Below are 247,683 nucleotides of genomic sequence, written 5' to 3' on the forward strand. Positions count from 1 at the left end.
GAAGGGCGACACGGGATTACACAGTAAAAAAACGACGGCGACACGTTCGAGAGGATTTCGAAGGGTTGATCGGATCGTGGCAGCCGGTTCCGCGTGTCGCCTTCTCATCCGGCATAATCCTCGCTTATTGTTATAGGTTTCGGTCGCTGTGACTTCCGCCGCGGGTTAATTAGTTATGTGATGCGTGACAGCCCTTAACACGTTTACGTTTACAGAGAGTGTTAACCTTAATCGCCTACGCTTTTTTTTTGTTTGTTTGTTTGTTTAGTATTAAAGAGTTCCTTTTCGTCGACTCGCTTGAAAAAAGTTGGTTTCGGGAAGCTCGCCGCTCGATTAATAATTCGATCCCGACGGTTTCCGCCCCCCCGCGCGTCGCGGAAAACATCGCGTCCGCTGTCGTACGCCGGCGATCCAGAAGCTTCTCGACGGGCTAGTTGGCGGCCAATGGGGACGAGGCGATCAACCACCGTGTCTCGATCTCTCCTCGTTTCCACCCCCCCTCGAATGTGTGTGTGTCGCAGCGAGGCGATGGATTTTCGAGACGTCGAATTGAAAAACGCGCGACAGGGAAACGTTCCTCGAATTTGCAATCATGCGTTGAACCGTAGACAAAACGAAGAACATCGTTGGCGACAAGGTGGTGGTGGTGTAGGTGGTGGTCGAGAGTGTGGGTGGGGGGCGTGAGATAGGGTTAAAGTGGGGTGGGCAGAAAAAGAGAAAGTATTCATGCGATAATTTCGAACAGCCATATCGGTTCGAGCGCTTGTCAGTCTTCTTTTTATTTCTAGTCCGAGAAAAATAACGCGTCGATTCAACCGTTGATTCTTCACGTACTCTTGTTCCCTATTTTTAGACGAGCCTTCGCGCGCCCGTCGTCGGTCCGCCATTATTGTGCAAAGATAACGCAAGCGGCTCCGTCGCGCAACTCTTACACGGAACGGTCAAGTGCAGCGGGAGCGAACCCCACGGTCCCCGTGAAAAGTTCCTCCTCTCGCTCTTTGTACTCTACGATCGTTACGCTTTTTTTATGGTTTTTCTTTTTTAAATATCCTTTTATTTTTTTTTAACTTCGTTCGCTCTGTTAAGGAGGATTGTCATCGTGCGTTGTATTTTGTTTTTTTTTTTCTTTTTTGTTCGTACTTTGGTGTTACCCCGCGTCGTCGTCGTCGTCGCCGCGTGTGCGCAAGGTCCAACCGAACGGAAACGTATGGGTGTCGGTGGTGGCGACAATGCGAAGCGAAATTGTCTCGAAGGATATGTCGACGACTGCGTTGCCGCACGCGCGCCGCCGGGTGACAAGAACAGAGCGATAAAACGTTTTGCGAAGAATACTCCGCGAAGGCTCCGGAAAAAATGCAAACTCGTCGCTCTATCTGTTCTATGATTATAATTGGTAGACGTCGTCGTGTATATCGTTCTGCACGAACAGCCGTGTTGCATTCCCACATCCGCAATGTTCCGTTCACCGAGGTTCGCGCGCAAATCAGGAATAAGACACTTTGTGTGCTAACGAAGACGCTGCTGCCTGTAGTAGAAAGAACGGAAAGGATTCGTGTCCTCCGGAACCTGATCTTACGACGATCACGTCGCAGTAGTATGTATATCGGACAGCGCGATCTCTCCGACAAATGGTAAATCGTGGCGTTGCGCGTCGTGACTTTGTGCGACAGATTTCGCCGGCATGATTGCAAATTCGATCCGGCGTCGCGGAGAAAGTGAACATATTCGATCCGTTCGAGCGTCTCTCCGAACGAAGGAGAATGTTTCCGAAAGAACAGAGAAGCCAACGGAAAGGCTCGGCGTCCTTTGTACGTCTTTCGCGGTCCAGAGTCGATCAGCCAATAATTCGTCGCGAGAGCTGGACCGTCGAAAGATGCGCAAGGCCCGTAGAGAATCGTCGATGTCGCGAACAGCGTTTCGAATCTTCGGATGAACAGCGCAGAGATTATTTCGCAACGGTATAGTAGAAATCGTAGAGCCTGATAGGACGCTTGCCACGGCCCCGTCTCCCAACCGATCATCTCCACCGCGATTCCCCGGTGGATCGCGAACGATCGATCGACTCGAATCGGCTCGAATCGGTGGTGCCAGTTCGGCGCGGCCAGTTTCTCGAGCGTTTTCGTGCGCGTGTTCGGTGCACGGTGCGCGCGTACAATGCGTCGCTCGATCGATAGGGATGCAATATGTGTGTCAGCGTATGCGTTTCTCGTGACGATCCGGAGGAGATGGTTCTCGCGTGTATCGGCGCCGGGGGCAACGAAAAATAAAAACGGGGGTTGAGTGGGGGCTGGACGCGAAGGAGAATAGCGTCTTCGTTGACTTTTTCTTTCCTCGGTCTCGTATAAAGATCAGCTTGTCCGCGGTAGGTCGCTCACTCCCGTCGAATACGTTTGCTCGAGTCCCGCTCAGTTCTCTCGTCTGAACATCCTCGAATCTTTTCCGACATCCAGGACCTATTTCAGGAGTCGTCCTGTCCGAGATTTTCCGATCAGTCGCGCCGCGTCGAGAGATCTTCTTCCAATGTCTTTCGCTTGTGAAACTAGGGCAGACAAGAGTGCTAGATTGCCACCTGGGTAACAACCCCATCCTTAATCTTAATCCTGCGATTTGTCGCTACATAGGACAGTGTCTAGTCTCGTTTCATCGAGACTCTCCGTCTGCTAAGATTCTAGCTCCGATCACCGCAATGACTAGTTTTCGTTAGAGTAATCAGACTCCAACCACCAATAGACACCTAACGATCCGATTCGGGAGTTTCCATTTCTTCTTTGGACACTTTTTAGAAGACCTTCCCGCGACGCATCCTTCCACCAAGATCATGGGATGGATAAGGACAAGAACACCAGCGAGCTTCGATTCGCGTTGGCGTCAAGGATCATTCTTCCAGAGTCCCTTTCGTGTCCCGCGGAGGCTTCCTTCTGGATCCGACGGTCCCACGTGTCCACGGACTCGATCGAGCTAGTCTAATCATCGACGATAATTTTATCATTATTATTGTTATTATTATCATTCTATATATGTATACATATATATACTTTTATATATAAAAAAGTGATGAAATCCTTGTAGCTATCTACCGTTTAACAGCGACCGCGCGTTTCAATTTTTTTTTAGTTGTCTTTTCGCTGGTTTAGCTCCCCCCTCGTCGTCGCAGTCACGACTTTATCCGTCGTTCTATGTCGTTTTGGCCACGCTCCATATAATGTCGTCTCCTCCTCCTTGTCCCATGTATATTTATATGTATATATATACACGTATGTAAGTAATTAGTATGTATTCGCTCGTAGCTTGAAAAAGGCAGTATTCCATGATGGCTCGTCCATCGTGAAAGAGAATCACGGAAAAGTGACTTTCTCGGTGTTTCATCTGTTTCCTCGGCCCGTTTCTCTCGCGTCGCACCGGGGGACAGATCGTTTTCTTTTTTTCTTCCCGTGAAATAGGACCCAAGCGAACTCTCCGGTCTCGCCCCGATCGAATAGTACACGTTAACTCAGAAAAAAAAAAAAAAAAAAAAGAAACGATCCGAGCGGCGTGAATGGGGGAGCGGCGAAGAACAATCGAACGGAAAACAGCAACGATGCGAGAAAAAATAACTGAAACGCCACGTGTCATTTTTTTTCCAAGTACTTTTATTCACCTTTATACTCTTACGATTTCCAAAAAAAAAAAAGGCTGATTCCTTCTCTCTGTTGCTTTTCACGCCGTGGTAATCTTGTGATGCGTCGCATTCGATTTAATAAAATTGTGTTCCCATGCGCTCGAAGAACTCAGAACGTTTTCTTAAAAAAGGAAGGGAAAGAGAAGAACAGAAGAGAAAGGAAGAAAAGAAACAACAGAACGAAGAAGAAGAAGAAGAAAAGTAATTAGAACGAAGAAGAAAATAGAACGATTCCTCGCACGCTTGTCCCGTGAACAAGAGAAACATCTCGGAAAGGAATCCGAAAGCGAACTAAAAAGAAGAAAACGACGGGGGTGCGTCTTTTGCATTCGCAAACTTTTTAGCGTCTTCTTCCGGTGTTACTCTCTCTATTTTTGTTGCTTCCTCTCTCTCTCTCTCTCGCTCTTCTCTCTCTCTCTCTCTCTCTTGCATTCTCTTGCGCTATGACTAGAGACTTAATAAATCGTTAATTTTGCATGCTATTCGTCGACAGTAAATATATATGTATATATATATATTTTTTTTTTCGTATTCGTACAAAGAATAAGAAACCATATTGCTTCTGTGGCTCGAGGCTTCGAAATACAAAAATGAGAAGCCTCCACCGAGAGGCCACGGAATCACGAAATACAAAAAGCACAGATCTTCTGTTTCCATTTATCATTATTATTATTATTCAATTTTTTTTGCGATTTTCCACTAAACCCGTCCTTCTTTCTCCGTCTCGCGAGAACGATGAAAATCTCCCCTAATTCCTCGTCTCACGGGGAGGAACCAGGACGATCTCGCGAGATCCCGAAGGAAGAAGGACCAACTCTTCTCCCCGTTTCTCGTTTTTTTTGGCGCGGAGAAAAAAGATCCTCGATAAATTTTATTCCCATTTATGCGTTTCTCTTTTCTTCCCTTCGTTTGCCTAATTTGGTCGCTAGAAGATATGGGAGGCGTGTGTGTGTGTGTGTGTGTGTGTGACGTAAAGCGAGATTAGTCGAAAAAGAGTTATATCAAAAAACCGATTATAAACGTGTGTGTGTGTGTGTGTGTGTACGGTTCAAGAAAGTGTGAAGATCCCTTATAACGCCTTTTTTAGAAACTTCTCAGAGATTTACTTGGTTCTATCCTTTAACAGTTCATAGTCAGATTACGCGCGCGCCTGTCCCCGTTTATAGGAAAACAATTCGCTGCTTGCTCGCGTTCCGGAAGCCACGCTTCGCTCTCTCACTCTCTCATTCTCTCTCTCTCACTTTCTCTCAACCAAAAAAATGATACTAAACGAAGAACACAATCATCATAGAAATATAACACTCTCGGGGAAACGATCAGACGCGTGGGGCTAACGAACAATCGATCCTGAAAAAACAAAACTGTAAAAATAGAAAAAAAAAAACAAAGAAGATAAAAACAATGCCGACGAAGAATCGGTGGTGTACAATGGAATAAAAAAGGGAAAAGAATTCCACGTGAAAAAGAGTGAAGAAACGCGCGCTGCTCTCGAAGAGATGAATAAAAAGACACGGTTTTATGGCAGCGTGGTCGCCGGAAAGCGATATCGGACCGTAATCCTGCGGTACTGAACAAGTGGATCCATCGTTATCTCCTTAGATACTTATATATTAAATATTAATAATTATAAATTACAATCATCGTTAATATTAATATTAAACAGTATCATTAATATTATTACTTTAAATGCATACACAGTTTAAACATCTATTTTTTTTTTCGACAAAAAGAGGACAGAGGGGGGGGGGGCGGTGGAGATGATGACGACGATGACGACGATGATGATGGCGAGGAAAGATGACGGGTAAGATGAGACAGAGGAGAGAACAATGAGGACAGACGGATGAGAAAACCTGAGGAGTAGGTTACGTAACAAAAGCGATACCGTACGAAAGAATGAATGAGAAATTAACAGTTTTACAATCGATGAGAGGGGGGCAGAATGTGGGAGACGAATGGGGAAGCTAGGGGAGGGAAGGGGGGGGGGGGATGAGAGACGAAAGAACGACGAGGGGGTGAGAGAGAGTTTTTGGTCTCGCGGTCCGTAGCTTCGATCGGTGTGATTCTTTGGGTCCTATTTCAGAGGAACTTCTGGGACGACTTTATCTCGTCGAGAACACGTGCCTTTTCCTCGTCGCATCCGAGGACTCCGGTTTTTGTCTCGGTGCTGACGACCGATACCAGAAGAAAACTGTGTATTCTGTGTGTGTGTCTGTGCGTGTGTGACTCTGTGCGCGCGTGTCATCCGCTTTGTTGGGGGGCGAGAGTTAGGAGGGACTCTTCTCGGTCTTCTATCTAGAGGGATTCTAGGGAATGGAGGCTACAAACTAAACGATTACACGATACATTAAATATCCCCTTGCTCTTCGTGCTCCGAGACGAACTGCACAGAAATTAGGATACTCTCCGTGCGTTCTGTCCTGAACTCTCTTCGCTCCTTTCTTCTCCTGGTCACTTCGACAGTGTTCTCCTCTTTTTTTTTCTTCGAAACGATCTCCGAAACTTCGACGAAAGGCGCGCGAGAGAATCGGCCGAAGGAGATTCTTGCAGAGTGATTATTCATCCTGTGTCTCCTCTGCGAACTCCTTTTCCTCGGTTTTTCGTAATCACTTTCTTCCTCTCTCGCTCTCTCTCTCTCTCTTTCTCTCTCTCTCTCCCACACTTTGATTGGGCCGCGACTTCGAGACCTTTCGCTCATCCTCGCACATGCGAAAAAACGTTCACTCTCGGGTTCAGTCTCTTGGAAAGCTCGAACATTCACTCAGCTTCGCGGAGAAAACGAATGGAAAAGAAGTTGGAGGGGATAAAGTGGTAGAAGAAGAAGAAGTAAGGTGCGAATGGGATGGTCCGTAACAGAGGTCTATACAAAATAAATAACGATACATCTATAAAAATTAAAGGTATTGATGTTGTGTGCTCGACGGATCGACGATCATTGATTGCCGATATGCTTCCTCTCTTTCTTCTCCGGTCGCAAAGATCATGGGGGATCGAAAAAGTCGGGGAGGGCGAAACGAAAGGTAAACTTAGAGTCGGCCGTACAAGAAAATCAGGTAAACATGATTGGAGGATGCGTGTGTTTTACGTGTGCGTGCGACCCGCACGTCGTCACGCGCGTTCGTGTCGGATGCCTTTTTTGTTTGCGCCTTTTTCGTGTGCGAATGTATATGATGGAGTTCCCCTATGTACGTATCTTTAATACACGTGCGTACGGTGTGCGTGTAGGTTTGAATGCAATATGCGAGATTATCGTAACCCTGGCTGCTCGTCGTCGACATACGCCGTGTTTTAGTGTGTGCGCGCCACGCGTATGCGTTATACATACACGTACATATACATATATATAGATACATATGTGTACATATACGTGTATGTAAATATGTATATAGGATTCTTATGATCGTGTTTGCTTTGTGCCGTGCACGAGCGACCGTGTTTTTTCGTTCTTCCATCGAGTCTCGCCTGGTACGACTCTGCTTTCGTGCGTGTCGAGAAGAAACGTATGAAAATCATCAACCGCCGTAGGAGCAGCCTTATGTCGGCGCTTCGTCGGCAGTGAATACGCTCTCGGGACCCATTTTATTGTTTTCCTCGAAATGAAACGCCCCTTCCATGTGCCGGACGAGCACCGAAGGTGGCAGCGATGATTATCGGTGATCGCCCGGGTCCGAGAAACCTTCGAGCGGGAAGATCTTCGAGGAGAAGCTATCGGAGTTATGGTAACAGCACGTGCTCTTCGAGTATCGTCGAGAAACGTGCGTGGGAGTCGGAGAAGAACGAAGTGTGCGCGCGCGGCGTGTCGGAGAGGATTTGGCTCTGTTTGCCTTGGTGCTGCTCTCCGTTCTGCCGTTTTGTGGCTTTCACGCTTCTCTCACTTTCTCTCTCTCTCTCTCTCTTATTCTTTCTCTCCCTCTCTTTCTCTCTCTCTCGCTCTCTCTCTCACTCTCAATCTCGATCGTCATTGAATAAGAATAATTACGTTCGAACGACAGTTCTCGTGCTTAGAAGCGTTGATATTCACGAGTGATCTTATCGCCGACTTTGCCGCGTCGCCAGGTCAAGTCGACGACGCTTCTCCGGTAGTCCTTTTTGCCACCACAACCCAAAACGCTCTTGAACTCGCTGCTGCCGCTGGTGGTGTTGTTCCCGCTGCCGCTACTGTTCCCAGCCTCGTGGCCCATCATGCCAACGCTTTTGTCACCTTTGCTCTTGCACTTGCTCTTGCTCATCTTCTTGCTGCTGCTGCTGTTGCTGCTACTGCTGTTGCTGGTGTCTGTCGGTGGTCCAAACTTTCTGATCAACGTCAACTCCGGTGAACTGGGCGAGTAGCTCGCCTCCATCGAAGATACGGACACGCCGACTTCGGTGGTCAAGTGGTGGTACTTAATGCTTATACTATATGGTGATTTGTTGCAGTTGGTTCTTTGGAGGAACGACTTGGGGAGAACCCCAAGTTAGTTCCAAATACGTAGGAACGAGTCCCAGGAGCCCGTCGCCACCGCCATGCCGTCCTCTGTTACGCCTAGGCAGGACACGCGATTGTCGTGGCCCGCCAGGATTCCTGTTCAAGACAAAAATCAGATCATGCCAACATCTCCGCTTATCTCCTAAAACTAAATATACGTCCCCGACTCCGTGCGCTAGTTCGAGAAGACTCCGCCCAAGTTCTCCGTCAAAAAGAAATTCTTAGCTGTTATACCCTAAAACTAACGCTTTATCCTATAGAATACTTGAAACTTCAGAACCCGTTGCGATACTTGAAGTATCCTCCTTCGAACAATTTCAAAAGAAATCCCTAACTATCCTCCTAGATTTCAGTCTTTTATCTTCACCAATTAATCTAGTTCCATTTTTCAGATTTGAAATAAATTGGACAACGCCTAACGACATTGAAGGAAATTTTGTGGAAATTCAAAGAATCAGACGAACAAGAAAGACGCATTGCAACAGAATGTTAACGCGCGAACGATAATGTCCCCCCGTCTCAGAGTAAGACGTTAATCGGAGAAGGCCTGTTGCTAATCTAATTAGCGGGCAATTCGAGCCAAGTGTCTCGTGCGTTGCAGCCGGTGCTTTCGAGTCTCCGTGTTCCTTGAACTATTTTAACAATGCTCTACGGAAACAAAGTTCTTTACGCGGTAAAAAAGAGAGAGAAGGGCTTGAAACGACATTTCTCTTCTCTCTGAACGCTGTTAAATAGTGAAACGGGGACGTACCGGCTCGCTCAACCTTCATCGAATCCCAGACGTTGCAGTTGAAGTCGTCGTAACCGGCCAGCAATAATCTACCGCTCTTGCTGAACGCTACGCTCGTGATGCCGCAGATTATACTGTCGTGGCTGTAGATGGACAGTTGTTGATCCGCCCTGATGTCGAACAGTCTGCAAGTCGCGTCGTCCGAACCCGTCGCGAAAGCGTATCCATTCGGGAAGAACTGTAGCACCGTCAAAATTCACGTTTACTAACCATATTCCACCATCTCTCTCTCTCTCTCTCTCTCTCTATCTCTCTCTGCAATCAGTAGCCTTTCGACCTTATGCAAGACCACGCTTCTTTGGACAATCATAGATCAACAGAAACTGGGACCAAGTCCTTTTTCTTCGATTAAGCTGTGAAATCGTGTTTGAAAAATATCTGAATGTCATAAATACTCGACATCCAAGGTCTGCGCGCCAGGACTATTAATTTCCTGGCTCTGGCAATGACAGACGTTACTGAATAAAAGATCAAACGAAACTGAATTAAGTACCAATTAGCGGTTGTAAATTTCGTACACTGCCGAAGATAAATGGTGATCGCATAAAGTTCGCAGTCTAGTGATTACGGTGTAGCGTGACGATGGGGAGGAAAAGTTGTTAAGAAAGCAAGGATCCTCACCGTGACAGCGTTGATGTCACTCTCGTGACCCGGGAAAGTCTGCTTGCACGATCCCTCGCGAATGTCCCAGAGCTTTGCACTGGCGTCGCACGCGCCGGATACGAATGTGCGGGTGTCCGGTGCCAACGAGAGGGACATCACGTCTCCCGTGTGTCCGATAAACGAGGTGCACTGCTGTCCAGTCTCTATGTCCCACAGGGCACTGGTTCGGCAAAAAAAAGAGTATCCGTTTTCGAGGAGGTTCGAACACTTCCACGGCTGACATAATTACCAATTGGGAAGCAGGGGAGAACACAAAGGGAAACACGGACCATTCTCTGCTCTATCCAAACTCGACTTAAACCCTTCTACTGCGGCCTCCTAGGTGGCAGGTTACTCTAGCTACTTCAACCCCTTGCCTCTTGTTATTAGTAAGGACTCAGGAGATGCTGCGTATATTTAAAAGTACGGAAGGGTTCACTGCATTATATGTTTTAATATTACCTTGTCTTTTTGCTTTTACACTCGACGTCTTAGCAATCGTCGTTCGTATTTACGGAATGTAGCATTTTTCAGTACCTTCCGAACAATATCTAAATTAATCAAATTCAATCTAACCAAGCGAGTGTCTAACTCGATGCAACGAGACTAAGGACCAACTAGGACTCGGGAATGGCGTCGGAAAGGGATCATCGAGACGGTATTCTCTTACCAAGTCATGTCCCCGGAACTGGTTACGATCTGGTTGTCGTCGTAGAATCGACAGCAGGACAAGTAACCGGTGTGTCCCGGCAGCTCTCTGCTAACTCTCACGTTGCCTTCTCTCGTCTTCAGACTATAGATCGAACAAATGTTGTCCAAGCCGCCGCAGGCCACGTAGCTCCCTGACGGCGCGTACGCGCAGGTCATCACCCACGATGATCGCAGAGGGATCGCGTGGACTTTGTTCGTGGTGTAACTGTCCCATACGATTAACTTGCCGTCCTGCGACGCCGATACTAGGTTTCTGTTAACCAAGCTGTTTGTTACATCAATCCAATCACCCTGGCAAACACGTTACCAACTACCGAAAATAAGTCGAACATTGTACCTCGAGTCGCTTCCCCAGTGCATCGCGTATATCTTGGCTAAGTGACCGCGCAGCGTGCGTCTCGTACGCATCTGTATCCGTCCGATCGGCTCCATATTCGACGTGGCCTGCACCAACGTCGTGTCGCATGCTGCTTTCCGGGCATCCTGTACAAAGCACAATATTAATTACCAGACATTCGAATCATTGGACGGAGAAGAGGAAGTTTTACCTACAAAACGAATTGATAATTTCCATAAACTGTGCGTAATGTATTTCGCGAATTAAAGGGAACTACGGGAGCATCGTTTCTACGAAGATTTAGAAAATGATCGCAATCAGCGAAACATTTCTGACAAAAATACGCGTCTATTAGACCGGAAAACGAGGCTGACGAAAAAATCTCGGAAGGTCAAAAGTCGCGTGGCCGGCCCGGCGTATCGCGTTCGGCTGTTGGGGAAAAAGAGGATTTAGGGCCTGGAAAGTAAAAAAAAGGGGAACAGACGTTGCACAGGCGACGGACGATCGCGTTGACCTTTCGGCCGCGACTGGGAATGCAACAGCGTGCTCATACTCGAAGAATGCAGTCATGATTCAGTTGAAGAGTCCTAATTAACGGCGCGTTTCGTGCCGATACCGTGCGGGCGGGGGGGAGGAGGGCTTTCCAGGAAAACGTCGATGGCAGAGAGCGTCGCGTTCGTGGCCAATTCGAAATCGTAGAAACGGAGAAAGCGAAGGGACAGACGGCGAGAGCGAAAGGGAGATGAACGTGGCACGTTAAAAACGCTGATTCTATTTATCGCAGGCGGCGCATTAGCGTGCACGGCCGACGACGCGTGTAATTTCACGCACGCTGGACGAAGGGAGAAAGAGAGAAACACGCGTCGGGAAGAAACAAGACCGAAAGCTGGAGAGAGAGAGCGAGAGAGAGAGAGAGAGAGAGAGAGAGAGAGGGACGGTGGCGTATTGATCAGAGAGAAGCGACGGTTATGCCGCGCCCTACCACCACCACACACCACACTACTACTACTACACCTCCGGGCTTCCACGTTTTCACCATGCACAGAAAGGGATCGCCATCGACGAGGATTTTCCACCGGAAACGGCTTCTAATTCCCGCGGAACTTCCGACTCCTACGGCGACGACTGTTTAAACGATCGAACTAATTGACCGAGGAATCGCGCCGGATTCCCACCCCCTCCCCCGCCCCCTCTTCGGCCGACAACACGCGCGGGGGTCGAAAAGGGCTATCTTTTTCTCCTTTTTTTTCTTTTTTTTACGAACGATGCCCGGACACAAAGGGGACTCGCATTGTTCGGTCTTACATGCTTGAATGGGACGAGGAGCCGTGTGGCCCAATTTCAAAGAGATTCGGAGATGATAGGGCAGGCGATCTCCTAATACTATTTATAAAGGGACCCTATCTCGATATCGAGTATCGATTTTTCAAGAAGAAAAAAAATGGGCACGGTCGTGCAACGTCTTTGTAATCCACGATTGATTACCGGCCCGTTTCGTGCCGGCACGGCAATAATTTCCCCCGGCTCGTTTCATTTTTTTTAAGACTGATTTCTAACCCTTTGCGAACGCCGGGAACAGTTTTCCAAGGAAAACTGAATCGTCTATCCAAGACTCGAACAATAGAAATGTCGGAACTTTCGTTAACCACTTGTTCGGATAATATGTTTTTGACTTCGAACCTCGAAGGGTCAAGTCGCTGCTTGAAAACGGAGCTGCCCTTTTATCGCGTCCGCTTCTTCAATTTTCATCGTGCTAATCGGACTCCAAATATTTCCTATTTTCCGGTTCCACAAATGTTTGTACACCCGTGAAAAGAAATTGGTGCTGCCTGGGGGGAGGTTCTAGGAGCTCCCTGCGCTGGAACGTTTTCAGGCGAGCCAGAGCGGAGGCGGAGTAGGCGGGCATTTCTAAATAATGTTTGCGATTTTGTTTCCAGCCCTTTAGGGTCGAGAGCACGGACGGAAAAATAAAAAAAAATCGCTGACTCGTTAGGGACGGAATAGGGGTCGGTTGTTTAATGCCAAGTGCACTTCGGGCCGGCAGAGAGACGCCCTAGACTTTTTTCTTTTGAGACAATACGCCGCTGTTGCATGGAGAACTGTTGCTTTGTCCCCGATGTCTCCGAGACCGCCGGGCGAACAATGAGAATGTGTGAAAGTGTCGGGCCAATTTCAGGCGACGCACCCAAAGCCCTTGTCTAGGCGAACTTAACGCCTACAATATATATACATATATGTATATAGATCGGCGTAGAAATAATTCCCGTTAAAACGCCCTAACGTCGAACGGGACACCGCCCAATGATAGCAGGCCCGCGCTATCGTTCACGGTTTCCAGATAATTCATTGGCAGGAAATTCTCGCCGCGATATGGAATTCCGCGTGGGGAGAGCGATAGAAACCAGCGCTGTAACCGAGCCTCGGAACCTTTGTTCTAACCGAAGTTATTAAACCACCCCCGTACTTTATTAAATGCCCATGCTAAATTGTTATTAGAATCCAACGCTTTGACGTTTGATGCATTTCTTGCGTGAAGCAAGAATTTATACTTATCATTCAATGGACAAATATTTGTTTCGATTTAAAGGAAATCGATAACACTCGCAGCGAATTCAATTTTTATTCGCGAATACTGCGAGGCGTTCGACTTCTCCCTAATCGCGTTGTTCTCTAATGCATTTGTTTAGTATACGAAATTAACGGTGTAAATTGGTCGCGATAGCACGAGTTCAATCCTAATGGCATAATCGCGGTTCGAACGTGGAAAATGGTTGCGGCGTAAAGGTTGAACTTACTCGAACAGCGTTCTTGAGGGTCTCCGCCTCCTGGCGAAGGGTCTCCAGCTCGTTCATGATGTCTGTCTAGCGATACGGTCGGTCACGGGGACACCCGTCAAGGGCGGTCGAGGGTGTCTCGTGAGGAGGGGTGGAGGTGGTCGAACCCCCGGCGAGCCTTAAAACGTGGTTCTCGAGGGTCTCGCGGCTTCTATCTCGTTCGCCTTCGAGCTGGGAAGGTAGCTGGGGCCCAGTGTCACGCCGTCGACGCTTCTTTCGACGGGCAACGCAGTTCCTCGAGCTTCCCACCACCGGGAACAGGAACAGGCAGAAGAAGCAGAACGAGAAACAGAATATCGAGCCTCCCTCTCCAGCTGGCTCCGCCGGTCGCTTCTCTTCTCGGGCCTGATGCTTCCCTCGGATCCGCCGCCGCTGCTTCTCGCACGACTTCCGTTTCCGCCGCTACCACCGGAACCAGAGTCAGGCCACCGCTGACTCTCCCGCCCCTCGCGCCAGCTTTGACACCTCCTAGCGAGATCGTTGCCACCCCTGTTAACAGATGCGTCAGAATTAGATCTTAGATTAAGAATTAGATCTTGGATTCGCGCGGCTCGAGCGCGAAACTTTCGGGACCGATCATAACCAACAGGAAAGGATAATTAATTGGTCTTAACGAAACGAAAAGAATCCGGCCGTCCTTACAGGTAAGTCTCGCATCGAAAATGCCAAAGGTGCACGATGCAAACTTCGCAGTCCGTTTCTGGCCGGTTAGTTAATTATATCTGTCGAGGAACTAGGAAAGACGTCCAAGTGGAACGACTTCTTTGATCCGGTGAATCTTTAAGCAGGCACCAAGTTCGAGGACTGCCTGCTACCTCCGAGCGGTTAATTAGTTGCGTCGGAATATTAGCGGTATCACGGGGACCGTGCAAGCAAGAACGCATTAATCGTTCTATTCTGGTCGAGCCGTGCAAAGCGCATTCGTGTCACGGACAGCACATTTTTTTCGTTAGCGCAACTACTAGAGCGTCATTAATCTTCGACTAGATAAAGAAGACGTCCTCCTGCTTCTGGGTTTCCAGCTTGCTCTCTCTCTCTCTCCCCCCATTCCCTGGCTTGAATTCACGGGAAAGAAGGCGGAGAGAGAAGGAAAAAAGAAGTGTTCCTTGAAGCCGGGCGCGCGTCGTACGCGCGAGGATTCCGCCGGGAACGTGCTATTTTTATCTAACGAACCGACACCGCGACCATGGGCCAGACGTGCGTTATCTACGAATTTCGCTGGTAATCGTTCGAAAGATTCGCGGAGAAACTCACGATCCGAGCTCTCGTTCGACATCCGCCGGATTCTCACGAACCGCGCGAGAAAAACGGTAGAGGGGGAGGCGAACGGTATCCCCGGGACAGATAGGCCGGCGAAATTTTTCAGGTGCCATCGGAACTCGACGCGAGCGTCGTCCTTCACCTCCAAAAAGGTCTCACAACCCGGGGAATCCGAGGGTTGTCGATCTAACGGCCAAGTTGTTCTCATTTTCCGGAACCGATGGGGGCTCGGCTCGGCGCATGAGCGACCACGGTAGAACAACCGTGTGTGCACACAGGGTGTCCCGTGGAAAACCTAACCCCGCCGACAAATTCGCGAAAACGAACGCGGCGAAGAGTTCCGACTGTCGGACCCTTGGGAACGCGTCGGACACCTGCCACGGTGGGACGCGTGCTCTCCCCCTGCCGTTCACTTCTCAACCGCCGCTGACTCGTCGCTCGAAATCAACCTCCCGCCTCTAGAACTTCTCCAGAAACACCCGCGAGCACGGGCTCTCCCCATTATTCGCGATACCCAGGCGGTACAACCTCTCGACGAGAACGCCGGGAATAATTCACAGGAAGCGAACGTAGCAGCTAGAACAGCTTCAGGCCGCCCCACTCCCCTTTCCCCCCGCCCCTCGCCTCGCGCCGAGGACGCCGCGGAGGGTGTACACCCTTCTCTGTTCGCGTTTCCAGGCAGTTTGCTTCTCAACAAGTTGCAGAAAAATTCACAGAACCGGAGGCGGCGGGTATATCGTTCTCGTCGCTGCAACTCCTACCCTCCGGATCGCTTGAAACACCCTTCGCCGAGGGTGCAACACGGAGGGTCCCGCACTCTCTCTCTCCCTCTCTCTATCTCTCTCCCTTGCCCGCGTTTCCGAGCGGTTCACTTCTCGGCAAGTGCCAGAAAATTCACAGAAGCGAAACCGAGACTCGCTCTAGACACTATGACTCAACTTCCAACACCTCCGACTCGAATCGGCAAGAGGGTCGTGCAACGGTTGACATTTAGATTTTCGCGTGGTTTGCGTCCCGACGAGTGCCGGAAGAGTTCACCGAAGAAAATCGCGAGCGAACCGAGGATCGTTCCCGTCACTGGAAATGATTTCGATGTTCCGAGAGGGGCAAGAACAGGGTGTACACCGTTATCGTTCACAATTTCAGAGAATTCGCGTCTCGACGAGTGCCGGGAGAGTTCACAGAAGGAGACGAAGAACCAACCGAGTCGTTCTAGCCACTGGAACCGAACTTCCAACCCCTAAGATCGCTTCACCACCTCCACCGTAGATATATATGTCACTGGTATTCACATTTTTCGAGCAGTTCTGTTCTCAACAAGTGTTGAGAGAGCCTCGCCAGGCCGCGTTCCACTCCGAACCTCGACTTCCAACCCCCGGGGCCACTTCGACACCTCCGCGAAGGGTGCGAGAGGGTGAACTCCCCTGTTATTAATATTTCCAGAAGGTTCTCGTCGCGACGAGCACCGGGGAACTTCGCTGAAGGGGATCGAGTGCTCGCGGAGGCTGTTCCAGGTGAACTTACACGCTCCGTCCGTCTTCCCCCGTCGTCAGAGCGTCATGGATCCCTCGGCAACATAACCTCCCGGTGTGCAACGTTCTCGAGGAGGGCGAGGAGTAGCCTGGCCGTGCCCGTGTTCCACCGCCAGATTGCGCCCCCGCTGGAACGCCAGAAATTCCGGCGAAAGGTGTCTTAGGCAAAGAGAGAGACAGAGAGAGAGAAAGAGATAGAGAGAGAGATAGGGAGGGAGGGAGAGTTCTAGCACGGAAGAGGATCACGCACGCACACGTAGTACGAGGACCGGTGAATCGCGCCCATTGGTGCGAGCGGCTCTCTTTTCATGTCGCGTTCACAGGAACCGTCGAAGCAAGGAATCGATGAACAGAGTCGTGGCTCGCCCCTTTCACCCTCTCGCCGCTTACTCTCCCTCCCTCTCTCTCTCTCTCTCTCTTTCCTCTACGTTCTCAGCTTTACTACCCTCTCTCCTCCTCGTCTGTTGCTCAGTCAGGGTGCACACGGGAGCGAATCCTCTTCTGGTCGACGTCCACTGGCCGGACACGTTCGAATAAGACTAGGAGACCCACAAAGCCGGACGCACCGATCTTCGACAGGGTTTCGAGAACCACACCCAGGCAGGACGACGCGGTGGTTTCGAGAGAAGACCGCCTGGGCGGATGAAACCAGAGGGTAGGGATGAGCGACGCTGGCGCCGCGGCGCCCGAGTACCGGCCGACTACTACCGGCGTCGCCAGGACGCCATTGTCGAGCGTGACAGGTTGCCGTTGGCGGTTCCCATTCTACGATAACCGTTCCTACGCCCGCGGCACGGTAAACTGCAGCCTCCGACAGCGAAACGAATTTACAAGATGGGGCGGCTCCGCACTCACTTTCAGAATCTGTGCTACGAAGACGCTTGGAGAAAGTTTCGGCGAATTTTTCGAACGGCGATGGACTCGACAGCGAGACGAATTTTCAAGCCGTGCGAGAGGTTGTGTCCAATTCATCCCCTTTGAAAGTCTCTGCTCGAGGGACAGTCGGAAGAAGACTTCGAATAGACTTCGAGTCTTCAAAGGAAACGGATTCCGACGTGTTCGACTTCACGGAGGAACTATTTTTGAAGTTTAGGGTGGGTTTCCAGGACCACCCCTACTCTCTAGAAGCTCCGAACTACATCGCCTTCGAAACTGGCTGCACGAGGACCAGCTGGAAAACTTCTCCGGCGTTCATTTGGGGGTATCGTCGCGTCCCCCGGGTGCTCCGAAATTCCATTCATTTCTGAGGGGGCTATCGATCATCCCTCGCGACGATTCCATTAGAATCAACGCCGGAATCACCGTTTTATGCCCGAACGATACATCGAACTATGTTGAAGCCGCTTCGTAGATGAGTCTAGCCATTTCCGAGGAATGTGTAATTAACGGACCGGGCCGCGTTCACGGCATTCGTCGCAGAAAAACGTGTCTGCGGCTTAGAGCTTGTTCGACCCAGATTCCGTTTATCGCCCTTATCAAGGAAGAGGCTCCCGTGCGCGATGTTCGCGTGGATCGGTCGTTGTTCAGCCGTTCGGCCGGTGGTGGGAGGAGACCGGCGGACCTATCTGACTGAAGGCTCTCTCCTCTATCATCGGGATCCCTAGGCCGTCCTACACGCGTTCCCGGATGCACGAATGGGAGCAACAGTTGAACCACGCGGGTCAACGTCCAATACGATCTCTCGCACTTGGTCTCTCTCTATCTATCTATCTATCTCTCTCTATCTCTCTCTATCCGCCTCTCTTTCTCTCCTGGTCTCCCCATCTGCTACGAACCGACTGTGTAGAACCGCGAGGCTGCCAAGTACCTCACACCAAGTGTGCACTTCGACCAAGTCCCTGGCACGGCCCAACGGTCTTTAACAGCGACGACAAAGGATGGTAGGGAAGCCGGGAAAGGCCTGGCCGATCGGCAACGCGTCCTCGGATTACGTTCGGACGCCTGTTGGAGTCGCACCTGCCAGCCCTCCGTTCCAATCAGTGGCCCCGTGTTTACCTGGCGGACACCCTCTGTCCACCTCCTCCCTTTCCGCGACGCAACTGTTCCCGGAGCTGAGCCCGATTCGTCGCGATTTCACCGATTTCCTAGCCGCTGTTGCGGGAGAGTCGATTAAACGACATCTCCTCCCTTGGCAGAGACTCCGAGTCGTTTTTCTTCGAGGACAAAGGTGGGAAAAGTTAATCGATGCTATCGCAATCGAAAGGGCGAGTAGTAGTCTACAGGCTCTGTACAGGTCTTTCACCCCGGTGGCTAACACCTGTAGTATAGTTTACACGGTTTTCTGGAACCCAGTTGATCCGAGGGCTCATCATTCATTCATCAATTGAAAAAACAAACTTCTGCCACCCAGATCGACCAAGTACATAATCGCTCCGTTAGCCAGGTTAAATCGCCCGCGGGTGCTTCATCCTAGGATCGAACGTCTCGGCAAGTTCGCGGCGTCGTTTCCTAGAACCAGCAAAGTTGAAGAACCTAACACAGCCTATTGAAAAAGCAAACTTCTGCTGCGGCTAGAGCGACGGGGCGAGCCACGCCGCATCTAACTGTAGGCGTTATCTATGCATCGCGGCGGCGCGATGATTTCCTAGAAGCCGAGTCGCCGTGAGCGCGGCAACATCCACGCCGGTTGAAGAATAATTGAATGTAAATGGCGATCAAACGGAGCCTAACGATATTAATTACAAAGTATCCGCAGGTAAAGCAGCTTCGTTACACAGCCGGCACCTCCGCCGTGTTCCCTTCTCGCGTAGGAACGACAGAGCGGCGCATTACAGCTGATGACTGTAATTCGCGACGGCGCACGACCTACTTTCGAAACGCGTGGAATCGGAGAGGATCAGCTTCCCAACGGCTACACACCGGCCGCCTGTCTCTGGACTCTATCGAACTTTTGCGATAACAGCACGCGCTGGCCGACGATGGTCGCGGAGAGGCCGCCCTCTCCTAATTCATCCCCGCGAGAGGGGGCTGCTCTCTCTCTCTCTCTCTCTGTCACACGCCTTTTCGCAAAGGGGAGTCCACCTCCGACTTTCGGCGCACGCGGACGGAGATCCGTCTGAGAATAGTACGAGAATAAAGAACGCGTCCGCTTAAAATAAGCCGTGACGCAAGCCGATCGATCTATCAATCAATCTGCGAACTGCACCGCAAAGAGAAACACTTGTTCGTTTTGTCCGACGCGTTCTCCCTACGAAAGCATCGATCGCGAAGACAGACGTAAACCGTCGGGCAAAGCGAGCGAGCGAGCGAGCGAGCTAGCGTGCGAGCGTGCTAGAGCCGAACGCGACCAGCGCCGATGTCGCGGAAAGAGAGCGAGCCTGGCCCCTGACCATTAACAATTCAAAGAAGTTAATTCAGGTGGTGGTATATGAGTCACCTATCCGAACCTTTCATTGTTACCGTAGTAGGGAAAAGACGACCGAAGGAAAATCAACCCCGAAACCGGCTCGCGTCCCCCCCTCTTCCTCTCTTAGAGGTCCCCCGAGGGGTCGGAGGAAGATCGATAGTTTCTCTCGGAGAGAGAGAGAGAGAGAAAAAAAAACACTGTCTAGATCCCGAAGGAGCGGCGGTGTGTGCGTGCGCGCGCGCGCGATCTCGGTTAATCGGTGATCTGGGAGCTGGACAGAAGGTAATTAGCCAGTTGAGGATTCCTCTGTTCTCCGCTAAATTTTTCAACACCGCATTAAACATTCCGGCAAAAAGTGTGTGCTCTCTCTCTCTCTCTCTCTCTCTCTCTTTCTCTGCTCTCGGCGACTGTTCCGCCGTGTGCTGGCGCTCTCGACGAATCCCAAAGCGATCCGGAGCGGGACGATACATTGCGGCGAGGTGACGGCAGGTGAATGACGTCAGAAGCCAGACCGTGACGTCAGGATCTAACCTGAATACGGGGAGCCGCCGATACCGGACGACGGTTTTCTTTCGAGAATTCTATTTCGCCCCGGAGAGGGTTTAACGTCTCTTCCCGAATCGATCCTCTATATTTAAACGCCCGATAAAGATATATCAATTGATCCGGGATGAGGAGAAACAGCGAATTCTCATCGGCGTGGTTCTCTCTACCTCTCTCTCTCTCTCTCACACACTCTCCGTCGATCTCGACGAGGCGAAGGATCTCGGTGTGGCCGCGTGAAGAAATTAAGCCGCGAATAGATCGTTTCGCTATTTTTACGGACCACCGTGACGTCAGAGCAGGGGAGAAGCAGGCACTCGAATGTTTGGATTATCCAAGAATCCAGAAGGCTGCCGCGGACCGGGCCTCGAGGAAATTAGACTCTTCCGAGGAGAGTCTATCGCTCTCGATCGTTCCTCCCCGTTATCGCGGCTAATCGATCGATAAAAAAAAAAAGATCGCGACGGTATCGATGCTCGGAATCGTACCTCTCAAGTGATTACGCTCGCGTGTACACGCGACGATGCTCCTCGGTACAATCGCGAAAAGAAACTTCTCAGCTAAGTGGAATCTACTGTTCGTATCTCGCTATGATCCACCGGGAAAAACGTCTGATCTAACCTCCTCTAAATAAATAACGGTTCGAAATAAAATAAAATTTATAATAGAACAAAGTCCGACTGAGAACGAAGCAACGAGTTCAGCTTTTAAATCGACAACCCTTTTCTGCTGGCCGTTTCGCTGCGTACGTTGCAGCGCGTTCTTTGCGCGCGACGAGAAACGGTCGAAGAAGGGATAACCCATGGCGGACGAGGGGGACTCGTAACAGGACGTGACCCCGCAATCGGGAGGAGGGTTGCAGGGTGACAGGAAGGAAGGGAGGAACAGGGGTTTGCCAGTGGAATACATCATTGGCATTGCTTTCGCGCTCGCTGAGTAGCCGGCGACCTACTAACCGTGCTGCGAAACGCGATCGTCATTAGCCGTCATTGTGCTTTATTATTTATCAGAGAACAGGAGCTGTTCGAACGTCTGGCTCCCGCTCGAAAAGCCCTTGTTCTATGCCGTTGCTAATATCGAGACCGCGTTTCGTCTTAACGCTGTATGAAACGAGTTGCATCGAGCCTAATTAGGGTAGTATAATGCTTTTTCGGACACGATCAACTTCGTATTCATTTTATGCGAAACATTAAATTCTTTCAGCTTGTTTATTTTTTAATACGAAGATGTAATATACCTTATTCGATGCAAAGTTAATTGTGCCTGGATAGAAGGTGCAACAATTATAGAAATCATCGTAACCGGCTCGGCTACCCTGACTCAATCTACCCTACGTACGCAAATTCACGCCGGCTTATCTAGGAAACATAGTAGAAATAGATAATGCTAAGATTACATTGCTTATTTATGTCTCCTTATCTAATTCTTATCGAGCCTGCGGTTTTAAAGAACTATCGCGTGGCACGACATTAGCGCCGTGAATTTCAACAAAACTTCTGCATCGACGGTATCGAAGACATCGATCCACGAGCCGGGAGAGCTTGATCAACCTCTTACGATTTACTTCAAAGAAATTCCGATTAGTCACGTTTCTTTGTCGCGGAAAAATAGAATACCGTCTAGCTCGACGTGATTAGAACAAAGTGGTGAAAAGTAGAGGTTTTAGGGAAGTTTTGGAAAAATTGCATCGACCGTATAGGTGGTGTCTGCTTTCCGAGGCTCGTGGATCAACTATTCTTAATGCTCGCGGATCGCGCAGCGGCCTCCGCTTATCGGCGAAGATTTCGACTGGCTCGAGCGAACGGTTGATAAGCAGTATTTGCACACACTGGAATCGAGCCTGCTCGCAGCGCGTTATCGCACCAGCCGCGAGAGAGCCAATTCTGCGATGCCCGTCGAATAGTGGCGCACTTTATATTACAGAACGCGAGGGAGGGGGGGAGAAAGGAGAAGACAGGGAAAGAGAGACGACTCGAGACGGTCGGAGAGACGATTCGATCGATCGCGGTATCGTTTTTCGCGTATTGATCGGGGCTGGCTTATCGAGCTATATACTCGTCAGCGGATGCAACTCCCGCGGCTATCGGGATCCCGCGCGAGTCGGTTCGTGTGGCGGCGATCGATTCACGGCCGATCGTTGCTCGCGGAACCGATATCTCGGGCAACGCCGCCCTATCGACGTCGCATCTCTCGAGTGGCAGCACGCTGTCAATTGCCGGCGAAGAGAGACACGCCACTTGTCTTCGGGACTGCGACGACTTTATATTTCGAACCAATTAAAGGCGATTAAGACAGCTGCCGCAGCAATTGGCCGGCCAATCGCGCTGCTCCTACCGGCTGCGGCCGCTTTCCTCGACGCTTTGCCAAGAACCAACGGGTTTCTCCGCGTCGGGAACAACCGTCGAATGATCGACGAACAGATGGAGCGACGGTGTCGTTGATAAGAACGATAACTTTTCGACGTTGTTGGACAGTTCCGTCAAGGCCGTGCACCCGATTACGATGCTTCCTTCGACGGTCGTTTTCCTCCCGTTGACTCATCCGCTGAGCAAACACCGTTGCCGACTATCTGGGAACGTCACCGAGATAAGGAAAAAGATTCGTCGAATTTCACTGTGGCCATTTAAAAACTGTTGCTCGATAATTAATCAAAACTTGCTGGTAAATGGTCTTTTAACCCTCCACGTGCGACTTTTTAATCGTCTTAGACTCAACACAAGTCAGAACATTTTTGTAAGAGGAGAAAAGTAAGAAGAAATAAGAAATGAAATTATTGTTTTGTAGAAACAAGAAGGAAACATTTTCTTAAATATAGTCGACGACAATATGTCGTTGTTCGGAACCAGAAGGGTTGAGGATGGTAGGAGAGCCTGCAGAGGGTGGATAGCTCAAAATCGGGCTAACTCGTAGCCAGACAAGGGGAATCTTCCCAACAAATCTGTTTCCACCCCCGGCGTCGTGTCAAGTAAATACGGCGGTATGGATTATAGTAGCAACACGAGGAAAAGTTAGCTCGGATGCTGGTCTCCTATAATCGGTGAATTAAGGAACACGATACCTAACATTCCTAGCATTTTCTAAATAATTCCGAACCATTAACCTTGCAACAAATTCGATATCTTTTGGAGGAAGATAGAAGAACCTCTAACCGTGCGCGTGCACGATAACCTTGCCGAGCAAGATAATTTATTTATTTATTTAGGGGAAGAAGGTGTCCCCCCTGTAAAAGAAGAGAGTCGAGAGGACAATACGTCTGACGCACGGAAACGCCGGCGGCGTAAAAACGAGGAATTCAAATGTTTGTTAACAGATGTTTAAACCGGATGATTAATGGAAACTATAAAGCCATAAATTGCGGTCGCCGCGTTGGCTCCGAAGACGACAGGAGCGCCGAAGTAAAATCGCGTGCGAAGTCAACTCGCGTACTTAACCGGTCAACCATAATTTCCAGCTGCGCGCCGGGTGCGCGGAGATCGAGAAACAGCCGTGGCACGGATCAAGGATCGATCTTTCCCTCGAAGAGCGACCGCGAGAGAGAGAGAGAGAGCAGCGTCGACTAGACCGTGTGCCTCAGGCAATAATTATGAAACGTGCATCATCCGCCGGATGATGAAAGTGTCATATTTTCGGGCGGCGGGCACGTGTACCCGGTGCACAAAGCGGCGCCGCGGTATTTTTATCCGGGCGGGTTGTTCACGTTTTCGTGAAAAAAAAAACCGTCGCGGCGCCCTCGAGTACTCGGGTTTGTTTTCGGATTTTTCGGCGCAACACCCCGCCGTTACGCAATCCCCTTATTACGGTGGTCCGAAGCTTCGAAATAATAAAAACAAAAAAAACCCTTCCCCCCCTCCGTTACCGTGAGGTTATCGCGGGGCGGTACGTGACTCACAATTTTCGCTCGGTCTTCGCTTTTCCTCCCCTGCATATAATTACAAGCGATAAGGTGGCGGCCCGCTTATCTTTCCACGTTCAGGCCTATTCCATGTTTACGAAAATAAAACATGTCCCCGCAGACGTGTTACGTGTTTCGCGGCTGTTTGAATACGAGGCGGTTACGACCGTGTATCGATTCCATTCCGGGGACGCGATAATCCCGGCCGCGAAATAGACGAGAAAAAAACACGGTAATTAGCTGGGACGTTTCGCGGATGGGGTCACTGAATTACGCTCGGTGCGCCCCGAGCCCCCTCCCGGTTATCTCATTCTTGGAACGAATTCCAGGAGTGAAATTGAAATTCAATCTTGCGTTGATTCTTTCACTCCGACGCGCTCTTCTCCGGATTCTACACCGATTCGCGTGACATCGTGTCGCAGAATCCGAAGGCTCCGAATATAACCTAACAAATGTACTCGCGACGTATGACTAATAAACTATAGGTCAAAATACGATAAATATCGTATTTTTCTTTCACGCGCAAGAACGTAGCAAGTGTTATAATCATCGCGAAAGAAATCGTACGGCGAGGGGTTAATCGTGGCGAGTGTAATTATAACGAACGCGAACGATACGCTGCCTGTGACGAGATAAAAGACGAAGAGGCTGTAACAACGCGCATAATTGTGATCCCTGTTTTACTTTCTACCCTCCCGGTATCCTGTTACTAAAGTTACATTACCGAGAATAAATGCCCTCCGTGAATTCACAGTCGAGCCAACGAAATAAATAAATGATTAGAACCCTGGACCTTCGGTGGAATAAATAATTGTCCTCCGGACGATATAAATATTTGTCGACGCTTCCCCCCTGGTAGGAAGCCGGAACGTTTCGGAGCGGTCGAGAGAGCTACGGCAGGGTTGACGGTCGGAAAAATTGCACAGGATGGATAGAATCACCCCGGTAGCGCCGGTGCACTTGTTATATAGCATTGCGTAATGAAGCCGGGTAATAATGATCGGAGCAATAATAATAATAATAATAATGCGGAGGATCGAGGAAGCGAACGTTTTGCACGCATCGACCCAATAAATCCTAGACGCAGGCGTGAATTAACAGATAATGAAATAGCACTCGGCTCGCACCGTGAATTAATGGTTATTGATCCCCTATGTAAATTCGTAGTAATCTCGGTGTATCGCCGGCCAGCCGGAGAAGTTCGGTGAAAAGTGCTCTCCCGGTTGGCATCCGTGAAGTGCGGTCGGTAAATTCCGCGCGCGGCCATGCTCGTTAACCCTCTCTCGGAACCAGATTCTACAGAAATCTAATACGATCGAGACCGTGGCATCTGTTAATCGTCCGGTCTCGTACGGAGTCGCCTCGTAACAACAAATCACCTCGACAGCCGGGAACGGTTAAGAAACAGATCGCTCGGAGCGGGCTTATTGGTCGCGTTTCCACGAACGTACGACACGTCGCTCGATTTCGGTGTCTGTCGTGGAAAGGGTTTAAACGGCTAGAGTACGCTCGGACGCGGCAGAAATTCTTGAACGAGGAAAGTTCAACTTAAACAGGAAGAATCTCATTACCGTCCGGAGCCGGCAGTCGGGCGGGTACTGGTCTCGGCTCGGCTCGGCCTCGTTGCGAAAAAGGGGAAATAAAAATCTATACCGACGATCCTGTCTTTTCCAGGGCGACCGAGAGTATTTTCCGACCGATCGGTCGTTTCACGAACGTAACGGCGGGGCGAGGAATCGGGCGAAACACGGTCTCGGTGTTAAAATAACCGCGATGACGGAACGGGGAAAATTTGACAGCGTAGCCTAGGCGGCCGCCATGTTGGCTGCTCGCGATCCGGCCGAAGGGCCGGCCTCGATTCTATTATAACGTTAACGATTACACGGTTAACGGGGACAAGGAACGACGCGCGGAACGCGACAATAAACGATAACGGTGATTATCGTACCTGGAGCTCCCTAACGGAGCGACGCTTGCCAAAATTCCCGGCTCGACGTAACGGCCTCTATGTCCCACGAACGGCTCCTCTCTCTATCTCTCGTTCGCTCTCTCCCTTTCTCTATCTATCTCTCTTGCGCGCGCTCTCTCTCTCCTTCTCTCTCTCTTTCTCTCCTGCAACGGCGGGCCTTCTTCCCTATCCTCTTCTTTCGGTCTGCTCACATCGATGACGATGCACTTTCCTTTTCACACCGTCTCCGTCTTCGATACACCGTGTCGTGAATACGGAACGAAAGAAACGGCACTCGTCGACGACGACGACGACGGCGACGGCGACGACGCGCGCGATCAACGGATCCTCTCTCTGTCGCGACACCACTGACGACCGCCACTTCTCTTTTTAAGGTTAACTCCCCGCGAAGTCACTGCTACGATTTCTGTATACTACGTGGACGCGGGCACAATGTAACCGCCTAATCAGTTCTCCTCGGTCGAACGGCACCACGCTCAGGCGATTGTTTTCATTGATAAAAAAGAATGATTACTGACACGAAGCAAGCGAAGCTGCTGTTGCTGCTACTGCTGCTCTGCTTCACGGCTCTGGCGGGCGGCAGGGCGGGGCTCCGTGATTCGAGTCCCGTGGACCCCGTGCACCCCGTACGAACAGCCACGAACAACCACGAAGAAGCTCGAGCACAGGTGGCGTCGCGATTACCAACCGGCCGCCATTTTTAAAATTCAATCGCAGTACCCGATACCCGAAATCTTCTTTCATTTTCCCGCTCGAATGTTTATCCGACGTGTACAATTTTATACACAAATGAAAGCGTCGATTTACAGCTACATAATGCTCTATCTATTCCATCCTAACGATGTCGATTTCACTCGTGGATCTTCATTTTGATCGTCAACGATGTTGCTAATATTTCTCGAATGTTTTGGAATAGTTTTACATGTATTTCGAAGCCATACTAATTCCTCTGGTTGCTTTGATTTCAAATAAGAATACTCAACCTGAATCCGGATGAGCAATAAACGTCGAAGATTGTTTTAATAGAACTTGATGTACGTACCTAGTATTAAAACTGATCCTATGAAGAATTCCCGTTCTAAGGTGTGCACGAACTAATTTGTTTTGTTGAATCCAGATGCAAGAAATAGGAAACATACTTCTTTAACCATTTTAACGAATATCAACGCACTACTTTTCACAGCACACGTTTGCTTGCTAGGTGGCAGGTGCGCCTGTTCCAAAAGAGCAGGTGCTTTAGATGGCAGCACTGATCAAACTCGAGGAAATGGAACTGCAGCCACATCTATTGGAAAATGGCTATACCTCGTCTGTAAAAATACTTATCTTATGTGGTTTCGTAAAAAAGTTATCGACGCGTTACTCGAAGGGTTACAGCACGTGATTTTTACTCGTTGAAGTAATTTGTCTTACAGTTTCAACGATTTATCGCCGATAGCGCCAACAGCAAAAGTATCAGGAGCAGTATGAGAAAGAGTTAGTGGCAGAGATATCCCTATCCTTGTCGCGCAATCATGCATCTTCGTCTTACGCGTTACATTCGTTAGAGAAATAAATAAGACCATGGAAAATCGTTAATAATTATTTAACGCGGACTGAATTGAAATTATCCCTAGAAGAAACTCAAGGCTTCGAGCTATTTCCTCGATCGCAGAAAAATATTCATTCATCCGTGAAATTATAAAAATAATTGTATTTCGAAGAATTGTATAATTTTCTACTGTGAACTGCGCAAATTTTTTAAATTCACTATTTCATTAGAAACACTGGAGCTATATAAATAATTCGATGAAATAAGGAACGCTTGTAATACTTTGAAATAGGATCTCGGATTCTGAATTCCTGTTTTTAAATCCTCGAACATTTCGTGACAGGCAACCGGTACTTTTCGGAGTCTCGATTACATTGGCAAATAACTGCTGTACGAGGTGCTTGTGCAAACTCGGAGAAAAAGTCCGAATCGACCAGGATCCACCGGCCAAAAATTAGCAACGCGAGAAGAGAAACGAACGAGAAGCAGGAGTACCAAAATTTCCACTGTTAACCTCTTTTGAACTTTCTTACTATCAGAATGCGACGAGAAATATACGTCGAGACTTTTGTCGAAGTTTTTTCTAGCGAAGAAAATACAATTACGAACGAACACCGCAAATAAGATAGAACAATTGGAAATTGGAATATCGATGTCCCGCGAGTTCTTCCGCGCGATAAACACCGTATAATCGGCCCCGACTCATCGTTTGCATTCCGCAATTGCATACCATCGTTCGGCGAACGATATCATTTCCTATCGACCTGTTAACATTAACAAATTTATGATACACGTAACGGAGGGCGATGCAGCACGAGCTGCGTCAATATTAGTTCCTCGAGGAACAATAAAAATGTCAACGCGTGACATCCAAATGGGAAACACGTGTTTTTCCGAACGCGGCGCGAACGATCGGCAATAATTGAATTCGCAACGCTGGACAACACCGTCCGTTATCGCCAACTAATACGCGATCGCGAAGATCCCCGCGAATTTTACGCTGTATTCCCATCCGAAAAAAATATTAATAGTTATCGCCGGGAATTTTAAAACGGGCGCGTTATCGCGGCCTGCCGGCGGCGTTCGCATGCAAAGTACGTCGTCGTCCAAGAACAAGACACGGCCTTGTAATTTACGTACGTGTACGCCGGCGCGCTCGGTGAATTTCAACTGTACGACCGAACGAACCTCGCACACGAATCTTCATCGAAAAGGGACTCGAGCGACGATATTCGCGTATTCGCGAAGAATACGGTCGCCCCGCGATTCGCGATAATCACTGATCGATTCCCGTAAAATGACGCGCTCGCCAAACTGGTCTTTCCCGCGAACAGCTGTTTGTTTGAATTCGACGCGTTTCGCGGAAAGCGTAATCGATCGCGTAGCCGCGAGGTAGATCCTTGATCACTTTTCCTCGCCTGGACATCTACGCAAATTGCCTTTTCCCCCCTCGAGATGTCCTAGCGCGATACCACGGCGTCGCCTGTGCTTTCTAGTGCGAGGAAGAAAGTCGACGGTATCCGGGACGAGCTTTTCTTTTCCCGATCCCTCGGCAAGATGACGACTATCGACCGCAAAGCGTCTTTATCAGAGAAACTGTCCATTAACGTTATCTAACGATTACCATAATTCCTGTCTGAAATTCATAAGAAGAAATCGCTGCAATACACGCGCATAAATGGAATTTATGTCTGTCGGAATAAAATGCGGATAAGTACCTTGAGAAACAGCATAGTGTCGGCTGCTTTTTTCCTTGCTGAATTCTTGCTGATTGTGGGTAACAGGTACGCCGTGTCCTTGCACGGATATTTTTACATTTTATTTTTTTCTCCTTGATTCGACCAGCGTTTTACGTCGACGGATAACGGAGACGCGTAGAGGCGATTATTATCGCATTAGTGGGAGATCGCTGACGATATCGGGCGGTGGACGTCGATGGGCCACAGTCGAAATCGGCTAGCAGGATGCCGTGGATCGGCCGGATGCCGGGACTAGAAGAAAAGAACAAATTGCTCGTTAAATTGGCCGTAATTCGTGGTTTGCCGAACCCAGCGATCGTTTAAAGAGCGACCGGCGACGCATGCGTTCGCATCCTGACGGACACGGACGTAACGACGCAGGTTCGCGGAGTGGAGGGAGGGGCCCGGCACGTGTGAAACAGCTGTAGATTTAATCAGTGTATAGTATATAGAGGAGGTGCGCGACCACGCATCGGATCGGTAAGACTCAGTTTAAGCAGGAAAGCTTCTTGTCGATCACGCGCGGCGATACCGATCGAAATCGGCCGTCCCGCGGGATCCGCGATCATACGGCGGAGAAGTTAACGAGGCGTGAAGTGATCAGTGCGCGATGGATCGGCGACGGGACATTATATTATCGCGGCGCGAGACCGCAGGACCGTGAATTCTTCGTAGCCAACTGCAAGCCGCTTCCGAGGTTCACGAGATCATTTTATGAGGTTCATCCACTAGGTTTGTTCGAAGGCACGTAGACTCTCCACCCGCTTTTCTCGAGGGTGACTCGCGAACGATCGCGGCTCGAGCATTTTCTTCTTCCCACAGAATTTCTTCGTCCAAACAACTTTAACCATCGTTTCCGTATTCGCGAAATTTCTCACCTACGAATCCTCGGGTTTCATCTCGGTACACGCCACACCCAGGCGATCCTTCAAAGCGGTCAGCCTTCGCCCGTCAAGCGTCGAATGCCAACTCCGAAGCTTCCTGCAACACCAAAGTCGTTTAATTAATGAAGCCGGAAATAGGAAACGAAAATATACCGTACGAATTATTTAAACGACTCAGTTTTCTCGGCGTATTGTAATAAAACAAATATCGCAATTTATAATTAGTCGCACCCATATGCGAGCGACGCGACGCTCGACGTGTTAATCGAAACTAAGTCCGAAGGAAGGAAGGTTTCCGACCTTGGCTTCCGAAAGTTGCTGTGTTACATGGCCTACCTCAAATTGCGGGTGGAACACCGCGTGGCTCTCGGTGAGCCTGTGCTTCGGAGCTCGCGTCCAGCGATGACCGTCGACAGTCACACGTCCGTGGACTCGTGGCCGTGCAAAGACGCGAGCGACTTTCGGAAGTTCACCTCTGAAAATAGAAAGACCATCAAGTTACAGATGGTAATGAGCGCGGCTGTATGGTCGCGCGCCAGCAGGAAACAGGATAATCACGTGGACAAATCGATCTCACGTGTCCGGCGATCAGGTGACGCCGCCGTACACCGTCCGCGCCGCTAAAAATCACCCGTTAATTGCCACTCGGCAAATCCGCTAATTGCCGGCTCTCGTTCGAACGTTTGTTGAATTGGCTCCGATCGTCGGAGCCAGCTCAATGGGACAACCGTCCGACCGCGTATTGCATAAGAACGATCTTCGCCGGACAATCGTGACCGAAGGACACGTTTCTGAACCGGCGCGTCGTCTGTGTGATTCCAGGAGCTCGAGCGAGCAGAATGATCTAGCTCTAGAAAAAAAACCATACGGTAAGAAGTGACGCACCGTTCGCCGGAAAACAAAAAAAAAGAATGACAGCATTCAACTTCGAAAAGCTGCTGAAGAGCCGGGTGCCGATACTCAAATGGCTGCCGCTCTACAAGCCGAGAGACGCGCTGGGCGACCTGGTTGCTGGCCTGACGGTCGGTCTGACCTTGATACCACAGGTACTCGTTCTCCGCGCAACGACACTATTGAATCACTATATCTCGTTGCCCGATCGCTTCTACGTCGGCTCTACTGATTTCCCCGTGTCCATTTGATTCCAGGCGATCGCCTACGCCGGTCTAGCCGGCCTGACACCCCAGTTTGGATTGTACAGCGCGTTCGCGGGCAGCTTCGTTTACATTTTCTTTGGTACCTGCCGTGAAGTCAATATTGGCCCGACCGCGTTGATCTCTTTGCTGACGTACACGTACGCGAGGTAAGGATCCGAATCGGTCTCGTGTTCGTAGCCGCGGCAATTGCGACGGGGCAATATGATTTAACGACCTCTGAAAGACCGGTGCGCACGCGATGATCTAGCACGGCGGTCCGCGCGCAATTGAAAGATTTCGCGTCTTTAAACGAGCCGTGACATCGTTTCCGCGAGCTGGGTCAACGACACGATTTTTAGACACGAAACCGAAACGAGAGCGAGACCGAAAACGACGAACGCTTGGTTCGCAGAGGCGTCCCGGAGTACGCGGTCCTGCTGTGCTTCCTGTCAGGATGCGTGACGATAATGCTCGGCATACTGAGGCTAGGATTCCTGGTCGAGTTCGTCTCGGTGCCGGTGGTCTCGGGGTTCACGTCGGCGGCGAGCCTGATCATTGCCTGCAGCCAGATAAAAAGCTTGCTGGGCCTGAAGATCCACGGGGAAAGCTTCGTGGAGATCTGGACGGAGCTGATCAACAACATCGGACGCACGAAGATCCCTGACCTGATCTTGTCGTGCTGCTGCATTCTAATTCTGCTGACCCTGAAGGTAATTTCATCGGGGACGCTCACGCGAGCAGAACTAGTTCTTACCGCGGTATGAATACATATGCGCGCCGAGAGAAAGAGAAAAAAAAAGGGGAAATCGGCTGAAGAAACGGCGAACGGTTCCAGAAACTGAAGGACGTCAAGGTCGCCAACAGGATGCTGAAGAAATCGTTCTGGTTCCTGGAAACCGGCAGGAACGCCATCGTCGTGATCATCTGCGCGGTGATCTCGTACGTCTACGAAAGCCGGGGTGGCGCGCCCTTCGTCTTGACAGGGCACATCGACGCGGGATTGCCGACCGTTGGACCGCCGCCGTTCTCCAGGACCTTCGGCAACCAAACCGAGACGTTCGTGGACATGTGCAGGAACTTGGGTACCGGGATCATCATCGTTCCTCTGATCTCGGTCATCGGGAACGTCGCCATCGCCAAAGCCTTCTGTGAGTCTTGTCGACGATGAAAGAGGTTCGTTCCAGTTTCCGAAGCGCGATGAAAACCGAGAGATGTATTGCCGCAGCACGAGGCCAGACTCTGGACGCGACCCAAGAGATGCTGACCCTCGGCCTGTGCAACGTGGCGGGTTCGTTTTTCCAGTCGATGCCGGTCACCGGCTCCTTCTCCAGGAGCGCCGTGAACAACGCTTCCGGCGCTAGGACACCGTTGGGGGGCGTCTACACAGGTATTCTAGTCATCCTCGCTTTAAGTTTGCTAACACCGTATTTTTATTATATCCCGAGAGCCACGCTGAGCTCCGTGATTATCAGCGCGGTGATATTCATGATCGAGGTGGAGATCATAGGACCGATCTGGAAATGCAGCAGTGAGTAGAATAATTTGTGGGAAAAGCGGCAATGAACAGATATATAAGGACAGCGACGCCAACTTTGTTCGTTGATTGCAGAGCGTGATCTTATCCCGATTTTCGCCACCTTCTTCGCGTGCCTGTTCGCCGGCGTCGAGCTGGGGATTTTAATAGGGGTGACCATTGATCTGGCTATATTAATTTATTTCAACGCCAGGCCGACAATATATATCGAATACAGAAATGTAAATACATAACAATGATCGACGAAGACTTTTAGAAGTTGCTATTTTAAAAATATTTCTTTTTTTTTTTTTGTTTATTTGTTTGTTATTGTTAACACAGACTCCTGCGGTTAGCTACATCCTCGTGCGTCCGAGCGCGGGCTTGCTGTTCCCCGCGGTGGACTACCTGAGGATATATTTGATAGAGCACCTGGCTAACAATCAGCAGAATCTACTGAAAACCTTCAAGAATTCGAGAATCGTCGTGCTAGACTGCAAGCATATCGATAAAATTGATTTCACTGCGGCGCAAGTGCGTATAGAACAAGTTCGAACGATTTAATTCCGCGCGCCGATCCGTCCTGGATTTTACTTCTTCGAGCTACGAGAACGCGTCTACATACTGTCCCCACTGCAGACAGAACGAATCAGCGATAGAAACAAAGCGTGTGGCGTATCCTCGTAATCCATCGGGCCCCCGATGACATTTAAGCTCGACGATCGCTGGCAGACGCAAGATTCAGGAACGGGTCGAACGGTGCGCGTCGCGTGTTCTTTTCGACGAGTACAATTTTCTTTTTTTTTTATTTGGGTGACGTTCGTAGGGGTTGAACACTGTGATAAGCGACTTCAAGGAGAAAAATCATAAGCTGATCATGCTGCGGCCGTCCGCGGAGGTCTTGAAGAGCGTACAATCGCTGTCCGGGGAGATCATCCGGGTAGCTCACACCGACGCGGAGCTCGTGGCGATATTGAAGGAGTACAGCTTGAGCAAGAGGGTCCTGGAGTTCGATGCGGAATTGATCGACGTGACTAATTTGGCAATCAGCGACAGGCCGAGGGACGAACACGCAAGCACAAAGCTCTAAGAGCCTAAGAACGATATCAACGTATCGGAACACGTCAGAGAAAAAAGAAAAAAGCAGGAAAAAGAAATCGAGACAATCGTGCGGAAGAAATTCCTACAAATTCTGTTTGAATTGTTTCTCTGTTTCCTTTTTTTCGTCGGATTTTCTCTCATTTTTCTTCTTCAATACATATCGAAAATCGAGTTACAGGACTATCAACGATATCGTATAAAATCGTAATGAACATTAACACGTATTTACGATTATATATGAATTGTATAATAATTCGTACGGTTTTTTTTTATTTTGTAACTTTTTACCAGTAATTGATATAGATTCATATGAAAAATTACTTGCTTCTTCTTCTTCTTCTATTCTTTTTTTTTTTTGTTTGTTTGTTTGTTTTGTTTAAAGAGAACTCTATTGACGCGTGCAGTTTTCTTAATATAAATCGAAGGGATAATACTGTGTGGTTATAAATGCGTACCAGAATATGTTGAGAGAAAGAATATACATATATACATACACACACATATATATATGTACATACATATGTATATATACATGTATATATTCTAATTATTCTATATATAACATCTACCAAGTACGGCAAGTTCAATGTTTTACTTTGTAAAAACTTGTAAGTCCTCGAAAAATAAACTATATGGTATTTCTTAACAATATACGTAATATTTGAACAAAAATAAATGGTTATATAAAATGCTTTTGCCTCCGAATCGACAGAGAAACTAGAGGAAAACGATAAAATGAAAATCGAGGGAAAGAAACATAGTTGTGGCTTTTAACATCGGCCTACGAAAATTAAATAAATCAGACTTCTATGATCCGCGAACACTTCGAATTATTTACTCTCCTTTCTCTTATCTCGCTCGTCTAACTATTTCTTCTCTACTTCGAAATGGAAAACAAGGCGAAAGAACCAATCGAAAAATTTTTGCGGTGACGCGAACTAAACGCTAAATCGTCGTATAATAATACTTTCGATCATAGGAACTTAAAAAGATACTCCCGAGAATACCAAGAGCCCTGACATGATATTAAAAAGATACTCTTTTCTACAGAAATCCGAGCAACGTGTAACACTGATTTAATCTATGTTCATTAGACTGACCGATAGAAATGTCCGAAGAGAATTCTAGAAAATAGATTTGCTACTTTCACACTTGTTACCATAGGAAATAGAATAAGACGAGGCTATCGCGTAATTGGCAGTTACAATATCGTAAAATCCCTTTAAAGCTTTTCAACTTTGAAGAAGAGTCTATCGCTAAATTGATGCCAAACATCTATGTAAGTACAATGCACGTGAATTATGTGTCTAAAGTAGATTAAAAAACTTTCATGACGCCCACACTTGTACCTACTACGTGAATCATTCGATGCGATTACTTCGAATTATTTGTCAAAGTTTTAACCTATATAGAAAGCGTTTCGATAAACTACAAATAAATTAATAGCTGTTGCGGATCTCTGTGCAAATTAACGCTTTCGTTATTTCATAAAACTCTTGCAGAGTTTGGTCAGAAACAAGCTGGTAAGAAACATAAAATCGAATATTCCGTAGACACAATAATTTTTGAATGATTCGAAGTAATCACGTTGATTGATTCGATCTGTATACAAAGATAACGACGATGCAAGAACGGCCCGAGGGGGCCGCGGATGAACGTGCGACGATTTTGTACGGTGTGACTGCAACGATCTAACTCGGAAACAAGAAATGGATTATGCGCTTGTGGTGCTACCGTTCCTTACTGCTTCTACTATTTTACTGCTCCATCGATCTGCAAATACTACGACCGAAAGTCGCTTTGTACGCGAGCTCTTTAGAGGGTGCGTGATAATTTCCATTCTTATGGTACTGGGGGACGTAAGGCTGAGTATTGAGGTTGCCTATATATGTCATACTCGGCTTGACATCGGAGTGCAGAGTTGAATTTTGAATGATGTCCTGCTTCCTAGGATAGTTGATTCCATAATACATACAATCCCTCGGTGAGACCATAGGTGGTGTGCATTCGGAGTCGTTTTTCGACACGTCGTCCTTCCTGTTGAGATCCTGGTTACTTTGAAATAGCGAACAGTGATCAGCCATTCTTTGATAGTTGGCAGTAGTGCGCGGCGCGTACTTCTGGTTCAGTTGCGTGTGCATGTTTGTAGAGCCATTCCTCGCCGGGTCCATGCCGGTTCCATAAGAATAGGACACCGCCCCCTGGCTGTCTTGGATACAGCTTTGATAATCGGGAACTCGATATTGGCGGGTTCTTGCGTGCATATCCATTGCGTTGTCTTTCATCCTGACGTTCGACTTGCAACCCTGCATACTACTTCCTACGTAGTTATCCAGCTTGATGGGCACGGAGTAGTTAGGATTGCTCTCCAGCTGCTGTATTTGCTGGAACTGCTTGTACGGATTGCTCTGCATAGACGTAGTCAAGGAGCAATTGATGGAGTCAGCTGCGGTGCTCGAAGGCAGCACTTGATTCGGATATGCGCTGCAATTGCTGAATGGAGCATTTTGGAACAGGGGTGGGTATTGCATCATGGGATTCCAACCCTGCATGCACAGCTGCGGCACATAATACATCGGAGGTTGCATGTATCCCTGCTGCATGCCGTTGAAATCCGTGCTGCATACGTGTCTTGAGTTGTGCATCTGCATGTTCATTGGTTGCGCCGTGTTCATCATGTTCCCAAAGACAAACATATCTGGAAGTGACAGATTCCATTGATTATGCTGACTGGTCGCCGCATGATTGTGGTAACCCGATGACGTAGGCAACACAGAGGCCTGAGGACTATGCATGAGAATGTTGGAGGGTTCACCTTGCATGATACTCTGATTCTCTATTGTATAGGAGGAGGTGCTCGGCACTAGTGTGTTGTGAGTGACTATGTTGCTGTCTGTAGTCTTTCTTGCTATGTTCTGAACGTTATTGTACTGATTCAAATATACCGGGGACATGTTGCTGTACGGCATAACATTACCCATTGTTATACTTTGATTGCAATTGGTGTGCTGGTCTGACTTCTGGTGAGCTAGGTCCAGCAGATATAGGTTCTGATTTGCTACCTGGGCGCTACTATTATCGAAGTAACTCTTATTTTGTACACACTGATGACTCTCTAGTTGTTGAGCGTTGTTTACACTAGGTGCAGGCTGCAGATCGGAGTAATACGAGTTCGTAGCGATTTTATGGTGCTGGATAACGTTATTGGTATTCAACGATGACTCTGAATGAGCCGTTGTATGGATCTCTTGAACGTTGTCAGAAAACTTCACCGACTTTGCCTCCAAGCTACTAGTACTCATCTTACTGCTATTATTATTACTAGTATGATCTTGTTCAGTCTTTGCGAATTGTACTTCAGTTCCGTTACAAGGAGCTTGCAACAGGTGCGACTCTTGCGACATATGAACGGACGCGCTTATGGTTGCAGGATCTTTGGTACTGTTCGACCAAGAATTCAATGATCTCGTGGACTGCAGATTATTTACAGTTGATTCAGATGTGTCAGTCTTATTGTTACTAGCACCATTGGTTGTCTTATGCGAACATATGCTTATCCTTGAGCCTTCGGATTGATTCGCTTTGTAATCCTTCGTCGAATAGTCTGATACAGTTTTCTTGTGGTCGTCTGACTTCTCTTTGCCACTCGCGTCTTTCGGGAAAGGCTGGAAAGTGCCGGAAGAACGCCTATAAATATGAGGATCTTTCTTGAATTTCTGCATACACCCCTGTTCGTCTTTCGAGGTTCTGTCATTATTGGTTTTCACATAAGAAGCATTCTGATAGTTTCTTCTACAAGATACAGAACCGGATGGTTTCCCCGTGGGTTTCTCATTCGTATTGCATTCTGAAACATAGAAATTTTTTATACTTCCTCTCGACGTATTTTGGAAACATTGCGTATCATTCTTTTCCTTACTAGTTTCGCATCTTTTCTTTGATCCATTCTCAATCGAATTAGTGTTATCATTGAAACCAGGTGTATGATTGATAGAATTTTCTTCCTCTTTGGATGTCGAATCCCTTAAATATTGCTGTTGCGACTTGACCAATGGTTTATTCCTATTGCATTGAACATTGTATGATTGAGTACGATTTATTTGAACTTTGTTACATTTTCTTGAATCATCTATATCACTGTTTTTCCTTTGAGACCTGTTTTTCTCATCCAATACTTCCATAGATCTTCTTTTGTCACCATTATCGTTAAACGTAGAAAAATTTTGTTTATAAAACTGCTGCTCCTTCATTTGTGTCCCCTTTCCAGTATATAATTGCTTATTATATCCATTTACTTTGCTACATTTGTCATACTTAGTTACAGGTACAGAGGTTTTTCTAGAGTCTGTACTGGAAATTTTTTCATTTTTATGCGACTGCATTGAATTATCTTGATCTTTAGAAATTTGTTTTGAAATAGTACAAGACGTCTTTACTGAGTTTCCTGCAAGTAAAAATACATCCCTTCGTTGGAATTATGTCTTGAGACCATTGATCGTGTTAATTCTGAATCATTTGAAACTCACCTGGTTGTTTTTTGACCTTGTGATCATTATTTTTGTTAATATTTGTCTTCGAAGTTGCTTTTTGCATACCTTTTTGTAACTCCGGTGCGGTTTGAGCTTTAGATTTGGCATTGTTATTATTATTATCATGACATTGCTTCGAATTAATTTGATTACTTTCATTGCTATCTGCCTTTGTCGTGTCAGGAATACTATGAATAGTATCCCTAATAATAAAACGTAGTAAATCATGTGAGTCATAACAGTGAGATAAGAAAACATTATAACAGAGATTAATTTGTCAACCTACCATTTATTAGACGATTCATTGCATGCTTCTTTGGATTTAATTTTTCTTGCCTCTTCAAGTCTAAGATTTTCCAGGGGAATACTGACAATATTCTCTTGCGAATTTATATTTTTTATCTCTTGAGGATTTTGCAATAATGTACTAGCTATATTAACATTTTTATTCCAAGTGGTCTCCATAATACTTTCCCCAAACGGGTCAACAACTTTTAAAGTGGATTCAAGCGTATTGTTATTTGTAATGATATTATTGTTGTCTATACATTCATTCATAATACATTCATTGCTCTCTAACTCGGGACTGTTCGAAGCACTGTCGGCTGAGACAACATCAGCACTGTCCTTTGATCCTTCGTTTATTTCAGTTGTCAGTGGAGTACATATTAATTCTTTTCCACATGCAAATACTTTCACGCTATAATAGAAAAATAAATTAAAAATATCAAAGACGACCTACATAACTTAGTATCTAATATCTTTTCTTCGGGCATTGCGTATTCATCCATGAATGAGGATAGAAAATATTTTAGTAATTTACTATACACGGTGGAATAGACTATAGTAATAATGGAAAATGAGATTACATTTATGAATCAACAATATGCGTTTCTTTTATTTGCACGGAGTATTCTGTTAGAATAATTAAAAGTGAAAAGAACAGATAACAAATCATTGAAACAAAAGCGAACTAAAATATATAAAACAGACATAAACGTACTGGCCTGAGAACTGAGAATTACTTTTCAGCCACTTCATATTATGCATCTTGCCGATTACGGCCATCTGCTCTATATCATGTTTCTGTTTTAAATCTCTATCAGTGGAACCCATTTTACCTATTACAAATGCATTTACAGAAACTAAGCACATTGAATAATAAAAACATCTACTTAAAATTATCCTAGACAAAAAGGTGGAATAACAAGAACAGATGAACCATAGGTATAGAATGCTTTGTAATGGTACTGAAATCTAAAGTACCGTTACAACATCGATTACAACCGATTACAACGACACTGTTAAACATAAAATGGTGAACCTCTGCCGCATATTACACAGGGAATACTATAAATTCTTTGTATTCGGGACGGAAATATTTCGGACGTTTCGGTGAACAGTGAAATGAAAATGCAACAGAACGATCATTCTGCACAATTTTTATCGTGTTAAGCGCACACCAAAATTAACGAACGTAATAACCGAAGACTATAAATTCGGTAAAATATTATTTTGCGACGCAATTGATACCGGACGGAATACAACATTTGTGCATGATTTTTAGATCGGTTAGAGCTATACAGCTATCTATGAAAAAAGATAATTTAATCAGTTTACCGTATGCTTAATTGTTTAACGATGAGCTGAATCTTAATTGAAAATCTGTTGCAGGAACAGTTTCTTTCTCTCTCTATCTCTCCTCCAATGTATAGATATTAAGAATGACCGACCACCATAAAGGTCGCCATAATACTGATGATGACTGATGAACAAGAGGATGCGCAAGTGCAAACAGACAAAAAACTCTTTAGGTCGAATTAAAAGGTAATGGAATCTCTTATGATTCATTGATTGGAAAAACAATGCACGAGATATTGTGCTACATAAATCGTGCGATACATAATCGATGCATAAATTGCGATCGGATTAAAAGCAGGATACATTTATGAAATTCAAATAACGCACCCTTTAAAGGACATTCCGTGATACGACAAAGTTATTGGTCGCGGCGCGACGAGCCAACGAACCAGATTTATTTGTTCTAAATTACCGACTGCACCGGGCAAATGCAATCCCCCTAGCGAGAAATATGTAAACTGCATTTTTCCCTCACTCGATCGAAACTGTTTGCCGTGCTTGTAAAATAACGATGCCGGTTTGAGGTTCAGTTCATGGCGAGAGTTTGGTCAGTGCGTTTATTCATCTCATGTATACTACTTTGCCGAATGACGTGCTAACTCTTGTCGTTGAATCTCGTACACGATTTTTCCATGAAACAGTCCTTAACAAGTACAGAACACCGTCATGCTAACACACACACGTAACAGGTTATGCCAATCAACGAGCGCGATCGAAATTTCCAGAATGAAAATGACACGCGCCAACAGCGAAATTTTTGGAGCGGAAGCAATGGACTTTCTGTGTGAAACTCTCCGCATTGAAACAGGATACTTGTTATCGTATTTACGCCGTGAAAATGATTGTGCATTTCCTCCGGCGACGATTAGTGTACAGCACAACGATAAGAAGTAATCCTTGTCTATCTGAAAGTGTGGAACTTCTCTGCTCGCTCAGTGCACAGACAGAATGCTCGTTGATGGGTCAAGTAGCTGGTGGACCTTTAATAAATTGTCTAAACATAAATTGGAGCACGAAGGCTGTTGAGAAACATGTCGTGCTTTAACGGGCCACGTGTTTAGTTCAGTGACTCGGAAAGCAACAAAAATTACCCTCGGCGCGGCGTTAAAACGTCTCGGTGAAATTAAACTTGCGAATTTTACGCGTTCGGGGTTATGCAATTTCGACGCATAAGTTAACACGATTGACTAACTCCCGTGTTCCAATTGCGATTGTTGTCTAGCCAAAGGGGTCGAGAATGTTAGAAAAAAATTAGAACGACCCGACCACGCTAATGAAGCTATAGGCACGCGAGAATTTTAATTCATAATTTTCGGTCTCCTGCTCTTGCTTCTTCTTTTTTCTTTTGTCATTAATTAAAGTAATCTTTTTTTTTCACACCGTCGAATTGATAAATTTGTTTTCGTTACTAATGACAATTATCGAAATACGGGAGTACCGAGGTTATCCGTACTTGCTTACGTATCCTTTCTGTTCACGACTCTTGCAAAAAGCATGAAGGCTAGTCGAGACTTTTCCTCCGCTAACGTGCGATAAATTTCGCGGTCTATCTGGGTATATAAACAGTCGAAAGGCTTTAGTTTCTTTCAGTTCACCGCGGCATCGCGAAACGCAAATGCTATCAATTTAGACAGTTATTAGCATTTGCTTTATCTTCTTTTTTTTTCTACATTCATGTCACTACAGTATAATTAAAGACGAACGTACGCGTGAGAAGCTCCGGCGCTGAGGTGAAAGTCGATACTTTCACAGGTAAAAATATTTCGCGCTTTTGACAGACTACTATACGGATTTATTTGGAGAGAAATAGACAGTTCAATGACTCGATTAAAAATATAACTTGTGAAGAGTTTTTAATACAATTTACGATGGCTTATACCGGTACTTTCCAAATTCTATTTTATCAATTTGCAATATGTCTCGAAAATTTTCAACAGTTCTTTTTTAATGAAATATTGGGACTGTCTATTTCTTTTGTAGTCACTTTAGATTTTTTTTTTATTAGTTCATACTGATGTTTAGAATTTTCGTAGAATTTTGTTTCGTTGAAAGGTTTTGAATTTCTGCATTTTTTCGAAGATACTTCTCGATTTATGATGGCTTCCGATTCGATATTTCGAAAATGGCAGTCAAAGGACGATAAATTGAACAAATTGAGCAAATTTGTCAGGAAACGGATACCAATTGTTCGCTGGTTGCCGACATATAACTCGGACAAATTTTTAAACGATGCTATCGCTGGAATCACTGTCGGTCTTACTGTCATGCCGCAGGGGCTCGCGTATGCGACTTTAGCGGGCTTAGAACCACAGGTATCACGCATAATTCTTTTGCTGTTATTTCGCTTCTATGCGATCGTTCATTACTTATAGATTTATAAAATTACAGTATGGTCTCTATTCTGCATTTGTGGGAGCAATGGTATACATAATATTTGGATCATGCAAGGATATCACAATTGGACCAACCGCACTTATGGCATTGATGACGCACGAATATGTGCAGGGTAAAAATGCCGATTTTGCAATACTACTTGCATTTCTATGCGGGTGTTTGCAAATTTTGATGGCTTTCCTACGTTTAGGTAATATTGAATAGCAAGCAAATCATTACAAAATTCAACCAATACACTGTACTAATTAATTTGCACAATTTCGCAGGAGTACTTATAGATTTCATATCGATACCAGTCACAGTTGGTTTCACGTCAGCCACATCCGTTATAATTGTGACTTCACAGCTCAAAGGACTTTTGGGATTGAAGATCTCCTCTCAAGGATTTTTAGATACTGTCGCCAAAGTGTTCAAAAATATTCATGAAACTAATCTGTGGGATACTGCAATGAGTATCAGTTGTATTATTATCTTATTAGTATTTAGGGTAATTCATATTGTTATCTCTCAACTATAATCTAATTTATTACAGAGTTGAAGGCCTTAATTATATGTTTGTTATCTTGCAGAAAATGAAAGACGTTAAATTTGGCTACGATAATCAGAAACCGAACGATTATCAGAGGATTTTGACAAAAATGATATGGCTGATATCTACAGCTAGAAACGCTATTGTCGTCATTGTTTGTTCCGCTATTGCATATAAATTGAACTCGGAAGAGACTGGTTCTCCATTTATTCTCACCGGCACTGTAAGATCTGGTCTTCCACATATTAAATGGCCACCGTTCTCCACACAGATTGGAAATCGCACGTTAAGTTTTCCTGAAATGTGCTCGGAATTGGGCGCGTCTATAGCATTGGTTCCCATAATCGGTGTTCTTGGCAACGTGGCAATAGCAAAAGCGTTTGCAAATGGTAACAAGGTGGATGCCACTCAAGAATTAATTGCGCTGGGTATCTGCAATGTGCTTGGATCTTGTACAAGCTCTATGCCAGTTACTGGCTCATTTAGTAGGTCTGCAGTAAATCATGCTAGCTCCGTGCAAACGCCGATGGGTGGGTTGCATACAGGAATATTGATATTATTAGCTCTCAGTTTCTTAACGCCATACTTTTACTATATACCGAAGGGTAAGACGACAATCTTTTTGCTTATGCACGCTCTTCCATTAAGATGTCACGTCTAACGGAACATATTATGTTCTCAGCTTCCTTGTCAGCAGTTATTATCTGTGCAGTGATATACATGATTGAGTATCAAGTTGTGATGTTGATATGGAAAACTAGCAAAAAGGATCTCATTCCAATGTTTGTCACATTTTTATTCTGTCTCCTTATTGGAGTAGAATACGGAATACTCATGGGTGTAGGGACGAATCTCATATTCTTATTATATCCCTCTGCACGACCAACAATACACGTTGATAAATGTACCGTGAGTAGCGTTTTATAATTGGGAATGTATTACGTAATTTTAGACGACTTAAGAATAACTTTCAAATTATATTTAGACTATCTCCGGAGCTGATTATCTTCTGGTCACGCCAGGAAACAGCCTTTACTTTCCTGCGGTTGATTTCATTAAAAAGTCAGTTGGAAATGCGGGAATAAAGCAGGGCTCGTGTCAAGTCCCGGTAGTTGTTGATTGCAGGTACATGTTGGGAGCAGATTTTACAGCTGCCGAGGTACATATTTATATTTAGAAAATTTGCGAACTAGGGAGCATGCTCTGATACGATTGTAATATATTCTCGCAGGGAATCGCTAAATTGATCAATGAGTTTAACAATCGGAAACAAGGACTCTACTTTTACAATCCACGAACGGATGTTGTTGCAGTATTGAAGGGAATATGTGGCGATGAGTTTCAATACATTTCTACTCAAGAGGAATTATCGTATTTACTATCATCGCACCAAGGTTTTAAAGATTAATTATATTTAGCAACTTGCGTTATTAAATCCACATTTTATACTATTATATTTGTGCTCGTATTTCAGAGAAAACGTCACAACAACTTGTGGAAATCATACGTGACAAATCGAACGAATCACCGACTCTAGGTAGCCTTGAAGTGACCCACCGAAATGGACGTTCATGTTACGAACTTAGCGAAGTTACGACCACTTTGTTGCATGCTACAGCCAGTTAAAAAAAAAACGAAGCATCAGTGTTGTTATCATTGTCAAAGGTTTAATTCAATATTTTTCTATCGACTGAAAATGTTACGTGTGCCTTTGACGATACAAAGCATATATTTTATAGCAGAAATTTCTCGCATGTTTTTCAGTATTAAGTGAACTTTTTTAATACTTTAAATAATTTATTTATTATAACGCAAGTTACTAGGAAAATTACCGGTAATATGTATATGTAAATTTTTTGTGTACATAAAACCTATACTGTTGTATCTCTCCTTTTCTATGTATTTGTTGTATTAATCGGAAATAAATACGATGATATAATTGTAGTTTTACTTATCAGGAGTGGCTTTTGAATATTATTTCGCTGTAACGATAAGGGTAACAATTTTATTCAAATGAAGAACATAATTACAGGTTTGCTTCGCGAATACATTAGTTATAATAAGTTAGAAAAAGAGGTTGGACCTAACAATAATGATTACAACGATGATAACTCGTGTACTTATTTCGTAGTCATTGCCGCTTCCTGGCTTATGTTCTGTACACTTTTTTTTATCTGCGCGTTCATACTAAATTACAGATCTTTGCTGAAACGCGATATAATTACAGGTCTGTAATTACATATGGTGAAACATAATATTGCACAATTCATCAAAAACGTGACAGTCCATCACCGTACACCTATCTTCATATCGAGAATGACACGTTCACCGTAGTTATCAGAAATATACAGAGTGACCCCGAAATAGTAAATTAAACAATTCTCTCTGAAAATATACAACGTTTTTTTTTTAGATCGACATACAATTTTTATAAAATCTGTAATTATTATCACTGTCGTACCTTCCTCTAGAATAGAACAAATTATCGTGGCACACAATAAATCATTCTCGGATCTGTCTCATTCGACAGTTAAATGAAACGATTAGAAAATTAGCATTCGTTTGAACGTCACCCCATATTTTTAGTGTCGAATTCTTGTGTATAATACTTACAATCACTGCACCCCTTGTCGCGATAAGCGGAGCGATCTAAACTATATACTTGAATTTCATTGTTTCATACACGATAAGACGCGACGCGGATATCTAAAGAGCTGAACGAATGTCGTTCGTAAGACTTTTGTATTTAATCTGTATACAAAAATATATCTCATTCTTTGAAATCTGTTTCCGAGAACACTAGAAATCTACACGGACCTACTTTCAATAGAGCCCTGACACGACGTCCGTGACTTTTCCGCGGTTTCCGGTCGCTGACGAGGTCGTGTTTCTCCTTCCGACGGGGCTATCCTTGATCTGTTGGTTTCCGGAGTATTTGCCGGCGTTGAACCGATTCTTACCGAGGCCGAAAGTATCGTAAGTTCGGCCAGCAAAAATCCCGGAATCGTTCGGCCTGCTCGTGAACCGATTCCCGATGTTCTCGTGCTGGCTGTACGAGTTGTTCTTGGGTCCGTTCTTGCCCATGATCATGGGCGCGCTGTCGAAATCCAAATCGTTCCTCTTGGCGGAATTCAATTCGTTTTGACAATTCCACTCGCGGTTCCTCTGCTCCTCGTACAGCTCGTCGCTCCTGAGCTGTTTATTGTTCACGCTGACATTATAAAACTCGTCGTTCTTCAGGTGTTTGTTCCTGGACTCCTCTTTCCTGTTTTTCCCGTCTACATCGTAGCAGTTTCTCGTGTCTTCGAATTTGTTGGACTTGGACCTGATCACCTGCCTCTCCTCCCGAGACTTCTTGGTCTTCTGGTGTTTGCCCGATCTCCATTGGCTCTTCTCCTCCGTGATGACGATGTCCACCATCGAATCGAGTCCCTCGTCGATTCTATCCAAGGACTTGGTCAGCAAGTTGGGCGACTTTGGAGCCTCTATAGAAGTTGGTTTCCGTGTCAGCAGTGGTTCCAAATTGAAATCCGTGACGTAGAACAACCCGCTGTCGCTACCACCACGGGACGAACACTGCTCCTTCTTGGCCACGTGTGACACATGGTGGAAGGACTCTGACCTGCGCATCCTGTTTCTCGAGCTGTCCTCGAAGAACTGGTGCTCCTGCTTGCTGAGGTTCTCGGAGCTGCCCGGCCTCCCGTAACTCTGCAGACTTCGATGCTCGTCGAACGAGTTTAGACTCTCGAACTTCCTGATGTGGCTCTCGACTCGGCTCCTTCCGGACCTCCTTGACCTTGGACTCGAGGCGCTGGACTCGAGATAGTCGTGGCTGGTGGACCTGCGAAGCAATTTCCTCTTCTCCACCTCGCTCCTGTACTTCGAGTTGTGCCTCTGTACGAACCCATCCTGCCTGGACTTGGACTCGTTCTTTGCTCTGCACGAGCTTTCGTAATTCCTGATCGTCTTCTTGTCCTTCTCGCCTTCGTCGAAGTGTCGCAGATCGTCGTAGCTCTTCTTCAATTTCCCGTCATGCTCGTCGTCTATATTCCTCGATTGTTTCGGGAAGTGGTTACTGTTGGTGTTCCTGATCTGCTCCTCGTACGTCTGATTCTTCCCGTTGTACTTCAGCCTCGAAGCACTGAGCAGAGAGTCGCTGCCGTCCCCTAACGTTTCCTCTTCGATCTCTTCGTCGTGAGAGTTGTAGGTTTCCTCGTGGTCCGGGAAGTCGCAGTGTCTGACCGCCATGATGGTGGACAGACAAGGCGGCGATCTCCTCGGAGGCTGAGGATGCAGGATCGTCGGGACTATGGCGTCCTCTATATCCGGCCCCTTAATCACTATCTTCACGCTGCCGTCCACCGACGATTTAGAGATTCTCCTCGCATCAGCGTGCAGCCTTCGGTTGCTGCCCGAGTCCGTGCTGTAATCCCGATCGTTCCCGAAGTAGGTCACCTGCTCGCCCTTCGTCATACTCTGGGAAACGACGGACCCCGGATTGGACTTCGAAATCTTCACATCGGACTGCTGGTCCCTCTTCAGGACCCTGTCCAGCAAGAACGACTCCGAGCTCCTGAACGCCTGGTCCTTGGAGGTAGCCTGAGAGATCCTCTCCTTCTCCTCGCGATTCTTGTCGCCGAACTCCTGCTCGGCGTCCTTCACGATGATCCTAAGCTCCTCGATCACGTCGTCGATGGTGGTCTCCTGGTCGTTGTCCGGCGACGTGCTGTGCTTCTGATGGCTGCGCATCTGGTGTTTACCGTTCTCAGGGCTGCTGGATCTCTCGGACGAGCTGATGCCCTCGTCCTCCGCGTTCGAGGACACTTTCGGCGACTGCTTCGTCCCGAGCACCGTCACCTTCTCACGGTCCTCCCGGTTGTAGCTGTTCAGCTTCTCGACTTGGAGCTGCTGCAGCTCCGCTTGCAGGGCCGAAACCTTTTTGCTAAGAATTCTACAAGTTTCCTCGGCACGTACCACACGTCTCTGCAACGTGTCCACGTCGACGCAGTTGTGCGTCCACTTCTGGACCTCCTTGTGCAGTAGCTCGTTCAGGGCGTCCTCCTCCCTGCCGTCCAGCTCTTTCAGCCATTCTTGAAGGACCTGCGGCTCTAGGCCAGCTTCGCAGGCTTCGGCCTGTGTCGCAAGAGAAATCGATCGTTACCACCAAACAATCAGCCGATCGATCCAAGTTTAAAGCTAAGTTTCTCGGAGTCGTCTAGTTACGGGCACGGCGGAGCGTTCGATGCTCGCTACACTCACCTGAATGTACAACCTGGTCTGGGTCCGTGGTGCAGACTTGAGGAAAGCATTGAGGAAGGAGACTCCTGCGACTCTCAGGGCAATCGCTGCTCTGGGAGCCAGGAGGGCGCCGGCGAGGAAACGGAACCTACCGCCCTCGCCGTACTTCAGCCTCAAAGTGGAGACCGCTTCGGAGACAGCCGCGTGGCCACCCGGAGCCTGGCAGACCTTCGTCAGTAGCTGGAACATAATAATGAATTCGTGCAAGGGAGAGCCGCGCGGAGACGGGGGGGATTTTCATGGCGGTCCGGCCGCCCGGCAGTTAATGCCCGTCAACAGTTCCTCCCGGCCGAGCGAAGATAACGATCTCTTTATTCTCATTACATCCATCCCCCTCCCCCTCCCCCACCCCTCCCCCGTCTCGCGAGGCTCTGGCAGGTTTCTGTGATCACGTGCCGTGGAAGTAATTACCCCAGTTCGGTTAGTCCCAACGTCTTCTGATCGTAACCGCGATGCCTGCGTACCTGCGCGCTTGCCCCGGCAAATGGGAAAACGCGAGAGAACGGAGAAAGAGGGGGGGAAGGAGGAGTAAGCGAAGGAGAAGAAGCCACGGAGAGCGCGCATGAGTTTGCAAATGAAGCTGGCCGAATAACGTTCGGATAGATGATAAAAACTGGTTCCGAGGATGGACACTCTCGAAATAACGGGGCCCAACGGCGGAGGCCGTCGAGCGGACCGAGTCCGCCGGGGACGCGGGTTTACGAGCCACCGAATGGGTCAGACGTATCCCGGGATCCACCGCGATCGACAAACTTGCCGGGCTGACCCACAATCTTCCGCCGCTCGTATCGTTTCGAGGACTCTTTAATTAACCGTTCCGTTTACAGTTCGAAAATACGAACATTTCCAGCGGAACGGAAAAATAACGCGGGATCCGTTTCATCTTCCCGAACGTTGCCGAGGAGACGACTGAAGGTCACCGAATGTTTTCGATCATCGCGGTATCGAATTTTTCTCTAATTTATTGGAACGCGCTTTGTGACGCGAGACTCATGGACGCGTCGCGACCGCGGAATCTCGTGTAAATAAGCACGGTGTTCTCTAATTAATTTTTCGACGCGATCGGAACGTTACGCAACACGTTTACGCGGTAGCGAAGCTATTAACGTTATTACGAACGAGGTGGGAAGCGATAGACGACCGGATAAAACCGGTGGCCAGGGTGCTATCGGTACAGATTTAATCGTTTTAGCCGTGCAAAAAAAAAAGGAAAAAAACAATAAATAAGCGTTAAATTCGATCGCATATCGGAGCCGATGCGAACGATAAAACCGCGATAACGCGGCTATGCGAGAGGATGGTACGTTTCCACCGTGATTCGTCGCGTATTCCCTGGGACAAGCTTAAGCGGCGAGCGTATTCGCGCGGGGACAGGTTTCCTTTTTTTGATTAACAGTACCGGGCCGCTCGGAACGGAAGTGACGATTGTTGTTACCTGAAGAGCTAGAACCCGGGACCGGTTCAAGCTACTGGTCAGACAGACGGCCAGCGCGAGAAGGCCTGGCTGGGCTTGCACCAGGAGCCTCGGCGCATCGGTGCATCGTTCGGCGCAGGCTGCCAGACACTCGACGCATCCAAGCTCGTCCAGTGCTGCTCTTCTGGTGCCGACACGCGGGCCCGTGTGACCGGAAGAGGGTGGAGAACTTTGAGCCAGCTGAACACCCCGGAGGGTCTCCAACAGCAGCGTGATCCCGTCGGCGGGGGGCGAGGCGAATTCCTGAACGAAGCTGCAAATTAATATCAATAGTCGCTTGAGAATGCATTTCCGTCGCGACGCGTCGTCGCGGTCGCGTCCAATCGGAGCGCGCAGCCGGGCTCCTCGAGGTGCTCGTTAGCGATGGAATTGCTCCGGCTCGCGGCGCGACTCGTTTTTCGCTTATTGCACCCCCATTCGATTCTTACGCGTCGCTTTGGAAAACAATGACCAAAGGAAACGCACTATTATTTTCGATTCTCTTGCTTTCATCGAGCACAAGTCGTCTCATTTTTCTGACAAAACAGTATACTGTCGGACCTATGTTTATTTCGGGCAGCGTACTCGTTACGAATGAAATTGCTCCGAAAAAGCTGCTCCGAGGAGAGATGATCGTCGGACGGGCGCGGTCTTTTTCAGGTAGCAAGGTGTCACGCGAGAAGAGTGTCGGGACGAGGTGGGCGCGCTCGTGGTTTTTGTAATTGATTTCAGGCACAGCGGGCAAGATCGGCGCGAGCAGCAGTTGTCGTGTGTGTTTTGCAAAGTGGCGCGTGATTGACTTAATTCCCTAATTGTATAGAGCTGGACCGGAAGCATCTGTAACGGTACGATGCCGTCGCGGCCGTGACGGGTAGAGAGGAGAGGCTCGACAAGCCGGCGTGGAGCCATTGAACCGCTGACAGTGAAGGGTGAAAAAAAAAACAACCAACCGGTAATTACATAATTATGGGACCGCGCGATAAACAGAAAAAGGTGATCCGGTTTTGTAAGGCGCGCCGGCGAGCGGAGTTCCCTCTCCGTGGTTGTCAACGGAACGATTATAAGTGTGACGCGGTACAAGAACCGGGCAACTATTAACGAAGTTAATGCCGCGGCAGATGGAAGGGAGGAGAGATAGAGAGAGAGAGAGTATGCTTCAATTAAATTACACGGTCTCGCGACCACTGAAAACATCATTATTAAATGCCGGTGAACCGCGCGAGCTCTACCCGCGGGAAACACGATCGACGCGACTGCCGATCATATCGATTCGTTCGATCGATATAATGAAAATTCCGTCTCGTTTGTCCGCGACGCCGGATATCGATGCTCGATTGTCAATGTCTCCCCGTGGTCTCCGATGTCGGCGTCGTTATCGACGTTTTATGCGCGATTGTTCGGCGTTCCGATATCGCTTCTGCTCGCCCCGTGGTATCGTATTCGTCCGATCGTATTCGCTAGAGAAGACCGACAAGACGAACACCGGCAAGACGAACACCGCCCGATCGTTTCCCTCCTTTACGGGGCTTGTCCTGTAATTCCGCACCGGTCTGCTGCCTCCTCGGCCGCTGCACCTGTGCGACGGGCTTTGGGGGCCTCCGCGCGACCGGCGCAAGGGACGAGGAAATAGATATTATGACTGTCAAAGGGGAGTGACGCCGAGAGTCCACCGACGGGGGGAAGAAGAAGTTTGTTTCAATGCCGGCCGTGGTTTCTTCTCTGGACGAGGGGGGGCCGCCCGTAATGGACGAGCACTATCTTTGATCGTGTCACGTTAGTTTCCTTAATTATACGGATGAAACACGTGTAGCGCGCTGGTGCACCGGAGCCGGTCTGTCAGCATCGTACGCCTCGCAGCAATCTCTCCCCGATCGGAGCCGTGAGAATCTTCTTGCCGAGAGGCCTTTTGTCACTTTCTAGAACCACCTCCTTTGTTGCCTTATGCCTTATGCAACATTAGCGACGAAGCCAGTCGTCGTCGTCGGTCGTTCATCGATCGTTTCCGCTTCGGGAACGATTTTTCTGTTCCAACCACGCTCAATCATCGTATTCATCCCAGCCGAAGAGCAATTAATAATACTTGTCTCTGCGTAAGCCTCGTTATTGCTCCACGCTTTTTTTTAAACGTGTCTCTACATTTTCGTATCGGGAGTTCTATTATAATATATTTGTTTTCCTCGCTAATTTTTATCTAATCTCCGGCAAATTATACGTAATATCAAGCGGGTCGATAAAAGTCGATCCGGGTTCTCCCGATGCCGCAATCTCTGAATAACAACGTTCGCGGATCGAAATAACAACCGAATATTGATAGCCGGCTTGAATCGCGTGCACCATCGTCGCGGAGAGTCGTATAATCCCCCAAACGGGAGTATCGCGATAAAACCCGATCGGATTGAGTCGAGCACCGAAATTGGAAATATCGCGATAAAACTACGATCACACCGTCCGCGTTATTTTCCCGGTCGAAGTTATTTTTGCCGGTCATTTGCGCAAACAGCCGTAAATCAAGCGCGCGCGGTTGGATGTCCCCGGCATCGAAGAAAGGAACAGATGGAAAATGACATTCGGAGAAAGAGAGAGAGACGTTCGGCGAGACGGGGACTCTATAAACACCGTGTATAAGCGCCGGTTCAATGCATGCAAATGAGTATTAAAACGTTTTCTATGTACCCCCGGCCTATGTGCTCGTCGCCTATTTACCCACGCGGCAAAACCGCGCGCGAGAAAGAGAAAGAGGGAAAAGGAGAGAGTTCTCTTCTAACAATAGACGCATTATGTTACCGGCCGTATTATGCATACCGCGCGCCGGTGGTATCGTGACGGCCGGCTGTCGATGTACGTTCGTCGTATACGCGCGCGCGAACCACACACGGTTGTCCCGCGTGATTCGCGTCGCGTACACCGTGGATCGACTTTGTCGGACGCGGCGAAAAAGTCACGGTCGACCGTGCGGTAGAAAACGAAAGCTGCGGCGGCAGCCCGGACCACCCTGGATACGAGTCTGGACGTCAAACTTGGGAGAAGTAGCCACTTCTATGCCGGATTTATCACCGTGGTTCCCCTTTCCTGTCCAGAGTGCTCCGAGTGGGCGTGACTTTACAGCTCTCGATTTTAAGGCTAGACCAGTCTCTTCCACGGAGGAGTCTACAGGATCCGCACGGTTGGACATTTCGCGGAACCTTGAAAAGAGATCGCCGGGCAGATGCATTAGCGTTTTAGACGTTCGACAGGCGAAACGAGCATTCCCTCGGGTAGGAGGGTGTAAAAAATGATCGCGGCTGACAGCGGACGTCTTGATCGTCTCGATGCGGGAACGAAGAAATAAAGCTGGTGGAAGGGTCCGGACCGGACGATGATCCGTTCCTATTTGAATTCGCTGGGCCCGGAGGGCACGCGGTTCTAGTCCCAGTTACGGGATGTTCGCGCGACGTTGCGTGTCCGTAACGTGTGTCCGTAGGCCGATGAAAAATCGCGTGCCGGATTCCCGAGGATGGACAAAGAGGAATTTTGTTCCAAGGCGAGCGACTACGCTATCGAAAACACGCTTTCCTGGAGACGTCATGCGATGCCACCGCGGGGCCCCCGCGGCGGCTGGGCTCTGGCCAATGCCGGTAACTCCGGCATTGGGTGCATTATATTACACCCTGCATTATGCAGACCGCGCCGCGCACGTAAGAATGCCTTCGGCGAACGGGGCATGAATATCAAGCGTTTCGTTATTGCCCGGCTGTGTGGGCACACCCTAAAATCCACGACGATGGACGACGGACGCGGACCGAAGAAAACGAAAGGACGCGACGACGACGACGACGACGACGACGACTACCACGACGGGCGTGTTTCTCTTTCACGCGATACTTTCGGCCTCCGCCGTAAATGGATTGCATAATTTACTGCGCGGGGACGCGTCTTCTTACTGCCGCGCGAATCCTCGGCCCGGCTTTATCGGCCCCGTAGAACGACACCGGACGAATTAATTCTGCCCGGTCCTTCGCCGCATCCTTCGCAGGAAACTGCGCCGCGGTCTCGCTTTATTTATCGCCGCTTTGTGCATCGGTGCCTCTTGATTTGACCCACAGCCGATCTCCCGTGCTTTTGCCGTAACTTTTTCGTGCCCGACGACGTTGTAAATTAATCGAACGTCGGTGGGTCGCGAAGGTGGAAAAAGATTGAGAAACGCTATTCCATCGATATGCAAAAGTGTCCAACTGGATATGAGATCGAATCTCGCAGGACGTAGCAGTAATCGATACGAGTCGATCGCGTCTAACCGTCGACGCTCGCGTGTTGACGAAGTCGGTAATTACCGACGCGCAGAAGCGGAAGTGGGCCGCGTCGGCCGAAGAAAGACGAAGCCACGCACTTTCCAATCGCGCGCGGCGAAAAGTGAATTGTAAAACGGGGATCCGAGTCAATTAAAATTAATGAAACTAACGTCTCGATTCCGGCGTGAACGGCGACGGCGCAGCCGCCGCGATTTTATCTCTTAGAGGACAAGGATCGGTATCGCCGAAGACAGCCGCGTACGCCGGGCATCGTTTTGCCGCGCGGCTAGAAACAGAAACGGGATCTGATAATCGCGTGAAAAAAGAAACGAGACTTCCTTGGTTTCCATTAGGTAGGAAGCGGTTACGCATACGCTGTTACGCGAAGCGGAAGCATCGTGGGGTATCGCGCGGGTTCGGTGGCCGGTCGTCGGAGAGGCTTCTTCCTCCGGCCGGTGTGTGTTGATATTAACGCGCCTCCGCGGGACAGGCGCAAAAACGATGCCGAGTCCCTCTATAAAATAAGCGCATTAACTCCGGCAGCATGTTTTTCCGTAACCGACGCTGTAATTACTTGGTTCAAGGTTCACATTAATTAAAATCATCCGCCTGTAACTGAGCGTGCGCCGCGCGACGGTGCCGCGGGGGACTTCATTATGCACTCGGCATCAGCCAGGGGATCACCTTCGCGAACGCGCTCGCAAACTCCCTGCTACGCTTCTGGTCGCCTGCGCTTCGCCGGTCACCCGCTCCGCGAACAGTTATCCCGTCTACTTCAGCGTTTCGCTGGTTTTCCTTCAATCTTCCTCGGAACCAGATAGAACCGGTAGATCGGAGATCGCACGCGGTAGCAAAACGATTCGTCGATTTTATGCAGCGCGAACTGTTATCTTCTCTTTTCCTCGGACCGATCGAGTGCTAACGAAGCGAACGGGTTAAGCGCCGGCAGCAACGACCCGAAAGAACAACAGTGGCCCGGGCAATGAAATAAATAAAAATATTTCGTTATCCTGTGGGAATAAACGGTCCATCCTGTCCATTGTTGTTTCGTTGTTGCTTCTGCGGGGCCGGCGCAATAAAGACGGTATAATAACGCGCGATAATGGCGGAGTTCGTTTCGTTACGTGTTCCCGTCATTGTGTGGCGCAGGTGAAATTCGTTCCGGGCGTACAAAACCGTCGGGATGAATGGAGGCGCGAATCCATTGAGGCGGGTCCTCGTCAATCGAAGGGACGGAGAGTATTTTTAAAGGGGCGATGATTGACAAAAGACAGCGGCCGACACGGAATACCAATGAAAGGCGGCGCGACGCCTGATTCGCATGACAAGAGAGCCCCCGCGGACGAGGTAAATACAGAGCTCGCGGAGCCGACGAACGCGCGCCTCCTTGCGAATCGCGTGCCGCATCTCGCCGTAATTCTTTCGACACTTGCCCGCGTTCGGATCACGAATGATTCCACGGAGCGGGCAAACCGACGCGCAACGATTCCCCGGTGAATCGCAGAGCCATCCCCGCTTTAATTGCCCGGGTATACGAGTGTCTAATTAAATGTACTGGCGAGTTAATAGACGATAATAACTCGGCGCGCGCAGCGGCCCGCCGTTTCTTTTCGTTGTTTCTTGCTTCGGTGGGTCGGCGCACGGTTTAATAACACGTCAGTTTTCATTGACGGCCCGGTCGGTCTGGCCCCCCGAGAGAGCTCCGACGGACCCCAGAGACTCGAGCGAGTCTCGAGCAGAGGCCGAGACGAGCACGCGAATCCACGGAATCGAGACGGGATCGACTCTCGTCGATGAAAGCTCCGCCGAGGGAAAGCCGACCGGCCGACGATGGTTTCGTCGATGATTTCGTGTAATCGGCGACGATCATCGTGAATTTCACAGTCCGCCGTTATTGCTTCTCTCGATCGATGCTCGACTGCGCGGCTTTTTTTTCTTCCATTCGGGTAATTGTCCGAGGTCTTTGGGTCACGGATGACTCGGGATCCGGCGTTCGCGAGCGGAGGACCGATTTGCAAGAGAGAATTTCTGATTGATGACCGCGCGGATTGAAAAGTGTGACACGAGCTTCGCGTTCCGAACGCGCGCTCGTCTAGGCTGCGTCGGATCTCGCTCGTTCGCCCCGTAATCGATCTCCTCCTGTGCGCACCAGTTCGCCGCGTCTTTTATAATTAGCGCGTTTATCATCTCTTAATGGCGTGCGCGCGGCAAGAGAACGTTTCGTTCCTATGATTATTATTATTCCTCGCCGCGGCCGCGCCTCCCCGTGCACGGTTTTCCCAGCCACGAATCCAGCGTGCATCCGCTCCAGATACCAGGACGCGGTCCGCTCGGGCCGCCGGTTACACGTGATCGTTCGACGACGTAATCAATCCGGACAGGCAATTATTAAGCCCGGCACGAAAATAAATCGATTCCGTCGGGTGGCACGGAGGCGGGCAGAAGGCGGCGGCCAGGCAAAAAGGCCCGTCTAAACGCTCTAATAAGATCCCGGCGAGTGATACACGGTCCACGGGATCGCGGGGATCGGAGGATGCGTCCTCGTCCAGATCGATTTGCGAATCGAGCACGCTCTGCGCCGACCGCGGCCGATACAGTTACCCGGTAATATCGGTATATTCGTTTATCCGGGGCCGCGATGCTGCTGCTGCTGCTTGTACGCTCGGTTATCCGGTCTTCCAACGTTCTAGAGACGATCACCGGTCCGTATGTGGGACAATCGCGTCCGCCATATGGCGTCCCGGTGCCACCTGGGATTCTAGAAAATCTCTCGGACGAGGCGATGAGTCGAAAAGAAATGATCGTCGAGCATCAAACGGTCGCCCCTAATTGGCCGGCGTGTGAATAACGGCGCTGCTCGTTGAGATCGGCTCGCTCTCTCTCTCTCTCTCTCTTTAAACCGTTTATAATGCAATTTATGCGAAATCGTCGTAAAGCGTGCTGCGACTTCAAGTTTCAAATAATTGCGGGCCTCCGGTCGCAAATTGCTCGCATCTATCTTTTCGTCCTCCTTTTGTCACGATTCTCTCTTAAGAAGATATTCGGAGCAGAAAAGCCACCCCTTCGGAACTATCAGGTTGAGTAATAATTCCGTTCGCAGATCTCTGACACCTAGGAAAAGAGAAGGAAAATTGGATGAGCTCGAAGCGATTTCAAGATACGTTACGGTGGAGCAATTTCCACGCTACTTTGCTGAAATGAAAGCAGCAAGCGTCTACTTTAAAACAGGGTAGATTAATTTGAAATTGTATAATAAGTATTAACCTCTTAGGCACGGCGCGCCACTGTAGCGGCTTTCGCGAATGTTGCGTGTTTTGCTCAATTGTTTTGTTAATTATTAAAGTAAACGATTAAAATGAAAGTATAGTATATTAAGAAAATAAAGTAAAGTATGTTAAGAGAAATGGTGATTTAGTTATGAAAGACTTTATTTGCGCAAAATCCAGCCGTGCGTAAGAGGTTAAGAAAAGTCGAATGAACTTGTTACACAACCTGATAGTCAAAGTCCATTTCCTTCTATGCTTCCAAGCATAATAGGCAAACAATAGCGTTCTATCCGCCTCAAAATCGAAGCACGGAGAGCACTGATCTCACAAAGTTTTCGACACGGGATCCAGAATCGTCCGGAGCGACGCGAATCGATTTCTCGCGTCTCGCTGAATCGAACGCGTCCCGTTCCACCGCAAAATTGTTCGCCGATGCGTCGGCTCCGCGACTAAATTGCGCTTAATAAGAGCGAACGAGGGCCCGCGCCGATCGAGCTGGAATTAATTAGAGGGCATCGCCTCGATGGTTTTCTGGCCCCCCTGGAATTTCGTTCGGGCTCCTTCGGCCCCGTCGGATCGAATCGAATCGCCCCGCGCTCTATTTTCGCGGCCGATCGCGGTTAAACGGCCTGCGGCGGCGTCGGCGGCGGCGGCCGGGGTTCTCTCGATCGTACCGTATCCGTGCGGTTGCGTGAGATCCGCGGCTTTTCAGCCGGGTGGTCCGCAGCCTGGAAATATATATTTAATTTAGAATTCCCCCTTGCCGCGAACCATCCACCGTGCAATTAATTCTGCCTCTGTTCGGTTTCGACGATCGAGTAAATAAAAGTTTTTGCCGGCACGGAGATTAGCTTCGTTCTCAGTTACCACGATCCTTCCGACGATTTGCCACGTTTTATTATTTGCGAACGGTGCACACGATCTCGTTTCATTCGACTAGTTTTTTACAAAGAGATAGAGATAGAAAGAGAGAGAGCGAGAGAGGGGGGATTTTATAGCTAGATCCGAAGGCCCCGCGGACGCACGCTGCGAATACGCATCGGTCGTTGCATCGAACCGGGGCCCGGCTTTACGCGGATCGATTCCGGCCGTAAATCGCGAGAAAGGCATTAAAGGGCAAGGCTGACGCACTCGCAACCCCCCCGGAATCGCGAGTTTATCGCGACGGTCAATTAGCGGCGTGTCCAACGATCGCGATTTTACGGGTCGTGAATAAACAGGGATGCGCTCCGCGAGCGATTCGAGACGAAACGTCGTCGATCTCGCGTCTGGTGGTCAGCGTCGCTCAGGGATCGAGTCGCGTTCACGCCACTGATCCTTAATCATCCCGGCGCGGCGCCTAACGGGGACGGAGGGGCTATTATTTTGCCCTTCGTCGGACGTGATACCCGAGCGCGACTTCGCTCTCCCGCTTTTTTTGCCGCGCGGAGAGTAGTCACGGAGAGAGAGAGAGAGATCTAGTTTCTTTGTTCCCTCGATCGCCAGAGACCGACAAGAAGTACCTTATTACAGGAAATGGAGATCGGTTTTTGCGAACCGCCGCCGGCTGGATTACCGATTGAAACGCGCCCGCGGATCGACGTACTTTCGCCCCTTATCGCCGTTAAAGAGTTAATGCGATCGCCGACGTGCGGACAGGCGGATTGAAACGCGGCGGAAACTGGCAACGCCGGTTCAACGGATCCCACCTCCCCTCCCCCAGGGTCCAGCGATAGAAAGAATGTTTAATTCAAACGGATGCTAACGCCTCGGTGATTAATAAAGTTTAGCGAGACGGCGGCCGAAGGATAACATCTTTCCCGATCGCGCGTTTACAGCGCGGCCGAGTGTAAAATCTTTTCTGCCCGAATCCGGATAACTGTAAAAACAACAGGAATCGACGTCGGATTCAGGAGGGGGAGGTGGGGGCCAGAGCTGCTAGACGCGAAGTATCCACCGGCCGGCTAATCTCCGGCCGAATCGGGCAAGAATTTTTATGGGACGCATCTTTGGACCGGCCGAAAGAAACTACGTAAAAAGTAACTGTAAAGACCGGCTCTCTCGATCGAGAGAGTGCCGGGGTCGATCCGCCCGTCCGGTCGGTGGCGGGCTCTTTGAACGACGCACGCCGGAGAGTCGTTAGTTCCGGCGAGAGATCGTAAATTTTGCCGGGGCGATCGCTTGCTCTAATTGTTCACGGATAATCAAGCCGGCCAAGCTGTTCCGCGCGGCCATCGATACTCCCCCGGCTCCGTAGAACAGTTTCCTGCGAAAGTGAATCGTGAAGTCGTAGAGTCCCGAGCAGTACAGTCCGATCTCCTTTCCGCGCTGCATTGTGCAACGGAGAAGTTTCGAGATCGCGAGGTTTTTGCTTTCAGGGAAATCGACTTCCTGTATAAATCTTAATCGCCGAGTTTCTTGCCCCCGGTTAAAATCTTTCCACGGCCAATAGTTCGTTAGCGTTGGCAGCGTGGTTTTCCGGGCGTCGATTCGTCGTTTATCCGGCCTTCGATCTTTTACCATTGACCGACGGTGGATGCGTTCTTCTTCGCTCTGCGCTGGAAACGTGACGAGGTGATTATTGAAATGCTCGAGCCGCGCGCGGCTAAAGTTCCTCCGACCCCTAAGTGGCCCCGATGCAAAAAAGGGTACGGTCACGATGCGAGCCGGAAATTCCTTGTATCGGCGATCGCGAGTGCCAGAGCGCGCGCTCGCGCGCGCGGTTCACCAACCTTGGAAACGCCAGCCTGAGGTCCGTTCTAAGCTTGTTCAGCAGCTCGCTGACCGAGGTGAACTGTCTCAAGGTCATCTCGCCGCTACCGGAAGCATAACCGGAACTCGAGCTGGTCGTCGATGGCAGGGTGCCATGGGAGTCCTGGACGCTTCCTAATGGACGCCTTCCCCATCGTCTGAGCGCGATAGCGTAGTCCTCCGCGTTGTACGTAGGTGGTCTTAATCGCTCCTGCGAACAGAACAAGGACAGTCAGCGGTAATGGCCAGGCCTATCGCGGCGAATACGTTAAAACGGAACGGCCGCGGCTGGGAGAAGCCTCCCGATTCGAGCGGGCGGAGAGGTTATGTAACGGATTGACGCGACGAGCCGGGTGCAGTCGGTGTCGACGAGCCAGAGCTCGACACAATTTCAAAAAATTCTAGCCTTCGTTAACTGGGGAGTGACAAATATTGTTCGATGCGCGACAAATATTTTCACAGGTCCTTGAACCTTTACTCACTGAAATCAAAAAAGAGTCACCTTTCGAAGGATAAGATTCTATAAAAGAAAGAAGCCGCGTCTATTTTTGCAATTATTTAATGTATTTCCCTTCGGGTAAAGTCTGCCATAAAAGCACGAGAAACAAGGAACGTACGAGAGTCTCCTGGCACCGGCCGGAGGAAGTTGTAGCTTGAAAATGGTTAGGAAACGGGTCGGTAAAAAATTGATGCGCTCCGGCAAAGAACCATGAAAACTCGACGCGGCGGATACCGCAAACCGTTCGCTCATAACGATTCGTATCGATGGAATCGCGTGAATTACGGTCGTATCCGACTGCGAGATACGCCGAGGGGACGGAGTGGGAGGTGGTACGAAGTTAATTTCACGGCGCTTCCTACCATAAATCCGACGGGATTACAGTGCTTATCGCGCGGCGGTCCGGTTCACGCGGATCGCGGACATGGTAACGCCGCGATGCTGCGCGCGCACGGCATCCCGTCGAGCCGATTGATTCGACGTTGAAACGTCCCGCGATCGGTACCCCCCGATTAATTGATCGGCCGTGTCGACTTCTGGGCGATTTTACGAGAGCCGCGGGGGCCCACCGGCCATCGGATCCCGGAGCTAGAGAGCCGTCTTAGGCGATCCGGAATCGGACGGGGATGATTTATCGCGTTTCGTCGTCCGAACGAATATCCAGGAATGCAACGATCCATTTACCGCGAAGGTCGCGGCGGCGGCGGCAGCTTTCTAAACGACCGATCGAGAATACACCGCGAACATCCGACGCGAGAGGATCGCTTAGACTTATTGTTGGACGATTGCGGTTCTACGGCGCGGTTAATCGGTCAGCGCTAACAAGAACACCGAGTTTCTATTTCGTGGTCACTTACCCTTGGAACCGCAGAGCTCCTACGATTTTTCCGGCGTTCTTGCCCGCACGGCTAAAAGAATCCCCAGGCAACCGATAGTTCTCGCAGCGTGCAGAGAGCGTTGACAAAAAGAGACGGCCGCCACGGCGGGGTCGTAAACCGGCGTTAACGGTTCCTGCCTCGAAAACGGCCGAGCAATTATCGGAGTTCCTTCCTCTCGGTGATGCTCGCGCGATAACGTGGACACGTTCGTAAATTGTCTAATGGCGTGGATAGAGCGGACTCGCGCGTAGATCAATCATGTTTCGTTGGCCGACGGTTTTTCACGGTGTCCGCGAAAACGGGATCTCGTGCCAGGAAATCGTTAGGGAGAGAAGGGTTCGTAACCGTTGTAATTATGCATCCAATTAGGCAAAGCCTGTCGACGAAACTAACCGTTGCCCGGCAGACAAGAGCGACTCCGATCTTCACGATCCATCGTTGCATCGAAAAGAATTTATGCGAAATGAAACAAACTAAGCGGCCGACCTACTTACATACAGGGGAACGTCACGCTTTCTTGCCCTGCTCGCGAGTAGTCATCGATTTGTCACCGTTGGTGTCGTTCGCCGCGAAAAAAAAAAAAAAAGAAACGAATAATCGGGAGAGACGAGATTATTCGATCCGAAATCGAGGACGCGGTCAGGATACCGTGCCACGGTCGATCTAATTTCATCGGGGACGCGTTCGCGCCTTCCTCGGCTCTGATTCGCAACCAATTCGGACTTTCACGAACGATCGAGGCGAGGCGTCGCTTGTCAACGCTCATTCCGTCTCGTAAACCGTTGCTGGCACGAATCCTCCCGGCCAGTCGCCTCTCTTCACGGCTTGAGGAACACCCGAGCGAAACGGTTCACTTATCGATTGTGCGAGCACCATGGTCCCGACTACGTACTTTGAATTTACGGTTTCGGTCACGAAGCTTCCGCAATTTTTCGCGAGAAAACGATTACGCGAGAGCGAGCGTTTCGCCGGTAATAAGGCCGTGTCGCGGACGATTTCCCGGCGTTAATCAACGCGCCGTTGACAAATCGCCTCGCTCGCGGGCTACCGACGCGGACGAACGAGAGTTCGGGGCGATCGCGGGCCGCAGAATTCGATGCATCCGGCGACGCGCGTTTCGATGCGGCGCCCGGATATTAAATCCGCGAGGCGCGCGCTCGCACGCGGGACATTCGATTTCTTTCGACGACCGGTCGCCTTGGGTCGCGTCGTTACAAAACAGCTCTTTATAAATTGAGCGGTCGAATGGTATGCGGCATGCATAATTAATCGGCGGAATTATGCGAGCAGGTATTCATGAGTTGGTCGGCCGGACCGCTTCGTTTGTGCACCGGCTCTATCTCTATCTCTCTCTCCCTCTTTCTCCCCCTCCCTTTCCTCTTTCCCGAGCGAATTCCTAAATGCTCCGAAGAATTTCGAGGCTTCCTATTTTTCGCGAGGATAATCGTTGGGCAAGTGGATCGGCGAGCTTCGCGATCTCTTCCTGGAAAACCGCAACTTCTTCCGTCGCGATTCCCCGCGCCGAAACTTCGCGGAATCCTCGAAGTCGGTTTTCTTCCTAACGAACCAACGGGGACCCGGGCAATACGTTCGGTAGCTATACGGGCGGACGACGAAGAACCTTGTTGAGAATCGACGACCATTCCCTCCGTCGATGGAAGAAATTGCAGCAGCAACGATCCGAAGAATCTCGCCTCCTTTTTTTCCGACGTCGAAGCAATTGGCAATTCATTTCGAAAGGGGTTTCGATGGATTTCGCGTTTTCTTTTCACCGTGGAAGAATCCGGCTCGAGAAGTGGCAAAGAATTCAACGTTGCGGCGAGGGTCGCCGTATCGAACCGTTCGGTAGCTAAACGATACTGCGGATCCTTCCTAGAACAGCGGCGCGATCCTCTTCGCTGGACGTTCGCGGGGACGGGAAAATAAGCGCAACGCGCAACGCGGTCTTATAATGCGACGATTTTCGCCGCGGTCGCGACAAATAGATTAGAATGATGCTCCGGATTATGATAGAGAACGAGCCTATTCTAGCCGGGCAAACTGCCTGTAATCGTCTTCCTTTAACACATTTCTGGCCCCGTTTATCGAACCTCCGTGGACGCGCGGGTCTCGGTTCTCACGGCGTTCGCCGGCGCGGACAAAAAACGACTAGCCGGACGCTAGCAACACCTTACCTGACCGCCTCGGATACACTCTATATTGACTGAATGCTGGCGAAGATATGCTAATCGAAAACATCCTGGCTGAGCTTGAATACCGCCGCCGCCGCGACTCGCTTGTCTCGCCGCCATCTAACTTAACGCGATTCGCCTTCTTTTCCCCCCACCCCCTCGTTTTTTCTTTTTTTTTCATCATCCCGTGCCGGTTTAGAAGAAGGCTGCGTTCCTATCGGCGTGCAACGATCCTTTCGGTATCGTGTGCCTTCTTCGACCGGCCCGAGGAAAACCCGTAGGTATACTGACCTTTTCCGGTTGCAGTCCCCACGGCTTCACCACCAGCAGCTCCTCGTCCGCGTTCGGCGCCATGTCCGACTCGCTGAAAGACAAAAACGAAGCCACGCTTTAATAATGATTAATGAGTTCGCGATCTATGAATATTCAATCGGACGCCGGGGCGAAGCAAGTGTCGGGCAAACGTGCGAAGCCACTGAATGATTCAACGGCGATTAGGCGCTTGCTCGAATCGCTCTCGCGTCTTTTAGCGTCCCCTTTGCTCGTTCACCTTTTTAGCGCCGATGAAAATCGCGCTCGAAAAAATTGATCCGCCACGATTCATCGTTGTCCTCGATCTCGTTGTTTTTTCTCCGCGCTCGTATTTTTATTTCCACCGGTACAAGACTGCCAGCCCGTTAATTGGCCAAATCGTAGTTGGTTCTGACCTCGCTGCGCCACGGTATGAAAATGCGCGAGCGCATATCGGAGCTGTAGTTGTTCCGAGAAAAAAACGCGTTCCAGGCCGGGCAAAAAGAACCGCGAGCGAAACGGAGCATTGAAATCGGCGCGCCGTGTTCTTTGCTCGAATTCCAACGATTAGTCGACAGACACCTGGACGATATTCAACGGCGGGAGTGGCGAGATATGCTCAGGCTGATCGACGATGCTTCGATCGACGAAATCGGTCGGCGAGCAACGCGGTCGATCGGGGAAGGTTGCAGCGTCGCGTCGCGTCGGGTGCGCGCTCGTCCAGTTTGTGGAACGACGCCCGGGGAATTTCCTCCGTGGAATTTTCAAACGGTACCTCCTCGTGCACGCTCGTTTCGTTCCGCCGCAACGGAGACGAGTCCGCCGGTCGCCAGCCAACGTCTTCCTCGCGCGCGCATCACCGACGCGATGAGATCGACGTCGCGAGCCGGCCTCCGAAAATTCGGATCAGCGCCCAAGCTTCGGATAAGCACCTAAGCTTCGGACAAGCCGGATCGAAGCCGCGGCGACTTCGCGAAAACGCTTGTAAGGAGGATAATGCCGGGTGGAATCCTTATCTTCCACGGCCGCTGCCTGATCGCCCTCGGCCCGTTTAAACAGCGCCAATTAGCCTAACGAGTTTACAATAACAATTTTATTAATTAATGACTTTCGCACCTGGCATGGGTGCGCGCGGCGGCTGATTAGGCGTCGGGCGCATTAAATCGTACAATGTTGCGGATAGAATATTCATGCCGAACCGGCGCGGCAGGACGGGATGCAAATGAATGGAAACGCCGCGGATACGAGGAACCAGAAACGTTTCCCCGGAACGAGTAATGGCCGGGCAACCGTGTAATTAATAGTCGCGTTAAGGAGAACTTGGAATTCCGCTTCGCGAGGAGAGCAGGAAACGCGGGCTTGTATCCTGTGTGTGGGTCGCTTCTTCCCCGCCGTGGAGGGGCCTTCGGAAAGAAAAAGAAAGAAAAAAAAGGAAACGAGGAGCGCCGGGCTACTTTACACTTTTCCCTTTTAACGTTCAAACACCGTCACGGTCCAAGGCAATAATCTCGGAAATATTGTTATGGCTCCGCGAGAAACTCCCGATATCTTGCGATCTGACTGCTCCCGGCGCGGCAATTAAAAGCGCCGGAGCTAGTTAGACATGCGTACGATGCCCGATGATCGATCTCGGGACGCTTTCGGTGCAAGCGCGCTTCCGAGACGTTTTCAGGACGCCAGAGATTCTCAAATCGAGGGCACGATCTCGAATCTGTCGCGCGATCGATCCTAATCGTCTTAGAAAAAATAACAATTAATTGACATAGTCATTGCATTCGAAGGCATTGGTGCGCGATCGAGAAATTTTTCATTTTTCAAAATTGCAAATATTTCTTCTTTTACGTAGCAATGGCTTGCCGCCTCTAGCCGTCGGTATTAATAAGGCGACCAAGTAATTGTTTAATAAATCGGAGGCGTCGGCGCTTCGCCCCGGCGAACGATACGATCGCTCACGTGCTCGTCGCGTCGCGTCGGGTTAATTTGCGGCGTTTTCACGGTCCGGCGCGACGCGACGCGACGGGGACTTGCATCAAGCCTGGACACGGAGGATGCGGCTCGCCGGCTTGGCAAAAGTCGATTTCGTGGCCGGGCTCGGATAATAATAGGAGTCACGAACGCGGCCCGGTCACGACGCCGCGCCGAGCCGTATGATCCTGTATCGACTGATCGAAAAGGGGGGGACCCCGCCCCTCCTTGCTACTCCTTCTCACCGATCCCGCCGGCACGATCAGAAATATTCTGGTAATGCGCGGGCTCGTCCCGACCTTACCCGGGCCGCGCAACGAATCGTGTCGATTCAGGTAATCCCCGCTGGTAAGTACGGCCATCAGCGATAATGACTCGAAAATATTATAATCCACGCGGTAGGAATTGGTTTCCGATGACTCTGGCCGGGGCACCGTGTGTCGCGCACCGAAGGGGGCCTTGTATCGCCCGGTTCCCTCCGCTTTTCCACCGGGGCTCCTCACGTATATTCGTTGAAACACGCTAACAGCTCGGATCGTTGTGCAGCCGGGGCCTGGCGATTCGCCGAACGGGTAAATAGGACAAATTTACGGCAATGGGCTGCGCGGGGTCGTTTAAAGGGTTTTCTCAGGGGCGTTATCCCGCTGAAAGAGTTGTAACCGTGCGGCGCCGCGCACCGACGGTTTTAACCAAAGACAATAACGAGGGAATCGTCCGGAACATTAATTGCGGCTCATCGTGCAGCGGACGCAAGCTGTTAAATTGGCCGCGCTCGCTGAACGCAGGCGTGGGTCGCGGCGAGTAAATAAGCGGATTTTTCCGGCGGGGCCGTACGGAAAGAGTTACTACGGGCCATTTAACGCGCAACAGGAACGGCCGGGGTATAAACGGTTCGAGAGAGTTCGGAGAAAACGTCTGCTTAAAATGTTCGCGCGAGATTTTATTTTCTTCCGCGATCGCCGCTCGATCGCGATAAGGGGAACCGAGGCATAATTCCGTGGAAACGCAGCGCCGCATACCCGCCGGATCAACGTCTGCCAATCAGGCGCGCTTTTGCTCGCGCTTTAATCCCGAACGGACGCGTCCGATCGGTCCATTAACGCGTCAGGATCGACCCCGGCGAGGAAACGCGCGATTGCGTGCGCGAGGCGCGCCGCTGAACGTTGCCGGACAGAAATCCGACGATCGGCAGCGGCGGTAACACCGTGAGATCGATCCCCTCGTAAACGCGTTAACAGTTTCAGTGTGTTATAATTCAATTCTCTCCCACGTGAAATAAAAAGGGAAAGAGGAGCATGCATAATAAATTACGGAATACCAGTGGGATACAGTTCCCAGAATAGTTTTGTTCCGCGAGGCGCGCGCGGCCGCGGTCCTAAATTAATGAGGAACGAAATCGTCGGCGTCGCGCGCGCGCACCTCGGAACGATAGTAAAATGTCGTGCTGTTTGTACAGCGTTTAGCAATAATTATCACGCGTTACAGTAACGCGCTGGAAATTATTTATCCCCGTGGAAGCACCTCGTTTAAGGCTAACATAAACGCGCGCGTAAAAGCCGTCCAAGTAGCCGGCTGTTTAACGTATTTTAAGAGCCTGCAGTCGTCGGTGGTGCCATTAATGAACGCCATTTTACCATTTATTGCGCGGCGAAGATTCTCCCGCTTCGGGGAACGATCCGGCGACCCAAGCGATTAACCAGACCCACAAAGCCGGGATAAAACGCGTCGGCCGATCAGTGGGTTTACAATATATTACGCATACAAGAGTGTGTTCCGCGAACCGCCGAGTACCAGATTAGTCGCTCTCGATAAACCTGCACGGTCTCTCATGACGTAGTTGCGCCGGTCTAAAATTCGTCAGCATGCGCCGCGTTTTCTCATTTGCATCGAAACGATCAAATTCTATTATCCAATGAGGGTGCCCAAGTGCTCCTCGGAGCAAGTAGCATCAGTGAAAGGCATTCTCGGCCCATGGAATGTTCTGTAAAAGGCGATGGACGACGATCAGCTTTGCTCTGTTTGGCTGAAGTGGGCGTGGCGCGTTATCAGTGGGCGTGGTTCGATGGCTCTCGCTTTCGCCAGCTACGATGCGGAGCCAAAGTACTTTAATGTTTCACCGAGGGAAAATCTAACAAGAAGAAGACGAAGAAGAAAAATGGCGATCTTCTTTGGAGCCGATGGATCCCCGATCGAGCCATTAGAATCCGGCGGGTATACGCAACGAATTGCACCGAATCGAATGTCCCGGGTCATCAGCATTAATCTCGCGGAACGTCCGACCGATCGGGGCGCTCGCGGTCACGGTGATTCCTCGCGTGTCAAAGAGGGCCGCCTCGCGGAAATGTCAAGCGTGCGGATACGCGGGACGCTGTTGCGCGGAGCCTCGCGCTCGTCAGATGCGCGATCTCTCGAGCGCGCATCCACGAGCATAACGTAGTAGCGAAGGTAGCCAGCCGGCGCGGCGGAGAGTAGGTAGATACTCACTCGAGGAGGACAGCCGAGGCATTGACCCGCGCGCGAGCGGTTAGTCACGCGTGCACACGCACTTTTGCACGCCTCGCGCGCGGCGCGCACCTATACGGCTACGCGTATGTACCGAGAGTACCCGACAACACTACCGACTTTGCCGCGGCACGGCGTGCTCGCTCAGGTGTCCTTTGAGGAATTCTAGCTGGCCGCAGGATTCGTGCGCGGTGCTCAGGCGAGCGTGCATCCCCTCGAGCGTCGCCGGACAAAATTGGAGAAAGTGCCGCGCCGTCGCGTCGCATCGGCGCAACCCGATCCACAACCGGGTCCAAATCGCGACACGATTCCGACGTATCAGGTTCAACGACATCTCCCCGATCTGGTCCAAGTTCGGTCAACGATGTAGCGAGGACACTTGTTCGAGAGCCGATGCAACCACTCGACGCTACCGTGCCAATGTTGCGTCGCTGCGATGCCATCCGGCGCGCTCGCGCGCGCGTCGTTCGCGGAACGATCCTGGAAATCGGGTCAAGTTGCGAAGCAGCTGAGATCACTGAATCATTCAGCGCCGGTTCTTTCTCAGCCGGCGCAGCGGTGAGAAGTTTTTATCCTTGGATCGGCAGCGCAGTCCTTTGCATTCCTTTGCGCCGAGAGGAAGACCATTGTGCTGGATACGAACTTCGTGAAAGACGCGAAACCACGGCCGGTTCCCTTTCCATTCTTTTTTTCTCTCAAAGTCCGGTGCGTCGAAAACGTCGCTTTTCAGCTCGGAAACGATTCCAGAAGAAATCGAATGGGGCTTTTATCGCAAGAAATATCCCGTCTATCCGAACAGGACGTGTATCTCTTTTTCGCATCCGTCCTCGTTTCATCCACTTTCTCGCTACAATTTTAGAAAAACTCAATTATACTGCAGACATTTATGCGCTTGCGATACTTTCTAAAGATGCATAGAAAAACGTATGCTGTGATACCAATTATAGAGCAAGCGATCACCGAAACAACTTTCTGTGTTCCAGATTGTGTATGGAAAATTGGACGAAGGATTTTTCCGCCGAAGAGGCGCGGGGCTTCGAAGCTCCTATTTTTGTAGGCGATGCAAAGCTATGTCCAATCCTCCTCCTCCTCCTCCTCCTCCTTTTCTCTTCCTTGAAAAGATCGTCGCGTCGGTCGGGCATACCACGGCTATTGTGGTCTCGCTGGTAAAATTGCAGCGGCGCGCAGCATCGGCATCGGTGTGCGGTTTATTGCGAGCGTGGAAGAGGGTCGTCGCGTGCACGGTGCACGGTGCTCGCGCGCTGCCGCGCGTTCCGCCCGTGAATAGGTAATGCAATGCGCGAACAGGCGCCATGACTCGTTGCGAGCCGGTGGTGTGTCCCTCCTGCTTTTGCCTTTGGGTTTCGCACCGCGAAAAATCCGGCGATCCCGCCGATGCTGCGCCGTTGATCTTCGAGCAGGCCATTAGTGGGATATGCGAGAGCATGGAATTTCTGCCGTTCCGTGGGCTACATCGGCTACTCGCCTGTCTTTATGATAGTGTACGCCACGTAGGCTCGGGCGCATCGATTGCGCTACCGCCGGACCGCCGACCGAGGACAGCCTCCACAACCAGCAGCCGACGATCCCGAATCTACTCCCAATTATGCCATTACCTTCGACCTTCCGATTCCCCGCCGCGCTCATTTTCCCACTCTTTTTTTCTTCTTCAGAATATCTAGGCTCTTTTGTTCGATCGAGCCGCCCTCGTGATTGCCGGGGGGGAATCGGATGAGAATCGGCCGGTCTGCCGCCTGCAGAAGAAAAGATAATTACGTAATTTGCGGCTCGATGCGATTGCGTGAATAGCCCGCCTATCGAAGACCAGCTACCGAACGTTGCAGTTTCGGTGCCTGCCGCCCCATTGGCGATGGATTCTTTGTCTTACTATTCTCTGCAGCCGTGACTTTCCTCGTTCAACCGGTCGGCCGTCGGAAATCTCATCGAAAATTTGCAAGCTTCTTCCTCGTGTTTCGTTTACAAGCGACGCCTTTAAAAAATATATAATTTAACGAACAATATCATTCTTAAGCGAGTAATATTACTAACAAAGAAATCGCAACCTTTTGCAGCTACCTGTTTAAACGGAACAGCTTTGATTGCTTCACCGGATGAAAATCCGCGGCTCGGTGCAGCAATTCTCGAGAAATATGTATAAGACCGATGAGAGATAAGCGGCGGAGTCAAGGATGCGAATCGTAGAATACGGAGTTTGCATTCGGAATGCTACCGCTCAGCCTTGGCACAATAAAGACGATATAATAATAATAATAATCATAATAATGAGGAGGGTGTCGGCGAGAGACCGTGGAATAAAGTAACTCCGTCAAAACAGTATAGCCGTGTTCGGGCCGTCGGTGTTATTAGCGGGGCACTTGTAGCTGTCGAGCGGCGCGTCTGAGGGTTTCGAGCGATTTCCAGCAATTACATCGCGAAATGAAGTCCATTCGGTGCCTGTTCGGTCGGGGCCCCGGAGGCTCCAAGGGGCTCTCTCTCTCCGCCGGGGCCCCCGAGGGCTATTACGGCGAAGGTCGCGCGAACTGGGGAAGTACAGTTGAATCCATAGCGCGGCGCGCGCATTGTAAGCATCAGGGTACACGTAATGCTTCCCGTCGGACTGTTTGCTCGAGGTGTATCGGTTATCTCGGGGCCACGCGGATGAAGAGAGAACGCCGCGCTTCCTCCCTCTGCGCCGCCGCGGCTCCCCGCTCCGCTCCGCTTCTACGGTCTCTCGTCGGGACGAGACGAGAGACGGAGCGGGATCGTCGAATAGGCGCCACGACTCTCTGTACTCGGCACTCGGCGCGGTTACCTATCCGCTTTGAATCCCCCTTCGGTTGAAAAATGGCGTCGATCGAGGGCCCCCGGATCGTCGATCTTGACGACCATTAGCGGACTACACGGGACTCTCCGCGAACGGATTTTTCCGCCGTTGCCTCCTCTCATTGCTGCTGCCTGCCCTCCTCTCTTCTCCTCTCCGCCGTGGACTATCCACTCTGCTATCCGCTCCTATCCGCCGCTATCCGCTGCTCTCCAAGGCCGGTGGAATGCTAACCGACGCCCGGAAGTGCAGTTGATCTTCCATACCTGATCCTCCGGGCGACCGAGAAAGAAGTCAATTCGCATTCCCTCCAGCCCCCCTTCGCCGGCGGAAAAACCCTCTCAGATGTTTACCGAGCCGTTCGGTGCCCCCGTGTTGTTTCGTTTCGCGAGCAAACGCTCTTCTACTCTCTTCTACCGGTTCTCCTCTCGTCTCTTCTCTTCTCTTCTCTCTTCTCTTCTTGCGCAACTCCTTCCGCTTTTTTTTCCATCGTTTCTTCCTGCGCAAGATTTTTCCCAGTCCGCGGCCGCTTTTTCGTGGGAAGCGATTCGTCGCCGATCAACCGACCCATTCTATGCTAATACGAGCGTTAATAACCGGTAGGACGTGACGAAATCGGCACCGGGATTTGGGAAACGCGACAGCGATTGTTCCGATCCGCCATTGTGAGTAGACGAGGACAGATGTAGGGACTGCTCTCGGAATCCAGATAACGGCGGAACTTTGTTGAACGTCGGCAGAGATACCGATAACGGCGCACCTCTCGCTGAAAGTACGATAAAACGGTTGGTAAACGTCGTAAAGCGAATTCTATGGGGTCGTTGTACGGGGGAGACTTCGCTCCTCGAATTCGTGGTAATTGCAGTCGCGGGAAAAATTTATTGACCCTCCCAGAGATGTAGGAATTTAAAGAAATAACTGAAGATTATGTTGTCTTCGTACCCCTAACTTCGAGGCTTCTCCCGCGTCCAAATGCACGTCTCGATAAAAGACATTTATCGTACGTGAAAACACAAGTTTCGCGATTTAAAACGTGCCCTGGTACTTCATCTTCCAATTATTTATCGGGAAATTATAACGGTCTTAATATCGACGAATATTCATCTCGCTTTCACGGTGTAAGCGAAGGGGATACATCGTAGCATCCGACGGTTACACCACACAAGATCCACGAAGCACGATCGCTCATCCATTGAATATCCCTGTGGTCGGTTCCGGATCGAGATTTAACGGGATCACGGGATTCGTATCTTGATCGGGATATCGGTCAATACGAAATAGCTCGCGCGAGATTCCGTTCGGATAAGGAACGGTGAAAACAGTGGAAGAATACGGCAGCGGCGTCGGCAATTATCGAGGTAGCCGTTTCTGCTCCGAAAGAAATCATAATACGGGGTCCGAAGAATGGACATATACGAACGTGAGAGATTTTTCCATGGCGAACAGGGCCTCCGAATGGCTCGTTCCGCGAAACACGATAATTGCTGGAATTAAGTAAACTGTAAACAGAGGCCAGAACCCGCGGTGTAGTTCCATTCCCCCCTCGTCGTAGGTATACGAAAACGGCGCGGCGAAGTGTTCGTTCTCGTTCGCCGTGCCGCGGCAAGAAAAGAGCGAGAGGAGATCCTTCTCGGATGATAATTAGCCCGGCAACAACTCTCTTTGGCGTAAAAGGCTAATCTACGATTAACCCAGCGATTTTTTTCCTCTGGCCGACCGCGCAGCATAATGCGCGCGCGCGTTGCTCCCGGCCGGTAATTGTCAGGGTTTTTTGCGGATCCGGCTATCTGCGAATGCAGATCTCTCGCTCTCGCGCGCGCATCGCCGCGGCGCATCTTCGATACCGTAATTTCCGCTTTCTACCGATCTTTCGGTCCGCTCGTGACCGAGTAAACCGAACGAATCTTCCGCGAAGCCGGTTACCGCAGACTGCCGCCGTGTACACAGGCGGCGATAAATTCGACAGAATATACGACAGGTGGTTTTTTTTTCGCGGAAGGTGCAAGAAATCTGTCCCGGCCACGCCCAGTACTCCAGATTCCAGGCGAGCGAAAAATCTCGTCGACCAATTAGCGATCTTCTAATGCCCGGCCTGAACGCAATTTCGCTGACAAGTGCGCGCGCAGTTTTGTAGGAAATTAAGAGCCGGGTAATTGGGTCAGACGGCAGATGTCCGACTCATCGGGTTCTCTCGCGGATTTCTAGCGGCAGATGTCGACACATTTTCTTTGCGTTAGATTCCTCGGCGATAGATCGTTTCATAGTTGGTATACCGAGGGGGGATCTCGGTTGTTGCGGTCGCTGCATCCCGGCGCAACATTAACAGTAAACACCGAGCAATTCCGCGTGATTAATCCGAAAAGGGGGATATCTCCGTGATCGCGCGTCGCTGTCCGTCAAGAGCTGATTAAAAAGGCCGGCCAGCGCGTTGCCGCGCGTCAGCGGACGAGAGATCCGAGGAAATAACCTCCGCTGCGAGGGGATTGAGATTTCACTCGGCGATGCCTTAATATCCTCTCGATCGGTGGAAAAAAATGCCTCATCCACGGCACCGCCGCTATCTCGGCGGGATTCTCCAGGTGGCTGGTTTTCACGGAGCCGTCACGCGTGACGGGGCCCCCTTGAAAAAGTCGGCGCGACCTCGATCTAGGATGAACGCGCTCCGCTCGAGGATGATCCGCGGAGGGTACGACGCAGCCGTGGATCCAGCGGCTGCTATGCGTTCGCCGGGGACGTTCGCGAATCGGCGGTAACACGAGGACACACGAGCAGCCTCGCACGGCGCAAAGAGACGAACAAGACAAGGGGACGTTCGCGGCGGCCTGGGTAAAAATGCGGGCCGAGCTGCCGCCGTTGATAATAAATGCGAAATTGGATCTCGCCGGTTGATCTTATTGCGTCCGGCACGGTCGAGCGAGCAACCGATCGAGATTATTTGAATATCGTCCCGTAAATGCTCGCCCGTCCGACTGGAAACGGCAGTCGTAAACACGCGGTCAACGGTTAGAAAGAACCGCGGTACACAGGGCTCTTCCAGCGACAGTCGAGAGAAACATCGATTCGCTCGGAGGGGATCGCCGACGAGGAACAAGTGCGGCTGGAAATTATTTAATCGCCGAGACCGCGGCGATTGGAAACGATCCCGACGTGGGGAAACTTTGGGATACCTGATCGGCACGATGCCAATAAAAATGACGATAAAATCGACTGGACGCTAAGCAACGAATCGTTTCGATAACCCGAGCAGCGGGTGGGCAGATTGATTAGCGCGCCGCCGAGTTCGTGCGTTTCTGACAAATGGTAGGGGCGTGCGCGAGCGATGGACGTCTCTTGGGCGATGCGCGCGCAAGTCCGACGACCGTTTTCAATTTACGGCGGGAGGTCGAGACTAAGAAACGAACCGACTGAGAAACGCTCTTAGAAAAATGGCACTCGAATCGATCAAACGTAACGCGGGATCCCATCGTTCGTCAAATATTTTCCAAAGAACGTTCCCTGCTCGTTAGCGCGAGCCTGTCGAACAGTGTTACGTCGTTCTAAGAGTGTTCGCCTAATTATGAGCGGTACTCTGTTCCCGTTACTCGCTCCTCGCCCAGGAAAAAGTCTCGTCGATAGCGATTGTGCTCGTGCACCGGATGCAATCGAAAGTGTACACGCGGAGCCCCCATAATTTGCATGCAGCCGAGAGAGAGAGAGAGAGAGAGAGAGAGAGGCGCTGCCACACGAAAACCACGCGAACGTATCCAGGTGAAAATAATGCCCGGAGGAGCTCCGTGGAATTAGCACGGACCGTCTCCGTCCCTCTCTTCTTTTTTTTTCCTTTTTTGCATAGCGTGCGCGCGATATCTCCGATCTCGTTTTTTTATTTTTCCAACGAACGCGTCTACGAGACGTATCTAGAATTTATTGTCGTCGTTCGCCGCTTTCCAAAATTTCTCCGACACGAGGCGTCGGTTCACGGAACAACATCGAGAAGTACCGTCGACGAGAGGCTTCGCGTACGCGAAGAGATTCCGGGTACCCGAGACGCAATTCCACGGACGAAATCACCGGCGAACAGAGGAGGTGGGGGGAAGAGGGCTACAGTTTTCCTCGCCGGTGATTTTCATACGCGCGTGCGTAGAGACCCAACCCTGGGCTGATTGTTAGTTGTTATCGCATTAAACGCGACGCGGTCCGAGAGAGTCGGCGCAGGCAACGCGAAATGATACGTTGTTCGTCAGCGTGCAACACAGAGAGACACACCAGAAGAATTACGGCCGTGGTTGAGACCGTGGTCCCCCCCCCCCCGTCTAAACATAGAGAGCCGGGCATCGCTAACTGGATTTTTTTTTAACCATGGTAACGCTGTCGAGTCGACGCTGAACCCGCGTAAACACTCCCCTGGCGCTGATAAATTATGCATTCCAAAACGGTGATCCTCGCCTCCTTTTGAATATTCCTGGTTCATTAACCTCGGCCGCATGTTATTTGAATATCGGGCTTATTTATTTGCAACCCGTTCACCGTGTGGTTATCGCGGTGCCATTGACATCCGAGGATCGTCAACGTCGTCTGCCAATCATCCTCCTCATCCTCCTCCTCCTCCTCCTCCTCCTTTCCCAGTCGCGCTCTGAATATATTCAAAGGTTTCTCCCCTGTTCTCTCATTATCACCCATTAGCTACTCCTCCGTCCTAGCTCTATCTCCTCTCGCGTTGGACGTCGCAGTATCGTCGAGAATGCGGCGGATCTGGTTGGGAGGCGGGTTCGTTAGAACGCCGGCCTAAAAATTTTGCCCGCAGATTTGATTTACAATAGCGATCGAGTCACGCGAACGAGGATCACGGCCCGACACGATCCAAGGCTGGCGAAACAGTGTCCGTCAGCATTCCGCGACCGGCTGAAAAACCGCGGAACCAGCATTCGAATGAATTGTGTGTCCACGGCGTGACCGGTTTTGCGCCGTCAATTAAGTCAACGTACCCGTGCGCGCGGCCACGGCGGCGTTATCTTCGACAGGGCTTTACGTAATTCGCCCCGCAGATAAAACTAGTACGCGTATCGATTCGGTTGGAATTGCCGTCGGGGATCCGTGAGGGGAGGGAACGATCCGAACGGCCAAGAAAGTGGACGTTGACGCCCATTAGGAAGACATCGGTTCGCCCGTGAAAACCGATTTTCCCTGTTCGACGGTATCCTTGTACCGGAATACCGACCGAGCGATCGGTGTCGCCGACGCGGCGCAGTCGCGTCGACGGTATTCCACAGGAAATTGGAGTCATTAATGCTCGGGCAAGAGACGAGCTACGCCCCATTGGTCAGCGCTTCTTTCCACACGCACACGGCCGGCGCGCTTTCTAGCCGAAGGGGCGAAATGCGTTTCCACCGGAATATCGCCGCGGAAGGCGTAACCATCTTCCTTTTTTTCCGGGTCGGTATCGCCGATCAAGAAGGATGGCCCGTTTCGCGGATTATCGTTATTAACCCATTAAGATGCGTGAAACCACCGCTTTCTACCCTGTCCAAGCCTGTGTCTCTCTCTCTCTCTCTCCCTCTTCGTACCACTCCGCGAATGCGATCGTATTTCACGAGAGTTTCTAGCGGAAGGCATTTCTACCTTATTCTTTTCCACAAAACGAGACTAACCGCCGCTTCGGCATTTTTTCGCTCTTCTTACCATCGCGAGATCCTCGCGAAATTCTACGAGCTTCGCGGTGCCGTCTCTTCGGCGTAACGACGCGAGCAGCACGGAAAAACCAGGCTCCGATTTTAAACGCATCGTCGATAATTAAACTGTCATGATTTTGCTTCGCAGAGCTTCCAGTTGTGTACCGATGTTACGGCTAGACTCTCTAGTCCAGGAGATAGAGTCCCAGAAATTTTCTCGTCACGACACGACTCTCGTTACCGCTAATTGGCGATTACTTCGGCGACGCGTTCGCCATTACCCATATCATAACACCGATAGAAAACGATTCGACTTCCGGTATTATCTGTTCTCCGCGTCTCTCTGTCTCCTTTCCTTCGTTGACGTAATAAATTCTGCCGCGGTGAACGCTGCGAGCCAACCGGAGGACGAGATCATTCCTCTCTCACAGAACGATCGACACTTTTAAGGTGTTCATCCGATAATACGCAGAACGTATTAATACTACCGCCCGGCAGATTATCGAATCCCGTTACGCAATCGAATTGCTACTAATACCAGCCGGTTATGTCCAATGGACAATTAATCGTGCTCGTGTCGGTTTTTATAATCGATTTGACAATCTTCAAGGCGTTTAATTGCCCGCGACGCGAATTTCGATCGGAAATTTGCAGGTGTTTGATTAAACGTAATTAACCAACGAAGTCTGCATTCTGATCAACGGATATAGAACGACCGGTGTTGGACGACTCTCGTCTGGAAAAAGCGGAGACCGTAGAACGGGGCACGATTTACCGATGTCCGAGTCGAATTCTACTACGCCATAATTCAGACGTTATTTCGGTTAATTGTGCCTCGCCCCTGAGCCGCGAGAAACCTCGAGTGAAACGTACCACCTAGGAAATCACTCTGCTCTGTGACGTGGTCTCGCCTCCGCCTGTATCAATGTACCGAGTGTCCCGTATCGTTGGATTAACAGCGAGTTATTAACTTGCGTGTCCGCTTCAGGATTTCTATAAATTTCTCTGCTGCTGATAACTTCTTTTCAAAAGTTCCGACTTACACGATGTTGCAGAGATTAGTATACGTTTATGTTTCGACTGCTTCTTCGGAGATCAATTTTTAAACGAATCCAATGTTCATATAACGCAGTACAATTCCAACGAATTCTCCGTAAATTCCTCAAGCTTCGGATACAGTTTCACGGAAGCGGTCTCCGCTAGCAATTAGTCGAGCACAATGGTAGGGTGTCGGTCGCGCGGTACACCGGGTATGCACGGTCGCGGAGCGCCCATTGGTTCGTGAAAGACATCGATTCGTTTGGCCGTAGCCATTGGGGCTGTCTCTGGCTGGCAGCTAGTGTCCATTGTAAGATCGCGGTGCCGTTATGAATCTCTAGTTATAAAACGGATCCCTCGTCTCCGGCCGGGTCCCATCTCTCTCCGTAAAGCGCATAACTGTACCCTTTCGACGAGCACACGTGCACCAGGACGTGTCGTCGACGCCGACTGCAACGCGAGCGCGCGCGCGCGCGTTCTCGGCACAGAAGAAAGGGGACCAAGAACGTTGGAGAGAAAAAAACGCGATGCGCGCCGCCGAGAGCCAGAACACAGGAGGAAGGGAAGCAGAGTCGAAGGCAGAGAGAAGCCGGTAGCAGCGAGCATGGGCAGAGCAGAGGAAGGGAACGAATCCGGAATGACGTTCGCCGGTCTCGGGACCACAGAGAAATCTAATTTACAGCTCTCTATAAAATGCCCTGCAGCCGCCACGCCGCGCCGCGGCTCGGCGTACGACTCTACGGCACCGTTACGTGCTTCGATTCCCGGGCGTTTCGCACGGCGAACGTTTATTTCCGCGGCGGCAGTTCTGTCTCCACGCGAGAGGACAGAAAGGGACACGAACCAGAGAGAGAGAGCGCAGAGGTCTTCTCGCTTGATTCGACTTGCCTGAACGGAGGAAACGCTCGCAGTGGAGACGCCAGCCGCGGAGAGTCTTCCCAAGGGTTCGATGGATTCGACGACTCTGTTCGGTAGACGACAGGTGTCCGAGTTATTAGACTTCCGTCCGCATTACCTCTCCCCGACTTTTTGCCCTGCGCGCGCGCACGCAGGGCTTCCCAGAAGTAATGGGAAGTCATTCCACGGCTTCCTCCTGTCGACAGCGCACGGCCGACGACTAAAATTCGCTCCCCGATCGTCGGCGGCGGCAGCAGCTTGTTGGCGACGATCGTGTCGAGCAAATTGCATGCGCAGTCTCGTGAGAACCGCGACGCGGGAGGAGACGATTTCGCGGACAAAATCGACACTTCCGCTCCGACAATCGCGCGCGATGCGTCTTTCCTTTGTCCCAGGGTCCCGGACAAAAGAATGAGAGTCGTCCGTGCGGTTTACAAAAGAGATATACTACGGGACGTTATGGTCGCAAGCGCGCGGGTCGCATTCGACTTTCTGCGGGCGGACTATTTGACGATTCTGCGGTCGACGCGCAGCTTGGCTGTACACGGTTTTTGCTCGCTGTTTTTGATAATCTTCTTCGAGGCGCTCAATAGTTCAACATAGCAGCTGCTCCAAGTCTTCTTATTTCATGTCGACTGCTAGTTCATTTTTTCCAAAGGTACTCTTAAATGGTTCGGGCTCTCTTCTGTTTTTAAGCTGCAAGACGATGAGAAGCTGGATCACGCTCCAACTCTTCATGGAAATGACTGTAACGAAAGAACAAAGCTGCAGTCGTCGAATGATATAGTAGCGAAGCTAGGTTTCCCCAGTTTACCGTACAGCACGCTGCGCGCGAGGCTCAAGAAACTCCGTCTCGTTGGAATGCCGAGTCGCCGTGTGTAACGGGCATGGAATGCGCGAGAGGAAGTCGGTAGCTTGCCCGCAGAAATTCACGTTCGATCCGAGGCCTGAAATTCAGGCACGCCGCCGGAGACCTGATTGCCGATGCAGCAGGAGGACCGGCGGCGGCGCATCGCTACACGTGCTCACACCCACGTGACGCGTTTACACGCTGCGCCACGGACGACGACTTTATGGAACCTCGGTGTCCCCCGGGGACCCCCGTCCGGAGGTGGTCCCGCCGTGATTAATCGTCGTTTCATCGGTTCTGCTCGACCGGGGCCTAGCGCGGGATCATCCGCTCGTTGGCATACTTCAGTCTCGCCGATGTCTTTTTAACGTTTCCACTACGAGCAAGCTTCGCCACGAAGATCCGCCTCGGCTGTTCTGGTCTGGGCGCAAGTAGGGTATTGAAATACTATTTGGTTTTATGACTCGAATTCTCCGGATGGTTCCGATCGTTTCGCCCAATATACATCTTTCAAGTCGGCTTTATAGCCGACCGAGTCGTTTTATTATCTTCGAGAGAAATTGCGCTATTTCTCCGGACATCGTGGATACACATCTCTGAACAGCACTTGTTATCCCACCTGGATTTCTTGTCCCCTCCTCTGCGCTAATTTCTGCCTTCAATACTTGAAAATTTAGAAACTTCTCAGCATTCCGTCGACGTCGGTTTCTACAAATTTGAAGTATAAATTTTTAGGCGGCCATTTTTAGCAATCGATGTCCACGAAACCCGGTCGATTTCGTGGGCAAATGGGAAACGAGAACGGTACCGCGGGATTGTTGCGCAACAGCCACGGCACAATGAATCGTTTATGCGGTAGCCGGCGAGTTAGCGTGAACGAATCGTTATCTCATTGCCGGTTCTCGATCGTTCACGGTTCGATTTAATGGGCCGTTCGCGGACCGTTTGCTCGGTTATACTGCGGGAGATCCCCGTCCGCCTCGTCCGCTTCTTGCGTTTCGTACTCGCCGGGAATATCGTTGCCGACGCGCTCCCGGAAACTGCCCGAGCCGGATGAATAACGTACCCGTAAAAACAGCCGCGATTGCCTCGCGATCGTTTTACGTTCGACGCAAGAACAATGCTTTCCTGGTCGATCGGTCCGAGTTCGAACAATGTGCCGCGGGGCAGCCGGTTTTTCACCCCGGCCGACGTCCGCGCGGCAATTTCACGGTCAATTTTCGCATTCGTCTGCGCTTGGCTCCACGCGAAATAATTGAAATCGTGCCGATTCCGACCGGACTCTGTCAACCTTTAAACAATCGGTAACTTTAAAGCATAACTATAAGAACATCGAAAATTATTTTTCGAACTAAAAATATTCTCCTCGCAAAATTGGGTTACGCGCGAAGCCGGTGTCGTTGACCAGAAATCGCGGAGAAATTGACGAAGAGAACGGACAGCTTATGAAACTTGACGAGCACGATTGCAGCAGCGTTCGCTCGAAGAGGAAACGGTGAATCACGCGCGCGGACGCGTCTCAACATCGGGAAACCAAACGATAAAATAGAGAAGTTGCGCTTCCAGTTCGGTATCGATTCCGCTTAACGATCTCTATCACCGCAGTCAGAAATGTGACCCTGTCGAACGCAAAGAAAATTAACCGAGACTCTCGTAAATCGCGAGGGAATCATTTACGTAGGCCGTGTCACGGTGTACCCGTGTCCCGGCACCCAATAAATCAGTCGTGAAACGCTTGTTGAAGCGCGAGGCAAAAATTACAAGCGGATTTACATGCGCGGTAATCACAGGCTGCTGAAGTAATCCCGTTTAATTAAATCATCGTCGGTTGACGGACAGGCTCGACGGGAGAAAGCCGACACCACGCTCGACTTTCTTTTAATTAATCCATTCGGTCTACGGTGTTCCTGTTTCACGTGGATTTTCGTACTGTTTGCCGGAAACACGGAAATAAATAGGTACCGGAGAGGTGCGTTCGCTCGCGCTCGCGCGAGCTCGCGTTTAATAATGGATTCGACGAGGTTCGCGCCTCGAGAGAATCTCGCACTGAAACGGTAACGGTGAACGGAATCGAAAATAAGCGTTCCCCGCGGCGAGAGAGAGAGAGAGAGAGAGAGAGAGAGAGAGAGAGAGAAAAAGAAGGATCTAATGCTAAAGCGCGGCTGGTAATTGGACGTTGGTAATTAACGAATGATAATCAGCATAATGATTACGCCGATGACGAAGATAATGCCGGGTATCGCGTATTATGCCCCGCGCCAGGAAAGTTTACAAGCAAATCGCCGGCGTTTCTCACATTTCTTTCAGTCAATCAACTAATTTATGACTACCTTGTCGCTGGAATCTTTTTTTTTATTCTTCCTGCGCCGCGGTCTCCGACGCCAGCTGGGAACCACAGCCTCGCGTCTGCGTCTGGGCATAGAAACGATGTACCGCGTCGAATCGTCGCGAAATTTCCAATCGTGCGCCGATAGCTCGATCCCGTGCTTTTAACGCGACGACCGCGTGCTCGCGCGTCGACGAACGCGCGTTTGTCGCGGCAATTAATAGAAAAGACTTTCTTGGTAACTTTCCTCGAGGAGGAGCACAGACCCCCCCCCCCCCCCCTCCATCCTCCGGACAAGGTGAAACTCGAGCGCGCACGCACTCGCGAAGAATAGAGAGAGAAATGTCGCGTGCCTAACAGCGACTCTCTCGGTCCCGTCACGGTCTGTATCGTGTAATTTTGATTTTCATTTCTGACGGTAAACACAGTCGCATAATCGCAGCTCGCTTCGATTCCTCGCGAGGTTCGTCGCCGCGTTCGCCGGGTAGAAACGCTTTCGATGATATTCGATCGACGACCACGCGTCACGGAAAAGTGCTCGAGTTATTGAATGATACCGTGCCGCGTCGTTAACCACCGGCGGGATTAACCGTGCTGAAACAGTTGATTCGCCGAGATGTCCCTGAACTACTTTCTAACCTCTCCGCGCGCAATTATTTGCTCGGTCGATTCGCCGCGAAATTAACGGAACGGGCATCGAACGCTTTTGTATCGCGCGCCGTGATCTTCAATTACAGCAATTACTTTCCAATGAAATTGCCGACCGTTCTTTTTTCTCTTTTCTCGACCCGTTTAAAATTCATTTTGCAGAACCAGTTAGAGAGTGTCTCGCTGATAAATGGATAAAAGCGCGTCGAGACCGAGCGGGGGACGCAGGTATTCGGCGATCCAAGGATCGAATGAAGGCGAGTCGCTTACATCCGGTGTACATTGCAGAAACATGTGAAAAACGCCGACGTCGTAGGATATAGTTTAAGTCGCCTGTTAACTGATTCTAATCTACCTAGGAACCGTACACAGAGGTTTATCATGGTTACACCCGTTACTTCATAACCGGATTATTATAAACGTAATCGATGCGTGTTCATTAACAACCGCGCTATAATTTATATTCCTAGATCCCGATCGGGCCGCCGGTTGAAACACTTTAATGGAACGCCGTTTTCTCTCCCTCCCCCCTTTACCCCCTTTAGCCCCCCGTTCCTTTTCCATTTCTCCGAGATCGAACTCGTTTCGCGGTCGGCGCGATTAAAGTTTGTCGTAGCACGTCGATCCGAATCATCATTCACGATTCCGCGGCGGCAGCCCGGCGGCCGCTTAATCAGAGCGACTACGCCGCGATCAAAAGTAAAACATGTTTCTAGGCTTGCCATCCCGGTTATCTAATTAGTATCGGGACTATTCCGCCGGCTTTTTACGGTAATTTCAATCGATTTTGCAACCGAGAGAGAGAGAAAGAGAGAGAGAGCGCGCGCGCAGGGAGAGCCGGGTGATTAACGAGCCACGCGGCCGAGGCATCGCTCTCGAGTGATAAAGCAGCGTATTCGCCGATCCTCTAACTATGTATCTTTATTAACACGCCACGGTGGTGCATCGCGGAAGTTCTCAGGAAAACAATCCGACCTCTTAAAATTATTACTCGCTCGTTTGCCGCGAGCTTCGCGGATCGCGTGATGCCCGCGGAAATGTATACTAGACACAGATTGTTCTGCCAGCTATTGACGTGGCTCTATTAAATGCGAGAGCTGTGAAACCACGCCCACCGAACCTGAACACGCCTACTCCGCGAAGAAAAGAAGATGGATAATCCTACCGTGGAATGATTTAGAGCTTTTCTGAGGAAGAGATGCTTTAGACGATCGGTGAGATAACACCTAGAGCAAAGTGAATCCTCATTGCCAAAATTTTGAAGACATTTTGAGCATACAAAATTTTGAAGAAATATTGTCTCTTTCAAAATTGAGAGCAATAAAGCTATGCCTATTCGAAGGAGATTATGAAGGGCTACTTGATCTTTGGGAAGCGCAAAGTGCTTTCAGGAAAAAACAGTGCTTGCATCTCGGATTATCGATGAAAAGCGATCGATCCGACCGCACCGGGACGAAATACCAGTTCATCGAGGCCTGCGGGGTGAGGACACTGCTTTGCAATGCAAAATCGCACCGTTGCCACTTTGTAAGATCGTTTCAATGACTGCGCTGCCTATTCCCCGTTTGCTTGTATGTAATTACAAACGATATAAAAGGGGCAATGAATATTCGTTCATTAGTCGTCGGAACGGAACAGATGCAATATAGCGACGATCGCCGCGTTTAATGGAGTTTTCATAACCGATACGACCGATATCGTCGGAGCCTAGTTGCCAGTCCCTGCGGGCTATGATCGTTCATCCCGGGAGCCCTTTTTTCCCCTCCACGAGTCTTAATGCGCCTCGGTCCCATCGACCGAGAGAGGACCCTTTTAATCGATCGGCCATGCCGGACGTAACCCGTGCCCCGTTCAAAGTCGTGCAACCGCCGTGCGATTATCGCGCGGGCCCGAGCACCGACCACGGAAACGGTTTATTAGCATCAGAAGGCATTAAATCGCTCGGAACATCGGATACAACGTAAATTGGTACCGAGTTACAAGTTGCGTTTAACGAGAGTCCCCGAGTCGACGAGCACTTCTCGTGTCCCGCGGAAACGGACCGCGCCGCGCCGCGGTAACAGAGGACCGAGAAAAAAATCGTGGTCGTCGAGTGTTTACGTAAATTGGCACGTACGCCCGGATAATAAAAACATTACGGCGGGACGCAGAGAATCTATGGGCACGAAAACCATGCACCGTTACGTCCATCGAGAACTACAACGAACAGGGGCTGATTTAACACGACGCGGAATGGCAACCGTGCCCATTATCGGCCACTCTATACCTTCGATGGAACGACGCGCGAAATCTTAGCCACCAGTGTTTATCCTATTCTTCCTCTTGATTCAATCCTCCGATGTTCGTTCTGTCTCTAACAGTATGTCAAATGATGCTGTTAATTAGAATATAGGATTCTGGAACACCTTCTTTTAGGAAGAAAGAGTCCTGTCCTATTCAGAGCTAGCTCGACAATCCTTTTCAACCTGAAACTGTAAACCAGTCTTTATTTCGACCAAACGAGATACGCTCTCGAACGTAAACTAATTCCCTTCCATGTCTCTACCTCTCGCAGTTATACACCATTGCTCGTTATCTTGAGAAATCATGTTCCAAAATGCGCAACACAGACGTCTAATTATACCAGACCGGGATAGACATAAGCAAATTTTACAGTTGGAACGAATAAAGAATGATTTCAATTAATCATCTGCCAGTGGAAATAAAAGTTGACTCGTTTCAGCCCGACAAGGGGAATGTTCGACCACGTGTACACCCGTCTAGAACATGTTTCTATTAAATCCTCCTAGAAGAGAAAAAAAAACGACGAAGGTTAATGCCACGGTCTAAAGGATGGACCTCGTTTTTCATCGGTCTTGGCCGCGCGCAATTTATCTTCCGTTCGAATATATTATTCTTTGGCGAAACGTTGTCGTGCGTATCCAGCTACGAGAAGCTGAACACGTGCCGTACGAGAGGTCCCGACGTTCCTATTACACGCGTAGTTTGATACGCGCGCGCGAAACGGCCCTGACATGGATCAACGTTACACGAAAATTTCACTCCGATGATCGATCGGCTCCCGCTGAAAAAGGGCAACGCACGAGAGCCCCGGTCACGAAGCGATCTCTCGGAGAAACGCCTAATTTATTACGTCCGACTTGCTCGCGGATCATTAATTCCGAACGGGGGCCTAAATAATTGCTCGGCCCCTGCGTTACTGGTTCGCGCGCGACTTTTGCACGCCCACACGCCGGTTACGTAATCCTCTTTCGTTCAATTATAAATCGCACCCCGCCGACTAATAGAGGGATTATCGATCACCGGAAGGTGTCGCGAGATCCTCGATCGAATATACCCCGCGGAGAAACTGCCGCGGTTATGTATAGTTAAGCGGGACCGGAATACGCGTTTACGGGGCGCCTCTCTGTGTGTGTGTTGGTGCTCGTAAATATTTGCGCCACTGCCGGCTGTATCGTAATTACCATTTCAATATGTCCCCGGAAAAACATACTGAAAAGTAACTAGTTAGGTACGATCGTTAAACAGCCGGCGTTAATAGATGTTTTTCATCAACGTTTGCTTTCGTTCAACTTAAAATTTTCCGCATTGTTCGCACTTATTATACTGCTATAAAAGACACAAAAGATCTTTAGAATATGACGAGGTTTACGGCTACCGGCTATGGGTTCGCGTAAAAATACCGATACGAGAGAATGCGGGTAAGTGTTCGAGCGTTGGTGGTAGTCCTCCATTTCGGAAAGAATGCCATCAAGTGTCCGAATGCTAACGAATGGTGTTGCAAATACCGGCGGTTTTTCTTTCGTCTCACGGACCGTTTCATAATTATTATTCGCCGCGGACAGGTCGTAGAAGAATAATAGTCCCGATTCCACGGCTTGTTTTTCGTACTGGTTCCCCCGTCGCGAGAGTTTTCATTCGGAGAACAATGGTTCGCTGGCTACACAGAGAGTGGATACCTTCGTATACCACGGACCGTGTGTACATACGCAACATAACCGGCGGAATAATAAACTCCTCGGCGCGCAATCATACGCGAGAAAACGCCGTGAAGGGACTTTTGCATTAAAAACCGTGGCATTCTATAATTGCCGGTGGGAGGGGCGGGGAGCCGGTACGAAAACAACGATCGCCTTGGTTTTTGCGGGATCCTGGACCCCCGTACGTACAGCGGCTTTATTAGCAGAAACGGTGCACGGCACGCGTGCATACGTGTGCAGTGTGCAACCCTGCGCGCCCTGATTCATCCATGGTTCGCGTGCACTCTTTTTGCTGGCAAACCGACTGTGAATGAAATTACTCGGTCTCGTTAAGCTTCCTTTTTCGCCGGTCGAAGTTAACTTGCCGAGGAAATCGTCGGTGCTTCGGCAGTCCCTATTCCCCGACCTTGCAACGAATCGAAGGAAGCCTAAGGACTAACTTAGAGAGCGTTGCCAAGACAAATCTTATAGATAGGAAGAGAGTCTACCACTATTTTCGATAGCGCGGTTTTCTAATGCCTAATAAAGTCAATGCTCCCGCAATTAGTTAAAACGTAGGCTCTCAACACCAGACTCGTTAGCGCGTCTGAATTCTAGAATGCATCAAGATCTCAAGCGTATCATAATTCATAAGCATTCGCCAATTGTTTCAGTCAACTTCTCTAACAATTTCTCCCATTGTTTTCAATCCGGTGGATGCGAACGCAGAAAAATTCTCTTGAAATTGTTCTTTGGTAACTGACGGGTACCTCGGCTAAATTATTAAAACATGTTCGTACCTATTGAATAGGATAGAAATTAGAATTCGTGCACGTCGACCTGAGATCGCGTTGAAAAAGAATCAAGGGATGTCCGTTTGTTACCTGTGTTGTTTTGGAGTCCACACGTGATCCCCGTTCAGCTATCCCGCATGGTTCGAGGCTCACATGGAATCGATTGAATTCACGAACTGGCACGAATGAACGGAATCGATTTTCATTGTAAAAAAAATCGGGAAGAACTGTCACGGTTCTCACAAGCGGCCGAGGACTCGCGATGGAAGACCGTGCATCCGCCGAGGCGATCCGCACCTCGAGACGATCGGAGGTTTACTGACACCGGCGCCTCCACCTGCTCGTAATGTAAGCCAGGCTTCAGTTTATCCTGCGATGCGTCACGTAGAGGGGCAGAAAGGACAAACTCGGCGAGTCCCGTGGTCAATAACACTGTTCAACACACATTTCGACTTGCAACTCCAGCTATCACCCTCTGATTTCTCGAGACTTCTAATATTTACCATTTCCAGCTTTTGGAAAAATCTTATGCTCTTACAACAACAGCTATACGACTCTAACTTATACAATAATATTCTTTGAACTATCTTGAATAATTTAGTATAACTTAATATTAATTTAAAAATATATGAAACCATTTTAAAAATAGTTACTTCCAACAGATCACAATGTGCTTCAATCTGAGCACATATTTTCCAATTTACTTACGAAAAATAGATATTGCAAAGCTCGAATTTAAAAGATGGTTTGTTTAAATTAGGTAGCAATAGATACCAATAACCATACTTAATATTTTCGCGGGATGGCCATTTTTAAAGTTAACCAATAGATCTACGAAAAAGACCCGAGCCCTGGAGAATTTATTGCGAATGCCTGTTGAACGGTGGAAATTCGAGACGAAGGTTTGCTGTACCATGTAATCAACCGTTTTCTTGTCCGTATGCATGTAGAATGAGCACGGAGCGGACATCAAGTGGTAGAACTAGCTCTCGGAATATTCAATCCTCAGCCAGTGACGCGAGACCGCTGCAACAGTTATTGCACGGCCATCAATGTTGCCACTGGAAGCGTGGTAGAAATCGTTTCATGGGCTATAACGTTCGCAATCGGGCATATATTCTGTTACCCAATTGTCTGCCGATAGCAAACAAGATCTATTGTGAAATTTGATACCGGAAATTCTATGAAAAGTACGTTGAATTATATCTGAATCCTGTTATGATAATTTAGTCGGCGGATATTGTAAATAGACTTATGGAGCCAGAATAAATGATATACTTACGAGATTTAAAGTCAAGGGTGGCTGTAATATTTAAATTTTGTAAAAAAGACGAGCTCCAAGCGTACACTTTTTCGTTTTTGTATTTTCAGGCTAGGCTATGTCGGATGGTTCCTAAAGTGGCCACGAAGCGCTGCCCTCGGACGAATACTATAGCGACATCTAACTCAATAAGACTGAAACTTCAATTTCAAATGCTTTTCGATGTTAGTTAATTTGTATGGATGTACCATATTCATTGATATATCTTCTTAATCATCGCAATGCATATATTGACTATACCTACATGCATTTTATATTATTATATTTTAATATTCCTATGAACACGGTAGAACTCAAATTTATTACACATGTATTTAGCATCTGGTAGTGCTTAGCGTATCATACGACGTATTTACCACTTGTATGTGTGGCTAGACAGTGGAATTGCGTAGGATTTTTAATAATAAATTACCGTGTATCCTTGGTCGTACGAGGGTACCGATGCAAAAAAAAATACTTATAAGGTTATGTCACCTGTGTCGGTATGCACGAGAGTTCCATGGTGACCATTGTATTAGCACCTAATGCAGTGGAAGCTGTGGGTATTGCAGTGCCTTGCGATTCACGCGCGAACGATAATAACCGCGAACAAACACGAACATCATCGGCTGGTACATACCTGTCGAAGGTAAGGCTGTCCTGTCGGTAATCGCAGCCATTGCATCCGCTGCACCTCGATGATAACTCGGTCTCGGGGTCGGTATCGTAGGAACGATCGTTATCCTTGCGGTGTTCTGCCACGATGCTCCATGTTCTATGTATCAGATAAAACAGATAGAGCTGCTTGCCCCGTCGGCAAGGCTGTGATCTAGCATTCCCCATCCTGCCGTCCAATTAAGCTTTCTAGATCTGGTCTTCCCAGACACCGATTCGAAACAGGTCCCGCGTGCACGAACCGTTAATTGCCTCGCTAATTAGCTGCTGTCCGACAGGCCGGTTCCACTCGGGGGTTAAAATTCGCTGCACTCGTATAGCTTCGGAAGTCGTATCAAATCATATCTCCCACTTTCTTGCGATCCTTTCGGCCGATTAAAGAAAAACGACGATAATTTGTATCGTTCAGACGGCACACGCAATCTCGTTTCCACCGCGAGATCTCATTATCGTTCAGATATCTAGCTCGATACGCCCACATTCCTAGGACAATGAGGAATTTTTCTCGCGCGATGTCTCACCGATATCGCCCGTATCTCCGGCATTGTCTTTGCCCCGCGATTGTCTTTAAGGCTTGCGTAATTACGGGGCCGCGCGGCTCAGGCACGTCCCGAACGGAACGAGCGTTTATTATAAAATAGCCGGGAGAGCCCCGGGGGCTGCGACCGCTTCCTCGAGTGGCGAAAGGATTAAAACCGAGCGAGCCTTTACGACGCGACTTTATTAAGATATCGCGGCGTACGCAGATTCATAAATTGTCCTTAAGGCCTTCACGTGGGTTCGTTTTATCGTCCCCCGTTGCCGTTCTACGACTATCCCGGCGAAGTCGTTTATTTTCTCGCTGCCAGCCCCGCGATCGTATTTTTCTCTTGTATACGCGTTTAACGCGAGCACAGCCGACATCCGAGAGCGCGCACTTTTCCCGCGGGTTGCACCAAGATTTTTCGAGCCGATTAAAATCGAGTTAGAAGATCCTTCCGGAACAGAGGTTCTCCTCTATCTCTCTCTTGCTTTTTCTCGTTCGCCGCGTCTCTGTTGTTATCCGCGTCTCTCTTCGTCGCGCGGCGTCGTCGATGTCGTTAGCGTCGGTGTCGCCGGTGTCCTGAGAATTCCCACACTCGTTCCTCGTGTCCTGCGACCGTTCGCGCACTCGCATGGAATAGAACGACCGTCTGCGCGCATCCTGTGTCCCTCGGATCGTCAGCGACGTCTCCGACAGCGATCCATTATGTCCTCGGACGCGAAAATCTGTTCTAACGGCTTCCACGTCCCTTCGCGAGAGACACTAATCGTTCGAACGATTCGTCCGCTTTCTCGGCCGGTGGCAAGTCGCGAGGCGGTTGCTGCAGCTCGCGGCAACTCGCAAAGACGAATCGATTCGATTCGCTTCGGGGAGCGGGCACCGTGGTCCGCGCGGTCCCCGCCAGCGGCGAGCGAGCGAGCGTGCGGCGCGCGCGAATTAGGATGTGGATCCGTGCGAACGCGGCGAGCGTTCAGGAAAAAAACTGAGCCAGACGCCGCATCGCGCCGCGGCTAGAAAACCCAGTGATCCACTGACACGTGAAAAATTCTTGAAACCGTTATTACGCTTGCGTTACGAGAGCTACGCGCGCGCGTCTCTGTTCGCCGGGCCGGACTGTTTTCCTCCCGTTTAAGGCAGTCGGTTTCTTGCCACTTTCGTGGAACTGTTACGCGTTCCCCGGTCACCCGCGATTTTCACTTAAATTGCCGCCGATCATTCTATAATTCGCCGCCACGAAAATCACGATATTCCACGGTGTACAATTTACGGGCGAAGTTTCACAAGTTATCGGCGAGCGGGAGAGAGAGACGGAACAGAGACTGACTCCTGTAATCTACTACGGTCTCTGTCGCGGCTCTATTATTTACAAACTGTAGTCGGCGGGCACCACGAAAGTCGAATGACATGGTTCGACTCTCGTAAACAGAGTGTCGGCGCACAATATTTTCGCGAGACGCGGTTTTCGAGCGGAGCACGTTCGCGCGGCACTGTGGTATCACGCTCGATAGAAACCGATCGAAACGACGGTGACTCTCTCGCGAAACCAGGTGAAATCTCGCGTCGATTTCGGAGCAATTAATTAGCTTCCTGGCCGGCACGCCGGACGCATTTCACTTTCTTCGAAGTATCTGTCACGCGTGAACGCTCGGACGCCGCGCGCACAACAACACAGCCGCGGCGGCCACAGTCCGGAGACGGTGAGGCACAGAGGCAACGCGAAATATCGGGGGAAATGTCGCGTGACAGCGACGGTGCGAGCCGTTGCGAAGCGAATTTTCTTAAGATAATGCGGCCCCTAAGCGCGAAATTCCTGCGTGCGCACCGAACCCCTTGGGTGCACCGAAAGGTCGGCAAAAACGCGTGTACGAGAGCCTCTCGAGGCATTCACCGGGCGGGTTTCAAGAGCCGACTGCCAACTCGTGAATGCCCCGAGGTGCACGTGTGAGCATCGCCTCTCTCCCAACCGAGACTCTTCTCCTCTAGATCTCGCCTCGCGGTTGGCTCCGAGACCCGTCCGAGAGGATTCTGAGAGGATCCCTGAGACTCTGGGTCAAGCCACGACCTACGTCGTTCCCCTCCCCTCCCCACCCCTCTGGAATAGGTGTCCTATGAGCAGAGCACCAAATACGAGTGGCCCGAACGCTGCGATTAATTCAGTAGGTCAGGTTCGAGTGTCTGGATCCTGGATCTGAACCTGTCCGGATGATCGATTCGCGAGCGGATCCTGTACTCGATAACGATCTATAACACCGTTCTACGGCTCTGCCGAACCGACTCCCGACGACGAACACCAACACGCACGTGCACAAGCGAAAACCCGAGAAATGGGTGTGTCCGGCGCCGCCCACTAATCTAGAGATCCTATCATTGGTCTACGACTAAGGTCAATGCTTTTCTGCTCATGGCGAAAAAAATCATTTCAAAAGTGCTCTCACTGTTCGCTGGCAGAAGCTGAGTCACTGTGCGAGCAACGCGATCGATCGACTCGCGATTTTCCCAGCTTTTCCCTCCGATCGATTCTCGATGTTCTTTTGTCGAAATTTTATCGTCCGCGTGATTTTCTTCGATTTCGCTTCGCAAGTTTTCGCCTCGCCTATTTATTACGAGTCTCCGCTTATTCGCATTCCCTCGTCTTATTAACTTCCTCCGCGGACTTTCTCTCATCATAAATTCTCCGGTTCTCCGGCAATTTTTGTAGCTCCTCCCCGCGAGCTGCCGGTTCGCAGAGCAAACACTCGGCGCCGGTGATAGATGTTGAACGATAAATTATCTCATTTCGCCGGTGGTAATCTTCCTCCGCGGACCCGGGGATCGCCGGTTGATTTTCATCGAACAAGACGTTTCCGACTGGAAGACGAGCTTTGTTGCATACCACTTATTTAAACGGGAAGTCGTTTCGATTTTACACGCGTCCCACGGTGCCGGATGAAGTTCTCTCCCCGATCCAGCGGACTACACGCCTGGATCGCCTCAGTCATCGAGGTAAAAGGTGAAATACCAGACAAGCCTTCTTCGTAAAACCTCATCCGTGGCATTAATAAGACGCCTCGCAAAATAGATACTTCCCTTCGCCTGTAATCTGCATCCTGCGCGCGCGAGAGCGAGCGAACGAGCGAGCCGGGCAAAGCCGAGCCAAGCCAAGCCAGCTCTGAACGCTGCGAGAGAGACTATACGTGGAGCGACCGAGGCGGGTTCGGTTCGTTCGCTTTATTCGGATCTCGTTTAATAAGCGAGAAGCGATTATTCGAGGAGAGGCGAAGTGGTCGACCGTCGAGCCGCGAGAGAGCTTTTCACCGGTACTCTCTTTTCATTCACTTTTTTTGCGCGTTCGCGCCGATTTTTCGCCGCGCGATGCAAACGCCGTTAGGTCGGTTCACTCATTTCACTGTGATTCCGTAATGAAAGGTAATCAAGTACCGCTGCTGCGGCGTAAAGGACTCGCAAGAAACCACGGTTTTCGTGTCTGAAAATGGGTCTGCCAGTTCTGTTCTGCGCACGTGAAGACCCGTTTAATCAGCGGACCAGGGAAAACCGAAGGGAAACGCTCTTTCCACCGCGAGAGGCATATTTATTGTTACACTTTGTCGCCGGCTGCTACGCGATAAACGACCGTGTCTCATCCATCATAGTCATTCCACCTTTCACGGGAACCGGTGATGGAACCGCCGGTAATATACCGTTTAATCTGCGAATTATCCTCGTGACTTTTAACGAGTTAATCTTTCATCGTCCATCATCGGCGATCCTGTGTAAAAGCTACGGAAAGCTCGTTTCCCAATCTCGCGGCGCTCGAACCGACCGAAACGCGCGCTGTCTCTTTTGAAAGTATCCGACCATTTTTCCTCCAACCGACGCGTTAATCAGTCACAGTCGAGGACAAATTCCTCGAACCATTGTACGGTGGCAAATCGCGGCTAATAAAATTAACGTCATCGCTCAAATCGCGGGGAAACCCGCACAGCGCGCGCAGCCAGTCACACCGGTGGGTCATGTTCCGCGTCTGACCTATGACATAAACGAGCGTTAATAGCCACTGTAAATTCTCTTGCGAGCACAGTGGGTTGCCTCTATGACGAACACAAAAACGACATTCTTCTTCGGTCTCGCTAACTTTTGCCGGATCGTTTCAATCAACCGATCTCAGGTGAAATCGCAGCGTAAATCGCAGGACTTTTTTTCGCTCATATGCTCTCCTTTCCCCCATTTCGTTCGCGGTGGTGCTTTCTGATAATTGTTCAACACTTTCTTCTGTCCCTCCAACGCTCTCTAACTCGTGGAAGAAAAATCATCGTTCGCCAACGACTATTCTGTATCGAATCCGAATCATTTTCCTTTTCTCCAATTGGACGGCCTATAACAATGACAAGAATTTACGATTATTATGTGGAAATTCTCGAGAATCGATTTGGTCAGTCGATTCATGTGCAAGCGAATTATAAAAGCTCGGATATAGGTTAGTAAGCGTGTGTTTTTTCCGTCTGTTAAACAAGAAATATAATTAGCCTGCTTTTAACGTTCTAAAATGCTGATGATTTCGAAGAAGCCGCAAGAATTGCTTCAGTTGGTCGAATTACGTGCAGGCGAATTCTAACAGCGTGTATTTTTACGGGACCGCGGCAGCGAGTTCGGAATCGCGATGCGTCTAAGCTGCGCACAGGAGCTCGATGCCAACGTCGACAAATTAAAGGTCGAGTGCAACCAGTGCGCCGCGCGCGTTTATAGGAATTGTGGGTCGACTCCTCGCGCCGTGTTACCTCGGAAATCTTCTCAGCCAAAACGGATTAGGTGTACGCAGCGCCGCGAGATAAGTGATTGCACTCGTGCATCATACTCTCTCGGAAAGAAACCAAGGTTGCTTCCGGCTTCTTGCGCAACATCGGGAACAAGGAAACGCTACGATACGTCGGCGCCCGATCGCCGAGTTTTAAAGCCACTCACGAGCGATCCGCGAGATATCCTACAAAGAAATTCAGTTAGCCGAGTTTTGTTCCATAAAGGCCGCCAGATCGCATCTTCATTTCGCACGAACGTTTTCCTAACCGCGATCCCCGCGGTTCCTTAATTTCTTCCACGGATAATAACAATTTATTGTCGCGGCGGTTGGGGCGCTTCTGAAATTTTTCTCGCAATTAGAGATCGCGGCGAGGGGCACCGCCGCCGAGTTTCTGCTACCACGAACGATAAAATCACCGGGTTGCACTCTTGATCCCTCGGGAGAGGAAGAGGCTCGCCATTAAATAAGCAGCGAGATCGGTAATTTAACAAATTCAAATCGTGCTGATCTGCGCCAACTACCTGGTGCGGTAATGCATAGTTGCTTTCGAAATGCTCGCTGCATCGCCGGTCGACTGTGGCGGCCAACAAACGTTCAGCTCGATCGTCTCCGGATCTTCGTGCATACGTTGTGGATTTTTGCGGAGCAATCTACTTCTGAAACGCGATAAAAACTACGGCGATTTGCGAACCGATCTCTATAGAAAAATAACGATTAAACGGAGAATGTTCTTCGATCGTTTACAAATCGCCGGCATGAAAATTCCCCGGTCTAACGATCATCCATGAAAACGAAACTCCATTTAATTTCGATTTCGCGAAGCATGCCCATAAAATTCGAAATCTCTATGGCGCATCTCGCCAGCCGTTAGCCGGTCGAGCGTCGTGCGCGCATGGATGCGTCTCGATATCACCTCGCATTACAGTAACCTTTGCGTAATAGCGTAATGAATGAAAGCGCGATCCTTTCACGCGAGGCAGTGACCTTTCGATGGACGCGGAGGATCGCCGATCGATCCTCTCCTCGATCCTCTCCCCGATCCCCCGGAGACTCGCGCGCGCGATCCGCGCAGCGCGGCCGCGCGAAAACGATGGGCTGCCGCTGCCGGTTAATCCGAGGGTTAGGGATGGATATCCGAGTGCCGCGATTCCACTGGGTCAGATTCACGCTTGACCTGGGCCGAACGGATACCTGGCTGTAACCGTGTATCAGCGACGGCTAAGAATACCGGTGCTTCCGGATGCTTGCGCAACGCCCGGGAACCAGGAAGCAGCTACACACAAAAAAATGTGATAATTATTCGACTGTTGTTCGCATGGCGAAGAAATCGCGGCTGTTCGCCGACCGGTGGACCGTGGGCTGATTTAAGGGGGCCGAACGATCCATCGAGCAACCGCGATCCAAGCAGACAGTTGCAGTCTGATTTTACCCGAACAAAAACTCTCTTCTTCCTGTCTCGATTCTAGCTGTTGCATCAATTCGATTCGAAAGCTGATCACGAAGATATTATTACCTCAGACATTTCTTTTGATTTAGATTGTTCTCATTCTTTCTAGGTTTCCAGTTTGTTGCACGTGAAACGGAGCATCTACGTCTTAGCGACAGCTTGATTCCAAAAAAAAAAACCAGAAACAGATAGGCTACTCCGTTTTCGGTTAATTTATGGCAGGGTCGAGTATCCCGTATGATGTCCGGCAACTCGAGCGCAGTTGACACATGTTTAGAAAGTTAGGAATCTTCAAGTATGGCAGACGACACGAAGTCGTGCTGATGTCTGATAGAACAATGATGGTGGTCCTGAAGGATCCGGCGACGGCGTGCGGATGGCATTGGAGAGGTTACATTTCTATCTGCAACAAATTTCTGATATTATATTTTTGTCTAGGATCGAGTATTAAATCAAGTATCTTCTTCAATAAAGGTGAAAATATGACCTTGGAAATATTCCAACAACTTTGACTGGATTGTGTGTAAAATAGTTCTTCATCTTCTAGAGCGTCGTTCAACTTTGCATGTTCCACCTGCGGGACTCGACCCGATAGTCACGAATGATTACCACATCGGAAGACCTTCGCTCGGCCGAGCACCCGGTTACGCTCGTTCCCGCATACTCTGTAATTGTTCGATCATTTCGATGAAACGTTTTTTCGTACGATCGCGAGGAACGACGCTTTGAAATCCAATAATGGCAAGATAGATGGCTCGAGTTCCAACGGTCCGGTGCCCGTTTGAGTCTAAGCCGATCGCTTTCGAAAACTGTTAGGCTCCCGTGCGGTTCTCCGGCCGATCACCGGCTCGTTTATGATGCTGCCGGCGCGATCGATCGCCTTTCACGTCGATCTTGCCCCCCCCCCCCCCCCTCCCCACCGCCCCGATATCGGAACGACCGATTAAGGCGTTTCACGCGTGTTTCGTGCATTCCCAGGGCAGACTCTCCGATGGAAACGCTCGCGATTATTACGAGTCGCGCGCGCTCACGCCGGGAATTCGAAGATTACAAGCTTACCTTACACCGGAAGAAGCTACGCTAGTCGGATAAAGAGAGAAAGAGAGAGGGAGAGAGGCAATGGCGCAGAGAGAAACAGAGAGGCTTGCTCGAGCCGCATAAAAAGATATTGTTCTGAAATTACAGAGCTCGAGCGGAGAGGTTCGGTTCGATAGGCGGTATGTGCTCCCTCGGCTATCGCCGAGCCGAGCGGAGCGGGATCTTACGTGAACCGGGTAGAAGCTTGGATCCATGAGAAAAGCAGATGGTCGGATTCGTGGCAAAAGGAAAAAGTCGGCCGACAGGGACGCGTAAACCGTGCGTAATACCTATAATACTCGTGTGACCGCGGTTTTCGCATCGAGATTTTACCCCCCGTGCCTACCGTGCGCGACGCGAGACCGTGGTTCTCGATTACGTAAGCGACGCCGAGAAGAAAGATCATCTAGTAGAAAGCATGTCAATGTGGCAATCCGACTTTTTGCCTACCTTTTTACGGGACCGGTGAACCGAGGCCCTGGGACTCGCGAAACACGCTGAAATAATCGCATCCTCGCCGACCGCTGTTTCCAAGTACGCTCGAATCACCTGTTTCATTATACATAACTACCCGTTTTATTATACTCGGCTGTCTTATTACGCTTAGCTTGTCCCGTGGATAGACGCTGGAAAAGACGGAAGTCGTAGTACCGTGAGAAGTAATTAGGGTTTATCATTGTATCGATTCGATACCGATCGAAGGCTCGATCGGAAAAAAAAAGAAAGAAGAACTAACCTCGCTGCTCGTCGCGCGTTCCAGGTGAACGTTGTCGTTCCACTGCTTCGCATTTCACGATTTCTTGCGTCCTTCTCCATCGCAGGAAGCAAAGTTTTTCTTACGCCGTTCCTACTCGTTTCATAACGGTTTAATAGAACGAAAGCTACGCAATTAGAACACGCGGCAATTACGATCATTGTACGATGCAGATATCGAGAAGCGTTGCGGCGATCCAACGCGATCTCTCAAAAATATTAACGATTAACAGTCCGACTCTACCTCAATAAATTTTTCCACAACGATGGGAATTCTATTCGCGTACCGGCGAGCTATTCTCGAGTAACATACTCTATTAATTTCTATTAGCATTCGGATTTAGTAGAAAATTATTCAGCTGCTCCGTGGACGTAACGCAATCGTTGAGAAACCTTGCGCTGCTGAAAAATCACCTTGTGTTGCGTTTCTGTCGTTCGTGTAATTAGGATCGTAACTAAAGGGATGACGGTGTCACGTTGGTAACCACGATGCCACGAGTTTACGAGAGTGGGGCAATTGCGCAACAGGTCGAAGCAATTTCCAGTTTATCGACGTTACTAATAGTTTCTGGTCGAGGCGGTGCGGCGCGACACGACGAACGAACGGTGAACGGTTAATGTGTCGACCTTCGCCGAAGGCGACTAATTAGACAGAGTTAAAAAGTGGACGGACCAGGATCGTCGTTAAGTGGGACAAGGTGTCGCCCCGCGTCACTCACCGACTGACCCATAAAACCCAGTGGCGCGCGCTCAAAATTCTATCAGAGATTTCCGTCTTCCGACCGATAAATACACACGTCCTTCGCGTAAACGTGAAACCGCTGAATGTTAATTCGGACACGCCGTTAACGTTTCGTACCGTCCTCTCGTGGTCCGGAATCGAGCGTGCGTTGAAAACCACCGCTCCCGCAAAAGTGGATCACCTCTCAACCTTCGCGTAAACAATCCCAACCTCGATACCGGTTCGCGCGGCTTCCGTTCGGCGACAGTCTCGCACGCGAAAATTCCAGCATCGATCGTGTTCGTCATCTTTTCTCACCCGCCGGTCGGGTCAAATTATTTGTCGGTCGATCGCAACTTTTTCGAAATTTGTTCTACACATTATCAAACCGAAAACTTGTTTGTCCGATCGCTACGTTGCGAATATTTCGTGGTTAAGGATTTGTTGTGAATATTTTCTCTTTAGAGAACCGACTCGACTGCCGTGACACCTATATCTCTTTCTTCGAACTCGAAAATAAATTTCTACACTGATGAATAGGATAGTCTTGCTTATGATCAATATAATGATAGGATTAGTGATGGTCTCTATAAGAATAATTCACCGATCTCGTGGAGCCTCTCTTGTTCGAACACACCTCGCAGCGCGCAGAAATTTATCGCAGCATAACTCTAATTGATTAATCAGAACGCTGTTTCTGAAATTAATTAGACAGACGCGTTCCACCGATTTGAATAGATTTTGTCTGTTCACACCGTGACAACGAAAACTGTTTGCGCCGATTCACCACGCTTTTTGCATCGTTCGAACGAGCTGTGAGCGAAGAGAAAAACCAGTCGATGCTCTGTCCAGTTCTTGTTCCCATCAGTCCGTTTTGAAAAACGCGCTTCGGCATAAACATCCTTAACCTAATGACGGAATTAACATAGTTCGAGCATTGCCCTCGATCGCCGGTTGTGCAATTTATTTTTCATTAGAGTCCGTACAGTCGGTTCCACCGTACGGGCATTACCGCCGACCGTTTCGCGTTGCCCGGTTAAGTCGTCTGAAATGATGTAGAAAATCCTGGCAGTTACTTTTCACCGATGAAAGTTGAATTCCTAGTCGTCGATCTCCGGTTTCCTGTTACGCGACCGGAGAGGCGCTCGTCCCAAAAAGACGGACTGACGTCTCAATCGGCCGACAGAACACGCGGAATCACCGTGTTATTAGGTGCTAACTGTACCGGGGACTTTTTGTTCGGCTTTGTGTTCGCGTCTCGCGGATATCTGGAAATTACTTACTCAAGCGCATTCCCATCCGGCTATTTCGCCTTTATTCGCGGCACGACCGGGAGGCTGCCGCCGCGTACGGGGGGAATTTATCAAAGAAAATGAATGTTATTAGTATCCGTGAAGCGTTCGAAATGAACGAAGAAAGAAGAACGAACGGGCGTCGGTAGATGGATAACGCGGTGCCGCGGCGTGATTGAAAACGCTAGGCGGAGATCCCCGGGCAGTCCGGTCTACGGTGATAAAACACGTTTTCCCGATAAGTACCGACAGACGCAATTACGGTTATCTACAGTTAGGGTCACTAAAAAAGCGGCGCGCGGGGTCTCGTCGGTCTAGTTCGCCATGAAAGATCGCAAGCAACCGGCAGATCTCGATCCCTCGCAAAGACGCATCCAGCATACACAATCATACGCGAGCGTTTGTACACAGGCGTACAAGGCTCTGGCGAAGCCTGCTGTTGCCATAGAGAGCCTACGCCCATCTATTACATACCGTTATATTATATATATATATATACATATAACGAGGAAACATATTTTGCCTACGCTTATGTCGATTCCCACCTAGTCGAACTTTTCTTTTCCATTCATTGGAAATGTCCTCGGGCTTAGCACACGTATTCGCGTCCGCGGCACACCATCGAAAGGTGTGTCTAGACCGCCGCCTGGTTTATGAAGTTATTATTACTTATTACGGTTCGTTATTGCTGCCTTTCAAGATCCCGCCGCTTAATCGAAGTCACCTACTTTATCGACAGTTTGATTAATTGGTCATTAAACGGATTCCAACTTAATAAGTTGGCCGAGGAGGAACCGTTTTCACGCGACGCTTACCCTTTATGCCGCCGATGGGATTCTAACTGAACTTCGTTCCTGGATGCAGGTTTTGATCGATGATGAGCTTCGAAGATTGAAGAGTGGAATGCGCAATTTGAACAGGCAACATCTGCACGGTAGATGCTTCATGCATTATGAGGATGTCGACGAGATTCTTTCTTGCGGGACAATTTATGGTTTTGATGGTAAATGGTATGGTTATCGACCGGGATAACGAACAGTATCTCGTCTCGCTGCGAGATGACTGCACCAGCGTTCCGAATCTGCGTAAATCCATTCGAATTTTTTTTTTAATAGAGTGCAGCTTAATTAACCCGTTTCTAATTGTATCGAATGATTGTCCTCAGTTTAATCAAAATTTATTTGATTGAATTTTGTACTTGGTACTCGGAAGTTTTAACCTGGGTTTACCTGCGTGAGAGCGTATCAGTTTACCAGTTATAGAGGCTGGCGGTAAGCATGGTGGTGGAAATAAAGGGTGGTGAAGAGAGGGTGCAAGTCATGGGGTGAGAGATACAACTCTACTCGCCTCTGCTAGAGCGCGCTGGTGTATCTCGAGTTCTCAGTGTGTCTATTGGTGATTCACTGTAACCAATGGTGTCAAGGATTTTCTCACTCCTATTTTTCTGTAAAAATATCGTCAAGCGGTCAGAATGCCGAGGGCTCCGTAAGGGATACCATTGCGGTTGCCACTCTTTAGTGAGCACAAGTCTGTGGCATAGTGTTTCAGCTGACGGCTTGTATGTAGTCAAGATGGCGTCCGCGGAACAGGTCGGTCTGAACAAAACTTGGGAATTGTCGTTGTACGAATTGCATCGTACGCCGCAGGATGCAATCACGGATAACACGGAGATCGCGGTCAGTCCGCGCAGCTTGCACAGTGAACTCATGTGCCCAATTTGTCTGGACATGCTTAAAAAGACCATGACCACGAAGGAGTGTCTTCACCGTTTTTGTTCCGATTGTATCATTACCGCCCTGCGAAGCGGTAATAAGGTAAATGACACGAATTAAACCGCCTCGGGGTACCGGGATCTGTGATTCCGTGCTCGTCGACGGTGCATAATTCGTTTAAAAACTTTCTCTTTCCCGAAGTAAACACCAATCAGCGCCGAGCTGTTTGACACCGATGTTTCTTTTCTCCTTATTTGGTATTTTTTTTCTGTCTGTCACTGTTTCGTCGTTACAAATCTGTGCAGATCGATGCTGCAATTCTTAATAGTTAGTCGTGGAATGTTTAGCGGTCGACTTTTCTATAAAACGGAATGTGTTTCCGTCTATGATTTTAGCGCGCTTTTTCGAAGTGCGGCGTAAATGCGACATTCATCGCATTGTTGCGTAATCGTTGTTTGTTTCTTCATTGTTGAACATTGTGACGTCTGTCAAACAGTAAACGTCGAGTTTATTTTTATTTTGGTACCAGGAATGGTTTCACTTCTTGTTACACTATAATTTGGCTTGAAATATTCTGTTCCCATTAGGTTATGCTTTCAATGAAATCTTCAACAGCATTTCTAAGATGGTCAGAGAAAGCAATACTTGCATGCTAAACAATTTAGTTGGAGATTGGCACCGTAAACATGTATTAACGTATGTATTGTTCATAGGAATGTCCAACGTGCAGGAAGAAGCTAGTATCGAAAAGATCCCTGAGGCCAGACCCCAATTTCGACCTTCTTATATCAAAGATATATCCTAGCCGTGACGAGTATGAGGCACACCAGGAAAGAGTACTGGCTAAACTAAATAAATCCCATTCGCAAGCAGCACTGGTCAATTCGATAACAGAAGGCATAAAATTGCAAAGCCAGAACCGGCCGCAGAGGTCCAGGAAAAACGCGAACGAGTCTGAGAACGCGAGCAACGCAACGCCTTACAATAACTCTCAGAATGCTAGTGCACCCGCGACTCCGAACGCCGCGAACTCTGCTAACCAAAGCGACTCGTCTCAGAGCGCGACTGGGCCTCTGAATAACAGTAGCGGCGGCAATTCTCAAAATTCCAATAGCGTTTCCCAACCTGCCAGTAGCCCTGCAGTATCTGGTAATATCGCTGATCGAGACTTGTGAAATAAGAACCGAGCACAGTGGAATTGATTGTTACCATGTTGTAGGAACGACGTCAAGGAATTCGACGACGCCGTCGCCAAATCCTGCAAACCAGATCCCCAAGCCACCCAAACGACAAAAAAGTCTGCAAAACTCGGAAAATGATTCCTCCAGTGCGGAGGCTGAAACGGGTGGTGGCGATTCGATGGTGGACACGGAGGGCGAGGGACCAAGCGAACCCTTGATGCTCAACGAAATCGAGTTGGTATTCAAACCCCATCCGACGGAGATGGCTGGGGACAACTCGCTAATCAAAGCTCTGAAAGAGAATAGCATTCGTTATATCAAGACTACCGCAAATGCGACAGGTAACTATGCGAGAGGTTTCCTTACTCTTCGCTATAGATTGTAGTAGTGGATCTAGGGCTTATTCTAGACTCGCGCTCTAACTGTCGTCTTTGCAGTGGACCACCTGAGCAAGTACCTGGCCATGAGACTGACCCTCGATCTGGACACAGAGCTATCAGAGTCTGATAGGTTATTAAACTTTTGTATATACATAGCGCCTTCGCCAGGTCAACTAGTGGTCCTGAGCGGATCGCAGACCCTACGACAGGTAAACGACAAATTTTGGCGAGTCAATCGACCACTGGAGATGTACTACTCGTGGAAGAAGACCTAGGGAAGGCCTCGAAAGTATCAGTCTGACGGGAGCTAGTCGCATCGGGTTCCGGGGAATCGCGACGATCATTATTACTACGTTGGAGAACAGATAGCGAACGATGGAACGCGTTTACTATATCACAAGAGGACCGACATTTATTATGTATATATAAATATATATGCATACATATATATTTATATATATGTATATATATATATTTTACTGTACTTCAATAGCCTTGATTCTGTTCAAGGATGGGTAATCGGCGTACGGGGGACGCGCGTCTCCCGTACGACAGTGGTGCAATTTTTAATCTTCTTGGGACTGGTTGTTGCTATAGAGATCTGTTGGTACTTGATATAGATCCTCGTTCGGGGATTGGGATTTCGTTGTCGCAGTACACCACGGGGATGGAACGAAATACAGGGAGAACAATGGTTTTTGCAGAGAAATTGGAACATGTTGAAAACTGCCATTCACACCAGACGTTGCATCGCAACTAGATTTGCATTCGTGAAGGGAGAGAGATGCGTTGCCGTAAAATTTTGTGTGACTCGACCGCGTGTAGTATTTATCCGGCCACGGCCCTCTTCCGACAGGTATAAGTTAATCCGGTGCGCCCAGTTATACATACATATTTCCATGAACCGATGGCCTCGATGGTTGAACTAACTTATTTAAATAAGCTCCGACTCGCTGTGGACCATTCTGTATAGTTTGACGAAGAAATAAACCGATGTATATAAGGAGAAGACTCCGTCGGAGCTGTTCGAATGAAAACCTCTCGCTTCTTATTCCCTTTCCGAGGCGGTTCGAGGAGATTTATTGGCTCTCCCCCACCCTCTGCGAGGCTCCTCCGCGCGGGTTCGGTCTTTGATAGCAAAATCTAATTTTCGATCGCGGACGAAGATACACGGGAAGCGTCTTTGCCGCGGCCGGCGAAATAATCGATAAGAGCCGGGAGACCAGACCCTATCCGGCGCCCTCTCGCATTTCCACTGAACCGAAAACAATGCGAACGCTCCAGTCTCGGATAATGCCACCCTCTTTTAGTAAACGGGAAACCACGTTAGAACCCCATGCTGTCGCCTCGTACGGTACACCGTAGTACGTACGATTACCAGTTCCTTTATGTCCCCGGTTACGGTCCTACGTCAACGTTACGCTTTTGATATCCACGCATCCCGTTCCACGTATTACCATTTCTTTTAGTCTCGCGATCGCGTCGGATCTGTCGCGATTACCCCGAATAAAGCTGAACGCGAGCCGTCGTGGTCCGTAACGCGATATTTTTGAGTCCGCAATATTTTAGACGAAGGGAGAACGAACAGATTAGGGGCAGAACCGAGATGAAAAGGGTCGTAGTCGTGGCAGGAAGCAGAAAGAGTTTCCGGTTATCCTCGCTTATCCGGGTTGCGTCTTTTCGCCAGTTTTTTTTCTCCCCCTCGATTAATTAATGTATTCCAAAGCAGCGTTAGATTCACAGCAGTCTAGCAGCGCCTAATTACAGGCTGCGCAACCGGCGTAATAACCGGCGCTCCTAATTAGCGCTCCCAGTGAATCTTACACGGTGGATCTCTGTATCGCCGGCGCGCCGCCCCGCGCTTGATAACGGCCGATCCATTAATAAGCATGGTGTTAATTGCCGTATTCTCTCGTCGAGAGGTAAAAAAAGAAAGGAAAAGGGTAGAGAATCGTGGTAACGAGCAACGCCGTTAAAAGTTCGAGCACCGGCCACCGTGATTCTCGATTTGGCTCTCTCAATTAGCTTGATTAAGTCGCAGGAAGATTCGTGTTATTCCAATTTCTATTTAATGCGCGCTACGCGCGGACGGCACAACATTGTTAGACAACCACTACTCGAGATCACCTGGGCGCGCAACGTTATCTCGAGTCCGTCGAGCCGTCGTCGGTATCCTTCGCCTCCGTGCCGGAGCTCGAGCTCGTCAATAACTTCACCGCCGACTCCTTCGACGTGTCGCCAACCCCGAGATCCGCCAGGATCTCCTCCTCGTCGTCGGTGATCTCCTCGCTGGATCCTTTCTCGGCGAATTCCTCGTCGAATATGTCCCTGCCGCTCCTCGACGCCTGCTCGCCCTTCAACAGTCTGCGTATCTCCTCCTGGTCGAGCCTGGAAATTCATCGTCCCATTAGGCTCATCCAGATACCCTCCCTCCTCCCTCCCTCTCTCTCTCTCTCCGGGCACCCTTTGATCCTGTTATCGGCGTCGACTGGGTCGCCGCGAGTTATTCTTCGTCCGATTGGACAAGGAACTCATTTTACCCTCGGATCCCATTTGCCGCGGTGACGCGCGGTCAAAATCCCCGTGACGGAATCGATATCGAATAACGCAACCGGGAATACTAACGGTGTCTTGTACGGCTCCTTGTACCAGAGCGGATACCCCGGGGGATTCTGCCTGCCGCCGTCGGGAATCGAATTCTCGGTCGGCATAGAATGCACCCTGAAATGCGCCGGCTCCACCGTCTCCTCTAATAAAGCAGACACTTGTCGCGCGTAATCCTCCGTTCCCGCTGTTCGCTCTAATCTGCGGAACGTCGACACGTTACTCTTGCTCTATACAGCCCGTTTCATCCGTGCTCGGCTCTCGTTCGCGCGAACGATCACCTGGCCAAAGGTATTCCAGCGCCCGTTCAAATACATTATCGTTTTTTTTTAAACTTGGACCGAATGATGTTTTTCTCAACGTTAAAGCGATTCATTCCAGAGTCTTGGTTGTAATTCCAAGTGATAGTAAAATAAATAAGGTATTTTAGTCGTGGTCTCTTCAAGGTTAAAAAATTCAGTCCAGTTTTAAAAAAGTTCTAGCTTTTGAAAAGATGCTCGAGTACTTTCTATCTGCTTCTAATTAAATTGTTATTTGTTGATTGAAGAAACTATTTCGCATTAGATCATCTCCGAGATATCATTATTTGCTTTCGCGCACCCGGCCCGACTCTACCCGCCAAATTCTAGATCGTTATCGCGCCAAAGAATCCCGTTCCTTTACTTGTGAACCATCTGTCGAGTGAACTCCAATCTCGGCGCGGTCCGCGTGGGCTGCGGCACAGGGTTCGGCGACCCCTGAATTTTCCCGGGTCGAGGCCTGCCCGCGTTCTCGCCGACCCCATAGAAATTGCCGAAATGCACGGCCGCGTCTTTCGGTAGATTCGAGGTCAGCCTGGCGTCCTTCGCGGCCGTCGACGCGACGGCGTTCTCCTCCGTGTTCGGCGTGCTTCTGGAAAACTGAGACTTCTGCCTTCTCGCGGCGATCCTTGAAAAGGTAATAATCGTACATTAAGGATAATGGACGCGGCTCGATATACGCTGCGGAGATGTTAAACCGCGGCGAGCGAGCCTGCGTATAGCAGCTGCTCGATATTCCCTCTACAGGCTCTCGTTTGTTCGCCGACGAGTTCATTGAATACCTCTTTTGCTGGAATGTCTAGCACGCCGACGGCCGACGGGGGGGTCACCTATGACCGGCTCTCCTCGATCGGGCACCGTGGGAGGACGCCTCCGGTGACCGGTCGTGTCGTCGAATTAATCGCTGCCGGCAAATTCGACGACGACGACGACGATTCGGTTTTGTTACGGCGCGGAGATCGTTGAGCGAAATAGAGAGATCGACGAGGGGGCTCTTTCATAAATTATACGCAGCCTTAATTACGTTCGGTGAAGGATAATTGCGCAAAGATCGTCCGTAGTCTGGCGAGAACGCCTCGAAGTAGGCTACTCTCTATTATTCAGGTTAATCTTAACCGCGATACTCGTCGTCCTCGATCGCGCACGACCTGCGCATTTTTTTTTCCCTCGCCGTAATTAACGGATAAATATGCGCATCTGTATATTTTTATGATCAGAGATCAGGGATTCGATGTGGAATAGAAACCAAGGGCGGACTAAAAATACACGCGGGTAACAAGGAAATTGTATCACGCATGACCGAGCGGAGTTACGCAAATATTCATGAGCCTATAGATCACGAAAGTTTCGCGGAATTATTAAGTTGCGAGCGCGAGGGCAAATTGAATAGCGTTTTAAATCATTTCTCCCGTACGGCGGGAGCAATTACCGTGGAAATTAAATTTCACTTTGTGCCGTTGCTTCCTCGATAGTTCGTACGGAAAAATCGGGATGCTCGCATAAACATTCGCGGGTTTAACGATAACGTCGGCTCGGTTAAGCAGTTTCATATAATATTCGATCGTTATAGATACACCGTCCTTGCACCGGATATTTCGTTCGCGAGAAAACGATAGGCAAAACCGGACCGCGTTCATCGCATTAGCTAATTTACACCCGAGAACCATCGCAATCATCTCTGGATGCTTGAGAAACACATGATCCGTGTCGCAGTTACGATCGGTTAACGCGATTAATCGTCTCCTATTTAATGGTTATTCAGATTTCGTTGCGAATCCACCGCTATCAAATTAGTCGTTGGAAGTTCAGGGATTGTTCTCCGCCGTTGAAGAATCGTTCGCGATAATTGTTACCCGGTAATCAGCCATCTATTAATCGTCCGCAGCTAATCAGCACACGGCGATGCCTTAGCAACCGCCGCGAGTCTCGTTAACGCGTTCGCTATCGGTTCGCTGTATAAGACTTCGTTGCTTCGAATCGTTTTACGAGCTCCGACAATATTCAGATCGCGCGGGATTATTGGGTGGAAATTTCGTTTCCGAGGTGTGCAGGTAGAAAATCGTGTCACCTAGATGCGACGCGTTTCGAGACCGCGTCGAAACGAAGCGATTGCCCGTGAAACGGCTTGAAAAATCGCTGACCGTCGATACGGTGGCTCTAATCAAGCCGTGCCATTTTATTCGGCCGCGATCGACGCGTATCCGTACCGTAACGGGGCATTCGTTTCCGTTACGTTCCCGGAAAAACCGTCCTCGTCTCGTCCGCTGACGACGGGGCCGTGTCGCTCGATTCATCGTGACAGGCAATTTGCGCGGAATTACAGGTGGAATACAGGGAGCAGCGCGAGGGTACGCGCGTCCACCGGTCGGGTGTCGGAAGAACCTTATGAAAGTCGTCCGTCGTGTATCACCTGTCGACGACAATCGTCGCCGATGAATTATTCATTCGCGCGAATCACGGGCCCCGCGCGGATCCAGGCCGTTGCCGGCCTGCAAACGGATTATGCAAAAGTTTACAATTTCCTGTCCGTCCGCCGAGCGGACGCGCCCGGGGACATGCTAATGGACGAACGAAAAGGGCCCCGATGGTAATTGACAACCATTGTCGGCCACTTTTTACGGACGGGAACCGTCGTAGAAAATAAAACGGAAATACGCTCGCGACCTACGGGTTTTCAATCGTTCTTTTTTTGCAAAAAGGTACGCGACACGGTGAAATCAATTTCTGTGGGTCGAGACGCGAGGCTGCCGGACGACTGGCATAATATTTTCGTCGGTTACTATTAGCTATTGTCGCAGCTACGATTATTCTACGATTCCCGGTCCGCGAATGCTGAATCGTCGAGTACTCGCGAGACGTGTCGTTGCCAATCTACAGTTTAATCCGATTCGAAATATTCAGGCAATTTTTCCACGCCGAGAAACTCGAACGAAGTAGAAGGAATCCTTGGGGGGAAGCTGATCGAGCATAACCTCCGGGTGAAATTTTTCTTTGCCGGGCCGCTATCGGAGCGGATTGGCTATACAAGACCGAGGAGTACAGGTGGATCCGCGAAGACCACAACCGCAAAGAACTCGATTTCCTACCCCGGGACACGTCAATCGAATTTCGGGGCGAGCACCGCAGCCGTTTCGGCGACGCCGTGGACCGTGACACGCGAGCGGTCCGCGGACACGCACCGAATCCAATTTCCCGAAATTCTGTTTTCGCCCTCGATCCACTAACTTGCGTAGCTTCCCGGCGAACGAGGGGGACGGTTGTAGGTTAATCGGCGCGGCTCGGTGATCTTCGGAGATCCCAGTCGAGGACTTCACTTTCGTCTTCTTGAACATATCCGCGGCTAGGTATGCGCCACCGTCGAATCCTTTTCAGGTAAAATGATTTCTTCCGGTTCGGGCAACCGCCGTGCCGTACCGTGAAATTTACGGGACTTCAAGCGTTCCGTCGGACCTCGGCGAGAGGCGTGTTTTGACCGATGCAATCGCGTTGATTTATTCTACGAGCGGGCGATCTCGTCCCGCAAAGATTTCCGGTGGCCGAGCACTGCCACGGACGACGGAGTCATGGCTGCCGGGATTAATCCCGGGACACGCGTTCACCGCGAACGTTTCAACGGAATTAGATTGGAAGGTGGTCCGCGCCGCGGCAATCGTTCTAATGGCGTTACATCGATAGAGGATACGCGCTATACACGCGCTCTTCCTCTTTTTTTCTCTCTCTCTCTCTCTCTTTCTCTTTCTTCTCTCTTTCCTGTCACGGACAGCGAGCGCGGCTCACCGCAATTAACCGCAACACCGTTTCGACGGTCCGTCCGGGATTACCAGGAAGTTTATTCTGGACTCCTGGAATCCGATACAAAACGGTCGCGGGGATCGCCGCGGCGAGTCGTCGTTTTCTTCGATCGCGGTTTCGATGCGTCGCCGGGAACCATACTTTTCCGTGACTTAATGCCCGGTGTCGATTTTTTTTTTTTAGCCGACGAGGGATACGTTACGACGGTCGACGGACTAGTTTACATAAATTTAATCTTCTCCGCTTTTATCGCTTATCTCGCCTCTGATAACGCGGGTTCGAAAGAAACTGGTCTGGGCGCAGCATCCTAGAACGGTACAGGCGTCGCGATACGCATTGCTGCATTATTTTTCGTGCCGCGGAATGTATAGAGGATGCGAAAAACGAGGAATATCATATTAGCTTATACGCATGGGATAGTTGACAGGGGTGTTCGTGCATTCGATATTGTAATTAGAGGACTGAGGATCGTTATGCAAATACGCGGTTTCTTGGATTAGAATCCTTTACGGTGGCGGACCCATTAATTTTTGTTAATGCTCAGGTTTCCTTCTACGGAGTTTCATAAATGTACCTTCGCGAGGGTCGGTCGCGGATCGCAACGGAAGCGAGAGAAATCGTGGATAGGTATCTCGCGTCGGAGCAACACATTCTTCAAACATTTTTACATGATAATAGCGCACCGAATTCGTGCGGAGACCGTTCCGCGAAACAAAAGCTTCTGCCGTACACCGTCCCCCCGGATCTTCGGAGAACTCTTCTGTTTCACCCGGCGTTCCTCGTTCGTTCCAATCTTCGAGCAACCGCGGCCAGGATAAATTACGCGCCGTTCGCCGGGAGATGAATGTTGCTAAATGTTCGCGCACGTGTCGCGCGGAGATTTCGCGGGACTGGAATCGCCACCGTAAACCACCGTCGCCTCCTTTTTATGACGTATCAAGAAGAAACGAGGGGAAACGGGTTGGACACGAACCCACCACCACCACCGTTGCGCAGTCGAATACGACCGCGGATAAAGGGGATAGAATGGCGGTGCTTATTTACGATCGAAGGAGAGCGAGGCGAGAGAGAGAGGGCGGAGAGGGCGGGCAGAGGCTCGAATTCGTGCGCGGCGCGAGAAAAGGGAGCAAAACGGCCGTCGGCCGGACGCGGAGAGCGATGCATATCTTATGCACGTGCCTCGAGAAAAAGAAAGGGGGCTCCCTGACGCGACTACCAAATTATTTATTGGCCACGCTGTGCATCGAGAAATGCTAAATATTTCAGAGGGTCAAATGGCCCTCGCGCGATTCCTGCCACTCGCGCCTCGCCGGGATTCGATCCTGCGGAGCTTCGCAATCTTTCTTACGAACGGACGACGAACGTTTCGCTCGGCAAACATCGCCGCATAATCACGCTTCTCCTCCGCTTCAGATTTCTCTCCGAGCGGCTGCGATAACTAGGCGGAATCATTCGCTCGCGGCAAATTATCGGCAAATATTATTTATCGAATTCTCCGAGCGCAACGTCCAACGGGACTGTTACTTTTATTCGAAGGTTTTTTCGTTCCTTTTCGACGTCTGCCAGAGATCCGAAAAGATACCGCGTCGATCTCGCGGATACCAATTCCAATCGAGATAGCCACGAGTCTCAAATATTCCTCGAAGCCGGCTGCTCTTCCACCTCCTCCATCTATCCATCGACCTCGCCGCGAACTGCCGGAGCAATATCTAAGAAAATGACGGCCGAGTAATGGCAGTAATCTTTCAGCCGAAGGAAAAAGTTTGTCCGAGTGAACGAACGTTTTGAAAAGGAAAGCATCGAGGGGCAGATAAGAAACTGAAATAAGTGTTTCCGCGATGGGGAACACTCTCTCGCGGTTTATCGTCCAATTTGCACAGACACGGTTCCCAAGCGAAAACGCCATTTCCCCGACGTTCTCAGGGGCGTCTTCTTCCGTTTGCAGCGAACGCGTCGATCGGGCGCGGCGCAGTTGAACGCGAGAGAAACTCGAACGGCGGGTATATGTATACCTTTGACATGGAGCGCTCCTTGTGGCCCGGTTCTCTCCCCGCGTCTTTTGATCCCCCTCCCGTTACGTAAACGCGTTGCGAACGTGGAATTTACACATAAAGGGCTCGCGTGTTTGCACGAGCGACAGACCCGGGTCGCGACGTTCGTCGCCCCCCCCCCACCCCTCCCCCGCGCGCGCTGCTTCCTGCTGTCAGTAGGTTTTAATTACTCGCGCGGCGCCCGGTGTAGCCCAGCTGCGCTCGAAAATTATACGAGCCGGTAATAAAAGCTGCTCGCGCACCGCCGCTTTGAAAAGTGATTAAGCAATCGGTTGGTTTTCTGTCGCGTCTCCGTTGTAGTCGTCGTCGCGCCGAGGGAGGTCCTTTGATCGCGATGAAATTCCTCGGCCCGTCTACTTTTGCCATGCAATACGCCTTGAAAAAGGAATGACACCGAATGCGCGCTGATTGGATTTGCGATTGGCCGGCTTCGGCTCGGTTCCTCAGCTGAAAAACTATAAAAAAATGCCGTTCGTTTTTTTCGTTGCTCCACCTCCCCGACCGCTTTAATTAAACTTCCTCCGGCCGACACCTCGCCGGTTCCTCCCTTAAACACGATTTTCTACTTGTAACCCCCCGGTGCTACATCGTCGCGGAGCAAATGCGACACGAATCCCTGCTTCCTTCGAGGTCCTCCGAGATCTCGGATCCACGGTTTTTGCACCGAGCGTGAGACAAAGTTTGATGAACGAGCCGGCAGAGGTAAGATAAATTATTTTCTGGACACTGTGTTCAACAGAAATTGACTTCGTCGAGAAAGTTCCAAAGTTGAGACGAGGTTGTTCGAGATCTAGGGAGATCTTTTTGCGTCCGGTGAGATCTGATGGAGGTAGATATTGTTCCCAGAAACTAATAAATTATTGTGTGTTCATCAGAACTTGGAATAAGGTTCTCCGAAGTCTATGGAATTGTATCTTCTTTGTTTTTCGCTGCTGGACCAATGAAACTGCGATCCGAAGTCTCGACGTTTTACTATTCATCCTAGACAGCGTAATAACTGCAAGAATTCTCAATTGCTGGAAATTGTGTCACAGTATACGTACGAACTATAAATAATTCGATCGATAAAAATCGATAGAGTTCGCGTCAATTTGCATATTTCTAGCTGGATGCGTTTTGGTATGCGTGGCGCGTTTGTTGCGGCGATGTTATCGGATTGTACGTATGATAGAGACATCGTTTGAATAGCACGATGCAAGTATTATTCATGTTCTTGACTCCGTTACAGATGCACACGGATGTACGCAGCGAGAATGCGCCGTGAACGTGCACTGTGGGAATCCTCGCCGTGTTCTCGTTTCGTGTATTGCAGGCCACGCTGCATTGGCCGCGAGGAACGAAGGCTGCAATCTTTTATGATACGGACACCCTCAATTTTCTTTTATTCGAAAATTGCTCTATCAACTACGTTTCCCTTCGGTCACGGTCTAACGCTTTTCGTGTGTTTTCTGGAGAGCCGAACGACGCATGGGAATCGGTATTTTACTGTGATAAAATTGTTACTCACTTATAGATACAGTATAATTACTAGTTTTTAATATTTTTAATTTTATCACAAATCCTCCTGAACGTCCAGAAAAATTGAATTAGACTAGATGAGAGGTCAATAAATACAGGCTGTCCCGGAAATCGTCGTACAACCGGGCACGAAGTGATTCCACATAAAAAAGAAGAAAATATTTTGGTATAACATTTTTTCATCCGGGGCTCCGTTTTTGTGATAATCGATTTCAAAGTTCGCTCAATTTGTAAATGAATTAATAGAATTTGCTTGTCGTGTATTTCACTGCTCCACTCTCCTCTGGCCGGGACAGTGTTTACAAACATTGGCATCGGTGGTAAGGCACGGTGGCCGCCCAGATCTCCGGACCTCACGCCTCTAAATTTTTTTACTGAGGCATTCGAAAAGTTAAAAAGCGATGACAACTTACAATCTGTCCAGATGTCGTTAATTCATCGAGCAAACCAATATATAGGCTTCTGTCGATCAATTTTACCAGGACTGATGTTAGAGTAAATCTTTTGAATGCAAAATAGAAATTCCACTCGGCGATTAATTGACTTTGAAAAATCAACAACGTCCGAGTGGACCGCAGTGATTAAATCCCTATCAAGATTGGCAGAGGGTAACGTCGTCTCCGAGTTTATTATCTTTCCATCGCGTCGATGCGTCCGTTAACAAAGTTATACATCTCGCGTTTCAAGAATAATCAACGAGAAAGCGAAACCATTGAGAGGGGAACGAGGTGACGTTTCGTAGTTACGTGTCTACAAGGCACTCGAAATCTTTTCAGTGTTGTTACAGCAAACATCGCCCGAGGCTCGTATTTGCCAATCTTAATTAGGGATAAAACGGGGCAAGGGTTGGAAACGCTTGGGGGTCGCGGGTTGACAAGAATCGGCTTTTCGAACGCGACTTCGGGCGTCTTCGGCGGTTACCGACGCTCTTCGTGCGGCCACTCTTAACTCGTGCTCGTGCTGGCTCGAGTCAGTCGTTGACGCGCGCTCGTTTCGATTGCATCGTGTATTAAATGGTGCTCGTACCTACGCAACGAACGTTTCCCAGTTCGTCTCTGATGTAAAAGTCTGGTGTGCTTGACCCGTATTCAAGACAAAACCGATCTGCATCATGTGTGCGACCACGAGGTAAGAATAAAAATCGATCCACGAATCTGTAAATCGGAATTACTCGCGATTTTTCTCGAACCTGTCGGTTGCTTTTTTTCTCGACTGTTCCCTGGAATATAAGAACACTTACGGTTGTTTCGTGTGGCTCGTAGTTTCCTGTCTCCGAAAATCACTTCGTCCTGTCTGCTCTTCGGAGATAAGATTAGGATTCGGTTCTCTCGGCGTATCGCGCTTCCATTGGTGCTCGGTGCTCGGTTTAATCCTCGGTGACACGTTGACGAGCATTTGGCTGATAGTTGCTCCATTCGTAGCCGAGAGTCGGGGGAGTACTTTTATCCTTGCTAGCGCGGCGAGTATCGAAAATCCATAACGGACCGGCCACATAATAAATCGTCCGGGACGCTGTGCGGCTCCCAATAAAATTTCATTCGCCGGTGAATGGCTCGAGTATCGACCACGCGCTCTATCCCGTTTCGCGACTACCACGTTACTTCTCTCCTCCTCCCTTCTTTTTTTATTCCATGGCGCGAGGATACGGGAACGGTATAGCAAATATTTGCGGGAAGAACAGTCGATTGAATTTGTTGTACCGAAACGTAGAATCGTCGAACTCCACGCCGCACATCCTCCGAGAGCGCGGTCAATATTGACTCTCTCGCTCGAGCCAAAGCACATCGTAATAAATTATTGACTTCGCGGAACCAGACGAGAGACCATGAAAGTCCTGCAGTGATCCGCATTAACCGTACGACCTATTCGCCCCGGTGCAACCGACTCCAGTATTTGCCATAAGGCTCGGAAATTATGTGTCCCATAAATCACCTTTATGCCGGGATTATCGTCGCCGGGGACGCGCGCGCGAGGCCCGCGGGATCATCGACGTTTGCGAATCGACTGGTTCCTAAAGGATGATTCCTAAAGGATAACAACCGGAGGGATAGCTCTCCGCGATCCGCTCGCATTACGAACCACCTTATTTGCGGTCTGACCGTAATTTAACGGACTTTATCCTCGCGCCAGTCTACGCTCTCCTTCTCGTCTAAATACTTTTCAATGCGATCAGAAAATGTTGGATTTATCGATGCAATTTCTGAGCCGCTTAACTCCGCAGTTTCGAGCAAACTTGAATTAATCCTTTCGATCGCATGAAATTCCATGTGACCACCGCTTGCTTCTCGCCTCATCTTTTATGTGAGGTTATTTCGACGAACATTTCTACGAATCCTAATGAGTCTCGTTGCTAGGGTAACAACAGTCGTTTACTGTCTTGTACATTATTTTTATGTCGAGAGGTTAACAGTAGACTTTATGTGTTTTATAGAAACATCCGCGAAAGCCACTATAATGGCGCGTTGTGTCTAAGAGGTTAAGATGGACAGGAACATTTTACGACGAGACTGAGGAGTTTAATAAATTTAGAAATTATACAAATCTATTGAGAGGGAGGATATTGTTATGAGAATCTTTAGTATGCATAAAGGCTGGTAATTTGTCTACACGATAGACGCTTAAAGAGAGATTTTGGTAAAAATTAATAACAAGGTTGGGAATCGTTCTCATCATTGTACTTTCTCAATTGCGTAAACGAGCGCTTTACGTCGATACTTGAAAGTAGTCACGTTTTCCCAAGGATGCTCTCTCATGCTCAGATTCAATAGTAATTGGACCTCTAGAATAGTTTCGTAGCCATATCCGTTCTTGTTCCACTTCCACCGCCCACAAAACTTGGGGCTCGAAGGCGAGGAGCTCCCTTGTCGAATACATAGATGGTGTATCGATCACGCGCGTCTACAACCTGCGCCATATAGGTGGACCGGGGTCCGATCCGGCGAAAAAAAAACGTTGGATTTACGATCGATGGGCGGTGGCATGATCCGCGCGCTGACAAGAGTACAAATTTCCATAAGTGTATCGTAATTTGACGCCTACCTTGGCCTTGCAAGTGCACCGTGCACTGTGCACTTTTCCGTTGGTCCGACGGCACTCGATACGCTGTTCGGAAGGGTCGCCCACGCACCGCGACACACACGCACACGCGAACCTGCTGCACACACAGACGCGAGATTTTACACGCTCGTGCCCTCGTGTGGTTGTTCCTCTGTGTGTTCGTCGGCGATTTACGGTAAGGGCACCGTCTGCTTTGTGTGTTAGTCACCGACCATGGGGGGTGCGAGAGACTGGCAGGACTCTGTCAGAGGGGAGGCGAAAAGGGAACGAGAAAGAGAGAGAGAGAGCGCGCGAGTGGGCCGAGAAAAAAAGAAGCAAAAAAGCCAGAGGAAGAAAAGGTGGCACGCAGACACACGCGAGCACACGATCGAACGAGCCCGCGTGCGCATTCGTGTTAAACAGGCTCGACGTGTTTACTTTTGCATACGCGGCGCAGCGCGTTAAGAGCATAACCGTCTCTGTCGCGGATTATTACACCGTCGATAGAGTTTCTCTCTCTCTGGTCGGTTCTCCCGTGTTTCCTGTCGTTTTTTTTTTGTCCACGGATGCCACCGTGGCCCCCCTCGAATCCAACCCGGATTCGATTTCGCGCTGCGATTCTCTTAATTGCGAATCGTTCCCTCGGCGGTCGAATCGATTTCAAGGATATCGTTCCGGGAAAGAATAGCGTTTTCGTGGTCCGAGAAACACGAAACGACCTCTGCGGTTCGATGTCGACGGTCACGAGCAACTGACGTCTCCCGCGGGAATTAACCGCTCTCCCCCGGCGTGTCCCCCTATTTCGGGGTCAATCTGCCGCCAATTTAAAATTTCATTCGCGTCTCTTCGCGGCGTGCTAATTTTTTAATGAATTTTCTACGGGTCCGCGGTGATCTCTTCCGTGATCTCGTCCTCCGTCGGCACCCGTTCGGGTCGATGCAATTTAAAATTTAATTAGGAATTCGACGAGCCGCCGCGAAGTTTCGACGGAATTATGCGAGAGCTCGCACGGTGTTCCTAACTGTGGCTGCTTATCCGAAGATCTTGTCTGACAATGAAAAATTTATTCGAGACTGCTCGAACCTGAAAACCGTACTTGTTGCAAGAATTTTCGGCATGAATTTTACATGTCGGTGCATAGATCTCGGCTGCAATTTAACCCTCGCGTATAATTCTGCCGCCGATCTGACCCAAAAATCTGGCGTCGCGACTCGTTAGAAAAATCTCCGCATGAATTTGCCGCGGCGGGTCCACGCACGTTGTTGCCGAACAATGGGCTTCCTTAATTAAGCTTTAATATAAATCCGCCTCTTCTTACGGTATCAACGAAGCAATTAACCTGGTAATCCTGAGCTATCTGTTAACGCGGCGGCACAATACACTCGGCGACGTTGCATTTATTTATGAGACCGTAATTGAATGAGGAGCAAATATTTCAAAATCCTAATTGATTGAATGAATAGGAATCCTTCGAAATGAAAATTCTACGCGCATACGTTGCGGAATGATTCGTCTATTTTATGCAGTCCGTAGTAGATTTGCTTTTAAAATCGCCTCTATACACCGTGTGCCCAGCCAACAGTTAACCGGTTGATTTTCCGGCTAATAACACTCGCACAGGCATGGTTAAGCATGTACGAAAATAATTCACTTCCTTCATTAAAGTCTAATATGAAGTCGTTGCGAGCTACAGGATGTCAAAGTCTCGAGAGTTTAACCCGTTCTTCGCGTCGCGATTCTGAATAGATCGCGTACAATTTTAATCGATGTGGAAACATTCCGAACTTATCAGGACCCGACCTTGGACCTTAGGAAATCCCAACGGTGTCCGATCCATTAAGCAACGTCGAAAGATTACTGCAATCCTCGGGATCCGGTGGCCGCTCGAAATAATTCCCCCGCGAACGAGAGACACGTGCGATCTAGGCCACGGACATTTAAAACCACGAGTTCCCGCGATCCAGGATCGATCGATCCCAGACCCGAGAGAGCCAGAGCCGCCAGCCTCTCCGCTAACTGTAAACCCAAGTGGCCAGGTATTCGCGCGTACACGTTAATACATCTGACAAATGGCTACGGCCGGGCGAGCTACCATTTCATCGCGGTGTCTGGATTTATTTATTTATCAATGGTCCGACCGTGGACCGGCCTTATGGCCCCCGGGGTAAAAATACCGCGCGTCTTCGAAACGCCGCGGCTACGTGTTTGCTCTCGCCGGGTTACGACCATTTCCAGGCGGCAGGTCTATTTGTTGAGAGACCCTCTTTGAACGGTGAGGTGGGCCGCGAAGGGAGCCGAGGGGGGGTGCCAGTTCGATTGGGACACGCGATATATTACGTGCTCGGCACGTACGTGCTGACTGGTTCGCACATAAGTAGACACAGGCATAAATAGCCGGGGCGAACGCGTGTGGAGACCCCGTGTGTACGGAGACGTTGCAACACGGTGCGCGTCGAGAGACCAGCTCGCAGAGTACACGAAGGGTTGAACGGTGAGAGAGAGAGAGAGAGAGGGAAGGAAGAGGAAGAGGGAGATCGAGCCAGGAGGATGATCGGCACGTGAGCAATTCGAGCACGCGCGTTTTAACGATTTCTGACGTTTCTAATTCTTCTATTCCCTCCGCCTCTTTCTCTCTCCCGAGCTTTCGATCGTAACCGGCCGGCTTCCTGGTTAGCAGCAGTCAAAAGACCTCTCGACCGACTATAAACGGCCTTTAGAGAACCGAGAAGCGATCCCACCCTTTGATTCTCGGAACCTCTCGTGTCCCGTTTGCCAATTCTTTTTTACCCGGGAGACTCGCTCCTCGACGAGACTAGCTCGATTAGCATGAAGGAACGCGCGTCTTCTGATGCAACCAACGTCGCTGCCTTACACGGACCGATCCTTTTTTCGTCAGCTCCGGGACTACGGACCTTTGGGATTAGATACAAGGGGCCCAGAGTTTAGTATCTTGATGGATCGAGTCTGCTGTTTCGGAGCTCTGGAATTTAGCATTTAAAATCTTGGAGTTTTTAGCGTTAAAATATTGAAAGTTTAGTGCATAGATTCGTGAGAAGAATAGAATCGATGAAGCCTAGAATTCTAGAAATTTAGAAAAACCTTCTCCAAGATCTAGAATCGTGTAGCATCTTAAATCTTGCAGTCTAAAGATCTGACGGCTTCCAGACAAAAGTTTTTTCGCTTCTTCTTCACCGTTCTCGACAATCTGAGAACCACGGATTTTTCAGCGGATCGATGCTAATGTTCCGCGTCGCAAGGTGAACAGGAGCGATCGGCAAAAAAAGTTTCTGGCTGCACATGTTCATCGAGGCTCGATCTCCTCGTACATTGAAGGCAGAATGTGCCGAAGAAATTGTTTCGTCGCGGGTCTACGCGTCTGCGATCGACCAAGTACACAGGTTGTTTTGCCCTATAACCGCAGATGTAGTGCCTAGTATAATTCTCGATAGCAAGAACCGCCATAGGATTTATTGCAGGTTAAGTGATAATGATCGGATTACACGTGTAATGTCTTTATGAATTCGTTATTTTAGAATTATTTAAGACCGTTTCTTCGCGTTGCCGCGATCAGCTTATAACGTCGCAGCTTCTTAAAGGGTTCTGATGGGAGCTTCACGGATTCTGTTATCCACTGCACCAGCAGATCTACATCTAAATATTCTAATTACGATCTTTCTCTCTTGTACACGGACGCGAGACTCTCGATCATTATTTCACGATGTATGTATCGCGGCGGAAATATTAGATAGGTATATATACAAGCGCTGGTTCGCGGGAGAATTTCCAATTAACATGCTTTGTTAATTCCGTAAAAAATGGCCGGTGCGCGCGGCGCCCGTGAGTTCGGGCTCTCGGCCATCGCGCGGTCACGAAGGCGGCCCCGCGCAGATACAGCCGGTCCCGGGGGCCGCAATTATTAATGCGCCAGCTTAATAGAAGAGTCCCGGAGTTCTCGAACGAATCAGAGAAATAATTTGCAGGAGGGTACAACCAAGCACGCGTCAACCGACCATAAGCGTCCCGCCCTGTTCCGCGAAGGAATTATACATTCCCGCGGACCTCTCCTTCCAGCGCGCTTGCCCGGCACCGCGGTTTCCCGCGGAATCGTGTCGAGCCGTAATTAGTGCCAATTAGTTCAAGTGAAATAAACCAGCTAGCCGAGCGTGCGCGCGCGCGCGCGAGACACACCGCGACCATGCAAATAGAGAAAATTCTGGGCGGCACGGAGCGAATCGCAAATAACAGAGCATCGGCATCGTTGGATTCCCAAGTCGGATCGGGACAATTAAGAAAGAGACGAGTTTGTGTTTTGCGCACGCCGTGTATAGCTATAGTCTTGTACACGTTCGACACCGAATCTCGTTGAATTTCCTGGCCGTCAATGGAACCGAGAGAGAGAGAGCGCTTGTGCAAACAAAATAGCTCATTAAACTGTTCTATCTCCCGGTCGCGGTTTCAATGCCCGGAGGGATATCGGACGCGCGTCGATCCATCGATCTATTCCTCTCATTTTATCGAGTCCACGCACCGTTAGCTCTGACCATACGACCGCTAATAAACGGAAAACAGCTATCCTATCCTGCCCGGCCGTGTAACATTATATCTATACACTGTTACGCTACGCGTCGGGCCGATCAGTAATCCGCAGCCTTTTTTTCGACGAGGCAACATTGCTGCCGAGAAAAATAGCGACGTAAAAACTGGGTGGATAATATCACGGCTCGTCGTCGTCGTCGAGCATCGCTCGCCGGTATAACATTAGAGAGACTTCGCCTAACGTCGGTCATTAGCATTTTATTAAAAGCGAGCGAATTTAATGGCACTCTGTCGCAATAAAACTAACGATCCGCAAAGGCCGAACGCAAGAAACGAGAACACTACCTTTGAAACAGGAACAGATTTTCTATTTGCGAGCAATAATATTACCAGTCTCGACCATCCATACTATACGGGTAATTAAATTGTATGTTCCCTTTTTGCTACGATACGCGAAGCAATATTCCGTGAAACCTTTAGAATTTTACGTACTTGTAACGAACTATAGCACGGAGTAAAACCGCCTTTGGATCTGATAAAGCACGGTCGAGCGATCCGGTAACAGGAAGCTGGCAAAGCCAACAAACCTCGTTAATTTCCGTGAGATATCGTTGAACATTTGACGAGGGTAGATCTCACCGTGAAATTTCATCGGCCGCGCAAATATTTGCTGGATCGTGATCGAGATTCCGAGACGGCGGGCGGTCGGCGCGCGAAGACGCTGCCAGTGCCAGGCCTCCAGCATTGAATGCATTTATCGGGCATAAATGCATACGGCGACGGCGGCCCCTGCGCGATCGCCGGCCGGGCCTTATCAAACCGGGCACGATCGCGGCTTTTCATCCGAGTCGGTCGCGTTCGAGGACGGTCCCGCTTTGCGAAACGGCGATCGTGCGCGGATTTGGAAAAGCCGCGGGGCCTCTCTATCCAGGCTGCGGTTACGGTACACAGCATCCTTTCGCGAATATAGTGACATAATAGGCAAACGTCCAGGCCGATGCACCGTTATGCAGAATGGTGCTGAGGTCAAAGAGCCAGCGTGCGCGCGCGCGCGAGCGCGGTCGACGGGAGGAGGGAAGAGAAGCGCGGAGGCTGTTGCCTCGGATGCGTTGCGTTCGGCGTGCATCGGATATGCTCGTTCACCGGGCGAGCTCGGGGAATATTCGAACCCCGGCGATCGTGTTGCGAGCCGCTGCGAGAAGTGCATTCGACCTTTTGTGATGCGAACAATGCGGCTTCGGAACTGGTCCGCGGACTTGCGAGCCTGCGGCAGGTGCAATTACACGGCGGCACGAAAGCGTCTTGTAGCGAACGTGGGACAGAATAGAACAATTTCGACAAACGAGACGGCTGAGCGAATCGGTCGCTGGTTTGGAAACATGTTCGATCCATCAACAAAAATCTCGCCATAAGGGAGCAGGTTTCAAGAACATTAATCCGCGTATGTAAATCCACATCGGACCGATAACGTGCCGCGATTAGCGTATCGATGTTTCAGCAATACGCTCTTAAATCAATACCGGCTTATCTATTTGCCCCGAATACTTCTGCGATCCCTCTCGGATCGAACGAAAACGGTATCGATTTGATAAACGCGTACACGGTGTTCGCATTCGTCATATCGATTACCGTACTCATTAAATCAGTGCCGGTGCCGCGCGATCGATCGAATTTCCTGATCGTGTCGAACAAGCCCGGTGGCAATATACTTTTCTGGATTTCCCTTTCACGGCCGAGCGACAAACGCAATTACAAGACACGCTCGCGGACGTGATTTATCGGTACACGGGGACACGCCGCCCGGTTCGATTACTTTGTACCAGCGACGGGTTATGCAATTACCAGTGCGCGCGTTTGCGTTAAATAATGCGCATTTCTAATGGCCGACGCGCCGGGTCCCGGCCGGCGAGAGCCACAGGCCGCCGCGCTGCTCTCTCTGCTCCGGCTTGCTCGCGAAACTCGTTTCAATCTTGGCCATTGACACTGACCTAATAAGGGTTAAATGGATTGTTCCTGACCGTACGTCGGACGCAGCACGCGTCTCCATCCCGCATGCACGCATTTAAATCGAGTGCTCTATCCCGCGCGCGGGCGCGCTTGTGTGTGTCTGCTGCGTGGCACCGGCTCTCCTCGATAAGTCAACGAGCGGGATACACCCCGCTACGGGGATTGTTAACGATTTATCGATAAATTTCTGTCGTCGACACGTGCTCGGATCGCTCCCCATAAAACGCACGGTCGCTCGCTTTTATCGGCTCTCTCCACCGCGATCTGCATACTGTGGATACTTGTTACTTGTTCACGGTGTCCCGGCGATCCCTGCTAGATCTCTATTCCGATCAACCGGATCCATCTTATTTAATTCGAACGGTTCACAAGCGAGATTCTCTGCACGGATTTTTGTGGCAGTGTTATTGGGCCGGCAACTGAGTCATTTCGGATTTCAAATGAGATGGAAAATTCAATTCTTTTGCTTGAAGATGCCTTTCTTTAAAAGGCTTCATTTTAATATATTGTATATAACCTTGCCCGGCCATCTTCAAAAAGTGATAAAAACGAAACTAAATAATTGATCGGTGCAATTTTCTTACTAAATTGAAGATGAAAGTCCATACAGTAAGAAAATAATATAAGTTAATTACTTTGAACACGTTGATAAAACCAAAGAATGTGCTAAGACCATCTATTAACGAAATCCACATTCACTTAATTGCCAACCCAATATTACCACTATAACTTTGTTAAAAAAAATCGCACGGTGGTATGGCTAGTCTCATTCGAAAGGGTAAAGCCTCTACTTTCATCACTTAGAATCAACATTTTCCTTAAAAATTCTTTGGAATTTGGAGATCGTCAAAAACATTAAATGTAATTACTCTTACCGAACTATTCCAGTATTTGAAATAATTATTAGATTTTATGGCTCGAAAAATTTTTTCCCAGGCTCAAACTACCATGGATTTGTAGATTGAAGCTTCCTCTATGCAACCACGTCGAAAAATTCGACGTACGATTTTTTCCCGCTGTCCTATCGCACTTTTAATGCTTCGAAGTTTAGACCCGTGTATTTGAATTCTGTGATCAAGAGATAATTAGTCCGGCAGTAAGAACAGTGATCTGTCCTTTAAGGTGGAGAATTAGCTCGGCTATCGGTATTCCCAAGAGCAGTGTGTCTGGTCGCCGCGTGAATTATAAATTCAAGGCTCGTCGGTAGCCGCGAATCGGCGACTCCCTTTTCACTTACCGGCGCGCGGTTACTTTTACGCATAATCAGCCGGCCGGGCATCCTTCTCATTATTCCGTCGAAGCGTCGTAAACTACCTAAAAAGGAGTAAACGCGACTCGACGCCCGCCCCCCCCCCCCCCAGGCAACAGCGCGGCGTCTTTGCTCGGGAAATCTCGCGAGGCCTAATTGCATCTTTCGCTTAACCCCTTCCCGTGCCATTTTAGCTCGACGAAACTCGGGGCCCGAGCGGTCCGCATCAACGCGCGCTAAACAGACCAGACTGATGTTTGTAAACAGTCGCAATACGATCCGAAATGTATGCGTCGCCCAAGTACCTGTTCGCGAGTGAGACTCGCGATGTTTATGTTTTGCCCAAGTATCTGTTCGCGAGTCAGACTCGCGATGTTTATGTTTGGCCCAAGTAACTGTTCGTGAGTCTGACTCGCGTGTATTCATGTTTGGGCAAAAATCTTCATCGCGAGTCGGACTCGTTAAAGTACGGGAAGAGGTTAAATAATATCCGGAACTGTGAATCGAGGCGGTCTTTATTAATCGCTGCACAGAAGCATCGTGCTGCGCGCGTTCCCTTTCGAGGATTTACGATTCGCCTCGCGGGGATCGCCGGTTTGCCTTTTCACCCCGTGATCTCGTTCTGGAGATCGTCGAAACGTGTTTTTTTTTCTTTCGCTGGATCTCTCGCTTTCTCTCTCTCTCTCTCTCTCTCTCTCTCTCTCTCTCTTTCTCTCTCTCGAGGAACCACTCGTAATTGGGACGTTTTGTTCGAGAGGGTGGTACACGACGAGGGTGAAACGAAGGGAGAGAGAGATTAGGGGAGTCACGCGGGGAGCACTTGAGAAAACAATTGATCCTCGTTTGCGGTCGTCCCTGGAACATTCTCCCGGCTATCTCTCATAATATCGCTGGTATTTCATAATATTTTAGCAGCTCGAGCACGTATAGAATTCCTCCCACGATTTATTTACTCATTCGCCCGGCGAATCAATGTTAAGCTTACGAAACCAGTCCAAGCGACCACTAATTTATTTATCCAGGATTCTTCAGCTTGTAACAGATACATTTACGATTAATTGTTCGATGTTTCGCGCGTACAGTTTTCAAATTAAATGGATAGCCGGTGCACAATTTCATCGATTTTCTGTGTTTAAAGGATAATTTGATCGAACGGCTTCGAACCCTGTGCACTTTGTCTCGAGTCTCGAAGTCCGCCGTGTCGGTTCAATAATCGCCCGGTTTTGTATTAATTGCGGACAAACGGGTATGGAAACGTGCGCGGCAATCAATTTACGCGATCGTATCGGTCCTCTAACGGGTTCCGGCCGCGGCAGCCCCGAGTCTCCAGCTGCGGCACCGTTAATTAATCGACGAAAGTGATTAGTCCCGTGTGGCCGGTCGATTGTCTCAGAGCTTGGCCCCGGTTCGCGCGTACTTACACGGAATAGGCGCGTTCCCGATCGGCGGCCAGATTAACGGCGTTGATGCCATTACCGGAGATTGACGAGCGAAGCTTAACCGGAACGATTTCGCGTGGAAACAGCCGCGAAATAAATCGTAAAAAAAATAAAAGCAGAGGGACCCCGCAGCAGCATCGACACAGAAAGAGAGAGAGGGAGAGAGCGCATCGCGCGTTCGCCGACGGGAAAATTAACCGGTCGCCCTGTTCTGTGTTCTGCGTTCTGTTGCGCGGCGGCCCTTCCTGCTCGTAACCCCCTGCGTCCACAGCGCGATAACGCAATAAAAAGCCGGCGATCGTTTCCTCGACGCGGGCAAACGTGTCGGCCGGCTCGTTACAATCGCGCTTTCGACGTTGACGCGTGTTTGCTCTCCGGGCCCCGTTTAATGACTCCGTCAGTCACGAGAGACGAGGGCAACGGGCGCGCGCGCGCGCGCGCTCACCTCGGGAAATGCATTTGTTCCGACCACGGATGCACGCGTCGCGTCGTTAAGAACCGCCGTCGATCTCCGGCAACGTCTCGGCTCTCCCGTCCATCCTCCTCTGCCTGCGTTCTCATCGAATGCTACGCCGTCCGCCTGAATTTTTCATTCCCCCAAGTCTTTATCGTTGCTCGCTAATTTGTGCAGCCGTCGACGCACTCCGCTGCCAGTTCTCCGCGCGCTCGTTCCTCTCTCTCTTCGTTCCAGTCGCGTCTTCTCATTCTTCGATGCTTCTGATTACTCTTGCATGCCGAGCGACGAATGTTACAATCATTTAAACGAATTCCGTGCGATCTTTTCGATCGGTGAATTCCGGGAACGGCGCGCGATTCGACGGTTGGTGTAGTGTAATTGAAGTTGATTGGTTAAATTATATTCGACATTAACCACTTAACTGCGACGATTTATTGTAAAAATGAATTTTCTATCGATCTGGCGTGGTTACTTTAGATAAGGTTGGTGGTGGATTATTTTAGGCGATGTGTTTTACACGGTTTGGTAAAAACTGCGGATTTAGATCGCGCGTAAACATCCGCAGTATCGAAACTATTTGAAAAACTCGCGTCATCTGCAGGACATCTGTTCGGAATTAAAATACACGCGTGGGACCGATGGTCTCTGGAACGGGCCGGAAACTGTTAATTCAGTGGCTCGTAGAGCATTCGTTCTCGGATCAGTTTCCAACCAGATAATTCCACGATCAACTCTTATTTCCCAGTCGTACCGTTCGAAGATTTAACACTGCCCTACGGGGTCGGCGAACCTGGTTACGACACCTGTAATCCCAGCTGCAATTCGTCGAACTGAGAAAAAATTCTGCACCGTTTCTCGAACAAGAGAATCGCATCTCCGAAGTTTTTGTTACCGTTCTACCGCGCTGGAGATCGTTTCGCCCTAATGCCAGAAAAATTCGCCGACGAGGACAAGGGTCGTTTACGACGCGAACGCCACCGGCGTGTGTACCACGCGTCCAATTATCGGTGATAACGCCGAAAGGGGGGTCCCTCCCACTTTTGCGCTTTCTTTCCACCCGAATTTCTCGGTCGGCGCTGGCACGCAACGTGTAATCAAAGCTCGCCCGGCCGAAGATACGTAATGACAGGGTCGGGGGGCCTAGGCGCGCGGCATTAACGATCTGGGAATGGAGAGCTTTGGGCAGCGAGGAAATTTCGCGAGAGGCCTCGCAATTATGTTTCACGTGCCCTTCCGCCATAAACCCGGGGGAGACCCCACGGCTGACGTAATTCGCGAGCTTTTACGCCCGTCTCTTATCCCGTAATGACCCGCTATCAATCTTTAAGACTCTGCCCGGGCCCGACAGTGTTCGCGGCACCAAACGTTCGCCGACTTTCTTCGGCGACGGCGACTTTCTTTCTCCCTTCCCTGTAGTTCGTACTCTCGTTTCTATTCCCGCAGGCTTTTCTTCAATTTCACACCGTCCTTTATGGACAAGAACGATTCAAAGAATTTAAAAGCACGTAGCGTTATTACAGCAATATCCAAAATTATATCGCATTAATTTTAATTCACTGAAACGATCAACAACTCCTTGCTCTATCATTCCTGTAATTAATCCTGTAATTAATGCATTATTTATCCTGCGTAAAAATCCGCAGTCCAATGATTGTTCCGCATCGTGTCACGGAAAAACGCACGAAATCGCGTCGATTTCAGAAAAACTCTTCTCCTACCAAAACGTGTTTGCCAGGAAATTTTGGCCGCGTGCTCGCCGATTTCCTTCGGTGCCAACAGCCTTCGGTCCACGGCTCGTTCCTCGGCGTTGCCGGAGGCCGGAATTCTTCGGCGTTTATCGACTTCGCGTGATCCGGTGTTGGTAGGGAAGAAGCTACACACAGGAAGGTAACGGGAGTCGCGAGTTTCCGTTCACGAGCTTTATAATCGGATCGAGAGGGGAGGGGAGGGGGGGGGGGTGGGGGGGATCGACAGGAAGTATCCGCGATACCGAAGTGGATCCTTCGGAGATCCAGACAGGACATAATGGCTTTTGTTAATCGCGATTGGCCGCAGGAACGCGATCTCTCTCTCTCTCTCCCTCTCTCTCTCTCTCTGGCTCGGCTCTCGGAGCGGCGTTCAAGCCGGCTGGGGCGAGTTTTCGACTTCATTTTGCTTCCTTTTTTCTCGACGCGGCGCTTGAATGGGACCCGCGCGTCAGGTCCTGCGGCAGGAAGACCGAGGGACCCGAGGAGAAAAGAAAGCAAAGGGGGATCCTTGAGACAAATGGCGGAGGGGCCCCCTTGGGAGGGTGGCACGAAAAAAACAGCGAGCGGATGCCTCGGACGCCGCTCGTAGACCTCCGCCTACCTCCCTTTCTTCTCTCTATGTTTCTTTCTTCTCTCCCGCGGTTTCGCTTCTACGGCCCCGCTTCGCCCTGCTTCTTCTTCTTCTGCTGGCTTCGTCCCTTTGCCCTCCGTTGCTTTTCGGTCGGACCTTCCTGCCTCTCTCGATTCTCTTCGCGGCTTTCCATTGTTTACGCGCCTTTCACGATCGCTTTTACCACCTCGGAAACCGGAATCGCCGAATCGTCTTCTAGAAAACTCACCTGAACGATTCTCTCGTCTGAAAATTAAAAAATTATTTAAACAATTCCGTCGCCTCTCGTCGTAGTACAAAGGTACACCTCGCGACAGCGTTCTCTGTAGACAATTGGTAATTTATTAGTAACACTTACTTCATATTTCGAAGGTTGCCAAGTAGATTGATAATTCGCAGGATATTGTTGCTTCTGCAGCGACTCGATTAACCCTTTTTACAGTCGGAGCAATTTTAACTGGAAATCCATTTCTTCAGACCTACGGTGGTTCCATTTTATATAACCTGGAACATTTTATACGTTATAAAATTGAATTTTATGACTTATGTAACAGATAATAGCTCTTTAATAATATTTAAAAAATTGCGACTCTCGGACGCCTCTAGAAAATTATCATGCCACGTTTTGAAATAATCAAATTTACTAATATTTAAAAAATTGTTAATTTGATAGATTATTTTGAAGTTAATTTTGAAAATTATTTTAAAACGTTTCATGATAATTTTTAGAGTCGCCATTCGACCGTAAAGGGTTAAAAATTCGTCCAGAGTCCTAACGGACGATTAATCAGATTTCTCGAGCAGCTACCGTGAAACGAACGCAAGGCTGTCGAAAAACGTTTTTCTTGAGATCGCGTCGAGAATCGTTCGGATTCCTGCGGATCGTCGGACGTCCGTGTCTCGCGTGGGTGTTAAGTGTCGGGGATCAGGTACCCAGGAAGTGGATCTAACCGCGGATCCCCGGGCACCGATGGGGAACCGTTCGTAAAGAAGTTGGAGCACGTTGCACGTGTCTAACGTTCAATAAGGAAGTATCGCTACGGCCCGGGCACGGCCGTGATAGAATAGACCCGGTTTATTGGCCGGAGAATTGGATTTTCGAGAGCGTAATCCGCCGGCATCTCTCGGGCTCCGGTTAACAGGTGCGTCTCCATTGTCGGGTCCCTCTCTTCCCGTCTCCTCCATCCTCCTCCCGTCTCTTCCATCCTCCCGTCTCCTCCATCCTCCCGGCCTCGGTCGTCTAAGACGGGGACAATAATTCCCAGCCCCCGAAACCCGGGACACATCGTTACAACGAGGGTCAGGTAGAGGGGAGAGAGAGAGAGAGCTGCGCGTGCTATTTGGGCGTCCCGTAATCTACCGAGTAGTTTCGGGGAGGGTGTAATTTTCGAAGTTTGATGGAGAACTACCGGGCAACCTACCAATTGAAATCTCACTCGGCTGACAGCGCTGCCACGACGACGTTCAGCGGCTCCAATTACAAATTGATACACTGTTTGCGCTCCGTGATTGGATCCTAACTATGGTCCTCCTCAGCGATAAATCGCCGGTGAAAAATCGGCGTACGCGAGGTCTGTAGACAGCTGAGGGTTCTTTGAAAATTAAACTATATTTTCGGTGCAATGAGAAATTTCTGGGATAATAATTTCATATTCTTGAAATTGCCAAAAATCGAAGGAGGAAAATTGAGGAGTTACGGGTACGATCCGGCCGTTGCCCAGCGCGCAAGAAATTTTTTATCCATAAACCATTCAGGGTAGCGAAAGTAGAGGGTTTGCACTTTCGAACGAGCCAAAGCATATCGCGCCACGATTTTTTCCGTGGAAGTTACAGCGCTTCGAACAACGACCGTTCTTTATCCGCGATTTAACCGCCCCTCCCCCGATTTGTCCGTTCCGCATTCCCTTTTTATTATCCCGCATTCCTTTTTATTCGCCACGCTCCAGCGATTTGCAGAGGGGAATCCCTGAGACACAGCATAGTTTCCGGTTCCCTTTTTCCCCGTGGAATGCATTTTTCCATCGATTAGATCGGCCGGCGTGGATATCGCGGCGCCTCGAGAGAGAGAGCCGGTCGCGCCACGGTCGCGTGCTTTTAATTCCCGTCGCCGTAATGGGACGAGTCGCCGAGGGATTCTCGCATTAATCGCGTTAAGACCGGGGCCCAGGCTCTTCAAAACTCGACGGTATTTCATTCATCCCGGTTAGCCGGGGGAAAGTGATACGCGTGCGTCTCTCTCGGATCGCCTAGAGACAGGCCCGTTGAAATTCTCCGGTTTGTAGAACGAAAGTGCATTCCTGCGCTTCCCGTGCTCGCCTTCGGCATTCCTATCGATACCCCGTTCTGTCACTCGTCAAACCAACCGACTCCTACTTCTCCACCGTTCCACACGGTGCCCAGATCCCGGGACTCGATCCGAGAGAACGGAAGCTGGCCAGAATGCAACCGATGAAAAATAGAAGCGAGACGAGGGAACGAGATTCCTGGGAGCATTTACGCTTCCTCGTTTTATCGGGCCGCGCGAGGTTCCGTTAACAGTCTTGCCTCGCTCCGCCGCCCCGCTATGTCCAGCCTCGCAACATTCTATCATTCTAATCGTGCTTTAGCAGCTTATGATTTTAATTGCTATTTAATGACGCGAGCAGGTTCACCGTGAGAGAGCGACGAGGTAACGGTCGTTGATATCGGACGATGCGTGTTCGCTGATCGATGGGCTCTGGTATTACGGGTTTGGGATCGTTGCTTTTAAAAGTTCGACGTTCGACCGATCGACGTGTTCATTTTTCAAGGGAAGCGTTCATTAATTTCACTGGAATTACTGTTAACCGACGTGGAATCTACCGGGTAACCTACATTCCGCGTAGATAGATAGATCATTCCTCGTGTAGATCCGACTAATTTTGATAACGAGCACAGGGCTCGAGAGAACAGTTTCTTCCGTTCAACGATCGTGCACGAGAGTTTGCCGAGGAATGTTTGAATTCGTTTCACCGACCGCTGTACAATTAGCTGGGAATGTCGGAGTGTCCGGCGACCGCGGAGTGGCCTCTCGAGGAATTGTTAAGCGATCGCGCGTGGAAGCGGCTCATGTTCGTTGTTCGAGTCGTATAGCGTGGGCGCCCCCGAGGAGCAGATTTTGAGAGCCACTGTTCCCCGTTACTCTCGTGCAAGAAGACACTTCCTCGGCGGTGGCAGTGCCCGAGCCGAGTCGAACCGAAGCGGGAGCCAATTACACGAGGCTTGCGCCAAGAGTCTCGTTTCTCGGCGGAATCGTCGTGGTTTCGAATCGCGGCCGAACGAGACTTTTGCCAATCGCCTTCGGCGCAGACCTCTTTGACAAATTCCCCTCCCCCCGGCGACGGAATTATCTTGTCCGCGTGGCACGGTAGCGGCGGGGATCGATCGTGCGCGGGTTTACAAAACCCCTGATTGTCCGCGAATTAATAGCAGTTTTCTGGCGGGCGAATAGCCGCGCGGTCGCGCTGTCGTTATCCTCCGTTAATTGCCAAGGAGTTTCGTGACTTTCGTTTATCATCGAAAAACGCGCACTATTCCAATTAGCTAATTAGCGGTCCGTGGCCCAATAAATACTTAACTGAGCCAATTAACGTGCTCGCTGGCCCGGTCGAAGGAAGAGAGCGAGAGAGACGAGGTTGGACGCTGAGATGAGAGTGAGAGGAAGACGGCGAGAGAGTGGGGAAGAGAGAGAGAGAGGGGGGAGAGGAAGAAGGGAGAAATGAAAAATGAAGAGAAAAATAAAGAACGACCCGACGGTATCTGGTATCTGGTTAAGTAACAGGTTCCGCGAAACGTTCATAATGTACGGGGTGCTACATGCCGGATGAATACGCGAAGATATACGGGCGAAGAAGATACTCCAAGTCTATTATAGACCGAAACCGACGGGAAAGGGCGGCTACGTGACCAAAACAATGGCCCATCGCCTGCCAGTCTCCTCGGTTATACCAAAGCATTGTTTGACGTCCGCTGCCATCCCTTTTCTTCCCCGCCAGTTCGCCCCTCCCCGCATTCCACGTCCCCTCGTCCTCCATCTCGCACGCCTTTTCCTACGATCTATCGGCGTTTTCTTCATCCTACGTTTCTTCTGCAGCACTTCCCACGCTTCATTTTCTTCGCATTTCCCCGCTCCAGGTTCTCTCCATCGTTCTTCCATCTTCGCGAAATTTTCTCCACACCTTGTCAAACCCCTTGCACTATAATAACGAGTCGGACTCGCGACGAAGCTTTCATGCGAAATCTACTAAATATTAATATCACCAATTTCTTTTAAATCGAAATCAATTCTTCCGTGGTCAAAGTTTAAAGATTAAATAAAAATAGCAGAAGAAACAACAATTGTCTAGTCATATTATTAAAAATATTAAGAACAAATAAGTGCTAATCAACGTAGCATGAAAGGAGTCATAGTGCAAGGGGTTAATATTCTTTTTATATTTTGTCTGCTGCACCTTGAAGCATCTTCTTTCCATATTCTTTTACATTTTCTCTGCATCTCTCCCATCACATTTCTATAGTTTTCCTCGGTATATTTTTGTCTTTGCATTTCATCGCTGTTCTTCCAGTCGTCTCATTTCACGCTTATGATGTCTCCGCGCGACAAAGACCTCGCGATCGCAAAGGCGACGACGCAGACTTCGAAAAGACGAACGTCGCAAAGAGGCGTCGCGTCGAATGGAAGGAAGGGTTCTTATAGAGAGCATCGCGTGGCAGGACCATTTCCAAGGAAGCAATATCGACACTGTATTTTCCTCGGACAACCACTTTAGGGGTGGGGTGGGGTGCTTTCCACCCTCTTTGAAGTCCTGGAAGCCGTAGTTTCCCGTCCGAATTCTCTCTCTCTCTCTCTCTCTCTCTCGATACGACGCCCGACAGACCCTCGAACAGCTCTATTGTGCACGTTTCGGGGTGAACGCTGGCTAAATTACCTTGAGGGGTTTCCTCTTCGAGGAACTCGTGTTTCTTAATGGTGGCTCGATTCCGTTCTCGACCGGGGCCGCTCGCGCTCGTTCCCGCCGAACTATACCGCGCCACGGTAGTAGATCATGTTGTGTATTATATTTCATTTCGGGGAATTGTTCGGCAATGGCTGGAGGGGGACTCTCCGAATATTCGGTGCCTTTAATAAGCCATTGAATCTCGAACAATTTGCGTGTAAACCCGCTTCATCGAATTTCGGTAGCCGCTACAGGATCGTTACGCGGTGCCGTAGTATGGTCGTCGGCCCCGGCCCGAACTTAACTGATTAAATACTGTATAATTTATCGAGTTACCAGGCTCGAATTCCGATTTATACGATGACCCGTTAAGCTACTTTAACGCGGCGCGGGCATCCGATTCGTTCCCCCGTTGAACGAGGATGTATGCGTGCTCGGTTACGATACGTCGCTCGTTGTTATTTATTACCATTATCCATATGGATTTTATATAATAATTTTATAATTCTCCGGGGATTGCTGGATCGCGAACGTTTGCGCGCGGCGAGTCTCTCTCTCTCTCTCTCTCTCTCTCTCTCCCTCTCTCTTTCTCTACCATTACCGCGATCGTAATTCGGATCGTATTTCCTTCGTTTATGCGCGCGAACGTTCTAAAGCGTCGAACGCTTCTACCTTCTTCGCGGCACGTACAATTTGTCCTGTTCGTCGTTTTCAATAAACCCGTCTCGTAAAATGTCGAAATGAGAAAAAAAATCGACGGTTAGCATAAATTAAATTGACGCCAGTTGTGTCGAATGTAAATTGGCTGGTACGTTGTATATCGTCTTCGTATTCCACGCTAACGCGAAGCCCGAGGCAGGAAATAAAGCTGGGAAGATATCGATGCCACGTGTCACGTGGCATGACACTGATCTCTTTCTAAGAGATTCGAGATAATAGAAATAAGCAGGCTCACGCTCTTTGAATGTCGCTATTCTATCGCGTGGATTTCATTTGACGTTAGCCCCTTGCACTATAATAAGGAGTCAGACTCGTGGCGAAGATTTTATGCAAGATATACTTGATCCATTATATTATTAATGATTGTATTAGAATATATTATATTATTAATATAAACATAATATGTTATATTATCAATAATTAATATTATACGATTAATATGAACATTATTGATTTCTTCTACGTCGAAATAAAAAGAAATTCTTCTGTTATCAAAATCCAGAAATTAAACTAAATAGAGGACGATACAGGAAACAAAAATTGCCTGGTGCTATTAGGAAAATTATTAAGTACGAACAGGTGCCAATCGTCGCAGCATGAAAGGAGCAATAGTGCAAGGGGTTAGCGTCGTTCTAGTCCAAGATGAATGATTCATTTTCCGCGGCAGATAATGAACAGGTATTCCCATGAATTGACAGATTAGGCTTAAAACAAGTGTATCATCGTCCCGTAGATCCCTTCGCGTGACTTTCTCGGGTCGCGTCTGCATTTTCCGGCCGCGCCCTTCGCCTCCCTGAAGAGTCGCTCGTGCACGGTGCCGAGATTCTCCGCGTCTGCCACAAATCTCGAGCGTGCAGGTGTCACGCGGCAGTAATTGATGTCAGTGGAAACCCTTCCATACGCGACGAAGTAGAGAGAGAGAGAGAGAGTCGGCCGTCGCGGGTGGCGCGCGTTGCCTAACGGCGAGATACACGTTTATGGCTGGTGAATTTACGATCGATGGAAACGCGAAGGGAGGACAGAGGACTCGCAGCCCTCCCCCTCCCCCCACCCCTCCCTTCGCGACTCTCTTCGAGATCGTTGTTCGCTATTCCGCTCGCGTCACTTCCACGCCCGGAGGAGATCCGGAGGCATCTTCGCCGTCCGAGATCTTTGCAACGATACCGTCGCCGATCTTATCGGCCTGTATCGTCTAGCTCGGCCTAATCGAGTCGCCCGATCGGCCGTCGCCTCTCGATACCGTTCCACGGAACTCGCCACACCGGGCTAAGTGATTCTACATTTTCATTAGCGCGCTCTCGATAATTGCTCGCCGCCGGGAGAAAAAAAAAACGTTTGTCGCCGGCTTCTTCTTTTCCTGTCCGCCGCGAGGCACACTCGAGCTTCTCTCGCGAGTTGTACGGAGGTTACGACTGAATTAATTGGCTGGCGGATCTTTCCGTCTCGAACCCTTTAACCCTTTGTGCGCGAAGTCAAGGTTAGCTCTAAATTCCAAATAGTTTTTCTAACTTAAATTAAAGGAGTGGATTTGAAAAAAATTGAAGAAGTAGAATTAAAGAAAATTAAAGAAAATTAAAGAACATAAAATTAAAGAAAATTAAAGAACATAAAATTAAAGAAAATTAAAGAAAATTAAAAAAGTGGAATTGAAGAAAATTAAAGAAGTAGATTTCTTCAAAAGTTCCCACTAGAATACCCCGATAAACGGGAATCGAACGGAGATAATCTCGGACTCCCCGGAGACGGCCGGATGGTGTTTCCTTCGGTTTCGCGACGGACATGAATAATTCAGGCATAGTAGCCGAAACCGCGAACAGAGAGGGCATCCGCGCGGAAGAGATTTTCGGTCGGGCATTTTTCCGTGGAATCGAACGACGACTCTCTCCCGATCCAGGATTCCGGTCACGTGCCTGGAAGCTCGGTCCACGACGGTCCCCCGACGGCTTTCAGACGGCTTCAGACGATTTTCCGTGGAGCGGACGATTTTACATATCGAGAGAGAGAGAGAGAGAGTCCTGCGGAGGACCTAAATTGTCGTCGCGACGCGTCCTGTCCGTGGAATCGGCGTGTCCCGTTCGCTCGACCGGAAACGAGAGAAGTCGGTCCGTGCTCGATTAAATGCCACCCTGCGCGGCGGCGGCGGCGGCGGCTAATTTGTCTCGAGACTCGAGCGAAGGAAATTTCGACGAACATGAAAAAGGCGGTGACCGTTTCCTGATCAGCGCTGGATCGGGACTTTACGAGAGACGACGAGCCGCAAACTGTGCGCGGCCGTGTACAGGCTTTGGGGGGCTCCTCGTCAGCAGGGAATGCCACCGCGGCTGTTAAAGGCGTGCTACAGAAAGACGATAGAGCATCGCGTCTCTTCCTATTCGCCGGCCCGGTTTTTGTCTCTATCTTTCTACGATTTCTTGGCAGCGCGTGTGGATTTAATGGGCCGTAAGGGAGGGTAGCGCGAGCTCTCTATAAGGCAGTGTCTGCGCTACGCGGAATCGATGATGCTCTCCCACGGTGTTCCTCGTTCCTTCTTCCGTCCACGTCGCTTATCCCTTTTTCTTTCCCCTCTCCTTTTCTTTTTTCTCTCTCTCTCTCTCCTCCCCTAGTAGCCGGTGTCTCTCCTGCTACGTTTCGGTTTCCCTTCGACCGGCCATTAATCAAGAAAGCCCGCCGTAAAGATCGCTCTTCATCCTCCGATCGCGACCTTGGCAAATAGTAAGCGGCCGACGATCGATCAGCGGGTTCGTCACCTGATCAACGATACAAGGTAACTACACCGCGACCGTTCTACGGGAAGCTTGTCCTAATGGCTTTCCTGGATCACGACGATGCCTTTTCCCGAGGATAATCACTGGCGGGATACCCTTTCTCGGCCTGGCCGCCGGTTGCATCCTTTCGTGATATACGGAAGGTGGTTCTCTTCTGGTGCGGTGAAAGAAAAAAAAAAAGAAACACGTCGATCCTCTCCTTGCCTCCTCTCCTTTTCTTGGTTGCGCGGGGATCGCGTGGACGCGCGCGCGGCTCTCTCCGTCTCTGCGGTAAATGAGTTCCAGTCGGCGAAGTCGTAGCCCGGAGAAATTTATGTCCGCGGTCGGATCGCGTCGGGATCTCCCGGCAATTGTTATTTCGTGAACGAGCAGGAATCGCGGCGTTCGGGGCCTACGACGAGCTATTCCAATTATCTGGCTCTCGCCAGGTTTGCACGCGGGGCCTCTCGGCGGCCGGCTCTTCGCCGATTGGCCATCAATTGTCACGCGGCGCATTAGCCGATCGGGGTTGCGCGTTTACGCTTCGCCAGCCTCTCGTTAATGCATTTTCTTGAAAAAGGGATGCCCTTTTCTGAACGGCCGATAACCGTACACCACCGAGAGAGAGAGGCGGGGACCACCTTTCTCGGCTGGACCCTGTGTCCAACCGAGAGGTACGTGGAAATCCTCACGGATTCTCGCTAGAACCTTCGAACCGGTCGCCGACCGGTTTGCATCGCGCTCTCCGAACCTCTGGCCGTGCTCGCCTCGGGAGCGTACGAGGGAACACCGATTCGACGCGGTCACGTTCGGCAGGTGACGAGAACGTACACTGAACTCGTGACATACTTCGGTCACGGTTACGGCTACCTCGTAGGCATGAGGTAGCTACGAGGTAGCTAGGTAGCCGTCGATTTGCTCCCAGAAGCTCGCGACTCCGCGAGGAGGCATTTTCAAGAATCGCTTTGGTAGCGAGCGCTCTGCACCTTGCCCCCGGGAGCAGGTCTTCGATACCGAACCCTACACGATCGTATCGGAAAAGGAAGAAACTCTCGATCTCGAGATAGAAAACCTCTGTACGTTTATAGTAGGCGTGGCCTGTGCCGCGTGGGCGTGGCTTCGGCGTTCCTGGCTTCGAGGGAGGCTGAAGTAAGTGCTCCGAAGAACGGTCCGTGCCTAGAATCGATATTCCCTGGAACTCGAGGTCTACGATAACTACCATAAATTCGTTTATTCGATCGTCAAGTAATAATACAATCGTTATAATCGTATAAATAATCGTTTATATTAAATAAATTTCTGTTACACAAGAAACCATGAAAAGATCAGTAGGTGGAGAAAATTGTCTTCGAAAATATCTTTCGAAAAATCGACGATTAAAGCCGACGCTAATTGAATCCTGAATGCCGCACTAGCGATACCTGTGGCGCGCTAAGAAAGATGGAAATTTGGAGGGACGAAGAGCGGGAAAGAAAGAGGAGGTACTGTTTCGTCCCGGGCCCGCTAGGGGATGCGTCAGTAGGACGTTCTAGCGGGCCGTGTCTTAGACAGAGATAAGTGCAAGGACGGTTCGGTGTATATACGGTTTGTAAACAAATCGGGACGGTTTTAGGTAGTTGCGGGAAGGAATCCATCTGCTGGCGAATGGCGGAGGTAGTCGCCACATACCAAAACGAATTCGCGGCGAAGGAATCGCTGAGAGGTAGCTCGCCGAACCTCTCGGTTCGTCTCGTGCCCTCGTCGTCGCGATCGCGTGGGTGCTAAAACGTGAACTATCGCGAGCCTCGTGAAAGAGAGCGAGAATGCCGGTGCGTGGCCTGACCCCCCGACGCCGGAGACATAATTGAAAAGTGATGAAACGACGGCCAAGAATTTGCATGATAATTCACTCCCGCCCCCAGCCTGATTTATGAACGCCGTTTAAGCGGAGAATGTTCGCGTGGGCTTTGTACCTACGGAAAGTGACGCGCGCGGCCCCCGAGGTGATCCCGGGGAGCGATTTCAATGGGGTCTCGGGGGGTGAACTATGGCCAGAGTCCGGGAACAATTCGTTTGTAGCGGGACGGACGGACAGGTATTCCGGTGGAAGTTAACGCTTACTTCCACGGCACAGGCTCTCGCTTTGTGACCCTGGCTTTTTGGTCTCCAACTTTATTGGACTGCGGAGCGAGCGAAATCTTGATAGAATCCGAGCGAGTTCTCGATCGGCGTTACCTGTGCTCCGAGACGTACGCTCGTTTCGTTGCTGTATACGAGACGGGGATTCTTTGATCTTGATAAAATCTGAGCTCGGGATCGTTGAACTAATAATTCTTATTTGAAAGTATAAAACGAAGAACATGGATGCTCTCATAGGAATTAGATCAAATATTTTTTGTAGACATCCGTTGGTATCTTATACAAATGTAGACGTCAGATAGAAACGCTCGGATGTCTTGTACCATTCCATCTCAATCAGTTACCATGATTGATACCCTTGCTCTTGCAAGGGCAATTTGTGCCAGATGTTCTCAGCGCACGTTCGTACTCGTATAATGTTGCTAGGACGACAGACGGATGCAACAAAGTTTTCTTTATGTCCTACGGACAGTGACGGGGTTTCATTCGTAGCGCAGCGTTTCCGAGTGCAGACGTCACGAAGCCCGCTCGGAAGGAAGGAGTTAATTGCCCTAAATGCGAGTCTGGCGCGGGCCAAGCGAATTCGGCCGCATTGAGATTTATGGACGGGCACGTCCGCCAGCCTGTGTGTGTGTTTCTCTAACCGGCGTTGCACGAAACGGAACGGAACGTAGCGCGTGCAGCGGCCGACGCAGAACTGCAGAACGAACAGTCGCAGTAGTCGGTTATGAACGGCGTGCGTGCGTGCGTGCGTGTGTGCCGAACGCGCGTGTTCACGACGGAAATCAATAAATTATTTCAGTCACGTCGAACAGCTGAATTCCACGGGCACCGCGCGCCGCGCGTTTACCGATCACTGTCATTTCGCCGGGCCGCGGCTCCGCGCCTCTTCTCGGACATCTATCAGGCTCGATTGCAATTAACATTTTTTCCGCGGTCGGGCCCGTGATTACCGGTCGCGCGGTGATAGCAGGTTGTCCAGGAGATCGCGTGAGTCACTCGGCGAGTTGGCGCTGCCGTAGACACGAGGCGGGGAGGAGGAGAGCCGCTGCCCGCGTCGCCGGGACCGCGTCAGGATGTTGGCAGTTTCGATACTTTGTGTAGCGGAATTGAAGCTTTCTCGCCGGCTCGTTTATTTCGTCGGTGTCCGTTTATCTTCATCGGAATTGGATGGATCGGGTTCGTATATCGGCGATCGACGACGATCGACCGTCTCTCCTACGTTTCATCAGTTCTTATTGCCAACGCCGTCGATCTGGTTATATCGTAAATTGTTGCCAGATGAGATAGCATAAAATCGCTCGCCTCTCTCTCTCTTTCGCGCGCCCGGCCAAACGTGGTCGCGGACGAAATCGTGACTGGTTTGCGACGCGTCGGCCGTCGTCGTACCGGCACAGCTCGGCCAGCTTCTCTCCTTCTCGTCTCGACGCGCCCGTAAGAACTAAACGATCGGCGAACCGTCGGATTAGAGTAATTTATAACAATCAGCGGAGCGCGCGAAACTGGTCGGCACCGTGCATTACTCACGCGATTCCCCGACTTTTTGCCGATTCACGACGCGTGTTCTCGTTGCGCCGTTTCGCATTCTTACGGCGCGGGCACGCTGCAATCGCCACGCTGGATATTATTGTTTTATACGAGCGGCGGCGCGACTGCTGCGAACGGTCCCAACGGTAGCCACATCCTCCGACCGGTATCATTAACTGCATCGGCCGCTGTGTTTCTACGACGATTTAACCTATTAGTGGATTTATGGCAATCTGCGGAATCTCATTGATTTTTCCGACCCTAACCACGATTATTATTTTACATTAATTTCTTCTATTCAGAAAAAAGGGCCGCGTACAATAGTTATTAAGCAAAGAGAAATGGTTTTAAGAGACGGGCGATCCCCATTTTCAAATAAACTCTGTAGCGATAAACTTTATCGAGAATAAAACGATCTCAACGAGAGACCCTAACTGGTTTCGTTAGCTGTATCGTGGTGCATCGGCCAGATAACTGGCAAGGCTCACGTTTAATAACTTTTAAACCGTCGTTCAATCAACGGACTTAAAAAAAAGTCCGAAAAAATATATATTAAGAATAAATGGCAATTTAGTTACGAAAAACTTTATTTGCGAAATATCCTGCCGTGCCTAAGAGGTTAACTGCAGACACTTCTACGCGGCAGAGACTCGTGGTTGGTATCTCTAAATGAAATGCAAACGCGTAATGTTGGTCGTACAGGGAATAAAAGAATGCCACGGTGTGAATCGGTTGTGACAGGTGTATAGCAGGCGGTATATCAGCTCGACATTGCGAAATCCGTTCGAAATCGTTCTAATCTCGGTTCGTGGGACCGCGACCGGGTCCCGTAGAGTGGGTTTCTGCGTTTCCTGCTGGGATAATACACACGTGAAGGAGGGGCCCCGTCTATCCGTCGCGACGCGCGCGATTGTGTGCGCTCGGAGGACGAGAGGAACGCGCGAGCACGTGTGGCGTTCGCACGGGGCCTGTCTCCGTCTCTCCGTCTCTTGACTCTGGCGACAGGGAAGCACACCCAGGCTACAGTGTGTTCCAGTGTTCAGGGTTCGGTATTGCTCGTGCCGAGACTCGGAGACTATAGTCCGCACCAAGGTGAACAAACTCCCTCGCTCCAGAGCCCTGCCCCACGGTTTAATCCCCCTCGTCGAGAGTCGACCGAATGATCCCGCGAGCATCTCGGGATTAACGTTAGGACAGCAGCTAGCCAGCCAGCCAACGCAGTCATCTTTGACCGTGGAGAGGCACTCTCTCGTCGCCGGGTGTCGTTTCGATTCCGATACACGGCGCGCCGAATCGCCGTCTGAAATCTGTTTCGTGTTTCCCCCCAGCGGAATTCCCCGCGGATTATACGCTGCCTCCTCCGTCTTCCTCCGTCGACCATAATCGCGCCACCGTCTCTCCGAACGCATTAATTTTATAGCTTGACAAGCGGAGATATTCGAGAATGTACGAGCGGATCGCTCCTCCGGCCTCGTTACCCTTCAGCCCGCCACTGCCGAGAGAGAAAAACGGGGGAACCCTGTCGCGCGAGGAGACGTCTCCCACAGCCAAACGCATCTAGAGTATCACGTCGCGGCTATTTCGTGGAATTACCTTGGAAATCCCGCGCCTCGCGACCGATCCAACATACACACGGCCCCGCGAAATCTCTCGCGCGGGATCTATGACAAAAGTTTGCAGCCTCCGCGGCGAACGGTAGTGTATCGGCAGATTGCATCGTCGGATAGAGGACCGCGTATAGGTAAGCGGCTTCCGACGATGGCACACCGCTGTTTAGTTAACCGAAGGATGCTCGTTACCGAACGCAATTAGGCAAAACCTCGAGTAGACGAGCGGCTCCGGGGCGCGCTGCATATTTGCATGCCAATTACCCGGATCCTCCGACGCATTGTAGTCAATGTCCTTCGGTTGCCAGCCGAGGCTCCCGGTCTAGATCGAGTATTCGACGACCGTCGCTCTTTGCCCTGCCGAGTCTCTCGGTTGTAGCAGTGCTGCGCCCCGCAGGCTGATCTGCCAAGGCGAAGCATCGACTCCGCATCGCGTATATTCTCTCGCGATTCTATAGCGCGGCGATGATCCAGCTACCGGCTGGGATGGACTCTAAAGACTCTACGGTTGTCGAGGCTCGGGACCGTGGTGTTTCGCGTCAACCTGTTAAATCGCGAATCTCTAGTGAGTCACGGAGTCTCGCTAGCAGCAGAGGCTTGGGTGGCGGGCTTTCCCTCTCGCTCCCTGTCCCCTCCCTGTCCGCCAGCGGCATAGTCGAATGTTAACTCGACCAGGACAGAAATTACAGGCTTCGCGGGCCATTACAACCCCGCGGCCAACAACCACCGACGTCTCGGGACCAACCTGTTCCTCTCGCCCTCGACGAGCGCGCCGCGGCCGTTCGCGTTTCACCTCGAGGTGGAACGAGAACCACCTTTTGCGTCCGTGTTATTCCCTCGTTTAAGCTTTCACGTGATCGTAACCAATTTGCAGTGAGAAGTGGCTCGTGAACGCGACGCGGACCGGAGCGGATCGGATACGAGTTTGCGACCGCGCGGCGCAACACGCTCGAATCGTTAAGGATACTCGTGACACGGTTTATTGAATCAATCGTCGGCGCCGCCTTCTTCGCTTTTGTGTACCCGGGACAAGTTATTAAATTTGCGTTCGGGTTAGAGCGGGAGATACACGACACGATGGGCCGGTAATTACGAGAGGCAGATTACCGCGGGTAACAGGCACGCCGAAACGAAACGACCCTTGTTGCCGGGACACCTGCTCGTCAGCGAGCTAACGACTCGCGTTCGCGTCTCGCGTGTGACGGACACGTCACGGTTGTAACTGCGTCTGGCCCTAGGAAACGGCGCTTGCTTCGTGCTGACTCGGTTCGGGGTACACCTCCCATTCAATTATTAAATGTGATGAAGTTTTGGACGGATAGGGAGATTGGAACTGTCCGGGGAACTCCCGACGGGGGTATCATTCTTTCAATTATTAACTACGACCGAGAGACTACGGAACAAGATGAAGTTAGAATTGCTCGAACGCTCCTTCCTGTATAATTTAATTCGATTCCAGGGTATATAGCGGGGGAGAGAGGGAGGGAGGGAATGAAATCAGGAATGCCCGAGGTTCCCAGAAGAAGAGTGGTGGTGGTACCACCTCGTCTTCGAACTGGACAGGTGTATCTTGTTTCCAGGTGGCCCGAGAAAAAATCCGAGTGTATCGTTTTACGGTTTTCCATCATCGATGATTGAAATATCTGCCCGGGTCTCGGATCTCTCGTCTCTCGAGAGAGACGGGTGCTGCTCTCTTGTGTCCACGGATCAGGAGGGCCGCAAGCGTGCGCGCGCGCTCCGCACGCGAGATCGGAATCGCGTTAAACCGTCTGACAGAGCACAAGTCATTAGATCAGGTTAAGGTGAAGAGTCCGAGCGCGCGGCGTATATCCCGCAAAACGCTGATCCGGCCGATGATCACGGAGATTAATCTCGGCTCACCGCAACACGCCATCGTATCTGGCCCCCCTTTCATCTTTCATTCCATCGGTGCGACGACGTTGCCCCCTTGTCTCCCGGCGCGTTCGCTGACGCGTCTCTTCGAGCGTCAGTCTTTCTCACGCGTACTCGTATGCACACGCACGTGCTAGCCGTTCTATCGCACTCTCGCGCACAACTTGCCTTCTATCGTTCTACGCTCGGAGGTCTCCCACCCCCCGCTCCCTGTCTCACCTCGTCCTTCTCTTCTTCGTCTACCGAGTTCTCTTGCTCTCCCTTCGTTTTCTTTTCCATCTTGGTTCGCCTCGCCCCTTCGGGTCGCGCGCGCGGATCGCCTTCTTCTTCCGCGTTCTTCTAACCTGCCAATCGTGTGCTTTCGACGAATACGTCCGAGAGAGCGGTAATGGACTGCCGATCGCGCGCGCGCGCAGCCATCGTCTTTTCTCTTCTTCCAACCGGAATTGTAATCGTCGGACCTTTTTTTGCGGAGAGCGAGGTGTACCCGGGGCCCCGCGTCGGCCACTTAGAACCTCGTTCGTACGGTTTACACCCTGTCTGCTACCACGCCGCTCGAAGAATCGCGCAAATCGCCGAGGAAAATTGCGAACTTTGCTGGCAAACCCGGCACGAAGCGTGACCTCCGATCTGAATAAATGAGGGGGGCGCGATTGGCCCGCGATGTAAATCGGACGTAGACTAAATGTGAATCGGACGCGTCGGTGTTCTAAACAGCTGCGACAGTCGCTTTAGCAGGTTATGTCAGGTTATATGTGCAGATACGCAATCTCTCGGAACGTTTGTATCCACTTACTGTTAGTTGTCGTGCTCGGTGGGGAGGACGACGCGACGCTTCTTCCTATTTATGGTGTGCGACGCTCGCTGTCGTTGACATTTAAACCAGCCGAGTGCAATTCTTTTCTTCCACAGTTGGAGGGCCGCGCGGCGCGTGAGATTTCCAAGCCCGTTCGGGGAACAATCGCAGCGTAAATCGCCGCAACAAGGTCTTCGGGACAATGAGTTCATTCAGGACGGACACACGTTGCCACTCGGTGTATCCTGTGTATTTGTGTGTGTGTGTGTCTACGCGGTCTTGTTGCGTCGATGATCCGCGCGCAGATACGACTAATAGCGGCAAGAAATTCCGGGGAACTCGCGTGAATGAGCCATTGTGCCTGCTGCCCGGCGAGATTCGATCGAATCTTCGCTCGGATAAGCGGCTTTTTTTTATTTTTATCGGCGAGGGGTGTAGCTGGAGGAAGATGGTCGAACGCGCCCTTGAACCTCTGATGGACCGATCGATAGCTCTCGCTGTGAGAAAATGTGTTGCAGAGAGTCTTTCGTGCCTCCGCTAAAAAGCTGTTTAATTGTTGGAGATTTCGTGTTGGATATTCTCTCCATTATCTAAGCCAAATAATGTTCGAAAATTCTAGAATAATTCTGACATATCACACGCATCTGTTGACGCATTATAGAATTTCTTGCGATTTTTCAATCGTAAATTCTGGCTACTGGAGCCAAGAGTCTATTGTCCGTTTGCTTCCCATTCGATTAAATTACGAATTCGACGTTGTATAATTTTATAGACGGCAGCCTCGATGATGGAAACGTTACTGCACAATGTGTGCTTAGTTTCATAGTATTATGTTTACCATGGGGATCGTCGCAATGCTCGGCGAGTAGTATCATTACTCCTCGCCGAGTCGTTTTCATTCTCCGGCACTCGGACCTCGTGATCTCCCTTCTTATTTTTTCCGTTCCGACACGCACATCGTCCCGCACGACCACGCGAAGAGACTGCGGGCTGGATGGACGGTGGAATAATTTTGCAACGAGGGAGACGCCCGGCTGTGGCGTATTAATTTATGTGGATCGCGTGACGGACGGCCCAGGACCGCTTCGCTCGTCGTCGGAAACTCGTCTTTCTCCGAAACGTGGACGCCTCGGAACGGATATTTAATTATTCCGCTCGCATATGTTTATGCATCGAGTCTCTTTCCGGCCTGTGACTCACTCTCGCCGAGATTCGGTCACCGATTCCGTCGCTGCCGAATCTTCTTCGTCGAATTATTCATCGACTTATTGGACCGAAGAAAGATCCCGATAGATAAAAATAGCGAACCTCTCGCGCTCTATCAATTAACCTCTTAGGCACGGTTGGATTTAACGCAAATAAAATTTCTCATAACTATATTACCATTTTTCTTAATATACAATTTTGTTTGACATAATCCTTTACTTTAATAACTAATAATAAAATTGAGTAAAACACGAAACACCCACAGAAGCCACTGTAATGGCCCGTCGCGCCTAAGAGGTTAAGTTCCGCGTTAGGATTATATTTCGATCTCTGGGATTAGAATAGCTCGCGGATGGGTCTCGCCGTCGATACGCAGACGTTGAATAAAACATAAAGCGTCGCGTCGTCGTCGAAATAATAACAGGGAGATTACAGGCTGTCCGATGCGGACGCTGTGTAAATATCGTGTCCCATTTAATGTCTCTGCGTGACAGCGTAACGGTGCCATCTTGGATAGATTCGCCAGCGCGCGTTCTTTCACCTTGCGCCTCGAAGGTGTTCGACGGCGAGCGAGATGGCGCAGGAGAGAGTTCCGTGCTTTTTCATCGGAACCAGGAATTAACGGCCTCGCGCGCCGGCCCTGTTAATGGAATGGAACTCACGTTCCGCGGCATTATGCAGAAAGCGTCGCACCCCGGAAAAAAAGGGAAAAACGATCTTGCTAATAATTAGCGACGGTTCGGGGCTTCGTGTGCACCGGGTAATTAAGAGGGGAACGGGTGATTTATCGTTCGGCCGAACATTTTCATAACGATTCTTGAACGGTCCTCCAAAGATTCTCGCCGAGGTACAATCCATGCGAGCGATTCATAGTCGGTTTTTGTCACCGCGTTACTCTGCTCGTAAAATTCCCAGTTGTCTCGTTGCTGGAGTCGTCACTTTTACGGTCGATGATATTTTTCTTTGCCGCGTTTCTTTACGCCGCGCGCCGTTCGCTTTACGAGCTGCCAGGTGGTTCCACGGGCTACTTTCGCGTGCGTCTGCACTAGCAAGCCTCCGACACCTTTGAAACATCCTATTCTTCTTTTTCATCTAAAATACGATAATCATTTTTAGATACTCTCGACTCTTTTATTTTTCGTTTCTTTGAATACACGGTGATTACGACTCTCGAGATTTAGACTAAACACGACTGGCAGGATTTACGAACCGTAAGGGCTGATACGATGAGGTCAGAATCCCGACGATGACGTAGTTGCGGTAAGGATAGTGCTCGAAGATGAGACGGTGCTGAAATCACCGTTTCGTGGAAGATTTTCGACCGCTTCAATCGACTAGAGTGCCTATGCATAACTCGCAACGCGTAATGACGTCACACTGTGGTAGGAAAGCCCGAAATCATGGTCAAAATATAAAACTGTGACGGATTTAATTGAAAATTTGTATGTAAGGGTTTTCGTGGTCGCTGATTACGAATTTGAAACTGAAAATTCCAAAAACAAAATGGCGGATCCAATATGATCCAATTGGCCGATGACCAAAAATTGGTGTATGTATATTTTTGCGAGTTCTGATTACGAATCTAAATTTCAAAATTTATAAAAAATAATTTTTTTTTCCGACGTTAAAAGCATCATACTCGAGGTCAAAACTAATAGAATCCAACGAGCCCAGCTCGATTTTCCGGTATAAACGGATTCACCTCTCCGCTCTCGCTTTTAATCAGTCGCGTGTAATTACTTCCCCGAGCTCCGCAGGTTCTGATTATTCCGTGGCGGTCTTTGATGTGCGCGGAACGACGACGCGAAACCTTCCTCCTCGCAGACGCCAATGAGACCGTGCCACACGTTCTAACATTCCCCGGATGTTTTCTGTTTCAGATTACTCAGCTACACGCTTCCGCTGTTGCTGCCAATGGTGGCGGCGGCGATCGCCAGCGACCAGTCCGCCACGAATTTCGAGACAGTTCACACCAGCAACGCGGCGATCCTGAACCGTCTCGGACTGGCTCCGCTCCAGATCCCCGACGGCCACCATAAGAAACGTTTGGCGGGCCCGGAGCCGCCGGGGTTGGGCTCGCAGACGAGGATCCACCAGCCGTACAGTCGCCGTCACGGTCACCGGGACAGCCACGTGTACATCGTGAAGCTGCCCGCCAGTCCTCCGTACTACACGATCACGAAACCGCACAAGTCTCTAAAGGACGAGAAGGTGACGAAGACCGGGCCGAACTTCCCGGTCGGTTTCCAAGGGAACGGCAAGCCGGCGAAGATCTACCATTGGAACTTGCCGGTGATGAAGAAGATCGGGGAGAAGAAGAGACTGCAAGCGCAGCTGAAGATGGAGCAGGCGAAGAAGAAGCTGGAGGACGCGAAGAAGCACCAGGGTACCAAGAACTTGGCCGTTGACCTGCCGACGAAGGGAGTTTCGAAGCCTGTCCACGAGACCGCGCCGGAGAACAAGAGATATTTCAGCGCGGACAACAACAGGATCTCCGTCCGTCAGAAGCAGAGCGCCGCGAAGCACGTGAGGAACAACGACAAGAGGCTCAGCTACCCCGACCTTGAGGACAAGTCCGACGGAACAGCGAAGAAGAGCAACGGCAACTCGGGAAACAAGACTTACAGGTTGAACGATTCCGGCGTGCACAGGATCCACCTGACGAACGAGCTTCACGGCTCGAGGAACACCGCCAAGGTGAAGAAGCACCGGAAGAAGGCGGCCATGTCCTACTACGCGCCGATCTCAAATAAATCCGGATCAACAACGAGCATCCACAAGAACTTCCCCGGGAACGGCAAGCCGAAAGCGTTCTACGTGATGGAGAAGAGTCGCAAGCCGGTCTACTATCATCCCCTTCTACCTTAATCGATCGGCTCCCGTGCCCGCCGTGTCCTGTGTGTGAACATGTGTGTAACCGCGTCTCTCGCGTGTCAACGGCCCGTGAACTCTCTGTTAGCCTAAGTCCTAAGTAGTCGCGTATCGCCACGGCCGGACAGGGGCCGTCGGCACGATATTCGAATCCTTTCGGAGAAACGGGAGATAGATCGACGAAGAGTGGGAGAGAGAGAGAGAAAGAGAGGTAGAGCGAAAGAAAGAAATAAAAAGAGAGAGAGTGAGACAGGGAGAGAGAAAAACAGAGACTACGATCTCTCGGTTAGTCGTCCTCGCTCGAGGTTACAAGCATCCTGCTGCAAAGCCGTTCCACTTCCGTTACAATTGTTAGGAGGTTAGTCTTAGGTCCTCTCTCTCGAAAGGGGAACTTAAATTACGGATAGATTAAGGGATTTTGCATCGACCGCGACCGGACGTCGTCGTCACAGTATTCCCTCTGCGCGCGAGCATCGTTTTCGAGAGAAATAAACGACTTCCGTAAATCGGGTCCGGCAGAACTTGCTTTTGCTGTTCGCGGAGCGATAACGTGAGAAATGAAGCGGTGTCCGTCCGCATCCGCATTTCGAACCTTTTTTTTACGAACAAAAATACGAGAGAATGTCGAGAACCGTGTACGGAGGGAATACTGTGCTTGGTGTTTGGTTTCGGGGAAGGAGGCGACGTTCGACCGTTGTTCCGAACGCGGGCCAGGCGTCGACTGTCGCCTCCGATCGCTACGTTTAACTTGTACAATATATTTTTCTAAGTTTAACAGATACTTTTCTATATCGTACGATGTGCCGTTTCACGCGCTCGTCGCCAACGGTCCCTCCGACGAGAGACGAGCCAAGAAGAGCACGGGACGCGGAGCCGGCCGCCGACGCTGCCGCGCGCTCTGGCTATGTCATAGTTATGCGCTGCGGAAGAGTAATGGTGCCCCCCCCCCCGGTCTCCTCTCCGGAGCGATCGTTCGCGAGCGAATTCTTAAGAAAGACTGGACAATATAACTTCTCGACAGGATTGTACATGCCTTTATCTACACGTATATAGCCGCGCAAGGATTTTTACTGGTTCTTTTACCGCTAAATTTTGCATACCGCGAGAGCAGCATTTTTTATATTCTTATATTATATATATATATGTATACACACGTTATAGGAGGAAAGCTCAATTGTATCAAACCATGGCATTCAGTGTAGCGAATAAAAGTATTTATAGTAATTTGTACGAACGTGCAACCCGCGTTGGCCTCTCTGTTGCAGAGCCAGCCGCTTCGACTTCTATCCGCTCTCCCCCGTCCGCGGGTGGTTGCGTCCGCGCGTCGCAGTCGGGCAAAGTGCGATCCAATTAATTCGCCATCCAATTAACGATTGCGATCTTATTCTAACCGGAGCAATTACAAGCAACTTCGTATCGGTAATTAATTTCTTATCGGCAACCGATCCTGTAAAAGGAAATAGAATCATCCCTGGCCGAGATTTATTAATTAATTAATCGCCGAGCAGGGATCACTCTCTCGATTACGATCGAGTAATAATACTTTAACCGCGGAGTGATCGTTCAATCACTGTCCCCGGTTTACAATATTGTTTTTCCTCGTACTCATTGTGTAAGATCGTCGGTAGCTGCGCGGAATTCTTAAAAGACACTCGCCCGGCAAATGAGAACCGCTTGTAACCCGTTACGACGCTTTTTCGATGATATCAAGCGGCGAGCCTCGGGGCCCCGAGGGCCACATTTTTCGGTAATTGACCGTACGTAACTCGAAAATGACAAGTAAGAAAACGTCTTCCTTGCTGTGCTGCGCCGTCTCCGTCAGATGGCTTTCGGTCGCACGGTTAATTCTCCGACTGCTTATCGATGTAATTATTAAAACAAATTTCTGTACTCTTTCCTACTTTTCGACAATTTCTCGACGTTTAAATCGTGGCAGAAGATTCGTAGTTTCGCTATCGTTTTTACAAGATTATACCAGTCGAATCTTTACAAGATTATACCTGACATAACCAAACATAACCTGACAAATAGTGGAAAGTTTCTGCGTGCCCGAGAAGCGTATCCGTAAACCGACGATCGTATAACAGTTTCCAAACGGATTCTAAAGTGGATTTGCCCGGTGGAAAATTCGTCTGGCGCTCCCTCGAATTTAATCCGAGCGGATGAAATTCTTATTCACAACGATAAGGAAGCAATCCGAGGAGGGAGAGAAGACGGTTTTCTCCCGAGACGACAACGGTCGCCGCGCCGGTATTATCGTTCAGATCTCGCCGAGTCGGGAATCCCTCCTCTCGAGTAAGTAGCATGGATCGCAAAGTATTCCGGTAACCAGACAGGATATAATCCCGGGCGGACTCCGCCGTCCCTAGTCCCGAGTCAATATTTGTGTTACGTGAGTGGTGGTGGTGGGGGGGAGAAACATATGAAACACGTTTTCCTGTCGACGACGCAGCCCGGGGATCGCATCGGCTCCGAGGAAACCGTCGGAGCTTCTCGGGAAAAAAGAAGGTAAAGCCTTTCCACGGGTAAGCTCCTCCTGGAGCTCTTCGTGTATTTTCTTCACATATGTACAACGTAGAAAACGGGAGGGGATTCTGACAACGTTATTCCGGTAACAGGGAGGTGTATAAATATGACTTGGGTTCTGCAAATAAATACGCCATTAACCCTGCTGTTCCCCGGAGATTCCGCTCGCAGTGATTCGCGTCACGTTCGATAACGGACGGATTCCCACGCGAATCAAATAATTTCATCGTCGATTGCAACAAGCAGCGTTTAAAATTATCTATACGTCACCATTTTTCCGGTCCAATATTTTTATAAGCTTTCGTCGAGGCGTAGAAAGATTTGGACCTGCCATCGAGGGGGAACAGCTCGGTCAAAAATTGTCAATAATGAACGACGAACAAACAACGCGTTAGGCTAGACGCTTGAGCAAACAGTCTTCGTATCGGCACGATCGCGTCGCGACACGGGCTCGGTTTTTTTTTATCAGCGACGTGACCGACGCGAAACCCATCGGTCTCGTTAATTGACGTATAAATAGGCGTGTAAATGTCTATACTTTACAATATAATAGCTATACATTTCGAGAAATAATTACAGGCCTCTGCAGGTCTCGATCGGAAACGGTGCCCAATGATACGGTTTAATCGAAGGCGATCGATTAACATCGGATCGCAGAAACGACGCGTTACGAGCCGCGGGAAACTGTGTCCCGATCGACTTCTGGGGAACGATGTATTTCACGGCCGTCGCATCACCACATTCCTGTCCTTCCATATCTCCGGTTTACCACCTCTCATCACCATTTACAAAAAACGGATAATCGTTCTCGTATTTATAAACGAACGGGCGGACGCTCGGACGCCCGTGTAAATTCGCATCGGCGGTGGGTGGGTGCAATTAAAAGGCTATCAAACGCCACGCGAATGAAAAACGAGTTCCACGCGCGCACGGAGCCCACGCCTTCTTAACCTCTCTTCCGTTCAAGATCTATACAATAAATAACAAAGCCGCGCTGCTCCCGGCAGATGGAGCCGTGTCCCCCTCCGCCTCGTCCGGGCTCGATTTGATAGAATTTTAATTACACCACCTGCGAAACCGGGTTTAGACGGATAAATACGCGAGAGCTGAGGACGGTAAACGTTTTACAAACGACTCTTCCAACTATCCGTGGATGATAAATGGCATTTCTAATCGGACGCTCGAACGGATTACGCGGAGCGTAAGTGAAGAGCAGCGCCACGCGTGCCGAGCGGACGTCTTTTCGCGTAACCGGCGTAATCATTGTGTATGGCAGACCGGTTCGGACCTCGGCTGGGGGAGAGGGAGTGGGGAGAAAAAGGTCCGAAACGCGAGCGGCCCGTTTAAGGGAGGATTAATTATGCTAACGATAGTACGCGTCGAATTTTTCTCTGTCGGCTAACCGACGGCCCAACCTCCTCCGATCATCCGTGGTAATCGACGCTCTTACACGATAATCGATCGCGGTGCAGCGAGTCAAAAATGCATTGGCACCAACGCCGTCGCTTTTTCTTCCGGCTAACTGACGCGCGCTGGGAACAGCGTGCCAATGAACTCTAGCCTCTTCGTATTCTGCTCCACGAGGGACGAATATATACCGGCTTCGAGGCGTTCGTAATTTTACGATTGAAAAATAGCGTGCCGCGATCGTGAAGGTGCTGATACACATTGTGGAAACAATTTAATTGGGGTAAAGGATCGTTTATCATCGAATCGTCGTAATTGTACAATCTGCGTGCAACAGTTCCAATAAAAATGCATCGAGACCGCAGACCACGCCCCCGATCTCTCGTTAACGTCTCTAAGCCAGCGTCCACTTCCGCGAGAAACTCCGAACAAGCCTGTCTTCCACGGCCGTCCCTATTCTCGCTCAAAGATCACGAACAGCCAATCTTTCGACCCCTGCGTCTCGTCGCAGAGTGTACGCGTAGGCCGGGCTAAAGGCCACTCTCGAAGAAACCCTAATCGTTCAGGGTCGACGAGAGCCCCTCCTCGCCCGGCTCGAGTCCCATCGAGTTTTACCGAGTTCTATCGAGTTCTATCGAGAAGATTGCCGCACATTCGAGCACTTTCGCGTCCCGCCGATCCTCGCGGCGAACCCGGATTCGACGACGGGGGTGGGGGGAGCCCGAGTCTCCGCCGCGCGCCGGCGGACGCCCATCGGGTAGTCTCCGCGGCAGCCGGTGATTTCGAATCGACAAATTCCTAGGATCTGCGGCCTCCGTGGCACGTTTCGGTAGCCGCGGCCGGGTGGGCCGCCTCAATAGTACGAATTATCCTGCTGGTAGTCGGGATACTGGAGCTGCTGGCGGGCGGAGGTCGTGCCGTCCGGCTTCAGCAGGAAGAAGCTGGTCGGCTTGCCGTTGAACATGTACGGGCCCTTGTTCAGGTTGTTGACCAGGTCGTCGGGTCTCTTCGCCGGCTTCATGTTCGTCTGCCATTGGTAGATGGACGTCGGTTTCCCGTTGCTCACGAACTCCGGCGATAAGCTGTCCAGATTGGTGACCGGACTGTCGGTCGGCTTCTTCTGTTTCTTCTGCCAGTGGTAGACGGACGTCGGCTTGCCGTTGCTCACGAAATCGATGGGCAGCTTGATGAACGGGTTGCCGGGCTGTTTCGGGTAGACCGGCTTCGGCCTGGACGGCTTGTGATAAGGGATTTGGGGTCGGAGGTTCGACGTCGAGTACTTTGGCGGCTGCGAGATGTAGCCCAAGCCCGGGACGAACATGTACGGCGTGGGCGGCAGTCGGATGTAGAAGACGTTGCTCTCCTGGAACCTTTTGTTGTCCTCGGCATCCGCCGCCGTCTCGTCGGTCTTGTAGCTGTTTCTCGCGTAATCGGCGTCGTAGGGCCCGCCAGGGAATTGCTGCAGCTGGGGCACGAGCGGGTAGTTGACGAAGATCGCCTTGTGCCGTCGGTTCTTCGATACTTTGTCCCTGCCGTCGCTCGGACGCCTTTGTGGCTGGTTCGGGTCGGGCCTGATCTCCGCTTTATTCAGGACCGACGACTGTAACGAGCTCCTCGAATCTTTCGTTCCGCCGTCGTCGTCGGTCTTCTCTGATTGCTTTTTTGCCGGCCGATTCGTCGCGTCCTTGCCGGTGACAATCTGGGCTTCCGCGGGGGCCTCGTCCTTGCTCCTGGCCAAGAAGTTTCGTCCGCCTGGCTCGGGCACGGGTGCCGCCATGCTGGACGCTGCGACGGACACCAGTAAAACCAGCAACGTCCTCATGGTGTGACTGAAAAAAAAGGTCCAGTCATCTTCTGTAGCTTTTCTGATTGCGTCGGCCCCTGCCTGCCCATTTCATTACAATGACTATCGAAATATACGATGATTCTATCCATTCCCCGACAGCGAGTCGTTAAAAGATCGCTAAGCCGTGAGTCAAAATTGCCATTATTTCAAAGGGGAAACGCTTCGCTTTAGCTGTTAAAGTGATTTTATTATCGCACGCTTTCGTCACGCGAAATTGACGGAAAAGTCCAAGTATATTTGGCGAGCTTGAAAATGATTTCTCACGACTGAAAGCATTATAAATTTATACGTGGACCCCGGCTATTACTTGGAACGAGAATGTTACCCATAAAATCGCGCGACGTGGAAATCATCCCATCCCTGATTTCGAATTCAGAATTAATTTTCCGATAGACTCGTCGGTAAGGGATGAAATACGCGCCGGATGCGTGCCGGGTTCTCCGCGCGAGAGGATGCCTCGTAATTTATTCCCGCGGCACCGGTTAATCGGCGAAGATGTACGAATTATTGGTATCGCTGGATTACGCGACTGTTCGCCGGGCAGCGATACCCAGGCAACTCTTGTAAGCCGGCTTAGAAGAGTATTTACGACGCTTATGAACCCTTCGCAGGCGCCGGCATTCAGATTAAGTTATTAACAGCGAGACAAATGATCCGCGCCTCGTGAAATATCAGCGGTAGCCGGCTATTTTCGCGCTTTCCATCCTGCCACCACGGGTCTCGACGGTGCCGTATAATCTTCCTCGCAGGACATTACTTTCTAATTAAGCCGCCTTTATTACTGGAAGCGTGCGCGCGGGAGCTACGTTAATGCGACGGCCGCCTACGGCGCTCGTAAGAACCCCACGGTATTTGGATTTAAACCACCGACATCCTGTTTCCATGAACCACGAAATTTACACTGGAATATGACTTAGACGGCCGCGGTAATTTTACAGAATATTTTCGAAGGTCCAGCATTTAAGGGAGTGCCGTTCTTTGGGCAAAATAAAGATTTTCTACACCATTTTAATAATTCGGAAATGACTTTCTGATTTTCTCTGATTTTTATTTTTATATCGTCTTTAGTTTTGACGCGTTTAATCTCGTAACGAATTAGCAGTTCTCTTATTCCTGCAGGTTTTGTGAATGAAGAACGTGCTCTCCACGTGGCAGAATCAGGGGGATAATTGAAATGGATGATGCCCGGTTCCGCACTAGTGATTAAAATCGACGAAATGCTAATTTTCCAGCGATTGGACGTTAACTTCCGACGTATCCCTATCCGTGACGAAACGAAGACCCAGTCGAGCGAGTTTGCGCTCGAGCCAAAAGTCAACTTCGACTTCAACGAAGAGAGGAGTCGCGCGGCATCGACGGTATCGAAACGGGAGGCGACGGTAAAGTGTTAATCAAATAAAGTTGCTCGGCAGAGAGCAGGTGGGTCGCGCAGACAGGAGCGTATCAGCGAGCAACGAGCCAAAACAAATTATCGTCGATCGAGGCCGGACGTCCTTAAGGATAACTCGTTTTCTCAGGACTCTACGGCGGCTGTCCCTTGCCGCCGGTGCCCCCCTGAGGCCACCCCGCGTCCCCGCCCCCCGCACGTAAAGCCGCGCGCGGAGCCCTCCGGCGACTATTCTCCGCGGGGCCCGACATCGAATAAATCACGTTGCCGGTGGCGGCATAAGCGAAAACGAGGAAAAAGGAGGATTGTCGCGCGTGGTGCCGCCCGAGGGGGACCACGGGGGTCCTCGAGGGGGGGAGAGAGGAGGCAGGCTCTCGAAGTAGCGGACAGGATAGATACCGAGGACAAAGTCGGGGGAGAGATCCGTGGCCGCGGCATTTAGACGGCGAGAGCGGCGCGTGCATTCCGCGCGTCGAGTTTTCTTCTGGTGCTCGCGGCGCGAACGCGTACGCGAACCTCCCCGGGGAAACAAGAGCACGAGGAATGGTAATTGAAAGCGGGTTATAAAATCGTCGAGTCACGCATTCCAGCCGCGAACTTCTCGGGGGAAGGCCTTGCAGAAGGTCGGGCACTGGGAGGGAAAAAGAAACGCCGGTGTTCCGCGTCGAGCGGGGAAAGAGAGAGAGTGAGAGAGAGAGAGAGAGAGAGAGAGAGAGAGAGAAAGAGAGAGGAGCAGAAGGAGAGCGCGATATTTCGTAACACGGGCGAATGCCTCGGTTTTATCAAGGTGTCGTTAATGGTACCGGCCGATCGTTAATTGGACCGCCTCCTTCGAGGGTGGCCCCGAGGCCGCTTCTCGCCGCTATGCAAATGCCTGATCGAATCTAGCGTGTGTAGCTGGCGCCTCCGATCGCCGCAAAAACCTCTCTGCGACGGCGGCGGCGGCGGGCAACCTGATCGGTAACGAACCCCGTAATCAACGGGTAATATCTGACAGGCTGCCGGCCATAGATCGCCGCGATGACAGCGGTGATCGTCGACCGGTTTCCTTTTTTTTCGCCTTTCGCGACACTCGGATCGAAGTAATTAAAAGCGTGGCTCTCGATTAAACGGCCGGCCGGTATGGAAACCCTTCTCTCGTTCCCTGAGATCGTCTCGAGCCCACGACGCGGTCTTCGGTGCCTTCTCGCGGGTGTAATTGAAGAGGGTAATGCATGGGATAATCGTGGCCCATCATCATTACGATTAAATACCGAAGGATTGTTACGCGATAACCCGTTATTAGCGTCGCGAGCCTCCTTTTACCAGTTTGTCTGTCCGCTGTCAGTAAGGTAAACCGACTGCCTTTTCGCCCGACGGTGAGCGCCCCGGCTGCAGGTACCTGCGTTATCAGCCACTGGTCTTATTTCAGTCCCGCGCCTGCCGTCTACCGCCTCCTCTCCGACTGACAGGCTTGTTCTAGCACGCGACGCATAACCTCTCTCTCCTTCGCGATATTACACTGTAGAGACTTTGTACCCTGTAAGTACACACTTTGCGGTAATCCTCGTCAGCGATGGTAATTGTCCTGTTTACTTTCCACGGGTTTTTTGCTCCTCTCGCGTGGTCTTCGTCCGGCGACGATCCCTTTTAATTCTGACACGTTACGGCCAGTTATTTCCACTTATTCGATCACCGGTCCTTTTTCTCGATTTTTCATCGGTAACTAGAGCGAAATTCATCTACACGGATGATCCTGAGAAAATGACCCGCATGTGGCGACAGACGCGTCGTCGGGGCTAGCTTATCCCATCACGTTTCTGTTTCATCGATCTATCAGGTCTTCGCCATGGTGAATTCCGCGAAACACGTGCACGCCAGATCCTGCGGAAGTCGATTAGAACATCGCTAGTCTCGTTGGAATATTTTAGGGCAAAATTCTGTCCCGTCGGAATATTTTATTGGAATTTTTTTATACGGGAGTCTTTCATGAGAATCTTTCGTTGGAATATCCCATCAGGAAATTCCATCAGGAAATTGCATCAGAGAATTGCATCAGAGAATTAAGGGGACGGGTTGATGAACCGCATCAGGACTGATGTCCGAGGGAACCGCGCATCGACCTGTCGCCTCGTCGGTCCCTCGTCAAAAGGTGCTCCTTAAAAATGTCCTCTTAGCCTCTTTTCGGGCCCTGCTCCGGTTCTCTCGGTCGTTTTTCAGCGCCGCCGCGAAACGAGACCCCCGGTTGCACCGTTACTTTGCCGAAATAAAACGTCGGCATATGCAACGAGCAGCAGCGCGCCGCCTTGTTTCGCCCGACAGCTTTGTCAGGAAGCCCACTGTGTCATGGATCGTGACAGGAAAGACGAGCCGGTGAATCGGGACGTATCTGGGATAAGGATTCGACGATGGGGGGGCACGTGGAACGATGCTTCGTCACGTGTCATTAGGATCGTCTCTTCCGGTATACCGTTTTCTGCCACCGCGACGCTCTTCTGCCTGTCGGTAATTACGCTTAATTGGATAGGAGTCCGTAAAACGTGTTCGCGCGTGCCCCTCTCTCCGATTTTTGGGCGACGGCGCGGTCGTTTCTCTTCCGCCGTTTGCAAAGGGTACTAGCGAGATACATTCCCGCGCAGTGTTCGTTTCCACGTTCGCCAGGTGCTCGAATGATTTAACCCCTAGGCTAGCGACCGTTTATCCTTCTGTCGGAGCGAGTCAGTTTTTACGACCGGCGACGAAGAGTTAGGAATTACGAGATTCTTCGACCGTGTCCTGTTACTTCTCGAAAATCTGCTACTCGTGCTACAGATCGTTGTCTCTAGAACGTCTCGCGTCCTTCGTCAGGTTATGTCAAGTTATTTCAGGTTATGTCGGAATTAAAACAAAACAGTTCCACCGTAACTCTTCTTATTTTTTCCTTAAAAGAACAATTACGTTTCAAAGCTTGCATTTTCTCTTAGAGACCTGGCATTGCTCATCGCGAGGTATACGTCTTTTTCTATCGCTCCTAATAGCATAGTCACCGCTGCGTTATCGTTTCAACGTAACAACTCTCGCGCAGAAAAATCGCCGGGAGGACGTATCTTAGGAGCTTGATGAGACGACCACGTTAATTGCGTCGAGAAGTACCCAAGGATTCCCAATAACAGGTGCAGTCGATCGTCGGCGAATGAGCGTAGATTATACGGGGCTGGACGGTCGAGAGATCTCTTTCGTTCGCAGATTAAGAAACCCGACCAATTAATTTCTCTTTCGTAATGATACCGACTATTTCTCCTAATTAGATGCAAACGTCCATTCTCGTGAATCGGTTCTCGAAAACAAAAATAAGAGAACGGTCGTTTCGCTTCTTCAAATTGCCCGCGACAAATTTTACGTTCGCATAGTTTAAGGAAAGATCAGAAAATGTCAGGTTATGTACAGGTTATGGCACGTTTAAGGAAAGATCAGAAAATGTTCACGGGAGTTTGAACATGTATTTTCGTATGATTCAATATTCCTTGAATAGAGAAAAAGGCTACTTTTACTGTTTCTTCATAAGTGGATACAAAATGAAGATCCCTTAAACAGACGTTAAACCTTCAAGTACTTTAAGCGTCCCACGGTTAATCGATCGGCAGTCTATTCGCAACCGTGTCGGCCGGACATTCTAGCAGCGGACTTTATCTCCGCTCCGCAATTGCAACGTTATAGCCGATCCCGCTAATTGCATATAAATCGTCGGAGTGGAAACCGTAACGTTTCCCGGTTTGTCAGTTTCCCCGATCGATTTTGACGCAACGCTTCCGCTGGGAACCGTATGCCATATTCAACTCCGGTCCTTGACATTGTCCGCTACGCGACCGTTGGCTCATTACCGAACGAAACGAACGCGGAAACGGCCGTAAAAGAACGAAAACCTTCCAAGACGAAACGCAACAAGATATTTCATCTTTAACGATCGTCTTTCGACGGAATCCATCAAATTGTGGTTCCGTTCTGCGAGCGACTCGTTGCGGATCGTTCTGCGAACGATTACGCTCCATTTCGGTTTTGATCCGACGCCAAATACGGATTTTCGCTCGGCGCTGGGAGCTCGTTAATTAGACATCGACGCCTCGTAACGGTAGATAATCGTTCCGGATAATTTTGAATAAACGACACGGCCGTGTAATTCGAGCCACCGCCGCTGCGGCGTCTCCGCGCCTTTTATTACGTCCGCGGGCGGGCGCGAGATGAAAAAGGGAAAAGGCGTGTTTTCTCCTGCGGCCACCCCGGCAATCAGGTGGGATCCTAACCAATCTGTGGCTCGCGTACGATACGCCGCGCGGCGGCTGTCGGGACTGTTACGAGATCGAGGCGAAGGCGGTCGATCATTCCGCGGCTATGTTCGCTCGTGTATCTCTAATTAGCCAATTTTACGGTGCCGCGGCTCCCTCGCTTCTGTACCGTACAACGCAAATATTCGCGGAACGCCTGCATCGAAACGTTCAGGCTTTTCATACTCTGATTCATTCATCGCTCGAGCAAATACGAACACATGTTGCAAACAAAGCCGCGGATTCCATTAGACGCGGTATCATTTCCTCGAAACGGCGAACTCCGAGTAATTGCGGGAGAGAGAGAGAGAAAGATGGAGTGAGGAGGCGCGAAGGGGTGAGTGAGTGAGTGAGAGAGAGAGGGAGACATCGCGTGAGTATCCGTTTATAATCGAGAGCTCGCCGAGCGAGAGAGTCATCGGTCAATCGGGAACAGAGCAGGCGGAACGACTAATTAATAAGCGGCCGAGAAAAACGATCGGAGGAAAAAGGAGTCCAGTAAGCGTACGATAGAGCTATTATAAATCGGAATTAGCGGCGCGGTTACTGGGCTAGAAGCACGCGGAACCGGTATCGACTCGCGATCCCGTGAATCGAATTACACGACCGGTGAACAAGCATCTTAATCGTGGTTATCTTTAATCACCGCTCCAACTGTCAAGACGAGATTCGGAAAATTGTTTACGACCTGCCGCGCGGCTATACCTCCGCGCGCTCGCCCGCGCCGAACGTTTTCTTATCGGCTCGGTCGGCCGCGCGGAACGAGCCGCCTGGAAAGTTTCGCGAAATCGAAGCAATTTGTCCACCGCGACGAAAGCCGCGCTCTGATTTATCGCGGCGATTAGTCTTTTCGATTTCCTTGCATACCGATTAAAATTAAATTCTACGACGCTACGCAACGAATATACCGCGCGGAACATAAGCCGGCAATTAATTTTTCCTCGCGACTGCGAACGAGAGCTTTTAATCGGGCAGGCCCGACGTCTTTATCCTGTTTGCCGGTTAATGATTAATGAAACGCTGATTTTATGCGTGCCGCAATAAAAATTCGCAGGCGCCGTTTCGCGCGGCGGTGATACGGCAAGTATTTCGAATCGTTAAGGGGGGGGGGGGAGGTTTCTAAATTTTAAAAATTCTGTCTTCTTGTCATCGGTATTTAACCATTTAAGTAAACGCAGACAAACGGGATAAATATTTTTCCTTTTCCGTCTAAGAAATTATTATAATAGAAAAAAGTGTTCGTCCTTGCAACCATGAAGAAAATATTACGGCGAGGGATTAAACCACCAAAGAAAGCACCAATCTTCCCGGAGTGAGTTGTCATCGCGAACCGCTTCATTTTCTAGCCATACATATTTCCTGATTGCCGGGCATTCCGATACCACGGCGAGCAGAAACGGTCTCGCAATGGGCGAACGCCTCAATCAAGTCCAGTTACTCCCATTAAATGACCTGTTTGCTGTTCGACGCTGCGAGTTCATTATCTCGAATATGGATTGTTCTATAAGGAAATTTCATTTCGCATTTTCTGCATAGTTCTTCTGCGGCGCCGGTTCGCCCCAATAATTTTATTAATATTAATAATAGTAAAACGTCGTAGTAGAGGCTCGGCACGGTACACGCCCATGGTAATCCCTGCCTGTCATGTAAAAGCCGACTAAAAGGGCAACTTTGTAGGCAACTCGCTGCAATTTGCGAAATCATGCAGCCGGATAAACGATTCGCATTATATCGAGGAAGCTGCCGGAACGTTTTTAAAAAGGCGTATGCACTTTTCAGTCCAGCGTGGTGGTTCGGTATCATTAGTAATTCGAGCTTGGTATCCGAGGTTGGACGCCTCGTCGTCGTTTTCTCGGAACGCGGAGCGATCTCATTGACAGCTTTTGCGGTCGTCGGAGAAATTTGCGGAATTTCGAAAAACGCGGTAATTAGCAAACACGCGACGAACGTTGGCGCAGCGAGAAACGCGAACGAAACTGCGAAGGCGTCGCGGGCGCGCAGAGTACTAATTTAACCTCTTAGGCACGACGCCCCATTATAGTTTCGCTGATGTTTCGTGATTTACTCAATTGTATTATTAGTTACTGAAGTAAACGATTATAGTGAACGTGTATATCTACAATACACTATAAAATGAATATACAATACATCAATATATCAAAAATATATATATCAAGAAAAATGGTAGTTTAATCGTGACAAATTTGATTTATTCTTGCAGAATGTAGCCGTGTCTAAGAGGTTAAGTAACGACAATTTGAACGGCATCGAAGGTCGCGCGTGGCTGTCGGGAACGAGTACGATGGACTTTCTCATAATTGCACCGGCAGTCACGAAGGTCGGATACGGACTGCAGCTGGGTTCTCGAGCGATCCCAATCGTTCTGGCCAAGGTGTTCTCTAACTACGTGCGATCGCCTCTTCCGGTCGTTATTATTATACTACCTGCGGCGGCTGGATCCCGGATTAGAAGGATTCGGCGCGATTCCCTAACTGTATTCCGCGACCGTTTCTTTTCGTCGGTCTTGAGAACCGTCTTTCTCCGCAAAAACCGTGCCCGTTAGAGAGAGAGATATCTCCCTCCGGAAGAAAGTTTAGCGGGAACCGCGCGAATTTGATTGTTCGGTGACCACAGTTCCCATTAATCCGAGTCGAACAGAATTCACCGCGGCTAGTTCCGTCTTCAACGCGTTTCGTGCGTGACACTGATCGAGACTTGTTCGCGCACCTGGCGTGGAAATATCAGCGAGGTTTCAACTTTCATTGCTGACAATAAGATCTCGAATTTAACAAATGTGTCGCGAGATTTTTGGGATTTCAATGTGAATTGAAACGGCAATTTTACAGCTTAATAAAAATAATATAAAAATAATTGTAACAAAAATACATAAATTGTAACATTTCAGCTGGACTATACTCAAAGCCAAGAGGTTAATTGCAGAACGTAAGGTCGGTGGATGTTTCGGCCGTGTCGATCGATGGATCTATGACCCAGAGAGATGCCGAGCTGCCTCGAATTAGAAGATCGATGATCGCGGAATTACGTGGAGTGTAGGGTATCATTAACGAAACGCCCATCATTGTCTCGTTTCGGTAGCGAACAAAGGTACCGTAAGAAGCCAAGAAACGGTAACGAGTATCGACCGCATCTTTGACGTAATAACACGTCGAGTCTCCGGGCCTGATCGCTCTATGACGGCTACCTCGTCAAGCGCTCCCTAACAGATGGATTTGCATTGTTTTTATTTCCCATCAATTTCATATAATAATTCACGCCTCCGACATGTTCATCAGCTAATACTTTCCATGATGAACCACGGCTCGACTGCATAATTGAGCCGTTTATTTTGAAAGTGACCTAACTCCATTCTTCTTAGAATAAGAAGGTAGACCATAGTTATTCATTTAATAATTGCCACTATTTTAATAGAAACTATTAAACTCATTAGTATCCTATACGTGTACTTTTAAATTCATTGAAACGCAAACCCTTAAACATCTCGATTCGAAGATAAATGGAGTTAGGCCACTGTCAAAATAAACGGCTCAATTAGCTGTACGACTAATTACGTTTGCCCTGGTCATCTAGGGCGTCGAATTCCACAGGGTCACCGCGGGATTCCAGTTCCATTAGAAAGTCGATCTGCCGGATGTTAATTCGACTAATTAGAAAATCGAAGAAGCCCGGTGCTAGAAAGCGAACCGTCGGGTTTCTCGAATCCGTAGAGGTATCTTCGACAAATCTGCGGCCTTGACGCACGAGAGTAAACCGATCGAGCGGATCATAGAGGAGCTTCGCGATGCTGACGGACACGCACACCGTGCTATCGAATCGACGGTGAAAGCCATCGATGCGGGAAATTCGCGAACGCAGTCGGCCGTACTCGTTGCGTCGATTATCCGGCGAAAAAGACCGCGGGTGCTCGCCGATTAAACAGGGTCGATTTCTAACGGCGAAACGACGAGCTCCGCGGACGCGATGAGTCCGCAAGAATGGGAAGACCGGATCGCGACGACCGCGACGCCGATGCCCGGGTGTGTGCACCGAGCTGCGGGGCCCGGAGAAAAACTGTCGTGTCTAACGACGCGATTAAGGCGAGATTTCATGGAAATAAAGTGGTTCCAGCAAGAAACGGCCATCCGGCTCTCTGGGATCGGGAACGGCCGTGTTGCTCGGGCGGTACGCCGCGATTAGATACGCAAATTCGGGACGATTAGAGCGGCTTTTGTCGAGCGTATTAAGACCGCCTTCTTTCGTTTGCACGGGCGAAACAGGCCTGTCGAACGCGCGTACCGTTAGGGTTCACGCAAAAATCCGGCGGCCTTTTTTTTCAAAAGTTGCATCGGTCTTGCCACTGTCGAGGAGCAACGGTACAGCCGCGAATCGTGCGGAAACGAACGGGCAGAAACGGAGACGCCGATTAACCTGAATTCGAGTGTTTAGAAACAGAGTTTCCAGGTTTCTCGCGCACCGTCTGCGTTGCTACGCCCGCCGTTTTATCGCTGCTTTTCGTCTTTGTGGTGAGACGAATTGCGAGTCGAGGCACCAGTGAATTTACAGAGATAAATAAATAGCGAGGGTAAAAAGAAAATAAAAAGAAATAGCGAGGGTCAGGAAAACTATCCTGGAGTTAAATTAAACCGAGCTTCCTTCGTTGAAACCGAGAGGGCTCGGCGAACCACAATACATGCAATTTCCCTGGCAGCGAGATTATCGGAATTTCCTCGCGATGCAGTTCCCCGGGAATTTTTCGCGGATCGATTTTCTTCGCTCGCTGCCCGGTGTTTTCTCGTTGCCTAAGCATCGAAGCGGTCGTTCCCTGATTCACCCGGCGGCTTCTCGTTTTCCAGAGGTTGCGCAGGATAATTCACGAATCCCGCGGATCGCTTCCTCCTAGCTTCCCCCGTCCGCGCGCGCGTCGACGCGCCGCTATTTACTCGAGTTGCCCGCGATTTGTATTCGGTATCGCTGGGAAGTGAAATCCGAAAACCGGTCGGAAGCGTCGCGTCTGTTCAGCGGCCGTGCGAATACCGTCGTCTCGCCCTTGTTATGCGACTCTGGAATCGACAGGCGTCTCACGGACGATCGACACCGCAAATAGAAATGAGTTCTCTCTCCCTGCTATTACCGAGCTTGTTCGATCGGAAGAGACCGCTTTCGAATTTTTCAGAGTTTCGTCCGCGACGCGCCGCCGAGTATTCGATAGTATTCGATAGCGTGGTCGTCGTCGCCTAGCCGCGCGTTCAAATCGCCGAGTTAGCGCGAAGACGCGTCCACAGGCACGTAAACCGGTCGACTTATCAATTTTAGCTCTCCGCGTTGCTCCCCCCTCTGGACCAATAGTTATCTTAAAACGCCCGGTGTCCATTAAAAATTTGATCCTACTTCACTACGAATTCCTCGTGCCATTTTTAGCGGAATTCTCCGTGCGAGAAACAGTTTCTCCTTCGGTTTTATAATCTGTAGTCGTAGCGGATGTCTTGGATTATACTCGTAGAAATTGGTCTACATCTATTTCTAGACAGCCAATCTTTACGCGGCGTTAAGATTTTCCGAATGTAACCCAAGACGCTGATGTCAAGCATTATTAAATTCTTCCAATCGGTTAACTATTTTATCTCCCTCGTTCTTGTTCTTGCGCGCGAAACGCGGTGCAAATAAAATTGTAATCGTAGTGCTCCCTTTCGAGGTTTTATTCGCAAGAAAATTAAACAGCAGATACGATGCGATATCCATCGAGCTGGCGCGTAAAAATAAATCGAATTTCAACGAATGAGAAGAACTATCAAACCGATCGATTCGATACGGTGGCGGACGTGCTCGTGGCTGGAAGCTTGGTAGTCGACTGGCTGGCAAGAATAAACTGTCGAACGTGTCAAGAATTTTCGTGGATCGAATGTATTGTCGCCCGTTGTCGAATAGAAAACAACAGTTAGTTTTGTTGCTTAGAGATATGGTATGCTCGGTAGGTGACGATTGCCTAGCGAACCAAACAAATTCTTCGCGATTTTCCCATGCCGTGCTCGCTGCTCGAATAACGTTCGCCGTCGCAACCGGTATCGGAATACCAATTAGTAGCGGTGATAAAGATCGTGATCGTCCCATAGGATCTCTTCGATCCATGCCGAACAATCTCCACCATATATACCATCGATTTGCTTTCGAGCTACTTCTTCCTCCTTCTCCTTCTTCTCCCGTCTTCTTCTTCTTCTTCTTCCTCGTTCTCGATCCTCTGAAAAGAGATCCTGCTTTTTTCTCCGTACGGTTTCCTGTATAGCTGAAAATTGAGACATCGCCGCGATAGCATCTATCGCCTCGATCCACTCGAGGCACACCGGTGATCGACGGAGGACTCGCAAATAAATGATTCAGCAGCTTGGGCCTTATATAGATCTCCCGGCAGACGATTCGATCAGCCGTATGTATTATTCTTCGAGGAAGTGAGCGATCTTTAGTCACGGTCGCTCTCGGAATCCTCTCGGTTCTATTGCCTTTAAACGATCCTCTCGGTCTCTCGAGTTGGCGTCGCACGGTAAAATCTCGCTGGCCGCGGCTTTTTCACCTGGACGGTCGACTTTGAAATATTTTTCCGCGTTCCTTCCGGGAGTGCTTCTAAAACACGCGTTTCCTCAGTTCCAAGAGGCTCCTAAAAATGTTTGTCGATCAGTAAAAAATAGGAGCGACTTCGTAAAGCGTTTCTATGCTTCCGAATGGTAACTTTAAAAATCGTGAAATCTTTTCTAGGTTGTTTTCCATTAATTACCGCGCCGAGAACTAAAATTGGAGCAACGTCGCCGCGTGGCTTGCCGCGCGAGAGCTCTCCAAAAATTCCCGGCGTGTTCCGAGTGGCGCACAGGAGCCAGCCTGGTACTGGTTTACACGGGTTTTCAATTAGTCATTAATCCTTGCGCCGGGTTCAATGTAAATGGGACCGTTATACTGTCGTCCCGCATACGGGCCCGAGTCTCTCTCTCCTCGTGAAACAGATAAACTGCACGAGGCAACCGATCCTCGCATCGAGCCATCGATATTCCTCGGACATCCCATCGAACCACGCTCGCGCGCGCGGCTTTTTCTCGATTTCCTGCGAGAAGGAAAAGATATTCGAACGGGCAACGTGGTCCCCGAGGCACGTTATAGGGGTGAAACGAGACCGCGAACTGGCGTATGACCAAGGAAGCGGTAACCAGCCGGGAGCCCTCTTACATTTCAATTAGCCGGGGTAGATTATAAACGGCGCTACCGTGTACGATAATCGACGCGTCTCGATGAACCGACCACCGTGTTACGTGCTGCTCGTTTCCTCCACCTCCGCGCCCCCTCCTCCTCCTCCTCCTCCTCTTCTCGTTCACCGCCGTAGCAGACTCTGCGCGAGAACGAGCGCATACGCGAACGACGTACACCTCTGCTTGCATCAACGCGCCTGCGCGGTTTCTCTCGCTCCACGGTCGCCGAAATAGCCTCGCCCCCTGCGAAATTAGCCGACATTATCTCTCGACGGATTTGCTTAATCAAGATTTTTAATTCCGCGGACCGGTGCACCGGGTTTCCATACCGGCCTCCTATCGCGTCCGCAAAAAAAGAAACCACTCGGGGAGACTCGCAAGAACAAAAATGCTCGCGACGCGCGATTAATAACGCCGCGGATGAAGATCTCGTAATCGCACCGGTACATCGAGCCAGCCATTACACCATCGAACGCGCACACCGATGCAGAAACGCAAGAGAGACGCGTAATCGACGCGCGCGGCAAGAAACTTTCGATCCGAGGGCGAGATCTGCATCGCAATTGCCAATTACCGTAACGAGTGCGTCGCGATATTAATCGGCAACAAATTGCCGGCGCGTTATCGGCCGTTTTACCGAAACAGTCCGAGGAATTCGACGCACGCAGGCTGCTGCGCGCGCATATCGTTTAGACCCCGCCTCTTCGTGGCTTGGCAAAAAGGGAATATAATTACCGAGCGCAAACGAGCTATTCAACCAGAGGCCGGCCGCTGAAAAACGGTATCGACGCGACGAGGCGACCGCGCGTTCCGCAGTTCTGCAGCGAGAACGGTGCGAGAGGATGCGATTAGGGAGAGAGAAAGAGAGAAAGAGAGAGAGAGAGAGAGAGAGAGAGAGAGAGAGAGAGAGAGAGAGAGAGCCGGTTCATTAGCTATTCGGGAAAAATGGTCGGACCGTTTGGTGTGTCGCGCTGGTAATCGCTAACTAACTCCCGCGCGACTCGCTCGCGCCGCGAGGAGCGTCCGCGCGCCTCGCCGCGCCGTGATCGAAGGAGAAAGTCAAAAATCTGTGGCGCGGATTGCGCAACCGCTCCGCCACGCCGGATCGTCGGTGTCCGATGAGGCTGGGACGCGATGCGCAGTCCAGTTAGGCGTGCATCGGCTCCCGCGAGAAGAAAAACGTCGTAAAACGAGAGGATGATTTTAATGTTTCCGCAGCTCGGAGCATCCCGGGATCGACGATTTGCATACGGATGGCTGGACCGGCCGGCTACCGCTTCATTAAAAGCGCATAGGAGCGCGTAGAGGCGCGCGTAGAAGCCCGTGGAAACGGGGCCCCGAGGAACTCGATGTGTTTGCGCGACCATTCCAGTTAGAAGACCGCGACGTATCCCGGTGCCACGTGATTGCGAAAATTACACGGCTTGGATATTTTCGTCGGTTTGTTTATCGCTCGGTTTCTGCTACAGAAATAGAGAGAGAGAGATGAAGAGAGAGGAGCTCTTCTCTCCCGAGCGAACCGGGAGGCCGTGTTCACCGATCGTTCAGCGACCGTTCAGCGATCTTGCACGGTTTTTGCCGGTGTAATCGATCGTGGCCACAGCGCCACGATACAATCGTTCCACGGCCGCGGACAAAGTGCGGCCCCGGTAATTTCGTGTTGTTAATTACGGCCAGGCTTCCTAGATCCGTGCGACCGCAATCCCGTCCTATTATCGTCCTCACCGCGGGACACCCGTCGATTCAACGCGGCGTTTCGAGGCGCGTCGAACTGGTTTCCCCGACTCCGGCGGATAACTTTAGACAACAACGTCCTTAATGCCAGAGTCGAGAGCACTTTCCGTGACGCGCAAGTAGCGCAAAACGGGCCGCTACAGATGCGATGCCCGTTGCCCGTTGCATCGGCCCTGCGATCGGCCACGAAAACGCATTCTTAAGGCGGTTGATCGGTGCCGTTCCACCAAGCCGGGCCTCCTCCGGTTTTATTGGCTTGGCAATTAAGCGATCGCGGATTTTGTTAATAGTCTTAGTTATAATTAATTTAGTTATATTGTTTTCTCGCTGTCTGGACTTTCATCTTCAATTTACTATGAAAATTGCGCCGATTAATTATTTAGTTTCGTTTTTATTACAGTTTGAAGATGGCAGCATCAAAAATTCATTAGTCTAATCGAATGAACGTATATTTTTTATTGAATCCGCAATTACTTAGTTGCCAACCCAATAGCTTCCCGTCATTGCTCCCGCTATTTATTTAGGTATTTATAGCTGATTTCCAGGCGTTAACTGCGACTTCGTTAGCGACACCGTGTTTTACAGAATTAACACGTCGACGGCGTTTAGAGTCGCTTGTCCAAATATACGTTGCAATAAAGAATCACCGCGCGTGAAAATTAACCAAAGTAATTCATCGTTGTAAGAATAGAAGACGTTTCTATACATCCTCGTACAAGCTTGGAATAATACAAATGGTTTCTCACGTATACGATTGCTTTACGATTGCCTTCAGATCGCTCTCGATTAAAAAAATGAGACGGTAGCAATAAAAATGAGTTACACACAGATGTTTCGTCTCGATACCGGAAAATTGAATAAAAGAAGACTTTTCACCGTTTGTTTGTATAATCGTACCGAACCAGCGATTTATTTCCTTGATAAGCCGGTCTCCGTTCCACATACCAAACACGGTGTGTCGAAAATCGCTTTTCGGTGGTTGATTCGAAAGTTGAAAAGTTTAAGCTGGAACTCTTGCAATTAAGATTATCTCGCGTTACCACAGTCCGTTGTTATACGTAGAATCTCTGATAAGTTTCTTCAACAGGTACATATACATATAGCATATAACCCAGGGAGGCGTGTCCGTTCATAGGCAGAGCGTTTCTACTGCGCGAAAACGCTGGTAACAGCGCCGTCCCCGCTGTTATCTTAATATCGTCGCGTTATCTCGATCGCCAGCAGCTCCGCGCGCGTTAATTCGATTTCGATCTGTACATACGAATAAATTCGAAAATGTCTACATTCTCAGCCACCCGACCGATCTTCCGCGATTGAATACAAATTGATGCTTCCCTCGACCAGCGGTAACGTTTACGATAGTGGCGGAGCAGTCGTTCGATTTCTCGGGCACGGTAAATTACCAACCCGAGAACCGGAATCGGCGCAAAGATTCGCCATTGCCCAGTAGTTAAATAGCCGAACGACACGGCGTCGCGCGCGTTCAACATCGAATAAAACTCGAAATACTAACTTCGCCGACCGGCGAGAGACATCGAGAGTAATTTCACCGGTAGCAGAGAGAGAGAGAGAGAGAGAGAGAGAGACTGCGGCATGCAACATGTACATTCCACGAGGCCGATATTCCACGAAACGCACGGGACACCGCCGCGCGCGCGTGTAAAACGTGTAACGCCGCGTCGAACCAGCGTTACCGGACCGCTCACGATTTTAGAACTGTTACTCGGGGCCTGTTATCGCGGCGAGCCCCCCCTCGGACAACGTTCACGAAATTCCACGGAATCAGATAGTATCTGCGGGGAGGGAATAAAGATCACTGGGTTTCCAGGGCAAAAATGTCCGCGCGCGTGTGTGTGTGTACGACGCCGACTCGAAAAAAGAACGGGGGCCCTCCAAGTACGGCTTCGCCAGGAAACGATCCTTATCGCTTGTTTAATTGCTCCTCGTCGCGATACAACGTTTCCCATACAATCGTGTCTCGATACAATCGGATTATGATAATTCTTTCGGAACGATTCCGCAAAAACGAAGGTAATTAGAGAAGTAACTGGAATCGCGCGGATCGCCGCTGAACTTCTTTTTACGCGGATATCGTTGCGAATCGACCGCGGATTTCGACTTACCGATTTATGTAACGCGATGAAACATCGATTAAACGTGCGAAGATTTTTCGTTCGTTGTTATCGAAAGGAATCGTTGCCAGGAATAGAATTTTATAAAATACGAAGTCTGTACATATTGTGTACACTTAACCTCTTAAGCGCGACGCGCCACTGTAGTGGCTTTCATGAGGGTTTCGTGTTTTAATCAATTGTTTTATTAACTGTTAAATTAAACGATTAAGGTGAGAGTGTGTGTGTGTAAGAGAAATGGAATATAAAATTGAAAAAAGAATATATGTAATTAATACTGTACATAGATATACGGAAAATATGTATAAAGTCCTCCCCGCAACGAGGAAGTCGTCGTTGTCCAACGGTAGAATCGTCGGCGAACAACGCGATCTCGATCGCGGCGCGAAACAGGACTGTCAGCCCCGCCGGAATGTAGATTGAGCTGTGCGAGTGAACGCGCGTGCATCGGCATCCGATGGATAATCGCGGAAACGTTAACGTTAACGGAACGGATAACGATCGTGGTAAAAAGCCCGCGCGTCGCTTGTAATTGTACGGTGTTGCCCTCCCCCTTGAGTTTTCGATTAATACCGGGACCGGTGGAAATAACCGCGGGTCGCGGGACCAGACGTCGCGTTACATTGTTTACGACACGAAATTACAAAGCGTGCTGGCGCGCCGGCTGCCTACCGGATAATTGAAAATTAGGTGGGAACCCGGCGGCCGCGAGCTCCTTGTTTATCACGGGAATAATGTACTTAACGAGCGTGATTTGTTCCGAGCTTTTACGATCGTCGAACACAATGCGCTTTCGAGACGTCGCTGATAGCGGACTGTTGACCCTGGGTCCTGTTAGACACCGGGCAACGCGAGTAGTTCTCGTGTGGATTATGCGACAGAGTTGGCGGATGATTTTTATTCGTCGTAAAAAGATCGTGGAAATTATTATTCGTCGTAAAGATCGTGGAAATTTTTATTATCTTTGACGGAGCGGAAAACGCGATTATAGGCTGAGTTACGAAGGATTTTCTTGGCTGAAACACGATTTAATAGGTCGACTGCCACGTACGTGGTATCGATTATACACGGTCGACATTATTTTACGATCAGATTTGGAAATAACTTATATCGCGATTTACCGGAGCAGGCTAAATTGTTATCGAATTTTCACTTTCGAATTTAGACGCGTTCCTCTGACTACGGAGGAGTTAGCCCTCGCAAAGGTTGACGTTCGCGGGCCGTGAAATAAAATTGCCGTAGGCATCCCGGTAACACGTCGGCGCGAAGTTTCTCACGAAGTTTCACACCCCCCGGGATTCAACAAACGAGCCAACAATGTCCTGCTAACAAACGGTCGGCCTTCGGCTTACGTAAATGAGCAAACAGCGCGAGGCGCGAGAGTCCTTGGAGCGTTTCGCGAATTCGCGGCCGCGGAGCGATTGCAAAGCGCAAAGTTTGCACGCGCTGGCCCCGTGTACCCACCTGGTCGGTCGTCACACGTTCCGCAGGATCCACGGAGGCGGTGTCGTCCCTGCCGGTTTACGAGAGGCGAGGATTCGAGACCCCTGGTCCGATCGCAGCCCGTAGTATAATATCCCACCAGGCGATCAACGCGTCCCCGGTGTACCGTTCATCCGGTCCGAAATGTGAAAATGATATCTTCTCGATGATGAATGGCGACGCGGGTCGACCGGCCCTCCGATCGCGATTCGGCTACTTTGAACACACGGCCGACGTTTTACGAGTTCACCGACTCCGTGAATCGCGATCTGCTATCAGAATGAAGGCTTTTCTTAAGGCCGTCTCGTACTTATGTCGCTGCCCCCACCTACGGGGCCTACGCGCGGCGAGCTCTCCTCAAGTTCTTGAGCGTTCGAGCCCGAACAACTATGCCCCCCTCTGAACATAGAAAAGGAAATACGTGCCAGGACAGACGACACACTTTCGTTCGGTTCGGTTCGTCCGATCTTTTCTTTCTTTCCTTTCTTTCTTTTTTTTTGTTCTCTCTTTCTTTCATTCTTTCTTTCTTTCTTTCTTCGTTTCTTCAGTTCGGTTCACCACCTCGGCACCAACGTTCACTCTTCCATCGTCTTCACTCTTCAAGACTTTTCCTCGAGCGAGCACGATCTATCAATTTCCCCTCCGATGCCTTTCCTGCTCTCGAATCACAGGACTTCTATCCTCTGCCTCGCCTTGTTCACTCTAAAATTCCACCATCTCGAGCAACCTGTTTCTCTCTTTGGTTCACCAACTTCATTCTTCCAGACTATCAATCTTCCATCGGATTCTTTTCTACTCTCCCGCGCCCCTAGACTCCGTCGATTTTAAGATCACCGAGTTCGAAAGTCTTCTTCTGTCTATATTAACCCCTTGAACTGCGACACTTGTCGGACTCGCGTTGAAGATTCTATACATAGTCTGCTAAATGCGAATGTTATTAGTGTCTTTTAACCTCTTAGGCACGACGCGCGAATGTTTCGTGCTTTACTCAATTGTTCTTTTAATTATTAAAGTAAACGATTAAAGTGAACGTGAGTATGTAGAATACACTAAGTTTAGAATATATGTAATTAATACTGTGTATCTAGCTCTACGAAAAGTATGTATATTCAGAGAGATGATGAATTTAATTATGAAAAACTTTATTCGCGCAAAATCCAGCCGTGTCTAAGAGGTTAAATCGAAAGGGAATTTGGTTATTCCGTTGCCTAAATCTATTGGGTTGGCAACTAAGTGATTGCGGATTTTGTCGATAGATGGACTTTACACTTTCTTTTGTTTTGTTAAAGTAGTCGAAGCATCTAACCTATAATTTTGTTCTTATTGTTTGGACTTCTACCTTTAATTTAGTAAAAAAATTATATCGATCAGTGCTCTAGTTTTGTTTTTATCCCAATTAAAAATGGAAGAACAGGGCGTGTACTTTGGACATATTTTATTGTATTACTTCGAAGTTAATTACTTTATTACTTTGAACACGCTGGCAAAACAAAAGAATGTGCTGAGACCATCTGTTAACAAAATCCGTAATCACTTAGTTGCCAGCCCAATAGAAATGAAAGTTGGAGTAGTACAGAGAATGTATCTTTGAAAGAAATCGTAGAGCAAAGGGGTTGACAATTCTTCGAAACGAGCGCAAAGTCTTCGTCTTCGCAAAGAAATGATTTATCCCCGAAGCGTGTCGATATTACCGCTCGCGGTCGAGAATCCTGCCGGCTTAATGAATCATCGAGGGAAATGGTGCAGTCTCCGAGAGTCTCCATATCGAGCGTAATGCGAAAAGTCCATGTAAGTCGGACCTACTTAGTCAGCAGTGGCTCTCTTCCAGCTGCCCCTGGTAATTAGAAAACGGTCTTCCAAAGAATTTCGCGTAGCCTCAATTGCGCCGAACGGACGAATAAACTTGGACGAATCGCTTTAATGAACGGTTCGACGTCGAATCCACCGACATGAATTTTATTCTTCCGCGGTTATAAATATCCGGGCGACCGATCGAATTAAGGCGAGTTCATCGCGCAAGCCGATTTATTCGACGCAAGCTCGAGCACAAGGAAAGTGAACGTGTCAATTGAAACATAATCGCTCGGTGGCCGCGGCTTGTTCGCGAGCAACCCTAACGGCAAAAACGGGTCCGCCGGGGGACATTCTCCTCGACAATGGCGTCGCTTAGCACACCGCCTTCGTCGATCCCCAAGAAAGTCGTTGTATTTGTTTCGCGGTCGATTCAGTTTCCCCGAGTACCGTGGCTAAACAGTATTCGATGGCCGTCCGCGCGCACAATCGAACGGTTTTTGCGATGCTCGATCTCTCGGTCTCTCGCGGGTGACTGATCTCCGATCAATGGACAGAAATTCAATCAGCCATTTTTTCTCATCGAGCCGCTCGAAAAACACCGTTCGGGACCCTTTTTGCCGGGCCCGGCAAAGAATCCCGCGTGGCCCTCCTCTGTTTAACTGTTAACGCGGATCCGTGGTCCAGAAATCGAAACCCTATGGCGGCGGCGCGTCCGAGAATGTGAGATCTAATAAAATTTTTAACGAGACGGCGTTACACCCGGAACGGTAGATCCTCGTAGATCGAGAACCTGAAAAATCGAAATATTCCCGGCGTAATGAGAGAACCGTAAAATTATCAGCTCTCTAAACAGCCACGAATTCCGCGACCGATTCACAGTTACGCAGCTGCGCGGAGGACACCTGTTCGGCAGCTGAACTTTTTCCTAATCCCGATGACTCTGTGACATCCTCGAATACTTTGCGTGACTGTAAAGTGTCCGCGCGATTCCCGTAAAACGGAATGGATATCGATGGACGTCTTCGGAGTCGATGAAACACAGATCTCTCGCTTCGAGCGCGCGTTTCATCGACATTAAAAAAGAAGCATCCAATTTTCGCTGCAGCCAAGACCGGGATCCTGTTACACGATCCTCGTGATTGGTCCCGTTGAAAGCAATCGAGACGAATCAATTTGGTCGGCGGCGCGACGCGGCGGTCGAAACGGTCTTTGACAATTTCCCGTGGACGCGCGTTTCCTCCGTCGGAGATCTTCACGGTCGATCCGGAATCATGGATCGTGGAGGCAGCCTCGTGCTGCCTCGTTCCGGCATCGTTGCTCTCCACGAGCTTTTAATCCCCGTTTCATTCGACCGTTTTCCACACGTCGCGTAACGTCGCGTCGACCGCGCGCGCGCGCGCGAGCACTCCCTTTCGGTTCACCGGCGATCAGATCGAACGATTAAACGAAGTCTCCTCTTCGCTGCGCCCTTTCATCTTGGTCTTATAGGGCTGTCGACCGCGTTACGCACGATCCGCCGCGATTCCTTCGGCGTCGTTTCCTCGCGATTCCGCCGCGTTATCCGGCCGCATTATCTGCTGAATTATCATCCGCCCCGCGACCGATGCACCGTGTAATCCGACAACGGTACGCACGGCAACAGGAAACACGTGTGTCACGTCAGATCGGACGCAAGCTCGCCCTGAACGATTATAATTTAGGCACAGAGGCCATCCTTTGGCCACGTCACGATCCGCCGTGTCCAAGCGAAATGGAACAATGTTACGGACCGCGACGCTTTCTAATCGATCCGGCTCCTTGTTTCCAGCAATATCGATGACTTTTCCTTAAGTGCATGCCACGGTGGACTTTCACGAGGGTGGCAGAACCGGTATTACCCTCGACGACGATCATCACGGCAATGGGATAGCAAATTCCATTGTCCGGCGATTTCTTCAGTCGCGATTTCTTCGCTCTTGATCCGACCCCGGTGGCGGGGAGGAAACTAGAGCGAGAAATCTGTATGCGAAATTGGCAACAGCTTTTAAACGATCGTAATCAGTTCTTACAAGATTGTTAAGTTCTCTCGTTCTCCCATTGGCGAATCGGACACGGAATTACAAATACTATCCGCAGGTTGCGGACGCAATTTTCGCACGGTTTTAGATGCTAAAAACTAGACTTGTGCCGATTTGGAATTTAACCCTTTGCACACGGTTGTCCCCTCTCAGGGGACATCGTAATTCTAGTATATGTCTAAACATTAAAGTTTATTAGCGATTTGCAACTATTTCTCGATGTCCACAAATTCATATAAATCGAATATTATTATAACAATATTATATATATCGTATACTATATAATAATATAAATGGTTATAAGCGCTGGTAGGTAATATCCACGATGGCGCCGAGTGCAAAAGGTTAAATCATCAAGATCGTCTAATGGCTGATGGTGTTAGCTTTAAATCGCGAGGACGATTCGACCAGGTTTCCCGTTGGCTCGCGACGATAATGGCGACGCAACGCGCAGGGATTTCAGGAAAAGCCGAGTGGCTGACTTTCTTCGTCCCGCGAAACTTCATGGCTTGATCCTGGCTTTATTTCTTTGACCCGCCACTTAGAACGGAATGCACCACCGCTACGATCCGCCGCTGAACGTCCAACGACAGATGCCGATCGCAATACCGCGACAACATTCCGCTCCATATCTGTGATCTTCCCGGGTACTCGATTTTTGAACCGATCGCCTACGATCCCGGATAATGCCTCTTAACCATTGCCACGATTCGTATCGGCCGTAATACGCCCGTTTTTCTGACTCCGATGCCTTATGCTGCGTTCGACCTGCGTCATCCTAACGCGACTCCGCGCTTCCGCTTCAGCGAAACGCTTCGGCGTTCTGCCATTATCGATAAACTGAAATCAAAATTTCCCTTTACACTTCTCACCAAACGGTAAATCTATTTACAGTAAAATATCTTTTCTGAATATCTTGGCGTAATTGGAAAGCTAGCAAGTCCCACCTTTTTCTTCTGTTTAACCTCTTGGGCACGACAGCATTTTGCGCGAATAAAGCTTTCCACTTTAATAATTAATAAAACAATTGAGCAAAGCACGAAACATTCACGAAAGCCACTACAGTGGCGCGTCGTGCCTAAGAGGTTAATTACACACCTTTCTTCCATCCGTCATCTCGGCAGTAGTCAGGCGTACGAAATCTCGCGAGTCGAATGGTCTGGTAATCTGGTTTCGTTCTCGAAATCCCCCTTGACGGGCATGGCCCGTCATACGGCGCGAAAGGATTAAGAAAGTATGCAAATGTGGATCGTGAATTATCCGGAGTCCTCGGGGATGGCAGGTTTCATTTGCGGTTGCATCGTCAGCAGGTCGTTCGCGGCGGTGCTCCTTAACCTCTTAGGCACGGCAGGATTTTGCGCGAATAATATTTTTCATAACTATATTACCATTTCTTCTTAACATATATTTTCTCCGTATATCTATATATAGTATTAATTACGTATATTCTTTCACTTTAATTATATACTTGAATAATTAATAAAACAATTGAGTAAAGCACGAAACATTCGCGAAAACCACTCGTGCGTCGTATCTAAGAGGTTAACACTGGTCAGCCATTAAAGTCCCGGAGGAAAATGAGTCGTTTCGCAAGACTCGCATCCTCGCAACGCCAACGATTCTCAGGAGCCATAAAAATCGTTTCACAGCCGTCTGAAACGATTCATTAACCGCGATTGTGTTCGACGCGTAAGAAAAGTTAATTGACCGGCCGACGAAACTGCTCGTCGAGTAATCGCTGCGTCTCCCGACGACAGAATTATTTCGCGGGAAATTTGTTTCTCGTTGCCGCGCTGTCGCTGTCCGCTCGAGTGCCGGTGGAAGTGGCCGGTCGCGCGACGGCGAGGATGATCGATGGCTCGGCGCAGGGGCAGCGAGAGCATTACGCAAAGCTTTTCCCTTTCGAAACCTCGTTCCTCTCCGATTACCGGGCGAAGTTTATTGCGCCTTTTTTTTCAGCGGTATGCAAATCGCGCGGGGCTCGCCGCGGCGAGAGAGGTCGTGTTTGCTCGCGCTCGTCCCGTCGAAAGGGACAGGAAAAGAGGCGAGAGGAGCGGAGAGGAGAGAGCAACCGCGAGCAGTGCCTCTCCCGAGCGCAGATCCGAGCGTGGTTGCGCGCTGGCTCTCTCTCGTAGAATGTGTTTAACGTGTGACTGACATGACGGTTCGAGCGCGCGTGTTCCCTTTCGCGAGGCCCGGCGTCGTTTTATTCACGGTTTCCTCCGCGAAGAGACCGGTGTTTACATCGCCGTCTCGGAATTAACAGCGTTAACCGGCCCGACACGTGATGCTGATGGCGGTTCTTCGCAGCGCTGCTCTGGCGCTCAGGGAGAGATAGATACAAAGCGGGAGAGAGAGCGTACCTTTAATTACAGGTTTCGCGGGTAATTGACAGCGGCCCCGGTTGGTAATTGATTTTCGCCGGTTGTTTGTTTAATTGTGACAAACGACCGGTCGGATTCGAACGGTGTAAATGCATGCCCCGCCAAAGACAAATTATTTATACGGCTGGGCTCTGGGAGCCGCGAGATTATAGAGCAAGCCGCGCGAGCGATTTCCTCGATAATCTGGAAAGTTAATTAATAACATCGCGTGCGCCGTAGCCGCGGTTCGATACCGCGCGCGGTGTCAATGATTTATGCATATTACGTCCGAGTTGCAGCATCGCTGCCGAGCACCGGAGATTGTCAGCGGGCTGGCCAAACTCCCGTAATATCCCTTTCGAATCGATTGTTCTCCTAGACGAATCCCAACAGCGCTCAATTAAAGAAGAACCTAAAACATTCTGGTCTAGTTAACAATACAGAAATGAAGAGTGCCGATAATAAAACGCGCTTCCGTTGCGACTTTGTAAAAGTCAGTTCTCGCGGACCGAACCAGTATGAAGAAGAGGGCAGAGGAAGTCTTCAAAGTTTCAGGAGACACTTAAGATAAAATCGATAAATTGCCGTTTGCGGATGAAAGCGCCGCTCGTCTTGTATTCTATATATATACATATAATGATACGAGATGCAGAAGCAACATTAGAATTAGTCTTTACGACGAATAAGAAGATCGCCGGGGCGCGTTGCGCGAGCAAAGATGTTAATTGGACCAGTCCCAGTGACGTTTCGCTTCCTGCTGGAACTGGCTTCTCCGTGGATACGGGTTCAAGCTTTTGTGGGAATACGAAATCACTGCGCGCGGTTTCCGGCTTTAGTTACCCGACGAATACGACGTGCGAACTCGGCACTCCGCGATCGAGCTACAAAGTCTCGAGACAAAAATGCGGTCATTCGGATGCCACGTCAAATCGTTGAGTTAGATCTCGTCTCCGCGGGATCCTGGAGCCCCAAATCTATTCCATCGTCTATTGTTCTCTCCGCCGGCAACTTTTTTAATTGGCAGAATTTGAATAAGCCTGGACCCAACAATGGAAGAAATTTCAGGCAACGTCTGTGAAACATTTTTACCGAAATTGTTAGCTGCGATAGAAATTGGTTCAACGTTCTACATTTTAGACATTTTTATAAGAGACACTGATCCAAGTGTTTGGCGCCTCAGCGTCACAAGGTATTCTGCTTTCTACTAATTTATTTTTCCGAATTTGTGTCTCTGCTGGGCTCGACGCCGTCAGGTTCCACTTCCTCGTCTTTCTCTCGACTTTGTATCGGTTCCGAGTCACGAGAGTTTGCCGAGCCCAGAGCGTCTTCCTTCAAACATTTGCTACGCCGCGCGTCGTCTGCATGCTGAAAACATTATTATTATTGTAATCATCATCGTCTCCGCGGCGGTCGTAGAAAGTCGAAAAAGGAAGGTAGGGAAAATTTTTGCGACGGACCCGGTGAGCAGTCGAAAGAGCTCGATGATGCTCCGGTTGCGTTATCTTCCGCGTGTAGGTAATACATAAATGTAGAAATATAATTTGTGAAATTGCTACCTTCCTGGGAGAGAAAGAGAGTGATGGTGAAAGAGAGAGAAATAGAGAGAGAGAGAGAGAAAGAGAGGACGCGGTACCACGGGCAGGTACCCTCGCTCGACCACTGTATCAGGATCGGTGAATCTGCATTGATTTAGTGCCGCGTAAGTACCGTGATTACACGACCAACAGTTCTCCTTCTGCGTGTTCGGCTGCCTGTATCCGACAACTCTATTGTGGGCTCAGGGACCGTGTAAGTTTTCGTAATTATGTAAATGCGAGAGAGGGTCGGACCGGTGGGGGAGGGAAGCGAGTAACCCGCTCGGAAAAGCCGGCCCCGGATTTATCCGCCGGCTACGCTACAGTACTAGGATCAAATTCAAGCACCTCGATAAGTACCCCGGTGGATCGCAAGATTGTTGCCGGCACGTGATCCAGATTTCTCGGAAAACGCGGAAATCGGCTCGCGGCGCCGCGCGGATCGCGAGCCGGACGCGGAGTCGGCGCACCGGCTTTCCAGCAGCGCCAATTAATTTTTTCATCCCGTCGAATCGTCATTCGATTTTCATAAAGCACCTATAATCCGACGATCGGATTGCGCGAGTTCCTCGCGTCTCCGTCTCCGAGGGTTCGTCCCGAGAGCAATCGTGCCGAGCGACCGAGGCCATGTAAAAACCGCTAATTAGATTGTCACCTGGACAAGGATCTCGAAAAAAGCCGCGCCATATAGATAATCGGGGAGGCAAATTGCAGGAAGTGGAAATATAAACGCGGCCGGTTCGTTGGCCCTGTTCTCCTAACTTTTTTTCGCCGTGAAAGGTGGGCTCTCCTGCAGGCTCGTCCCCGCGGTTCTCTCTTTTTTTCTTTCTCTTTCTCTCTATCGTCGCGGTTGCACACTGCCATGGCCGCGGTCCTCTGAAAAAATGATCACGTCCTCGCGGGGCGATCGCTCGCGCACGCGGCGGATTCCGCTTGTCGAAGAAACAGGAGCACACCGGCCGCGGCCGGCACGCGTTATAAATATTGATCGTGCGTGCGAAGTCTGCCTGCTCGAATTATCTCGGGCATCGCGGGGATCGATCACGTTTGTTAATCACGTTCCTTCCCGCCGACAGGTAGCCGCTGCTGGCTCGCCACTGTACCCTGCCCGGTCGCGTCGTATGCCACCTGTGCCAGTCCCGCTGCATATTCCCCCCTCTGTCTCTCTCTCTCTCTCTTTCTTTCTTCGGCTACATCTGCACACGCGGCCCGGAGTCACAGAAAACGAGACGAGACGAGATTCCTTAATTAAGTTCTTGCAAATCCGCAGCGAACCTCAGGCGACTTGAACGGTGTCCACGGACGTGGCCGGGTCGAGAGGTCCCTCGCGAGATGTTAATCGGAAGCTTTTGCGCCTCTTCGGGAACCGTGCGGTGCCCACATACGCCCCACGGGGTTGCTGGAATTTTCCTCGCGGATAGCGCATAGGGAAATATTTGACCGGCCTGTTTGACTTCGAAGGGAATCGTCTTCTTCTTGTCTCGGTCCTGTATTTGACTTCGATCTCGGTGTCCTCTCGCAGGTTGCCTGCTAGCATCGTTCTTCTCGCAAGAAAGATGAACGCTTTGACCGCCTCGTTGCATCTGTCGAAATTCATTAGAATTAAATATAATAAAAAATATTTCAGACTAAATGTTATACTGACAAAAGCTGTGCGTATCGCGATAAAGGATGTACTTGCAACGAGTTGCGGTAATAGTTGAATTTTGGTGTCTTAAAATTGGTTAAAGACGAGGGATTCAGCGCCAACGCCGACGCATTCCGCTAATAGCAGCGCGGATAGGCGAGACCGAGAGGAGAGCCTGGCCAATGTTCCGAGCTCGTGCACGGCTATTGCCCGACTGTAATCATCAATAACAGCAAAGTCGTTATTTCCCAACTTTCGCTAGACGAAGCTGCGCGCCTCCGACGCCGCGCCGCGCGACGTTTAAAATATTTGGCGCGTGTACTCGAACCGACTTGTCTCTAAATGGGCAATTTGGAGGCTTGTCAGTGGTCAACGGAGTCGATGAGAAAGTTCCTGCGGAACCAATTACTCAAAAGTAACCATTTCCACCGGTAACCACCGTTAATTGGACGACGCGGGTAATATTTCTTTCTCTTGCGATTTTGCTTTCGTGAGAATATGCACCTCCGGCTCTCTCTCTCTCTTCGTCTCTCTCTGGGGCGCGCGCTTGTCTTCTGAAAACGAACGGTACACACCGTTATCTCGCGAATCCATGTTTACTTTCGTCTCGAGGATTTCATTAAGACGGTACGAAGAGACGTCGTCGATCGCGAACGTGCGCCGGCGACCCTTTTTTTCGAAAACAATGGCCGGCGATGAAAGCTTCGTATATAAATCCGGTGCCCCGTGAGAACCCGGCACCGCAATTAACGGGGCGGCGAGCATTAACGCGGGACGGACCCTGCATTCGGCGTAACGGGAACCGAACGCGCCGCTTTGGACAGAGAGAAGAAAAAAACACGGATTTATGGATCCACTTCGTGAAAGCCGGTCGCGCATTATCTTTTTTCCCCCCTCGTCGAATTTCGGGCGACGGTTCTGGTCGCTGGTCCGACTAGTCATTCCGGTTAATAGATCCGCCGCCGCGATCGCCGATTCTCCGTGACTATCGAAAGCAAAATCGATTTTATATTCCTCGCGGGGCTCGCGCGAAACTGGGGAACAAGAGCGCGCGATGATCTAGTGGCCGACAGAACGGCCAATCTAACGAAACTAATGAATATTATAATCGCGTACGCGGTGGTTAGTTGAATTTTATCGAAAAGGAATGCTAATTGGGTCCGCCGAACGAGGCGAACGAGATCAGTGAGGCGTGATCACGGAACCTAATTGCCGGTAAATGGGATCCAGCCTGCACGACACCGCGTACGTGTCCGGCACGCGTTTCGTCTCGTTTCATCTTTGGTTGATATCGTCTCGGTGATCGCGTGCCCGACCCGTCCGACGTCCCAGCGAAAATGGAAACATCGGAAAGAACGCGCGTGTTCACGCGCGAGAAGACAGCTTGGAAACCTCCGCGAGCCTGAAAAGTAAGAGTAGAGGGATCAGCGTGAATTAGAAACGCGCGGACCGTTTAGCTTCGTTAGAAACGCCGCGCCGGCTAATCTGCTTCTATTTATACAAGCACGTGGAACGGGGGCCCCCCCTTGTTACGGACACGAAAAGAAATTCCTCTCGGCACACCGGGGCTCTCGCGGGGCGCGTTGCAACATAATCGGCCATTAATTTCTATATAATCGCGTGGATCGCGCCGCGAGGCTGGCTACCCATTCTTCCACCGCGCTGGCTATGTTTCACCGCCAATCAGAACAACACCTCGGCACCGCGCCGTGTAATAGAGGCGGCTAGACGCCGACCACGGACGTAATGGCCTCACCGTGGACTAGTAATTACGCTACAAATGAACAGCCGGCATAGACGAAGACGTTAGACACGGGCGATCCCTCGCGTTTCTCTCGAAAGCGCACGGTTTCTCCTCGATCGCCGAACGATTCCTCTCAGGCGAGCTTGATCGTTCCCAAAACGCGACCAGACAAACGGTGCACCTTGATTAGCTGGTAAATTGCTTAGCTCTGCAACGATTGAGCAAAAATTTGTTAATTGAAATTCGCAGGCCAATTCATGATAGAAAACAACACTCTTTTGATTTGACAATACCGGCCGCTTTTCTTGAATTACATCGCTCATTCAAGGCCTCGTGCACGTTCTGTTCTTCCATTTTTAATTGGGATAAAAACAAAACTAAAGCACTGATCGATAGGTAGAAGTCCAAACAGTAAGAAAAAATTATAGGTTAGACGCTTTGACTACGTTAGTAAAACAAAAGAAAGTGCAAAGTCCATCTATCGACAAAATCCGCAATCACTTAGTTGCCAACCAAATATCTGCAAGGCAATTGGCATTCGTTGAAAAGTTCCATGATTCATCGAGGAAAAATATTCCTCGTTGCAGAACGCCTTAAATAACGGGGGAGATTTTTCAGAACGTCGAAAAGCGATTAGCATTAGAAACGTAGAAACGCGATGCATAAATCCTAAAATTTCTAAAGCGAGCGAGGGAAAATGCGGAACGGCGTAGGTCGTGGCGTCGAGGAAGATGGGTTTTTTCGTACGACAGACCCAGATTTCGCGTGCGCCCTACCACGGTTACGCGTTCGCGATTTTTTTCCCCTGACTTATCTACATCTCGTTCCTTTTCAAACAAAGTCCCTGTGTTACGGTCGCGGGCAGATAAGATCGCCAACGATCCCGAACACGCGTCACGTTCGCCACGGTTTAAATCTCCTCGTAATCTGCGGAACGCATTGCGAGAAGCTGCCGGAGAGCAGAGCCAACACGGCCCTGTCTGTTCGTTGCAACTTCTAACTGTACACGCTGGCTGCACTCCCGGTTGCACGGACACCGGCTGCAACGATCCTTGCGAAACGTTCATCCTTAACGCGCTCGCTTCCGAACGAAAATCGCTAAAAATTCCAATGTTTCTCACAGTGGAGCTCATTCGGAATATCTCGAACTCGAACGAGAGATTACCGCGGCCGAAGAAGAAGCATTCGTTAAATCGAGGATGCGCGCCGATCGCTCGCAGATTATAACTCGGAGAACCAGCACTTAATTTCAATCGATTGCTTCCCGAGTCGTGGAATGCGAGTCGCCTCGCGCTGCCGGATAATGCCGCGGAGAAATATGATGTCCTCGCGAGAGATCTTCGGGCCATCGAATCTCCCTATTAGCCGAATGACTTACGGTCGAGCATGATTCACGCGGTTGATACCGGTACCCGCCTGGGTATCTCTACAATTATCTATCAAATAAACGGAGAAACGTGAAACGGTGATTTATCGGCCACATTCCGGCGATCTTCTCGCATTAACGAGATAGAGGGATCGATTTCGAGTCGATATCCTGATCATCGATCGGCCGATATATATACTTTCACTGTGGGGACCGTCTCGCGACGCGACGATATCGATCGCCCGCAGGATCTACGCGTGACGCGCGGGTCGCCACGGCGTCAATTACACGCTCGGTAGCTCGATCACGGGCATGAAATTAATACCATTAGGTGAAAGTACACACACGCGCACGGTATTTGCATTTGTCGTGAAATGGAGCACGGTCGGTTGTATGTATCGGCGATAGCTCGCGATCGAAGACGTACCGGCGACGACCTAGATCCGGAAGGATCGGCGGCGATCGCGCATCGATCGTACGTCGAACCGGACGGGATCCTGCGTGTCGCTTATGGTCGCTGGTATACTCGGTCAGCTCGGCAAAGAAAAAGGATCTATCGACGATTCCGAGCGATCGGGAAGTGACTCAACCGCTGATCGATCGCGGTCTGGCCGCGGCAGCAAGAAACGATTCTTCCCTGAATCGGCCGATCGACAAAGAACCCTGGAATCTTGTCGCGGGGACTTTTAGAGCGGTGACGATTGGACGAACGAGAGTATCGAGACCGGTTGCGCTTCCAGGAAGAACTCCCACGTGTTGCAAACGAAAGTATCCGTGCCGTGCGAGACGCCGTTTCCTGGTACGTGCCCTTTTATCGCTGAAAACGACGAGCGATTACTATGACGGACAGTCGGAAAATTTTCACAGTCGCACAGAAGCATGCACATTTGAACCCCGTACATGAATAGACAGATTCCTGGACACGAATAGACATATACCCTACCCTTTTGTCTCTGAAAACGGCGCACGATTTCCACGACGAAAAATCGGCGAAACTTTCTCAACGACGTAGAATTGTAAGCGTTCGTACTCTGGGCGTGGAATATCGATTTAACAGTATCTTATAGTCCTCGGAATATCCTATGATTTCAGCTGCAAGGGAGTACACCCGTAGGTTGTCGTTTTCTTGGCATCGAATGCGTTCGCTCTTCAAAAGCAGTTCACGAACCTGGCGAGCGAAGACGAAATTTTCTTAACCTCTTAGGCACGACACGCCGCTATAGTGGCTTTCATGAATGTCTTGTGCTTCACTCAATTGTTTTATTAATTATTAAAGTAAACGATTAAAGTGAAAGTAATTTAGTTATGAAAACTTTGCGCAAAATCCAACCGTGCCGAAGAGGTTAAACAGAGTTCTCACTTGCTAGATAGAAAACAACCTAAACATTTTCTTAGGCGCGGACGCATGCGCAAGTTTCCAAATGAATCGCGTGCAAGCCAGCTGGTTGTTTGTCGACCGGCGTCCATAATTCGCGGCAACAAAATTGGATGACTTTAGAGACGGATTCGCTCGAGGTGTCGAGGTAGGGAGGTTTAGCGTTCGTTAAATAGGTACATAATTGGTTTATCCCGTTTCGCTCGGGATTCCGCGAAAACGGGAAACTTTCTCGTTACGATTTCTGACCGGTGTCGATTCAATTACGCGCCGGTTCCATTCGCGGAACGGCCCGACAACGTCCGGCAGAAGGAGATCGGACGAGAAATGGGTTAATTGTCTTCTAAAAGACGCCTTGCCGTAGTGGACGTAACGCGACGCGAGCTAGTCATTACGGTCCCAAGCGGATAAATAAATTGGGTGTTGCCGGCGCGCCTCGTTTGCCCGTTCCGCGGACCTGTCCCGCTCGTTGCTCATTGTCTGTCTTCTTCTGCGTTTTTCGGCGAAACCGTGCTGTCGTTAGCGTACTCGCACGGAACCCTAAACACTCGGAATGCCATTTTCTTCAGCGTTTTTAGGCTGTTAACGAGTCGCGGGATAATTGCTTCAGCCCTACCGCGATCCACAACGTAAAGAGGAGCAGGTGTCGCCGTTGGTAATCATTTTCTGCTGCAGAATTTTAGCTCTGGAATCTCTGGAAATAAAAATAAAAATCGAGCAATTCGATTGCTTTCAGCTTTCGTAAGAATTAATTTAGGACGTCGCTTTCCTGATTCATTTTTAGAACAATCATTCCCAAAATGGATTCGAAAGTTCCATTAATTCCGCGCGGCAGGATTACGCCGCTTCGACAAAAAGCGAAATAAATTTGCAAAAAGAGGACTGTGGATAAATAATTACATGCGGAAACGAGTGGTCCGGGCAGTTTTTATCGAAACGAATTAAGAACCATTGTCTCGGGTGTCAAGGAACAGTTAAACGGGCTCTGCCCGGGCCAAAAGTGTTCGCTGTTACCGGCCGCACGTTCCGTGTTCCTTTTTCTCTTGAAATTTCGCCAGCCTAATCGCTGCGATCACGCGATAAACTCGACCCGAGGTGCAACGGCTGATAATCTCTGTCGATCACGAGGTACGTATTTGTTTTCTCTGGTATCGGTCATCGTCGGAACGGAACGCCGATGGAGAAGCAAGCACGGCCTGGTTTCGTAAGCGCGCGACTTTCAAAATTTCTCGGATCGCGGCGATGAATCGATCCGATCTTAGACGGTCTCGTGGCCGCTGCACCAGGGGGGAGGGCCGGCGAATTTCTTCGGGAGCCGACGAAAGTATTCGAAAGTTCCGTGATCCCCGGGCAGAAAAGTTAACCTAAAAATCGTGAAAGTTTTCACGCGATGCCGATTTGTCAGGCTGGCAACGGAGATCACAGGTTTTAACGGATCCCCCGGCCGTTCATGGATCCACCTCGACCCGTTTTCCGTTTCTTCTTTTTTTACCCTCTCTTCTAACGCGATCGTTCCGCCGGTTTTTCACGGTATCCCGACGATTTTTGGATTAAAGGGGGCCGCGGTGCATATCGATCGCAAGAAATCATTGTTCTTGCCGCCTCGTGTCCATTACGATCACGGTGGGTGGACCGATGGAAAGCGAATCGAACGAATCGAGGGAATGATCCTAAGTGCCCGAGAGGTTTTTTCATCGGCGATCGATCCGCTGCCCCGTGTTAGCCGAGTTTGCCTGGGCCGCAGGCTGCTCTTAAAAACCGCTGGAAAAAAAGTAATTCCTCCGATCGACCGTAATTACAATCCTAATCGACTGTGACCAAACCGCCGGACCATTTACCGAGAAGTAGATTAAAGCCTCGTTTCCTCTGCTGCGAGCCTCTTTTGAATATTTCAGCGAGCTCGGAAGTTTCTCGGCGATTCTTCGACGCGTCCGCCGTATTCCCGCGGACCTTTCGATCCTGGCAAAAAATCGGCACGACGGTGTCGAGATCTGAACAGTCGATCATATTTGTTGGAACTCTTGGCACTCTTTGGCAATTTTTATTGCCAATTCGTTTCTGCTAGAAACATGCTTGCTGGCGTCTCTACGATGAACAGGAGGTATTTACCTTGACATAAAATACACTAAGAAAAGAATATACGTGATTAATACTATATATAGATATAGGGAAAAAATACATATTAAGAAAAGCTTTGCGCAAAAATCCAGCCGCGCCTAAGAGGTTAAGTTGAAAGCAATCAGAAGCAGCGACCGGGCACGTAGAAGCCCGCGAAACTATAAATTTTGTCAGCGGTTGTTCGAGATTGAATTAAACAAAGAACATCCTCGGGGCGGACTATGAAAGAGTCATTTCACGTTGTTGCTGTATTTCACGTAGGAACAGGGAAAAGTAACGGGGGCAGACAGAGACATGTGTACGTGCGGGGAAAGTGATCTTTTTCGCGAAATCCTGCCAATCGATCTCACCGATGGCACGGTGACAAGACTCCGTTGACGGCTAGACGGATTATCTTGACGCGGGGAACGACTGAATGGGCAAACAGGTGTGGCGTGAGGCCGATTAAACGATGATCGTGATTTTCCTTCATTAGCTAGTAGCTCCGTGTTCTTTCAAGACTGTCGGCTTCGTTAGGACGTCGTCGGAAATCGTGAAATGCAGCCCATGACCTAAAACCTTGATGGGAAACTTGTGCTGCGAAGTCAAACATTGCTTCATCCGGCATGTTTGCTTGCTCATTGTCAACATTTTTGTAGAATTTAATGGACGGTTCGATGAAAAATCTCTCGTGTTTGCAGATAATTGATTTCATAATGTCGTCGTGTCGCTGTTAGATAAACAGTGAGTTGAAAATGGTTGCTTCGATATTTTATATATTTGTAATAGTTTTCTTCATCACTGAATTATTGATGCGTTAAAATTTAATACTTCAATGTTCGATAATGCAGAGAAAGATTACTAAAACTTCATTTATCGGCCTAGAAATACTTCCAGCATTATCTACCGAAGGTAAAGAACTTGAAACATCATGAGGTACTTTGGATAGCAAATAATTTTTTTATAGACACAACAATAATAATGAAATAATTCTATTAAACTTTTTATTCTTAACAGTAGTAATAATACTAATAATTATAATAAACGAAAAATAAAAAAATAGAAAAATGTCTTAATATCTCCCTGTGTATACTTTATCTTAACATTTGTACAATATAAACTAGAACTCCATCGTCGCATCTGCAAGGCAAAGCAGATCATCAGGGTAAAAAAATACAATTTCACATTTAATTAACAAGACAACGGGATACATACCGCTCTCTTGAATAATTTGCCCCTTTCTCTCAACTTCCAGGTTCCACAGGAATTCCAGAAAGAGCCGCATCGACTTGTTCAAGCTGGTCTTTTTGTAGTCCTTAATTCGCGTCTTACCTAAGTTGTGGGCCTCTTTCTCGGCTGTACTTTTCGCATCGAATTGATTTATCTCCTCGATCAGCGACGTAATGGTTGGCGCCTTGTCCGGCTCGAATTTGTCGATGACGTTTGCGGTCAACGGTACGCAAACCTTGCCAGTTTTTGGGTGAACACAGAATGGAGCCTTTAGGAGATGGTTCATTCCTTTGGTGACGTTTATGTCCAGCCTCGGATAGGCGTACTGTATCATTATTTCCTCGACTATGTTGCGTTGCTGCTGCGCCCACTTCTTAGCCACCTAAAAACAAGCCTTAAACAATACTTGCTAAAAACAAAATGATAACAGTTTTTAAAGATCGATCGTCTTTTACCTCTGGTATCCCGTGCTTTAGTTGGTGTAAAAATATAGTCCATCTGGCTTTACTAGAGTCATAACTGCTAAATGAAGACTTCAGCAGCTTTCTGACCATTTCATCCGAAAACAACTGTAAAAACTTGTTTACACCTTCTTCAGTACCTAGCATATTCTGTTCTTCTACACAAAACGGCACGAAGAGAGGTTCTATGATTTCCAATGCACGCCTGAGAGCCAAATAATTGCATTTCTATTAGCAACAGTTGTTGGTTGAGCTATAAATTAGTCTGATTCAATTTTTTATACCTGATAGAATGGTGGATATTTTTGAATGCAGGCAAATTCACTTTCTTTTTTACATGTTCTCCACCGTCTAGAACCTGTATATAATCTACTAATGCAGAACGCTCGTAAGAATCTAGTTTACGTGCACTGGCATCGCATACCCAGCAATGTATGCCTCTTCTGCCAGAGAAGACCCACAGGATGTTCTTGTACCCAAAGTCCACTGAAATAATCAAGCTGTATCAGAATTCAACCTTTGACACAGTTGCCATCATTTTATGAATTGTTCACTTACATCTTAGAGTGCTGTCAATAACCTTACAGGCAATTGCCAAGTACTTCCAGCACTTGCCACAAATGTCTGTACCACTGCAGCATGTTCTGATGTCGTCGTAGTCTGTCATATCTATGTCGAACACCAATTCCCTCTCCGTAGGTTTGAACTTTATTCCCTTGTGATTTTCCTTTGGACTGAACGCAATAAAATCATGTAATCGTTTAATACCAAAAGCATTGTCCAATACTCACGAGTAATTGTACACTGCACCGATGTCCATCTTAATAGGAACCAGTCTCTTCACTTCAGTTAACATGTCCTTAGCAGTCGCGAACGACAGGTATCTGATATAAACGTCATTGTTCAGAGTGAAGGAAAATTCTCTGCGAGAGAACGTGTTTGCTGAAAAAAAGAGGATCCATTCGTTAATCTATTTTAATTCTACATAAAAGAATGCGACCAACGTACAACTTCCATAACTCAGCCATCGATAGAAATCGTAGAAAGGAAATAATCTGTTGTAATAGGTCGGCAGTAAGTCCGTCAAGTTTTGCACGTCTGCCATGTTACCAATTTCTTGAAAATTGCACTGGAAAATTCAGAACTTGGAATGCCGGACAAGGATTGAAACAACTGAACAGCTTATGGCGGGAAATTGTGTTTACTATAGAACATGAAACAGACAACTTCAAGTAGGTATTTTCTCATCAGAGTTTCTCGAGTCTCGTTGCAGGAGGCGCTGCTATAGTATAGAAAAAGTAGCACCAATTTCAAATATTCGTGCATGTCTGACTGAGAAAGCAAGGAGCGGCTTTCCATCGATTTATTGGACAAATTTTAATTGCTAGAATCAAAAATTGCGAGGTCCGACGCACGGGAAGAACAGACAAAGTTCATCGAATTTGTTTCTCGTCGGGTTTCGGTTTCCGGGGGATTGTAAATGAAGGGTAAGGTGTATTTGACCGTAACTTTTTATTTCCTAATGTCGTTACACGTATACTGAATCAAAATTTAGAGTGTAGTACCATCAACCCTTTTACATAGTGCAAAAATAGAACGGTTCTATTTTTGAATAAACATTACTGGTAGGAATGTATCGTTGAACTTATCTAAATAGAAAAAGGAGAAAACGCCTGTCAATGTTCCGTTTCAACGTCGACGACACTCCGCATATACGTGTACCCGATCGCGATTCGTCGTATCCCGTCGAGTCCCGTCGAATCAAAACCAAAGGAAAACTGATGAAAACGCAAGTACAAGCTATCAGAAAAATTCAAACAACCACGAGACACGTTCTGTTCACGGTGTGTGGGATTTCTTTTATTTACAATTCATGGTGAAGAAAATGTCGTGGGAGCCTGTGTGTGTGTGTGTAGGGGCGCCTAGCGCGCCCGTGTATGATTCACCGTGTATAACATACATATACATATATCATGTATACATATATATATATATAAAGTAAAAACGAATCCGACAATCGTCACCTAAAACTTATCTAAGCGCAAAAAAGGAATCGAAGATGAGGCGAGGAATTATATAGTCTCTCGAGGTCGAAGATTAATGTCAGGATGCTACTAACGTATAGTATGATACAGTCTTCGTTCCTGGTGTTTTCACACACAGCAGTTTTCGATTTTTAAATACGTTTCGTACGGTGAAAAATGTGTCGTTCGAACCCGATCCGATTCGTGGACTTCTCTCGCGTGATATGGTACCGATCATATGTGGCTATAATGCAAACCAACATTCGCATAATCGTGACCTCTTCATCTCTCGAATTACCTCCGGATTGCAAAATCGGTTTATGCAATTATGCGTTTGCAGCTCGTAAATATTTACAAAAACAAAACAGCACGAGTGTGTACATGGGAGATCGAGGACTAATCGCGATAATAAATTTAGAAAAAAAATCGATGCGCCAATTATATTAGTCGCGACGCAATAAAAAGATCGATACCTGGTCGAGCAATGACTTGGTAAAAATGCAAGCCCGCATAAAAGTGTGTACAGTGCTTGAACAACATCGAGGAAACGAATATCGTTCTGCACTATAGCCAGAGAAGCAATTATAGTCTGCGGTAGCCCCAGCTCCGGGAAAAGTATGAAACGAAACTGATCCTTCCGGCTAATCAAGAAATTCTATCTCTCGCTAAAGGATGGAAACATACGCGTGCTACACATTCTCGTATGTGTATCTTTGAAACGAATTATCATCGACGAATTGCTCGCGCGGTCTGCCGCACGCGTTCTTCTGAAAAATTCTTTTCCTCGTATGGCAAACCACGCACGTACATATCTATATCTATATATATAAATTGTAATCTTTTTAAAATTAAAGCTACGATAGGTATACATATATTTAATATATATAGTATATAATATATATGTATATTTATATATATAATATATCTCTGTGTCAATTTTACGTTGTCTATTATAGTAACTATGTACAAATATCTCTTACAATCGGCAACAGCCGATCGTAAAAACTCTCGTAATAAATTCTCCTTATAAATAGATAAATCCTTAAATATCGTTCAATCGATAAAAACTCTTGGAAAAATTCACCTAAAAACGATCGGTCCAACGCGATCCTCGACTAAAAGCCAATTGCAAGATCGACCTGTCTCGCGTCGATCATAGCGAGCACGATTCTTCTAAAATTCATCGAGTAAACGAGCTCGCTCGCATCGGGGACGCTCCGTCGCGTTCGGTGCGGGAAGAAAATCGAATGAAAGCGAAAACGGGCTCTCGACGGTTCCTGCAGCGAAGATCGAATGAGGGAAAACTCTCGAAGTGGGAACCCTCGTTTTTCAATCTGTGGTCCAGCGGAAGTCGAGGCGGCCCTGCGATCTCCGTGCTCTTAGAAACACCGCGGAGAATAATTATCGACTCGTGACGGAATCGTCGCTCTTGGGGAGGGGCTCTCCAGGGTTTAGTGAAGATTTCAAAGAAGGGCCCGCTGATCGCTACGAGCCGCCCTTATTGTTCCTGCGGCACCTTCAGCAGCACCGTTCTGGTGCCCTCCGAGTCCGAGATGTTGATCTTCAGCTCGTTGGTCAGCGCCTCGAGCTTGTCCACCACCTTGCCGTTCTTCGACCCGCCGGGATTAGGCGGCGGCCACACGTCGTCCAACGGGTGCTCGATGTACTTCCGGTTCGATTTGAAGAACATGCCGCCCTCCCTTCTGCCGCAGAGCGTGCCCCCGACGTGGTCGGACGACGAGACGCATTTCGGAGCCGGTTCCGTGTCCAGGCGAGGACGCTTGTAAAGGGGCGGCTGGATCACCGGGCTGTAATCGTGGTCCAATAGTCCCTCCACCTCCTGCAGCAACTCCTCGCCGTATTGCTGCAGCTCCTCGTCCATCAGCTTCTTCGTGTAGAGCAGCGTTCGGGAGCGACCTGGAATTCCAATGAATTTCCGTCAGTGTTTCTCGAGAGATTTACTGCCACTCTGTGAAATACATTTCTTCGAAGTTCTGATAGACTTGATGAAAGAAATTAAGTTACATAGGACGTAAAAGCAACATCAGGATTGTAATAAATAACATTACGATTGTAAAAAATTGGAAAAATATAAAATATCCAAGAACAATAATAATGATAATAATAATAATAACAACAAGTTAGCAAGAAGAAAGAAATTACTGCGATCACGGTAAAAAAGTTCCGCTATGACGGAATTAGGACAGCAAAGTGCTACGTCCAGACGAGGATTACGTCATCTACGCACATACGGCACGACAGTACAAAGAGCATACCAATTGGAATTATCATTGTTTCGATCAAAATAACAGAGAACTGAAAAGGAATCGGAAGATAACACGCGATGGGACGGCATCGTCAATTTCGAGCATAATGTACGTCTTTTACCAAAACGAACTCTTTTTCCCCAATTCCCATCGATTGAACTATCGATCTCGAGCTAATCCAATTACGCTATAATCGACCGTCTCGTCGACGGCTTAAAAACTAGGCGAGATCGCAACGACGATATCGCGCCCGAGGCAATTTCGAGGATGCAGTTATCATGTTTACGCGTTCGCTCTTATCGGCGGAACGGAGCAATTATCTCGGCTAGTGGTTACACCGTCGTTAATCGTTTCTTTCGGTGCACATACATAGTATTTGCTCGGATCCGATGCGCGGCGCGGCTCGGCTCGTGTGTTTCGTAACCGAGCCGGGAAACTGGTTACGAACGCGCTCCACGTACCCGCCACCGGTCCTAAACTCCTAACGTTTGAATTTTAATCAAGTTCAATGACACCTCGGAGGGGGGCCTCCCCCCTCGTCCCGTCTAAAACATCGAGGACTGCTCGGTCAGGTATAATTCCCCGGCCGAAGGTGATCGGGTTACGTCAGGGAGGAGCATTCCTTGGCCGAGCCTCGTACTGCGACCAATTAAAATATCATTTTTCTATTTGGATCCTTATGAAATTGTATTCTTTGGCAATTTCCAAGCTCTTCAGATAATTATTAAATTCTCAAGAAAATTCGCTCGCGATCAATGAAAACGATTCCTCGTTGCCGCCATGTGCCTTCGATTTAATTAAATCAGGACAGGAAACACTGCTTGAGAAATAATCGATAAAAATTTTTACATCTATGAAAAATTACTAGAACGATAAAAATATGATTGCACGTTCGATCGCGGCGCTAGATAAAGTACACGCGTGTCGATAACATTGTAACGCTGCTGGAAAGAAGCCTCCTCGTCGACGAAACAAAACTAAAGTTGCATTTTACGGTCCCACGTGGGTGCATTGGACTTAATCAGTTAATAATCCACGAGAAAGTGGACGGTGATCGGTGAGATGGATCGGTGAATCGGCGGGAAAGGATCGGTGCTTTCTTGCCCTCGTTTAGAAAGTAGCTGGGCAACTTCTGCTCGATCTCGAGCGGCCTGCTCCGGTTTCGACACGCCGCGCGAGCGGTGTTTAATATATCGGGCCCCCATAGTTATTTCGCTTTCGAAATATCCTGTTTGTCTCTCGTTATCAATATATGTATACCTCTATCGTGGCCATCCGATAAAATCGAGGGACGAGCGAGCACGCGAAGCCACTCAGGCCAACAGAGAGGGAACCGTGCCGCGAGTTGACAGACCTCGCGCGCGAATCAATTTTCGGTCGACTTCGTTTGACCTTACCGCCGATCGTGAACCTTTGATCCATCGATTCGCTGAATCGCAGAACCACAAAGAGAGAGAGAGAGCGAACGAATCGGTGTCGCAATCAGAAATGCCGCTGATATCGCATCGCTATTTTTCCATGGCGCAATTCGAGCTCGAGCCGCGACCACCGGAATCCGCTGCGACGCTGCTATTTCGGAAAAGCGTCGCGCGAATGCTAATCGATCGCCTAGGATTCTTCTCCACGCCCCGGAAGATAATTATCTTGTCTATTTATAGGTCGGCGAGTATTTATAGCACGCGGCCGTGCCTTGGGTCACGTAGGCGCTGTTCATAACTCGTGCATTTATTTATTTGTATTTTATATCGTCCGTCGATCGAGTGGTATCGTGAAAAGAGGATAAGAAAGGTAACCCGCGTCCAACTCCGTTCGTCGCGTCGTTTCAATTGATAGTTTTCGTTGCGACGATTAGAGACGGGCGAGAACGTCGCGCTTTAAAAAAGCCTGATCGAAACGAAAAGCTCTACGGTTACGTAAAACGTTCGCCTAACGTCACCCAATTATCTGGGGTTACCTAATCGCGGACTCAAGATAATGAAAACACGTAGATCTGTTCGACGATCGAGGCTTTCCATGCCGACGCTACTGTGTCTCCCGCGTACAGCGATCTCGTGAACAATTCCGAAATATGTACCGTGTAGATCGATCGATCCAGTTCGTTATCGACGACAGCACACACGGTTATCAATCCTTCGCGACAATTACAAAAACCCATCGATAAATTATCGCGGCGAGTGTCGCCGGACGTTTATGCTACGGCTCAAAACAACCGCGGTCGGCGAACTAAATTCGAAACGGCTGTCCGGCTAATTGGTCATCATTATCGTCGCCGGCGCGAAAATTCATGAGTTTTGCCTTATGCAAAATTATCGCGATCCATAGATCATCGACTGTGATCGCGCGAGACACCTGACATGGATGATTAACAACGTCGTTGCCGCGGCGCCGCGATAACTTCGCTTCCAAATAAACGCTGGGTCCGGTAAAAAGGACAAGATGGTGGTTCATCGTTTGGTTGCCCGGCCGGGTAAAAAGCCGGCTCTCGACCGTGCGAGCAACGAGCGAGATCAAGAGAAGCAGCAAACCGCAGGACGTGAAAGCCAAAGCGAAACAGAAGAAAAAAGAAAGGAGCGCGCTCGCGCAGGGCTGTGCCTTTCACAATCCCGTGGGGTTCAATGTTCCGGGCCATGCCAGGGGAGCGCTATCAAACCCATTCAGCCCGCGTAACCGCTAATATAACGGTCCGAAAAGGTCCGGCGAGTTCGCGACACGCGTCGGGCTTCGGACAACGCCGAGATTCTTTTGCTTCCTGTAAAAATTATGCTCGCTTCGTCCGATATTCGCCTGATATTCATCCTATAATATTTTCTCTAACCTTTGAACGATAATTTATAGCTTGAGAAAAATCTGAAAATAGTGCATCATGAAAGGTATTAGCCTGATTAGAGAATTTGTCCCCGTCAGCCCCCATTCAGGCCGCCATAATGCGAGAGATCCCATTCTCGTTGCTTGGTCGAGAAATAAAAATACCGTTGCATGCGAAGAGAAGCGCGTTCCACTCACCAGCCAACGGTGGCATTTTCTCAGGCTGCTCCTGCTCCTTGGTGAGCTCGTTGCTGGAATTGGAGTGCGGCCGCAGATTCGGTACAGCGACCAGGGCCAACGAGAGCAACAAGACCATCAGGCAGGTAGCGGGCTGCGCGCTCTTGTTGCCCTTTTGCAGCAACGCCTGCAGCCTCTTCAGTTGCCCGGCCAGGCTCTGGTTCTGCGACTGGAGCGCCTTGATCTTCTTCAGCAGGCTCATGTTCTCCTCGGTGCACTGCTTCACGCGATCCTCCAGCCCGTCCACGTACTCCTTTTTCCTCTTCCGCGAGTCCTGGGCGGAGATTTTGTTGCGGATCTTGCGCCTGATCCTCTTCAGCTCGCGCTCCTCGTGCTTCGTCAACGGATAATGCGAGGGCAACGTGATCCCCTCCTTCTGCAGCAGTCGCTTCTCTTCCGAGTTCAGCTTTAGCCTCGGATAGGGCGAGTCGGACTCGGAAACCTCGTCGCTGGAGTTGCAACCCTTCTCGCTGCTCGAGTCCTCCTGCTTGATGGTCATCTGCGCGAAACAAGGAGCCAAAAATTTTATCCAATTTTTGAAAAGCTAATACTCTACGATTATTATTTAAAACTTGTCTCAAGGTCTACGAGGAGCCTTTAGTTATCGTTAGATGGTAGTTAAGAAATGTTGGAATTTCGTTTGCGACATACTTGAACAGGTTTGTTGATGATGTTCGCCTGGTTGATCTTGAAGCCCTTCAGGTTCCGCGCCTGCGACGCGTTGATGATCTTGATAGTTTTCACATCCTTCATGTCCTTGAGACTGACCGGCAGCAGGATCGATCTCGGATTCCCGGAGCCCATCGGCGTCACCCGTATCAGTTGCCTGATGTTTCGTTTGCCGTTGCTCGCGACATTGCGCACGTTCAGCGTGTTGGCCTCCTGCGGCACGGCCAGCACCTGCTGCTGCGCTATTTTGTCTGAAACGAAAACATTCGTATCTTGCAATCATCTCCTCGCATGGTCAGTCGTAGCATCGTCCTATCGAACAACGGGCTCGCCGTTTCGTCTAAAAATAAAGGTCTCGCTCTGAAGTGCCGATCGATTCCCCGGATCAACCATTATCTCCTCAACCTTGGACGAGCGTCTACTATCTGCTAGCTAGTTTCCGATGTGTACGGAGAAACACGCGCGACAACTGTTCAAACGGCGTTCATCTGGCGAACGAATAGTCATTATATCTGTTTCTAGCAGACAAACAACCGGGACAGACCGAACAATATCTACCGAATTCATCCAATAATTCCACTCGCTGTTTCTACGTCGCAGTGAATATTCCTCCTTCGATTCGCGAGCGAGATCCTCCCTGGCAATCTCGACACATTTAGTCCTCGAATCGCGGGAATTTGGTCAATGCCCCTTGCAATCGCAAACGTTTCCTCGAAATTCTAATGTCTTGATAAATTCCGTTCGAAGCATCGCTTGCATTAGAAGTCTCGTAAGCGAGACAACGTGTTAGCCCGAAGAAGTAGGTCGAAAAAAAACTGGAACGATGTATGCGTAAGAAGTTGAACGCATCTGACAAACGGCTGCCATGAAATCATCGAACGCGTCAGCCTCGCGAAGGTTAATAATCATAAATCGTGCGAGTTGATCGCGCTGAAGGTCATTGTTTCCAGCGAACCCTACCTCTTATAAATGATCGTAGTTGTAGAAAAATCCTCGATTACCTAATTCGACGACAGGCGATTCCGCGACGATGGTCGCGCTGGCATCGGCCGAGGTATTGTTAGGGTTCACGACTGCCACCAAGGTGTGCTCCACGTCTATCTCCTCGGCAACGTCTGTCACAGGTGAACCAATGTTGGAGCTGACCACCGACCTGATCGGACTGTCCACGCTGCCCACCGATTGGTTCGGACTGTCCATAGACTCGAAGTCCATAAAGTTCTGCGGACTGTTCATCTCGGAGTTGCTGATCTCCTCGATGGGCAGCAAAGGGCTCAGCTGCTGTTCGCAGGAGAGGCTTAACGCGCTGGACAGCCCACTGTCCGAGGACGAGGACGGAATCGTGTCCAGCTCGTCCTTCATCAGGTTGAACTGATTGTCCTCCTGCTTGAAGATGGAGTCCAGGAGGTTGTCCGGGTTCGACAGCCATTCTTCCGCCTTAAACATGAAACGGGAACCCCGTGCAATTATTTCTAGCTATCGAAAATATTGCAAACGATAGGAAACGATAACTCTATAGTTAACCGATTTGATTTCTCTGCCTCGCCGCGAGGTTACAGCTATTATCTTACAGCTCGTTAAGAATTCATCGTGATCTATAGATTCGCAAACAAACGACTATGTATGCAGCACGGAATAGATGTTAATTCGAGAATATTTCCAGATGATGCGCAAAGAGCATCGCAGATGTCATGGTCGCTGTTTTTTCATCCTACTCGCGTTATTCATCGAAAAGCAGCGTCGACTTTGTTTCTCGATATCAAAAACGATCCCCGATCTCGCGGGCACTAACAATTTCTGTTGATGATCGCGTGCTCCACTTACGTATGTACGCGGTGCTGGCTGAAAGTCGGGCTAATCGACTTAGCGAAGCTTGAGAAATGGCCGCGAGCATGGTGCGAGCCGCGGACGCGAACGTTTGCCCAATGTCAGTTAACCCAGTTCCCCGAGCTATGGTAAATATAGTTAAGCCGATGATTCGAGCGAATTCGGGCGATCCTGCGATTGTTGCGCGGCTGTCCGACAAAAAGACTAGAACGAGCATGATCCGCGACGCCAATAATTAACTAAGAATACAAGGAACGATCCGCGCGTCGTGCCGGGAAGACCGCAACATTGTCCGATGTCCAGCAGCGAGCCCGAGAGACGAGACGCGATTTATGTTTTCTCCATACAGTTTAAAAGGACTAAAAATAAATCTGAGCTAACGCTTGGAAGTCGCGTATTTTCCCGAGCACGCGAAATAAGCTGCTTTTCGTGGATCAAACTCCAGCCGTCCGACAGTTTTTTTGCGATCTTTTTATCGGGACACAGAACAAACACGGCTCGTCGATGTATTTTTGGACATTTTTCAGCACAATCTCTCTGAATTCCAACGAGTTCTTTACTTGGGAGGGAACTCTGTAATATTTTTGAAAATGTTTGGGAGCAACGGTTGCTCCGAAGCAGATACGAGAACCAGTATGCGTCATAGCGTAATTATAAGTTCGTTCCCGAACTCTTTTCGAAGCCGACAAAAATCCCAGGGTTAGTCGTCCCCTTAGCGAAAATGATTCAGAAATTTTCAAGACTAATCGGAGGGAGTCCCGTAAGTTAACGGTATGCCGCGTTCGAAGGTCGCTCGCCACGATGAGTAACTTCGCATTCTCGGTCTGATTCGAAACCGGAGGCGCCCGTGTGTGCACCTTTTGTCCGCAGGTAACTAAATCGATTAACCTGGAGAACAATGCGGGCCGTCGCTCGATCGCAGCCAGTAACCGTGGAAGGACGCGCGCCTCGGGTCGCCAGCGTGCAATTCGGTCGGATGCATTCATGAAACGCGGGTCGTAAATCAAAGCGACGCTAATAAGGCTCGTTTCGAGCCGGAGTTATACACCGAAGGTGTCCGACGATGTGCTATCGGGGAATCCAACATGGCGGCGATCGCGGCACCGGCACGTGCATCCCAGTCATTCCATATGTTACAAAAACCTGACGAGATTGTGCGGTAATTGCGCCTAGTTAAGTTTAATTACCGTCCGACAGGTGTTCCGAAAGAGTCGTAAACAAAGTTCTTCCCGAGAAAAATACGATTACACGTGGTTTTCTGTGATGGCCGGGGATAAAACGGTTCTCATTCGTCTGCGACGTTCTATGAAAATGATTTGTAAACGATTACGTTACTTCGCGGTGGTAATAATAATTTTTCTAAACCGGTTTGGTCCTTGCAGCTGCGATCATTGTTCTTCCAACGGGGACACAGTGCGACGCGAGGCTCTTAGAACCGTCGCCGTCGGCGTGCGAGCGTGCACGCGCAGCGCACGTGGGTCGCACACACCATATGTTAACTCGAATAGCTGGAAACGCCGGAATCTATTGGGGACTTTCGTCGGACAGAGATTGCTAATTGAAGGGGTCGATGTAAACATCCGGGTGCTGTCTAAAAATAGTCGATTTCCGTTTTGTCGGCCCGAGTGGGAATGTTTTCTTTTAAAGCATTTAAACAGCTAATAGCCAAGAATGAAAGGAGACCAAGTAATGAGAATGGCAGATGCGACGAAAGTGGCACACACAGACCGGTGAAATGTGCCGCCGCCGGTACGCGGATCGAACCGTTCTCCGTCGCTGCCGCATTTTTTGGGACCGCGCGACACCTTTCTCATCCACGCGAGATCCGGAAAGCAGGCTATCGGAATCGATAACAAGACCGCGACGCGTTCTTTGCACCGTTCAAAAGCGATTGCGTAAAGCATGAGTCGTTTAAAAAGGTTTCGCCAGCCTTGGGTATTATTCCCGGTATTAGCATTCCGGATACCAGTTCTCTCTCTCGCTCTCTCTCTCTCTCTCCACGAACTTCTAAAGATTTCTCGGAGATCCCCAAGAGCGTCTTATATAAACGGGGAAGAACCGTGCTACAATATTCGGTTAAGACGTAGGGAACGGTATTAATACACGCGAGTTTATTACTCAATGAACCGACGATCTCGTGCGAATAAAAAAAAATCGTCACGGTTCAAGAACAGTCCGTGACTCCCTCTGGACTAGCTTCGTTTAATAGAATCTTTTTCCCGAGGGGCGTGTTTGCGGAAAGAGAGGGAAATAGAAAGAGTAATCATCGTGCGTCTCACCGCGATGGCGTCTATGAACGGCTCGTCCTTAACGTCGCCTTTCAGAAACGAGTCGTCCCTGGAGAACAGGAGCTCCATCAGGTTCATGTCCATCGACGACATAATCCCGGCAGTTCTTGTTTCAAGCACCGTGCGCGCGTGCGACAACACTATAGCGTGAGAGAACCGTGCGCTCTACGCTCCCATGTAACACCTGAGACACACGCACCCACGCCTTCGCCGTGCCACTGCACCGACAAAAGATGCACCTTACGAAGATAGCGACGACACAGCACGCCAGTCCCGACTAACTAACAATAAGTAACGGAGCGAAGGAAACCCGCCGTCACGGACCGACCAACGGACGGACTCAGTTCGTTTCTGCTCTCTCGCCCCACCCTGATGGAGAGGCCAGACCGTACCACACACTACACGCGAAGTGAGAGTGAGAGAGAGAGAGAGATAGACCGGTTTTCAGCTCGAGCCTGCTGGCACAAGCATATTTCGAGCAACCCGGACCGGCATCGCTCGGCCACGACCCGATCACTGGCTCCGCCGTTCCCCCCCTCGAACGCGTCTCCACACGCAAGCCGAATCCGATTTTTCGGAGACACTGCGTCGCGGTGCTCTCTGATCCGACAATCGGTCTGTTTGTTTTCCGAGAATACTGCACCGCGCGCTCGGCCCTAGACGATTGTCAATTGAACTGCCAGATGCCAGCGTGGCAGTTAATGCGTCACACAGGCGCACCACCGACCGGAGTCACGATTGGCTGAGAACACCGCACGCAACGATACCTAGAGGAATCGAGACGCAACGCGACCCGCTTCAAAACACTCTTCTGTACTGACTGACGAAATCGTGGATCAATTTCTGTCGAGATTTCGCGAGTTCTACAAAGCCAAAGAGAGAGAGAGAGAGAAAGAAGGAGATACCTTGTCTTGGCCACAGATACGATTTATCTGGCGATGATAGCAACACTGTTTACAACGAGATCATCGCGTCTCTTCTGCATCGACTGTGCTTACTCGGTTTTGGAACAAGATCTACAATTTTTTTGGAAAATATTGCATGTATAGAGGTTATTTAATCGCTATCGAATTTATTGAAGAAATCAATTGCTTGCGCAGTTAAAAACACTGTAACATATCGAGGAACAAATACGATTAATAAACCGTTCGTGTAGATTGTTACTACGATGCGTCTATGCCATGTGCGCATTTATGAAACATGATGATACATATATGGCATCGGCATGCACTCCACACATCTGCGGTCTATTTTCATCGTGACGACACGTATTTGTGGCATTTCACTAAAGTTGTAATAAATTTTACATAATCATGTGTTTACGAATCTAAAGAATTCAGTCCTTTTACGATGTAGAATTTCAATCAATTTTGGAATTCTCTTCGCTCGATTTTCCTGTAGCAAGCCGATCGTTATCGAAGACCAGGAAATCCCCATGACCGTAAATAATTAATTGTCCGGCTATTACAACGTATACGTGTACTTGGCACGCTCTTCCAAGCATTTGCCTGCCATTGTCGAAAATGATAGGCTGTTGCTTTGCAAGGGCAGAATAAATACGCTCGCCTCGCCCCGTGATTCCAATTTTAAAATCTAGCGGTACTGTTCGCCCATTGTCTCTATTTCTATACAGATGCGACTAAACTCTGTTCGATGAAAACAGTGAGAGAACAGGCGTCGTTAAGTTTTCCATTCTCAATCGACGATTATTCTTCGCGGTCCTATTAGAAAAATATTGATCAAGAAATCCATTTTATAATTATTCTATTTTTATGGTAATTACATGTATCGGGTCAGAAGTATCTCCGTGAATTTTTACAGAATTTTAGAAAGCGCGAGATTCCATGATTGGAACTTTGGAGCTTCCTTGGCTATGTTTGTTCTCGCGGAAAAGTCGTTGTAGAATTTCTATTGTTTGAGAAATGTTTCCGGAAGATTGTGAGGCAACAGTTATGTTTGCGTCTCGGACGTTGCATCAGATTAATCAATTCCGGATGGCTGGTCGAAGTCGCGACGCATTCGGTACACATCAGTGAGTCATTGGATATTCAACTCCGAAATAGTATTCCATTATCGGTGACGGAAAATGACCGGGACTTCCTTCGAGCATTTCGCTGTTGAACGATGTTTGCAATGAACTTTACGAGCCCCATTGTTCCATCCTCGCCGCGTTAATCTTGCGTTAAAATACGTAGAGATCGCATGGGTGATTGGTTACAGCAAACTACGGAGTAAAATAGATACGATGCTTTCACCCTGCATTTGTCATTGTTGGAAAGTATCGCATAGTTGTAAAAGGTATTCCTTAAGGAATTCGTTTCCTCACAGGGTCCCGTAATAAACCGCATCGGCGTCAGCTTCGTCCGACCCTTCCATCCCTACCGTCCCTTCCTCCCGTTTCTCTGACCTGAAGAGGGTCAGATATACCGGGCCTCCGCGTACAGCATTCAGGATTTCTGTAGATGCAATGAAAGAACATAATTGCAGGAAGAAACGTAATGGAGACGCAAAAACGAGGCAGGTGATTAGGGCACGTACGTTTATATATTGTTGATAAAATAGTCCGATTGCGATTAGGAGGCCTATGAAGACCATGAAACTCCATCCTTGCCACACAAACAAATTCAAGATACTGAAAGACGATTGCGGTGCTCTTCTAGCGCATACACCCATCTTTTTTAAACAATCGGTGCCTTTAAAATTTCGTGAACGATAATGGTTTGCGGTTGAATCGAATTATTTGGTTGGCATGAATTAAATAGAAAAATGCTTCACTTGTACAACGTAGATGATCATGACAGGTTGTTGATATTAATTGTTCCGTTCGACTCTTGAATGGTTCTGTGGGTTGAAAAAGTTGGAGTTAGGGGGTGCGTGTCGGCGTTAACATTTTGTATTGGGACGACGGATTTTAGGGTAACAGGCTTCGTTGGTGTTAGACGAACATTTGACAATAGGACAGTTGGATACGGGACGGGACTGAAGGCGTTCGGAATCGATTGTTCGTTCGCCGACTACCGAATCACATTGCAACGTGAATTGTCCATCGCCCCTGGCAGCCAACAAGCTAACAGTAACGCTGTGGCAACGACCATGGCGACAGTGGTTAGGTTACGCTCTGAGTATCGAAAGAAAATATGCCAGTTATAGTAATTTATTATATAAATAAATTTGGTGAAATGAGGTACGTATACTAGTTACGAGAGAAATTTATTTTTCCAATTTCATTTCAAGCTTCACTTTAATACAGTCACAGATTATACATATTATATTTGTACAGGGTTACATATCAATATATTTAACATTGTTTTGTATTAAAATAATCTATGTTAAGAGGTGAATTTGTTTTGTGACATGTGCTTTAATCTGATGTGCAAAAATAAAGTGTGATATTCGACTCTGTTAATAATTATGAAATACATGTGGTACACTTTTTAATTGAAATCATTTGTTACAATTTTTTTATGGTGATTAATATTATTGCAGACCTAATTTGTGGGTAAAAAATTATGCGTAATCTTCTGACATCTGCTATGGAGACTAAAGTTACTAGTAAAACCAGCAGCTTGAAGGCTCTTTTGCTACGGGCATGGAGAGAACGCTGGAGTGATCTGCAATGGGGTATTAATATTAAAACGGTAAGTTTTATTTAGTTATAATTAATTTAATTTAAGATCACAAGGTCTACAAAGTAATTTTCCTCTTACAGATATTACCAAGAGGTGTCAGTGGAGATGTATATAATTTAGCAGACTGTATATTACAACAGGCATTAGTAGGACTTGGTCCAAATCAATTAGTACTGTCTTACTTGAAACATTCGTTGAGTTCTCAGGTATGTAGTGATTTTAAATCACCATTACAGTATTATTGAATATAGTAACTAAGTCAAATATATTTTCAGTTGGTCTCCTATGCTGCTGTGCTCCAACGAATTAGCAAATATGACGCGTTCCACAAACCACACTGCATCCTAAGTTTACTAGAATTTCTAGAATCTATTCAAATAGGTATAACATGTCGTGGCAAACCAGAGGAAGACCTCCTGGCAGCTGCTGTGCTGTCTATCGTGCATTGGCTGTTGCAGTGCTACCTTCATACTTTAACCAAAATGCCACAGAACAGTCCACTGACGCCACAGCCCACCGAACTGATGGACAAACCTGCAAGTATATTAAAACAGATGCTCAGTTCGGACTTTCTATGCGCAATGATGTACTTAGCCAAATATGATGACAAAGGTAATTGCTAAATTGGCCGAAAAATATTATCTCAAAGAATTTTTCATTTCATGCTGAATATCCTTTACAGATTTGTACATAGACGTTGTGAAGAAGTGCCAGGAGATTGAGGCCCTGTTGAAGACAAGCAGCCTAAAATCTTCGGTGCCTATTGAGGAATCCCTGAAGAAGCTGTGTAATCTAGAAGTAGAGTGCCTGGCGCTGTCCCCCGAGATGACTCAAATGGAGTCAATCACGCACTGTTTGCAACCGTTGTTCGCGGTACAAGTGCTGTTGAATCCGAGCACGGAGACAGCAGTGTTTGTTAATCAGTTGCTGATGGTTCAGAGACTAAAGAATTATACGAACGCTCGATTGTACTGTGAGATAATTCGCGCGTGCCTGATGTGTCTGCACAACGTGACGGCGACGTTCAAGGAGTCCCAATGGGGTGCAATGACGTTCCTCAAGGTCCCCTTGATCTTGAAAGAACTGCATGTTGCACATTCGAACGGCGACGAGAAATTGGAGTACTCCCAGGACATCTTGGATGCTTTTGAGCTGCTTCTGCAGTTCACGCCTCTTCTGGACATTATGGATACTGCGTGCTCTTGCAACAGCGTCGAGTGTCTATTAAACGCCCTCCAGAAAGTCGGCCTGGTAACAGAGAAGCAGGCGAAACAACTGAGCAGTAGAAGGGAAGGTGTCACTGCCACCTTGCAAAAATTAGAGTCCTCAACATCCACTCCCTCGATCCCAAAGGTGATCGTAAGAGCGGAGCCGACGCTTTCCGGGATTCTGAAGACCTTGAACGCGGACTATTTGAAGATACACGAAGCGTTGCTGAGTATGCTGTACCAGGTGCTCACTGGAAAAAGTTTCGAATTGATGCTGGCAGTGGCGACCGTCGAGGGCAAGCTGAAGACCTTTGTAACCAAGTTGATCAAGTTCAACGAGTGCAGCAAACAGATCAACGAACCTGTCCCGCCAAAGACGGCAGCTACCAGAGCGATGCTCTTTGAAGTATCGTTCCTGATGTTGTGCTCCATAGTGCAGACCTACGGTTCCGAAGCGGTCCTCGAAGAAGGTGGCGGGGACTCTTTCTTTGAACAATGGGTGCGCGAATGCATGCCAGAACGCAATCAACCAAAGTCGCCCCAGAAAATGTTACAGAACATCGACCCTGCTAGAGTCGATGCTCTTTTAGCGCAAATCAATTCCCCGGATTCAGATTTCAAATCTAGCAATATTAAATGGCATATCGCGTGTCAGTCAGCTATGGGCGCTGTTAAGGAGCTTCTCTGTGCCTGGGAAAGCGATGTCCTAGGAGCTGGGGACGTGAAAAGAGCTCTCGATGGGCTCAGAGCCACTGCATGTAGTTTGCCAGTTTGCGCAGCGGCTTGGCTCTGCGCTTACATGAGCATCACTCACCAGGACGCTCTTTTGAAACCCATGAATATGGTGCAACACTTCCTGACACCTCTACCTGGTGACGAGATGCAGGACAATCTGAAGGAACGGTCGAGCTTAATGTTCCAGATCATTAGGAAGATGCAGTACGACGTACATCCTCCCACTCAGTCGAAGAACAAGGTTCTTTCTATGTCGCACAGGTAGAGAATTCACCGCCCTATAATAATTTTATAAACGTTTCCAAGGAGTTAAAAGTTTTAATTTTTTCAGCATCATATCGAGGCAACCGATCCTCGAACAATTAGAAACAGTATGGAGGAATATCAATCAAAGAGGCTGGATAAACATCCAAGCAACGCAGTCCTTGGAGTCTTTATTAAATACTGGAGGTTCGCTATGGTTCGTTTCGAACATAGTGAAAGAGGTATTGAGGTATCGTTACCAGCAGGAACTTGACCAGGCGGTGGATCTAGCATTCGCAATTTTTCATCTTGATATTGAGAACTGTACATTAGATCTCATTAATCATATCATTCCACAGTATTTATATAACTCGTTACGGTAAGTCACAATTCTTGGTATCGATGATTAGTTTTATTTAATTTGGTTGAAATGCTGACTCCAAATTTCTTTCAGAAGCGAAGAACTCGTAGAGCCACAGTCTTCCGTTTTAGCGAAGCTGTGCGTGTACTGTATATTTTCTACCCTAGAGTATAACAATTCGAATCCATATCGCGGCAACAATAGGAAACGCGTGCGACGAGATCTAGATGCCGAGGAGTTGGACGCTCTCGGCGTGCCAAATAAAATTCTGCGACTGAACGAAGCGGGCGATTCGAATCCCATTTTCGGGTCCCAGAGCCCCCAGGCCCAGGGACCCACTAACGGTCAGAAGTCGATTGTCCTCAGGGATCCTCTGCTCACCGCTCTAAACGGCCTGTTCACGATTTTCACTTTCTTGGCTGGCAGAGACGGCGAGGTCTCGCAGCAAACTCATTTCATACTTCAGTTCCTTCGTCTGATGGTGCAATGCGGCAAAGACAGAACTCGCATCGTGCTGCAGGGAATGCCACAAACGCTGGTGAGTGTAACTGGGATCCTGTTTATACGTTAATTGATCGATCGAAAGCCGAACGTTGGATTTGTTGGATTTCCAGGTGCCGTGTCTGTTGAAAGCACTGCCAGAACTGTTCACGACTGATATATTGTTACGATTTTACGACATCCAAACTGCAGGAGGACGCAAGGCCACCGCACGAGATTTGTGCATGCTCCGAAACATCACACTGAAGCCGACGAAATAATCGATGAGAACGTTTTTTTACAATAGTGATAAGTATGATTACTAGTGAGACGTCGATTCATGTTATTTTAAAATATACGAATTTAATACGACCAGCGTGTGTTCTATGCAGTGTCTCGAGCACCAACGTCTACACCACTCCGGACGAACATTAAAACCACGGAATTAGAAAAGGGGTCATTGTGTCCGACACTTTATTCCTTCCACTCCTCCCATTCTTGCGGATTTATAAACAGATCTATAAATAACTCTTATATTTAAAATTATGTACAGTAAATGATACACGTAGTATTCCCGGATAGGCGAGAATTTGTACACGATATATAAACACGTGGGTAAATGAAAGTCGCAAACTATTCCGTTCGCCAAAGTTACAAAAGAAAACGCACCTTGTAAGTAACATCTTACATGACTACATAATATTTACATGAAACTGGGTCGTTCCCACAAGAAGCACCGCCCAACCTCTTCTCCCCGATTTGATTAGCGACACGTGTTCGATAAATAATCGGGATCACCGATTTGGACGATAACACTCGTTAGTTGAAAAGAAAATGATAATGAACGACTCGAGAGATCCGTGAGCCGGGAGCATCGATGAACTCAGACGGTTTCGCGCGGAATTTAAAGGAAAGCAAGGAAAGATACAAAGACTTTTCACAAAAGGTTGGAGAACCGTTCAAGCTGATCGACGTTACCAGCAATTGTACGTAAATGGAAGCACGTTTAGGCCAACGGTAGAAGTTGTTCTACAGCCACGGGTGCCAAGACGGATCCATCCTGCACAGATTGTCGTGGCTGTTTGCCGCAGCAACCAGCGTGCTGACTTTGCTGTCGGTCCCATCGAAATTGGCTAGAGAGTTCAACCTAGAGACGATCGCCGTGACCGCGCGGGTCACCATGGTAATCAGAAGCTCGCCTTTCATGTCCGTCGGTGTTTGTGACGCGTTCTCAGCATCCTCTTGTTTCTTGTTGTGATCTGCGATCACCTCGTCTCGCAAAATTGCACGAAGGATCGTGTGCACTTTGAAGGATGGTTGCACGAGACAGCGCGCTGTGGCGATAGCACTTGCTGTCAGAGGCCCGGACACACCTGGAGAAAATTTGTATAGTTTTACGCGTAAACATCACATAGGAGATCTCTCAAATCGATTACAAACCTGTACTCGTCAGGAACTCGAGGATATTCGGCGTGAGCCGGAAGGGAACCGGCCTGTTGGCATCCAATTCACCAGAGGTGTCGTCGACGTCGAATTTGAAGTAGGCGATGTTTATCAGACCAGAATCCTGATGCACGTACATCATGTCTGGATTCAATCTCGTCAGATGGAGCACATACTCCGCGAAGCAGGCCAAAGATAATTGTAACGTGAACTGTAAATGAAAAAAAAAACATCGAAGACACGGGGGAAAATGATTAAATGACCCAATGTCTTTCGATTTATTACCATCTTTCTAAATGTCCAGTAATCCGTGGCTCCCGGGAAAGTCTTCACCGCCCAGTCCTTCAGCATTGTCCTAGCAACCATGCTCGTCTGTACCTCCTTCAAAATATCCCTGAGAACCTGATGACTGGCTTGCGCTCCTCTCGCCTGCACAGCAGCCAATCTTTCGTAATACCTAGCTATAGGAGCGTCGTGCTCTATTCCAAGTTTCGCACAGCCTTGTTTATAAATGTCGAGCAGAGAAACCGAAGCAGGATTATCTTCGACGAGTCTCATCTGCGGGGAAACCGCGACAACTCGTGGCACCGTAAAGTGCAAGAATCTCCTGGAGGTCTCCTTCTGTTTCGCTAAGTAGTGATTTAACATTCTCAATAGTTGAAGCACGCGTTCCTCGCGCCTGGCATCCCCTAACCCAGCGTCGTTCACCACCAAATAAGGGTAGAGGCGGCCGTTGTGTCCTCTGATGCGCAATCTTCTGGCTGCTGTGTTGTGTCGTTGAACGACTTCAACTCTGGGCATGAACCTGGCTATCCTGACGTAATAGTGGGAGTGTTTCGGTAGCAGGAATTCGCCGGGTAGTTCCACCTCCGCGGTCTTCAAGCTAAAGTTGCTGAGGAACCGGCATTTCTCTTCGATGAGGAAGGACCTGGTCAAATGACGATCATTGTAGCAATTGTTGTTTTCAAAACGTTGAGACTCGATCATTGTGGGGATACTCACTTGGGCAGCTGCTTGGTCTTGCCTTCGAGAATCTTGATCCACTTCTTCAGCTTGCTGATGAGGTTGTGCAGCAGCCTGGCCTCGGGCACGGTGAAGTCGAAGTCGCTAGTGAATTGACCTTTCATTTTCTGGAAAACGGGATCCTGGACGGTGGCTTGTGCCCTGCGCGCCAACGATTCTGAAGCCGCTGAGCCAAATGTGTTGTTCACGTTTTGAGATGGGGATATGTTTTCTACGGTTTACAGGAAGAAGTCCGTAAGAACTCGTCTCTGCCAGGGTGGGAAATAAATCGAGGGCTCACCTATTCCGATTCCGAACGTCGAGACCAGCTTCTTCACGAAGTTCAACGTGTGGGGAGTGATGGTTGCCTCGCTGACGGCCCCCCGATTCTCGAAGGCTATCGCGTAACACTTGGCCAGACCCTGTCTCAGCTGCCTGAGGACTTCTTCGTACCACGTCTCTCGGAACCAAACCATCTGGAACACGATTAAGTCGTATCGTTACGATGTACTCCGAATGCACGAAAAATCATAAACCAATAAAATAAAACAAAGGTGAACCTGATCCACAATTCCTTCCAAGCTGGACAAAATGGTCGGATGGATGTCCCTCTGCATGTGCATGATCTTCGAACACCTCCACATGGGCGGCGTGGCTCGAATAGGTCCTGTTTCCGGCACTCCTTGTTGTTGAGCGTTTCCGCCTGCTCCACGACCTTCAACACCCTCTTGGTTCTTTCCTGCAGCCAGTTCTGCGCTCTTGTATCTTTCTCTTTGCTCTATCTTCAGGGTCAGGTACAAGGTCCTGATCGAAAAATAGACCGCTTGCGGGAACACTCTTCCAACTTGACTGAGTAGATTCAGGATGACGTTGCCTTCGTGTCGCACCAAGCACATCAATAGTTGAGGTATCCAAGGTAGCCACTGGATAGGGGGAACTCCAACGGCGTACTTATCAACAGCCTCCATCAAGGAGAACTTATCGTCGTCGTAAGTCAGCAGCCACAAGACTTTGGCCAGGTACTTTCTAGACTTGGACTCGTTTTGGTGTCTGCATGCGTGGAGGAAGCAGGTGATCGCCGAGATCCCTATCGAGATCTGACGAGCGTCTCTGGTGAATATATGCTCCAGGTAGTCACCCCACAGAGCCCACGCTTTGACCAAGGTGTCGTGCAGTTGCACAGCAGCTGAGAATGCTTTATTAGCGTCGTCGGACCTCCCGATTTGCGACAACAGCATTCCCTTCAGGGCGTAAAACTCGGCGGTCATCTCCTTGGTGAAGTATCTAAGGTTCGTGGACTCGATCACCTCAAGACCCTCCTGCAGCTCGTTCTTCCCGCTCACAGAGGCCATCTGCAGGTAGCACTTCACCTGCTGCCTGATCTTCTGGAAGCAGTCGACGATAGGAACGCTGGGGATCGTGTAGATCCTCGATAACGAATCCAAGCAGACACCGCATAGATTGTGCTTCCTCGCGATCTTGCCGAAGTGGATGATCGCCTGCACCGACGCATGCACGCCCAGCATGGAATGGTTGGTCGTCTGGTCTTGCTGAGAATCATAGTGGCTCGAGATAAAAGTGTAGTGATGCTGCCGCCAGGTGAAGATATCCGACCAGTGGCTAAGATCGTCGGCTATCACAGGAAGCCGGTTCCTCCAGGTCTTCACGATAGCCTTCATATCGTGCAGCGACGTGCTCCTGCCGTGCAGCAGGCCCTGATGGATCTGCATCGCTTCTTGCAGCTCCATGATCTGCTGTGCTGCCTGCAGCAACGGCAGATGCACGTGGCTGACGATGTGAGGCAACCTGCGCCATTCGCGCATGCACAGACCTGATGCAAGCTCCACATAGCGTTCCACTGCGTTCAGGTGTTGATCCTCGCTGTTGCAAATTGCTAAGAAACCTCTGTACAAGTTCACCTGGAAAAAGAAACGCTCGAAATAGAATACAGTACATCGGACACATGCCTTTCTAGGGATAATCGTTTACCTTCCAAGCCATTTCCTTGGGACAATTGTGTTCCACCTGGGCCAGAGCCTCCTTCATCATCGTCCAGTTCGGAATGCGCCAGGAGCTCTCCAAGATCAAAAATGGATTCTTCTCTGCCTTCTTGCTGCCATAGTCCAACAACAGATCCCATTGATTCAGCTCCTTGGCGCACCTGATCCAGTGCTGCTCCCAAAGCATAGCCTCCCTTTGAATCTTGAAAGGGGCAGGTGTCGAAACGTAGTCCTGCTTAAACTTCGTCATGGCTACGTCGTACGCTCCCTGAGCTTGCTCGAAGAAACCTTGTTGCTCGAGTGCAGTAGCTTGGAGAGTCTCTTTATAATGCGCATGCTTTTGCCAGAGTCCCGACCACATGTCTTCCTCGCACAGCAACGAATACATGTCCGACAAAGAGTCCAGAATCTCCGCGTGAGGACTATTGTCAGGCTCGAAGTCGTAACAATCCGATTCCCTCTTAATTTTGAATTGATTGCTGCCGTTGTCGAAAGCCATCTGTTCCAAGCTCAGCGTCATCCTATGCCAGAGATTGTGCGATCTGCCCAGGTATTTCATCAAGGCCGGTCTCATGGGCACCGGAGGATTGCAGTGAGCGATCGCTTCGACGAAGGTCGCGATCGCGCTCGGATGACAATCCTTCTGAATGACGTGCGTGCCGCTGCAAATGAAGGGCACCACTTCGGCTATCAGAGTGCTGTGCTGGTGTTCGTCGAGGATTCCCCAGATTCTTGGGAAGGTGTCCAGCCAGACACGCTCCGCTAGATTGGTGTCCATGTGGCATAGCTGCGCCGCGGCCAACAAAAGCTGCTCCGTTCTGATCTTTTTCGCGTGCTCGATGAACTCGCCCTGTTTCGCGATTAGCTGCGTCAAACTCGTTCTCCCCGCGGCAGTGATCTCTTCGGGGACTGCCGCGGAGTCTACGTTAGCCAGGTCCATGTCCAGTATGTCGTCCTTCACGTCAACCATGTCGGTAATGTCCTGCGGCTCTTCCTTGATCGAGCTGTAGATCATGAAGTTCTTGTGCTCCTCGCTGTCCGTCATGTTTATCACGGACGTCACGCTGGGCAGCAACGTGTCCTGATTAGACATCTGAATCTGAGTGGTCGAGTTCGAGGTGACCAACAACAACTCTATGCATTGTTTGATCCAGTAATGAGGACCTATCGCGTCCCAGCTTTGACTGCAGATGATGTACAAAAGCCTGTCGTGAAGCCGCCTTCTCATGGACCCGTCGAATACCTCGAAGAACTTCGCTCGTATCTGAGGTTGAATGCATCGTAGGCCAGATAGAAACGCCGGCTCCAATTTCGAGGTCAGCTCCGAAGATTTTAAGGCCTCGTCCCTGTAGATGAAATTAACGAGCTCCAGGAACTGTCGGTTCAATTCCAGATCATCGGGGAACCGTTTCTCCACGTACTGCATCATCTTCACCAACAAAATCGACTTCTCGCGCAGGCTGGGCGCCTGGTTTATAGCTATGGGGTTCTTGTTCTTCATCCACTCTTCCAGCATCTTCGTGATGGCCTTCATCACTTTGATGTCCTGCGTCTTCTCGATCAGGCCGACTAGAATCGAGCCGATAAACGATTTCCTCATTTCCACGCCCATCACCATCACTCGGTTCTTTACCAGATCCAAGCTGAGGATCAACAATTCGCTACCAACGGGATTCGCCTCTGCCTGAGTCGAGTGCAGGTGATCCTTGGCCATTCTGTGAAGGACTCTCATGAAAGGAGTTATCAATCGATCGATGTAGCTCTGATTATTCGTGCAGGCTGCTTTCAGCATCATCAGGGTGCCGAACAACGTGCTGGGAGTAGCTGCTGTGTTTTTCTCATAAGTTGCTAGACCGTCCACAATGAATTTACCAACAGTGGTGTACAAGGTATCCAGCTCTTCGTACTTCGACGCCACTGTGGAGGACGTCGGTTCTGCTGGGAAAATGGTCATCAGTCTCGATAATAGACCGTGAACTAGTCTAATTACTTTCGTGTTGCTACTCGCGATGCAAGCCCCGATGCCTCTTTGCAAAGACTTGAAGCTCGCGAGTATCTGCTCTCTCTTCATCACGCCCAGCAGGAAGGTGAGCACTTCCAGAGCCGTGCAAATGTTACCAAAGATGGGCTGAGTGCTGTCGACGCTGGCTAGGACCTTGTCCAGCCAAGCGAGCTTCAAATCGCAGGACTGGGGCCAGACGTCCGGCTTGAGGGCCATCTTCAGCAAGGCCACGCAGCGTCTGGAAAGCTGTTCACCAGGATTTCCATGAATGGTAGTGACGTCGTTCACCTGACAGGCCAGACGGAGCAGGAAATTGAGAATCGCGTCGGCGTGTGCCCTCTCGATCGGCTTCGTAGAACCTGGCTCTATTCTAGGCAGAATCACGGGGACAGTAGCGTTTCCTGCGGCTGCCTGAGTGGTCAGCCGCTTGGTCCCCGTAGGATCGTCGGTCATTGGTCTCTTCACCGAACCTTGCGCCCCTCTGGTGCCACCGGACTCTGCACTTTCAGCCTCGTCCCTGATCCTGTGAAGCTCCCATTTTATTATTACCTCTGCCAACTCGACAGCCAATCTCCTGTGCTCGATGGTTGCCGTGGGACTGAACCCTAGCCTTTGGATAGAATTCACAATGTGCTGGACCAGGTGGTGCCTCACAGGGTAGTACACCTTGTAGTGTCTGACCACCAACTGAAGAATGTGAAACAGCTGCTGCATAGAGTGGCCTTCCTCTACAATGATTTTCTTGGTCCAGTGCGTTAGCATCGTGTTACCGTCTTCCATCCTGACTGGCATCGCAGGCGTCAGGATCTCTAGAGCCTGTCTCACCACGTTACGAGCGTCCAGAGCGTGCGCTTTCAATAGGCTATGGAAAACCTGAAGAACTATCCGTTTATGAATGGCAAATTTAGCGATTATGTGACTCAAGAGTAAATGGCCGTGGTATCTGGTTGTTGGGTCGACGCAGTTCTTGCCCAGGAGACACGGCCACGCGAAAGTCATTAGTCGTCGTAACTTGTTGCCCTGCCTCTTGTTGGTGACGTCGTGAATGTGCTGAGAAGCTTGCTCCACCAAGAGGCAAGAGAACTGAAGCAGAGAGATGCGAACACAGTCGGCGGAGCCGAAGGGATTGTCGGGATCTATGATCTTGCTGATAAACACCGACACGACGTTCTCTGGATTATCTTGATAAGGCATTGGCGCTCCTCCAACCAATTTAGTGCCCTCTCCTCTCTCGAAGCTCACGGCGAAGCAGGGGATGACGATCAATTGGAGAACATTCGCCTTCAACTCTTGGGATAAATTGTTCGTCGGGAAATGATCGACGAATCTGAAGAATGCGCTGCGTTTCCATTCGACCGTGAACTCCTGAGCCACGGTGTGCTCCAAGAAGTCCCTCAGGAACTGGAAATCAGGGATAAACCGGTCGCAAGTGGCCCTTAGCAGCTGGAAGAGCAGGTCGATGTCGTTGGAATGATGGCGAAAATAGTGCAGCAGGATCTTGACTATCAACTTGGGCTCCTTCCAGTGGCAATAGTCCACGCTCTCGACTTTCTTGTGCAGAGCTTGGTACTCGTCGTTGCACCAAATCTGCTTCAAAGCACCGACCAGCTGGGTCTGCGTCGACAGCCACTGCTCGTCGAATTTAATTAAAACCGCGATGATCTTGATCGCCTGATGCTGGAGCTCGCTCTTCTCGTTGTGACTTAAATTCGAGTTGGTCTGAGAGTGCGCGAGCAGCATCGTGATCATTCTAGCAGTGCTATTGTGCAGCACGTCGCGGAACGGTTTCCCATCCTTCTGCTTGATGAGAAACTCCAGGTATTTGCTCCACTGCTGGTCCTTGATATTATTGTCGTGTAGAAATAGATTCAGCGTCTCGGTAGGGTAGCGCAGCAAGAATTTCATCAGTGGAATCCGGAACGGACTGGAGACCTCGACCATCAGCGACTTCTCTGTCTGCAAAACGAGCCTGCAGAGCACGTCGATGAACTTCGGCGTGGCTGCCGGGATTTCGTGAAAGATGCCTATGATGGTGGCTATCTTCTGCTCGTTCTCCCCTGACTTCGATATCCCCTTGTGCGCTTGGATTAAGTTCTCCAAGAGCTTCTTCAAATGTTGTAGCAGCTGCTCGCAGAGGGTGATACTGAACGTGCTGGGGAACAGTTGCGTCAGGTACGAGAGTCTCTTCACACAGTTGAGACTCAGGTTCCTGTGGTCGCCTAAAGTCAGTAGCATAGGTCGCATGATAGTGTGAACGGACTCCATGTCGATCTGGAAACCAGCGATGAATTTCTGCATGCACTCGAAAGCTGCTTCCTGCAGCTCAGCGTTCGGTTTCTCGAGAGCCTTGTACAGGACCCCGAAAATCTTCTCCCTGCAAGCTACTATGTAATGACAAGCAGCCAGAGCTCTCAATGCCGATTTCCGAAGCGGGATGAGATTCGACACCGACTTGTAGCAGGGCAGCTTATTCAAATTCGCGTCCTCCGCCTCGCTGAGGGCTAACAACTCCTGGAAAAATACTTTATGCTCCATTACAGTTAGATCAATCGTAAAGAGACGTGGATTCAGCGTCGTGCAGAAGGTGTTTCCGTCCATCAGACCGATCTGAGCATTGGCAGGCTGGTGTCTCAGTAAATGCTTCTTAGGTGGGATCATGTCTGCTAGAACTTCTTTATGTGGCTCCATTACTTCTGTCACCGTTTTATTTTGAATCTCTGCTAGCAAACGCAAGGATGCCATAGCCTGTTCCCTCACTAAGGTATGAGGTGATGTTACCTGCCTCACTAGTTCGTGAGTGACGTCGTAGAGGCTCTTGTTCTGCGCTTCTATCAGCTCGGTGTTTCCATCTTGGATCCCAGGGTTCACGCAGACTCGTAGCATCTTCTCGAGATTGGCCTTGGCCATATCTATGGCTCCATTGGACACTTCCTCCGTTAAGTCCATCATCACGAACATTAGGGCTTTCAAAAATACGAAGAGATGGTTCAACACCCACTTGGTTGCCATCCTTTCAAAAAGAAATTTGATAGCTATGCAGCCACCCAGTTTCGCGTACCAGGCTCTCTCGTAACAGAGCGAACACATCTTCTCAGCTAAGTATTCCATCAGCGGTAATTGACAAGCTCTTTCCTTCGATCCAAGAATGTTGGTAGCGGTCTCCAGGATCAGAACCAGAGCGAGGTGTCCAGATTTATACAACTCTTTCTCTTCGTGACCCATGATCACCGCCAATGCGTCGATCAAAACCAGAGGATCCTGACCCTGCATACGAACTTGTCTCCCAGTCAAACAGAACGGGCCTGCCTGCTGAGCGATCGCTACCATCGTATAATGTCTCACGATCGACACAACGGTACCCAGCACGGAGTGTCTCAACTCTTTGATCTCCGCGGCTACGAAGAGTCCTGTCAACGCTGTCTGCTGCACGTTCCTCGCTACAGCGTCCGGACATTTGTAATGAGGGCCCTGTTGGTGAGGAATCTTGCTCTCCTTGAAGCTCGGGTGCATGAAGAGTTTGTACAGTATTCCGTTGTTGTCGTCCAGTCTCAGAGAAGCTGCCAAGTAACAGCTGATCACTTCCCAGCACTGTCTACGGTAGAAGGAATCGGTGCTGTTGGACTTGAGGGCGTTGAACGCGGTCTCTATCACTTTCTCTACGGTGAAATCGATGGGCTTGGTAGGCTCCTGGAAGTAGACGACGATTGCCGGCGAGTTGGTCTCGCGGTCGTTGTACTCCAGCTTCTGGGGTTCGATCATCATCTTCCTGTTCCCGCCTCCGAATTTTCCCAAGACTCTGAAGGCCACGTGAGCTTGATCGGTTGGATTATGCAGGGTCCTCCAAAGGGCCTGCATCAGGTCCGCTCGGACGGGTTGAATGTGCTCGTAGAGGAAGTCGGGTTGAAGGTTGTCGACGCAGAGCTCGAGAGTACGCAGTCCTTGGCTGACTAGACCGTAGCTGCCGTTCAGAGCTGAGACGAGAGGGTCCATCAGCATCGGCAAATAAGGCAAGAGGGAGCTGAGCCTCACTGGAACGGTAAGGCACAATTCGACGAAGAGGTCCTTCATGTGCTGCCTGTGCAGACCGGACTGCAGTCTGTTCAAGCCTTCCAACATGTTCGGCAGCAGTGGCAGGAACTCTTGGTAGAGGAGATCGTGGGATCCGCCGCCGATAGATCTAAACAAAGCTCGTAACAGTAGGAAATAATTATAGGGCTCTTTCGCAGACATGGCGAGCTCGATCGCTCGGTTGACTATCTGGTTCAGATGGGGCCTCAGCATGTGCTCGTTTTCAGCGGGGAACAGAGACACGCTGCCGAAGACCAACTTGAACAATCTCAAATACAAGTTGCTCCGCTCCACGTTAGAGCCCATGTCCCCCATACGTTCTAGCAGGTACTCCACCAGAATAGTTGCGAAGGTCGAGGATATAGTCGGGCTGGATAGAAAGGCGCTGCCGATGATCTGCAGAGCGCAGTTCTTGAAGATCCTCTCGACCATGTAGTCGATCGACGTGGAGAAGATCTCTTGGAACGTCTGAGGGTTCATCTGAGTGAATACGTTTCCGAAAAGTTCCAAGACCTCTTTCTCCTCGCGGGTACGAATAGTTTGGGATTGGGCAGGTCTTCCCGGCTGAGCGATGGCTCCGATCGTTGGTGGACCTATAGTGTAGATATCCAGCGCTGGGAGAGCCCACTTTACCAATTTAATATACACCAGAGTCTCCTTCGACTGAAATTGGTTAGACTGCGTCACTTCTCCAGTCTTCGAGTTGATGCAGTTCGATGTAATAGCCTTTGCACCGTGAACCAGGCTCTTCACCAGGTTCCTGTAGTCGCCCACGTTGAAGCTCATCGCCTGGGACGAGGGGAATCCGAACTTGGACTTTCCTGCGTCCTTGTCGTCGTTCAAATCGGGAATAACAGGCTTCACGTCCTCTGTTTTAATTTCCAGACCCGGAGGAGTCAGTTGTTTCGTTTTGTTCCTCAGGATCGGTATGTAGATCTTCGCTATCGTTTTGAACTTCAACACGAACACCAAGAGTATTCTCATCAGCAGTTCCCTGCCTTGCGTACTGTTCTCTGCGTCGGATCTCTGTCTGACAGTGTCCACCAAGTTCATCAGCAGTTTGCAAGACACCATCTGGACCGCTGTCGGAAGACTCTGGTCCAGCAGGTTCTTGCTGTACAGGTGTACCGCTCTGGAAACGTCGCTCAAAGGTAACAGCAGCCTCACGTGGTGAACCAAGTCCGCCAGAGTCGAGTACGCCAATGGTCTGAGCGACTCGTGGGTCGTCCAGCCTCGACCGATGAATATATCCTCGTCGAAGAAGCACTCCATGTGCGGAATGAACTTGTTCCGAAGGTCCGTGGCCAAGATGTGTCTCGAGGCTATCACCAACTCCTTTCGCAGGTGCGCCACTTCCATGGGACACAGCGTGAACAGACCCAGTATGCCTTTCACCAAAATAGAACTATGCTGAGACACCACGTCCTGGTAGATCCTGATCACGTAGGCTAGAAAAGACAGCGTCTTGATCTGAGCCCCCATAAAATCGACGAACACTTCTTTGTTGAACCCTGGCGAAGCTCTGTGCTGAGGACTCGGCTGCAGGGTTATCGTTGTTATCACCAGGGGGATGAAATCCGAGACATCCTGGTGCACGTTTTGCTTGTACAGTTGGTTCATCAGCACGACTATGATCGGTAGCTCCTGAAGCACTTTTAGAGAGAGAACTGCTTTGGGAATAAGATTGTACTGAAAAAAACATTCCTTTTTAGTAACAATTCTGTCGAAAGAGAAACGATAAAATAAAAAAATTGCTTACTGTGACTACAGTGCCGTCCGCAGCCTTCTTCTCACTCTGTATCGCCGTGATAGTGAACGTCTCTTTCAGCAACGCTTCTATGTTTATCTCCGACAGATCCTTCACTCTCAACGGCGGACGGGGCTCGAATATTTTTGGTAAGTTCTTTGGTAACTCGCTGTACACCGATTTCACGAACTGCAGAAAATACTGTATCTCCGGATTGAAGGCGGGCTTGTACTGCTTGTGCAGCTCGATGATGATCCGCAGACAGACCAGCACGTTCTCCTCGTTGTCGGTCTCCAACAGTTTCGACATCAAGCTCAGGATTTGTTTCACGTACGGGCGAAGATAATCGTTGCTCGGCAGCCGGTGTATCATCTCCAGGATCAACTTTCTGACTTGCTGTATATTGTACTCCGATATGAAGTGCGGCTCGCCCTCTTGCAGGATCTTCAAAAATATCTTCATCATGTGATCGAGAAATGCCGGGTATTGCGAGGAGCACATGATCACCTGCGGAAAAAAAATAATTCGGATATTAGTTGGACAGTACAACGATGGAGTAGTACTTGGCAATGTCGTTATGATTTTGGTACCTCGAAATTCTCGGACAATTCTTGGGCGGCCTTCAGCTTCAACTCGTCCTTCGAAACCGGATCGGCCAGCATGGTCACGTACGACCGGTACGTGTTCATCTGGGTGACTGGGTCCGGCGGTGCCATTTTGATTGTTCAATCAAAATCCTTCCCCTTTTACGCTACGTCTGGTCCATTAGAATACCTGCGGCCAAGCAAACGCGTTCTGTCATCAAACGGAGGATGCATAGCTCCCGCGAAATCAATGAGATGGCTATACGGTCCGTAAACAGCCCTTAGCAACCACCCACCGGACACTTTCCCAACGTTTTCCAAAGATCCACGATTCTTCGGATATTTCACGAACGATTACGTTCGATTTCAGCCGACGACGAAGAAGCCGCGTTGAATCTCGTGAGCAAAAGTAATTTAGTGTGATCCAGCGATTCGCATGGTCGCTAAAGTCAATGTTTATGGAGATGGTAGCGGATCATGAATATACGTCTACACGGTATAAGTACCTGCGATATTCTAGACACGATCTCAGTCTCCTCGCAATGTTGCCGGGAACTTGATGGGACAAGATTTAATCGCGAGAGAACGTTTAGGTGAAAAATGGACGAATCTACGGTGGATTCGATTTTCGCGGGCTCTTTGAAGTCCCTGCCCGCTGTCAGCTCTAAGATCGTCAGGATATTTACCAGCTCGACGTTCACTGGTATTATTCGTAATTAATTGCAAGGTCCGAGAACAATATCGAATTAGAATAATTGCAATTCCAGACACCGCGATGGAGCGTAACACTCTGATGGCTCAGTGCTACCCTAAAATCAAGGACTATTGCAGGGAGAAACACGGATTGGAGTTTCAGGTAATTGCAGCTGCAATTAGAAAATCTAGTTCAGTACGACAAGACAGTAACTAAAAAATCATGCGGCGACGTTGCATAATATTTCGACGTATTTATTTGTCGTATATATATATATGCATTTGGATATTTCCGAGACATGTGTCGCATGTCCGCTCGTCCTTGAAGAATTGATTTCCTCGTGCCAGGCACCAAGTCCTGCATACCAAGAAAAGTTTCCCCAAACTTTGAATACTAAAGTTCAAGCTTGGCACGTGATCCGTCAAGCTGCACCCAATGCGGAAACAATTGCTCCGATGCGTTTTAATTGCAGGTGGTTGACATGAGATGGGGCGTGAGGGACGAAGCAACCGATGATCACATGACCACGGAACTTTGCATGAGGGAAATAGAAAATTGTCAGAGGCTCTCCATGGGCCCTAATTTCGTGGTAACGATCTTGACGATTTATACCATCGACTCTTAAAACGACAGTCTATTTTCTCTAACATTTTTTAAAAGGTTTTTCTTGGTCAAAAATATGGCTACCGTCCTATACCGACGTACGTGCTCAGTTCAGAATTGGAGATGCTGCGAACAGAATTGGACGGTCAGGGAATGGATGTCAGTCTCTTGGATAGATGGTACAAGAAGGACAGCAACGCTGTGCCACCGACCAGCATCCTGCAACCGATATCCTCCATCCTGAAGAACTTCAACAATAAAGTATAAAACTTTCACCCCTTAGAGGTCCTCGAATTATTTCGACGCTAACGTCTTGCATAATTTAGAGGATACCGAAGCTGCAACAGGAGGACCAGGCCATTTGGTGGGACACCATGTTGAAGATGCAGAAGCTGTTCCGAAAAGGAGCCCAGTCCCTATTCAACAATGGAAAATTCGACAAGGACACGATGCACAATTATTTCATGTCCGGTGAGCGACGAATTCGATTCGCGCGCGAACCGTTGCGCAGCTGTTCGAAATATTATTATTCCAGTAACCGAGCGAGAAGTGATCAACGGCGTGCTGAACGTCAAGAACACCAAGAACCACTGTCTAGCTTACGTGAGATACATAAACAACATAAATCTACAGAACCTGAGAAAGGCGAGTCTGTTTTTGGACATAGCGAACAGAAGCTTGGACAACGAAGCTTCGAAGCTCTTGGCAAACCTGAGGGACGAGAGGCTGCCGAATAAGATCGAAACCACGAATCTGCAAAGGTAAATTCTTCCCTCGCGAGTTTCCTCTCGACTCTGGAAGATTGTATAACAAGCACGTCCTCTCAGATACACAGTGGAATGGATCGGAAGAGAGGGTCTGGACACAGAGACGCACAGCGAGTACCTACAACACTTCATAACTCATTTTTATCGGAACATAGTCAAGCTTGTGGATCGTGCCATGAGAAAGGAAGATAGTTCCGCTCAAGGGCAAATAATAACAGAGATGCTGCAACATCTTCACGCCTGTAACAATTCCGTCAGGGTATGTTTCTGACACTTTATCGTTGACGAGAAGGAAAATTGTATTTCGGTCTTTGAGTTCGATTGATACGTGGAACCTTTAGGTGTTTTATGGCCGAGAGGACACCTTGGTGAGGATCAAAGAGTATATGTTAGGGGACAGCGACAAGCCCCTGGTATTATACGGCGAGGGTGGATGCGGCAAGACGTCGTTATTAGCAAAGAGCGCGGGGCTGACGAGCGGCACGTGGCTCACTGGGAAAAAGCCAATCAACATAATCCGGTTCCTTGGCACCACCCCTGACAGCAGTGCTCTGACACCTACACTGATTTCCATTTGCCAACAGGTAAACTAATCAAACCCATTGGTAATCCAGAAATGCGATATTCTTATTTTCATTAGAGAGAGAGAGAGGGTGGAAGATACGTACAATGAAATATTTTACAGATCTCCTACAACTTCATGCTACCTTTCGACGAAATCCCAGACGACATAGTCCCGCTGACCGCGTACTTCAAATACTTGCTGACTCTGGCAACGAGCGAGCAACCGATCCTCTTATTTCTGGACAGTGTGGACCAACTAACAGGGGTTCAGGGGAATAAATTGTCCTGGCTACCAACTAGACTCCCCACCAACTGCAAGGTACTCGATTATCAGAAGAATTGCACAGGATTTTATAGAGGTATTTAATAATCTTTTTAGATGATGCTGTCTTGCGCCGCGGAGGAGTCTAACCCCGTGATCTCGCGGGACTATCAGCTGCTGCGAAGGATGATAGACACGGAGGAGAATTTTATCGAAGTGGTAGCCCTTGGAGAGGACCTAGCTATGGACGTGATAAGGTAAAACAGACTTGAAGCTATTGAGAAATATTTATACGAACGATCGAATCCGTAGGATGTGGATGAAGACAGCGCACAGGGATCTGAACAACTACCAATGGCGTCTGGTAGCGAACGCTATATCGAAGTGCTCGCTGCCGATTTTCGTGAAGCTGGTGTTCGCGGAGATCTGCAGATGGAGGAGCTACACGAAGCCGGCCGACACCCATTTGACCAGCACGGTGATGGACAGCATCATGATGCTGTTCGAGAGGATAGAGAAACAGCACGGCAAGATCCTGGTCTTCCACGCGTTGGCATACATCACCGCGGCGAAATCGGGTCTGTCCGAGTCCGAGCTGGAGGATCTGATCTCCCTGGACGATAAAGTGTTGGACGACGTCTATCAGTACCATTTGCCACCTGTTCGGAGAATCCCTCCGTTGTTGTGGACCAGGATAAGGAACGATTTGCCGAATTATTTGAGCGAGAGGGAAGCCGACGGCGTCAGCGTCCTCAATTGGTATCACAGGCAGTTCAGGGACGCCGCGAAGGAGAGGTACTTCAAGAACATGAACATGGCAATGTACTTCCATTCGATGATCGCTGACTATTACTTGGGCATTTGGGGAGGGGGGCGACCGAAGCCGTTCAAGTACACTGAGATCCAGAGACATAGGTGAGTGAATTTATAGAATTAGGGTACCGAGAAAATCGCAGGACTCTATGCAGTGTAAAATGTTTAGGTTCAATTTAGCGGACAAGGAAGGCGTGGCGGACAGAAAAGTGCCGGAACAACCCTTAGCATTCTACTCGAAAGAGGGGACGATTACGAGATACAATTTAAGAAAGGTATAGAATAATATTTCTAGTATTAATTGGATTAATTCACTAAGTACTTTCAGTTCGGGGAGCTGCCTTTCCATCTAGTCAGATCGCGTCGATTCAACGATCTCTTTGAGAACGTTCTATTCAACTATGAATGGCTGCATGCTAAGCTCAGTTCTTGCCCTCTGCAAGCCGTGCTTTCAGACTTCGAGGACGCCTGTACCTTCATCGATAATCAAAGTATCGTCAGGTAATATTGCAAATTAGTACTGAGAAATTTTGGAAATGGTATATGGTTCTTTTTTTTTTAGAGAGTTGATGCTGGTAGCCGATGCTCTGAGATTAGGGGGCGCAATCCTGGGCTCTCACCCCGATATGCTTGCGCCCCAGTTGACAGGCCGGCTGCTGCCGGAAATTGGGGGCAATGTTAACGTGAAGATGTTGCTCAGGGCTTGCGATAACGACGGCGCTAAAGACTGCGCCCTGCTACCAGTTTATCACTGTTTGCATACACCCGGAGGACCGCTGAAAGTAATTTAAGCGACACGCCTGCTTGACTGGGGGGGGCTAAAGGATTCGAATTCTTTCAGTATTCTCTGGAGGGCCATCAGTTCGCTGTCTTTGGCTTCTGTCTGACTTCTGACTACCGACACGTGGTCTCGATATCCAACAGGTTCATCACCTGGGACTTGAGCACCAGCGACATGACGAGGGACGTGAATCCCGGTGTGGAAGGGATCATGCAGAATCTTGTTCTGAGTCCCGACAATAGATACGCGGCTGCGTTTACTACCAACAATCAGGTGGAGAATATTTTTACTTAAATCACAGCCTCGTAATCTTATCTTTATAATTGCATTCGTATTTTTAAGATCGTCGTGTTGAACACTTTGACCAGCGAATTCGTCATCATCGACAACCCCCTGTCGAACGAGGATCCAGTATACGGGGTGCATTTGATGAACCAGTTTTGCTTCGTCTACGGGAAGTTGGGCTGGTGCAGATTCGATCTCAGAGGGAACTTGTTGGAGACTCACACGAATCCAGAGGACTCTAACAAGTGGCCGATTTTGCGTAAGTGTAAAAGAAGTTTGTACCTGTTGTCGCGGAATTTTATTTAGAATATTCGGAATACCTGTTTTACGTAGATGTGGAGCACACTACTTTGAACGACTATAGAATAGTGTTCTGGTCCGGGGATATGGAGGACACTAGCATGCTGTTGCACACTTACAGGAAGAAAGCATCTTTGGACCCTCTGAATTTCCACAGGTAAAATGTCCTCTCGGTATTGACTGTTTAAAATTAATTGCAATTTTGTTAATGTCTATTTTGTAGCGTCCTGACGATGACCAACGATAAGAACGTCCTGTATACTTGTACATCTAATAGCGATAATCGAGTCACTAAGTATACTTGCGATGAAACGTCCTCGCAATGGGAAAAGGTCTTCGATATGCCTAGAGCTTACAACGACGACGTAGAGAATTTGTTGCAATTAAAGTTAGACAGGGAAGAAGAAATGCTACTGGCTACCAGTGCCAATGGCTTCATTGTATGGTTTTTGGAAAACAAAAGCGACGCTTATGTACTGACGTTGCCGAACGGCGTTCGGAACATCAGCACGAGAATGATGTGGTCCAATTCGATAATGGTCAGCGGCACGAAAAATTACGCTGTCGCCGGTGTAAGGTATGTTCTATGATACAACAAGAAGGCAATTTTAAATGGAATATAATTAAGTATGGCCGGTCTTGTTCACAGAAAAAATCTGTACGTTTGGAGCTTAGAGACGACAGAATTAGTGAAGATATTAGACGCTCATTTTGCGAGGATCATTCAGCTGGAGGCGCTAACTGTTGGCAATTGGAATAGTGTGGTCACTTCGAGCATTGATAGAAGTGTTAAAGTATGGAATATAAATAACATTTTTGAACAGGTTCACGTGATAGACCGGCACGAGCTGCAGGTCGACATGATAAGGTAATTTGGATCTCAGTGTTAAATAAATATTTAATTTAATTGTGACACGAGAATATTTTTGGTTCCACAGTTTAGCAGAACAGTGTAATCTGGCTGCAATAGTCACCAGAGACTGTGTGGGGATCTGGGATTTGCAGACTGGAAAGCTGATCTCTAAATTAGCCGATAGTCCCTTGGGGGCAATTGTTACCCATGCTTGTATGACACACGATGGAAGGTTGGTAAAGTAATGGGTGCAATGTGACATTTGGACAATGGTGTATACTGTTATTTTATTGCAGATATGTCGTGTCGACAGAATCAGGCAATGTTCTGATATGGAACAGAATTACGGAGCAAGTGTTGTTCAAAGAAGAACAACAACACGTGAGACAACTAACATTAATTGAGAACTCCAGCAAGTTCATGACTGTTTCCAGACCTAAAAATCCTGCAGGGGTGGAGAGTATGAAGACCAGTGCTACTCTTGTTATGAGATCAATTCCTGGTACATTGTTGCTTAGCAGAAGCTGGAATTTCTAAATAATGGTTCCCAGTAATTCATATTTATTTCCAGATGGTAGAACAATATTTTCATTGCAATATATTGTCAGAAGCCACACAGGTACACCCTTTAGAAATGTAGTAATTACATCTGACAATGCTTTCCTGATTGCACCAGCAGCTGATAAAGGCAACAGAGATTGTATTATAATTTATAATGCTAAAACGGGTGCACTGATCAACAAAATCCCTATAAAATTGCCAGGATTTAAAGTAAGAGAAATTTTTGTATCTTGTACATATTTTAATTTGTTTAATTGTTATAGGATATCTTGGCTATTACTCCCATGCCCAATAAACCACAGTGGGTGGGCATTATTGGAGCAGATAAAGGCACCATTTTGGATATAAATAAGAAAAAATTTGTCCGTACTATTCCAAAGTGGAGTGGCAACATCAGCAAGGATGGAAAATATACTTTATATGCACCCAGCAGGTAGTCTAATTTTTATAAAATGAAACATTATATAAATTTCAATGTTGCTATTTCTACAGAGGTGGACTAGAACTTCTTGAGTTGAAGAAAGGTACCAGTGTTAAGACTTACATCCCCAAAGTAGCAGAAGGGGTGTTCACTGTAATATCCATGTTCAACCGTACAGATGAATATGTTCTCTACTACCACAGTGGGAGAAAAACCATACGTGTATTTAGGTAACAGCAAATGAAATTGTCTTTCTTAAATTATTGAATTTTATCTATGTACCTGTCTTCCAGATCATTAGACTGTGAGATGATAGCAAATTATAGGGTTCAAGCAGAGTTAAGTGCAATAGATAGCACTTATGACGGTAAAAGTATAGTCTTAGGTACAGTTGATGGTTGTGTGTCTGTGGTAGCTATAGTGGATCCCATGAAAGAAGAAATGAAAGAGTATGTTTCAAACTTACCATCTCGTGATGAGGATGTAAGTAATCAATTCTTAATATTAGTAATTTAACGCACTTCATATACTGCAGAGCATCTTAGATATTACATGAGAAAAGAAATCAATCTTTTTAAAAATAATAATTAATAAGCTTTCAACAATAACGTTGCGCAGTGTAAGTTAAATTTCTTGAGTAATCCAACTTACTCACAGATTTGTCAACTAGCAAAATAGGTTAGGGTAAACACTTGCCGCATTGTTGAGTAAAAACAGTATAAAATAATTATCAAGTCTGAGAGCGAAGACTGATTACTAGCAATTGATTTGGCAGTACTTAAAACACCGTACAACACTTTCTTGCAATCGTTTTTGTTGAAATTACGACGATCACAACATCCCGCTCAAACACGAAATCAAGCATAATTTTTTATATACGAAATATTTCATAGTAAAACAGCTCTTAAAGTGTGCGAAATTTTTTATAGAATTAATGACAGTTACCTTACTTGGTTTGTTTACCAAAAATATAAAACTACACATATAACTCAGATACGAAGTAACAAACATAAAATGTTCTTCCAAAACACTCGACCACGATTTTCTTTCGCTCTATCTCTCTCGCTCTAATAGAAAGCAAAGCATCGAACTTAGGGACTTTTTATATTGGAAGGTTGGCGAAACATTACTATAAATTCATCCGGAGTTTCCACTAGCAACACCCTTTTTCTATAGGTCGATTTTGGCTGTACTTTGAACCAGTAATCTACGACCGCTTATGGCTCTCTTTAGCATAAGTAGATCTGTACATGCATGTGCATTGATATGTAATGTATAGAAATTTCACATCGATGTGCAAACAAATATTTCTTTTCAGTGGAAGAAAAAGACGGAGAAACAACGAGCTGCGATTAAATTCAAAGCTGCGGCTCGAATTGCAAGAGTAACTCACGATTTAAATGCGATCGTGCGAAGTGCAAACGTTGCGGAAACAATTGAGGAATTAGAAGAGAACTCTGAATAAAGATCGCATCGGTTTTATAGTAAATCTTTTATAGCATAGTAAAAACGTAATAAATACGAAACAGAATCTTAGAATTTATATTACATTTATTTGTGTCTTTTCGTGTAATTCATTTTTATAATCTTTTCTTTCCGTTTTACATTTTTTCTCCGCGTTCAAAAAGTAAAAGGCACGAGACGTGTTCGGTAGTTTGAATTGCAAATGAAGTTACTCCTATGTCCAAGCTAGACGGCAGTTGCCCTTGCACAGACCAAGTTGTTGTTTCTCTTAAATAACAATTCACCTTCGCTCGTTCTATGCAAGGGAATATCCTTCATCCAACAATGTTACATCACGACTGAAGACGTCTCGTGCCGACGCAGGCGTGATCAAGTGTAACGTTTCCGTTTTTGTTCTTTGTTTACAAATTTTGAGAGATCGATAGTACTACAGCGATGGTCTGAAGACGAATGTCGATTTCTAATTTGTGAATGCAAGTAAAATGCCAGTCAATTACGAAGGTCATCCCGATTACGACACTGATTCTACAAATTTCTGTTGTTGAACCGTTTCATACGGACTTGGATCATAATCGCAATAATCGATCTACCGGTTGCTTAAAAAATTTGGTACTTGGTATGGCAATTGAGTCATGCTACCATCAGGTGTATCAATGATCTGTAAACAACTACTAAACGTATTTTGTAACAATGTAAAACTAAACTAAAACACACCTGCATCAGAGCACATGTATGAACAATAGTTCCAGCAGTACATAAGATGTATGGCAGCTAATTAGATAAAATAAACAACGCTCTTTATCCAAGAGCCAGCTCTATACTAAAATTCGGGTGATACGTGAATCCATTGCTTTACAAAATGCTGCTCATACAAATAGAATTAATGTGTTTTTCAAACAAATTTGAAATTTGAACGATTGATTTACACTTTGGTTGTTCCAAAATGCTCCGTTTATAAAACAAATATAAATTTCGTTTGTGATGCTGGTTTCTTCATGATAGCCTTATCTAGTAGTTCTGCAATGGTTTTTTTCTTGTTTATCCGGTTTCATTTCTTTCCTACTTCCCTCAAACACTGGAACTTCTGTGAAAGCATTGGTAGCTTTATTCGTAATATAGTGCCATTCTCGGTTTTTTATTGCATAGCACCTCCTTTTTGCTTTTGTTGTTGCTGTTCCCGCTGTTGTGCCTGCGCGGATGCCTCCGTATCTTTAATATGTTTTTCAACCTAAAACAGTCACAGTCATTACAACGATATAAGTATATTTTGTCCTCTTTCGATTCCTCTCATAACTATACATACCACTTTTTTTACATGCTTGTACGCTCCAGATTCTGTGTTACCGTGAACATTATCAACTTTGTATGGAGGTTTAATCGTGACATTGTCAAATACAACAATATTTGTCCCGTTCCACGTTATTTCCGGAATTGTCTTTGATATAGTACTGAAGAGTTTTTGTCCTTCTGGAGATACTCCGGCCTGCAGAGCCATTACCAGTTTTTTTTTCTCTTCGATTTGATTACGTACTCTTCTGTTTAACTTTTGCAGATTAAGGCTTTGTGGTGGTTCGCTAGTTGTGGGGCTAACTTCCCGTTTTACTTGGACCTCAGATACCAAGGATAAATTCACTATATGTACGTCGTTTAACGTGGGTGTACCACTTGAAGAAGGACATTCTGATTGCCATCAGTTAAGAAATCATAAATAATAACCAATATGTAAAGTTAGAAATAAATTGCCCAAAACGATTAGTAGATATTTTACAATCTTCTTTGCTTCAAATAAACGAATCCCTACCATGTAGCAATTGTTTCACGTTCCACAGATTAAAATGAAATATTCACTAATTGTTTCGAGCAATATAGTTTCGTTTGATAAATAATTTCTGTCAGAATGGGTCTCCTATCAAAGTTGAATCTAAGGTTATAATCAAGTCGATAGAAGTTATCTTATCGGGCTGGAAAAATATCGTTCGCGATTTCTACGGATGGGAAAGGTGAAAGCGGCTGTCGAGATCGTGAAAATGCACGCGAGAAATGTACACAGCGACGAAACAAAACCAATGAAAATTCCAGCATGGTTGATTGAATGACGAAACTAACCTGACTTCGTGTAGCTGGTTAGGAAATCATCAAATAATTGACAAGCGGTATTTCGGATTGCCCGTGAAAAAACGCGGAACAGAACGTAATTGTCGTCGATCGGACATTAGAAAATCTGTCGCGGGTTACACGGAAATATTCATTACACTGGGTTGATGTTGAACAAGCGACGGATGAACGCTGGTTGCATGTACACGTCGGGAACGGCGATAATTATCGGGGAATTTATATAAAAAGGATACTCAGTATCAACATTTTGGTTTGTGGATCGAATGCCAACACTTCGCCTTCGATCTCCTCCTTGTAACAAGTTTTACAGGCCACCGTACTCCCAATGCTGAAACAATCGTTGGCGCCGGCCATTTTTCACTACGGACTCAGAACCGCGGGCTCCCTGTCGCCATCTGTTCTAATTTCAAATGTCTCGCGAAATTCCCACCATTTTCTCCATTCCCGGTATGCGTTGCGGCTTGCGGCTGGTGGACGTTCGAAGGATGTGTTTCTCGATTAATTAACAATTTTATTAAGAAGTCATTCGTGTACAGTCGTGAATTATGCTGTCTCTTGATCCCGAATTTTTTCCTCTCCTAGTAGAATATAAGGTGAGTATTTTCCTCACCATGAAGGAACCAATTTCTTCTCTTCCATTTTATCGTGGTTAAATTTAGAAGCCCGCCATTGCATTAAGAACGTTCGATGCAGACCTCTGCAGTTTATTTCAACAAACTTGCACCGATAAAAGGGAAACAACGATTGTTTCAGCTTATTACAATATTTACAAAAAAATTATGATAATCGCATACTATTCGTGGTTAGATCTATTAAAGAAGTAGACACGAAATCTTAAAGTAACCTCTGTTAGGGTAGTAGCCATATTGGCATTTAATAGATCTAGAAGTTTCGTGCCTCTAATTATAAGTAATTCGCGAAGCATAAAGTATCTTTCGACCACAGTTCCTAGGAATTTTAGTATTCATGCACGTTAAGCGAGCATTATTCTAGATAGGAATCATAATTTTTGAGTAGTTCGTAAGATCATTAGCATTGTTATCACGCCTATTATTCGTATATGTTTTTGAATTTTAGGCACGACGCAGCAACCGATTCTCGGTTGTCTTCGTTTATCGTTCGAGGAACTTCGTCAACAATCGGGGTGTGTCGGGGGAATTCGGGTTGGCGGGTAGTTCCGTATGTCGCGTGGCTTCGGACGTTCAGTGTATAGATATCGCTCCGCTGAACAACGTCGTGATATTCGTTCCTACCGTGTTTCTTGAACTTTATTCGCGATTGTCAACCGGATAGTGAGAAAGTGTGTGAACTGAAACTACTGCTACGACTGCGAACGGTGTCCGTTATGGTGCACAGTGAATCGTTTCCTGCATCCTCGACATCCTCTTCGTGATAAGTGAGTCACAATTTCAAATAATCTCATTTAACCTTCATTACAGGCGAACGCATCGTAGACTTTATTGCGTGTCATTTGTTAAATTTTGTGAAATACTTTTACGTTAGATCGACCATAAATACTTACTAATATGAACTTCATTGGCACAGCTGTTTTATTAAAATTTATTCTCGATACGTAGCTGTCAAGACACGTAATTGGTTAGATATATTAGACGCGTTGAATTTTTGCATTTTTTTTCTATATGCGAATACAATGCACGTTGCAGTAACCGTATAGGTTAAGACCTCGTTCCATGCATATTGTGCACCAACCCCTTCTTTTTTCGTGTCGGCGGTCCCATTAATTTTCGTGGAACCGGAACAGAGCTGACCTTTAGCGCAGCTTTCCCCGGTACACAATATAATGGCCTGTCAAGTGTGACATTTATCGGCGGAAAGCTTTTGGGCGAATCCCCTAACATTACTCGCGAAGGTCGATGGAAATTGAAGATGTTGTTGTGTGAAACTCGAGACACACGATATCGTTTCGCGTGACGATGATTGTTCGTGCGGTATCGTTACGGCTTTTATACGGCCCCATTAGGGAACCACCGTAAGTGATTACTTACTCCCATTTAATATTAATTTACAGCAATATTCGTCCGCGTATTTGTCCCTTTATTCGTCCGCGTGTTTGTCCATTTATTCGTCCCAATATTCGATCTTACATTTGACGTCTTAATCGTCCTGTTATTCGTCCACGACTTCGTTGCGCAACGAGCTCCGAAAATTTCTCGTGTCCGAGCACCGCTCGGTTGAAAAAGAGTTACGGTTTCGGTGGAATTTTTCGGATACGGTACGTCGAAAAGCGAAGAAATTCACCGTCGAGTTCGGGCAACGTGCTCGATGCTCCTCGGTTAATCGAATTAGTTTCATGAGACCGAGCCCACCTCTCGCCAGAATTTTATTTTGCACGCGAAATCCGCAGCTTCCGTTGTTTTTACCCTTTATCCGGGCGCGCACCATTTGTTTCCTCCGCGAGAGGAATATATTTGTTCCTATTTGCCGCGCTCTTTAATCCGGCGACATCAATCGGAATAACAATCATTGTTCCGCAAACAATTGCAGAGGACGCCTCCAACCGCTCGCGTTCCCAAAATCTGCATAATTCATGGTTAGCGACAGCGATCCTGCTTCCAAATTCAAAGCTATATCGCAATTCTCTTCGTACGAAATCGTATCGCTCCTCGGAATTTTACATTGAACTTTCCGTGAACGATAATTGTCATTCGCAATGTGAAATTTATTATAATTATAATTAATTATAATTACAATTATTTTGCGACGAAATATTCTGAAGAAAACGTATCTATATATCGATGCAACAGTTTATCAATTAAAACGCGGCTATAAATCGATCATAGATCGACACTCGAATAGAACAGACATCTCAGCTCGGCTAATCCGCTTCGGTGGATCTTCACGCGTAGACATCCGCGATCTAACGACCGCCGTTGAAATTTTATGATCGTCCATATCAATCATAGAATAAGATGCAGCAACGAACGCGACCATCAGACCTAGTTACATCCTGACCGAGGGAAGTGTAAACGGTCCTCTCTCTCTCTCTTTCTCTCTCTCTCTCTCTCTGTACATATATACTCCAATAATTCACGCCAGTTAGGTCGCAGACTCGGCCACTCGAGATAAATCACTGGAGGCATTCTGTAAAACGATTTTCTTACGATACACGTGTTTCCGACGACGTTCGACGGTTCGATTTGAAAATTGCACACGCGAATCGGAGGTTTTTATTCGCTCGAATCGTGGGGTTTTTATTCGCTCGAATCGTGGGGTTTTTATTCGCTCGAATCGTGGGTTTTTTTTTTGTTCGCGCAGAGGCTCTTTGTTCGTACGGAATCGTCGGATCGGAAAATAATGCTGGCGGCGAGCTGTTGCCTCTTTCTCCGGTCGCGAATGAATCACTGGGTCGTTTTCACCGCAATCTGGAATTCTGTCCGCGAATGCCATACAAATCCTCTGCCATTCCTCTCGTTATCGACGCGAACCTATCGGAGCTGTGTTCCTTCCGACCGACCGCGCACAATAGGCGCAATAATTTGTACCAGATGGACATTCCACGGATCTCGTTCGTCGCCCGAATCGGATCTCTCGGCAATTAACCGCTACTAAACATTGGCAACTCTCTAGGAACCACTTGTCTTTCTACTTATTGCAAACCGGAGCGTTCATCGCGTTCGCGAAGCAGCGAAGTTCGCCAAGTATTGCAATCAATTTTGATTAATTTTGTTCGATTGCGATCGATAGGGAAGAAGGTTCAACTTTCCCAGATTCTTGTTTCACCGGTGCAGGGAAACTGGAACTTTCCTCTCCTTCCAGCAGAGTTGCAGCGTCGATCCCTCGATCCTTTGATTCAATTGCTCCCCGCTCGAGATTCTAATTAGCCGATTTACATGAGAACGAGCGGCCTCGCGATCAGACAATTGTCTTCCACGAAGAATCGTGCCGTTCGTTGTAGTTTCGCGGAGCTCGGTTTCTCTCGTTGTAAACAGTCGTTGGTAAAGAACTCTTGGAAATTGTCGCTCGACTCGCTTTTGACGCGCATTCTTCGTTCGCTGTGACCGTTGAACGACGGTCTCCCGTTTCCATCTTAACCCTTAAATGCATGAATTAATGAATTTTATTTAAAAATTAGGGTTATAATATTTCAAATTCATAAAATTCATAAACGGCGCAGTTCGCTGGGAGGATCGCGCGCTCTCCATGGGCGGAATGCACATTTTCGGGCCGAGAAAAATAGTACGAGGTAAACGAAAGAAATTCGTGTCACGGTCGGTCGACTGATTCGCAGATAAACGCGTTTTTCAACTGTTCGCCGCGGCGGGAAGATAAAGGAGCGTCTCGCCGTGCCGCGCGACGCTCGAATAATTGTGAAAGAGTCGCGGATTGGTTCTCATGAAAGATGCATAGCTCTTTTTCTCGCCACGCCGGCCGCGTCGATCTCTCTCTCTCTCTCTCTTTACGGCGTTCTTTTTCTCTGGTCATCGCCGGGTGCCAGGAAACTGCGACCACCACCCGCTCAGGTAAGGGGGCGATCGCACGTGTCCGCCGCTCATAAATAGAATCGCCTCGGCTCGCCTCTCGCTCCGCCACGTCGTTTTGCATCGAAAACGTGGCCCGGGGATACGAGTAAATCAGAGAAACGTCCGCGACCGGGCATTGTACGACCGGCTTTTAGGAAAACATCGAAACCAGGCCAAAATCGAGCCCCCCCCCCCCCCCCCCCGTTTATCTCTATTGGAATATTACGTATTACCTACAATACGATATTTGTGCATGGACAAAAACAAATCAATGTTCTTAGAAGCGATGGAAATTAAGATAGGAAAATATACACCTCGTATAAGTGCTTGGCCTTGTGAGGCACAAGCATAACAGTATCGAATTACGAGGGGACCCGAGTTTTTTTTTCGGGGTTCCGGAAAGGCCACGGCCAGTCGTGCAAAAGCATCTGCATAGAAAAGAGCTTCCTCACGCACCGTAAAATAAAGTTTCTTTTATTTAAAACTACACATTAGTTTAAATGTATTTAAACACCCATTACCAATAATCTCGTAATCTCGCTGCTCTATCCTCGTCGTTCTTTTTTCATTTTTCCTTCCCCATGGAAACTCGACCGTTTATTTCACCGGCCGGATAATCGAACGACGACCGCCTCGGACAAATTTCATTTCCTACGGGCATCGCGTCTCTCGTCTCGTTGTCGCTTTACGAAACACGCGCGGCCTCTGAAACACAATCGCGATCGAAATTAGATAGTTTGACGAAGAGCAGGCTCGTTACGACGCGCGACGCCTGCAAAAATTCTCGCGTGCAGGGTTTGGCATCGTCTGCATGGTGTGCCGGTGGGGACTCGATCCCGACCTTTCCTATAAATACTAGTTTTATTGCGAACACGTGGCGCCTGTTTAGCTGCATAAATTCCGCGCCCGTTATCGCACTTGCTCCATGTTCCGATCGGCCAACCGTGCCATAGTTCTCGCGCAGAGAGCCTCTCTCCACTCGCAGGCTCCGCACAGTCTGCATCTCTGAAGCACGCCGCGCGCACACTGCCTGTTGTGCTCCTCTTAATTGAGCTGGTAGATTACCTTTTTTTTTCTGGACGCCCTGGAAACGTGTTTGCGTCAACGCGCCGTAGAAAGTACGAGTAGACTCCGGGTAACGTTTGATCGCCAGACCGCAGGCGTTTATGCAAATGAACTCTGCCGCTCGTATATTGTTTGCGGACGGACTTCGAGGAGGCGCGCTGAAGATTCATTTACCGTGCGGACCGCGTTACCGCTGCGACAGATAAAAAGGGAACGTGTATTAAACCGCATTAAACTTTATATTCCACCCGGTTTCTTTTTTCCTGTGCCTTTACGAGCCATAAATGCGCGGGAATTTCGATGACCGTGAGGAAGGTAGAGCATTCACAGTTTCCGGAGGACATTCCGCAGTTTATTGTATCGCGGTCGTAACTTCTAGTGGACCGCTTTGAATGAAGTGTTACAGAAATGAACACCAATTTTCAATTAGACCCACTGGAAATCGGAGCTTATCAATCGTGGAACAGTTTCTGTGGCGCAGCCTTTCGAAGGCTGGAGTCTTTCGTATCGCGTGGCGAAGGTACGGAGAGGCAACGTCGAGTCAGAGAATCGAGAGACCCGGCTCCGCGACATTGCGTAACGATTTCTTATCAGCGACGGGAACAAATGATGGTTCAAACGAAATTTTCCAGAATAATTAGTCTACCGGGGCCCAGATAACGTCGCGGAAGGAGAGCTGTTCGATGTCCCGGCTGAATTATTCAAGCGTGGCCGGGGCGCCGTGGTTCGCGGAACGTCGACGGGCGCGTTTGTGCCGTCAAGTCGTCGTTACACCGATCGACTCTTGTCATCGAGAATTCGTGTTTCGTCGACCGGAAAGCGGGAGGAGGTGGTAGTTGGCAGCGAGCCCGCGCGGTTGCCCTCGCGATCGACGGAAGCATATTTTCGGACAGATTTACCGACGATGGCGTAAGAAAAAAAATAATATCCCGAGCCGATTTTATCGAGAGACCGTGTTTCGCGAACGACGCGGAACGTTCGATCGTGAAACTTTGGTCCTTCCGCCGGAAACGGTCGCTCGCTATTTCTCTGTTTCGCTGTTTCGCTGTTTCGCCGGACAGCGGCGGTGATTAAAAAACACGGCTTCCGGACGGAATTCGCGCGATTTCGGTAATTCCCGGAGCCGAGCTGAATCCGCGGTAATTTCACGGAAGATCGTGTCGCGGTCGAAGGAGTGGGGAGGTGGGGGCAAAAGTTTGCGCAGTTTAACTACCGCGTGATTTTCGTTAATGCCGTCTTAATTGCGGCCCGAAGTTTCTCTCCCCCGATGAGACTACTCCGATCTTCAATTATCCGGATTCGCGCCTATTTTCGGAGCGAGCTATTTCGAACTTAGCCCGATTATCGATCACGCCGCTACGGGCGGACGGGATTTCTTCCTTCGGGCTGCCTCCGCAGGATTCACGGATCCGGCGACCGGGATCCGTCCGAAAATTGTTCGCCGGTGTCGCCCGCCAATCCCGCCGCGAGACGATTCACCGTCGTCGGCAGACTGTTTTCTGTTAAGCAGAACGACGTATGTCTGTACTTTAGGAAAACTTCTACATCCCAGGTACCGAACTTTTATGAGGGTTCAGGTATACCTTCAAGTACGCTAGGCACAGCGTATAGTCCATTCTTCTGTATAGTCCGTAGCATTCACATCGTGCGCCTGTCCTTCCACCGTACCATTATATTAATTTTTAAATATATAATTATTTACTCTGGTTTTATACTACACGAGAGTGTTCTATTCCACACAACCCCTCAACATTTTCCTTTCGGTCGACGGCTTCGCGAGATCTTCTCTCCTCGCTTGTACCGCGACGACGTTCGCTTTTTGCCAGGCGGTCGCGTTGTTTGCGTTCGCCGCCGCCTCGGCGAGGATCGCGTTTATCGTCCGTTGATTTACGCGCGATTTTACGCGTCGAGGACTTTTCGCACGCCCCGCGTATCGCGATCAGGAATTACGGACAGAGGATACGGCGACGGTCGCGCGAAGATCCGTCGAGCTCGAACAGCGTCGATTGTGTTCTTCAAAAATATCCGCCGTACCGCGCGAAGCTCGCAACAATTTATTAGGCGACGGGGGATAAATAGAATTGACATCTTTACGTGCAATGGATACTTTGATTCCCGTGTTTTCTTCTACTTCGAATAGCCCGTGTATTTTGAGAGCGAGGCGTCCGCTGGCCGTTCTGAATATTTCAACAGTTCATTGGGCAGAGTGTCGGCGATACCTCTGACCTATCGTGGACCAATCTTTTGTTCCGATTCATTTATTTAGCAATTTGTCAGCCGCGCGGCGCGTGCTGTCTGCTCAATTTTTCTACCAGTCACCGCACCGTGTCTTCTATACTATCTTCGTCTCTAATCGGCTGGTTACAAGTCGATTGATATATAAAAATTTTAATATATAGTTTTATATATAAAAATATAAATTCAAGTCGTACACTTTCCATACGGCAGACCTCGTTCCAAATTTCGAAGTCAAATTTTCCTCACGAATCCGTCCCCGAAGCCGTAATAAGGCCAGGGCTTGCAGAAGCTTTCAACTTTCCGGGTTCAAATTTCCTTAACTAATTGTAAGCAGCTTCGAGGGCGTGCGCTGTATTTCGGTCGTCGAAGCAGAAGGCTTCTAGCACGACGAAATACATAGCTGGAGCCATGGCGGCAGAGGTTCAGCCGGCAAGTGGACGCGTTAACAAGCCGCGAAACAAAAGCGTGTAACGCGAGCTCGGTTAGTCGCGGACGGTTAACGGTTTTTCTGCGACGACGGAACGGTCGCGATGACACGATCTAAATTTAGCCCCGGGGAGCACGCTAACGAGAATTCGTCTTTCGCGAATGGAACAGCCTTTCCAACTTGTACGAACGACGGAGCGGACACGAGAGAAGGAAGCTTTGGCGCGCGCGCGAGCTTTCGAACGCCTCTTGTCTCGCGTCATCTGTCGTTCGCCTAATTGTACGTCGCGGAATCTACGACGTAGATATTCGAGGAGGCTGCTCGCCGACGGTTCCCTCGTGTTTCTTATCGAGACGCGCGCTCTTCGACGAAGTCCGTCAAGCGTTCTTTCTTCGTCGCTTTCCTTGTTCCTTCTTCGCGATCCGTCGGTTTCTCGACTTCGTGATTTACAACCGGTCTTTCTAATTGCGGAATTCACGCGCGGGAGATTATGTACTCCAGAGAAGCAACACGCGCGAGCGAATCACCTGACCCTTGCATATGGGCGCGAGATAACGGCAACGAGTACAATTATTAGCATACCACTTTGTAGACTGTCGACTGGCGGAAATAGGGACGCGAGTTAAATCGCGCGCGAAGATTATTTTGTGCTCTGTTAAGTTGTTATTATAGTGTACTAGCAAACCCGGCGAACTCCGTTTCGCCACCGGATGGCTTCGTTTTTTGTAACATTTCGTTTGGGGATTAAAAGATGAAAAGTTATTTTTTTTGTTTTATAAACCATATTGGTTTGTAGTGCATGCTATGTATCAGAGATGGCGCTGTATGTGAAAAATGATTTTCCCTGTTTTCCTGCTTTTCTGTTGACATTTTTCCAGAATTTTCGTTGCTATAAACCTCACGGAGCCCGAGACCTTTCCAACGAATGCAAAACCGTGGAAATCGGTTCGTGTGTTCTGGAGTTATAGCGTCAGGAAGGAAAACCCGACTTATTTTTATATATACAGATTATACGCTATATGTTATTGTCCAAATAGGCCGTTCTTTGGCTCGAAATAGTCTCTGCCGAAAAATTCTCATCCAATCAACGAAGCCGCAATTTATTCGTCCGTACTTCGCAGTTTGTACTGATTTATCACACGGTATAAAACTAATAACTGCGAATGCGGAATCGTTGACGGAAACGCGGACGATCCTCTTCCCAAGAGCGGCCGGCAAGGCTATACAGATACATTATCAAGTCATTATCAAGTCATTTTATTGTTATTGACAGTAATCGTAGCGTTGGCCGCGCGATAATTCGAGCAGATATGTCTCGTTTAATTATACGGACGACGCGCGATAATTATATTAATTTTTATTAATTTTTAAATTAATTTTTAAATTAATTTTTACACGATAATTATGGGATCGATAAGATCAAACGTCTATCTTGTCAGGTATCTTGTCAGAAACACCGTTCGCGTGCGATATCGCGGCGAAGCGTGTCGCGCATGCGCTTCGAGGAAATCGCTCCGGGATCGCGATGGCAATCGTCGTCGGTGAATTCTAATGACCCGGTGGTCCGTGCTCGATGAAAAAATTAAAAAATTGTATTGCCTCGGTACTTCTTAACAAGCGCTTTCTTTCCCATCCATTCAACCGTTTATTAGGAATCGCGAAGCTCTTTCACGCTGCTCTCTCTCTCTCTCGACTCGTAAGAAGGTAGGAGACGGAACCGCTCGTTAATTGGAGCTGCATATTCATGTCGGCATCTCGCGGCATCCGCGAAGAAAAACGCAGCCTGCCCTTTATTTAGGAAATGTTCATTCGGACCGGCGGACACAGTTGGAATTTATACTTCTCAATCTCCGCGGCGTCCTCGTCCTTACGAAGGATTTTTTTACGGGCGCTCGTAAACGCGTTGACATTTTTCTTTCGTGAAACGAAGACACGAAACTCGACCATTCCTTGTGCCGAAATGATTGAAATTCTAAAAATTCTAGAAATAATTTCCTTTCGTTCGATTTATTAATTTCGATGCTACAATGATTGAAATTCTAAAAAATTCTAGAAATAATTTCCTTTCGTTCGATTGATTAATTTCGATGCTACGTCGAGGCGCATCGATTCGCTCTTCTCGGTTTTTTTTTAGATACAGGGAAAATCGTGATTTATTTTACAATCGCAGACATAAATATTCCATTGATATACGGCGGTGGGGGCGAGTCGTATTATCATACGGAACGTATTCACGTGGGATCAGTGGATCGTGGATCATCGAGTAGGAGTACCCTCGACAGGGAACAAGAAAAATGCATTAGATTGAAAATGGTTACCGTGCTACCTGTAGCTCCGGGGATACGTGCTCCTACGGCGTACCGTTAATTATCGATTCGGCGGACCCCCGCGGACCGTTGCATAACTGCTTAAACCAGATTTACGCGGGGCAATTAGGCCGGAAAATTATTGCGTCGCCGATCCGATCGTTCGCCGATCGCGATCTCCCCTCGAGCGGACTGGGAAATTTCATCGGTCCGTTAATTGAAAGCTCCGGGTGATCGTTTAACTTTTCGTTGCTCTCTGTGAATACGAAAAAAGCTGTCGCCGTTCCCACCGTGGAATACGCGATGAACCGGACTACGTCGGTTTAACGTCCGACGTCGTTCGCCGGTCGGACCTGCTGCGATGTCTTTCCTCGTTTGGTGCAAGGGTCGGCGCAAATTGTTTCGCGCGTTGTCGAAGTATTTTTAACGCGTTGAATGCCACGCCCATTTTACAGGAATCGTCCGTGGCGCCACGATGAATTTTCTATTACGCGATACATATAATGTCGCATAATAAAACTATATTTCATGTATAAATAGAATTTTAATAACTTGATTTTAATAACTTTTAATAACTATTTTCAGATGTTTTATAAGGCATTCATTTCCTCGCACCGCTACATCAACGATGATAATAATAAAAGAAATTATAAGTATTGTCATTTGTTTAAATTATAGATATTTTCATCGATCTGAGCGTGCCGGTCACCGGTGGCCTCCATGGCGTCACTGCCAAGTTCAGTGCCGGTCACCGTTGACCCCCGTGGCATTCAACGTGTTGAAAGAACCGACAGACGCATGGTTTTCTTACAATTATCAATTAAAACGTATCTAATTTATGACAAAACAAACGAAAAATTTATTCTGAAATGTCTTATAGAAAAATCGATTCCATTTCTCAGCTTCAATTTTTATTTATAGCGTTGACGTAACCGATAGACGCATGGTTCTCTTACAATTATCAATTAAAACGTATCTAATTTATTACAAAATAAACGAAAAATTTATTTACTCTGAAATGTCTTATATAAAAATCGATTCCATTTCTCCGCTTCAATTTTTATTTATAGCGTTGACGTTCGGTAGAATCGGTCGATTGGACGTTGTATCGGTGAGATCGTTCTCTAATTGGCCGAGCGCGTCGGAGTTCTAATCGATCACGGCACGGTGTTAGTAGCGTGAGACGTCGAGGTCGGATACGGGGAAATGAAATAATCCGTCGCTTTGTGGAGACGGTTCCGTTTCCGTCGCGCGCGCGCGGTCTTAGTAAGAGAGAACTCCGAATTCTAATCGCGCATTCTATTTTCGTGGGGCACAGAGAGCTTCCCTGTTAATGAATCTGTTTAATGAATCCTCGGTCTTAATATATATATAGCATATACGGGACGTTCTTAACGAGGTTTGCCCGGTCGGTAAACACGCCGAGTTTCCTGGTAATAATCCTTGGTGCGCGAATCAATAATCGATCCCCCGGCATACGGTCGTCCGGTTCGAGGAAGCGTAACACGCATTGTCGCGAAGCTCGCCGCATCCTCGGCCCGTTGCATATTAACCTACGAGCGCGCGCTGCGGTTCCATCGTAATATATTGGTTCGCATACAGATCGTGGACACCGATCCGTTGGCCCGCGAACCAGACAAATCGATGGCACTGTCGAAAACAGTCGAACGCAATTAATCGCCGTCGATCCTCGGTCCGTGTCACTTTTTGCGGTTCTTCTCCGATATCGGTCGGATGCTGTTACAGCTTCCGAAAATAAAGCGCCGGGATCCGTGTGTGGCCGGTTGTGCGGCGAACGTCGACCGTCCCGTAAAATATATTATATTTTCTCGTTGACAAGAAGCGGTCACTTTTTGTCCGATCGAACGTTTTGATATTTTATAAAAGCACACGATTCGATGATCATACGATTCGAGCATCCACAGACACGGAAAGTCGAGGGTATAATATATACGCGAATGCCGTTTCTCGAAAATCGAGGAAAGAATACACGTTGTTCAATGGGAAACTACATGGAAACAATCAGCACCACTCCATATAACTAACATTACAGAAAAATGATAGTTATTTGATAGTTATTTTTCAATAACTATCAAATGACCAGTACACTACCCAGGAGGGACCAAGCAGCGATTACCCGTATCCGAATTGGCCATTCCAGATACAGAAACTCGTATCTGCAACACCCAAATGACAACGGACCACCTAACCTTAAACTGCCGAAAATACAATTATATGCGCGCCAAACATAAACTAAAACCACTATTCAAGGATAACATAAACAGCAACAAAATCAAGGACCTATTAAAATTTCTGAGAGACACAGGCTTAATAAACGAAATATAAGGTCTATTTAAATAGAAGGTCGCTAATAGCCTTGCAGCTGATGCGACGTGAAACCTCTAAGAAAAAAAAACAAAAAAATACACGTTGTTCTCTATACTTCCGCCAACGTTCCCGCTTTCGGAATATTCTGCGAAAAAACAGACGCTGCTCTCCGTAGAATATCGTGGCCGTTGTCGAGCGCCGGAGAGAATGCAGCGGCTCTGAAATACGTTTGTCATCTAGAAAATATCTGTAATCTAGAAAATCGAAACAAGCGGAGGGGCACGCGTTAATGTCGGGCGTAGAGGGGGGGTAGACGCGACACTGCGCCCGCGAATCGAGGTAATCGCGGTGCAAAGGCGCGAACGAGATTTCCGGATTTTCTCGTCGAACGAACGAGGATCGAGAACAACGGGTGTTTTTCCCAAGCGGGAACGTGCCGCGCGTGGCCGATTCGCACGGGTGAAAGATCACGGTGGCCGCAATCAGCGTTGGAACGCGCAAGAGGAACGGAACCACCCGGGATTGATACGTAACGTAACGCGACCGCGAGGAATCGCGGGCTTTTTCTGCTCCATTTCGAGCCGGAGAGATTCCTTCCGCGACGCTGCCGGCGAAAAACTAGCGAAAACGTCGAGCTCCCTCGGCGAGAGCCATCTACCCTGGCAGAGGAGAGAGGAGAGAGCGAAGCCAGGATTTATTGAAATCCGTTCTCGACGCTTCCGTAATATATGACCGGTCGATTCCTCTGACCCTCTTCGACGACAAGTCGGAATTATTGGGCGCCGAGGACCGACGGGACGCGTTTTCTCCATAATTACGTCTCTCTCTCTCTCTCTCTCTCTTGGGAACGATGCATCAAAAAGGGGACCTCTCTCTCTCCGACTTGTATTTTCAACGGGAACCGGTCCTCTCTCTTTTCGATTTCTTTTACGTAAACACCTATCCGGCCGCTGATTTAGCTCTGTTATTCCGTAAACTCGTGCCCGGCGTTCGATTTTGTAAGGACTTGGGACACTGCCAACGGCGGATTCTCTTTTTCTTTTTTTTCTTTTCTCAAGATTTCTAATCCGTTCGTTTTGGTCGGCATTCCTTCCCCGACACCTCGAGGCGCTCGTATTTTCGATTTCGTAGACCCACGAATTTATCGGTGGCTTCCGGTAAATCAATCTCGGTGAATTAGACTCGAAGTTTGTCGGCTACCGCGAACCTTGTCTAACACTAAACGTACCTTTCTATACCTAATCTTACCGTAGAATTTTTGTCGGTGAAAAATAAGCTACGAGAAAAACGGAAAGTGGGAAATTGAATAATCGGATGATATAAGAATTTACAGAAAGTCAAATGACCGACAGAAATAACGATAAATGTAAGAATTGGAAAAGTAAATTTTCAGAAGGGGTCATTTGACCCCTCTTGGTACGTTTAGTGCTAAATTACGTATTTGCTGTTCGGAGATACATTTGTAGATGACACAAGGTGAGGAATTAGGTGGGCTGCTTCTTTCTCAAAGATCTTTATTCGACTGGCCTTTCTCTTCGGAAAAAGGGGGGTCTCCTTCCCTCGATGATCCATCTCGTCACCTAAACAGAGACCTCCTTATCTTGGAAACGTAAATAGTGCGCCGCCTGACCGGCGACCATCTCAGAGATCGCTTACACATTGTTCCATCGAAATTCACAGATTCGAGTCCTAGACGAACGTGTTTCTCAAAGATCTGTTCGAGAAGAAGCCGTGACAGAGTTGCGCAATTTCGTTGACGATCGCGACGCGTCGACTTGTGTTACCGCGTCACGATTTCCTTCTCCCATCGTTCTCTGATTCGCGACGATCGCCGAAAGAAAAATAAAAACGGCGGTCCAATCGCAATCGAGGATTTCTCCGGGTCTCTCGCGACGAGACTTAATAAAATCATTAAGCGATAGAACAGACGTCGCGCCGCCGTTGTTCCCGTGACCTCGTTACCCGGGCTTCGTTAACTTTGATTGCCAAACCGGTCGGTTCCTTTTTTATTTCACTCTGGCGAGATGCAATTTCGTCGGTTCGCTTCCCGAATCGTTCGTCTTTGCGAAGCTCAACTGGCCCGGTCATCGTTAACCGGCGCGAACCAATTAATTTGTCGTTTATATCCATCC

At 48.9% G+C, this 247,683-nt stretch overlaps 15 protein-coding genes and 5 long non-coding RNA genes across 36 annotated transcripts; 7 read left to right on the forward strand and 13 right to left on the reverse strand.

The window, feature by feature from the left end:
- Nucleotides 1-8,080: 8,080 nt before the first annotated feature.
- Nucleotides 8,081-26,560, reverse strand: Gbeta13f (guanine nucleotide-binding protein subunit beta-1). 3 transcript variants are annotated; one of them, XM_078177584.1, is made up of 7 exons: nt 25,959-26,560; nt 13,399-13,926; nt 10,604-10,749; nt 10,226-10,519; nt 9,535-9,736; nt 8,875-9,091; nt 8,081-8,219 (listed from the first exon to the last, which is right to left on the reverse strand). In XM_078177584.1, the coding sequence occupies exons 2-7, from the start codon at nt 13,453-13,455 to the stop codon at nt 8,113-8,115; spliced, it is 1,023 nt and encodes a 340-aa protein (XP_078033710.1). In that variant the 5' UTR covers nt 13,456-13,926; nt 25,959-26,560; the 3' UTR covers nt 8,081-8,112. The 3 variants fall into 3 exon arrangements, with proteins under 3 accessions (XP_078033710.1, XP_078033708.1, XP_078033709.1); XM_078177582.1 differs by having other exon boundaries at nt 10,226-10,531; XM_078177583.1 differs by lacking the exon at nt 25,959-26,560 and adding an exon at nt 16,222-16,338 and having other exon boundaries at nt 10,226-10,531.
- A 2,215-nt stretch (nt 26,561-28,775) lies between these two features.
- Nucleotides 28,776-30,217, reverse strand: LOC144468811 (uncharacterized). Its single transcript, XR_013493870.1, has 3 exons — nt 30,128-30,217; nt 29,229-29,501; nt 28,776-29,146 (listed from the first exon to the last, which is right to left on the reverse strand). It is a non-coding gene; the product is annotated as an uncharacterized LOC144468811 (long non-coding RNA).
- LOC144468810 (sodium-independent sulfate anion transporter) lies at nt 29,457-34,756 on the forward strand. 4 transcript variants are annotated; one of them, XM_078178549.1, is made up of 9 exons: nt 29,457-29,729; nt 30,956-31,179; nt 31,282-31,436; nt 31,682-31,979; nt 32,105-32,417; nt 32,495-32,797; nt 32,879-33,024; nt 33,125-33,316; nt 33,609-34,756. In XM_078178549.1, exons 2-9 carry the CDS (start codon nt 31,045-31,047, stop codon nt 33,870-33,872), a joined length of 1,806 nt encoding a protein of 601 aa, XP_078034675.1. In that variant the 5' UTR covers nt 29,457-29,729; nt 30,956-31,044; the 3' UTR covers nt 33,873-34,756. The 4 variants fall into 4 exon arrangements, 3 of the variants coding, with proteins under 3 accessions (XP_078034675.1, XP_078034674.1, XP_078034677.1); XR_013493869.1 differs by lacking the exon at nt 29,457-29,729 and adding an exon at nt 29,742-29,968 and having other exon boundaries at nt 33,125-33,541; nt 33,609-33,710; XM_078178548.1 differs by lacking the exon at nt 29,457-29,729 and adding an exon at nt 29,742-29,968.
- A 180-nt stretch (nt 34,757-34,936) lies between these two features.
- LOC144468809 (uncharacterized) lies at nt 34,937-40,154 on the reverse strand. Of its 4 annotated transcripts, XM_078178546.1 has the most exons (7): nt 40,033-40,144; nt 39,416-39,533; nt 38,699-39,112; nt 38,410-38,615; nt 38,039-38,327; nt 37,803-37,945; nt 34,937-37,730 (listed from the first exon to the last, which is right to left on the reverse strand). In XM_078178546.1, exons 2-7 carry the CDS (start codon nt 39,526-39,528, stop codon nt 35,641-35,643), a joined length of 3,255 nt encoding a protein of 1,084 aa, XP_078034672.1. In that variant the 5' UTR covers nt 39,529-39,533; nt 40,033-40,144; the 3' UTR covers nt 34,937-35,640. The 4 variants fall into 4 exon arrangements, with proteins under 4 accessions (XP_078034672.1, XP_078034671.1, XP_078034670.1 ...); XM_078178545.1 differs by having other exon boundaries at nt 37,803-38,327; XM_078178544.1 differs by having other exon boundaries at nt 34,937-38,327; nt 40,033-40,145.
- A 434-nt stretch (nt 40,155-40,588) lies between these two features.
- LOC144468745 (sodium-independent sulfate anion transporter) lies at nt 40,589-44,930 on the forward strand. Its single transcript, XM_078178433.1, has 10 exons — nt 40,589-40,600; nt 41,740-41,805; nt 42,133-42,365; nt 42,442-42,637; nt 42,714-42,934; nt 43,017-43,581; nt 43,659-43,885; nt 43,962-44,135; nt 44,208-44,370; nt 44,451-44,930. Exons 3-10 carry the CDS (start codon nt 42,147-42,149, stop codon nt 44,600-44,602), a joined length of 1,917 nt encoding a protein of 638 aa, XP_078034559.1. The 5' UTR covers nt 40,589-40,600; nt 41,740-41,805; nt 42,133-42,146; the 3' UTR covers nt 44,603-44,930.
- Nucleotides 44,931-44,962: 32 nt separating this feature from the next.
- Mwh (multiple wing hairs) lies at nt 44,963-91,837 on the reverse strand. Of its 2 annotated transcripts, none has more exons than XM_078178431.1 (6): nt 89,219-91,837; nt 63,831-63,903; nt 59,973-60,202; nt 49,710-50,001; nt 48,236-48,454; nt 44,963-48,109 (listed from the first exon to the last, which is right to left on the reverse strand). In XM_078178431.1, the coding sequence occupies exons 1-6, from the start codon at nt 89,419-89,421 to the stop codon at nt 45,800-45,802; spliced, it is 3,327 nt and encodes a 1,108-aa protein (XP_078034557.1). In that variant the 5' UTR covers nt 89,422-91,837; the 3' UTR covers nt 44,963-45,799. The 2 variants fall into 2 exon arrangements, with proteins under 2 accessions (XP_078034557.1, XP_078034558.1); XM_078178432.1 differs by lacking the exon at nt 89,219-91,837 and adding an exon at nt 70,074-70,241 and having other exon boundaries at nt 44,964-48,109.
- A 43-nt stretch (nt 91,838-91,880) lies between these two features.
- Nucleotides 91,881-98,269, reverse strand: LOC144469230 (uncharacterized). Of its 2 annotated transcripts, XR_013493936.1 has the most exons (7): nt 97,811-98,268; nt 97,525-97,700; nt 96,485-96,662; nt 96,064-96,400; nt 95,072-95,823; nt 94,531-94,733; nt 91,881-94,127 (listed from the first exon to the last, which is right to left on the reverse strand). It is a non-coding gene; the product is annotated as an uncharacterized LOC144469230 (long non-coding RNA). The 2 variants fall into 2 exon arrangements; XR_013493935.1 differs by having other exon boundaries at nt 94,531-95,823; nt 97,811-98,269.
- A 153-nt stretch (nt 98,270-98,422) lies between these two features.
- Sce (E3 ubiquitin-protein ligase Sce) lies at nt 98,423-104,114 on the forward strand. 3 transcript variants are annotated; one of them, XM_078178994.1, is made up of 5 exons: nt 98,423-100,843; nt 101,381-101,654; nt 102,266-102,701; nt 102,772-103,074; nt 103,171-104,114. In XM_078178994.1, exons 2-5 carry the CDS (start codon nt 101,412-101,414, stop codon nt 103,386-103,388), a joined length of 1,200 nt encoding a protein of 399 aa, XP_078035120.1. In that variant the 5' UTR covers nt 98,423-100,843; nt 101,381-101,411; the 3' UTR covers nt 103,389-104,114. The 3 variants fall into 3 exon arrangements, with proteins under 3 accessions (XP_078035120.1, XP_078035121.1, XP_078035119.1); XM_078178995.1 differs by having other exon boundaries at nt 98,423-100,774; nt 101,412-101,654; XM_078178993.1 differs by lacking the exon at nt 98,423-100,843 and having other exon boundaries at nt 100,845-101,654.
- Nucleotides 104,115-105,235: 1,121 nt separating this feature from the next.
- LOC144469115 (uncharacterized) lies at nt 105,236-115,094 on the reverse strand. Of its 2 annotated transcripts, none has more exons than XM_078179046.1 (4): nt 114,618-115,094; nt 106,381-106,644; nt 105,739-105,918; nt 105,236-105,501 (listed from the first exon to the last, which is right to left on the reverse strand). In XM_078179046.1, the coding sequence occupies exons 1-4, from the start codon at nt 114,869-114,871 to the stop codon at nt 105,255-105,257; spliced, it is 945 nt and encodes a 314-aa protein (XP_078035172.1). In that variant the 5' UTR covers nt 114,872-115,094; the 3' UTR covers nt 105,236-105,254. The 2 variants fall into 2 exon arrangements, with proteins under 2 accessions (XP_078035172.1, XP_078035173.1); XM_078179047.1 differs by lacking the exon at nt 114,618-115,094 and adding an exon at nt 109,242-109,348.
- LOC144469114 (uncharacterized) lies at nt 114,331-150,102 on the forward strand. Of its 2 annotated transcripts, none has more exons than XM_078179043.1 (2): nt 114,331-114,505; nt 147,906-150,102. In XM_078179043.1, the coding sequence occupies exons 1-2, from the start codon at nt 114,489-114,491 to the stop codon at nt 148,891-148,893; spliced, it is 1,005 nt and encodes a 334-aa protein (XP_078035169.1). In that variant the 5' UTR covers nt 114,331-114,488; the 3' UTR covers nt 148,894-150,102. The 2 variants fall into 2 exon arrangements, with proteins under 2 accessions (XP_078035169.1, XP_078035170.1); XM_078179044.1 differs by lacking the exon at nt 114,331-114,505 and adding an exon at nt 139,955-140,175.
- Nucleotides 150,103-152,793: 2,691 nt separating this feature from the next.
- Nucleotides 152,794-173,171, reverse strand: LOC144468878 (uncharacterized). The gene is made up of 2 exons (XM_078178667.1): nt 172,899-173,171; nt 152,794-154,658 (listed from the first exon to the last, which is right to left on the reverse strand). Exon 2 carries the CDS (start codon nt 154,649-154,651, stop codon nt 153,683-153,685), a length of 969 nt encoding a protein of 322 aa, XP_078034793.1. The 5' UTR covers nt 154,652-154,658; nt 172,899-173,171; the 3' UTR covers nt 152,794-153,682.
- A 9,111-nt stretch (nt 173,172-182,282) lies between these two features.
- On the reverse strand, nt 182,283-186,788 carry LOC144468643 (uncharacterized). The gene is made up of 3 exons (XR_013493839.1): nt 186,385-186,788; nt 185,869-186,258; nt 182,283-182,545 (listed from the first exon to the last, which is right to left on the reverse strand). It is a non-coding gene; the product is annotated as an uncharacterized LOC144468643 (long non-coding RNA).
- A 3,118-nt stretch (nt 186,789-189,906) lies between these two features.
- On the reverse strand, nt 189,907-192,046 carry Dnapol-alpha50 (DNA primase small subunit). Its single transcript, XM_078178744.1, has 7 exons — nt 191,613-192,046; nt 191,396-191,546; nt 191,163-191,338; nt 190,889-191,090; nt 190,599-190,809; nt 190,129-190,525; nt 189,907-190,053 (listed from the first exon to the last, which is right to left on the reverse strand). Exons 1-7 carry the CDS (start codon nt 191,707-191,709, stop codon nt 190,034-190,036), a joined length of 1,254 nt encoding a protein of 417 aa, XP_078034870.1. The 5' UTR covers nt 191,710-192,046; the 3' UTR covers nt 189,907-190,033.
- A 55-nt stretch (nt 192,047-192,101) lies between these two features.
- LOC144468926 (uncharacterized) lies at nt 192,102-203,360 on the reverse strand. Its single transcript, XM_078178743.1, has 5 exons — nt 202,713-203,360; nt 199,608-200,043; nt 198,589-198,857; nt 197,899-198,436; nt 192,102-194,545 (listed from the first exon to the last, which is right to left on the reverse strand). Exons 1-5 carry the CDS (start codon nt 202,812-202,814, stop codon nt 194,127-194,129), a joined length of 1,764 nt encoding a protein of 587 aa, XP_078034869.1. The 5' UTR covers nt 202,815-203,360; the 3' UTR covers nt 192,102-194,126.
- Med24 (mediator complex subunit 24) lies at nt 201,163-209,752 on the forward strand. Of its 3 annotated transcripts, XM_078178740.1 has the most exons (9): nt 201,163-201,592; nt 205,637-205,905; nt 206,208-206,359; nt 206,431-206,556; nt 206,626-206,962; nt 207,033-208,554; nt 208,625-208,915; nt 208,991-209,435; nt 209,512-209,752. In XM_078178740.1, the coding sequence occupies exons 3-9, from the start codon at nt 206,231-206,233 to the stop codon at nt 209,656-209,658; spliced, it is 2,997 nt and encodes a 998-aa protein (XP_078034866.1). In that variant the 5' UTR covers nt 201,163-201,592; nt 205,637-205,905; nt 206,208-206,230; the 3' UTR covers nt 209,659-209,752. The 3 variants fall into 3 exon arrangements, with proteins under 3 accessions (XP_078034866.1, XP_078034865.1, XP_078034867.1); XM_078178739.1 differs by lacking the exon at nt 201,163-201,592 and having other exon boundaries at nt 205,465-205,905; XM_078178741.1 differs by lacking the exon at nt 201,163-201,592 and having other exon boundaries at nt 205,465-205,905; nt 208,994-209,435.
- LOC144468929 (uncharacterized) lies at nt 204,520-205,485 on the reverse strand. Its single transcript, XR_013493893.1, has 3 exons — nt 205,260-205,485; nt 205,048-205,177; nt 204,520-204,945 (listed from the first exon to the last, which is right to left on the reverse strand). It is a non-coding gene; the product is annotated as an uncharacterized LOC144468929 (long non-coding RNA).
- Nucleotides 209,753-209,896: 144 nt separating the features above from the next.
- Nucleotides 209,897-230,205, reverse strand: Nipped-a (Transcription-associated protein Nipped-A). The gene is made up of 10 exons (XM_078178736.1): nt 230,073-230,205; nt 222,230-222,413; nt 221,652-222,146; nt 213,812-221,581; nt 212,383-213,741; nt 212,124-212,298; nt 211,823-212,054; nt 211,106-211,748; nt 210,818-211,031; nt 209,897-210,750 (listed from the first exon to the last, which is right to left on the reverse strand). The coding sequence occupies exons 2-10, from the start codon at nt 222,353-222,355 to the stop codon at nt 210,407-210,409; spliced, it is 11,358 nt and encodes a 3,785-aa protein (XP_078034862.1). The 5' UTR covers nt 222,356-222,413; nt 230,073-230,205; the 3' UTR covers nt 209,897-210,406.
- On the forward strand, nt 222,777-231,180 carry LOC144468924 (NACHT and WD repeat domain-containing protein 2). Its single transcript, XM_078178738.1, has 26 exons — nt 222,777-222,926; nt 222,991-223,079; nt 223,390-223,506; nt 223,578-223,781; nt 223,847-223,991; nt 224,056-224,281; nt 224,348-224,546; nt 224,629-224,871; nt 224,973-225,170; nt 225,231-225,370; nt 225,426-226,028; nt 226,096-226,201; nt 226,255-226,427; nt 226,489-226,708; nt 226,768-226,980; nt 227,050-227,251; nt 227,326-227,449; nt 227,516-227,869; nt 227,942-228,160; nt 228,231-228,377; nt 228,442-228,647; nt 228,717-228,916; nt 228,970-229,139; nt 229,199-229,357; nt 229,421-229,610; nt 230,446-231,180. Exons 1-26 carry the CDS (start codon nt 222,824-222,826, stop codon nt 230,590-230,592), a joined length of 5,097 nt encoding a protein of 1,698 aa, XP_078034864.1. The 5' UTR covers nt 222,777-222,823; the 3' UTR covers nt 230,593-231,180.
- Nucleotides 230,659-233,082, reverse strand: LOC144468928 (protein LSM12). Its single transcript, XM_078178745.1, has 3 exons — nt 232,940-233,082; nt 231,895-232,271; nt 230,659-231,819 (listed from the first exon to the last, which is right to left on the reverse strand). The coding sequence occupies exons 1-3, from the start codon at nt 233,058-233,060 to the stop codon at nt 231,727-231,729; spliced, it is 591 nt and encodes a 196-aa protein (XP_078034871.1). The 5' UTR covers nt 233,061-233,082; the 3' UTR covers nt 230,659-231,726.
- A 77-nt stretch (nt 233,083-233,159) lies between these two features.
- Nucleotides 233,160-234,165, forward strand: LOC144469263 (uncharacterized). The gene is made up of 2 exons (XR_013493944.1): nt 233,160-233,299; nt 233,784-234,165. It is a non-coding gene; the product is annotated as an uncharacterized LOC144469263 (long non-coding RNA).
- Nucleotides 234,166-247,683: the final 13,518 nt, after the last annotated feature.

The sequence above is a fragment of the Augochlora pura genome, chromosome 4 (genome assembly GCF_028453695.1).
Source record: "Augochlora pura isolate Apur16 chromosome 4, APUR_v2.2.1, whole genome shotgun sequence".
Classification (NCBI taxonomy): Eukaryota; Metazoa; Arthropoda; class Insecta; order Hymenoptera; family Halictidae; genus Augochlora; species Augochlora pura.

Coding starts and splice junctions, on each gene's coding strand:
- Gbeta13f (XM_078177582.1), bottom strand. CDS start 13,455: ATGAACGAGCTGGAGACCCTTCGCCAGGAGGCGGAGACCCTCAAGAAC. Junction 10,750..13,398: donor CCCTCAAGAACGCTGTTCGA/GTAAGTTCAACC, acceptor TGCTTTGTACAG/GATGCCCGGAAAGCAGCATG. Junction 10,532..10,603: donor CACTGGGGAAGCGACTCGAG/GTACAATGTTCG, acceptor TGTAACAAACAG/CTTGGTTAACAGAAACCTAG.
- LOC144468810 (XM_078178549.1), top strand. CDS start 31,045: ATGACAGCATTCAACTTCGAAAAGCTGCTGAAGAGCCGGGTGCCGATA. Junction 32,418..32,494: donor CGCCATCGCCAAAGCCTTCT/GTGAGTCTTGTC, acceptor GTATTGCCGCAG/CACGAGGCCAGACTCTGGAC. Junction 32,798..32,878: donor ACCGATCTGGAAATGCAGCA/GTGAGTAGAATA, acceptor CGTTGATTGCAG/AGCGTGATCTTATCCCGATT.
- LOC144468809 (XM_078178544.1), bottom strand. CDS start 39,528: ATGGGTTCCACTGATAGAGATTTAAAACAGAAACATGATATAGAGCAG. Junction 39,113..39,415: donor AATTCTCAGTTCTCAGGCCA/GTACGTTTATGT, acceptor TTTCTATTATAG/CGTGAAAGTATTTGCATGTG. Junction 38,616..38,698: donor AATGAATCGTCTAATAAATG/GTAGGTTGACAA, acceptor TTTTATTATTAG/GGATACTATTCATAGTATTC.
- LOC144468745 (XM_078178433.1), top strand. CDS start 42,147: ATGATGGCTTCCGATTCGATATTTCGAAAATGGCAGTCAAAGGACGAT. Junction 42,935..43,016: donor TTATCTTATTAGTATTTAGG/GTAATTCATATT, acceptor GTTATCTTGCAG/AAAATGAAAGACGTTAAATT. Junction 44,371..44,450: donor TTTACTATCATCGCACCAAG/GTTTTAAAGATT, acceptor CTCGTATTTCAG/AGAAAACGTCACAACAACTT.
- Mwh (XM_078178431.1), bottom strand. CDS start 89,421: ATGGGGAATGCTAGATCACAGCCTTGCCGACGGGGCAAGCAGCTCTAT. Junction 50,002..59,972: donor CTCAGGCTGGCGTTTCCAAG/GTTGGTGAACCG, acceptor ATTAATTTGCAG/CTTCGTTCAGGAATTCGCCT. Junction 48,455..49,709: donor CCCGGGTTCTAGCTCTTCAG/GTAACAACAATC, acceptor ATTATGTTCCAG/CTACTGACGAAGGTCTGCCA.
- Sce (XM_078178993.1), top strand. CDS start 101,253: ATGGTGTCAAGGATTTTCTCACTCCTATTTTTCTGTAAAAATATCGTC. Junction 102,702..102,771: donor CAGTAGCCCTGCAGTATCTG/GTAATATCGCTG, acceptor ACCATGTTGTAG/GAACGACGTCAAGGAATTCG. Junction 103,075..103,170: donor GACTACCGCAAATGCGACAG/GTAACTATGCGA, acceptor TCGTCTTTGCAG/TGGACCACCTGAGCAAGTAC.
- LOC144469115 (XM_078179046.1), bottom strand. CDS start 114,871: ATGTGGCCGGTCCGTTATGGATTTTCGATACTCGCCGCGCTAGCAAGG. Junction 106,645..114,617: donor ACGAGCCACACGAAACAACC/GTAAGTGTTCTT, acceptor TACCTTTTCAAG/GATCGCCGCGAGAAGGCAGA. Junction 105,502..105,738: donor AAGGAGCCGTACAAGACACC/GTTAGTATTCCC, acceptor ATGAATTTCCAG/GCTCGACCAGGAGGAGATAC.
- LOC144468878 (XM_078178667.1), bottom strand. CDS start 154,651: ATGAGGACGTTGCTGGTTTTACTGGTGTCCGTCGCAGCGTCCAGCATG.
- Dnapol-alpha50 (XM_078178744.1), bottom strand. CDS start 191,709: ATGGCAGACGTGCAAAACTTGACGGACTTACTGCCGACCTATTACAAC. Junction 191,339..191,395: donor GGTGCAGTGTACAATTACTC/GTGAGTATTGGA, acceptor TATTGCGTTCAG/TCCAAAGGAAAATCACAAGG. Junction 190,526..190,598: donor TAAAGCACGGGATACCAGAG/GTAAAAGACGAT, acceptor GCTTGTTTTTAG/GTGGCTAAGAAGTGGGCGCA.
- LOC144468926 (XM_078178743.1), bottom strand. CDS start 202,814: ATGTCGTCGATGGACATGAACCTGATGGAGCTCCTGTTCTCCAGGGAC. Junction 200,044..202,712: donor CGTTCATAGACGCCATCGCG/GTGAGACGCACG, acceptor TTCATGTTTAAG/GCGGAAGAATGGCTGTCGAA. Junction 198,437..198,588: donor TCATCAACAAACCTGTTCAA/GTATGTCGCAAA, acceptor TGTTTCGCGCAG/ATGACCATCAAGCAGGAGGA.
- Med24 (XM_078178740.1), top strand. CDS start 206,231: ATGCGTAATCTTCTGACATCTGCTATGGAGACTAAAGTTACTAGTAAA. Junction 208,916..208,990: donor TATTTATATAACTCGTTACG/GTAAGTCACAAT, acceptor AATTTCTTTCAG/AAGCGAAGAACTCGTAGAGC. Junction 209,436..209,511: donor AGGGAATGCCACAAACGCTG/GTGAGTGTAACT, acceptor TTGGATTTCCAG/GTGCCGTGTCTGTTGAAAGC.
- Nipped-a (XM_078178736.1), bottom strand. CDS start 222,355: ATGGCACCGCCGGACCCAGTCACCCAGATGAACACGTACCGGTCGTAC. Junction 213,742..213,811: donor CCAAGGAAATGGCTTGGAAG/GTAAACGATTAT, acceptor TTCTTTTTCCAG/GTGAACTTGTACAGAGGTTT. Junction 211,032..211,105: donor ACTGGACATTTAGAAAGATG/GTAATAAATCGA, acceptor TTTCATTTACAG/TTCACGTTACAATTATCTTT.
- LOC144468924 (XM_078178738.1), top strand. CDS start 222,824: ATGGACGAATCTACGGTGGATTCGATTTTCGCGGGCTCTTTGAAGTCC. Junction 225,171..225,230: donor GACTCCCCACCAACTGCAAG/GTACTCGATTAT, acceptor TAATCTTTTTAG/ATGATGCTGTCTTGCGCCGC. Junction 229,358..229,420: donor AAAACCATACGTGTATTTAG/GTAACAGCAAAT, acceptor CCTGTCTTCCAG/ATCATTAGACTGTGAGATGA.
- LOC144468928 (XM_078178745.1), bottom strand. CDS start 233,060: ATGGCCGGCGCCAACGATTGTTTCAGCATTGGGAGTACGGTGGCCTGT. Junction 232,272..232,939: donor AACCAAAATGTTGATACTGA/GTATCCTTTTTA, acceptor GATGGCAATCAG/AATGTCCTTCTTCAAGTGGT. Junction 231,820..231,894: donor ACAAGCATGTAAAAAAAGTG/GTATGTATAGTT, acceptor TGACTGTTTTAG/GTTGAAAAACATATTAAAGA.